This window comes from Cryptomeria japonica, chromosome 3 (assembly GCF_030272615.1).
Source record: "Cryptomeria japonica chromosome 3, Sugi_1.0, whole genome shotgun sequence".
NCBI lineage: Eukaryota > Viridiplantae > Streptophyta > Pinopsida > Cupressales > Cupressaceae > Cryptomeria > Cryptomeria japonica.
The window spans coordinates 273,960,991-274,249,348 of NC_081407.1; the positions used below are offsets into that span (position 1 = coordinate 273,960,991).

The 288,358-nt window shown below is 37.2% G+C and overlaps 1 protein-coding gene across 4 annotated transcripts; it reads right to left on the bottom strand.

Annotated features, from left to right (window-relative positions):
- Positions 1-20,601: 20,601 nt before the first annotated feature.
- Positions 20,602-231,548, bottom strand: LOC131063902 (uncharacterized). 4 transcript variants are annotated; one of them, XM_059218225.1, is made up of 9 exons: positions 231,236-231,544; positions 187,258-187,382; positions 152,107-152,144; positions 135,556-135,666; positions 82,870-82,949; positions 57,090-57,126; positions 50,343-50,365; positions 22,318-22,359; positions 20,975-21,110 (listed from the first exon to the last, which is right to left on the bottom strand). In XM_059218225.1, exons 1-8 carry the CDS (start codon positions 231,449-231,451, stop codon positions 22,342-22,344), a joined length of 648 nt encoding a protein of 215 aa, XP_059074208.1. In that variant the 5' UTR covers positions 231,452-231,544; the 3' UTR covers positions 20,975-21,110; positions 22,318-22,341. The 4 variants fall into 4 exon arrangements, with proteins under 4 accessions (XP_057853837.2, XP_057853838.2, XP_059074208.1 ...); XM_059218226.1 differs by having other exon boundaries at positions 21,034-21,110; positions 22,322-22,359; positions 231,236-231,545; XM_057997854.2 differs by lacking the exon at positions 50,343-50,365 and having other exon boundaries at positions 20,602-21,110; positions 22,322-22,359; positions 231,236-231,548.
- Positions 231,549-288,358: the final 56,810 nt, after the last annotated feature.

Sequence of the window (288,358 nt, forward strand, 5' to 3'; positions counted from 1 at the left end):
TGTCTAAACTGGGGGCAATGTTCCTAAACCTATTGATGGAATTGGATTCTACATTACTTGTGATTTATTGAATTCTTCATTCAAAAACGTCTCACAAAATACCAAAAACATTAGAAAATTGTCTCACAAAATACCAAAAACATTTGAAAACACTCACAAAATACTAAAAGCATTCAAAAACACTCACAAAATCCAACAAACATCATAAAAAATAAAAAATCAATCAAAAACATGGCAACACCTTGTACATACGCATCCAAGCAAATACCAAACAAACATTTTGAAATACTCAAATATTGACCAAACAATCAACATCGACACACAACTGTCTTAACAAGGATGCATCCTTCCTTACCCGAAACAAAGACATGATAATATTTTCTTTGACAAGAAAATTTTGTTTAAGCTATCAAGTACTTGGTCAGTTTGATAAAGTTATTTATTCATTTATATCAAGTTCCTACGCTACTTCGGGATATCCACAAGTGATTAGAGTGGCCGAGATGGTTCCTAAGTATCATTTTGTTTATTTTCTGCGAATTATTCCAATGAAGTTCTAGGGCATGTACTAATGGTGTCTATGTGGGAAGTTCACTAAGCTACGTGATCTTATGCAAAATACAGTCATGGATCACTATGGCTTGCTGACTATAGCATATACTTCGACCATATGAGCATGAACCATTATGGAGGGTCCATATTCTTTATTCTTTGTTTATGCTGTTTGTTTGCAGGCACAATGATCCATCCTTGGTTCCTACTGCCTCATCCAAGATTGATACTACCATGCTCAATGATGAAAATAAAGCACTATGGATCATCATTTCATCTCATTTGTATATATTGCATTCTGTTACATTCCATCCATCCATACATTCATAATAGCTGCATATTATTCATACATAGTGATGACAATGGATGCATACTCTATTTTTCTTTTCTTCCACGGGAATGGGTCATAGGTCCTCCATTTCTTCTATCTAACATCAAACCCCCCTCCCCCACCCTATGTTGATCATCAACATCATGATAATCCATTCATCGTGTCCCATCAACCCAGTCAAGCCATGCTTATCACCATCCATCTCTAACAGGAGGGGCTGCGTTTCCCATCCTCAGTCATCCCAATCAAGCAAGTTACTCTATCTGCACAGGTACATCGACTCCCACACAACTAGACTATCAACAGATACTTTGATCAGGTATCTTCGGGTCTCAACAAACAATCGATCATGGCAATCCTAGACTACAACATGCATTTATCATAATGATCTAGTCTCAACGGGGCTGCTATGATTCATCACAACCAGCCCACTATACACACAATATCAATTGCTCAATCAATCCAACACAATCAATACAGACAATTACATCAATTGTCTAAGTCTCAACGAGTATTTTGTTTCATATACCTTGACTTCATCAGAAAATTACATCAATTGTCTAAGTCACCAACATGTCACTTTGATTCACTTACTCAGACTTTATCTTGTCCAAGCAAACAACTAACATCAATTGTCATGTTGCGACTCGACTAGAGCAATTAAACCAATTGGACCAGATTGTTCAACCAATTTTGATCAATTGTACAGTATGAATCAAAAGCACAAACACTACATTTGCACTGTGACCCCGTGTACTTTCGAGGCTTGTCGTTTCCCCATAATCACTTCATTTTCTTCCATTCTTTCACCGTTATTGCTAATTTCTTCTATTTTACCTCTCCCCAACTTCTCTTTTTTTTTGAGAGATCGCTGATTTTTTGAATTTTTCGGCCCATCTCTCAAGGGGACATACCACCCACTAAATTAACATGTATGGGGCATATTTCTCATACATGTCTTTCTTTCTTTGAAACGATGCGATAAAACCGCACCGTCTCAAAGAGGGGCAAATGTAGACACATAAATCTGTCCACTTAATTAAATGAATATTTAGTATTTATTTGATTATTTAACCATCAATCAATAATTAATTAATTTAATTAATTCATCTTAACCCTCTTCTCCTATTAATTAAATAAGTTATTCAATTTATTTGATTTAATTCACTTAACCAAATTCAGACCATTAATTAAATAAATAAATCATATTTGTTTAATTAAATCTTCTCTCACATAATATTTATTTAAATCCCCCAAAATCTCATCTCTCAGATTTAAATAAATTAACATTTATTTAAATCACCTTTATCCTCCATCAACTTGCATTTTCCTACAAATGCAAGTTGCACAACTATTTTAAATAAATAAATTATTTATTTAAAATCCTATTTATCTTCACCCACTTGAAACCTTTAATGGTTTCCCTTAAAGTCTTCAAACTCAATGGCTTCCTTCTAGAGTCTTCTCAAGCCTTTAATAGTTTCCCTCAAAGTCTTCAAACTCAATAGCTTCCTTCTAAAGTCTTCTTAAGCCTTTAATGGTTTCCCTTAAAGTCTTCAAGCTTAATGGCTTCTTTCTAAAGTCTTCTTAAGCCTTTAATGCTTTATCTTCTCTTCCTTTTTCTCATGTAAATAAATTAATATTTAATTAAATAAAATAAAAAATTTACATTCACATTTAAATAAATTAATATTTATTTAAATATCTATCCAAATGCAAATTACACCATTTAATTGAAATAAATGATTTTATTTTAGTTGAAAATCCCAAAATTCCGCCTACTTGCATTCTCCTGCAAAATCCACTTGCATGCCTAAATCGCTTCTAGATTCTTCTAACTCCTTCTAATTAGCCTAATCCTACCCTAATCATTATCACATTCCTAAATAAAAGGAAGTCACTTCTCAAAAACCTCCAAAGTCTTCAATAACCATTAAAGGCTTTATGTCTTCAAATGGTTAACCTCTAAAGTCTTCCAAACCATTAAAGGCTCTTACATAACCATTTATGGTTAACTCACCTTTTACCTTTGGTTAGAGACTTTCCTCCAACTTAACCATCCTTTTGACTCATGGGTCTCTTCAAAGCATTTATTTATTTGACTAAGGTAACCATTTAACCCTTGCACATTCATTTATCCCTTGAATAAAAGAAATATCCATTAACCTAACCCTAACCCAACCCCCTAGGGTAACCATCATGTTCCCTCAAGCATTTAATGCTCCTTATCTCTCCTCTCAAGCCTCCACATGGCGACACTTGTCAACATGGGATTGGGTTGAAAGTCTCACATGGATTGAATATCTTTCAATCCTAACCCTTGTTAAGATTGCTCAATCTTAACCCTTCGTTTCCCCTTTTCTTCAATAAATAGAACCCTTATCCTCAAGCAAAGAAGGAAGCATTAGAGTATTGTTGCTATACTGGTATTAGCATAGAGCTTTTTCATAGCATCACTACCTACACTTGCATAGCATTTGTTTATCACATCCAACCATCTTGAATCTCCATATGGCATCGATGGCTAGTGCTAAAAGCTAAGAGCTACACTCATTTGGGACTTGGAGAGACGAGAAACAAGGGAGAAGCATCAGAAGGCATCATGGAAGCATCTTAGGGAGGCTCTTCTCCTTTCTTTTGTTTTTTTAAACTTCTTTCATGCTTTTTGAAATCTCTTTTGATATGTTTGGAATGGTTTTTAGTTCTTTGTTTTTGTTTTATGGTTGAAACTAATTTATTAACATTGAAATTTGTTCTTGCCTTGTCCCCATTTCCATGACATCAACTTTTGTTATCTTTGCTAACAAAAATGGAGGCTATCATGACAATGCGTAATTTATTCTTCATAAAACTGTCCACTTAAAAAAGCATAGGGGGAAGGAATCCCACACATTATTGCTTCTACAATCATGAACCAACATTGTCTTTCATACCTATTGATTTTTTTGGCCTACCATCCTTTCTAGCCAAATAAATAGTTTAAGGAAAATCCAAAAAAAAATTACTTTTTTTTTTAATTTATTTATTTTTAACTTGGGTGCTTTACTAATATGGCAATTGAAATAACATTAAAACAAACACCATAGAGAATTAATTCTTGAGTGTGATCTTCTTGTAATAGCTTAATTCTTAAATTGGAGAATCTCACAATAATTGCAAGATTTAGCGTCAAAATGCTGAAAAATTATTCAAAATAATTTAGAAACTTAAATGCTAACCGAAAATAAAATAATTTCAATATAATTGTACAAGAGGGCATGTTGTGGAATCCCATATTATAAAAGGGCTACAAGGAGTGCCCACCAACTACAATCAATGACCTCTATACAGGTTGAACTTTATAAATGACAACTAAAACAAGTCACAACCATCAATCATTGTATATCCACATTTATATTACTCTCATGTACAGGTTTGAGTTACATGCCTTGTGAAGGCTCATACTAAGGATTCTTGAAGAGAAATTTATACATCCTTAATGGATCTATACAATAGATGATCAATGATTAACTAGAGAAAGTCTTAACTCTTGAAAAAATGAAGTGTGTTGGGGGCCAACACCACTAAAGGCAGCAGCATGGAGTGTCAAAGACAACAACAATAATCTTTTCAGGGTCGTCAAAGGGGTTTACAGAAGGGACGATTCCTTCCATGGAGACCACCATAGAGGGTTTGGGAGGATCAATTTCCTCACTCATGTTTTGCTGAGAGAATTTTTAAGCATCTGAAAAATATCAATAGAAGGACACAAGGGAAATGATCGGATGATTTCGAGGGAGTGTCGACCAAACAAGAAAATACAAATCACATCACAAAAAAATTGTGGAGGTCGAAAGAGGATAAGCCAGCAATGACTAAGCAAACACAAAATGGTCAGACTGAGGCCGAGAGAAGGATATATTTGCATATAGAAGATGAAGAATGGAAGCTTGCAGTCAATACCCTTAGAGAAAAAGAAATTTTCATTAAATGGGGTGGGGACTGGTCGGCACTGCCTAGAGTAAAGAAATGGTGCAAGGAAACCTGGGGAAAGGGAAGCATTGTCAAATCCCTCCCAAATAGATTGTTTCTCATCATTTGCAGAGATGACAAGTGTAAGGAGGACATTTTGAATGAAGGCCCATATATGATGGGTGGTTTGGGGTTGTATATTAGAATCTGGTAACCAAATTTCAATCCCCTCAAAGCAAAGGTCAAAGAGGTGCCTACTTGGATTAGGCTTTACAACCTTCCATGAGAATATTGGGAGGAGGAAATGCTACAATACTGGAAATAAGCTAAGGAGGTATATAAAGTTAGATGAAGCAGTGAAATAGATCGAATCAAGTGTATACACAAGGATTTGAATCATGGCAGAAGCCTTAAGGTGTATGATTAATAGATTTTGACTAACGGGCAGATGGAAAGGTATTAGCATTGCAAGAGGGGTGGAAGCAGTTACGCATACACAATTTGCAGATGATACACTTCTAATGGGTGAAGCCTCGGTAAGAGAAGCTAGAGTTATTAGATTAATATTGGACAAGTATTGCCAAATGTCAAGACAAGCAATTAATTGGCATCAACCTGATTTGTATTGTTTCAATACCACAAGGGAGATCCAAAGGGACATCTTATCTAGAGTGTTGGGAATCAAATTGGAAAGACTACCGGGCAAATTTCTAGGTATTCCTTTATTCAAGGGAGCCAACAAATCCACATTTGGGAACAAGTTGGTGGATAGTTGCACAAGCAAAATGGAGAGTTGGAAAGGTAAATGGTTATCCTCGGCTGGTAGAATCATTATGCTAAAATCTGTCATTTCAACCATTCCTCTATACTCTATGTCATGCCTGAAAATCCCAGCTGAAATTTTAAGATTCATAGAAAGGGACATGTGAAGGTTCTTCTGGAATGGAACACAAGAGAAGGATAAAATTCCTCTCTTGGCATGGGACAAAGTTTGCAAACCAAAACATGTGGGAGGAGTGGGCATTAGAAATTGAAACTTGATGAATTTGGCCATGGGCACAAAGCTAGTATGGAGGGATCGACCATATGGAATTTCCTTCTAGAGTGTAGAACGGTTATTCTTAACCACCTTTCTTGGAAGATTGGCAATGGTAAACATGCAAATTTTTGGACAGATTCATGGGAGGGTTATCCTAACTTAAGTGAAGACGAGTCTTGGTAGGAAATTAGGAGTGTTGTGGAAAGAATCTAGGGAAGTTTAAAGAAATGATGATTTGTAGATCCATAAAGCTAACAAATGATGATGGCAGAGTGATCTGGTGTGGAGCAAAAAGCAGGAAATACTTTGTTAAATTGGTTACAATCTTTTGGATTTAGAGCTACCAGATGATAATTGGCCGATCCATTTATGCTAAAATGCCAATTATCTCCCCAAAGCGGGCTCTTTCACTTGGTTAGCATTGAGAGGCAAAATATTGACTGGAGGGAGCTTAAACAAACTAGGATTCAAAGGTTCTTTCAAGTGTGTGCTATGCATACAGGATGAAGAAACTTTAGACCACCTTTTTCTTCATTGCCCTATCGTGCATGAATGATGGATGAAACTCCTTGGGAGGTTGGGATGGATCTCTCCATTGAATGCAAATTTAAGATCTAAAATTACAAAGTTGGGGAGTCCAGGAGCATAAATCAATCTACTCTAGTATTTGGTGTATTGCCGCATCAACACTTTTATGGGAGGTGTGGAAAGAACACAATCATCATATCTTTCAAGACGTGGAAAAGAATGAAGACCGTCTTTGGAGAAAAATAGAAAGATCAATATCAAAACTTGTTAGCTCAGCCTCAAGGAATGTCAATAAAAGTAAATATCCTTACAAGAGTTGATTAGTAAGATACAAGCTCATTGGCCTCTTATCAAATATAGACCCATTAATCTTTGTAAACGTTTGGAAAGGTCTTCTCAATGGATCCCTCCAGCGTCGGGTTGGCTAAAAATAAACTTCGATGGTGCAACATGTGGAAACCAAGGACCTTCTAGTGTTGGATGTGTGGCCAAGCATAGTAATGGAGTAATCATCGCTAGGTGTAAGCAGCAATTGGCCCTGGGGATGAATAAGAAGTCGAGGTCAAAGCCACTCTTTTTGTAGTTCAATTGGCTAAAAGGATAGGTGTGGCCACATTGCATCTCGAAGGAGACTCCAAATCATAATGCAGCCCATTATTAGGGCTCAAAACTAGAAAATTGATAGAGATATCAAATGTATTAAAAATCATCTCAACTCATTTCACAAATTCAAATTTTCTCATGTGTTGCATGAAGGACATAAGGATGTTGATTTGTGTGCCAACCAGGCTTTTGAATTGCAGGTTTGCGAGTTAACACTAGATACCCACCTTCCCAATGATAATGCCTTGGAGTGATTTGAAGTTTGCCTCAGTAAATGCTCTGGGTGGCACAATTTAAGAATAAAATGGAGATGATCTAGAAGCAAGTGGACAAATACAAGCCTTTAATGCTTCTTAGTACGATGGCAAACTACTATGGGTGCGATAAAGAATGTAAATCCCCCCTAAATCTCTCGGGTGAGCTGGAGTAAATAAATGATGGTGCATGATTGAGTAAGTCAATGACGCCTCTTTGTACAATTCGCGTATGAATTGAAACAATGTCATGTCCATCATGCACTGCTAATTCGAAAGGCCGTTTTCATTAATGACTTCACAGCCAAAGTTGATGATATTGGGAAGGGTGTCTTTGCTTGAAACACAAGCCAAGGTTTTAATGAGCAGCGTCGTTGTGCGAGAAGATAACATTTCATTAGGGCATACTTTCTATTTTTCATTTTGATACAAAGATCCTTGTCCACAATCAAAATGGAACCAAACTTCTCCTTGCAAGTTGCGAGACCAATGGTGGCGTTTTGGGGACAAATCACAGACGAAAGGTTGAGGAACATGTTTTGTTTTACGGAGAAAGATTTCATCCCTCGAGTCGAGATTGTTCTTGGGGAGGAATATTTGCAGGCTCGGTTCAAATACTGCACCAATGCCGACATTGCATCTATGTTCATAGTTTGGTGCTTCGAGCTCGAAGACAAGGAGAAGGTAGGATGGATTGTGCATGGTTGCATCCGTGAGGAGTGGTGCGAAGGCCTCAACAACTTTCTAAAGATGACACATGATGGAGCAAGGTTTGTATGTCCGAATGGGTCTTGGCTCCATGTCAGTGAATTCTGACCTCTCCTGAGCCCATATCTTTTATGGAGTGCAAAATGCAATAAGATTGTCCGCCATGGCTCTACGTAGATAGGAATGCATGGGGTTAAAGAGTATTTGTTGGTGTGGGAGCGACAAGAGCTTAGTCGAGAACTAGAGAAATGGGGCTTGAATGAGATGAAATCTTCACACTCAGGCGGGGCTTCTTCATCCAAACGAAAAATGTGGCCGCCCAAGGGATTCAAAGAAGCATCCGCGATGAACTTTGTGGATTGGATTCCCACCCGAAGACAACAACGACATGGATGAGCCTGAGGAACCACTAGAAGGAGGCTATGATACAAATGAGAAAGGCAAGGAAATAATAGTCACAAATTAAACTGGACCATTGCTATTTTATTTTTCTATCTTGCGATCAATCTTTTGTATTTTAATCGTGCAATATTCTAACATATCGGTACCATATAGTGGGTGGGGGATAATTGACATTTTGGTTTGTATGTGAGAGGAGGGGGTCCTTGATAAAGTTTATGTGATAAACTGTATGTGATAAACTGTGTATGAATGGAATGAACATTGCTTTTTGATACGCTGGAGATGTAATTTTGATATTATCAATAAAAATATCATTAATCGATAAAAAAAAGAAGCAAATGGAGTAAGTCATATTGTTGTTGGATATTAGAGTTGTTGGAATGTGTTGTTGTCATTGATGTCAACATATTCCTATGTTGTAGAGAATTGGTTTATTGCAGAGAGTTGGTTTGGGTGATCTGTTGCAAATGTGTTGATGCGGTTTATTGGGTTTTGACATACTTATCTCTAGTTGATTCAGTATGAGTTTCATGATTCTATGAGGTGATTTGATCGAGTTGTGTGATCTGGTATAATGGTTGATTTTTTGGTTGGTTCGGTGTTGCAAAGTTGTAGTATCCATATTGCTCCGGAATGATGATATCTCGACTTGCAGATTTTGGAGTGTTTGGAACGTTCATGTGTGTCCCCAGATTGGATAGTTCATGATTTGGAACTTCGCAAGCGTATCTTTCAGTTTGATAGTTGGTGTTCTTGAGCTCCGGTGATGATGATAATGACGATTCTTGTTATCCGAGTTGTTGAAGTAATTGTGGTGGAATTCATGTTGTTTGTTGATGTTCTTTGATCGTGTCCTATGCGTTTTGGTGGTCCATGTTGATCGTGGTGCATGTTATTGAAGATTTTATTGGTTCGGTGGTATTCTTCATGTTATGCGACATATTCAGTGGTTTAGCGTGTTGTCGATGATCTTAGTGAATTAATTGGTGGTGTTGCATGTTCGAGGATTTGATTTGGGTCCATGCTATGTCCTTGCCGACATTGTATTGGTCTGATTATTGATTTATGTATCGTGTGGTGTAATTTTGTAATTAGGTCTTATGTGTTGAGTCGACCTTGATGTTAAGGTTGATAAATTGTATAAATAGGAGATGTATTTATGTAAGTTGTGTGTCTGTGGTTGTGTGTTTGATTTGTGAGAGTATTGTATGTGCGAACAAGAGAATCTCACATTCAGAAGTGTGGAAGAGCAGAGAAGTGTTGTTGTGCAAAAAGTGTGCTTAACTAAAACTGTAATCAGGCATTTGGAGATGCTATTCTTTCAGTTCATGTAATTCGGACTGTTGTCTGATCTTTGTAAGGCAATGAGCCTTCCCAGGGTTGTAGCCCTTTGTTGTTTTGAGTAGTGAGCTCTAGACAATGTGTCTGAATGCATGTGCATTCCCCATTGTAATATTTACACATACTACTATAGAGTATCATCTTATTGTGGTTAGGCTCCCACCGTGGTTTTTTCCTTAACCAAGTTTTTCACGTCAAAATTTTGTGTGTTATGTGTGTTGTTGGTGTGGTGAATATTTTTGTTATTGTTATTCATGATCAGATCTATAATTAAGTTTAATTTGGTTGAGTTTGGTGAAAATTGATTAGTTCTACTCAACCTATTAGAGATTTGCATGAGATAGTGAAGCATGTAATCCGGCGTGTAAATAATGTCAATTGGGAAAGCAAACAAAAATTTCATTTAAGAGCAAATTGTATACATCTAATGGGTTATTAGATCTTGTGCATACTGATTTATGTGGACCTTCTAGAGTGAGAAGCGTGCAAGGAGACAAATACTTTATGTTGCTGATTGATGACTATTCTAGGATGATGTGGGTCACTTCTCTAAGGGAGAAATTTGAAGCACTAGAGAAGTTCAAAATATTCAAAGCTAAAGTGGAGACAGAGACAAGATTGAAGCTGAAGTGTCTGAGGTCTGACAGAGGAGGAGAATTTACCTCCAGTGAGTTTCATTCTTTCTATGAAGAGCATGGAATCAAGAGAGTTATTTGCTCTGAGAACCCCTCAACAGAATGGAGTTGTTGAAAGGAGGAACATAATTGTTTTGGATGTTGCTAGAACTATGATAGTTGAAGGGAATATTTCACATATCTATTGGACAAATTGTTAGTACTGTTGTATACACATTCAACCAGGTGCATATAAAAGGTGATTCCGGTAAGACCCCTTATGAGCTATGGTTTGGTCATGTTCCTATAGTTAGATATTTCAGAATCTTTGGAAGCAAATGTTATATCAAAAGAGATGAGGGTATAGGAAAATTTGATGCAAGATGTGATGAAGAAATCTTTTTGGGATATTCTATTAAGAGCAAAGCCTACCAGTGTTACAACAAGAGATTGAGAAAAATAGTGGAGAGTGCAAATGTGAAGGTTGATGAGAATCATGAGAAGCAAATCAGAGCATGCAAATATGAATTTGATGATTAGGATATTAATTCAAAGCAAGTGCAAAGTCCAAGCATGAAGCAAAGTGATCTAGTAGAAATAGTGAATGCAGATGTTGTTGTCGGTGAAGAAGTTCAAGAGCGTGAAAATCAGAATAATCAGAAGACCTCGAGGTATGTAAGACTAAATCATTTAGAGAATCAAATTATTGGTGATAAAAATAAAGGTGTGATGACTAGGAGAAAAATTGCTATTGAAGAGATATGTTTGATTTCTAAGATTGAGTCTAAAGATGTTGTTGAAGCTTGTAAAGATGAAAATTGGGTAAAAGTTATGGAACAAGAGTTAGATGAAATTGAAAAGAACACAAAACATGGCAACTTGTTCCGAGACCTAAGGACAAGAATGTAATTGGTACTAAATGGGTGTTCCAAAATAAGCAGAATGGAGATGGAGAAGTTCTTAGAAACAAAGCAAGACTAGTATGTAAGGGATATTCACAAATGAAATGTATTGATTTTGAGGAGACTTGTTCTTTGGTAGCTAAAATTGAAGTTGTTAGACTATTTCTTGCATATGTTGTTCATAAGAAATTCAAAGTATATCAAATGGATGTGAAGCCAACCTTTTTGAATGGTGAATTGGAAGAGGAAGTCTATATTGAGCAACTAGATGGATTTTCATTGACAGATGAAGAAGACATGGTATGCAGATTGAAGAAAGCATTGTATGGTCTTAAACAAGCTCCTAGACTTTGGTATGCCAGATTGGACAGGTATTTGATGAAGTTGGGATTCTGCAAAGGTACTGTTGATAGTAACTTGTATTTCAAGATTGATAATGATAATATTTTTATTGTTGAAGTCTTTGTTGATGATATTATTTTTGGAGGAGATGATGATTTGAGTGAGAGGTTTGTTGATGATATGCAAAAAGAATTTGAGATGTCTATGATAGGTGAGATGAAATTCTTTTTAGGATTGCAAATTTTACAGACTGATAAAGGTATTTTCATATCTCAATCTAAGTTTGTGAAAGAATTGTTGAAGAAGTTTGGTTTAGATGATTCCAAAACTATTGGAACTCCTATGGTGACTGGATACAAGATGACAAAAGATGATAAATCTCTGAAGGCTAACCGGACCCTATATAGATCTATGATTGGTGGACTATTATATTTTACTCAAACTAGGCCTAACATTATGAATGTTGTATGACTTGTTACAAGATTTCAGGTTGATCCTAAGGAAAGTCATGTTACTACTATAAAGAGGATATTCATATACTTAAAGGGGAACAATTGATTATGGTGTGTGATATCCAAAGGATGATGATTTCACTTTAAATTCTTATATTGATACTGATTGGGCAAGTGATGTTGATGACCGGAAGAGCACTACCGGTGAAGCATTCTTTTTTGGGAAAGAAGTTGGTTGCCGGGACAAGTAAGAAGCAAGATTTTATTTCTTTATCTGTTGTAGAAGCTGAATACATTGTTGCTGCTAGCAGCTATACTCAAATACTTTGGATGAAGCAGATGTTGAAGGATATTAGAGTTGTCTATAATGGGCCTACTGTTATATATTGTGACAATTCTAATGCTATCAATATTTCTAAGAATCTAGTGTTGTATTCTAAAACAAAGCATATATCAATCAAGTTTCATTTCTTGAGGGAGAAGGTGAATGAGAAAGAAGTCAGCTTGGAATATGTGTTTACAAAGGAACATATTGCAGATATATTTACTAAGCCTTTGCCTGCTGATACATTTGTATATCTGAGAGAGAAGTTAGGAGTGATTGCCCTTTCTGCTGTGAACTAGATGCATTGTGTTGCATCGATCTAATGGGCTTCATTGTCTTATCCTATTATCTGGATTGATGAGTTGGATTTGTTGCTTTGGGGGAATAGTCAGTGTGTTTTTCAGTTGATCAAATTTTTGAGTATGTAAGGGGGAGAGATTATCAAAGTGAGAGAATAATGATTTGTATGTGTCTTTGGCATTGTTGTCAAAGGGGGAGAGATGCATGTGAAAAACTGTCCTATCTATCTATTGTAGATGAGCTATGTATGTATGATCTCAGGGGAAGATTGTTGGAGTAGTTTTCTTTCTTTGCATTGATTGTTTTTCACATTCATATGTTGTTATCAATGCCAAAGGGGGAGATTGTTGGATATTACAGTTGTTGGAATGTGTTGTTGTCATTGATAATCAACATATTCCTTTGTTGTAGAGAATTGGTTTATTGCAGAGAGTTGGTTTGGTGATTTGTTGCAGATGTGTTCATGCGGTTTATTGGGTTTTGAGATACTTATCTCTAGTTGATTTAGTATGAGTTTCATGATTCTATGAGGTGATTTGATCGATTTGTGTGATCTGGTATACTGGTTGGTTTTTTGGTTAGTTCGGTGTTGCGGAGTTGTGGTATCCATATAGGGTTCGATTTTGAGATACTTATCTCTAGTTGTTATCCGAGTTGTTGTGATGATTGCGGTGGAATTCACGTTTCTTGTTGATGTTCTCTGATCGTGTCCTATGCGTTTCAGTGGTCCGCATTGATCATGGTGCGCATTATTGAAGATTTTATTGGTCTTGCGGTATTCTTTGTGTTATGCGACATATTTGATGGTTTAGCATGTTGCAAATAATCTTAGCGAATTAATTGTTGTGTTGTGTGTTCGAGGATTCGATTTGGGTCCATGCTATGTCCTTGCCAACATTGTATTGGTTCGGTTATTGATTTATGTATCATGTGGTGTAATTTTGTAATTAGGTCTTATGTGTTGATGAATTGTATAAATAGATGTATTCATGTAAGTTGTGTGTTTGATTTGTGAGAGTATTGTATGTGCGAACAAGCGAATCTATCATTCGAAAGTGTGGAAGAGCAGAAAAATGTTGTGTAGACTGTGCTTAACCGAAATTGTAATCAAGTATTTGGAGATGCTATTCTTTCAGTTCATGTAATCCCAATTGTTGTCTGATCCTTGTAAGGCAGCGAACCTTCCCAAGTTTGTAACATTTTATTGTGGGTAGGTTCCCACTGTGGTTTTTCCCTTAACTGGATTTTCCACATCAAAAATTTGTATTGTGTTGTTAGTGTGGTGAATATTTATGTTATTGTTGTTCATGATCAGATCTGTAATTAAAGTTAATTTGGTTGAGTTTGGTGAAAACTAATTCACCTCCTCCCCCTCCCCCCTCTCAATTTTCCTACTGCTTTGTTGCCAACGATTGTATCTAATACTTACATGAGTGACAAAACAACCAACATGCAAGTGTGATTGGGTTCCTTAATTGTCATTGGGTTCAGGTTAGGTGGTGGTCTAGGGATGGACTTATGTTGCCACCATACCCACTAAATGTTAATAAATGCATTTAACTAAAATATTTGAAAAAATGAATTGCTAACAATGTTTATAAATAAATCTTCTCATATGATAATTCAATTTGAAAACATGCCAAAACATAATGTCAATTAACTTTTGTTATCTTTGCTACTTTTGTTATCATGACAATGTGTGATTTATTCTTCATAATATTGTCCACTTTATTATGTGAGAGGAAGGCCTCCCACACATTATTGCTTATACAATGTGTACCCACATTGTCTTTCATACCTTTTTTTTTTTTTTGGCCTGCCACCCTTTTCTTGCTAAATGAATAGTTCAAGGAAAACCCTAAATTTTTTTTCTTCTTTTAAATTTTGACTTGGGCACTTCACTATAGCAAGTAAAATAACATCAAAAGAAACATCACTAGAAAAGTAATGCTTGAGTGCATCCTTCTTGTAATAGCTTACTTCTTAAAGTGGAGAACCTCACAATAATTGCAAGATTTAGTGTCAAAATCCTAAAAATTTATACAAAATAAATTAAAAACTTAAATGCTAACCCAAAATAAAACAATTTCAATCTAATTGTACAAGTGTTTTGAGGGCATGTTGTGGCATCCCATATTGCAAAAGGGCTACAAGGAGTGCCCACCAACCACAATCAATGACCTCCATACAAGCTAAACTTGAGCAAAGACAACTAAAACAAGTCACATCCACCAATCATTGTCTATCCACATTTATGTTACTCTAATGGACAACTTCAAGTTACCTGCCTTGCAAAGGCTCAATAACGAAAACATTAAGGATACTTGATGAACAATTTACACATCCTTGATGGATCTATATAATAGATGATCAAGGATTAACTAGAGAAAGTCTTAACCCTTCAGCAAGCAGAGTGAGTCAAATTGTGTATAATGCTTACATAAGTGACAAATCAACCAATGCGCAAGTGTGATTGGGTTCCTTATTTGTCATTGAGTTAGGGTTAGGTGATATTCTAGGGATGGACTTATGTAGCCACCATACCCATTAAATGTTAATAAGTGAATAAAACTAAAATGTGTGAAAGAATGAATTGATAACAATATTTCTAGATATATTTCCTCTTGTAACAATTCATTTTAAAAACATGCCAAAAAGTAATGTCAATTAACTTTTGTTATTCTTTGCTACTTTGAAAATTGGAGGTTGTTATCATGACAATGCATGATTTATTCTTCAAAAAAATGTCCACTTAAACAAGCTTAGGGAGGAAGGCCTTCCACACATTATTGCTCCAATCGTGTACCCATATTGTCTTTCATACCTATTGATATTTTTGCCCTACCACCACCCTTTTTTGGCCAAATAAACGGTTCAAGGAAAACCTTGGATGTTTTTTTTCCTTTTTTTTTAATTATGACTTGGGCTCTTCACTAATATGACAACTGAAATAACATCAAAAGAAATGTCATTAGAGAAGTAATGCTCAAGTGCGATCTTCTTGTAATAGCTTATTTCTTAAAGTGGAGAACCTCAGAATAATTGCAAGATTTAGTGTCAAAATGCTGAAAGATTATGCAAAATAAATAAGAAACTTAAATGCTAACCCAAAATAAAAACAATTTCATTATTATTGTACAAGTGTTTTGAGAGCATGTTGTGGCATCCTATATTACAAAAGGGCTACAACAAGTAACCACCAACCATAATCAATGACCTCCATACAGGCTGAACTTGAGAAATAACAACTACAACAAGTCACATCCATCAATCATCGTCTATCCACATTTATATTACTCTCATGGACAGCTTCAAGTTACCTGCCTTGGTAAGGCTCAATAACCAAAATACTATGTATTAAACTCAATCTCTAACCACTCAATAGACAAACTTATAGAAGACATGTAGATATGGACATCAGGGAACCCTCACTTCTAGCCTCAACCCCTGCATTTGTGGCCTTGAAACCCAAATCTTAATAACTTTGGTACTTGAAGTAAATGTTCCCTTGTACCTGCATCTGCAACTAGACAACTTGATGGTGTTGAAACACATCATTGGAGCTCGCTATGCTAAGAATGGAAGTCATCTACCTTCCCACCTTGCATGTTAGTCAAGCCCTATTTCAAGCAGCACAGATAACAGATGCATACATCACTGACAATGATGGGAGGGTGATCTTCTCACGATATTTGATGATGAAATGATGAAGGGTCCTTTTATATATGATCTAGACACAATTTGAACTTTTGGTACGAGACTCAATACATTTGGCTAGTTGGAATTGAGTTGGTCTAGAGCCACAACTAAACCTGAAATTTGACAAAATGAATAGGGTTGCAGCTATGGCCCTAAACAAGGTCAAGGCCACACCTGCAGTCTTTAACTTCGTAGAGGATCAGTGATCTGAAAGCTAGAAATGTTCTGAGTAGAGGTGCAATAATATATTTGAGTGTAAATCTGAGTAGTGTCATTGGGAGCACCAAATCAATCAAAATCAATATGCCAGGGCTGTGAACTTAGAACACTTAACAGAATGGTGTCAAATGAAATGGATAAGTTGTAAGGAATGCACTTTTCACCCTTATAATAAAATATTTAATGTATTACTTATATGTGTAGGATATACCTGGAACAGATAAAATGTATGCAAACAACAATATCTAAATTTATAAGGATTTACTTGGAACATATATAGAGGAGACGATGTCGATGTCTGATATAGGAGTACTTATTTTTAAATTTTGTTTGCTGGCTTTTTAAGTCTGATTTTTGCTACTGGTTTTTACCTATCTCTAAGGTAATCTGCAGATGTTTTAGTCTAAGTTACCGGTTCTTTGGGTTTTGGCTTGGGTCCGGGTCCTGGTTCATGCCTGATCCTGGTCCGGCCCGAGTTCGACCTGGGTTCCACCTGGGTCCTTCCCAAGTCGTCGGGTTCCCTGTGGGTCCTGCGCAAGACCCACAGGGAACCCGACCACCTAGGAAAGGTCCGGGTGGAACCCAGGTCGAACCCAAGAGGACCCGAGTGAACGCAGGCCTGTGGGTTCCCAAAAACGGGGCCCATGGGTCAAAAAACAATAAAAACCAATAAAAAAATACTTTAAAAAATAGTTAATTAATAATTAAACCCTAATTCGGTCCTTTATGATGCATTTCATGCATCAAAACATTCATTCAACTCATTCTATTTGCATTTTTGAAGATTTTTTCTCTAAAGCTAGGTTTCTTAGTTTTTACATTTTTCTTCGAAGGTAGAGACTATGAAGATGTGAGACACACATAAAAGTCATAGGAATCACTAGAGAAGGAAGATTTAGCCATCAAAGGTGAGTGAATTTGAATTTTTTACAAGTTTTCAAGAATTTTTTAAAGTTTTTTTCAAATTTTTTTTTTTTTTTTTAAGTTTTTCTAAAAAAATTTAAATAAGTTTTGTATATTTTTTTACACTTTGTATGCATAGTATGGGGTTATAATGCCGAAATTTTATCAATTTTTCTCAATAATGTTGTGTTTTCTCTTTTTATTTTAGGTGCATTATTCATATAATCATACATAATGGCTGAAATTGGAAGTGCAAGTGCAAGCTCTAGTTCAATAGCCCATGCCTGAACTGAAAATAACGCCTTTAAAATTGATCAAGATTCACCACTTTGGCATTATACAACAATGATCAAGCAAGTGTCTGGTGGTGGGGGTTTTGTTTGGAAGTGTAACCATTATGGCACTGAGTATACCAGCTCACACTATTGAGTGAAAGGCCACCTTTGTTTCATCCCCAGGCGTGGAATAAAATTTTGTAAGGGATAAGATGGCAAGAGGCTACCAAAAGCTCTAGTTTTGGAATATATTAGAGAACAAGAGGAAGCTGATAGGAGAAGTGGCAAAGCAAAGACTGATCATCCTCTTGTCCAGTCAAGCTTGAAGACTGCGAGGCCTTCTAGCAATATTGGCTCCACAAGACCAGTCGAATCGCATCCTTTCATGCCAAAACCACCAGTTGCTCCACTAGAGAATCAAAATGTTGTGGCTTCACGGAAAAGAGGCCCATTGGACACTGCCTTCAAAAATGAAATGAGAGAGATTGCAGATCAGAGCATTGGGCGTTGCATTTATGGCAATGGGCTTCCTTTCAACCTTGTTAGATCACCTTACTTTCGGGACATGGTACATACCCTTTGCAACACACCTTCTGATTATGTTTGTCCAGGGTATGAAAAGGTGAGAACCACCTTATTGGCAAAGGAGAAAGCATCCATAGAGTCACAATTGAAAGTCATCAAAGATACATGGCCGGAAACAGGGTTGACCATCGTTTCTGATGGATGGAAAGATTGTAAAATAGGCCATTGATCAATGTTATAGCAGTGTGCCCTAAAGGGGCAATGTTTTTGAAAGCGGTGGATCATGAGGGGCAAGTGAAAGATGCAAGTTTCATTGCCAATATCCTCATAGAATGCATTGACATGGTGGAGCCTCAAAATGTTGTCCAAGTCATAACGGACAATGCTAAAAATTGTAGGGCTGCGGGGACTATAGTGGAGGCTACATACGGTCACATCTTTTGGACACTATGTGCAATCCACTCAATTTAATCATGCAAAAGATTGGCACACAAATTGATTGGGTGAAAAAACTGTACGAGGAGGGCGAGGAGATTCAAATGTTTCTGACTAATCATCATATGTCACAAGCCATTTTTAGGACATTCTCCAAGTTGGAGTTGTTGAAGGTAATTACTAATTTTATTTTTTAATTTTTTATAATTGATATATGTTTTGTATTTTTTTATGTCATGTTAGGTAGCTGAAACACGATTTGCATCTCACACACTCGTCTTAAGACGACTTGTGAAGGTGCGAGAGGCCTTGAGTTCTATGGTCATCAACGAATTGTGGAGTGTATGGAAGCAGGCCCAGATAGAAAGAGCTCTAGAAGTAAGAGCATTGATCCTCGATGAGAAATGGTGGGATACTATGGAATATGTTTTAAATTTCATTGAGCCCATCATGAGCATGATTAGGTATGCTGATACTGATCGCCCATGTTTGGGTGAGATTTATGATGGCATGGATTGCATGGTGGAGAAAATAAGAGAAGTAATAAAAAGAAAAGTAAATGACCCAACGGAAACATTTTTCAAGGTTGTGTAGAATATTATTGTTAACCGTTGGAACAAGATGACCAATCCCTTACATCTCTTAGCATTTGCTTTGAGACCAAAATTTTATAGTGCAAAGATGCTTGCAACACCAAGGAGGGTACCACCATATAGAGATGCAGAGGTTGCTTCTGGCTATAGAGTTGCCTTTAAAAAGATATATCAAGATGAGGAGACAAGAAATGTTGTCATGAAGGAGTTTGGCCAATTTGTATCCACAAAAAATCATGATGTTGTAGCTCTCAATGCTAGATATGGGATGGATGTTGATGAGTGGTGGTATGTACATGGTCAAGGCTCTATTTACTTGCAGCCTCTTACAATTAAACTTCTCTCCCAATTATGTATCTTTTTATTTTTTATAGTTTTCCAATTCCATTTGATGCTATCATATTTTTATTTTATAATTTATAAATTTCTAATATTGTTTTAACTTTTAATAGGTTGCAAGTTCTTCTTCAGTTGAGCAGAATTGGAGTGCATACTCCTTTGTCCACTCAGTCAAACGTAATCGTTTGGGTGCAAAGAGAGCTGAGGATTTGGTCTAGGTACACTCAAACCTTCGTTTGTTGTCACATAAGGACCTTGAATATAATGTGGGTGCAACAAAGAATTGGGATCTAGCCCCTGAGTGTGCTGATTTAGATGCTACAGTTGCACAACTTGCCCAAGTCTCTATAGACAAGCCAGCTATGGAACTTGAAAGAGACTTGGCTAGTGGGTGTGACATTCCATTCGATAGTGGTTCAATTGATGCTGGATTTGAACCACTTGATGACCTTGGGCTTGGGTTGGATGGTTTAGATGAACATGAATATGGAATTTAAATCCCAAAGATGGCTTGTAATTTGAATTTTTATTGTGTCATGACATATTCACATTTTGAAACTTGAAACTTGAATATTATCTTTTTTGCAAATTATGAATATGATATTAGACTTTAGTTATTAGTTTATTGATAACATTTGCAATATATGAATATTTATTGGCATTGGCAATTATGGATTTATGATTTATGTATGGAAAGTCGCATTGTATATTTTATTTTTGTATGGATATATATAATATATATGTATATATATAAATTTATAATTAATATATGTATATATGTACGGACGAACCCGTACCCGTATCCAAGAAAAAAAAAATTTGCCGAACCCGCAAATCCGAACCCGAACCCGAACCGGTAACTTAGGTTTTAATATAAAATGATAGTTTCTACTTCAAAGTATTTTTTTTAAAATACTTTATGCTAGTGTTCACCAATAGGGCAATACAATCATCATTGTAATTTGCATCTTTGAAAACTGACGAATATTCATTCTGTAAAATCTTTATGCTCAATCTTCATAACCAAATAAGAGGAATCCTCAAGTGGAGATGCATTTACAGGGAAATAATAAAAAGGAGAGATCTGCACCGCTAGTATGCACTTTCTATAAAATTGAAAATGATTTGAATTTTATTTTTTTTTAAATATGATATTTTTGGCCAATGAAACGTTTAACTACATAGTGATGACTACATAATGGCAAAAGTTCATACTTCATAAAACATGAGAGAGATCTGAAGGCAGCATGTTCACAAATTTGGAACCTGCATCTTGTTGCCGTAAGCACTTGGCAGTCAACCATATGCCTGTGGATGGCTAAATTATGAGCTTGGATAGACACATGGGAATAGTTGCCAAGCCAAATGTGTCAGTTCTTTTGAAAAACGCAATTACTTAGATGCACCATTTCGATTCTTATTTCTCCTGGAAACAATTTCAGCAGCCCATGCTTTGCCAATATCTGTTTGGAACTTTCCTGCAAGAAGTAAGTCAAACCTTTTAAGCACACAATACAAACTGATGGAAGAAACTCCTCAATTCAAATAAAAAGTCAATCTTTGCTCATTCTGATTAATATAATTTTAATCCTTTTGACTAATCATGCCTCAGTAACCCCTGGATTAGAAATAAAACAACTAAACTGATAAATGCCGCAAGAAACTAATCTCCACAATAGAATCAAAGATCCCTTGTTAATTTGTAGTAATAACCCTTTTCTACATTGCCATTCCTCAATACATTGAGTATTGAAACAAAATTTTATGCAGTGTGATGCTATTCATAATGATTTAAAATAAAGACCAAAGGAACAAATCAAGCCCGTTTAAAATCAGGCTTGCAATTATGTAGACTACAAACAAACTATGCACAACACACAACAGAAATTCCAAGGTCTAAGGACAGAGGTCAAATTGTCTAACAACCATGTGAGAGTTGCTTCTTCACAACCCAAGGGTTCACGCAAAAGCAATGGGCTCTAGAGCCAAAGATCCATTACAGTGAGAAGGCCAAGCATATCTACAAGTCATTTGTTTGTCCAACAATCTTCACAATAACTACAGCCCAACTAACAAGTGAGTACCTCCATTTTTTAACTGATGTTTTGACTCGCACAATTTTCTTTGACTACAACAGGACAAAATTAAGAATTTCAACAATCTTCACAATAACTACAGCCCAACTAACAAGTAAGTAACTCCATTTTTTAACTGATGTTTTGACTCGCACAGTTTTCTTTGATTACAACAGGACAAAATTCAGAATTTCATATGTTCCTAAGTTAGATATTTCAGTACCTAAGCACTCTCGAGTACCAAACTGTCATGTGACATGGAAGTAAATACACTTAAACTCTTCTATTTGAGTTGAAATAAACTTTGGGTCTTTTTCTCCCATCTAAATTCTTACGAAATAACAATTTGATTCCAAACTCTTACACTCAGATACAATTCACATGTACCCAATAACCAATTATGTAATAATATTCTACAAAATGGATTTAGTAGCAAATTTCCACTGTATCACCCAGCACATTTATTACCTCTCCATCAATGAGCTGTCCATGGTCCAATTATGATAACGTTTCTAAATTTAAATGAAACCATCTCTGTGCAAGTAACTTGTATAAAGAAATTCTACTAGCCAGTCACAAATCCAATGAAATTTGGAAAAGTGGTCAATACCTGCTGTTGACTGGAAAAAATCATCTAAGTTCTTGCCTTGATCTGCATAAAATACAGAACATGAAATGAGTGTGACAGCAAATCAAAGAAACTATTCTAAACACACAAATACTCGGTACTTGGCAATTAATAGTAGCGTTTCAAATTACAAAGCTATTAGAATCTGAGTATTGGCAATTAATGGACTTGAATTAAAGCTTTTAAAAACATCATTTTAGAAGTAACCATGATATATGGAATCTAAATAATATCATACTACACAATTAATATGTGAATATATGTGAAATAAATTCTTTTTGTAACAACTAGGAGAAAAGCCTGACCCACAAAGGATCGAATTAGCAAAATTCCTAGTGTTAGGACAAGGTTTGCTGTAAGTTTATATTGTAAAAAACATTGGGATGAGTACGAGAAGTTCTTAAAACAAACTTGATGCTAAAGTCTATCCTCAATGCCAGAAGGTAGAAGTTGGAGCTGAGGACTAGGGGAGGAGAAAGCCCATTACTGCCAGTAAAAGGTTGGCAGTTTCCATGGAGACGCATCCTCACCTGAGTTCATAGTCCTAGCTCGTCTCTGTCTCCATGCTACTTTCCTCTTCAAAAATCACTCCTAGGATTTTGGGGGTACTTCTAAGCAGGTTGTGCATTCCCCTAAAGAGGAGACTTGGTATAACATAGCTTGGCACCAAAACCAGATGGCCACAAAGACCAAGTTTTGCATCATTGTATCCAGCTACACAATGGGAAATGTACCTGGTTAGGCAACTCCAATTGGCATAGTACTTGGAGAAACTCAAAAAATTGTTTCTGTATCCATGTTTCATACACAACTGACCCTGCAAGTTGAATGATCTTCTAAGTTTCGATCAACCATGTCTCTGAGGTAACCATTGTAAATGTACTTGTAAATTGGTTTGCCATAGTAGGGTCAAATCCTTATATAGTTAGACTTGTATTCATGCAAGTCTAACTATATTCAAAAGTTCTCTTTTACTTTTTGGGCCTAATTTCTCTGAATGTTCAGGTAATCTTTTCTCTTAAAAATAGCATGTACTCAAATAGACTAGATTCAATAGATTTATATGTGTAAACAGTATAGAAAAATCTTGGCACGGAATCCATGTAAAGTTCACAGGCAGATTGACTCAGTCATAGAAAACAGCAAATCGGTAGAATTAGTAAAATGTTTGAAAGTTTGTCCAGGGCAGTTTGAAACAGGCAGAAAACTCTGCAAACACAAATTGAGAGTGTTAGACATATAAGCTGATACAAGATGGACTATAAAACAGAATCAGTGATCTTGAGACAACAAAACTGAGGAGAGAATTAAGGCACAGATTATACAGACGTAGAATAATATTTCCACCCTCAAGACTGCTATTCACTTTTATTCATGTTCATCATGATCAAGAAGGATAGAGGGTGTACCAAACCAGAAACCTAGGAAGTTCGTAAATCCAACCATTGCTGCTTTATCATGGATGCTGAAGGGCCTAACATTACTTTTACTCGCTATTTCATGTTGATCCTAAATTGAACATATGGTCGCTCGTGGTAAAGCAATGCATTGATCTGGTATGATACTTGCATAAGAATGTTTATATGTCAAAATAGGCCCCATAAAACACTAGCGGTTTCAGCACCTGATCAAAATGTAATTCTACCTGATTGGAACTAAGGTGAATAAGGTTATCAGGTTGCAACATCTCAGGCATTGCAGGGATAATTGGTAATTCCATCATCAGAAATTGTGTAAATGATTTTTTTTTGATAAAGGTGTCAGTAGAGGAAGCGTCGCCTACAAAATATGATCCCATCCCCCATAGGGGATGTTTTAGGATGTGGGGACAAGTAAAAAATGTCCCCACCCCATCCCCTATTTTGTTAGTCTCTCATTTGCCCCACTATAGACCATAAGTGATGCACCATCCTTGTTGATAGAGAATAGGTGAAAGTAGTAATGAAATAAATGAAACAAACTTGGATAAGGAATGGCTACTCTAGCATCATGGATGGTTGAACCAATATCAAACATCAACCACTCATCATTATCATTGTCACATGTTCAATTGGCTCCTATTTTCTTAGAGCTATTGATTGTTCAACATTGAAAAAAATGCAAACTTTCAATTTTATATTTTTGAAGAATACCATACAAGAGCTTGGGGTATCAAATGTTATACAAGTGGTGATCAATTTGGCATATGCATGTAAGTTAGTTGGCTCAATGGTGGATAGTGTTTATAAGCAAATTTTTCCAACCCCATGTGTTCTCATGTTGAACAACACATAGGACAACATTGGAAAAATAGGTTGGGTGAAAGCAATGGTGATAGAAGATAGTGACATAGAGATGTTTATTTGCAACTATCACACCTCGCTGGCTTTGTTCAAGACTTATTTGAGGAAGGAATTCCTCAAACCTATAGATACTAAATATCTCAAGATTCTCAGCTACTTCATTTTGCTAGAGTGGATGATTGAGATGCAGAAGCCTCTACAAATTAAGGATGGTTAATTCAGACTGGGGTAGATGGCAAAACGGGAAGCATGACTGAAGGAAAAAGTGTAAAGCAAAAGATCATTGTCAATAATTGCTTGTCCACAATAAGATAAGGCATTACTGATTTTAATATTATTTTTTTATAATGTAATTTATTAATGTTTTTAACTTGTAAATTATTTTCATTCTTTCTAATAGTATTCACTCTTTGTTATTTGGTTATTAATCATTTTTTAAATTTTAATTTTTGTAACTTGTCTGCACTCATAGGCATGTTTGCTTCTTGTCTCACCCACTGTGTGAGTCATAAGATATGTTGATACAGACTCTCCTAGCCTTGGAGAAATTTATGAGAAATTTGATAGCATGCTTGAATAGCTGAAGCAAACAATTTATAATAGAAATGTTAATTTAAGATTTTATGAAAAAAATATTAGACACATTATGATATAGCAATGGGACACTATGAACAGTCCGCTTCATATGGCAACCTATACTCAAAATCCCAAATGGTATGTGGCTACCTAGATGAGTGACTTCATCCCATAAGTGATAAAAGAAGAGCTAAGTAAGGCCCTTCAAAAACAGTATACTAAAGAAGGGTCTACCAAACTTGACAAACACTGACTAGCCCTTGTCAATCTTTGTGGTCCAACCTTCAACAAGCTAGAGGCAAGGATAACTAAAGCTACAATAGCTCAAATCGACTCTATTGAATGGTGGATGTGGCATGACAAGGCACGAAAATTGAAAATACTTGCCACTTGCCTCCTCTCACAAGTTGTCGATTCCTCTACTTCAAAGAGGAATTAGTCCACATATAGCTTCATTCAGTCAATTAAGAGAAACAACCTTAAGTCTAGCCAATTAGTGAAGTTGGTGGTCATGCATAACTCCTTGAGGCGACAAGGTCAACAAAATCGAGTACTGTAAAACTCCAACTGCACATTAGATTCTTGACCTCATAGATGCCATATAGGTTGATGACGAGACACGTGAGGGATTGGTTGGGTTTCCATTGGATGAGGCAATCCTACATAACAGCAATGACTCTAACTCTGAAATAGTGTTACCAAAAGATGATTAGGAGCAGCTGCATTTTTTCTATTTTTGACATTTCCCAATTAAAACTTGTAGCCTTTGGGTGTTTTGTTATAATTTTTATATAATATTTATGCAGATTGACAATAAAAATAATTAAATTTTCTTAATTTGTTTATCGACTCCCATGTGAAATCTGAATTCACCTAATGTTAATGTGTTAAGTTTTATACAATGTTTATGATGAATGCCTTATTGATGTTATCATATGAATATTTGAAATTTCCTTATGTTTTAAGGTTTTTCCTTTCATAAAAAAACGTGGTTGGAAAATGTGTCCCCCCATACCATGTTGTCCCCATCTGAAATATCCCACTTGTGCAACAGTAAAGAGTCTAAATAGAGTTCCCAGTATTAATAATGAAATGAAAGCTTATAATGCCAAGCTGAAACAACTGCTCAGAAAAACTTAGTGAACTCCAATCAGATTTCAGAATGCATCTATTATTCCAAATTAACAGTGCATACATAATCAAAGATAGGAAGTGAAAACAAAAACTATATCTTTCAGTTCATTAGTACATACAATAACAAATGAAAACATTAACATATTGACTCCCCTATAGGCTGCACTCAATCTGGAACAATATCTTCTCTAGCGCTTGCATTCCTGGGCGCAAGCATAAGGCTTTGCAGGAAAATGGACAATTATGGCTTTACTGAAAATATACACTGTTGTGAAAGGGCTTCACTGCCAATACTCTATGCCTATTAAAACAATTGTTGCCGAAGGGACAAACGATTCTCTGAACTCTTCAAACACCTCCAAACACCCAGACAATAGTCCCCAGAATCTCTGCAAACTGTCAAAGGCCCACCCACCTCAGCTAAGCCATAGCAAATTCCCGCATAGTATTATGGCCAACTTACAAGTGCTGCAGTAAGCAAAGGAAGCCCGATATGCAACAAAATCAAAAAAATACAATGTAGTTCAGAACTTTTTATAGCCTTTACACCTAGGCTCAATAATAAACTTGCCAGGATAACACCACTCAAGATGTAATTATTTACTTCAGGCAATAGTTTGAACTTTAGGCTCTCAATGCTAAAAATATTTATCCTCGCCGATACTGAAAAGCAAGGGTCCCACAATATAACATCATACCACAATTTCACAATATATTTCACCATGTAGTGTCGTAAATTACACCTCATATAGTTCTACACTACATAAGCGCCTACGCTTTACGCTGATTGGAGGCCGCCTTCATCGCCTAGTCCTTTTGTCCATCTTGCTTGCCCTGTCAGCCTCCACCTTGTCCTTTTCCAACCCGGCTGACTATTTGATTCGTCGACACTAGCGTGCCACGGAGACATCCACACGCTGCTCCAGCATCCTGTAAATCTGACAGTCTGAAGGTGGTTGTTTGAGCGTTACGCCTACACCTGGAAAATGCTCGTAACACCTCTGTGTGCGTCCACCAACGTCCGTTTTCGTCCCAGAGGGTTTATCTTCCTTCTTGGACCTCATTTTGGCTCTCTAACAATTCATTCTCACGTTTGGCTACCAGTTGACATATTCTCATAGCTCTACCCCATTGTTGAAGTTCTAGTTGCATGCTCAATTCTCTTGGCTCTCACACCTTCAATGCTATTCTCACGTTTTGGGAGATTGGTCTTCTTCTTCTTTTCCACCCGGCAGCCTCACTTTGGGTGTGGAAGGGAAGTTCCTTTCTCTTTTCCTTCCGTTCGTCTCCATAGCATATTTATTGTTGAATATCTCTTATTTTATTTATTTTTTTATGGTAAGTACTATCTAGTATGGGGATAGCACCCTTTATTAAATTTCTGGTGTTGAATATCTCTTATGCTTTGTTTTATCATTCCATTTATCTATCAATCTATTTATCTCAGCTGTCCATGGAGATGGAAACACCAAAACGGGGATCTAACTGTGGCAGGCCTCTAATTCATAGCCACAACATTTTGTCTCCGTTCGTTTGGGGAGCTAGCTGGAGTCTTCAAGCGTAGGACTGTTGTGACAATCTCCTTCCTTTTTCATTCTTCATTGATACTATTGTTTTCATTATATTTACATCGTTAAGGATATTGTCATAATACATTGAAAATTGGCCCTTTGCACTCTCTATACAGTCCTTTGTACTTTGTTCATACAGAATGTTGGCGCTCCATGTTGTCGTCCCAAACCCGCACCCATGTCCTTGGACAAAGGCTGAGCATAGGTAATTAGGGAGTCTCTATGGCTTGTTCTTTCGAGTTTTATAGTTAGATAATCTTATTGGATCTTCTATCCAATAATCTTTGTTCGTAGGCTTGGATAGTTAGTTGTTGATATCTTCCTGGCTCACCAGAGCACTAGTTTAGTGAGGTAGCAAAGGTCGGTTTTCTCCTTGAGGTCTATCACTTCAAGGGTAGCAAATCCCCTCCTCTACAAACCATTACCACAATGCACCAATAAATATTATTAATCCTCAGACTTCAATATATGTGATAAATTATTCCAATGGCACGACATCAATATCAATCCCAGGAATCACATTATTCATTTCCATCAACAATAGTCGCACTTTATATTAAAATATTAGCCAAGAATCGGAATCCATAAAAATTATTACAACTTTAGACCAATGACTAAAATAACATTAAGAAATATATTAATCCATCAAACAACTACCTAGCAATGTATCAATCTTTATTTTCTGAATCAGGAATAAACTTCTATAAATTTGTCTCTAATGGAGACTTCACAAATTTAGCCCAGCTGTGAACTCCGTCGCAAATCCATTCCTAGGAAGAGTCAAGTTTTCGTCCAACCCTTCTAATCAACTAAAGGCTTTTGTCCTCAGTTTCTCATAAACCATCATATCAAATCCAAAAACATATCTCACTCCACCTAGCCAACCTCCTTATAAAGAACTCCCGGAAGCATCTAGAATATTAGGCCAACTTAGCCGACTTTAATATTTATCATATTTGAAGAACTTTATTTATGAAGTGAATTTTTGTATTATTTTAGAGTTTTTACTTTATTTTAAATAAATTAAATTAACCAATTAATTTTTTGGACAACTTAATTAATAAATTTAATTAAGTCACTTTATGAAAATTTGTGGGCATTACAATCCTCTAGGCCTAAACATTGCTTGCCCTCAAGCAATTTTCTGCTGTACCACTAGGATCCCAAACTAGCCACTGCTTCACTTTGATGCAATCAGCATTACTGAAACGTGCAACTTTGTCATGCCGAAGTATTCCTACCATCATGCTGATCAATGGTCTTATTCCTTCTTCAACCAACAATGTCTCATCATAATACTCATGAGTGTTTGTATACTACAATCTGCCCATTATAGATGCATAAGAGATGGGAGACTCATCATCAAATGTCATACCTAAAAAATCTCTTGCATCAATATCATATTCACTCGGAAGATCAACTGGATTGTCTACTCATTCACTTCATGATTATTCATCGTTGTGATCATCCTTGCTGTTGTTACTTGTGGTGCTTCATCCAGCAAGGCTTTGAGTACTATCTTCTTCCCATACTTCGTGAACTCCAGCTCCATCTAATAGAAGTCTTGAATGTATCGTTCAAGAAAATGCAACCATTGAATTCCTAGTATGGCATCAGAATTAACAATCTCAATCATGTAGAAATTATTAGTGATTGTGTAGCCATCAAACTCAATGCTCATTTCTGGTACCCTCTTGTTGTAGCTCCTCTTAAACCCATCAGCCATCATGACATGAAATCCTAAAAAGTTCTCCAATGGCAACCCTTCTCTTGTCACCAAGCTATCACTCACGAAATTGTGAGTTGCGCCACTATCAAACAAACATGTCACTTGTAGTCCATTAACCATTCCTCTTACTCTAAATGGTTGATATTTAGGAGTACCTGAAAGTGAAATTGTGGTACCATGTGCTAAGGCTATAGTATCTTGCTCCTCATTGTCACTTTCTGAAGTATCATCAATAGCATCATCAACATCGAATGTAACTTCAGTATAATGCAATTGACCTATCCCACGACATCTATGACTAGACACCCATGATTCCTTACAAGTGAAGCACAACTTCTTCCTACACAACTCATTCTTGCTCTCAAAATCTAGCTTCTTATCATCTTCATATTTGGCTTCGATGGGACTTTGGGCTCCTCTTGAGATACCTTATTCTCCTAGGTACTAGTGTCCTCATAATTCTATTTCCCCTTGGAGATAAAGCTATTCTTAGTCAATGAATCCTCTAAATAAGGGCTCTCATGATGTCAACTCGCAAGGTATTTGGGTTGAATTCCCTTACTAAAACCCTTGAGAAGATTAGCTAAGCCTTTGCTGTCATTTTATGACACCCTTGGTCCATCAGTGAGAACCGATCAGAGATATGTTCTATGGACCAGCACTGCATCAATTGATCAAAGAGAAAATAATGGAATCATGAAGTATGAAGTGTTGTCTTGTCGGAACTCCAGAACTCCCAAGTTCCTAAGTCTTCTCTTCCTCAACCCCGGAACCCCCAGGTTCCCAAGTTCCTAAGTCTTCTCTTCCTCAACTCTGGAACCCCCAGGTTCCCAAGTTCCTAAGTCGTCAACCCTGAAACTCCGGAATCCCGGAATCCCAAGCCTAAGTCTTCCCAACTTCGGTAACCTATGTTTCCAAAGTCTTCCCAACTTCCTTCCGGCTTGCAACACTTCCAAATGGCGTGATCAACACTCAAGGCTCTTAATGCTCCAACAACTCTTGCAACTTTTACACCTTTTGTGGAGCTATAGGGGCACATTTAATGATTTTTGCAGGATTTCCATCAAGAGAAGTACAGGGCCATGCTTATTTGTGGTTACTTATGTCATGCCCACATGCTCTGACTTTGGAATGTCAGTCAATCCACCTTCTAGAACTACCCTTTCTTCTTGGGATTGCATTTTCAAGGTATGGCCAGGTTGCTTGCATGTACACAATGTCAGCTGCATGCACTTCCCTGCATTCCCTAACTGACATTTCCCTGCACACACAAGGGTCAAGGCTTCTCTTCCTTGACCAATGGTTCTCCTATGTGACCAGTTTTCTATATATGCTCTTTCACTTCTCTTAAAGACTTGCATTTATCTTGCATTTCTGCAACTGTAAGTTTGGCCATTGGCCTTATAATGAATTGAAATCACCATTCTTGCCTTACTTCAACGTATGTATGTTGTGTATGTGTTTTTACCTTCATTGTACGTGTATGTTTGTGGCTTTCTTTCACATATGTTGTGTTAACTTGTTTCGGAGTGTGACTTGTGGGAAACCTTCTCCCCTCTTGACATTCAGCAAGTCCTAACCTCCATACGTGTGTTAAGGTCATTCATGAAACTGAAGTTTGTGCATCTCCTAGGTATTTCAGTTGATTCTTTGTGCCATTTTGGGTGGAGAGAGAAACATCTCTTATCTTGGTGTATCACCTCCTTTCATTTTAAGCATTTCTCTCTTCCATTTTCCTCTGCAAGCTGTTAGGATAGGTTTAGAAGTAAGATTTGGAGTGTTGAACTGGTTCAACACGTGCACTTGGATTGAGAAGAAAGTCGGCCTTCTCCATAGATTCAACCCCCTTGCGCAAGGTCCCACACTTCAGGATTGTTTCTATGTTTCACAAGGTTGTTGAGTTGATAGCTCAGCAAGGGTGCAAGCTTTTGTGACAACAGTTTTTGGCACTCCCAGTGGGACAGACTTTCGATTTACATGCTAAAGATTTAGTGTTTTTCTTAGTGTCTCATCCTTTAGAGGCAGTCATCTTTCAAGCACTTGGCGAATGTGCTCACAAGTCCAGTCTCTTGTTCATGACTTGTTGCTAATTTCATGCCCAGAATTCATACAAGGGCGTCTTCTAGAGGTAGCTTCCAATTTGTAGAACTCTCATCTTTAGGTTCTAGAAGGCGGAGAGGTAAACCTTCATTGTCACCAGTCAGGGGTGTCAAGGTCGTAAACACTCCATCTCCCAGGTCTCGTTCTACCCCTCCATTTACAAGACCATTACTATCTAGGGCTCCCACCACTCATATCAATAGACCATTGTTTCACATGGCCAGAAATCAGGTTTTTGTTACCTTCAATGGGGGGAGTCCTCTTATTTTGACCCAATGGAATGATATACCAATGGCTACATTAAAGAGTATACCATACTTCACTGGTGAAACAGCTACTACCCCCATTGAGCATATTCAAGACATTGCGAACATCTGCTCCGTCCATAATGTCACTCAAGATGATGTTGCTGTCAGACTCTTAGCCACATCTTTGAAAGGAAAAGCTTTGCAGTGGTATAGAGTGTTGTCGTCTAGCTCCATTCACAATTGAGATGAATTAGGGGAGAAGTTGTGCAACCATTTCGAAGACAAAAGTGATCACCTATCACTTGTGGAGCAGTTGACTACAATTAAGAGGGCACCTCATGAGTTCATGGGGGACTTCAATTTCAGATTCCAAAAGACATAGAATAGAATCCCTGCTCTAGTGAAGCCATCTCCAAATCATGCCTTCTTGTATTATCTAAGAGCTCTCAACAACAATATAGCTGTCATGATACAATCAATGGGTGGAGCCTCCCTACCAAAATGCATATAGCATAGCCATAAGGGCAGAAAATTGTTTGGTACAAGCTGGGAAGATAGCTCCAAGGCCTCCAATGCCTCTCTTCCCAAAAGCTCCTACTCAACAACCCACCTTGGCTCCTATCCCCATGACGCTCGCAGGTCAACCATCCACATCCTCTACATCCTCTAATGAGCTCCATGAAGTCAAGACTCTATTGCAAAACTTTGGCAATGAGCTGGTAACACTAAAGAGGCAACAAACTCAGCATAGAAGACCTTATCAAGCACAAAATCAGAACTATCAGCAGAATAGGCCACCCTTTCAAGGGCAAAAGCAATAGAGCAACACCAGGGCTTTGAATAGTGTGAGCCCCATAGCTGCAAGTAACTCAAAAGCAATAGTTCCAATGCAAAACAACCTAGCCCAAGAGCAAGATTGGTGTCAACCATGCAATCAACCACACAACCAAGGTGCATGCCAAAATGGAGAGTTTGCCCAAGCCTTAGTAGTGCAGAATGAGCCAGCAATATGACCCAAATCAGCCTAGTGTTGGCACTCAGGCTCACTTACAAAAAGATTCTACCTTTGTCAATTGGAAGGAGGCAGAATTTTGTGGTATGAACCAAACAAATGGTGAGTCTATGCTACAATATACAAGGTCAAAGAAGAGAGCCATGGAAGCTACCTCACCTTCAACATCAGCCCAAGCTCCAACACCCAATGTAGCTGTCCAGGATACAAGCCAAAATACCATGCAAGGGAGCAAGAGGCAAGAGGAGGCCCAAGTCATCCAAAGAGAAAAGGTAGACCTTGTAGCCTCAAAGGGGCCTCTAAAATCAGTCGATGTTCCTTTCAATATAGTAGATCAAATGAAGAAGGCCAACCTCAATGTCACTACTATGTGGGAGACCCTTTCCATCCCATCTCAAAGGGATTTGCTCAAGGAAGCATTGAAGGACATCAACCAGTCAGGTGATGAGGCAGCAGTTAGCAGGAAGGAAGTTTCCACCAGTTTGGTACAACCCAAGGAGGAAGAAGATTCAAACAAGATCAGCAAGCCTCCCCCCTTCTATCTCTCCTTAATCATAGGAGATAACTTAGTTCACAGCTGCATGATAGATTCAGGAGCTAGTAGCTCTGTCATACCTAAGAAGGTAGTTGATCTTCTTGGCATAGAATATGAACCTATGACTAAGGGGGTGGTCCAATTGGATGGTACTTCTATTAAGACAGTAGGGGTTGTTAAAAATTTTAAGTTAACCTTGCATACATGCCTTGGTTGCACTGTCTTGCAAGATGTATCAATCATCGACCTCCCTGCCTTCTTTGCCATCTGTCTATCTAGAGACTTCACCGCCAAGATAAGTGGATACCTGTCTTCTGATTGGTCCCACATGCTATTTCGAACAAGGTATGGTACGAAGGTTACCATAAGGGCAAAGCCCATTGCGCAAAACCACATTGAGCCCTACACCCCCAGCCCTATAAACATGAATTGCACTTTGCACGAAGAGGGGGAGGAGTGTACTGTCCGTGAGCCTGCTACTCTTTTGCAAGAGGTCCCTAATTGTTTGCTGGATGAATGGGCCAATGCTTTTCAATTTGATCCATTGGCAAAGACTGAAGAGACTGGGCTTGGTACCTATTGCATCCATGAAGACACAAGGAGATTCAGAGGGGTTATGGAGCATGTTTTTTGATGGTTCATAAAACAAAAACGGTGCAGGTATAGGTGTCGATGTGATGCTTGTTTCTCCTGAGCAAAAGAAATATTTCTTCTCTTTAAGGCTTCAGTTTGGTTGCATCAACAATGTCGCTGAGTATGAAGCTTTGATCCAAGGCCTCCAACTTGCACAAAACAGAAAGATCAAATCTTTGCAAGTATTTGGAGATAGCGAATTGGTTGTTAACCATATCCGAGCTCAAAGTATAACAAAGAACAACCTACTCAAATCATACAAACACAGGGTTTGGGATTTGATTGAAGGATTCAAGGCCTTCAACATCCAGAGTATTCCTAGAAGTCCGAACAAGCATGCTGATAGGCTTGCAGCGGTTGGTGCTCAATTCGAAATACCAGCGCATGTTGCAAGCGAGAAGGAACAACACATCAAGCTTGTTGTGAGGTCTGCCATCCCAGACAATCAGGCAAATTGGCAAGTATTCGAAAGTGATCAGCAGATTGTTAATTTCTTGCAAAATGAAGTAGAATTTTCTGCTAAAAATTAGTCTACGTTGCACGACCAATATGGAGATCAAATCATGCAGCTCAACTCCAACAAGTTGCCTAAAGGTCTAGTTACCTTGGAGGGCATTTTCAACTCGGATGATCAATTGAAGAAGAAGATGAACCTGACTGCAAAGAAGGGTGATTACAAGCCAGTTGTTGTCGAGGGTAGGTCTCTAAACATGGGCAAGGTATGTTCCTCAACCGAACAAGAGGCCTTTGTTGAGCTTTGTCAAAAATATGATGACATAGTTGCTTGGACCTATGAAGATTTGAAGGCTTTTGACCCTAGCTTAGCCCAACATACAATAGAGCTAAACCTGGATGCAAAGCCAGTTAGACAAAAGCAAAGGCCAATAAACCCCAAGATTGAGCCACTAATGAGGAAGGAGTTGATCAAGCTCATAGAAGCCAATATCATCTTCCCTATCAAGCACTCCTCCTGGGTGGCCAACCTTGTCCCTGTAAGGAAGAAGAATGGGGAAATCAGACTATGTGTAGACTTTATGGACCTCAACAAAGCCTCCCTCAACGATCATTATCCGCTTCCCTCCATGGAGCAGATTCTCCAAAAGGTCAGTGGCTCTGAAAGATTTTCGTTCTTGGATGGGTATTCAAGCTACAATCAAATTTTAGTCCAAGAATTAGACCAATACAAGACTGCATTTACTACTAAGTGGGGTACCTATGCTTATTGCAAGATGGCTTTTGGGCTAACCAATGCAGGTGCCACGTTTCAAAGAGCAATCGACATGGCTTTCAAGGATGTATTAGCAAAGTTTGTGCTTATATACCTTGACGACATAACTGTTTATTCAAAGCATGCAGCTGACCATCTTGGTCATCTTGAGCAGGTGTTCATGAAATGCAGGGAGTATGGTGTGTCCTTGAACCCTACCAAGTGTGTATTTGCTACTGATCAAGGAAGATTGCTAGGATACATTGTATCCAAAGATGGCTTGACCACTGATCCAGAGCGAGTAGAGGCTATTCTTTCTCTCCCACTCCCCAGTCACAAGAAGGGATTGCAAAGTTTCCTTGGTAGGATCAACTTTGTGAGGAGGTTCATTCCCAACCATGCCACCATGGAAAAACCCCTCACCTCCATGTTGAAGAAAAAAAAGGTTTTCAATTGGACCAACGAGGGTAGGGTCGTCTTTGAAGAGATTAAACAAGCAATTGCTCAGGCCCCTACCCTTGTCAACCCTAGCTATGAAAGGGATTTTATCCTCTATACCTTCGGAGGAGAGTCCAACATCTCAACTATCCTAACAGAGCTAAACAATGATAATTTTATCCTCTATTGCCTTCTTTAGTGAGGGGTTAAAAGACTATGAGCTTAAGTATAGCTACGTAGAGAAGCAGGTCCTCACTGTTGTAAGGGCATTAAAAAAGTTTAGACACATGTTGTCTAACAACAGGATCTAGCTCTTAGTTCCACATGCAAGTGTCAAGGATTTCCTTCTAAACAAAGACATCAGCGAGAAGAGGGTTGGGTGGATAACCAAGGTCATGGAATACAACATCAACATCAAGATCACCAAGCTCGTAAGAGGCAGGGGCCTATGTGAACAACTCGTCATTTCAAAAAGAGGAATCTCCATCGATCCTGAAAGAGTAAAAGCTATATCCACTATCAATTGGCCGGCTAGTAAGAAGGAACTCAAATCGTTTTTTGGCAAGATCAACTTTGTCAGAAAATTCATTACCGGATTTGCCGAGATAGTCAGACCCTTGAATGAGATGCTGAAGAAGGATGCAAAGATTGAATGGTCGCCACAGGCCAAAAGGGCATTTGAGGAGATAAAGACGACAATTGCAGAAGCGCCAGTATTGATCAGTCCTGATTACCTCAAGCCCTTCTATCTATATTCCTTCGCTTCTGACTACACTTGTGCCGCTATTCTCACCCAGAGAAGTGAAGAAAGGGATGAAAATCCAATTGCATTCATGAGCACCCCGCTGAAAGATGCAGAACTCAGATATCCCAATATTGAGAAACAAGCATACGCGCTGGTAAAGGCCGTTAAGAAATTTAGACATTACCTCCTAAGGGCCAAAATTTATGCAATAGTACCAGATGCAGCAGTCAAGACTCTCCTCATGCAAAATGAACTAGGAGAAAGAAGAGGCAAGTGGGTCGCCATTATCCAAGAATTTGATATTGAAATCCAGCCCATGAAACTTGTTCGAGGACAAGCTTTGGCGCAGACATTGGCAATTGACGGACCAGGATTAGTCCAGCAAATTTATGAATTAGAGGATGTCACCCCCGATGAATGGTACAAAGATATTGTGACATACCTGCTTAATCACAGATATCCTGCTCGCATGACACCAACGCAGAAAAGAGCATTAAGAATAAAATGTCAACATTATATGCTTCAAGGATCTGTTCTATATCGCAGAAATCACGAAGGAATATATCTGAGGTGTGTTGGCAAAGATGAAGCCAAACAAATAATTGAACATTTCCATTCCAAGTTTGGGACCGGACATGGAGCCAACCTTGCTACAGCACACCAGATCCTAAGGGCAGGATATTACTGGCCTACACTTTTCAAAGATACATTTAATCATATCAGGACTTGCCACACATGCCAAGTTGCAGCCTTCAGAGAAAGAAATCCTGCTATGCCATTGAATCCAGTAATTGAAGCTAGACCATTTGCCAAATGGGGAATGGATTTTATTGGTGTCATCAACCCCGTATCCTCAGCACAACATAAGTATATCATCACAGCAACTGATTATTGTACAAGATGGTCGGAGGCACAAGCACTCAAAGTATGCACAACCAAAGTTGTAATCAAATTCCTGGAAGAAAACATTATCACAAGGTTTGGATGTCCTTATGCGTTGGTTTGCGACAATGGCTCGGCATTCACATCATTGAGATTCTCGAATTGGGCTTTTGAATATGGAATAACCCTCAAATTTTCATCAAATTATTATCCTTAGGGTAATGGGTTGGCTGAGTCAACCAACAAGAACCTACTCAGTGTTATCAAGAAGTTGCTAGAAAGAAGTCCGAGAGAATGGCATACCCAATTGAGATTCGCTCTATGGGCGGACCGAATCAGGACCAAGAACGCATTAGGGATTTCACCTTATTTTCTGGTTTATGGTCAAGATCCAGTTTTTCCCATGCAACTCAGGATCCCGACTTTGAGATTTATTCAGGAGTACATGGAAGACACCGATGTTGTTCAAGCCCGATTAACACAGTTAATGAATCTGGAAAAAAAGAGAGATCAAGCATTGGAAAATTTTGCAAAACACCAAGGAGTGGTGAAAAGATGGTTCGATCGGCAAGCTAGAGTCAAGGCATTCCGGATCTCGGATCTCGTCTTGTACTGGGACAAAGCACACGAAAAAAAGGGAGAACATGACAAGTTTGATAAGCTTTGGAAAGGCCCTTATCAAATTTCAGAGATTTTGGGAGAAAATGCATTCAGGTTGAAGACTTTAACTGGAGAGGACATCCCATTGCCTGTCAATGGGAGGTATCTCAAACATTATTTCCAATCCTAAGATGCCCAAGGCCTTCCCTTGTACATAGTTTAGTTTGCTTTCGTTTTTGTCGTTTTCTTTTCTTTTGTGTTGGTTTGCCTTTTGCTTTGTTTTCGTTCTTAGTTTAGGTGTCTTGTCTTAGGTTAGTTGTTTTGTCCTGAGGTGTATCCATTTGAAATTGGGTGATTTTGTTATGTAACACTCTGACTTCCCGCTAGGTTGTTGGTTGCATTTGGATAATCATGAGGTCTTTTGGAACTACAAAGGGAGTTTCTTTTAATAAAGCTTTGAGTCAGGACGTATTTGCAATGAAGCAAGATTAGCTTATTGAACTCACGTATTTTTGTCCTCCAGTTATTATATCTTTTCACACTTATAATCTCCGAGTCGTTATGGTTTCCAGGCAAAGCTGTGATCAGTGAAAAATCTAAAGTCTGACTTCAGCGCCACCGCAATTCTCAAACCCTAGTGAGCTTCACTGCTGACAAGCCAAAAGAATTGACGGAACTAAAAAGCAATATCAAAAGAAAAAGATGTGAAAATGAAAATGAGAAAAAATCAAAAGAAAAGAAAATGAGCTGACAAAGAAATGTAAAATTGGCTAGAGGGAATATACGAGTAACTCCATCGGGGCTATAGACGCCTGGCTGGCAATGGAGCAATGTTCGTGAGCTTGCGGCGATAACCTCGTCGAGACTATGGACGTCTGACTGGCAGCGAGGCTCTATCCAGGATGCTTTTGGGGTCCAGATAAACTACGTAGCTTATCACAGGGGAACCTGGAGATCATGATTGTCTTGTTGAGGGGAATTAACGCATTTGCACACACATGGGTAACTGTGGACTTGATACTTTGTCTCAATATGATGGTCTCTTCTTGTGAGTGTTTCTTAACTCCTGGTTTTGTTGAGGGAGGTTTTCTGAGTTTTCTTCTAGAAAGATTGATTCCCAAATGTTTTCCAACATTTCTCAGTGGTGTCGCCAGATGTTGTGACCATTTCACACATCGCCCCATTAAAATGGGGACCCCCTCTTTTTGCTTGGTTTTGCTTGTTCTTCTTTCTGCTTTTAGGGTTTTGAGTAAGTGAGTCAGTCGTCTGGACTAGGGTTAAGCCTTAGGGTTTCCATTTTGATGTTTTCAAGCCAGAGTCCAGTCCATTTTGAAGAATTATTGAGCATCCTCCTGTGGATTGCAATTTTGAAATAGGGTGAATTTGTCGGGGTGTCAGGTTTGTCTGTCTAGGTTTAGTCGGAATTTTGAAAGTAAGTCCAAGTTTTGCCTAAGTATTAATGATGGAATTATGAAATTTTGTCCGATTGAATTTTTGACCAAATTTTGGAAATTTTGATAATTGACCCCTGGCCTTGGAGATAACTTAATTATGCCTTGTGAAGCGACTGAAGTCCTAAAATCTTGATATTTTAGCCTATAGGGGTAAAATCGCTCCTGTCCCTCAGTCAGGGACCAGGGCGAAATTGGTATTTTATGCATCCTGGTTATTAACTTGTTTTATTTGTCTTGAGTTGAACATAGATTGGAGTTTATGAAGATTTTGGGACTCAAAAATGGCAAGTTTTTCAAGGTTTAAAGCCAAATCGCTCCTGTCCCTTAGCCAGGGACCAGGGCGAAATGGCTTACTTAGACCATTTTTGGCCTTAGTTGATCAAATTAAAGCACCAAGAACGCAATAAGAGATGAAATCAACCTGATGAAGTACCAAGACTTAGTCGTTTGCAATGAAAAATTGAACATTTGGCCTTAAGGACAAAAATCGCTCCTATCCCTCACTGAAGGACCAGAGCTTGAAATCCAAGATCGCCTTGTCCTTGCAAGATTTGAATGATTTCGTGATTTGAGAAGAACAAGGAAGGTACGTTTTATCAGTTGAATATAACTTGAAAGGGGCACTATGGAGAAAATCAACCCAAGAAATTAAATCGCTCCTGTCCCTCTGTCAGGGACCAAGGCGAATTTCAGAGATAGCTCCTGTCCCTCTCCCAGGGACCAGAGCGATTTTCTTAGAGGACAAGTTTTTGGTGAAAAGGAAGTGAGTTTTAAGTTTGAGGCAAATAAATGAAGGCGTAACCACTCTATTGAAGATAATTTTGAAGGTTGCAAGACGCAAAGTGAAACATATTTTGTCCTAGGCGCTCCTGTCCCTCAGCCAAGGACCAGAGCGATTTCCTCATAAGGCAAATTTCTCGCAAAGTTAAAACAAGTTCCATGTTGGAGATGGGTGAAGGGGAGCATAATGAATCCATTGAAGAAAGTTTTAAACACTGGCAAAGAATGATTGAGCCTATAATTGCCAATTCGCTCCTGTCCCTCACCAAGGGACCAAGGCGAAAATCACTTGAATATCAAATTTGCCTTGCAAAGGACAAGTTGAGTATGCGTGGAGTGAATGGATGAAGTTATTACTTGCCTTGTGATGTAAATTGGCAATTAAAGAGACAAGGATCAAGGAGAAAAGCAAAAATCGCTCCTGTCCTTCAGTCAAGGACCAGGGGGAAAGTGGTTCAAAGAGACATTCATTCAAAAAATCAAATAGATCAAGCTCAAGGTTCCCAATTAAAATGCCAGTTTGAGCGTAAAGGAAGTGACTTTGAACGTGAAGATCAATCCAAAATGCTTAAGTATTCCTGTCCCTCTCCCAGGGACCAGAGCGATATTGTTAATGTCCCAAATCCTTCCCATGATTAGGCGCCAACATTTTTGAATTACATTAAATGCTAAAAATCGATAAAACTTGAAATATTTAATTGAATTAGCATTTAAAAATAGCACATGAGGCATTTAATGATTAATTTAACCTTTTAAAAAATCGAAATTATTAATTATAAAGGTGTTTAAATTAATTAACTATTAAATTAAATAAAAGAGCGCTTGGGTTTTATTTTAATGTTTTTACAAAAGTCGGCCTCCTCTTTTTATTTAAATTTTGTTATTATTTGCCTTATTTCCAAGTCGGCCTATAGGGATTGCAAAGAGGTGAGTGCCTATATAATGAAGGTATGTGAGCATGTTTAAACCATCATTCAATCATTGTTCATATGCGATTTGGAGAGGCGATTAAGGAAGTGCGAAATCTCATCAAGAAGGGTGCGAACTTTGTTTATGGTGGAGCGAATTTGCCCTCAAGGTGGTGAAGTTAATAAAGGAGACGCCTTTGCTAGAAGAAGCTCACGTTGAAGACTCTAATCTTCATTTTACCTAGGCGAATTTCCTAATTTTGCATTCTTTTCTTAGAGTTAGCTCTCAAAGTGAGGTATGGCGAAGTCTTCCTTGTCTAAATTTTGAATTTTTAAATCGTCCTGGCCCCAATTTTGAATTTTGAATTTTGAAATTTTGAATTTCCAGTAGCTCAATTGTATTTAGGAAATGATAACTCAAAGACTTATCATGAAGTTTCCTAAATTCAATCTTTAATCTAATTTATATTTCTACATTGCAAAGCATGTTACTTATTGTGAAATGTTGTGTAGGTGTTACGATGGCGACCCCGAAGGCAGGAGCATCCACCAGTCGTCCAGCTCTCATGAAGGAAGATCAAAAGAATGAAGAATTGGAGACCAAGATCGTGTCAAAGTGAAGCAACATTGGAGATACCAACTTAGGAAACTTCAGTACGAAGAAGTTTCGAGAGGTCCCTTACATTGGCAAGCCATCACCTGTCGCCAGGAGGATAATTGAAAGTGGCATCATTAAGGCCGTCGGCTTCCCTCCAGCAATCCAGTGCCATGAGTTGATGATGGAGTGTGCTCGCCATTATGATCCACAGTCCAGATCGATCGTGTCCAAGGAGGGAAACACTTTGGCTTACCTTTCAGAGGAAGCTATAAGTGAGGCTTTCCATCTTCCAGAGCACAGAGATATGATCTACAAAAGCATAGAAGGAGCCAGGTCCATGTACGAAGATGATCCAGACACTTGCCTAAGCATCATCAATAAGAATTGGTTACTCAAGAGTCGTCCTCGCCTGAGCAAGATTCCAAACACACCACATAGGATCGACTTCCAGGAGGAGTACAGAGATTTGATAACACTACTCAACCGAGTCACAGGAGCCCCTCAAGCCTTCTATTTTGAGAAGTGGATGTTCTACTTCATCCAAGTGATAGTTCAGGGAAAAGGAACAATTCATTGGGCTAGAATGATTAGCCATTGCTTGGACGTACAGTTAAGGAGACTGAAGGCTACCAAGTCCTTCCACATGAGTTCATACATCATATATGCCTTGATCAGGAGCTTTGAATATGCAGGATTACCTCACAGAGGAGTGATTGGGAGAGGACCCGGGGAGGTCAGAGTCTGTGATTCCTATGTTCACTTGCATCATCCGCCAGGAAGTAACTACAAGTTAGTCAATGATACCTTCACGATGAACATCACCAGGACGTTGCAAGGCGGACTTCACAATCGGCTATCTCAAGATGCACAAGAGCTAGTAAAGAGGTACGGTGCTTGGTTTATCCAATTTCCGAAATTTACATATATTAGAGTTCATGGATGTCCTTCACCTCCATACATATTGCCGAGATATCCGACAGACAGAATAGTGTTACTTGAGGTAACTAGACAGTTGGCAGCTTGTGCGAAGGCATTCAGACACAGACATGGAAATGGAGTTCCTGTGCCTATCATATTAGGGAATTCAGTTGAGGTATGTCCTAATGCTCTAGCCATGGATGATGCAGAGAAGGAGTTAGCTTTATATTCATTTTCATTCTTTGCCTTGAGAGAAAGCTTTGATCCTTATGGGTATATAGAGGAGACAGTCAGAAGAAAATACAAGCATGAGTTTCAGATAGAAGACTTTGTGATGAATCTCTCAGATGATCTGGAAGTGAAAAGAAAGATGCATTCTAGATTGCCTTTAGACTTCATCAGGAAATGCAAAATTTACAGAGTGGCCGACCAAGCTCAGGACAGTGGCAGGCATCTTCAATCATCTTATGATCGAGAAAGCAAATTAGTGAGGCTAGATTGGAATGAACCCGAGATTGTGGATCTAGATGCTTTGATGGCTCCAGTTTTGTCTTGTACTCGCAGATGGGTTGATGTGCAACATCAGAAGTTGAGAGAGCAGGGCATATCTATGACTTTTACTTTGGAAGAAAGACCCGCAGAAGGTGGAGCAAGTGTAAGTGAAGGTAATACTAATCCCAGAAGCACAAGCGAAGGTAACCTTCGAAGCGTAAGCGAGGGCAATCCTCATCCTAGAGGCTCAAAGAGAAAAGAGAGACCTGAGAAAAAGGAATCCTCCAAGAAGAAGCAAGAGGCCAATCGAGATCGTTCATCCGGCACATCTTCTCGACAAGAGAAGAGGACACTTGAAATGGAGGAGTCTATGGAATCAATGATACAGAATGATAAACAGGAAGAAGGACAGGCACCTCAACGATCATCAAGTCAATCTCTCCAAGTCAATGAGCTACATGAAGACAAGAACGATAACGAAGTGATATTTCCTCTCAGAGAAGAAGAAACATTGCCTAAGGAGATACAAGTGAAAGAAACAAGATCTGCCATCCCAGATTGGTTAAAGGAGAGACTAACAAGGGTGATTGTGATCGAGGACGAAGATAATGTGATTGATTTAGAGAGCCTTGTTGGAAATTCTCAGGAAGTAACAGAAAAGAGGAAGGCCACTAAGATGTCCAAGATGATCAGAGATGAGACCGGATCCAGGAAATTGCAGATAGCTACACCGGCAGTAGACAAGTATGAAGGTGAGATCCTCGCAGAGGAATATGATGTAGAGACATTTGAGCTTGGTCCACTCACAGCCGAGCAGACACTAGATGAGGCCACCGATTCATTTGAAGCACTGAAAGACAAGCTTAGGGAAGAAATGGAGAAAAATAGAAAGCTTGAGAGAGAGAGAGGTGCATGGAGAGGCTACTTTAGCCATGTTAATCAGCCTTTGGGACGTCAGGATCCAGCAGTATCTTCTGCGCAGGCACTTCCCCTTGAATCAGTTGGTGAGGCAAAGAGAGTTAGGAGTTTGGTCAAGCTTATGAGCTCTTGGATTGACAAATCTCATACAGTTGCTATTGAATTTGCAACAAGGATGATGCAGACTATTCACCGAGCTATCCAGGTTCTTGAGATCATCCACAACTTAATGATAACAGTAGCCGCCTTTGCCCATACCAAAGATGTCATCATTCCTGTCCTGCAAGTAATCAGACAAACATCAAGGAAAGTCCTAGTACAAGAAAAGATAATGGATGGAGGACCTCATAGTTTACTTCAGTGGTCAACTTTACTCCAGATGAAGGAGGTTCTCTTCGAGGACATCAGTACTAGATGCAATCATGTTGAGGAGGTCATCCACCTGATCCAGGATAGAGTGTTTGAGGTACTACGTACTATTCTTGGCAGGAGGATCGAAGTTGAGACAGATGTGGACTTACAAGAATTAGAAGAAAGGGTCAAGGTCATCTTTTGCAAAGATGCGACTATTATCACAGATGAGCAACGGGACCAGATGTTTGCTACCATGCTCCTGATTGAGAAGACCAAAGAACTTGAACCTGAATGGGACGTTGCTCTCCTCAAGGCTTTCGATCAGGTCATCCATTTGGAGGAACGAATGAGTAATCTTCCCGAGATTCCAATCGCTGAGATCGAAGGAATCGTGTCCAGATTCATTGCATATGCTAAAAAGGAGCATTGGAAAGGGAATAAGATTCTAGAAGAAAGGTTGTTATAGATGACGTGGCACCTTAATTGTCATTGGTCTATGTCTCCTAGGTTTTTGTGCCAAATTTAATATTTGGCTATGCATTTAATATTGTTCAATAAAAAGGGGACTATTTGTAATAAACCCTAATTAGGGTTTAGGTGTCATAATCTTGGCCATTGATCTTCTTTTGATCTGGACCGTTCATTGTAATTGAGGATGCTATATATACCCTCATTTCTTTTCATTTTGCAAATTAGATACTAGAGAGAATTAGAGAGATATTAGAGATTAGCAATTAGATAAGAGCAAGTTACTTTGTAGTAAGATTGAGCTTTGAAGAAGGAATTTCAAGCAATTGTTGTTTATGATGACTTTGAGATCAATAAAATATTGAAGTTATGGTGTTTTATTGCAACTCTTGTGGTTATCTTCATGGTTGTTTACTTTCTTGAATCATTCTCAGTCAAGGTAGTATTTTAGTTTGAAGGACAAAGTGTTGGACTTGATCTTTGGTAAGATTCACTTTCCAAACCACTAGCTTCTTGCTGATTGTAGGAACGCCTTGCGTGGTCAACTGGAGAAACTTGAATCACTTAAACCTTCAATCGTCATTGAGCTTTAGACATGTGCCTTTGTGGTAGTGTCTATGATCCTTGATGAATTGAAAGATCATTTGTTACCTTAGAAGATCGCATCAATTTCAGTTGAGTTGTTATTTTATGGCAATATTGAAGTTGGTAGAATCTTACCAAGTCTTGTCCGCATTAAGTCATTCTTAGGATTAGATTAGAATTAATCTCTTGCAAGCCCTTCTCTTTTGATCTTTTTTGAGAATTTGTTAGTATAGGAAATCCTATTTCGGAACATAAGTCCCCTTGATGAAACAGCAATCACAACGACCACTGGTGCTTATCCACACGTAGAGACCCTACATAAAAGAACATTGGAGTCACCCTGATTGATCCTTTCTTTGCGACATCTTCAGCAATCAAAGACTTTATTCAAGAGAGGATAAGGTACCCTTGGCTATTTTATTCTGTGTATGATTGTGTACAAAATACACGTCAACAGTGACATGACCAGCTTCTTAATGGAAGGCAGATACCCCCAAGGTCTAGACAAGGCCAAAAGACGGCATTTTAGATTGCAGTCCATTCCCTATGTCTTAGTAGATGGCACCCTCTTTTGAAGAGACTCTAATGGAGTCTTGTTAAGATGTATTGAGAAAAATCAAGTCAGTAGATTGTTAGAAGAATTTCATGATGGCTCTTCAGGGGGCCACTTCTCTACAAGGACTACAGCTATCAAAATAATGAGGGTTGGTTATTACTGGCCATCCTCATTCAATGACTCACATAGATGGGTGAAGAATTGCAAGAAATGTGTTTTCTTCTCTGGAAAGCAAAGACTAGCTGCCCTACCTCTTCATCCCATCCGAGCAGATCAACTATTCGCACAATAGGGTTTAGACTTCATTGGCATGATAAATCCACCTTCTAGTGTTGGCCACAAGTGGATCTTGGCAGCAACAGACTACTTCACTAGGTGAACAGAGGCAATTGCATTGAGGGATGCCACTGAGGCCTCAGTATTGGAATTCCTTGATGGAATCATGAGAAGATTTGGTGTCCCTTCCACCATCATATCAGATAATGCCAAGGCATTCGTTGGGATCCAAATCAGTTCTTGGGCAGTTAAGCATGGTGTATACTTGAAGACGTCATCCAATTATTAACCTCAAGGTAATGGCTTAGCTGAATCTTCCAACAAGAACCTTATCAGGATAATCAAAAGGACGATTGAAGACAACCAAAGGTCGTGGCATACTAAGTTGAGGACAGCCTTATGGGCTGACAGGATCACACCCAAGAGGGCGATCAGTAACTCCCCTTTCATACTGGTATATGGGAAAGAAGCAAGACTCCCAACTTCCCTAGAGTTACCCTCTCTTGAACTAGCACATCAACTGGAATTAACAGAGAATGATGCCATGACAATAAGGCTAGCTGAGCTAATGAAGCTGGAGGAGGTTAGAGGCCAGGCTATGCATAAGCTTGAGACTCATCAAAAAACAAGTCGAGAATTTTTAACAAAAAGGCTACTAATAGGGTCTTCAAATAGGGAGATCTATTTCTAAAGTGGGATGCAGACAAAGCCAAAGCTAGGCGACACTCCAAATTTGATGCTATCTGGAGTGGTCCATATGTAATCACTAGTTGCAAGGAGGCCAATGCATTTCATCTCTCCAGGCTTGATGGCGAAGTTCTTCTAATCCCAGTGAATGGGATTCATCTCAAGCCCTGCTTCTAAAGAGGGTGTTGATGACTATGTAAATATTAGACTAGAAGTTGTTTTGCTTTCATAAGTGCTTGTGCACCTGTCGCATTCTCCTTAAGAGGGTGTGTGCTCTAGTTTCCAGTTTCCCTCCAAGTGATAGCGCACACATGTTTTGGGTCATTTCAATGACTCAGTGCCCAATGGATGCTCAAGGCTTCTGGACTTCATGCTTAGCAGGCAAGCATCCCGCAGAGGTCGCCAAAAATGTTGTCATTTTATGACACCCTTGGTCCATCAGTGAGAACCGATCAGAGATATTCTCTATGGACCAACGTTGCCTCAGTTGATCAAAGAGAAAACAATGGAATCATGAAGTACGAAGTGTTGTCTTGCTGGAACTCCGTAACTCCCAACTTCCTAAGTCTTCTCTTCCTCAACCCTGGAACCCCCAAGTTCCCAAGTTCCTAAGTCTTCTCTTCCTCAACCCCGGAACTCCGAAACCCCCAGGTTCCCAAGTCCTCAACCCTGGAACCCCTAGGTTCCAAAGCTTCTAAGTCTTCTCTTCCTCAACCTTGGAACTCCGAAACCCCCAAGTTCCTAAGTCCTCAACCCCGGAACTCCAAAACCCCTAGGTTCCTACGTCCTCAACCCCGGAACTCCGGAATCCCAAAATCCCAAGCCTAAGTCTTCCCAATTTTGGTAACCTGTGTTTCCCAAGTCTTCCCAACTTCCTTCCGGCTTGCAACACTTCCAGATGGCGTGATCAACACTCAATGCTCTTAATGCTCCAACAACTCTTGCGACTTGTACACCTTTTGTGGAGCTACAGTGGCACATTTAATGATTTTTGCAAGATTTCCATTGAGAGAAGTATAGGGCCATGCTTATTTGTGGTTACTCATGTCATGCCTGCATGCTCTAACTTTGGAATGTCAGTCAATCCACCTTCTAGAAGTACCCTTTCTTCTTGGGATTGCATTTTTAGGATATGGCCAGGTTGCTTGCATGTACACAATGTCAAGTGCATGCACTTCCCTGCATTCCCTGACTGACATTTCCCTGCACACACAAGGGTCAAGGCTTCTTTTCCTTGACCAATGGTCTCTCCTATGCGACCCGTTTTCTATATAAGGTTGTTATGCCTCATGTTAAAGGGTCCTCTCCTTGTTGGCTTGAGCTATTCTATGCTCTTTCACTTCTCTTAAAGACTTGTATTTATCTTGCATTTTTGCAACAATAAGTTTGGCCATTGGCCTTATAATGAATTGAAATCACCATTCTTGCCTTACAATGTATGTTGTGTATGTGTTCTTACCTTCATTGTAATTGTATGTTTGTGGCTTTCTTTCACATATATGTTGTGTTAACCTATTTCTGAGTGTGACTTATGGGAAACCTTCTCCCCTCTTGACATTTAGCAAGTCCTAACCTCCATATGTGTGTTAAGGTCATTCATGCAACTGAAGTTTGTGCATCTCCTGGGTATTTCAGTTGATTCTTTGTGCCATTTTGGGTGGGGAGAGAAACATCTCTTATCTTGGTGTATCACCTCCTTTCAGTTTAAGCGTCTCTCTTCTCTTTTCCTCTGCAAGTTGTTAGTATAGGTTTAGAAGTAAGATTTGGAGTGTTGAGTTGGTTCAACACATGCACTTGGATTGAGAAGGAAGTCGGCCTTCTCCGGAGATTCAACCCCCTTGCGCAAGGTCCCACACTTCAGGGTTGTTTCCATGTTTCACAAGGTTGTTGAGTTGATAGCCCAGCAAGGGTGCAAGCTTTTGTGAGTCTTTTTTCTTTTACATCTGGAACCATGACTGCAAGCCTTTGAAATTCTGCTACATGATCCTTCACTTTACCCTCTTGCTTCAGTTGTGCTAAATCTCTAAAGTGGATTTATGAATCCTTCCTATCAAATCTTTCAATCAATCGTTGGCTGAAATCCTCCATAGTGGTGATGGAGTGGTGAGGGAGCCATGCCCTTGACTTATCCTGCCATGGTACCACCATCCGTGAGCTATCCCCTCCAAGTGCAAGGTGGCAAATCTTAATGCTTCTTCTTCAAACATTGGGTTCAAGGAGAAGTATGTATCTATTTTTTTGTAGCCACGACCTTGCTGATGTACTACCTGTCCCATCAAAGTTGGGGATTGTAATCTTTCCCAAATGGTGCTGGATATCCTTTCTTACAACATACCTCCTCTTCCTATGCCCACCTTTTGTTTTCAGTTCATAGAAATCACTGCAATTCACATCATTGCGAACTGCAGCACTCAAAGCATTGTATTCATCATGAAATTTGTCCATTACATTAACCTGATCAGGCTACTCTTCGTCTATATCTTTCTGCAAGAACTTGGCCCTAAAAGTCTGGTGTTTACTGAGGCTCTTTCTGCTTCAGCAGAAGTTCTATTCCCATTAGAAGTACTACATATGGTCCTATTATGTGCAAGCTTGTCAACACTTGGTTGCTGATTTAAGCCTCTCAGTAATTGAACCATTTACCTCAATGTTTTAAACATATTATTGTGGAGTTCCTCAATCCTTTTGAAGAATGCTTCAGTGGTGTTATCTTCCTTGTCCACCGTGGCCGTTCCCTCTTCCTCTCTGTTGGTATCATAGTTCCCTTTCACTCATCAAATTTTCCCTTAGGTTGACAGGTTCACTGCTTTGTACCACTGAAATATCCCACTTGTGCAACAATCAAGAGTCTAAATAGAATTCCCAGTATTAATAATGAAATGAAAGCTTTTAATGTCAAGCTGAAACAATTGCTTAGAAAAACTCAGTGAACAACTCTGATGCACCTATTATTAGAAATCACCAGTGCATACATAAATCAAAGATAGGAAGTGGAAACCAAAATTGCATCTTTTTGTTCATCAACTCTAGTACATACTGAAATTAACATACTGATTCCCATATCGGCTGCACTAAATCTAGAATGATGTCTTCTCTAGCTCTTGCATTCCTAAGTGCAAGCATAAGGCTTTGCTAGAAAATGGACAGGTATGGTTTTACTGAAAATATATGCTGCTATGAAAGGGCTTCACCGCCAATCCTCTATGCTTATCAAAACAACTATTGCAGTAGGAACAAACAATTATCTGAACTCTTGAAACACCTCCAAACACCTAGACGATATTCCCCAGAATCTCTGCGGACTATCAAAGGCCGACACACCTGAGCTAATCTGTAGCAAATTCCTGCATAATAATATGGAACTTATAAGTGTTGCGGTAAGCAAAGGAAGCCCGATATGCAATAAAATCACCAGAATATAATATAGTTTGAAATCTTTTATAGCCTTTATGCCCAACTTCAATAATAAACTTGCCACAATAGCACCCCTCAAGATGTAATCATTTACTTCAGGCAATAGTCTAAACTTTAGACTCTTAATGGTAAAAGTATTATCCTAGCTGATACTGAAAAGCAGGGGTCCCACAATATAACATCAAACCACAATTTCACCAATAAATATTATTAAACCTCAGACTTCAATATACGCGATAAATTTTATCAATGGCATGGCATCAATATCAATCATTTGGGATCACATTATTCATTTCCATCAACAATACTTGCACTTTGCCTATATTAAAATATTAGCCAAGAATCGGAACCCATAAAAATCTAAGTTACCAGGTTCACTTGCTGCCAGTCCAGACCTAAGTCCAGTTTGCACCGGGTCCGACAACTGGTCTGGTTAGCGTAGGGGTCAAGCAAAATTTGCGGATAAATCCTTTGAGAAATCCATCAGTATCGCCTAAAGCTGAAAGGAATGGAATTGTGTGCAAAAAGGAATGGATTAAATTGAATATATTTTAGTATATATAATATATTCTAATATTTTATAATTTATATAAGGTGAATTTATATATTTATTTATATTTATTATATATATTTTGTACTAAGGAACCCAAACCCGCAAAAAAAAATTAGCTGAACTAGTGAACTGAGTTCTCGAACCTGAACCTAAACCCAAATCCGAACCGGTAATTTAGATAAAAATTATTACATCAACTTTAAACCAGAGGCTAAAATAATATTTAGAAATATATTAAACCATAAAACAGCTACCTGACCATTTATCAATCTTTATTTTCTGAATCAGGAATAAACTTCTGTAAATTTGTCTCCAATGGAGACTTCACAAATTTAGCCCAACTGTGAACTCTGTCACAAATCCACTCCCAAGAAGAGTCAGAATTCATCCAACCATTCTAATCAACTAAAGGTTTCCGTCCTCGACTTCTCATAAACCGTCATATCAAAATCAAAAACATATGTCACTCCACCCAACCAACCTCCTTATAAAGAACTCCCAAAAGCATCTAGAATATTAGGCTGACTTAGCCAACTTTAACATTTACAATATTTGGAGAACTTTATTTAATAAAGTGACTTTTTATATTATTTTATTATTTTCACTTTATTTTAATTAAATTAATAAATTAATAAATTAAAGTCATTATCATGAAATAAATTTTAATTTTTCGACAACATAATTAATTAATTTTAATTAAGTCACTGTATGAAAATTTGGGGACATTACACCAACTCTAAAGCTTGGGGGAGTTCATATTTTCCTACTATATTTGGGATACCACAAAATCTAGGTAATGTTTCTCAATATCCCCTAGGTTTTACAATTTTATAGAATTTGTAACCATCCCTATGTTATGAAAATTAAAGATAGAATGATTATCAAGATATTGTAAAAGAATCCTTAAATAAGATTATAAACACTTTATTCGGATAGGATAAGAGTGACAACTAAGAGGATAAGACTAACAACTGATATTCCTAAAATCTATCCTAAAAGCGCATTGACCATTATAAATAAAACATTAAATTAATACCCTCCCTTAATGGTGAATCTCTTAACTACACCAAGCTTATTCCAAAATTTTACAAATTTTTCAGGACTCGAAGACTTGGTAAGAATGTCAATGGATTGATCCCGAAAAGACAATCTTGAAACATAACCAATCCATCTTCTACAAGTTGTCTGATAAAATATCAATGAAGTTCCACATGTTTGGAATGCTTTTTGAAAATAGGATTCTTGGCAAGTTTTAGCACCCCTTGATTGTCATAGAACAAGGGTGAACAGGCTTTGCTTGAGGCATCTTCATGTCCAAAAGCATCCTCTTCAGAGCCATACTACCTTGTTACTTGTATTGCTCCTCAATATTAAGCATTTGTTGATGATAGAGCTATTGCCTACTATTTCCTACTAGTCCACGTGACTACACCTATGTCGAGGCCACAAACACAACCATGAGTGGATTTACTATCATTTGAATTTGTAAACCTAAACAATCTAGGATCTTTCCTTCTATTGTATAATATCCCAAAGTCAAGTGTCCCTTTCACATATCTCAACATCCTCTCCACTAAAGTCCTATGTACTTCTTGGGTGTTGTCATGTATCTAGAAATGAAACTCACAACATAGCTCAAATCATGTATAGTGGCATTAAGATTTATTAACCTCTCAACTGTTGCCTATAAGTTAACTCATTGACTATCTAAGAGTTAGTTTGGTTGAAAGTTTTTGTCCTTTTTTCATACATGTTGATAAGATTTTGCAATCTATCATTCTAAATTTGTTAAACAACACTTGCCATATTTTGATTATGAAACAAAAACGCTGCCGCTTGTTTTCTTCTACACCTGGGCAGTAATGTACGAGGCCTAGATCATTAATGTCAAAAGCTACACATGTATCCAATTTGATCTTTTCACTTGCATGTGTCTCATTACCTATAATAATGATGTGATCTACATAAATGACTAGTAACATTATATCATCACCAATGCTTTTGACATAAAAAATTTGGATATGAAGGATTTTGCTAGAATCCATGTTCAACCAAATATCTATCAATTTGGATGTATCATGCCCTAGGTGCCTGCTTCAAGCCATATAAAGTTTTCTTCAGTCTACATACAAGATTCTTGTAATGTCCCAACTTCGCAAATCTAAGAAAACACGTAAACAATGAATTTTAATGATTGATTAATTCATCTAGGGTGTAATTTGTCTAAATTCATTTGAGTTTATTTGTTATCAATAAGTCAATTCCATATTTAATTCCTAGTGGGATAAAAGGGATAAGCTACCTTAGGATGCCCGTAGCGCTTAACAGGCCCAAGGGCGGTACACTCCCCCTTGGCCCTACTGCCAGAAGCCCTTTGTCAACTGCAGTGGGTGGCCTACCTGACAGAGGCCTAGTTCCTGCTATCCCTGTTGCCTAATTCCTCATTTATCTCACTGGGTTTGGATATGCAATTGCTTTATTTATTATCTTGGTAGAGATCATTCCTCTAATTCTTAATTGCATAATATGGTTCTTTCTTAATTAGTAGTTGTATAATATTTATTAATTTATGTAATATGTGGAGATGTATTCATATTATATATATATATATATACATACATACATACATACATATATATATATATATATATATATATATATATATATATATATATATATATATATATATATATATATATATATATATATATATATATATATATAATATGTGGAGATGTATTCATATTATATACATACATACATACATACATACATACATACATAGATATATATATATATATATATATATATATATATATATATATATATATAAGATTTCATTATCTAATTTCTATATATATAAAGGTGTATCTTAACCATCCTAGAATATAATTATTTTGAATTTAACAACTACCCAAAATTTATACATTTATGCAATAACACTTATCTATTTTTCAGAATGTAACTTCATTAAATATTATTGCGAATTTAAACAAGGGTCGAAAAACGACTTACCTGCGTCTCCTGTTGCTGCGTCCTTTTTTCCCGCGTCCCATGCATCCCTTCTCCCTATTTTGTTAACCGCGTGCCTTCTTCCTTCCTTCCTAAAGCCCACGAGTTTGGCTTTTAATACCAGCGGATGGGGGGGAAAACGGACTTCGGCCAGGGGTCGTGTCTGTTTGGAGGAGCGAACGAGGTGACCGTTGGAGTCACCGTTTCCACCCGCAGCTCTTTATCGGTGCCTTCAAGCTTAGACACAACGCTTCATACCTACGGTGTTTGCTGGTGTAGTTCCACCCCGAAAACCCCTAGTTTAACGCGTTGGTTGTATTATGTATCGGTTCTTATAAAATAAAGGGTCCCGTAATTTGTAAATTCTCATTTTCTTAGTAATGTTTACAATATATTAAGTTCTTCTTTTCTCTTGTTTATATTGTATATTTATATTTTTAGATTTATTACGTGCATCAATAATAATAATAATTATTATATATTTAATTAACAATGCATTATATTGTATATAGTTTATGTCTATTTATCACTAATTATATATTAGTTAACAATTGAACATGATTATTACATCAATATAAACTAGGAGCCATTTCTGATTAAATAATGGAAGATAAATGATATTTTTATAATTACAAAAAATGTGGGGTTATGACAATTCTCCTTTGCTACAAACTTGAAAACCTTGTGATTGGGATTTGTACACTTCTTCCTACAAATCTCCATTGAGAAAGACAATCTTGACATCCATTTGATGGACTATCCAACCAAATAGAGTTGCCCTGACTAGAACTAATCGAATGTTGCTCATCTTTGTTGTAGGAGAAAAGGTTTCTTCATAGTCAATGCCTTCTCAAAAATTGTACTTACAACCAAAGTTACAAGACTCCGCGAGTCTTGCCTAGACTCGCAGAGTCCAAAGGCGGGTCGCCCTCGCCGAGGCCCACAGCCTCTGGACTCAGTCGAGTCTGGCCGAGTCTGTCAAACCAACAAATAGAGACATTGAAGAGCAGACCAACAAATAGATTGAAGAGGAGATAAGGTTTGTTGATTGTTTGTGCAAGTTTGTAGCTTGCATTCAAGCATTTGAAGGTGTTAAAGAAGGATTTGGAAGAGGTTTTCAAGCATATTTATAGAGGTAAGTACCATTTTTTTGTTTGTTTTTTTATTTTCTTACTTTCATATTTCCATTTGTTGTACATTTGTTTTGTTTTTGTTTTATTTTATATTGATGGAAGAAATATGAAAGTTGAAACCCTAGTTTTGTTTATTCTTTCTATTATTTATTTTTAGATTTTAATTTATTTAGAATAAGAGACATTATGCTGATTGTTTTCATTTATAATATATTGTAGCATAATGTTTCATCCTACCGGTAGTGGAAGTGGTGCCCCAGTTAGACAGGATAAGGCTTGGAAACATGGCATCCCCAAGATCAAAAAAAGAAGTAACATGTATCTATTGCAAAACAAGATATAATGGGGGAGGTATTAACCAGTTGAAATATCACATTGCACAAATAGAATGCCATGATGCAAACCCATGCAAAAAAGCACCACTTGAGTCTCTACGTGAAGTGCAAGCTCAATTAGAGGAATTTAAAGAGAAAAAATAATTAAAAAGGAAGCAAATGGAAGAAATGGCAGCCATTGGTGGAGAGGCTTCTTCAAATCTTCGGCCTCCATTTCTTGAATCTGGAAGTAGTGGTTTGTGGTAGTGTGAGTGTGAGCATTGGGCATCAAATTACAAAGTCGAGCGATCACTGATATTGGCTCCTCTGAGCTTTAGACTTCTAGCCTCTAAACTCTAGCTTTTATGTTGATAAATGATTTGAACTTTTGATGACATGGATTTCATATTCCATGTATATTGTAGACATTTGACACTATCTATATTTCTAATGTGTTATTTAGTTTAGCTTATTTCCTTCAGCGCAAGCCTAAAATTTGCATTTATACTTATGTGATCAATGTAAACTTGTGTATGTGCTTCAATTTGATGAGATTATTGTGTCTTTACTGTTAATTTATTAAAAAATGCATGAAAGAAGTTTAAAATCGTTAAAAATCTTTGAATTTCTTGGGTTTTACAATTTGCCGAGTTTGGGCGTCGAGGCCGAGTCCAAGTCAAAAATCAGCTTGCCAAGTCCGAGGCTTGTAACTATGCTCGCGACCAACCAAAATTTGTACTTGTCAACAGTACCATTTGTCGTGTACTTGAGTTTGCACACATATTTGCAACCAATGGGTTGCTTCCCTAGTGGAAGATCTAAGAGATTCCAAGTCTTATTTTTCATAAGACATTCATGTTCAATGGCCATGGCCTTTTCTCATTTAGGTTCTCTTTTTGCCTCCTTAAACACCTGTGTTTAATAAACACCCTAAATATTAGCCATTAGAGCAAATTGTGTTCTGCTTGTTCTTGCCTCTAAATGATCTACCCTTGATCATTTCACTTATCCAAACATTGACAATGGTGTGAATCACGGTTATGTTCTCTTGCTGCCTATCCATTGTTACCATTACAGCACCATTTGATTCTAAAAATCCACGGAAATGGACATATGGTCTTGATTGAGGTCCCAACTGTCAAGGTAACATGTGAGGGTTTGGGACCTTGGGCAAACTAATCAAGAATCTTCATGAGGGTTTCTACTATTTGTAGCAACTTCTTATTGTAATTGTTTTCTCCTGCTAACTGCCCATTGTCACCACTGCAGCTTCTTTTTAATGATTAACATTTGATCCAGACATACTCTCATTGCTAATTCACCCAGTATTTTTGACATTTGTACCCACTTTAAAGCCTTGTGTACGTAACCACACCTACCATTGAATATGAGAAATTTTCAGCTTGAATTAATATATTTTGATATTTATTTTCAGCTTTTAGGTAGAGTTTCTCAGCAATTTTGTGTTCTTATCATTTAAAAGCCTATCCTCTATCACATTTCCTATCTGTCTTTAGAAAAATCTACTGCAGATCAAATATCCTAGGAGAATTGATTATGACATATTTGAGAAATTCATTTTAAATAAAACTATCTTCCAAAATCAATATCTCATTTATAAAATGATGAATTAAGAAAGTACCGCTTTCATACTCCAATGCTTGAAGAATCATTTCTACCTGAACAACAGAATAAAAGGTACATTCATCAATGTTTTCTTCTTGCCATTTTATATTAGCACAAATTTGTCAATCATATCTCATCATACATAGAACCAAGCAAATAATGATGACGTAGTTTGAGAACAGAGACAAAAATGTGGAAGTTAAGAATAGAAATTGACTTGATAGAACAAAGTTACAAAACACATTCATTAACAAGGATGAACTGAACAGAGCTCTGCATGTAATTCAATTAAACAATTGGTAAAATTCAGCGCAGAGAGAAAAATAGCACAAAAAAATCAAGTATAACAATAAACATCAGATATAGTTGTAGTAAGTGGCACAAACCACCCTTGTAATTGAAACAATACCATAGATCTCAAGTGAAACATTTCCTTGCATCTGTATTAAAAAGATTAATACCATCCACTACAAAGCATAAGATTTGCAATTTTGCATACTCCTAGCTCTAAGTAATTGTTAAGCAATATTGGTTAAAGATTTACGTGGAATTTTCAAATACTCAATACAACTACACTAGCAGTTTGGAAGGTTGAAAAGATTGAGTGGTAAGTTCATGATAGCGTTAATCATAATGAAGTCAATAATGCAGCCAAGGAAGATGTAGCATAAAGGTTACAACCAGAGAAACATGTAATGTCCCCATTTTAGCAGACTTGGATTTTGTGAGATTAGCCTATTATCCTGACCCTTGTAGGCTAATGTGTTGGATAGAGGGTCTTTTGAGGATTGGTATCATCTCCAATGTTCAGAGTGCTTCAGTTTGGTCTTCGTTTGGCATCATTCGGACATCATTTGCTCTACTTCCTATTTTTAGTAAGTCTTGGGATGTTAGAGATGGACCCCTGCTACTTTTAGTAAAGGGGGTATGGTCATATGCAGTCTCGTCATGTTAGCTCCCAGTTCAGACGACGTTTGAAAATACAAAGTATTCATGGAGATATTAATGTTTAATTGGCTCAATTAAACATTAATTATTTGGAGATTATATTATTAAGTTATAAAATGACTTTATATTATAAAGCACTTAAATGAGGGTCTATTTATCATGATAAGGGGGCCAAGTTTATTAATAATTTATGAGCACATAACCCAAGGTTTAATTACATTATTGATGCCAATGAAATATTATAACATTTTAATGTTAATTAAGAGCTTTTTGAAGAAGTTCGAACTTCTTGAGGAAATATAAGTGTGCAAAAGGAATCGAACTTCATTATGTGATTGGAGTTTTTGATTGAAGTTTCTCTGGAGCATTGAAGTGTAGAATACCAAGGGTTTCTGCAAGATTCAAGGCTTGTCGGCATTGGAGAGCGTGGCTTCTTCATTGTAACAGCATATAGAGGGTGTGCAATATCATCTGATTATGCTTGTGAGAGTTGGCTTAATTCAGAAGTCAATATTGAGCTGATTGGAGGGTTTATTTCAGAGTTTGTTTGCAGATTGAAAGAGACTACAGTGCGCTACAATGTCGTGAACAGTGCACATGAACAGTGCACTACAGTAGTTTGAATTCTATAGAAGGGGATTTAGAAAGGTGAACAGCTATATATATTTGACAAAGGCTTTGCGTATGAGGAGAATCAAACCAATATATCAAGGCAACCATTGAAATTCCAAGTTTTCTATCTATGGTCATTGTATTAGAAAATCATTACTTCATTGCATCATTTTCTATTATGATTATATCATGAAATACTTGGAGGTTGCATATGTTTAATGGAGATATAAGTTGCATATTCCACATTCATGGTAACATTCAACATTGATCAGCCACTTACCTTTCATGCCAATTGTTTGCTTAAATGCCTAATGGCTGTAGGTATACATTGGGATGCATGACAAGTGTTTGTCTTAATGTCAACTAGCTGTACTAGTGAATTTCAGTCATTACATGTGTGTGTAAAGGTCTAAAACAGATAGTATATCATTTCTATAGCAACTTTGCATTGTTAGAAGCTTTCCATAACTTCATTTGCAGCCTACAAACCCAGAGAAGACCAATAAAGAATTCACTACAGCGGCTTCAAACATTGTATGCCAAGTGTTTGACAATATTCCTTGGGGTTCAAATAAGCGAAACAGGGTCAAATTAGCCAAGGGATACTACAAAACACAAGAATTCTCGTTGTACCTCTGTGCTACCAGGTTTGCTGAAAACCCAACCCATACCAAAACCAGTCTGAACTAGGTACGATACTAGTCAAGGTATGGGCTGGGTTTAACAGGGGTTTAACAGGGCTCTGCCCAGGACTTTGGGTTCACCCTGGGTACATCTACTACATAGCTGGGGCTAACTCACAAACCAGAGCAGAACCTTGGGAAAATCCAAGAGGAACCAGCCCCATAACATAAACATGTCACTTTTATTAAAATGCAGAAAAAATGTAATAAACTGGCCCTAATTAACCCTAAATTTGTATTTTTGTGCAAAATTATAGCATGCCCAACCCAAATGTATCAAACCCAAGGAAAAAAATTCAGTAAACTGCCAAACTAGCACCCCAATCCAAAATACAAACCAGCAACTTAGTTGTACATCTGTTGAGGATGGCCATGGAGGGAAAATAAGTTTGCATTATGATATCAAGACAAAGACAAGCACATGTAACAACTATCAAAATTAAAAACTTTGGTATTCACCATGAAACTTATTATTACAAGTTCACTGATTGGCTAGATTTCCAAGACTTGTTATACTTATCAAGGCATTGGGTACAATTTGATGGACTGTTATTCAAAATTTGGCTAGATTCCCAAGCTTATTAAAATTGTCCAGTAATTGGCTAAGTTTCCAAGACTTGATCATGTCCCCAGATATATCAAATAATGCAGCCATTAGAGATGTTATCTAAAGGTTACAAGCAGAAAAAATTTGAATCTCACAAGTAATCTTGTTGTATCTCTGTCAAGGGAAAACAAGTTTGTTGCTTTATCAATGTAGAGATGAGCACATCACAAGGAAGTTTTTGGGAAGCCACATTCAGATTGATCAAATAATAGGAAAACAAGGTATTAGCACCATGAATCTCACAGTGCTCTTGGCACACCTTTACTGATGACAGCCTTGGAGGGAAATAAGTTTCCATTGTCTCATCAATGCAGAGATAGGCACATTACAAAGATGTTATTGAGAAAGCACATTCAGATACATCATATAATGACAAACAAAGATATTGGCACCATGTGACAATTATCCGTTGTTCAAAAAGGACACATCCCCACCCCCTACATGCAAAAAATTTCAGAAGTTTCCATGATAAGTACATCCCTGGAACATGGGGAGGCCATGAGGACATCCCCCTGCCATCCCTCCATCAACACCACTATTTCTAAGATTTCTCCAATCTATTTTTTCTCTAAGAGGGACTGTTTTAGGGACATCCCCTCCAAATGGGCACATCTGGGGGACTGTGAGGCATCCCTTGACCCTAACAAGAAATGCAAAGGCATCACCTATAAAAAAGTGCTGAAAAAGTATCCTATGTTATATATTAAAAAAAATCTTGATTCTAGTGCCCATAGCCCTAACCCTAATGGCTAACGGGTGTCACCCACACCCACAGCCTCACAAAAACCTATAAAAAAGATATTTCAGTCACATTCCAAATTGCAAGTGTTCATTGACTGAAGTTGAAAGTTGGAAACTGAGGTAGTAAGCCAAGAGTGAGAAGATTGCAAAGAGTGGAAGAGCATCAAGCGAGGAAAAGTGAGATCAGAAAGAAGACTCAGAAGAGTGAAAGCATTTGCTAAATTCAATGTATCAAGCCACAAGGTAAGAATTTCTGATTTCTTCATTTCTCATTTCATTTTTAATTTTGAAATTTATTTTGATTTATAAGCTTGTAGCTTTGTTTTCAATTTCAAAATTGGAAGTCAAACTAAGATTCCATCTTGTGTATCCTCTGCTTCTACACTTCATCCAGCCTAAAGTAACAAAAAAAAAGTAAAATTTATGACAGTACTATCTAGGTTTTTTCAATTTTTTAAATCAGCTTTTTAGTTTTGTAAAGTAATGCATAAACAATTGAAAAAATTTAAAATCAGTCATAAAACCTTAATTGTTAAACTAGGATTTTAACTTTTGTGTATCCTCTGCTTTTATGCTTCATGCAACTTAAAGTAAGAAAAACAAAAGGAAAAATTTCGTTTCTTAATCACTTGCATTATGCATGGTTTGAATTTTAATTTTTAAATTATAACCTTCTAAATTTGATAACTGTTTCTTGTCACTATGAGTACGAGTTCCCACGGGATGAATTTTGATGAGGATGAGCTTGAAGAGGTTGAAGATGAAGTTAAAATTGAATCTGATTATGCACATAATGATCCAAATACAAAAGCAGAGAGGGGTGAAGCAACTAGTTTTATTGGAGTGAAAATATTCGCAGCACTTCCAAAATGGTGCAAAAATATGCTAAGGTTCCCTTCAATTCAAAGTCCCCTTTACGACAATTTGCAGCTAAGTTACAAGCAAAGCATCGGGACATTTGGGGGCACTAGGTTGTGGAAGTGCCACTTTTATAAACACAAATTTCAAGGCAACATAACAAAAGCTAATGCCCACCTCCTTCTCTGAGCCAAAGGTGTAAATGTAAGTGCAAAGCTGGCAAAAAAACTCAAATATAGGACTGACATAAGTAAATTATGGAGTGTTAGTAAAGAAAATGCATCTACAACTACTACTTTGCCACTAGGGGAAGAGGTCTTCAGAGTTCTAATACTTTGCAAAGGCACAGGCACATATTCAAATTTCATCTAGTGCAAGAGCAGCAATGCCCAAGGGGAAACATAAGATGACTAGAAATGTTCTAAACCCAGTAGTAGAATTATCTAATGTGCAAGTAAAGAATGAGACAAACGATGCCATTTGCAAAATTTTCATTGTGAATGGCATTCTATTCCATGTGGCTTTTTGCACTCTAATTATTATAAGGCTATGACAAAGATAGTAAGGTGTAATACAGATGCAAAAGCATATGGATTTCAAAGAATCGATGTTGTTCAATTAATCAAGGAGACAAAGCTCCTTTATATAGAGTTACAAAGACGATGTTTCTAAAAGAAACAATCGTTAACTAGAGGCTAAATTAGAAACAACTTAAATGACCATTAATAGCATAAAGAGAAAGATATTATTCTAATACCCTCCCTTAATGATCATCGTTCTAACTACCAACAGAAATAACAGAGAATATTGCCCCCTTCTTCTCAGAACATGCTGCAACAAAAGACAAGAGCCTGCCACCAACTCTACCACTTGAGAAGAGTCTGCCACCAACCCTCCTAGAAACTGCAGAACTTCTGGAGATACCCAAAACAACACCAACCGCCCAACCTGATGTTGGAGAACTCTCCCTCCCTGTAACCAGAGACACATCAAGAACAGCTGTCACGATTTTGAGGAAAAAATCAGCAAACCCTCCAAACTATTGCAAATGAGCAAGATGCCCAAAAATAGACTGCAAATAAGAGACTAGTGCAGATGTTCGCACAACTCCAAGTGCAACTAAAAACAGACTGCAACAAAGTACCATTTTTGAGGAAAAAATCATAAACCCTCGTGATTTTTTTTTTTTTTACAGGGACAAAAAATATTTAAAATCCCACAGACAATTTTTTAGGACAAAATTATTAAACCCATCAGAATTTTTTTTAGGTAAAAAAATATTAAAAACCGAAACGAACATCGATGCCCATAAGCCATCTTCACACTTTTTGAGGCACGAAAAACGAGGTACTAAGAAGATGCTAAGTACACAAAACCTTACTACCTTCCAACATCAAGTTGGTCAATGACACCATCTTGCACGTTTCCCAATGCATGGAAAACAAAAAAACTAAGAAGAGGCATTGGCATGGAATTAAAAAAAATCGAATCCCAATGCAGAAACAGAGGCAGATGCAGGTAGACTTCAAAAAATGAAGTACGACAGGCACGAATTTCAAGAAAAAAATTCTGGCTGACCTAGAAAAATCTGAAGACAACCCAGAAATCCTTGCGAAAAACCCATAAAGAATCTGCTGTCGGAATCTGGATCCGCTGGCTCAAAAATTGAGGCACAAAAATCAAAGCACCCAAAAAATTCTGATGAGGACCCAGTTGAGATCTCGACAAACCCACCACGAATCTGTGCTTAGAAATTTTTTCAACTGAATCTAGAGGGTCAAAACCCTAGCCGAAAATGCAGATTTTCGTCCAAAAATGGCAGAAAAAAAATAAATCTGCAGGCGGGAAAGTCGCGTGGTTGCGCGAAATGCAGGAGAGACGGGTCGCGGGAGAGGGCAGCAAATAGCCAAAAAACCCTAGTAGCTACAGCCAAAACGAACTGCTAAAGTAGCAATTTCGAATAAACAAAGAAATTTTTCAAAAAAAACTATTAAAAATTCATGACGAATTTTTAATTGAAAAATTATTTCGAAAATAACCAAGGCTCTGATACCATAATACAAATGCAAAAGCATATGGATTTCAAAGAATCGATGTTGTTCAATTAATCAAGGAGACAAAGCTCCTTTATATAGAGTTACAAAGACGATGTTTCTAAAAGAAACAATCGTTAACTAGAGGCTAAATTAGAAACAACTTAAATGACCATTAATAGCATAAAGAGAAAGATATTATTCTAATAAGGTGAGACTATCATATGTGCCACTAGGGGAGACTAAATTGAAGACAACAATCTTAGATAAGAACTATTACAAGACTAATATTTTATCGGAGAGAATGAAGGATACTTAAGTCACAAATGAATGTAGCATAGTCATGATGGGTGGATGGACATTAGGCATTAATCATGCTTACATGTATAGAGGGCACTTATTCCTTGGAAGTGGCTATGTAGCCACATAAAACATACGTTATATAAGGGGCACATATTCCGATGTGCCTTTTTCCTCTTTTATAACTTACGTTTTATGTGGCTGCATAGCCAATTACTTATTCCTTAGGGTTGTTGATTGTTCAGGGTATTGCAAGGATGCTGATTTTCAATTCCAAATCCTTAAAGCATAGAGGAGGTTGGGCCACAAAATGTGGAGCAAGTGCTGACAAATGTGGCCAATGTGTTCAAAGCTGCAAGGAATTAACTAAGGCATCCCACAGACATATTTGGTGGACTCTTTGTTGCATGCCATAAACAATGTAGTTAAGGACATGGGAAAAATCAATTGAACTAATGCAATTGTTAGTGATGTGTAGATGTTTATTTGCAACCACCACACTTCAAATACACTCTTCAAGACTTCTCCAAAAATAAATTCTTGAAACCTATAGAGACTAGGTGAGCATCATATTTTATTCTCTTGTAGAGGATATTTGACTTGCACAAGGCATGGCAATTAATGGTGATGACAACAAAATGAAACAATGAACAGATTCTAAGATAGAGCAGGGGAAGAGGGTGGAAGAGGTGGTGAAGAGTGATGTTTCTAGGCCAAAATAAAATATATTATCACCATCATCCATCCATTCTTCAAAGTGATTAGATATGGGGATGTTAATGGACCTACCATTGGAGAGATGTATGAGTGCATTGATAATATGCTTGACCAAAAAAAGGTTGTTGTATGACCAAAAACCCCACATTGCAATTCTACAATAAACATATTCAGCCAACCATTCAACATAGATGGGAGAAGCTCAACACTCCTTTGCACATGTTCGCATAGTCATCATTGTCCACTGGTATATGGGTTTGTTATTATGTTGTTAGATTTGTTACTGTCAGTAGCATATTTAGGATACTATTTGTTGTGTTGTTAAACCCGTGAGTGCTATTTTAGAGCATAGGGTTGCCTTTAATCCTCCTATATATTTGTAAACCCTACATGAGAATAGACAATGGAATAATATTATATTCATTATGATTCTCTAATATGGTATCAGCGCTAGAATCGTTCGTGTGCCTATGTGTCATTTTGATGCATCATCCGATACATGCATAGCTTCTAAAAGGTCGATGAGAGATGGATCTGTAGAAGATCCTAGAAAAGCTGGTTTATTGCCTAAATTACTAGGCAATTACATTGGCATTTCAACATTCACGGTTCATCATCCGCTTTGTCAAGTATCTATAGGCCCATGAAAAATCATTTGCTAGCCTATGTGATTTCAGTGCACATTGTCTGTTTGATCGGCCCATGAAGCTCTTCATTTCTCTCCTATGTGGATTGTTGTTTGGAATCGTTTTTTCCTCAAGCAATTGGTGCTCTTCTTATTCCACACAACAACGTTCGTGGGTGTATTCTTGTGTAGGCATTCTTAGTCCTTGCTTTGGCCCAGACCATTCTCGAAGTTTGGCTATGATTGCACCATTGATTGGTGAATATTGTTCGCAGAATAATCGACCTCACATTGGCTCGACCTTCTCTATCAGGGGCAAGTCAAAGCTATGAGCGTAGAGTTCATTTGTCGAGCAGCATGTAAGATGCAAATTCATTTGGTGGCGTTGTAAGGAGAGTTAACTTTCCCTGCAGCACATAAGAAGTCTACTGCCATGATCTCACACAAGTGATTGAAGACTCTCGGTGGGCCCTCTAAAATGCTGCATTCACCCTCTGTAACAAAAATTCAAGGGTCGGGTACTTCAAATAACATCATAAGTTATATGTTTTGTTTCTTATTGAATAGCTACCAGACTTAAAAACTTTAATCGTAAGCTGTCTTCTTTTTAATTATTGTTCATTAATGGATTTAGTGAAATACATGGGGTTACAAATTCATGGTATATAGTTTTGACAAAACTATCCAATAGAGTGTAAACTATCATTGTTGAATTTTATTATGCTCTTCAACATTGATTGCTATCACCTTACTTTTTTGGTGAGGAGTTTGTCTTGTCTATACCCAGATTTTATTCTATTCTCCATACTCCTCTGAGAACCTGACAAATCTCATGTGTTGTATTCCAATGTCAACTTTGAGAGCATTTAACAGAGGCATCTTTGTAATTTCAACTCAGCTATGGTGTTAGTTTTGCTTCTATATTATCCTCTCTATACAGTCACCTGTTGATTTGAGTGACAAGAGATAGGACAATATCACATCTAGCTAAGACAATGGCAGGAAGTTCTCCAAAATTCCTTCTTCCAGATTCGCAATTGCTTGTTGGCATTGTGTTGTCATTGATGTCAGCCGGCATTGTGGTCATTGAAGTCAACCGGTATAGGCATTGCGGTGTCATTGATATCCACCGGTATAGCTGTCATTGACCACAACCGCTGAGTATACAAATAGGTGTCAACCAGTGAGTAGGCATTGGAGAGAGTTAGCATGATGGAAAGGTGTCAACCGTTGAGTGATGTATTGACATTGTCCGGTGAAGTGAAGTGTTGGCATTTTGTTGTTGCCAACCGGTAAGCATGTAACCTGTAAGAAAGCAAGGCTGATCCAATAAAGAATGTGCAGACAAACGGTATACAGTTTGATGTCATACAGCAGGACTCCCACCAAGTAAAGATGTTGTCATCAGATGAGGAAATGACCGACAGAGTTTGTGCTGCTGCAAGATAGTAAGAAAGGTCAACCGGTTCTCACCAAGTGTTTGGCAGGTTAAGTGCCACAATCTATCCACTTCCACCAGTAAGTGGTAATACTCAGCCTATCTCCCAACATACATGGAATGTATTATATCCCTCCAGGATAAGGCAATCAAAGGAGTTAAAGGCAGGTGGTTGAAGGCACATACTAGATGATCAAAGTGAGATATCATAAGCCTCCAGTGTCTGAGATCAGAGATGAGCACTGGATCAACATGTGAAGACATGATGAGCTACCGGGACAAAAGAGGAAGAATTAGTTGTGATGAGTTTGCCACTTTGGCAACCTGGTTGAGATGAGGTGTGAGTTGATGAAGGAGAAGGAAAGATTTTGCATTTGCACACATGGACCTACTCCGGGATGTTGATGTCAACCAGAATGCAGATAGAGATTAGTGTCATCGGTGTGCAAGCAGATGAACTGTCAAACGGTAAACATATCTACCGATATGCTAGAAGATCAGATGGAGATTAATGTTGCCATGGTTGGACACAGCTGAAGATTGCTGACATAGTGATCCTATGGATGTTACCGGTGTGCAGACAAGAGTGTAGTCAACCGGTAAGCATGTCAACCGATAAGCGAGCAGAAGAGACAAAGTGAAGAGCTCCTATCAGATGGACATGTGTCCGAGTTTGGTGACCGGGCAAATGTGATCCAACGAGCAAAACAGAGAAGAGATGGCATGAAGGTTGACAGGTTAATGTATAACCGGTAGGGAAGTTGAACCGGTAGATGAACACGAGTAGTGTGTTGGTCGATGACTGAGCTTAAACCAACACAATGGACTAAGCTGAGGTGGATATCGATTAGAGGACACATGGACTCCAGGTGGTAGGTAGACATATAGAAGTCAGTGAAGTGTGTTTTGGCGAGGTTGGTAATGGGTAGGTAGACATTAAATGTCAATTGTGACCTTCACAAGTCAAGTGCATAGGTTTGCGGCTCGATATAGATCGAATGGCAAAGATTTTCAATGCAATGATCGATGCAGGATGTCCAAGTGCAGATCAGATTTGATGATGACTACTGCGAGATCATTTAACATGATTGACAAAGAGCATGGCCGACAAACAGACCATGTTTGCTAAATATAGGAAACGCGTATTGGAAGCAGCGAGATTGGCTGTGATGCTTGATTTGCTACAGGTTATATTCGATTTGATCTTATTGGATTTGGTTTTGCCTTGTAGTCGGTGGAAGAAACCCTAACGCGCCAAATTTGAAGTCATGCTTTGGCGGGAAAGCCTGGATATAAATAGACAAATAGAAGACCTAAGTTAATGATGCTACCAGAAGGTGTGGTGCCGGATACACAAGAAGAGAGAGTGAGTATGCATCAAAAAGTCAATCAATCGGAGAATTCATCATAGAACATCGAAGCGACTGAGTGTGTGGAGGTGCAATCGGTGAGAGGGTTTAACAGAGGTTTAACCAGTAAGGTTGAAGTAGCTTGTAAACTGCCATAGATTGTAACAGTCAAATGAACCGGTAGTGTTAGAACCGGTAAGAAGGCAAGAGAGAGAGTGGAAGATAGCAGATTGAGTACCAGAGAAGATTCGGCAAGGCAGAGAGCAGAGCAACGTTTAACCGGTATGCTAAGTAACCAGTAAACGGGTGCATGGTCTGACAGTCCATCCAACCAACAAAGTCTGAACCGGTGTGTCTGCAGTAGTAGATGAGTAGACAGAAAGTGAGAAAAAGGAAGGAGAGGACAGGGAACCAGCAGAGAGAAGAACAGAGGCAGAGTGACAGAAAGAGGTTTGAACCGGTAAGACAGAGGAGTGAAACCAGAAGAGAGAATTAATGCAGTGGTTACAAAACACATTTGTAACCAAGTTATTTACTATTGTATTGTTTTGATAACATTCATTGTATATCACTGAGTTGGTGCTCAGTGCAGGGTTTGGTGCCCTAATCAGCAGGGGTAGGTGCTCCTTTGGGTTGGTGCTCCTTGGGTTGGTGCCCTAAATGTTGTAATAGTTGTTTTCATTGTGAGGCTAGATTGGAGCAGTAGACTCCAGCAACATTTCTCGCTGAGGTTTTTTCCATGTTGGGGTTTCCTCGTACATTTTGTGTTACATGATGTGGCTTTGTGTGTTTGGATTTTAATCTCTTTCCTTATCTCACCGGTATGCTCATTTGGTCTTAGAATTGTTAACCGATACACACATTTGATTTAATAGGTTTAAGATTAAAATCACTGATTCACCTGCCCCCCCTCTCAATGGCATCTTGTGTCCAACATTGCTATGCCGAAATAATTATTCCGCTTGGAAGACCAAACTTAAAACTCAACTAGAGTTTGAAGAAATTTGAGATGTGGTCAGTGACACCACAACAAGACATAAAACAAATGTCTATGAGCATAAGAAATTTGATCAAGCCCACAAAAAGGCAAAATTGATCATTTTGTTCAGTGTGTCTGATGATGTCCAGCCCTTTATCCGCAACTCGTCCATATCGAAAGACGCATGGGACAAGCTCAAGACGATGTATGAGGCAAAGAATCAGAATCAAATCCTGAATTTGCAAAGTCAACTACATGACCTGGAGATGAAGAATGGAGAACAGTTAAATTCCTTCCTCAAAAGGATTGTAGAGTTAAGAGCCTCTCTACAAGCATTGGGAGAAACAATTGATGGTGGTGTGTTAGTGCCTATTGTTTTACGAGCACTACCATCCAGATACAAAGTCTTTGTAACAACTTTGAATGTCACTGAGACGACCCCCACATTTCAGAAGCTAGTAAATCTACTCTAGAAAGAAGAATCTATCAGCTAGGAGCATCATCAAGATGATCATGCCATGACTACAAATCATAAAGGCAAGAAACCTATGAAGTAGTTCAGTGGACCTCCTAAATCTAGTAATTCATCTAGACCTTAGACAAAGTGTCCAATATGTGAAAGATTTGGACATGATGTGAAAAATTGTTCATAGAACTCCTTCAACAAAGGATCATCCAACAAACCACCTCCAAAGAAGCCATTTCAAAGTGGCAAACCCCGATGGGAGCAAAAGCACATCCAGAAGCAACAAAGCAATGTTGCGAAAGTAGATGATTCCCCAGATGAGGAATACGTGTTGTCAGCCCAGACTTCAAAAGATGGTTCACAATCTACTTCAATATGGTATGTGGATTTGGGTGCTACAAAGCACATGACTGGACAAAAGAAGCGGTTTCTCACATTGAAACCTCATCATGGTATAGTCACACTTGGAGATGATATTGTCCACGACATCCAAGGTATCAGTGACATCTCTTTCCAATTTGGCATAATTGTTGGACATTGTTGCTGCTAGGATATGTTGTTGCCATTGATGTCAACATATTCCTGCTTCGGTGATTGCAAATTGGTTTATTGTGGTCATGATTTGGTGTATGGAGTATTTATAGTATCATTATATTATTTTGTATTGGTTTTGGTGTCCGGGAAGCTTAATTGATCATATCATATGATCCGGTTTTGCAGTTTGTTTTTTTGATCAGTGCTTTGCAGAGCTCAGTATTTCCTCCAGTATATTCCAATGTGATCAGATCTTGAGTTCTGATTTTGGGAGATTATTTTGGATGGTCTTGTGTATCTTCATTGTAGATGGTTCGTGATTTGGTGCCCCGCAAGTTATCTTTCTTCGTGACAGTTGTTGTTGTTTGAGTTTTTCTTGAGGTTCAGATGTTGATCGATGAAAATTAGATAAGTGGTGTTGGTACAGCTATTACTGATGATTCTAACGTGCTTGTTGGTGTTTCCTAATTGTGTCCTATTTGTTTTGGCAATCTGCATTAATCATTGTGCAAGTTTTTGGTGATTTTGTTGAACCGGTGATGTTCTTCGTGTTATGCGGTTTTCCTGGTGGTGTAGGGTGTTGCGGTGGTGTTGCGCATTTGGAGATTTGATTTAGGTCCATGTTATGTCATGTATATCATTATATTGGTCTGGTGGTTGATCTTTGTATCGTGTGATGTAATTTTGTAATTGTGAGTTGAGGATTTAGCCGACCTTGTTGTCAAGGTTGATGGATTGTATAAATAGGTGATATTGTCATGTAATTTAAGTATCATGGTTGAGTCTGAATTTGGTGTATGTGCGAACAAGTGATTCATCCTTCGGCATTGTGATTGAGCAGAGATTGGTGTTGCAGAGAAGACAAATGTGCTTAACTAAAACTATCATCAAGCATTTGGAGATGCTATACTATAAGTTCATTCTTTCCGGATTGTAGTCTGAATCTTATTGTAAGTCAGTGAGACTTCCCTAAGGGTTGTAGCCTTCTGGGTTATCATATTTGAGCAATGAGCTCTAGGTGGTGTGCCTGAATGCATGTGCATTCCCCATTTTAATATTTACACATACTACTACAGAGTATCATCTTATTGTGGGTAGGTTCCCACAATGGTTTTTCCCTTAACTGGGTTTTCCACGTCAAAATCTTGGTGTTGTGTTGTGCTTTCAATTTGCTTATCTTTGTTATTGTTGCAGTTTATCAAATCTGTATGTGGTTAAGTATGTAAATCCGATGAAAACTGATTCACCCCTCCCCCCTCTCAATTTTCCTTCATTGTTGCTGCCAACAATAATCACTGCAATGTTACCAATGTTTTGTATGTGCTAGAACTTACCAAAAATCTTCTTTCTATTAATCAATTTCTTGATCATAACCTTAGGATTGAATTTAATACAACTAAGGATAAAAAGGTCTATCTTATCAAAGATAAGTCTAAAAATGCCAAGATTGTTGCTAGTGCTATTGAGGCTTGATACAATTGCTAATGATCAAGCCTTAGTGACTAAGGACAATGATCTTTCAATGCTTTGGCATCGTAGATTCGATCACTTGAGCACTAGTTATTTTCTAAAATTTTGTAAGAATAACATGGTAAAAGGGCTTCCATCCCTTGAAAAGTTGAGCGCAGTTTGTTCTAGTTGTATTGCTAAAAAACAACATAGAGCACCTTTTTATCCAAGTGAGCATCGTGCTAGCCAATCCTTGCAGCTGGTGCATACCGATCTGTGCGGCCCCATGACACCTACTTATAAAGGATACAAGTACTTTCAACTTTTTGCTGATGATCACACGAGGAAAATGTGGGTATATTGCTTGCAACATAAAGATGAAGCTCTTTCATATTTCAAAGAATTTCGCAATCAGGTGGAGAAAGATACAAATCACTATATTTGTGTCCTTGCTCAAATCAAGGGGGGGAATACACCAGCACTGAATTATCCACATATTTGAAGGAAAATGGCATTCGGCATCAACTGACTACAGCATACACACCTCAACAAAATGGTGTTGCAGAATGGAGAAATCGCATCATCATGGAGATGGTTTCAAGTATGTTGAAAGATTCTCAACTTGAACATGCATATTGGGCTGAAGCTGTTCACACAACAATTTATCTTCTGAATCGTGCTCCAACCAAAGCCCTTGATGGAAGCACACCAGAAGAAGCTAGATGAAAAATCACTACAATATATACTTCTTGGATGTAGTACAAAAGCAATCTATAAGTATCATCATGTTTCTTTCCATGAATACAAAAGCATAGAACTTTTTAAGGTTTCCCACTTCAACACTCCCAAGTAGCAACTTTTACAAATTATCTTGTGCAAGAGATTCTACCAGGTATTGTTTTCTTTCTCTATCTTTTGTACCCTCCACAAAGAAAATCAAATGGCCAATAAAGAAGACTACAAAACGACAAATGAAGAAGAACCAAAAAGTTATGTCAAAGCCCTAAAAAAGCCCTATGAAAAGTGAATTAAACAACAAGAAGGAAGACCATGTCCCACAAAAATCAAGCAATCCTCCAAAACATAACAAGGACAAATTCAAGAAATCATTTCCTCCGAGAAAAGCACATATGTCCAAGTTCCAACATTCTTTCTATTGTTTCAACATTTGAATATTGTTGGGTATAAGTTACTTCAACTTCCTCTAGAGAAGTATAAAACGTAAGATTTGAAAATGGCAACAAAAATGAAGTTGGAAGGTTGTTGAGAGTAATGGGAGTTGGAGCGTTCAAAGAGAAGTGTGAAGGTCGTTGAAGAGAAGTGTTGTTGGCAAATTGGAGATAGAATATTGCAAATAAAATAATGGCATTGTGAATGAGATTACTCCAAAATAGTAATATGAATCATAGTTTGTCGTATATATGGAACCTCTATTGTTTGAACATTTGAATATTAGTGTTTATCTGTGATTTTGAAATACATTGTTGTAGATTTGTTGCATGTTTCGGCTCATCCCCAAGCGTGTCTACACCAAATGGTATCAGAGTAGGTTCCAAAAGACTAGAAGTGTCAGACAAAGTTCTAGAGAATTTGTTGTAGGTAAAGGGAAATAGGAGTGCAAACCTACAACTACAAAGAACTTGTGTATAATGGCACATGAAGGACATGGACGCCAAAGTGGGACACCAAGAGGTGCAAACCAGTGTTATAGGACTCGGCAAGTCTGGCTCGAACTATGCGAATCCAGAGTAGGTCAACCCTATAGAGTCCAACGGACCCTAGACTCGGACTCACCTGAGTCTGGCCAACTCTGCTCAAACTCGCTGAGTCCCGAGCATGAGACTCTCTCGTGCCCAACCACAAATAAAAAGCAAAAATAAAATAAAAAATGATTTGTTTTAACTTGCACAAAAGGTTAATATGCTATGTTACCCGAGGACGCGTCCCCGGTATTTTTTTCAGCCGTCCCCATCCTGAGGACAGGGGACTCCTAGAGGACGTCCCCATAAATTCTACATATAGACAATGAAATTTGGCAATGAATTCTATAAGCAATTTGACTTTGACTCTCAGTTTAACACAAATTTGCCATAAGAACTCTACTAGTTCTTATATGTTAAGGTTCTATAATGGATATGTGCATGTTTTATCTATGTTTTCATATGAATATTTTAAATTTCCCTATTTATTTTAATTTTCCCTACTTTTATATAGCCATCCCCTAGCCGTCCCCAAAATTGGCAAAAAAAAAATCACCGTCCCGGAAACACGTACCCCCGTCCCCTGCCATCCCCATCCCGGAAACTTGGGGTAACATAGTTAATATGTTTACCTTCTTACCAGCAGATAGATTGAAGAGGAGATTGTGATTGTTGATTGTTTGTGCAAGTTAGTAGTTTGATTCAAGCATTTAAAGCAGTTAAAGAAGGATTTGGAAGAAGTCTCTACAAATTTGAAGGTGCATTTCTTCAATTTTGGAGCAAATTCAAAGAGGTTAGTTACATTTTTTTGTTGCTTTTTGATTTTTTTACTTTCATATTTCTATTTTATTGTACATTTTTTTGTTTTTGTTTCATTTTATGTGATGGAAAATATGAAACCCTAGTTTTGTTTTTTCTTTCAATTATTTATTTTTAATATTTGACTTAATTGGAATAAGAGACATTATGCTGATTTTTTTCACTTATAATATATCACAGCATAATGTCTCAGCCTACCGATAGAAGAAGTGGTGCTCCAAAGGCATCCCCAATTAGAAAGGATAAGGCTTGGAAACATGGCATCCCCGAATCAAAAAAATAACATGTATTCATTGCAAAACAAAATATAATGGGGGAGGTATTAACCGGCTGAAATATCACAATTGCATAAATAGAATGCCATGATGCCAAACCATGCAAACTAGCACCCCCTGAGGCTATACATGAAGTGCAAGCTCTAATAGAGGAATTTGAAGAGAAAAAGAATTAAAAAAGAAGCAAATAGAAGAAATGGCAAACATTGGTGAAGAGGCTTCTTCAAACCCTTGGCCTCCATTTCTTGCATTTGGAAGTAGTGGATGTGTGAGTGTGACAATTGGGCCTCGGATTTGTAAAAATAAATCCACATTAGATTCACTTTTTGTTCCACGCATTACTCTGGTTGCACAGCCATCGCTTGAGAGCATGGGTAGGAATAAGGAGAAGCATGATGTTGAGAAAATTGCAATCAGAGATTTTTGGTTCTACAACAATGTTCCATTTCATGTAGCGAGGTATTCATTATTATTTTGATTTCTATGTCTTAATTTTTTTGCTTTTAAGAAATTAAGAATTTAAGAGTATGCCGCAATGTTTATTTAATTTTTAAAGTTACAAGTAAAATTTAATAGTTGATAGTAAATACTTTTTTTTTTTTATCGGTAATCGGCCGAAGCCTGAATAGCTTTTGACTGGAGCTATGAACCAGTGGGGACACAATAGGGGGCCCCATCCTCATTACATATCTTTGAATTATTATTATTATTATGTTTGATTAGATTGACCCCAAGACCTTCCCCATCCTATGGAAGGCCAACAGTCACAGCTTAGAATTCCACTTCAAATGTCCCTATTGGGAATTGAACTTGGGTCTCCACAGTGAGAACCCAATGTTTTAACTAGTTAAGCTCAACCCCTTGGACAGTTAATAGTAAATATTTATTCTGTTGATTTAATTTGTTTTAGGTCTCCATATTGGCAAATTATGGTAGATGCCATTACTATTTGTGGTCAAGGGTTCAAAGCCCCTAATGATGAGGAGATAAAAGGCTCTATTATGAGTCAAAAGGTGACTGATGTTAAAGCCAAAATTGTCGATCAGCATGAGATATGGAGGAAGGGTTGCACCACAATGACTAATGGTTGGACCGACAAAAGAAATAGAACATTGCTGAATTTTCTTGTCTCCTCATTAGGTAATTGTACTTTGTATTTTGTAACGTATATTTATTATTGATTTAGTGATTAAGTTTTTTAATTTTCATTTTACTAAATCGCTTTATTTTTTTCTTAGGTAGCAAAGTGTTTTTGAAGTCAATTGATGATTCAAGGAATATAAAAAATGTTAAGTATCTCTGTGGGGTGTTGGAGGAGAATGTGGTGCAAATAGTGACAAATAATGCAGTAAATTATGTTGTTGCACCTCATATTGGAGGATCTTGGCAAAATTCCATGGATTAAAACATGTGTAGAGATTGAAACAAATATTTGTAAATACATGTCTAATCATGCTTGGGTCCTCACCCTTATGAGAAATTCCACAAATAAGAAAGAGTTGGCTCGTCCAGGAATCATCCAATTTGCAACAAATTTTATCACATTGCAATTCTTGCTTCAATCCAAGGCCAGATTGAAACGCATGTTTGTAAGTGAGTGGACCGCATCATCATATGCAAAGACCACAACAGGGTTTGAAACGGCTGATTGAGTTTTTGATGAGCATAGCTTTTGGCAACCGGCCAAGGAGATTGTGCCGGTCACACTTGTTTATGTAAAACTTAAAACTTAAAGCTTAATGTTTCAACTTGTGATCATAGTTCAGAGCCTCTTGTTGTTCTCCTACGAGTTGTTGATGGAGAGAAGCCCGTAATGGGCTACATTTATGAGAGCATGGACAAGGTGAAGGAGGTCATTAGAAGCATTTATAAGGGGAATCAAGCTAAGTATGGTCCCATATGGGAGGTCATTGATCAACGATTGCACAATCTTCTTCACAAGCCTATACATGCAGCTGCCTACTACCTTAATCCAATGTTTTAATTTCACCCAAATTTCAAGGCTAATGACGAGGTGTGGAGTGGGCTCTATGAAGTTGTAGAGCGAATGTCACCTAATTCATTAGTTGGAGCACACATAATCCGTGAGATAGAGATGTTTAAGAATGCACAAGGAGACTTCTTCTCACAAGACAAATGCAAGCTGAACCAAACACAAATGAAGCTAGGTAAAAATCTATTCAAGGCATAGTTTAAAATTTAAATCTTAAACTTTTCTATCTATGATTCTATTAACATTATTGTAAACTCAAAGATATAGAATAGAAATGATTTTTATTATTTTTCGTTTCAGATGCATAGTGGGAGATGTTTGGTAATAAAGGTGCCAAATCTACAGAAGATTACAGTTCGTATCTTGAGCCAGCCATGCACTGCTTCAAGATGTGAGCGCAATCGGAGCATGTTCGAGCATATTCACTCCAAAAAGCACAATAGGTTGGTGGTGCAAAGGTTGAATGATCTTGTGTATGTTCATTACAACCTTCGCCTCCATCACAGATAGATCTTGGGCACTGACATCTCCTATCACTTCAGAGGAGGTTGATCCATAGGTAGAGTGGAACACTGAGATTGATGTTCTTGTCTTTAGCAATGAAGACTTGGAAAAAGTTGATCAAGTGGATCGAGAGGCAGAGGCAATAGCGATGCCAAAGGAGGCTAGAGCATGAGGAGACCCATTGGAGGACCCCAAGCCCGAGGATGATGTGGATGAGGATGTTGATGTCACTGAGGTCGAGCTTGAGACACACAAATATCATGGCTGTAAAACATTTCAGGACCTATCTTAGGTGCACACATAGGACGGTTGCGGGGTCAAGTTATCACCGATATTAGCTCCTCTGAGCCTTGGACTCCAAGGCTCTAGCTTTTATGTTGATATATGTTTTGAACTTTTGATGCCATGGATTTCATATTCCATGAATTTTGTAGACATTTGACACTACTTATATTTCTAATGTGTTATTTAGTTTAGCTTATTTCCTTCAGCTCAAGCCTAAAATTTGCATTTATACTTATGTGATCAATGTAAACTTGTGTATGTGTTCAAAGTAGCTTCTATTTGATGAGATTATTTTGTCTTTGAGGTTTATTTATTAAAGGATGCATGAAACAAGTTTTAAATCCTTAAAAATCTTTGAATTTCTTGGGTTATTTAATTTGCCAAGTGTTGGCCATGTTTCTGCAGATTCCAAGCATCAAGTCTAAGTCCAAGTCAAAAATCAGCTAGTCGAGTCTGAGTCTTGTAACTATGGTGCAAACCCAACAATTGTAGAGATGTTACGAGGCTTAACAACAAGGTTTGAGGTCATTGAAATGGCCTCGAGAAGAGTTCATATAGAAGATGTAAGCAATGAGGAAGATGAACAAGTTGTTGAAGGTGGGAATGAAGCCAACCAAGAAAGACTTGGCCAAGGAGAGGAAAGGTTCATACAAGCAATTACGAGGGTTAACAACAAACTTCGATCTGATCCCCCGAATTACAGTGTAAGTTTGACCCCAGAAGAATTGTTGGATTGAATCTCATAAATGGAAAAATATTTTGATTTTGAAGGTATGGAAGATGACAGGAAAGGTTAAATATGTTGCTAAAAGGTTTAAAGGGCATGCATCCCTATGGTAGGATCACTTGCAAACAGACAAACAAAAGAGAGGAGACAAGAAGATAAAACCTAGGAAAGGATGGTTACAAAGCTGAAGACAAAGGCTTCGCTAGAGAACTATCATATTGATATATTTTGCAAGTCATGGGTGCTCAATATTATATACTCAAGTATCCACTTAGGCATGAGTTTCTGAGGTGTTATCCTTGCCTTAGCGTGAGCTACTGTTCTCAAAACAAAGTCTTTGCTGCCTCATTTTCATATTGTATTTCTGAATTGTTGTGATTTGTAAGGATGCAACTTCATGGACAAATTGTTATGTATCTAAGGTAGGCAATATAAAGGATAGAGCTTGTTTGTACTATGTTTATTATTGCAGAAACTTATGAGCTATATGAATGGTCAGCTGGAGATTGTGAAAAATGGGTTGAAGAGTATTTGTGTAACTACATTGCAAGGTAGCAAAAGACCTAGATTAAGTGGTTACATTTTGGAGAGCACTGCCATAACACCACCTATCATATGTCAATAGGAATGTCTTCATTCAGAGCATTGTATGGTTATGATGCTCTATCATTTTACATTTGTCTCTTGGCGACAGTAGGGCTCCCAAAGCCAAAGATTGGATCTAGGAGAGTGAAAACATCCTTAAATCTCTTAAGGATAATTTACAAAATGCTCAAAACCAGCATAAGTTTTATGCAGACGGATGCAAGATTGAGCATAGCTTTGAGGTTGAATACTTGGTGTACTTGCAATAGCAGCGATACAGACAATATTCACTGAAGAAAAGTGCTACAGAAAAGTTGAAACCCCGATTATATCGCCCATAGGATAGTCAAGAGAGTGAAGGAAGTTGCTTACGAGCTTGAGCTGCTAGAGAGTAGCAAGATCCACAATGTGTTTCATTTATCATGCCACCAGAAAGCATTGAGGTAGCAGATTACTACCTCAACAAAGTTACCACAGTTGGATGAGGAAGACAAGTTGGTCTTGGCACCTAATGAGATTCTATATGTCAAGGAAAGGAAGTTGAGCAGGATAATTAAGGAGTATCTTATCAAATGGAGAAAAACTTACCCGCAGAGGATGCCACTTGAGAAGTAGATTCTACAACATCCTAATCTGCAATTGCTTGAGGGCAAGCATTTTCAAGAAGGGAGGACTATAATGTCCCCTTCCGCACACTCGATCTTGGAGGATTTATTAGCCTATTTAATTCCCCTAAGCTATAGTCAGGATAAAGGGAATTAATTAATTTAATTATTTAATATTACCTGTCAAAAGTATATTATCCATTAATATTATTCTACATTGGAAGAGAATTTGACAGGACAAGGATGGCATCATTTTTTGACAAACGGAGGTTTAGCATAGTGGAACACGCCAGACGAAAAACTCTATTTATAGCCCTAGCAGCCAAGAATGACTCATCATATGTGTTCTGAGGTGTTGAGGTGTCTGGCTGAAAATGGAAACCCCAATTAGGCTGATGGCTAGAAAGAGGCAGATGTCATTTCTTGGGGAGGTAACTATAAAATGCCTTAGATCTATTCTTAAGTCCATCCATGAACTGGTAATGCATGCGGTCAAGGTGATTTTAGGGGAAGAAATTATCTAGTCCAACCATAGATATCAGATAAATTCTGATAACTCGGCCATGTTTTTGATGGTCCTGTTAGAGATGGGAGAACCGAAGATGGTAGTGAAGACTTTATGCGAGAAGGTCTTTAAGGCCTAGTATCTCGAGGAGATAGATGTGGTGTTGGCAAATGTGGGAGGTGAAAAACGAATTCCCCTGCCACGACTCCCAATTGTCATGATGGCAGAGCCAAAGGCGTATAAGGGTAAGAAGTCGGCAATTGCTAGAAACGTCGTGTTCCTAAAAAAATTGTTGGAGATGAGGCTGAATGAAGGCGAAGTGTGGATCAAGGACTACTTGAAGGTTGAAGGTGTGGATTGCAACCTAGAAATGGAAGACCAAAGCACTATCATCAAAGAAGAGGTGAATACAGAGGTTGAGGAGGTGGGTGCCAAAGGGAATACGAAGGTGGAGGACCACAAGATTGTAGACTGGATTGCCTAATGAAAGGATGGCTTAGATGCTATGGGATGTTTTATTACATATATCAAATACTGTTAAATATAGTTTGTTGTATGGGTAGCTTAGACATAATATTGCATTGCTCGAGACCACCATTTTGTTGTGAAGGTGGATTTTTGGAATCATCGCAGTTATTAGGGGAAGGGTATAGGGAAAGGATATAGTTATACAGCCTCTATGGTGTGGTGCAGGAGCACCTATGGAGCACCTATGAAGACCTATGGAGGCAAGGTGCACTAGGGTAATTGATAGGCCCTCATGAAGAATAAATGAGTAATGAAGTCTAAAAGGCCTTTAAGGTCTTAAAACAATGTAATCATGGCCATTAGAGCCAATAAATGCAATGAATTGTAATAGAAAGGTCAAAAAGTGTAAAATTGTCAAAATTGGCAATTAGGCCTAGAAAGGGCTAAAATTGGGTTTTGAAGGGTAGAATAGGTTTGTGAGGAATAAAACATGTTTGAAATTTTTATAGGGGTCAAGTTGTTTCATATTGACAACTTTTTGAGCAACTTTTATTGTCAAAATTGCAAAAAATGACAAAAATAGGTGGTTAGAGGTAGTTGGGTGGTTATGGTTTGGTCTTGAAGGCCAAAAATGCTATAAATTATTGTAAAACAATGATATGGAGGGATATGGTGAGTGTTTGGTCGAAGATAATCATTCAGAGCAATAAAAACCATATTTTCATGTGCATTTTCTGAATTTTCAACATGGACAGTTAGATCTTTTGTTAATTTTGATGCATTTCATGTTTGTATTTTGAAATATTCTTGTTTTGGGATGATAAAGGAATGATCTAACTTTGTTTTGGAGGCAGTGGCATTTGATTTGGTGTTCATTTGATAAAGATATCAAAGTTTTACAAAAATCTGCCAAAACCCTTACTAGGGCATCCAGTGGCCTCATAAATGTAATAACTTTTGTTTAGATGTTTTTCCAAACCCCATTTTGGGCAGGGATGAGGGTAAGGATGTATTGTACCTGTCCATGGTGTGTACAGGGTTCCATGATGGATTTGGCACGTGCTTCATGAAGGTTTCAGACTGAAAAATAGTCAGATTTGGGGTGTGACTGCAACAGTCCTGATGCGAGGGCAATATCTCATCATTGAACCGTTGGATCTTCTTAAATTTTGGATATGTTGTGGAGGGTTAAGTTTGGAATAATCTCACCGAAGCGATTGAGAAAAGAATGTTTTGTTCAAAAGTTATAGATATCTGAGTACGGGTCTATTAAGAAGGACAGCAAGAAGGTTTATTTTGTTTATTTAGTTTCAAAGTTGTGTTTAATGGTTCAGTGGAGTATGTATGGAAATGGATAGAGCCTAAGGGAATGTGTGAGTGTCTTGAGTAAATTGGTAATATGTGAAACCAAAGGGAGAGAGTTTTATGAGTTGTTTGGTCAACAAATATTGTCATTTATGCTTTTGAATGTCCTAAAACAGTGAGACAATGTGTTGGGTGTTATTCTAGTATGTGGAGAGTAGGGGATCAGAGGTGATGTGTTTAACCAATGGGAGGTATTGAGGAATGAGTTGTGTGGGTGTGGATAAGATTCCTTAGGTGTTTGGGTAAGATCCTCCTACCCTCTGCATCATGGTGGACATTGATATGTAGAACTGAAATGTAAATCTTTTTTGGAAACTATAGAATGTGTGCTACCCCTTAGCAGCTATTTAATTTTACTTACCAAAAAAAGGTAATATTATTTGATTAATTTAATATTATAAAGTGACATTAAGGGTTATTTAAGTGATTTTAATTAAGTCACTTTATTATTTCCCTAAGCTCAAATTTAAATTAAAAAGAGAGGAAAAACCTAAAAGGTGCCTAAAGATTCTATTGATTATAAAAAAGCAGCTTGGGCCTCATTTAAGACATGCTTGGTTATTTCTCATTCTTATTTGGAGAGCCACCATGTCTCAAACGAGGCCCAAGCTGCTCTTCTATAGCCACCGGAGAAGCTTCTACACCTTTTAGGTTTTCTCTCTCTTTTTAATTTAAATTTGAGCTTAGGGAAATAATAAAGTGAATTAATTAAAATCCTACTTAAATAAACCTTAAAGTCACTCTTTAACTTTATTAAATTTAATTAAATAATATTACCCTTATAATATAATTTACAAATAATACTAAATAATTATATTAATTAATTCCCTTTAGCCCGATTATAGCCTACAGAAATTAAATAGGCTAATAAGTCCTCTAGGAAAGACTACGCAGAAGAAGACATAACAATTGAAGTGTCAACTATTAAATGACTTAGGTAACTAAAAGTAAATGTCAAAAGATAAGCTCTTATGACAGCTAACACCTTCTAGAAAGATTCCCTAGGACCTAAGTAAACATTTGAATAGGACCCAATAATGAACTATCTGGGTAAAATACCTTATTTACACCAACAATAGGTACACAAAGAAAAGAAGCACGGCTCTACAACGCAGCAACCATTCTATAAAAACAAAATCTTTTACCACCAAACAAGCGCACCTTCCTAAATTGATATGGCATTCTCCATACATTAATTAAATATTTACTATAGCTCACAAATGCAACGATGATTAATTTTTTGTGAAGAATTATTTGGGTTAGAAGGCAGTCTTTCAAGCCTCAAACATACAAGTCATAATTAAACATAACTTAGCCATTGGACTGTGATACATAACATTACAAGCATTAGTCATTTATAAAAAGGAAAACATTAGTAATTTGCCAAAGTCAAAAACACTTTATTGAAACTTATTACACATTAGACAATTGTTTATTTAAGAACCAAATTTTGTGGGTAAAATTTTACAAAATTTTACAAAATTTTAAATATTTGAAATTTTCAATTATTTTCCATCGTTTGTGTAATCTCATATATATGTACTAGGAACCATATCATAGCAATAAATAAGAAAATGCAAAGAAAAACATGAAACCTAAAATACAGGAAAATGAAGAATTGCATACCTTGTCAAAATCCTTAACAATTTTTGCTTCTGGAGAAGAATTGTTTTCATACTCGTTCCATAAGTCATATATTTCTTTAGCTAGAAAAGGCAAAAAACCAACATATCAATTTTAATAATTCTAAAAATATTCAATTGCTTGAGAAAAGCAATAGTTCCAAGTATTTTTCCTCATTCTAATTGTTGAAAAATGAATTTTAACAATGCCAATGCAATTCAAGGAAAGTAAGAATTATCAAATCATCACAAAGCTGATACTGTACGTTCAATTTCCTGTAATAATGGTGTCTTATAATGCATTTAAATTACATTGCAAATGAAAATAAGGGAATTGCATGCAAAAAACAAGTGGTCAAACGGCATAAGAATACTTCATGTAAAATACGCTCATGCTACAAAAAAGCATACAGTTTTTCTCCTTTTATCGATTTTTTTTACTGATTTCAGCTACAACCAATCAATGTATAGGGCAGATACTAGCATTCTATGATAAATGTTGGCAGGAAAGTATAACAGTTCAACACAGTCAGGTAAATCCTATTGCATCTCAATGTAAGGAACACGTGGAGCATAAGACTCGACTTTTTTTACTGATTTCAGCTACAACCAATCAATGTATGGGGCAGATACTAGCATTCTATGATAAATGTTGGCAGGAAAGTATAACAGTTCAACACAGTCAGGTAAATCCTATTGCATCTCAATGTAAGGAACACGTGGAGCATAAGACTCGAAAGACACCATCTAAGATAGGGATAAGATAGATGGGTCATGTCTCATCCTCTAAACATATATATATATATATATGACAAGTTAGATGAATATAGAAGATTATAGAGGAAGATATATAGTATAAAGGAGATGCAAGGATATATGAATGTAGTCAATTGATATTAATAATACAAAGATACTGAAATTCTATATGTGAAGTGTTATGTGATATTTTTTTAAGTTAACTAGTTAGTCTTTTATCTGGATCTAATCCTTACTCCCTTTGTATGACTGAGTTTGGGGTATAAACCAAAGTTACAAGACCTGGACTTGCCTCAAACTCAGCAAGCTGATTTTGGACTCAATCCCTAGACTCGGCAAAGACTCAACAAGTTGAAAAACCCAAGAAATTCAGAGATTTTTAAAGATTTAAAACTTGTTCCATGCACACTTTAATAAATAAACATTAATTACACAATAATCTCATGAAATAGAAGCTACTTTTAACACATACACAAGTATACATTGATCGCATAAGTATAAACACAAATTTTAGCTTGAGGAAATAGCACATTAGATATATAAAGTGTCAAAATGTCTACCAAAGTCATGGAATATGAAATCTGTGGCATCAAAAGTTCCAAACAAATATCAAAATAAAAGCTAGAAGTCTATTGCTTAGAGGAGCCTATACCATTCGGCATCTGGACCCTCCTACATGTGCGCCTAAGATAATAGATCCTAGATGATGCTGCAGCTATGATATCTCCCTATCTAATTTTTTATAAAAAAAATTATACACTTAATTTTTTATTAAAAAAATTTACAATTTTTTTTATATACTCTTAATTTTTTATAGATTTTATATACTCTATTTTTTTATAAAAAATTTATAAACTCTATATTTTTTATAAAAAAATTCTGAACTCCTAATTTTTTATAAAACTCTACTTTTTTATAGGATCTATATTCGCAGACCCTTTGTGCTTTAGTAGGCTTGTTTTGGTGTTGATAGTATTTGAAATCAAGTAAAATGTCTCACATTTTTTGTGCAGCCAAACCTCCCAATATCTCATATCCCTCTTAAATATTAATATGTTCATACTCAAAGCAAATAAAGATAATGCAATTGTTATAATAGAAAAAATTTAACTATTAAAATAAGATTATTTAACCTTTTATCAACCAAAAAAGAATCCTATTAATCGACTAAAAACATTAATCACTAACCAATACCTTGTCTGTTAATCACTAATAAAATAATAACATTTTACCTAAAGGATCTTTTTTTCCTAAAATTTACAAATCAATGTGGAATTTCATAAACTAACATCCATCGGCAACACCAATGATGAAAACTACATATTGTACAGTACCATTATTCCTAGAATTCTATATTTGTCATTCCCACATGGGCTCAACAAATTATAACAAGAAGCCAACACACAAGAACTTCATGCCAGTGACATGTATCCCACCAACCAAATAATGTATTTATATCATGTCATATAACCTGCTTTTTCCTCCATTAACTCATCACAAGTCTTTAACACAAGAATTTTTGTAGTACACCTACAACTTTTGAGAATAGCTACAATGTGGCTTACTACCACAACACAATAATCTCAACAAAGCAACAATGCCACTATGTATTTTACCTTTTAGGTCCCATGGTAAGTCTAATAGTTCATTTCTATATACTCAATTTGAAGCCCAAATTTTTAGGTTTTATGATGTTGTGACATATTTACCATGTATATTGAGTTCACATAAGCCTCTTCCCCCACTCTGACGTGATTTTCCACATTCACAAATGTGCAATCACAACAATCAACATTTGTCATCTATTTTCATTTCTACATGAACAAAGCTTTTATGTCAATCACAACAATCCTATCTAGGAGTTGTACCTTGACAAACAATTGGTTTCTATGAAACACAATTTGTAGCCCATATTTTAGGTTATATGATGTTGTAACATGTCCATTTATTTACCATGCACATTGAGTTCACAAAAACCTCTTCCCACTATGACATGATTGTCCACACTCAAAATTGTGCAATCTACTAGCTAACACAACATTTGTCATTTACTTTTGTAGCTACATGAACAAATCTTTTATGTCAATCACAACAATCCTATGTGGGAGGTTTGCCTTGCTACTACACAACTCTATCCGCTCCTATCTCACTTCACTCAAGACAATCTACTTAACACACCAATTAGGTTTCAAGGAAAGATTTGCTAGTCGTCCATGTGGGTTGTTTGCCTTGCTACAACGTAACTCTATCCACTACTATCTCACTTCACTCAAGACAATCTACTTAACAAACCAATTAAGTTTCAAGGAAAGATTTGCTAGTCGTCCATGTGGGTTGATTCTATTTCCCCACATCATACTATTACACAACTTTTGGGATTTTGAGGAATTGGTTAGTAGTTACAACTTACTATACATCCACAATTAGGTAAGAGAATTATTTTTTATTATTTTAAGCAATGCTGATTGTTAGTATTAAATTTCTGATTTTATTATTACTAACTAATGCATTGCTGAATTTAGTATTAAATTTCTCATTTTGACTAAGTTTCAAACTTGTAAATTTACTAAATATTTTTTACTCTTTATAATTATATCTCCTCCATTATCTCACCTATTGAGTGGGTCATAAGTTATGATGATACAGACTCTCCTAGCCTTGGAGAGATTTAAGAAACATTTGACTTGGACAAATGAGCCAAGCAATTTACAGCAAGGACCCTAATTTGTCATTTAGTTAGGAGCACATTAGACCCATTTTGACATGGAAGTGAAACACTATGAATACCCCATACCTATGCTCTCAATTCCAAATGGTAAGCAACTAGACCTGGGAGAGTGCCTCCATCTCATGATAAAGAGATGAAAGAAGGGTTGATGAGGACCCTTGGGAAAATGTATATTGAGGAGGAGTCTAGCAAACTTTGATCATAATGGCTAGAGTTTATGAGTCTTCATGGCCCAACATTCAATAGACCAGAGGCTAGAATGGATAGAGCTACATTAGCTCAATCCAAACCCATTGGATGGTGGCCATGGCATGGCAAGGATGCATCCAAGTTGAGGATGCTTGGCACTCATCTTCTTTCACAGGTTGTTAGTTTCTCTGTTGCGGAGAATTGATTTACATGTAGCTTCATCTAAACAGTTAAGAGGAATAGGCTTACCTCTGGACGATCAAAGAAGTTGGTGGTTATTCATAGTGTCTTGCGGCTTCAGGATCAGCAACTCCTAAGTATCATCGAACTCCAGCAGCACGTTGGGATGTTGACCCCAAATATACTACACGGATTGATGAGGAAGCACATGAAGCATTGCTTGGGGTTCCATTGGATGAGATGGCCTCTCATAGTGCCAATGACTCAAACTCTAATTTTGATGCAATGTTAGGGGAGGCTGATTAGAGCAGCGACATATTAATATTTCTATATATTTGTCATTTTGCAGTTGAAACTTGAAACTGCAACATTTGGGCATTTTGGTGTAATTTTTATATAATATGTTATGTTTTTGTAAATCAACGCAATTAATTTTTTTAAACTTCATTTGTTTGTTGCTTTCTATGAAATGAAAATATTGATTGAACTCCAATATTGTATGTTAAGGTTCTACGATGTATATGATGATTGCCTTATGAATGCTATCATATGAATATCTGAAATTTTCTATATTTTTTCCCCTATTTTTTTAATAATTGTCCTCTAAAATCCCCCAAAAATGGCTTCCTCCTATCCCCACCGCCGAAGCACGTCCCCCTGTACCCACCTGTTGACGTGTATTTTGTACACTATCATACACAGAATAAAATACCTAAAGGCATCTTATCCTCTCTTGAAAAAAGTCTCTAACTGCTGAAGATTCGCATGAAGGATCAGTTAGGATGAGTCCAATGTTCTGGTAAGTAGGGTCTCTACGTGTGGACAAGCACCAGTGGTATGATGTGATTTGCTGTATCCTCAAGGGGTCTTACGCTCCGAAAGTTCGAGATTTTACTAAACTAAAGAAACTTTTCAAAAAAAATAACAAAAGAGTAGGGTTTTCAAGAGGTCTAATCTAGTCTAACCCTAAGAATGACTTTGTGTGAACAAGACTTGGCAAGATTCAACCAACTTCAATTTTGCCATAAGATAACAACTCAATTGAAATTGATGCGATCTTCTAAGGTAACAAATGATTTTCAATGCATCAAAGATCAAAGACACTACCACGAAGGTACATATCCAAGATACAATAATGATTGAAAGTTAAGTGATTCAAATATATCCAGTCGACCACGCAAGGCGTTCCTACAATCAGCAAGAAGCTAGTGGTATGGAAAGCGAATCCTACCAAAGATCAAGTCTCACACTATGTCCTTCAAATTAACACACTACTTTGATTGAGCATGATTCAAGTAAATTGAACAACCATGAAGATAACCAAGAAAGTTGCAACAAAACACCATAACTTCAATATTTCATTGATTTCCAAGTCATCATGTACAACAATTGCTTGAATTCCTTTCCTCAAAACTCAATCTTACTACAAAAATAAAATTGCTTCTAACTCTAATCTCTTAATATCTCTATTCTCTCTTACATCTATTCTATTACCAATGAAATGAAAAAATGAGGGTATAAATAGCATCCTCAATTACAATGAAAGGTCCAGATTGAAAGTAGATCAACGGTCAAGATCATGACACCTAAACCCTAATTAGGGTTTGTTACAAATGGCCTCCTTTTTACTGAACAATATTAAATGCATAGCCAAATATTAAATTTGGCACAAAAACCTAGGAGACATAAACCAATGACAAATAAGATGCCATGTCATCTATAACAACCTCTCATCTAGAATCTTATTCCCTTTCCAATTCTCTTTTTTAGCATATGCAATGAATCTTGATACGATTCCTTCGATCTCAGCAATTGGAATCTCGGGAAGATTCTTCATACTTTCTTCCAAGTGGATGACCTGATCGAATGCATCTAGAAGAGCTGCATCCCATGAAGATTCAAGTTCCTTTGTTCTTTCAATCAGGAGCATGGTGGCAAACATCTGATCATATTGCTCATCTGTAACATTTGCGTCCTTGCAAAAGATGACCTTGATTCTATCCTCTAATTCCTGCATATCCACATCTGTCTCGACCTCGATCCTCCTGTCAAGAATGGTACGAAGTACCCCAAATACTCTGTCCTGGATCGGATTGATCACCTCCTCAACTTGGCTACATCTAACGCTAATGTCCTCGAAGAGAACACTCTTCATATGGAGTAAGGTTGACCACTGAAGCAAACTGTGAGGTCCTCCATCTATAATCTTCTCTTGTGCTAAGACCTTCCTTGATGTGTGTCTAATTACTTTCAAGACAGGGATGATAACATCTTTGGTATGGGCAAATGCGGCTACTACTGTTATCATCAAATTGTGGATTATCTCAAGAACCTGGATAGCTTGATGAATAATCTTCATCATCCTTGTTACAAATTCTACTGCCACTGTATGAGATTTATCCATCCAAGTACTCGTACGCTGGACCATGTTCCTGAATCTTTCTGCCTCATTAATTGATTGAAGTGGAAGTGCTTGTACTAGTGATCTAGCTGGATCCTGACGTCCCAAAGGTTCATTGAGATGACTGAAATATGTCCTCCATGCACCGACCTCTCTCTCAAGCTTTCTATTCTTCTCCATTTCTTCTCTAAGCTTGTCTTTCAATGCCTCAAATGAATCGGTGGCATCATCTAGTGTCTGCTCTGCTGTGGATGGTCCTAGCTCAAATGTCTGTATATCATATTCCTCTGCTAAGATCTCACCTTCATATTTGTCTACTGCCGGTGTAGCTATCTGTAGTTTTCTGGATCCAGTCTCATCTCGAATCATCTTGGACATCTTGGTAGCCTTCCTCTTTTCTGTTACTTCGTGTGAGCGTCCAACAAGGCTCTCTAAATCAATTGCATTGTCCTCGTCCTCTATTACGATCACCTTGGTTAATCTTTCCTTCAACCAATCTGGGATAGCCGATCTTGTCTCTTGAACTTGAATTTCTTTATGTACTACTTCTTCTTCTCTGGGAGGAGATGTCATTTCGTTGTCTTCTTTATCTTCATCTAACTCATAATCTTGGAGAGATCCATCTGGTGACCCTTGTGGTGCCTGTCCTTCTTCCTGCCTGTCATTCTGTACCATCGATTCCATAGATTCTTCTACTTGAAGTGTCCTCTTCTCTGGTCTAGAAGATGTACCAGATGATCGATCTCTGTTAGCCCCTTGCTTCTTCTTGGAAGATTCCTTCTTTTCTGATCTTTCTTTTCTCTTCGAACCTCTTGGATGGAGATTGCCCTCACTGGCACATCGAAGGTTACCTTCACCTGAATTTCTAGGATTAGGATTGCCTTCACTCACACTAGCTCCACCTTCGGCTGGTTTCTCTTCCAAAGTGAAAGTCATAGCTATGCCTTGCTCTCTCAACTTCTGATGCTGTACGTCAACCCATCTGCGAGTACAAGACAAGACTGGTGCCATCAAAGTATCTAGATCCACGACCTCGGGCTCATTCCAATCCAACCTTATTGTTTTGCTTTCTCGATCATAGGATGACTGGATATGTCTGCCACTGTCCTGAGCTTGGTCGGCCACTCTATAAATCCTGCATTTCCTGATGAAATCCAAAGGCAATCTAGAATGCAATTTTTGTTTCACTTCAAGATCATCTAAGAGATTCATCATAAAATCTTCTATTTGGTACTCATGCTTAAACTTTCTACCGACTGTCTCCTCTAAATGTCCATGTGGATCAAAGCTTTCTCTCAAAGCAAAGGATGAAAAAAAATACAAGGCTAACTCCTTCTCTGCGTCATCCATAGCTAAAGCATTAGGACATACCTCAACTGAATTGCCCAAAATGATAGGTACTGGAACTCCATTCCCATGTCTGTGTCTGAATGCCTTCGCATATGCTGCCAACTGTCTTGTTACTTCAAGTAACACAATTCTGTCTGTCGGATATCTCGGCAACATGTATGGAGGTAAAGGACATCCATGCACTCTAATATAAGTGAACTTCGGAAACTGAATGAACCAAGCACCATACCTCTTTATTAATTCCTGTGCATCCTGAGATAATCTGTTGTGAATCCCACCTTGCAACGTCCTTGTGATGTTCATCGTGAAGGTATCATTAACTAACTTGTAGTTATTTCCTGGCGGATGATGCAAGTAGGCATAGGAATCACAAGCTCTGACCTCACCGGGTCCTCTTCCAATCACTCCTCTGTGAGGTAGTCCTGCGTACTCAAAACTCCTGATCAAGGCATAGATGACGTATGAACTCATGTGGAAGGACTTGGTAGCCTTGAGTCTCCTCAACTGTACGTCCAAGCAATGGCTGATCATCCTAGCCCAATGTATGGTACCTTTCCCTTGAACAATCACCTGGATGAAGTAGAACATCCACTTCTCAAAATAGAAGGCGTGAGGGGCTCCAGTAACTCGATTGAGCATTGTAATCAAATCTCTGTACTCCTCCTGGAAATCAATCCTGTGCGGTGTGTTCGGGATCTTGCTTAGACGGGGACAGCTCTTGAGTAACCAGTTCTTGTTGATGATGCTTAGACAAGCATCTGGATCATCTTCGTACATTGACCTGGCTCCCTCTATGCTCTTGTATATCATGTCCCTGTGCTCTGGAAGATGGAAAGCTTCGCTTATAGCTTCCTCTGAAAGGTACACCAAAGTGTTTCCCTCATTGGACACGATTGTTCTGGACTGAGGATCATAATGACGAGCACATTCGATCATCAACTCATGGCACTGAACAGCTGGAGGAAAGCCGGCCGCCTTTATGATGCCACTCTCGATTATTCTCCGGGCGACAGGTGATGGCTTGCCAATGTAAGGGACCTCTCGAAACTTCTTCGTGCTGAAGTTACCCAAATTAGTATCTCCAATGTTGCTCCACTTCGATACGATCTTGGTCTCCACTTCTTCGGTCTTCTAATCTTCCTTCATGAGAGCTGAACGACTGGTGGATGCTCCCGCCTTCGGGGTTGCCATACCTACACAACATTTCATAATGAGAAACTAGATTTTGCAATAAATAACATAGATTAGAGAGTACTTTAGGAAACCTCATGATAAGTCTTATAGTTATCATTTCCTAAAATGATTGAGCTAGGAATTCAAAATTCAAAAATCAAAATTTAAGCTATGACGATCAACGTACAAAATTTAAAACAATAAAACCAATATCACCATACCTCACTAGAGAACTAACTCTAGAATGCAAAATGAATAAAATCGCCTAGGCAAAATTGATGTTAGATGGTCTTCAACGTGATCTCCTCTTCAAGTTAGCAACTTCGCCACCTTTTGGGATATCCTTGACGTGATCTCCAATATCTATGACAAGCTCGCACAAATGAGACTAAGGTTCGCACCCCTTAGATTGATGTTAACGCCTTGGATAATACTTCGCACCACCTTGCATGAACTAAAATTCGCTCCTCTAACACACAATTCGCACTACTCCTTTATCTTCCTCAAATCGCATGTGAAATGGTAAAATGATAATGTGAAAATGACGATTCTCACCTCTCCTTTATAAGCGCTCACACCTCAATTACCACTTAGGCCGACTTTTGTAAAATTAGGCAATTAAAAATGATTTTTAAATAAATAACAAAGCCGTCTTTCATAAACCAAATAAATACCAAGCGCTATATTTAATTTTTTAATGAATTAATAATTAATTATTAAATGCCTTTGTTTATAAATTAATTAATTCGATTTTCTTACAAGGCAAAAATAATTAATTAATACCAAGCGCAAATTTTAAATGCCATTATAATTGGATTTTCAAACTTATCGAATTTTCTAGCATTTAAATAAATTCAAAAATGTGTTTGAGCGCCAAAATTTAAAGATGAAAAAAAATGCAAACCTCATCGCCCTGGTCCCTGACTGAGGGACAGGAGCGATCCATCATCTTGGTCTTGATTCTTGCAATTTTAACGTTCAAAGTCTTCATCTCCACGTTGAATTTGCCATTTTCGTTGGGTTCTTCGAGCTTGAGTGTCTTGCTTGTGTGAACAAATGCCTTTTATGACCATTATCGCCCTGGTCCCTTGGAGAGGGACAGGAGCGATCTAGATGTTTTCACTTAGATCTTGCATCTTCAATCTCCAATTTCCATCATAAGGCGAATATTAACATTGTTTCTTCATTCCACGCTTGTCTCACTTGACTTCTACAAGGCGTTTTTGATGTTTGGAGGATCATCGCCCTGGTCCCTTGGAGAGGGACAGAAGCGATCCATGTGTTTTCTCCATTTCAAGCTTAAATTGGTAACATCTTAACGTTCACCTCCTTTGTATCGCCTTCCAAATGATGTTTTAAACCTTGTGCAACTTTGCTTTGACGTGATCTTCAAAGGATAACAAGTGACTTAACAAATATCACCCTGGTCCCTTGGAGAGGGACAGGAGCGATCCTTGTGTCTTGGTCTAAATTTGCAAACTTTCAATCTTTGTTCTTCGTTCATTGCCTTCCAAATAGCGTCCTTGATCTTGCCTATCCTTGCCTTAACGTGACTTTTGAGAGATTTGGCAACTATAGTAGATATCGCTCTGGTCCCTTGGAGAGGGACAGGAGCGAACTTCAAGGTTTTGAGTTTGTCTTTGCCTTCTTCAACTTACCATTGCCTTCATTGGGTAAAACGTAGTCGCTTGATCCTTCTTAGCCACTTGGTACTTGTTAAACTTTCAAAATCGAGGTCTCTATAGGAATTTCGCTCTGGTCCCTGCCTGAGGGACAGGAGTGAAGTAGGGTATTTGGTACAAATCTTTCAATGTTAGCGACTTTTGATGCTTTGTGCTTGATGGAGATGCCTCGAAATGTCCTTGCCACCTTATATCCGGACTTGGAGTGTCTTGAATTTGAAGAAGAGGCAATATAATCATTATATCGCCCTGGTCCCTGACTGAGGGACAGGAGCGATCTTGCTCTTGTAGGCTTCATCTCACTTTATCACCTTCAAAAATTATCTTCAACGGATTCGTAATGTACCTTTTCACTCATCCATGCCTTGGAATTCATCGTAACTTGGCAAGAAATTTGTCTAAGGTAAAAATCGCTCTGGTCCCTGACTGAGGGACAGGAGCGAACTTGGGCATTTGGGTCCCTTGTTGACGTTTTGTAATCTTCAATTCATCTTCAACGGGTTCAATTCACCTCCTTTCTTGCCTTCGAACTTATAACTTGCTTGATTTTTGCCTGAATTTTGCCTTATGAAGAATTTCGCTCTGGTCCCTTGGAGAGGGACGGGAGCTATAATGGATTTCGCCCTGGTCCCTGACTGAGGGACAGGAGCGATTTTTGCATTTTGGGTCATTCTCCTTCACGACGGCACTTCAAGTTATATTCATTTGATAAAACACATCTCCTTGGACCTCTTCAAATCGTCAAGTCATTAAAATCCTGCAAGGACAAAACAATATTTGATTTTGAGCTCCAGTCCTTCACTGAGGGACAGGAGCGATTTTGACTCCTGGAGGCATTTCCGTGTTCGTGAAATTCTTCAATTTATATTCAACGGAAAGATCACACCTTTCTCTATCATTTCCAATTCGAAATTCATCTTGACCTTGCAGGGACAGTAAGATATTTGAAAACGAGTTCCAATCCTTCACTGAGGGACAGGAGCGATTTTGCTCCTACAGGCCAAAATATCAAGATTTCACACGTTTAATCACTTCACAAGGCAAAAACAAATCATTTCCAATGCCCGGGATCAAATATCAAAAAAAAGTCAAAATTTGGTCAAAATTATTCAATTGGACAAAATTCACATTTCATCATCAACACTTAGACAAATTTAGACTCTGCACTTAAAATTCCAATTGAAAATAGACCATTTTGGCGAATTCATTTCATTCAAAATTGCATCCTACAAAAGGAGGCTCAAAAAGCTCTCAAAACTGACTGGATTCTGGCCTGAAAAGACGGTAATTAAAACCCTAATGCTTGACCCTAAATCCAGAGAACTGACAAACTAACAAAAACCCTAAAAACGAAGCGAAAGGCGTGGAAAAACGAGCAAAAAGAGGGGGTCCCCATTTTAAATGGGGCGATGTGTGAAATGGTCACAACACCGCCCTACCTCGTCCCCAAAACACAAGGTAACAGGGATATCACCGATTCCACTAGTACAAAACTGCCATAATGTATGCTTGAATGTCACAACAAATGGTCATTCACCACTTCCTCTAATATTTGTTGCATTATACTATTTATTTGCCACGACATTCATATATTCATTCACCCCCTACTACAAGTGGCGATGTCAACATTTTGCCTTTTCTACCTCATGCTAACTTCTACAACTTGAATGAAAGGTCAAAGAGATGTTTCTAAACATCCCTAATACTCTCTGATCAGTCTCACAAACTGCCATGCATAAGAATAAACCATTTTTTCATAAGAAAGAATCGTGGTTACATGCCATATTTCCAAGAGTGTGACATGTGCTTGCAACTCCCTTCTACAAATTGAGGTCATGTTATTGCTATCATGTAATTATAACATTGAAACAGAAAAATATTAAATATCTACACATTATTATCCAATAAACTTAAAATAATGATTTCAGGAAAAACTCATATCATAAAGAACTTAAAGTTTATAAAATTGTAACAAAAATTAAAATTATAGCATATATTTAGAACCATCAATTCAATTATAACAATTATTGTAAAGAAATGTCATGAGCCAAATTAACATATTCAATATTTGTAATTCATCCTCATACAGTTTTGCAAATATAATACCAGCCCTAACCTTGAGAATTGTTTTTGGTGTCTCATTGTCTCTCATCAAAGCATTGAAGTTGGTGCCACAAAGGTTAAAATAATACTTAAAACGCATCCTCTGGACAACTGTAAACAATCACAAACATTCCTAGATACAAATAATTTCCTAACGATATTCCTTGACGATTATCCCTAAAAGTCTATTCCCTTGACTTCTTTCCCTCACAACAATGTACCTGTCATCTGGATTCCTTAGGTCCAAGTGGCATTTGACAACCTTATGTTTAAATTACACCATCCATCTATCCTCATGGCCATTGATCGAGGGCATGCTTGCACAAGACAAATAAACATAGAAACATCAATTATATCTCTTTAACACTAGATTATTATAAACTCAACTACACTCCAATAAAGAAGCAATGTGTTGCTCTTGCCTTTGCAAACAAAAATCTTGGACAATAATGATGTAAACAACAAAATTCATCATCCAATTGGATCCCCTATACTATTGTTTGAGCAAAGCAACACTAGCCAACAAAACAACTAAATAAATTAATGCTCCTGCAAGATTTTGGCTGAAAATTGTTAATAAATCATCCAAGGAAGGCTTAGCCATCATGAAACAATTTGTTGACTCAACCTTACCTAATGACTCATAGGAGGTGGTCGATATTGGCTTTCTTAACAATACCACACCAACTATTCACAAAGAATTCACTCTTGTGCTTATATCACGATAGCATGAGATAATAATCTAATCAAAACTCTCTTAAGGGGGCTTCCTCTCAATGACACTGTCTCCTTCACAAACTGTCATCTACTATATTATCATTGCAGGTAGACTTCTCTATAGAGAGTATGCTATGGTTTTGATACAATGTCTCACTCCTAAGGATGCCCAACTTACCTTAGAGGAGATTCTTACCCTAAGGGAGCTTTCTCCTAATGATGCATTCTCCTTCACATACTTGTCATGCACAATATTATCATTGGAGGTAGACATCTTTAGAAAGAGTGTGATATGGTTTTGACACAATGTTTCACTCCTAATAATGCTCAACTTATGACAACAATAATATTTGGTGTGGTCATTGCTGCACAAACCACCAATCGATGAATTATTAAGATGGGCTATTATTGGCCTAATCATCAAGGATGCCTTATTGCCCTGAGTTCATAACTTTGTCATTGAGCTTGAACTTGCCTCTTTCAATGAGAAATGTGGATCAACACAACTCTTAACTATTTTATTGATTGAATTGAAGCACGCCACTCAATAACATGTTCAGCCAGGCCATTGCTAAATTTTCCTTCCACCAATTCAATGGTAGAGTTGATTAGCAAAACAATTTAATATCTACCTATACTTCTCTTTAGCTTATCCCATGGAAATGTTCAGTTTGAAACCACCGAATAAGACTATTATGAAATTTCTTTTTCTCATCTTTGAATCTTAGAGCAGCTTAGATCTCCAATTGTTTTTGGCTCATTGGCATGTTGAGATAATGTACAAACAACCACAAGGTCAACCACAACCACATGTTAAAAACAATCGTAATGTCCCCATATTTACGCCATCCTATTTGCAAGCATTAGCTAGTTTTCAAAGTTTTCCATAGGTTTCCTAATGTCGTGGAAGGGTTCTAGTGTTCTTGGTGAGTTTGGTTCTCAATTTCAATGGGTTCTGAAGGCATTTGCTATTAATTGTAAGCGCTTGAATAGCAACAACCTTTCTGGTTTGTTCTCTTCGGTCTTTGGAGAACACTTCTATTTATAGTAAAAGCTTGCATGGCACCAATCTTTCTAGCTAATTTTGAATTTGTTCTCTTTGGTCCTCAAAGAATACTACTATTTACAGTAAAAGCTTGCATGGCACCAATCTTTCTGGGTGTTTCTGGGTTTCTTCTCTTTAGTTCTCAGAGAATTCTGCTATTTATAATGTGTGCTCATGTGTTATGTCCCCCACCTGATTAACATAATTAATCTATTTCAATACACTAAATTGATTGAGAGACTAATCATGAAGCCAGTCATTGATATTCTTCAACTTATTAGTTATTAACAAGTGCTTATTTATTTTCCTCATTAGATGATTAATTTCATTATTCATAGTTCTTAATATAGATATCAGACCCTGCTACTAAATCAGTTTTAAGGGAGAAGGTCTATGTATGTTACCAAAGTGCTTAGAGACCAAAGACAACAGGTTCCCTCAAAGTTTACAGATCCAAGACCTTACCTATCTTGGGTCTATACCCTCAAGGCTTATGCGTTCCTGATTTCCACCCTATCTTACTGCCCCTCTTTGGAATATCTCATTCCCATCTTCTTAAATACTGAGTAATAACATGATTTAGACTATAAGTATACTAATTTCTTGTGTATTATCTATATATATGAAATTAAGTATGACCATCATATATATTACAGTCCATATTAATATTACTATTAATTCTGCATAAGAACATGATCAGGCTTCATATATTAAGCATATGTATTAAACACATCCCCATGCATACCACCAAGAACAAGGATGTTACTGCCTGTAACTTAATAACAATTTTGTTCTGATCTTATCGATAAAATATATTGGTCTTTCTGTAGTATTGAACTTATATCTGTTGTGCTGGATATCCCCATAATCCTTCCTGATGTTGCCCTTTATAGTTTCGCGTTTCCTTGAGAAGAGACGACTCTTGGATGTTGTCATTCCCGTGCAAGGGTCACACTCTTCTTAGAGACATCTCTTCATAACTCAAACTAACGGATTATTGTTAAGTGCCTTAATGATGTTGTTTAAGAGAACCTCTGTCCTTTCTTAATCGCTATTTTCTTCCTGTTTATTCACATGTGTTGGGTGCAGAGGTGTAATCGCTGCTTCTCATTCTTGATTGCTGTGGTTGGTAGAAGAGGCACTCTAAGATGAGGACCTCTTGAGGCAATGCCAATATTCCTACACATATCCGTTCTCAGCTCTTTATGATCTTATCGAATTTGTTTCTACTCTTATGAATGATTCATAGTCGTATTCTTGTAAGCCTAGAGTTCCAGATGTCTCTTATCTATTCGTTGTTATTTATTTAGGAATCGCTGTGGATACTTAGAATGCTTAGTTTACGATGTAATATGATGGTTTCCTTCATTATGCTTAATGAAGGTAATTACCACCAGGTGCATTAATTACTTTGGTCTAAAGATCATAGAAAATCGTAAAGTCTCATAAATGAGACGATTTTCTAATTAATGGTAAGAGCATTTCATGTGACAAGGTCACTGTCAGATTGGGGCATAGAAAATCGTGTAGTCTCATAAATGAGACGATTTTCTAATTAATGGTAAGAGCATTTCATGCGACAAGGTCACTGTCAGATTGGGGGCATGACATCATGTTGGCATCAATTATCATCTGTCATAAACCACACCTGGTATCATGAAACTAATTGTTAATAATTCAATACTAGTACACAATGTAAATATCGAATTGATTAAGAATTGATTAGACACTTAATAAAATTGTTAATGCTCTCGTTTGATTAAATATCTAACACAATTGTAATGAATTGTTCTTAATGCTAATCACAATATAGTTTAAATTTACTAATACCGATTCGTTAACACAGAGGTTACACCCCTTGGTAAACATGCCCCCTTACAAGAGTTGTACCTTCTCTAATCTGCCCCTACACGAAGGATAAAAGGGTATCGGGCTGCAGGCTTGTAAGGGGGATATAGAAAAGATATAACTTTTGCGGAAATTATAGAGGAAGGAGGAAGACGTGAGAAAGTGAAGGAACACACAGGCATTTCAGTAGTTCGAAGGATTAAGATCTGATATCTCCTAAGTCATTGCAACTCAGGAAATCCGTCTGGTCACTGCAGTTGGTATGGAATTTCTGTCAAATATCATATGTGCTGCAATAATATTTATATACGCCTACTTCTGCATATTCATGATTAATAATATGATGCCACTATCCTGCATATCTATAATGAATATTGCTGATATTCTGCATATTCCTGATAAACAATGTATTGCTGATATAATTGCTCATATATGTATGTTATATCTGATTGGTGATATTCTGCAGTTTTTTGCATACCTACAGATATTTTGAATGTTTTCCAGCCATGATAGAGGGAGAGAGAGTTACAGTTGGGATAACGGTGTTGGGGTTATCTCATAGGCACGCCACCTCATGGTTTAAGACCAGGGAGGCACATGAGGCCAAGGGGGTACAAGGGTGCTGCCCTTGGGTCTGTGAAGTATAGACTTCCTGGGCACCTTACTGTGACTGCCCTCCTCGTCTGTCATACTGGATGAAGATGTAAATGTGGAACATAGGATAGGTGTGACAAATGGAGGGAAACGGTGATAGGATACCCACTAGGTAGGCCACCTCATCGATGGCATGGGCCACGTGGGGTGAAGGGGGTTTTGACTGCCCTTGAGCTTAGACGACGGAGTCTCTTGGGCACCACACTTGAGCTTAGATGGGGAAGTCACTTGGGCACCACACTTGTCCAAACTAGCCTATGTTCGATATGTGAATAAAGCTTTAGAACAAACTAATATCTTAATAGCACAGCTAGTAGAATCTGTTATAATCATGTATGCAACACTGTACATAGATTTCATTTCTCCTAACCTGTTTACAGGACTCGACTTCGGATCTCCAGGTATTCCTAAACTCATTACACTCTGTTTAGAGCATAAGGCAGGTATTCATTTACATGAAATTATGAAGTTATTATCTAATATTATTAACTATGAATGTAGATGTTATTATACTAGCTTATCTAAATGATAATTAGTGTTGCTGCTTATATAATTTCGGTAATATAGAATTAATTTTTTCTTATACTTAGATAGGACTGTTATTTTCTGGGCAATAAAAGGAGGGGGCACTACTTCATATGTCATCTTAAGTTGATTTCGGCATGTTCGATTCTTTGTTTTCGATCCCTTGGCAAGTTTCCATAAGGTGATGGAAATTACTTTAATATTTTCACTTTAAGTGTTTTAAAAGTCACTTTTTTAATATTTTACTTAGTGAATTAATATTTCGAAAAGTGTCTCCAATCGGGATGCCTAGGCTATGGAACATAAGTTGTTTTTAAAAGTTATATGGGGGCCTGTTTTGAGGGAAGATGCAATGACCCCTGATTAATAAATATACCCCGGTACTTAAATTTGTCAAAGACACATTGATCATTGCCAATTAAAATAATAAATCATTAATCATGAATTATTATTTGTAAATATTAATAAATGATAAATAATAAGTATTATTATAAATCAAGTAAATAATAAATGTTATATATTAATCATAAATTATTATTTGTAAAATAATAATAAATGATAAATAATTATTATTATTATACATCAAGTAAATAATAAATAATAAATCATTAATCATAAAATTATTTGTAGATAATAATAAATGATTAATAATAATTATTATTATAAATCAAGTAAATAAATAATAAATCATGATTCTTTTAATAAAGAGTACCTAATAATAAATAATAAAATAGAAAAGATTAAATATTAAAATATAATGGTTAAATGATAAAAGTAGTGAATAATAATAAAGACATTGATAAATAAACAATCATAATAAATCAAATTATTAAAATGAATAGGAGTATAATGAATGGCAGAAGGATATACGTAAAAGATGGATTAAAACAAACATAGCAAGTAAAACCCAAAGCATGACATCCAAAGGTCACGACCACAAGTCATGGCCGCAAAGCATATGAATAACAAGTCTGGCAAACACGGACAGGGAAAAAACCACGGACGAGTGTGGGAAGTGCGAAGACCAGGAAATCGCCAACATTACTAGCAAAGCAATCACGCGACCAGAGCTCGAGGTTGTATGCCATATAGCCCCGCATACAGGCGGTCTCGTAGGAAGAGCGTCGCCGTTTCTACGCCTGGCCACTGCCACTAAACTACAGAGAAAGAAACCCAGTGCGGACGCCCCAGAGCCTAGTGACAAGGGAAGGAACAGAGGGTATACGCCATTTCCAGAATCCACAGGTAATTTAAGTATTAAATGTGAAAAGCATGGTTACCTTAGCTATGGTAAACACTTTATAAGAATCCAGAGGGAGATTCGTAACGAATCTCTTAGAGGCAATATATATATTGTAGAGGTTAACCATATGCATATGTCAGAGATAGGGAAGCTTGGACAGAGGTGGGATCTCTGCCAGGTTTGAGAGCATTAATGAGTTCACTCATTAATAGAGATCCCATAGAGACCTTAGGCAGATATTACCGGGTTGTCCCAACTAAGAAAGAGTTCTCAATAGAGGGTTGGGTCAATCAAGGTAAGATCAACCTAAGGAAGGTTCCCATTTTGTATAGTTAGCAATAAATCAAAGAGCATTTAATGGTTGAATATGTAGAATAGCATATCTTTACTACTTGTATAAATATCACACATGTTTACTTATCTTGCATATTTTGGGAATACTAACATTTGTTTGCAGGTCTTAATCGTCGAATAGACAACTCCCCACTAGGGACATTACAGAAGATTATATTGGAATATTTAATTTGTCCTAATTTCTCCCTCCAAGTCTATATAATGGGATTTTGGCTCTCATTATTTTATTCTACTTGTGCACACATAACAAGATGCTATTGGAATGAACTTGGAGAGTTCTTCTTTGGATTGTTGAGGATGAAAACCCTCTTTAGTTAGCCTGGTTTCGGTAGTGAACGATCCACCCGAGCTGGTTGTTGATTTTCAAATTGAGTATTCAGAGATTGGCTCAAGTTTAGTGATAAGGGTTTGGTAAGAAAATATTTATGAAGTATTTTCATTTGGGTGTTCAGTTTTTGATGTGTTTAATGCTTTTTTAGAGTGTTGTTCAAGTTTCAAGGGGTTTCAAGACTTTTGTCAAATCTAGCTGTACCATTCCAAATACACTTTTGGCTTATATCTTCAGAATAGGTCATTTTCTGTTTGTAGGTATTGATTTCTTGGATTTCTTGCAGCCTAGCTATGCATTTTCATATATCATACGCAACAATGGATGCATAGTTTATTTAATTAGACATGTCTACCCTATGAGGATAGCACCTAACCTGGTTTTGGCACATGTTGTGCTTTTTCTGGAGCTTAATCTGCATTTTGGTCATTTTTATAGCCTTATTGCTGAGGCATGTAGCTTGGAATGAGAGATTGCAGAGATTTTCAGTGGTGATTGAGGAGTTTGGAGTGGTTTGAAGGTGAACTGAGCTAGCCATCCAAGTGTCATTGGGTAGTAATTAGCTACAGCAGATATTCTAGAAGGTATCTTGAGCAATACCAGTCAGGAGTTTATTCTTGCTGTCCTATATTTTTTAGCAGTTTGGAGAGCCTATTTACCTGTTTGAAGGTGTCCTGGGTGCCATTGCAGGCTCCTAGAGGTCTGATTTAAACTACAGAAGAGCATTTTACAGAGCTGATCATAACTGTTATAGATCTGCTTATAATGACTGCATTGGTTGCTTATCTAAGGTATTTCATTGATATAATGACTGATAATTGTTGGAATTAATGTTTGGCATTGCTATTCCAATTTAGATTATGTTAATGTTGTTATTTCCAGGCTTTGTATTGTGCAAGAATGAATAAATCAGATCAGATAATTTGCACACATTACTTTGTGTTGGCAAGCACTGTGTGTCATAAAACACTTCAACTGGTCAATATGCTTGACTAAAGTGATGCAACAAATATACGTTCTCCAGAAGATTAAACTGATTCCTCAATCAATCAATGGATGCCCCAAAGACAATGCTCACATAATAGCAGACCCGTAAGGATACAAAGAAGAATTAAATACCAAAATCCCGTGATTGCTGAAGAGAGATTGAACTTCCTCTTATATCCCCAAAATCAAAAGGGTGGCAGCCTTTGGAGTTGATAAGTCACCTCTCTTCCAAATCGAATCCCTTCATAACAATCATTTGTTGTTGATTAGACCTCATTGCTTAATTAATGCCTTTATAATCCTTTCATATGCAATGTCTGATTATCATAATCATTGTTTATCAATATCGTGCCTGTTCTTTAATACGTCGACTTCAAAAATAAAGCCTTGTTTCATAAATGAGAGTCAGATTCCTTTTAATCGATGTCTCTATAATAATAGATCGCTGCCCCTAACCCTTTTTGTAATTATTTGTCACCGATTAGATTGCCTTCTTGATCAATATCTGATTATCATAAATCACTGTCTGTTGTGAGGAGACAACCTCTGACACCAGCAGTTTATTTATATTTAATTTAATAATTAACTTTATTTAGGATGATTTAATAATACAGTATTTATATTATTTTTGCAATAATGTATTATTATAATATGTTATTTTGTCAATAATCTAATATTGTAAAATTTATATTATTATTTGATAAATATGAAATTAATATTAATTATATATATATATATACATATATATATATATATATATATATATATATATATATATACATATATATATATATATATATACATATATATATATATATATATATATATATATATATATATATTGTATCATTATTTATTTTTAAATTCTATTTTAGAGCGGCATCATCGTGTTTTGATTGTTTAGATGGGGACATCACATTGTTCAAATGTTGGCTTTCAATTCTACCTTCATTTCGTATGAGAGTTGCCAATTGCAAGATAAGTAACAAGGTTTCCATGGCACAGTGACCATTTGCAGGTGTTTGGAGATTGTTGAACTTGCTGGTTGTTGTGACATTGTACACACTTGCAATTGACTGTACATTTGTGGCATGACCAGTGTGAGCAATCTCTTCTCAAGTTTTCTTCATTTTTGAGGGATTCTCCAGGTGCATTTGCATGTCTAGACTCTTTTGGTAATTTATTTGCACTTGTGTGCATGTGTTTTCTAATTTCCATTCTCCATTGCATCGTTGAGCACACTAAACTGAATCTATAAGCATTCTAACCAAGATTTTCAGCTGTTAGAAGGTTTTGTGTGCAGTTGACAAGCTAGTTTCTATAATTGGTGATTGTTTGAAGAATATCTCAAACATTTTACAGATCAATTAAGAGCTCATTTTTTTATCAAATTTTAATAAATCTAAATTCACATCTAACATAGAGGAAGAGAAAACAGCCATTTAACATGAAAAACAATAAGTTTAATGCATTGTGAACGTCCCTATGGCCTCAAAGGCTTTAATTTGTGCTTGACAACAAGAGCTCCAACCCTCAATCCTACCTTGTATTGTGAAAGGGAACAAATGAGAGGTTGCCCGAAGACCCTATGAGAAGTACCCCTCAACCTTAGTAGGGGTTGCCACCCCTAGTGCCCTACTCTAGTTTTACAAAGCATAAATAAATATTGGTTTTCATTGTGCCAAATCCTAAGTAATCGAATTCTATTTATCTCAATTCCACGTAATCCTACTATGGTTACAATAAAATGATGTAGAAAGTAAATATAATGATCTTAGTGAAGATGCTTGGATTTTACACATGTATATTGTCACTGCAGCTTCTTGTGGACCTCCCTGTCAAATTCTTTTATCTAGAAAATCGCTTACGTGGGTGTTGATTTATTGTAGCTATGGTCGGAATCCACGGGCCTACATAAATAACACAAAGCTTGTGATTATATTGATAATATAATTATATTATAATTATTATATTATTAATTGTGATAATATAATTATAGTTATAATTATTAATAATATAATAATATATTAATATATATAATCATTAATATTTAATTATTTAATATTATAATAAAGTATGGTGTCCCTTGGTGAAAGGGTACCTCTTGCATATATATTATGAGATGTGTGATCTCATTGAGTGAAGAAGATGAATAATATTAAATAAAAAATACTCACAATACCTGGGACTTTAACATGGTATCAGAGCCAGGTTCAATATCATCTCGGTGAATGGTGGTAAAGATAATAATTCGCTCCTCTCCCAAGGAGAAACACAACCCATCTGTTAAATCTAACAACGCAAAGAGAGTAACATTATCATTATCCTCTACATCGTTGTAATCATCAATACTTTTTGGACGAGGACTAGATTCACTAAGTGAGCAATCAATGTCCTCAACAAGAATAATAGATTTTCTCCTTGTTTCTGACAGAAACAATCGTAGTTTTCCATTACTAGCGACTTTACTGAGCTCAAATCATATATATCGTACTACATGTAATTGGCAATGGTGGCGATAAGGCTTGATTTTCTAGTTCCATGAGGGCCAAAAAGAAGAGCAGGATCAAGTGCTAGGAAATCGAAAGTACAGGGATGGTTGAACAGAATCCGGCTAAATTCATAGCCATCATTGATCAAGAGACTTATGTCTTTGTTGTTCTCCTCAATTCGCTCTGCAATTTTCTTGAGATGGGCGCAATAATCATATAACAATGATTTGCTAGGCCTTGCCACTTTCAATGTAAACAAGCACTTCAATTCAAGCTGATTGCTCTTTTGCATTGGCTTTCTTTCGATTGATCTCGTCCACCACATTTTGGATCCTCGGAAAGAGTCTTCAATCATGTCTGTAGAACCAGGCTGGAGAATAACAGTTGTATTTTTGGGGGCTCTAATTGCAATGAGCGCTCGAGGATGATGGCTTTTACGTTCAAGATTTGTGAGATAAGAGTTCGCTCGGTCGAATATCTTGTTGGGCCAAAGAAATCTTCCTTTGTAGTCCAGTACGCTGATGATATTGTAATTGAGATTGAAATATTGCTCAACTGATATTTGCCATCGGTTGAAGATGTCGCGTACGTGCTGGGGAATGAGGTTTTCAAGAAGTATGAAGAATCCTAACAGAGAATACAAATGTGCTATCAATGGATTCACAATCGACATCTTCAAAGCCTTGCGGGATTCATATCAACGGTATCGTGAATGAAGATAACTTCACTGTGATTATTGAAGATGCGTTTGACGTGAATCGATTGGATGGGAGTCTGTCTGACATAATAATATTATCGCAATATTGGAAGTTTCATATTATTCTGGAACTCACGATATTTGCTTAGACCATTGGCATCGAGAGTTTCCAAAGACATCATTTGCACAGGGATTTCGCTGCAAAGATTATTGTTGGAGAGTATTGCGATTATTATGCCTAGCTGATGTATGATCGAGTATAGTTCTCAAAAGCATCGGCGGTAGCGCCCAGCAGGGTCGCCTCATGGCTAAGGTTGCTCTCAGACTACACCAACAATGGCATCCTCCTCCTTGCCTTTCATCGCATCTCTACAGCCACAGTGTGACATTATGGCTGGACTTGAACCTGGTCTAAGGGCCCTAGATTCTCTGCTACCAATGTGTCATGTCTCTCATCCCGCTTTGAAGTCTTTCGACCAGAGAAACGAAATCGCTAGACTCAACGAGTCTGAGTCCGAGACATGCTCGTCGAGTCTGTGAGACTCGGACTCGTCCGAGTTTGGCGAGCAATCTCACCAGAATCACCGAGTTGGCGAGTTTGGCAAAAACTCGCCAAACACGGCGAGTCTGGTGCCTGAAACTCGGCTACTGCCTTACATAAAATGACAAAAAAAAGACATTTTAAAATGGTCTCATCTTTGTTCACTACAACTTCCACCTTAGAATGAGAAAAATTATAGTTACAACATGTCAGCCAATAGAAAAATAACACCCAACACCTTTATTAAATAATAAGTTTTTTTGGCCTCGCGGAGCGCGCAAGGGGTGATGCCTCTTGACCCCACCTTGGGGGCGCTGCCCCCAAACCCCCGTTGAAAAATATGGGGGGAAACTGCGTCGATAGAAGTAGGGAAAATTTAACCTCCGAGTCTGACACTGATTGGATTGACCAAGTAGATATAGAGCCTAAGACTGTAGCCATGGCAGAGGAGGAGCAAAGAGCACGAGCACAGATAGAAGATTCAGAGGCAGATAGTGACACGGATGTTCCTGATGTTGGTGAGCATGGCATGGTGTCATGGGGAGCGGCTATGGCTGTCGAATCATCTAGGACCTACCTTAGACGCCTTCGCAGGGGGGTCGGGGCCGAAGGGTGCAGTCGTGCTGGCTCCTCTAAGCCATAGGCTTGTAGTTGTATTTACCTTTTGTATTTGTATGAAACATTTGATGATGATCATATGATGACATGGATTTTTTATTCCATGAGTTTTGAAATATTGTATACATTTGACAATATTTATATATCTATGTTTGTTATTTCCTGCAGCTACAATTTGTGTTTATGCTTATGTGATTGATGTATACTTGTGTATGTAATCAAATGAGCCGAGTTTGATGATATTATTGTGTCTTTAAGGTGTATTCAATAAAGGGTGCCTGAAACAAGTTTTAAATCTTTAAAAATCTCTAAATTTCTTGAGTTTTTCACTTTCTCGAGTCCAGTCGAGTCTGACTCCGAGTCCTGAGTCCGAGTCCGAGCCGAGTCTTAGTCCCGTTTCTTTGCTTTCGTCCAAGAACAGTGGCAATTCTTCCATATTGTGATGGTATTGAAAGTTGCCTAAGACTTGACAGTTTGTGTGCTCCATAGTTAGTAGAAACATGGAACAATTCTTCTGGACAATTACTAAGAAGGTACAGACTACCTGTTGGCAATGAGTACAAGTTCAAAGATTGTGTGTAACCTTCCATTAGAGGGTTGTGGATGATATTGAAGGATGTTGTGCAATCTATGTGTTGAAGAACATCATATCCGTGACAATTGAGATGAGGCAGTTCTTCAGATGATAATTAAGCTATGCATGGAGCCTACATCGTGAATATGTCATCGCTAAGCTCAAGGTAGATGATGTGTGATGGCAAGGGCCAAAGGCCACGCAGCCATCAGATCATCGCTAGATTCTTTTGTATGGATGGAAATTTCGTTGCTGAGCAAAATTAGGAAAGAATGTTGAAGACTAACGTATATGAGAAGTATTTTTTATGGTTGAATAATGTTCATGAATTTTTCATGCTGTTATCAATTCATGCTATTGGGATAGTGAATCATGAATGGTTCTGGCATTCATATTTCTCTTCGAGATAGTCTTGAACTCTTAGTAATCTCTCTTAATGCTTCTAGGGCGGACTAGGGAGCATAAGGATGATGAGAGATTGCATTCAAGGAAGGGAAATCTTGATAATTGCTTGCATTTCTTCGAAGAGGAAGAATCAGCATTCAGAATCACAAAAACCGATTTTTGGGGGAAGAACAACATATTTACAAAAATGCAACTAGAAAAGAAAACTAAGAAAACAAGAAAATAATAAAATGAAACAAGAAAGAAAGGAAAACATACCTTGAATGAAACTGAAAATGCTTCTCCAAAAATGCAATCAATCTTTGAATGAAGAAGAATATCTCTAATAAATAGACACAAACCATAATCCAAACCCTTGCCATGTTTTTTAAAAACGTCTTTAGCAGCAAAAACGTGGTTATAGATGCAAGAAAATAGGGCCAAATCCTTAAGGAAATACCATGTATGAGAGTCTCAAAACCAAACGCCCAAGGATGGAGAGAAAACGCGGCATCAAATCCTTCCAATACGCAGCCAAAGGAGGGTCACATGGAAAACGGTTTTGAAGAAGTAAAACGCAGTAAATGGAGAGTAAACCGTTTACCAAATTAAATGCAACGTGTTTACAAACTCACAAAAAACACCTTGCAATCATTTCGCCTTCTTGATCCATGAATTTCTCCATAAAATCTTGCTTGAAATTCTCAAAACCATTTTTTCCTTGCAATCGGGTTTTTGGAAAACAAGTGCAAGTTTGAATTTGCATAAAAGAATGAAAATCGGGATTTTTTGGCCAAATAGCAAGTTTGAATTTTCACTTTTCCTCAACAAAGCCAAAATCGGGATTTTTGGAACAAAATGCAAGTTTAAAATGGTCAAAATTGCACTTTATAAGCAAAATCGGGTTTTTTAGACCAAAGTGCAAGTTTAAAATCACTTGCAAAGGGGAAATAAAACCCCTACAACAAGTTATAATTTACTTGCACACATGTAATAGGAGTTTAAAATCCCTATTACATGTAAAAACCATTAAAGTAGGGGTTTTTGGAAAGAACTACAAGTTTACTTGTAACTTAACCAAAAAATCCCTATTTTAACTGGAAAAAGCCAAAAAAACAATAAAAACAATAAAGGGGAAATTTAAAACAAATTACAAGTTTTCATTTTGTAATAAAGTGCACATGTAATAAGCTAAAAATTTCCCTACAAAGACCAAAACAATGGAAATCATTAAAACTTGCAGTTCAAGGAAAATTCTCCACCTACAGTCGGGATTTTAAAACCTGAAATTGAAGGAAAGACATAGCAAACGAACCCAGAATGCGACGAAATTCGAAACGTAGTTCGAGGATGGACTGAGGATTAAGCCAATCCAAGGATTAGTCGAAATTCTGCCTCAGGAAGCGTGCCATAGAGTAAGTTTTCATTTTTTCACAAAAATTTTATGTTATTGTCCTTCATTTTTGGAAACAAAAATGAGGACAACAACTGGCTCTGACTGGGGAATTCTTTCATTTATCCTTTAAGATTGTGAAAGAAAAGAATCCAGAACTCTAAGTGCCTTCCTCTTATCCATTGGGTCATAGAGTCAAACAAAGCAAAAACAAACAAACAAAAGACTAAAAACAAACAAGAAAAAGACGTTATTTACAAGAAGTTACCTCAAATCTTTATTCAAAGTAATGCTTCAAATGCTGACTATTATAAGGCAACGCAAATGGTGTACCATCATGATAAGCCAGGATAAAACTATCTTCTCCAGCAACATGGTAAATAGTGAAGGGTCCTCGCCAAAGAGAAAAAAAATTTACCATGTAAACCTTTCAGTTCCCTTCACTTATCCCAAAGCAAAACACGATCACCAACTTGGAATCCTCTTTGCTTTGCTTTTTTATCAAAAAGAACTTTGACTTGTTGCTGATGCTGAGCAATCCGATCCACTACTTGTGATCTTTGTTCTTCCAGCTGAGAAAGATACATGATCCTTTTGTCTAAAGCATTCTCATAAGTTTGATCTTCAATTGCTTTAGCCAACTTAAGAGCGGGAAGTTCCAAAGTGATGGGTATTTCTACATTGATCCCATAAAGAAGCTGAAATGGCGACATACCAATAGCCCTTTTGGGTGTAATTTTGTCCGCCCATAAAGCATCAAAAAGAGCCTTATGCCAGGACCTTTGATTTTCCTCCACAAGCTTGCAAATAATAGTAATCAAATTTTTGTTACTAGATTCCGCCTGAATGAGTTAACAAAATACTATATTCAAAGCAAAATTGTGAAATTTCAGAGGAAGAAAAGGTGGCTGCATTATCAGTCACGATTTTGAATGGAACACCAAATCTAGAAATAATATTCTCCTTAAGGAACCTGCACACTATCTCAGAAGTAGCATTCTTTACTAGTATTGCTTCCACCCACTTGGTGAAATAATCCGTAGCAGTAAGGACATACGAATGACCTGCACTTGAAGAAGGATTGATCACACCTATGAAATCAATGCCTCATTGACGGAAAGGCTCTTCAACAATAACCGGCTTCAATGGTAAAGCTGCAATCTTTTGTTTGCCCACAAACTGCTGACAATGTATACATTTACGCACCCATCTAAAAGCATCTTGAAAGAGAGTAGGCCAATAATACTTGGCTCTCAAAATTTTGTGAGAAGTCACTGGTGCAAAAAAATGACCACCACAAGCCTTGTCTTGGAAAGATTCCAACAATTTGGTTTGTTGTGCTCTATCAACACAACAGAGGAAAGTACCATCAATTGCTCTTTTCTACAAACCAGTATCCCATAATACAAAATTCGCAGCTTTCAACTTGATACTTCTTTTCTCCTTGAATGTCAAATGTTGTGGACATTCACCATAAGTCAAGAAAAATGCTATATTAGAGTACAATTCATCAGTAGTACTGACAAACAACACCTTGGGAAGATCTTCAGAATCATCCAATTCTCACTCCTCTGGAATACCTTCTGCCATCAGCTGACAGAGTCCTCTTCCTCGAACAAGCTTTGTAGGCTTAATCTCCAAATCATACTCTTGGATTTTAGCAATCCAATTCCCTCTTTTTGTGCCAAACTCCTGTTGTGTTAAGATAGGCTTGACTGATGTATCAGGAACTAACACAACAGTATGAGAATTCAGGATGTAAAAACGGAAGTTCTTGACTACTTTAACAACCTATTGTGACCTTTTTCAAACATCGCCCCATTGCAAATGGGGACCCTCTCTTTTCCTGCTTTCTAGGATTTTGTTAGTATCCTGTGACCTTTTGCTGCAGTTTCACCAAGCCTTGTCCAGTTCAGAACATTTCAGGCCCTAACGATTGAAAGTTAGTTTTTTGCAAGTTATGTGACTCCGAAGTGTGAACACCACCAAAGTGCTTAGAGAGGCCAAAGGACAAAGATCACAATTGATTTGGACGAATTTGGACAACTTTCTATTTTTAGAAAGTTTGCTTTTTTTGCTTTTTCCTATTTTTTAGGAAGTTTCGTTTTTGGCATTTTTAGCCCGATCCCCGGTATGGCTATTTTTAGAAAGTTTTCCCTATTTTTTAGGGATGTCTTCTTTTTGCTTTTTCGAAATGGGAACCTAGGGTTTACACTTGTGCCATTGACCTGCTTCAACCGGAACTCAAAAATTCCAAGTTTTGACCTAAAAAAAGCTAAATCCCTAGATTTTAGGCTTTCTGCTTTTTCGGGATGCAAACCTAGGGTTTACACTTGTGCCACTAACCTGCTTCGACCAGAACTCGAAAATTCCAAGTTTTGACTTAAAAAAGCTGAATCCCTAGATTTTAGGCTTTTTGCTTTTTCCGGGATGCAAACCTAGGGTTTACACTTGTACTACTGACTAGCGTTGACCGGAACTTGAAAATTCCAAGTTTTGACCTAAAAAAGTTGAATCCCTAGATTTTAGGCTTTTTGCTGCTTCAGATGATCCACCTAAGCATGGATTTCAAATTTCAAGTTAATCCGATTAAATTAGATTAAACTGTGAAAATTTGAAATTTCTTTGAAAATTCTTCTAAGTCTAGCTAACAAGGGTTTTGAAATGTTTCTGCAGGTTCAAACCCCATCACGAAGGTTGAAGAGGCCATGAAGGAGCCTTGCATGAAGTCTACCATGCCTTAGGAGGCTCTGTGGGTGCTCTCATCAAAGTCTGCCATGCCTTAGGGAGGCCATGTGGGTGCCTTGCCCAAAGTCCGCCATGAATTTAGAGGTCACATGGGTGCCCACTCTAAAGTCCACCCCACCTAAAGAGACCATGGAGGAGAAAGGGTTGAAGTCTGCCCAAGGCTGAAGAGGCTACATGGGTGCCCACTCTAAAGTCCGCCCCACCTAAAGAGACCATGGAGGAGCAAGGGTTGAAGTCTGCCCAAGGATGAAGAGGCTACATGGGTGCCCACTCTAAAGTCCGCCCCACCTAAAGAGACCATGGAGGAGCAAGGGTTGAAGTCCGCCCAAGGCTGAAGAGGCTATGTGGGTGCCAAGCTCCAAATCCGCCCTGCATAATGGAGGTCATGTGGGTGCTAAGGTTAAAGTCCGCCATGCCAATGGAGGTCACATGTGTGCCTACTCCAAAGTCCGCCATGGGTTGAAGGGGCCATGAAGAGGCCAAGCCAAAGTCCCCCAAAGCTTGAGAAGCCAAGAAGGGGCTAAGGTTGAAGTCCGCCCAAGGTTGGAGAGGTCACATGGGTGCTAAGGTTGAAGTCCACCCAAGGAGGAAGGAGACCATGAAGGTGCTAAGGCTAAAGTCCGCCCCACCTTGATGGAGGTCATGTGGGAGCAAGGGTCAAAGTCCGCCCCAATGCCTTAGTCAAATTTTCACTTTAATGGAGGCCATGAAGGAGTTCTAGCCAAAGTCCGCCATACCTTGGAGAGGTTGGCAAAGTCCACCAAAATTTGAAAAAGATGGAGATAAAATTCGAAAAATCAACCTACACATGGAAGGTCAAACAAAGTCAACATGATGTCACAAAATCCACAGATTTCAAAATTAAATCCAAAATGAAGAAATATCTAAATAAACAAATAAATCCTCAAAATAAATCCCGAATGGAAAGTTTTTTTTGAGAATATTGAGAGAATATTAAAAAGTTATTGAGATATTAATTCAAAATGGAAAGTTTTTTTTAGAATTAGAAGTATGAGTTGGATGAGTTTAGGGGTTTTGCTTAAACCTTGTCTAAAAATACTTCATTATCAAATTCATTATTGCACCAAGAAGTTCAAAATTACTAAGGAGAGCTTAGTAAAGTATGTCAGTTTGAAGATCATCTAGAGGAAATTCTAGATATTGCTGGAAGTGGATAATATTCTTGGCAGAAGGCTAACAGATTTCTGGAGAAAGGCATCTTTTCTGAATTTTCTCAATATTTTGGAGAAAAGTCTAGCCTTATTCCTATCCAAGTCAGAGGTGAAATTAAAAAAGTGAATTTTCTGAATATTTTCTAGAATTTAATAAATGATTTTTTTTTCGAAAATTTTGGAGAAAGAAAATCATTTTTTGTTTGGCTAAGTATGAAATTTTTTTGAAGTTTTGACACTTCATGGTGACTTCAACCGACCTCAAGGCTGAGGGTCTGGAGGTGAAAATTCAATTTTTGTGTCTAAGTATGAGAGTGAAAAAAGGAAAATTTTCCAACACTTAGCCATTTCGCGGCCCCGTTATTTTTTTTTGAAATTCTGCAGAAATTTTCTAACTTAAAGTTTTCATCATTCATCTACAGATCTTAAGCACCATGAAGTTCTAGGCAGATAAAGATGCTCCTCCAGAGTCGAGGATGACTTCCAAGTGGAAGAACATCAGTGACACCAACCTCGGACACATTAACCCGAGGGAGTTTAAGAAGCGAATGTTTGGTCTGGACAACCTTGTGCCTACCACCATTGCGCGAAAAATGATGAAGAGTGGTATCGTACACGCTGTCGGCTTCCTCCCCACCATGTAGTGCAATGAACTAGTAGTTGAGTGTGCCAAACACTACAACCCCATCAGTAAGGATATTGTTGCACCTGATGGAAGAGTGTTGGCGAATGTCAGAGATGAGGCCATCAAAGAAGCCTTCAGGATCCCTGAGTACCACAACGCAGTGTATATGACCCAGGACGAAGCTGACAGTCTGTAGCACGATCACCTAGAAGAATATGATGCCATAATTAATCATTCCTGGCTAGACATGCCGAGGAAGGGCGCCTCCAAACTCCAGAGAAAGAGCCTGGTGCGAGCATACTTCAAGGAGGACATTGGGGACATGATTGTCTTGCTCAATAGAATAATAGGAAATCCTCAGGGAGCTCCATTCGAACCCTGGATGTATTATTTCATCAATGAAATAATCAATGGAGTAAAAATGATAGACTGGGCCCGTATGATCAGCAACAACCTAGACAGCCAGCTAAGGAATCTGGAGGCGAATAGGACTTTCTTCATGAGTTCTTACTTGTTCTATTCTTTAGCCAAGACCTACAGGTACAGAGGTCTCACTTGTAGAGGAGAAGTTGGGAACAAGGAGAACCAATTTCCGTTATATGATTGCTATCCCCAGCTCTATATGGAGGAGAAGTTCCATTTCAAAAGGGTGAATGATGCCTTCCTGATGCACATTACCCGGACCCTTCAAGGTGGCCTGCACCAGAGGCTCTCTCAAGAGTCTATGAACTTCATCGGTCGGTTCGGGTGTTGGTACATCCAATATCCAAAGTTCACTTACCTCCGAATTCAGGGATTCTCTGGGCCTCCATACAAGCTTCTAGCTTACCCTACCAACCGAGTGGTGTTGCTCAAGGTTGTGAGACAATTGGAGGAGTATATAGTGATTCAAAAGGATAAGCAAAAGAAGGCAGGGACATCCTCACTTACGATTGGTAATGGGCTGGAAGCATGTCCATCATCGCAGGCTGCAGCTACCGCTGAGAAAGAACTGGCCTGGTATCCCTTCTACCAATACAAGGCAAGAAAAGATTTCGATCCATTCCATAGGATAAAGAAGATCGAAGGGACAACATTTGAGCACAGACTGGATCTAGAAGACTACTAGGCTAATGCAGCTGATAGTTTCGAGATCCGGAAGAGGTTTTGGTCAAGAATTCCTTTAAGTATGGTGGGAGCAATGGAAGTGTTCAAAGTTGCCGATCAGGTGGAAGAAAGCCTAGAACTTCAGCAACCGGGCTTTGAGAAGATGAAGAATGAACCTTTAGTCTTGATAGATTGGACAGAGGGAGAAAAATCAGATCTAGCAGACCTCATGAGGTCGGTGATTGAGTACTCAAGGTGGTGGGCGTCTGAAAAGACAAAACAGTTGAAGGCCAAAGGTGTGGTTCTAACTTATGAATTAATGGGAGTGGATGATACTCTGTCCGTCTACCCTTGTACCTCTGCCGGTGATGCTCAGAATCCGGAAAGTGTTGGATCTCGAAAGAGAAAGGAGTTGGGTGGAAGCTCCACAAAGTGCACAGGAAAAAGGGTTGTAGTTGAGAGGAGAGAATCCAGCGAAAGTCACTCCATCCTAAGTGTTGCTTCCATTGCGCCTAATCAGAGTACAATTGGGGAACAAGAGATGAACATCTATGTGAGTGATGATGAAGTAAGAGTGCTTTCCCAGCCAATTGAGGAAGTGGTGGAGAACGTCTTCCGAACTCCAGCCAGGGGGCAGGATGAAGCCCCTACAATCCTCTTGGATGGCATATCAGCGAACCCAGGAGAAGCAGACAATGAGTTTGATCGGAACACTATAGAACAATCAACCATTCCTGATTGGCTGAGAGCAAGGATAAAAGCCAAGGTTCCCAAGGATGTCCACTCAACCGAGGAGGTTACCGCAGCATTTCTGGAGAAGGTGAATGAAACCGTCGTAGCTAAATCACCCAAACCAGCCAGAATGTTCTCCTTGATTCAAAGAGACAGTGCCGGATTCAAGACAGTCCAGATAGCAGTGCCCAAAGAAGGGAAGACTAGGGACAATGTCACCGCAGATGACTACAAGATTACCACCATAGAGATGGGTAAGCCTACCCAGGACCAGGAGATCCAATATTTTGACGACCCCTGTAACGTTCTAAAGATGAGGCTGGCTCATGAGAAAGAAAAGAGGAAGAAAGTGGAAGAAGAGAACCAGCAGTGGAGGAAGTATGTTCTCCATCTTACTAGCCCGCTCAACCATGAAGTCCCAGCTACTCCACCACAGCCTCTTCAGTAGGGATCAATGAAGGACTATGATGAGATGAAGGGATCATACACTCAAGAAAAGGAGTGGATTTCAGACGCTGTGATACGTGCTGACACCCTGGTAGAAAACTTAGTATCAGCACATGAGGCAACTTCTTTGTTGATTGATCGTATCCAGGATCTAGCATCCAATTGGGAAGAAGTGGATGAAATTCATAATGAAATACTCCCTCACCTAAAGGTTATCCGAGGCATGTCAAAGAAGAGCTTAGTGGATGCAGGCATCATACAGACAGGAGACAGGTACGACTTCGACACGTGGTACTATGCTTTGGTCACTCGGATTGAGGTTCTGAAGAAATCCGAGACCAAGTGTTTTGAGACAGAGGCAAGGGTTAGAGAGATCCTGGGCAAGGTATTCCGTGTGGTGTCAGAGATCTAGCAGAAGGAAAGCTTAAGGGAGAAGCATTTACAAGCAGAGAACCTGAGAGCCAGGATTCAAGCAAGCTTCTTCCGAGATTCAGGGATGATTAACAAAGGCGATCTTTCGAAGATTGCAAACTTCCTCTCCATCGATGACAACTTCCTCACCTAGGCAGTGGAGTGGAAGGCATCCTTGCCACATGCGCCGACGATGTGGATCTCATCGACTTCCAGATTGGCGGTTTGCCAAGTGTCGCCATGGAGGAGGTCAAGCTCGTGGTATCCAGATACGTTGAATCTTTGAATGAGGAAAGTGGCCACTCAACTCAATAAAATTGGCAGCTGCGCCACTTGTCACCCTTTCGTTTGCTTGAACTGATAGTATTTCGAGAAACCCTAATTAGGGTTTAGGACTTTCAATCTTGGCCCTTGATCACTGTTTGATCTTGGCCATTCGTTTATTTTTTAGAAACTATATAAGGTTGCCTCCTCTCATTTGAAAAGGGTGAGGTTTTTGATGTATTGTTGCTTAAGGTCATTTCCAGATAATATATTGCATGTGCGCTGCTTTGTAATCTCTATTATTTGAATGATTTGCATGGTTTCAATTGCCTCAACACTTAGTTAGAAATAATTTAGATTTGCTTTAATTGTTGTTAATTTGAATGAAGGATTTGATAAGTGTCAATTGATGGTGTATTTCCGCTCATACTTTTGGTAAATGGATGATTTCCATTCTATCGTGCAAAGTTAGTCTGAGCCCATCCCCTGTGCATCCCAACATCTCGATCATAAGCACAACCCATTGAAGATTGCACCGGCCTTGTGTAGTTGTCCCTAATGTGGCAAAGCAAGGTTTGGTTTCTTGAAAGCACCCAATTGATACCGTCTCCGAAATTCTTAGGATTAGATTAGCCTTCCTAAACCCTATCTCTTTTTCCCTTTCTTTTGAAAGTCTAAATCCCAGAAAATTCCCCCCCCCCACCCCCAAAAAAAGAAAAGCCTAAATTGCTAAATCCATCTAAGTCCAGCAGTTCAAAAATACTTGTCAAACGTAAGTCCCCCATGAAAATTTCAGCATACACTACCCAAGAAGCTATTCCACTAAAGTCGCTTGTTCGCACATATAGACCTTGGAACCCAAGAAGCTATTCCACTAAAGTCGCTTGTTCGCACATATAGACCTTGGAATCAGTAGTGATTTTTCAGGAGAGGATAGAATACCTTCGGGTATCCTATCCTAATGTTTGGTAGATGATAAAACAGACACCAACACAACCGCATAAGCATTCTTCTCAATAGAGGAATACTTGAGTTCATGAAACTTTAAAGGACAACTCATGAAAGCAATAGGAGATTCAATCCCTTCTGAATTTTTCTGCATCAGAATAGCCGACATAGTATGCTCGGAAGCATAACTATACATGATGAACTCCTTGGTCTAGTTCGGACATACCAACACGGGTGCATGAGCAATTGCATCTTTGATATCATTGAATGCAGCTTTGCCTTCTAAATTCCAATGGAAAGCAGTGTTTCCTTTCATCATATCCACAATATGACTAGTCTTTTCTGCAAAGTCAGGAATGAATCTTCGCAGAAAATTTACCTTACCAAAGAAGGAATGAACAACAGTCTTATTGGACGGCAAAGGTAGATTCTGAATAGATTTAACCCTTTCAGGATCAACTTTTATTCCTTCCTTGGAAACATTATGACCAAGGAGTTTTCCCTCAGTCACCCCAAAAACTGACTTCTTGGGATTAAGGGAGATGTCGTGCTTGCGACATCTTTCAAGTACATCTTGTAAGTGAAAAAAGGTGATTCTCACAATCTTTAGAAAAAACAGTAAGATCATCAAGATACACTACAATATATCTTCCCACAGTACCACGGAAAGCCAAGTCCATAGCTCGTTGGAATGTAGCCCCTGCATTGATCAACCCGAAAGGCATTCTACGGTAGGCAAATGTACCCCATGGAGTAGTAAATGCAATCTTATGTTGATCAAGTTCACTAACTTCAATCTGATTGTATCCCAAAAATCCATCTAACATAGATAACATCTCGAAACCTATCACCGTTTGCAAAACTTGATCCATGATTGGCAAATGGATAATTGTCCTTGAGGACAATTGATTAAGATTTCTGAAATCAACACAAATACGTATTTCTCTATTCTTCTTACGCACTGGCACTATATTTGCCAACCATGTTGAATGATGGATGGGAAAGATAATCCGAGCGTCAAGCAATTTTTGAATTTTAGAAAAAATGGTAACTAAAATTTTTGGATTATACTGGCGCTGCTTCTGTCTGAAAGGTTCTGCACCAAGCTTGAGGGGAATATCATGTTGCACTTCCTTTGGTTGAAAGGATTTTAGATCATCATATGAATATGCCAAGACATCATGGTATTGGCGCAAAAGTTGAATGGACTGATTTCTTTCATCTGAAGTGCAATTATTGCCAATATTGACAAATTTAGGATCATCATCTGATCCAATATTATATTTTTCATATCCCATAGGAGAATCAACACTTTCTTGTTGCCGCCTCTTGATGTAACGGTCATGTTGATCGAAAAGTTTTTCAAGAGAAACCAACCCCTTGGGAATCTTATTTCCTTTCAGTTGAAGGATATTTGCATCTGATTCGGATGATGTTTCAGACATTGAATCTGATGACGAAGAAGTAGGGGAATTACTTCCTTCGAAATATAGGTTGTTAAAACCATCCTCTGCTTGCAGGAAATTATAAATATGTTTATCATCATTGAAGATCTGCCAATGATCCCAATTGTCAGGAACACTAGGTCTCCATATTAACTCAATAATATATTTATCCTGACCAAAATCAAGATGAGGAACCAACAAAGTAGCTGAAACAGTGAGGGAATCAGCCCGGTCATTATACTCATGAGGAACAACTGAGATATTAAAAGAATCAAAATCTTCAATATTTTCCCATACCAAATTGCGGTAATGCTTGAGTCTATCATTCTTAATTTGATATATATTTCTCACTTGACAAACAATTAATTTTGCATCACCCTGGGCATGAAGATTTCTGATTCCTCTTTTCAATGCAACGCTCATCCCTAACAAAAGCGACTCATATTCAGCCGTATTGTTAGTATTAGCAAATTGCAACTTGAAAAAGTAAGGGAAGATCTCTCCCTTAGGAGATATAAGAACTACACCAGCTCCGGATCCATTTGTAGTGCAGCTACCATCAAACTCAAGAGTCCACACATCATTCGAACTGTCGTTTTCATTGGAATGATTAGTGCTGCCTTCATCCAAAACAGATGCATTATCAAAAGAAAAATTGTCATCTTCTTCCATAGGAGAAGATGAACTCTCCTCTTGTGTAGGTGAAGAGTGAAACTCTTCTTGTTGAGAAAGAAATGAAATATTTTCATCAGCAACAGGAGATGAGACTTCTTCAACCATAACATATGAACTAGAAGACCCATCTTCTGATGCTTGATCTTGATCAGTATCAACATCGGAGCTGCTAGAAGGATAATCTTCAGCAAATTCTGAAATTTCATCTATATGAAGATAATAATTCCCAAAATCCGAAGATTCAAAAAGAATTTGAGCATGGGGATCATTAGACTTGACAACCGTGTACTTGGTTTCTCTTTCAAGAATTAGCTTCTGCACAACACCTTTGACAGGTATTCTTGCTACCGTCATATCCATGTCGAGTTTGCCCCAAATGTCCTTGCAAAAATTACAGCCAAGTAACATTCCATATGACGTAGGAACGTCAGCTACCAAGACAGTGATCTTTATTTTATTATTTGGAAAAGCTGCAAATGCAAATTGAGAATCTTTGATTTGCCCAATAAGAGGCACTTGTTTGTTTTCCATGGAATAACAATGACCAAAAGTTTTGGTCAAGGTCAGCCCCAAAGCTTGAGCAACTTTTGCAGGCATGACATTATCAGAAGCACCAGAATCCAAGACACAATTGCTCAATTCAAAACCATTGATCAACAGGGAAATGTAAAAAGGTTCTATCTTTCCTTGAGTAGTGGATGGAATGGTCATCAAATGATTGGGCAAACTCTTGGGTTCTTGAGGGGTAATATTTTCAAGTATAGGACGAGTTTCCTTACTTTTAACAAAATTAGCTAGCCTATCAAATTGATCAAGATTAGCTTGTAGGTACTCAACTTTGGACATTTGGATCTTGGTCTTTCTAGCATGATCAATAATATCAAAAGCTTGAAACGAACCAGCTAGGGAGGAATGAACATTATCCGGCTCTTGTTTGGGGTTAGGCATACTGGGCTTGGGATCAATAGAAGAAGCAAGAGGAGGAGGATTGCTACTTACTTGAATTTTTGCTGCATCCTTTGGAATGTAGGGTAGCGGTGTTCCTCTTATAGCAATAGTCACGGGTGTTTGTAAATCACTTGCAACTTTTACAACTTCTTCTTGTTGGGCCAACCGAGTCTGAGATCTTGTCATTACAGCAAATGCTTGACTATGAGTCCTTTCGACAGCAACAGAGTCATCATAATGCATATAACGTATAGTAGAGTCGCCAGTCACATCTTCTTCTTCTTCTTCTTCTTCTTGAGGAAGAGCAACGTCATCAGACTGATAATCAAAATAAGAAGACTCATTTTGATCCGTCTCATAATAGCCAACTGCTGCCTTTGAAGGAGGTGGTTCAAGCGCAAGCCTCTCAGGAGGCGATGGTAACTTGGGTTGATTCTTAGCAGCATAACTGGCAGCAGCATTAGGATACGTCCGTCTTGGGATATCCTTGTATGAGGCAGGGTAGGAATTCTAATATACTTGCTTCTTTAAAGCAAGAAGTTCATTTGTCAATTTCTGCACCATAGGATCGGTAGAACCAGAAAACGAACCCTCCATATGTGAACCTCCTTTGGACCGATTAGAATCCTTTTTTATTTTACCAGCTAGGATAAAATCGTCCTCAATTTCAGTCGCCATTGATTGAGCAACTTCTAAATCAGCAGGAGATGCTCGCCTTAAGAAGAAACTAACCTCGAGCAACTAAGTATTAATGAAAAAGCACTTGAGATTCTCAGGAGTAGGTTTAGAATTGATAGGAATTCTATTTGCTAATTTATTGAACTTAGCAATGAATTCACGATTGCCTTCATGGGTATCCTTCTTCATTTGGGTCAACTGGGCCAGCAAGGCGTGTTCATCTTCCGTAGGCTTGAAACGTTCCTCGAACTTGTCTCTCAACGAGTTCCAAGAAACAATCAAACCAGCAGCAAGATTGAAAAACCAATCGGCTGCAATACCTTGAAGATTCTCTATGAATAAACGAACAGCAACATCTTGATGTTCAACTCCAAGAACACCACATGCCATATAGAAAGATTTGACATGTTCATCGAGATGTTGCTTTCCATCTCCATTAAACTTGGGAAGATTTTTACGAGAACCTTGTGGAAGTGGATGAAGAGGTGGGGTTAAAGCCAAAGGACCAAAAGCTACTCCCCACGGACCGGGATGAGGAAGCGGAGGTGGACTAGCCATACTAGATAATGAAGATATCAGTGGATTGAAAAAGAAAGAGGAATTTTCACTTGGGATAGATTTCTTTTTCCTTGAAGGAGGGTAACTTGTGGTTCATGAAAGGGAGGATGTACTAGTGAGCAAATGGAATCTAGCTCGTTTAGCAGGAGATATTTCTTCAGGATGTTCACTTCTCTTCCGACGAACGTAAACACGCAAACTTTCCAACTTAGAGAAATGAGAATATTTCCAAGCTCTTATCAACAAGAAACCCAAGAAAAGTTATTTCTTTAAAATCAGCAAGACACTAGTCTTCAAACGAAAGTGTGAGGCTTCCGAATGCGTCCGTGTCCCCAGCGGAGTCGCCAAAAAACTATTGGTTGAAAATTTTGTATACTTGGGAAAATATACAAAATTGTGGTTTCAACCACAGCGTGTAAGTAAAACTCTCCTAATTAAGGGAAGGCTCCCCCTATCTAACTACAACTTTGAAAATAAAATAAGATGGGACAACAATCTTTCTTCTTCTTTCAAGAAAGACAATATTATTTTCTCTTCACAAAAAAGGATAGCAATTGAATATAAACAGCAGTAACCACTTTCAAATGACATGAGAGAAAGGAAATGAATTTTCCTGAAAGCACAAAGACTTCCGTCACTTCCTTTGAGGCGAGACGACAATATCAAGCTCAAAGACATGATCATATGAAGTCCTATCTACCCTTTTCTACACTAATGCTATAAACAACAAGTTATGACAGCTCAAAGACTGAAATACCTTATTCATTTCTTCTTTGAAACAATGAGAAGTAGTGTAAGCTCAAAGACTCACAGCTATTTCCCACACAATCTACTTCTGAATTATGTTTAAGAACAAGTGTAACAACAAAGGCTTACATCTTTTTCCAATCGAACTTCTACTTTAACTAAATTAATCTTCAATACTTGCAGCTCAAAGACTGCAAATCAAATTCAATTAAGCTCTCAAAGAAACGCTTGTAAAGAAGGAAATATTGAACACCAACTCAAAAATGTAGCACAAAGACTCAAAGCTTGAGTAATTTTCTTCTATTCCTTTCAATCTTTCAATTTACACATAAAAGCTCAGAGACTTCTTTGCTGTAAATTTGACAAAGTTTTTGCTTGCTTTCCAAAAGATCCAGATTACAATAGACCCCTCAAGTATTTATAGAAGAGGAGCCTTGAGAAAAAGGTGGGAGGATCCTAACTAACTTGAGAGATTCTCTCAACCACCAAGACTTATTCAATAACTAACTAAGACTTATTCCAACTACAGTCCTAATTGGACACAACTTGTAGTTGCCTTACATGTAATTACAAAAGTGCAAGTAATGTGTCAACTTGCTTTTTACAAAAAATACTTTTACATGTAACTTGTCAAAACAAAACTATTACTAAAGATTACAAAAGTGAGAAAATACAACTAAGTGTTGAAAAACACTTAAAGTTGCAGCACATGAAGACACGAATCCTTTAAACTTGTGGATACTCATTTGTAGTTCCCCGGGATTCAGTTCATGGGTGTTCTTGGCAACAACCATGGTCTTCACAATAGTGTCATGACACCAGAGGAGCGCAGAGTTGTTTTTATCCAGAATGGACTGGATTTCATGCAAAAAGACTTAGTGTTTCATCAACATTTGAATTGAAGTGGCCAAGAATTGTTCGCTCCTCCATTCATTATGAATCCTCATTTGTAAATCAGCAAGAACTTCTTCTTCTGGAATCAGCTCTCCATCTTGATTTAATATGTTGCAAGAGGCCCTTTCACAATGTGAGACAATATCTCAAAAAACTTCACCCTAGAATCTCTTTGCATCATTGATCTCCTCAATGAGGGATTTAAAAACAAAGGCCTTGTTTTCCAGAAGCTCTTCAAATTCCAAGTACATGACCCTGGAAGAGATGATGGCATGCTCTTGCAAAACACTCAGCTATTGTTGGGGCATGGTACGCCAGATTGTCAAACTTTCTTCAACACTTTCCAGATTCTTTTTGAAAGTATTAGAACTCTGATCTAGTTTCTCCTCAATGGTTTCTAACTTAGACATCATCTGAAAAATGTCTTTCATTACTTGTGCACATAGATCATGAAGTTGATCAACCCAGGAATCTAGTGCTTGTACCTTCTGAGCAGCCCTTTCCACTCCACGAATTGATCCTTGGAAACCAGAAGAACCTGTGGAATTACTCCCTTCAGCAGCAGGTTTTGTGATTTTATGAACGGTTGCCATAAGTTGTCGGTTTTCCTCTTCTAGCTTGTCTTTCTTTGCTAGAAGTTCATCACACCTTTGTACCAGCGAAACTGCAGAAAACTGAGCATCATATCTAATGACCTCATGCGTTTGTTTGCCCATTTCTATCCTTGTAACCTTATAGTCAGCAGCTGACATTTCTTCAAGTGGCTTATCTGCAATGGGTTCCACAATTTCAGCTATCTTCATCTTGTTGCTGTCAACAGTTACTCTGGAGATAGTCTTGGCCTTCTTAGCAACTTTGGATCTGGACTGTTTCAGTTGCTGATAATCAAAGGCATCAGGTGAGATTTCTTGCTTCTTCCTTTTCGGAGTAAAAGAGCTAAGCCATGGAGGCAAAGTCATCAACTCTCCTTCAGTAGTAGTTGTAGGCAAAGGAGAAGCAGTTTCTATTTGAATCATCGTGGTTATCCTGGGAGGAATATTTGTTTGGACAGCGACCACGGTTTGCTCAGTTACCAATGGGCATGAAGATTGCCTCATAAACTCTTCAAAATCAGAAGTGGAAGTATCAATTTCTGACAACTGGATGCAAGTACGAAATCCTCAGGAACTTCCAACACACTCTTTTGCTGATGATTGGGAGGTGGCTCGTATGCTGAAATGGGAATAGCATTCTGAGGAGATTCATCCACAAGCAAATCAGGAGGAGAAAAAGGCGTCTCAATGGAAACTGGAGGAATGATCTCATGAGGCGAGTCTGGAACTGGAGACTTAGGAGCATCATCAGATTACTGGCCTTCTTCTGAAATATCTAGATCAGCCACCTGAACATGAAATCGTGATTTTTTTTTCCCACGAACTATAGTTTCCTCAGGAGGAAGCACTACTGCCCGACTTACTCGCAACTTGATCCTTGTGCCCGAAGACGATGCACCTTGTTGTCAATCTGAATCTTAGACTTATGTCCAAGAGGCCCCGTAGAATCATCTTCTTTTCCAACCTTGATTTTTATAAGTCTAACAACATTATTTTTCAGCCATGCGTTGGTGTAAGCCAAGATAGGCTGAAATCTCTGAAGGATAGATATGCACTCTTTGTGTGACCATTGGATCAAAGGAAGTGGAGCTTCCTCAACCCTCCGAGAAATGTATTCAGGATCAAGTATGTGCCCATCATCAATCATCCCTTGTGGGATATCCACCAAGTTCAAATCAACAATTTGCTCAACAGTGAACCTGCAGTAATCCATCTTTAGAACTTCGACTTCTATGCGGAGATCTACCCAGATGTCTTCAATGCAATGCACGTGCACAAAGGATTTCTTAATCTTCTCCTTCATACCCCTGCAATCAAAATCAGCTCTAGGTTTAAACCTTTTGAGCTTGATTTCTTGCATTTCAGTCTCCATGGCCTTAGCTTTCACAGATGTGACAAGGGAATACCGGCCAATTTTCAATGGATTTGTGGTAGAGATCTCCATTCCGACCTTGTGTCTAGCAGACTGAAAAGTGTGGACAGCCATGATCTGTCTTCCCAACTCCATAAGAATGATCCTATCGATTGGGTAACTAGGAAGCATATATGGCTGACCACCATAGCATCCAATTCTCATATAGGTGAAAGTGGGGAACTATAAAAACAAACATCCATATTCGCACACCCTTTCCCATGCCTCATCTCATACCCTTTTGTTCCTCAGATTTCTATCAAACTGACACATGAAATATCCGAAGACTGCATCTTGGACTCATCTAAAATGTAGTTTGTTGGGTCTCAAAGGCAACTGATCATAATATTCCCAAATTGGTATAAGTGAGCGACACCCTTGGTAGAAAGATCTGGAAAGTGTCTAAGTGAAGTTGCCAAGTATACAAAATATGAGTTCATGTAAAAAGTCATGGTGGAAGGGACTGCTGCAAGTTGTTCACACAAGGCATCGCTGATGACTTCTCCCCATGATATATGATGCGACTGCCTTATGAACATGATGAACTGGTACATCCATGGCTCAAAGACATTAGAATGCTCGAGGCCCATCATCCTGCTGAGAAGGGTTATGGTGCCTCCTATCTCCCATTTGAAATCGTAGCGGTACAACTTAGCCCACCTTGAGGAGGAGACTCGTGGCTCTTGGATCCACCTGTTGATATGTCGCTTACAATCTTTTTCTCTTTTCACATAGTAATCAGATGCGATTTCTTTGGAGATTTCCATGTAAACAGGTGTGGGAGGTATTCTGAAAACCTTCTCAATCATATCTGCATCAAGACGAATTATTGCCTCACCATCATCATTTTTGATGATTCTTGTCTCTTTGTCAAAATGATGGGCGCAAGCAAGAACAAATTCAGGTTCTAGGCCAGCCACTGGGAAGGAAGACGCATGATGGATATGGTTGTCCAACAGCCATTGTATGTTGTTATCTTGTGGATCTTCCACCCTCTTGACAAACTCTAACATATCCACATGCCCTATTTTTGTATCTCTAATACGATCCAAAGGGGAAGAAACTTGGGAAGGTGCCACCTCATTCTGATACTTGTCATACTTGTACTTCATCTTTTTTGGAACCGGAGATGATGGCAAATCTGACATTGATTGGAAACCTGGAATATTGTGATGAAGACTTAAAAGTGTTAAAGCGACATCATACTTATTAAGTTCTTTCAAAATTCTGTGATCAAAATAGAAGAGATGGAGATATGATCTGAAAGTTGTATTTTGTCTACTATAGCATGTTTTGAAGACGCACAACACTTATTAATTTCGGTGTGTCCATCCTCCTCAATGTAAGCATGCTATATAAGTGGATGAGGGGTTACATAGTGAAGAGATATGTCTTCCCCCGTGGGAAGCATGAAATAGTACGACTGACGTTACAAAATTTAACAGTCCCTCTTAACTAGGGAGGACACATTTCATGTTAGAGAAAACATCACAATTCATCCATTGATTGTGAAGAGAGGAGATATCACACCATAGTGATATTCAGAGATATGGTTCAACAATGAATATCAAGTCTCATGATACTCACCATAACTCATAGTTATCAAGTAAGGTATGTGCACTGACATCAAGTCACATGATGCCTACCATACTGATAATGATTTCATGGCATGTCCACGAATATTATGTTCATAATATTCACCATGAAGATCTCTATCATAATTATGGTTTATTTAATGATATCAACCAATAGATATCTACCATAATGTCTTAGAGATATATATACTATCATGACATGTCCACAGATATCAAGTCACATGATATCCATCAAGATAGTTAAATTGATAATTGTAAAATCATCACCTTACAATATCAATTTGAAACAAGTGTTCATTATTGAAAAGTCCTCGCCCTTCAATAATGTTCACAGAAGGCCCATGCAATCATGGAGTCACACACGTGAGAAATAAAAGAGTTTACACACTAAACATCTTTAAATATATTAGTATATCAGAATAAATGAGACTCTATCTCAAAATTAAATAACATTTTCAACCATACCAAGTTTATCTCTAAAGTGTTCAATCTTGATCTTGGAGAGAGGCTTGGTAAGAATGTCTGCAATCTGATCACCTATACCAATATAATTCAGTCAGATCACATTCCTTTCCACCATATCTCAAACATAGTGATAAGGAATCTCAATGTGTTTAGACCTATCATGAAATACTAGATTCATTGAAAGCTTGATGCAACTCTGATTGTCACAGTAAATGACAGTATGATTTAAGGGCTGACCGAACATTCCTACAAGCAGTTTCTGAAGCCATACTACTTCTCTTGCTCCCATGGAGGCTGCAATGTATTCAGCTTCTGTAGAACTCTGAGCAACTGGAGACTGTTTTCTACATATCCATGAGATCATTCCTGATCCTAAACTGAAGCAACATCATGATGTGTTTTTCCTATCAACTACGCTTCCAGCCCAATCAGAATCAATGAATCCATGTAGGTCAAGGTCTACTTGTTTATACTTCAAACCAAAACCAATAGTTCCTCGAAGATATCTCAGAATATGTTTTGCAGCAACAAGATGTATTTCTCTAGGTTCACACATGAACTGACTTAGTGCATTAACAGCATAACATATATCAGGTCTTGTGTTTACCAAATACATCAAAGATCCAATAATCTATCTGTAGAGGGTAGGATCTGCAAACTGTGATTCTGTTGTGGTTCTGCAGTTGCTTCCTTTAGTTTGTGCAGATTTGTCTCCATAGGTGTGGTCATGGATCTACAATCCATCATTCCAAATCTCTTGAGTATATGAATGGTGTATTTTCCTTGATTAAGGATTATACCATCTGCCTACTGCCAAACTTCCAATTCAAGGAAGTAGTGAAGAATTCCTAAATCTTTCATATCAAACTCAAAGGCTAATTCTTTCTTACATTGAGAAATACAATTATCCTCTCCTGTGATTAGTAGATCATCAACATAAAGAATAAGAATTAATAATTCACCATTGAGTACCTTGTAGTAGAGATTTGGATCTGCTTCATTCTTGGAAAACCCTAATTCCAAGAGATAGTGATCAATTCTTTCATACCATGCTCTGGGGGTCTGTTTCAGTCCATATAGAGCTTTCTTTAATCTGCAGACATGTGATTCAGCCTTATGAATCACAAAACCTTCAGGTTGCTCCAAATAAACTTCTTCTTCAATCTTACCATTCAGAAAAGCAGTCTTAACATCCATTTGATGTACTTTCCATCCTTCAGATGTTGCAATTGACAAAATTGCTCAGACAGAAGTGTATCTGGAAATAGGAGCAAATGTCTCTTCATAGTCAATACCTTCTTTCTGTGAGAAACCTCTAGCAACAAACCTTGCTTTGTGCTTCTCAATGCTGCCATCTGTTGCATGTTTGATTTTGAAAAGGCATTTAGAAGATACCACAGATTTGCCTTTAGGCCTAGGCACAATATCCCAGACATCATTTTTCAGAATTGACTGATACTCTTCTGACATAGCATCTTTCCAAACTTGATGCTTGAGCACATCTCCAACACAGGAAGGTTCTGCATCAATGATCTCACTCATCAAGGCAGTATAACTGGAAAATAGGTTAGGTCTCTTACTTTCTCTAAAGGTCTCCTTTGGAGCAGCATAATTTTCAGCTTCTTGAAGCATCTTTTTAGCCCAAAGTGGTCTTTTCCTAGTTTCGGGATAATTTTCTTCTAAAGGTAAGCCTTGAACTTCATGCTCAGCATCTCCAGGGGTCTCCCTCTGAATCTCAGGGGTGGAATCCTCATCCAAGCTTGTAGGAGGATCTTGGTGTTCTAATTCATTAGAGCTTTTGGACCTCCTGAATGCTATGTCTTCCTCAAAGATGACATCTCTGCTTAGTTCAATTTGTCTTTGACCAGGTATGTATATTTTGTAGGCTTTAGAGGTTTCACTGTACCCAACAAATACTCCTTTCTTTCCAGAAGGTTCTAACTTTGACCTCTTTTCTTTGGGGACATGAATATACACTGAACACCCAAAGATCCGGAAATGACTTATGTTAGGTTTGTTGCCAGTAAAGGCTTCTTTAGGGGTTTTATTGTCAAGAAGAGAATGAGGACAACTATTTTGAATGTACACAGCTGTCCTAGATGCATCAGCCCAAAATGAGGTTTCTATATTTTGGTCAAACAACATAGCCCTAGCAGCTTCTACTATAGTCCTATTCTTTCTTTCAGCTACCCCATTTTGTTGTGGGTTATAAGGTACAATTAACTCCCTCTTAATCCCAGCATTTATACAATAATCTTTAAACATATCAGAAGTGTATTCCCATCCATTGTATGTTCTTAAGGTTATGATTTTCTTACCTATCATATTTTCTACAAGAGCTTTGAATTCCTTAAATTTAGAAAGGATTTCTTTAGACTCTTTGTACCTCAGAAAATATATCCAAGTCTTCCTAGAATAATCATCTACAAATATTACATAATATAAAAAATCTCCCTAATGAGGGTACAAACATGGGTCCACATAAATCATAATGAACTAATTCTAATACATTTTTGGATTTGTTGTTGCTTGAATTAAAAGACCCTTTAGTATTCTTTCCCAAGGCACACCCTTTGCAAGCTCCTTCAGATTTTTGACTTAGCTTGGGTAAGCCGATCACCATCTTCTCTATCTTAGGTAGGGCATGGAAATGAAGGTGCCCTAATCTTCTGTACCAAAGTTCATTCGAATCTGGAGTATCATGAATCAAGGCTAGAGGTGGAGTGGTGCAAAGTCTGTAGAGGCTCCCTTGTCTTACTCCAATGGTGTGGGCTTTCTTGATGGTGGAGTTCTTTGGCCAAGCAAGTACCTTTCCTTCCATAAAGGTTAATTTGTAACCCTTAGCTTCAAGTGCAGAAACTGAGACAAGGTTTCTCTTTATACCAGGTACAAATAGAACTCTAGTCAACTGTAGAGATATGCCTAACTTTAGGTTGATATTGCAGGTTCCTATTCCCATAACTGGATAATGTGAGTCATCACCAATTGTCACTTCTTCATTTGAACTTTCCACAAGTGTATCTAGGTGCTCACGAAATCCAGTGATGTGTCGAGATGCTCCGCTGTCAATCGCCCATGTGTTGAAACTGGAGATGACTTAACTAGAGAGGGCTAAGTAGAAGAATAGCTTCTCGGAATTACTCCCTTCTTAATTTCTATCATTGAAGCTTGTTGTTTGATCCTGTCTGGACACTTCATTGCATAGTGCCCATATTGGTCACATCTGAAACATTGTACTTCAGAAATGTCTCTTTTTCTTTGAAGACCTCTTCCCATTTGAGTTGTTGTCCCTCTTTCTCTTAAAGTTCTTCTTTCCTTTCTTGTGGGAATTAGAGTTTAGAACTTGAATGTTTTGTTTTATTCCTCTTGTGACAAGCCGAGATTCCTCTTGAATGCAATTGGTTTTCAATCTATCAAACTTGGGAAATTTAGAACGAGCACTGATTCCTTGAATGAACGATTCCCATGAGGTAGGAAGTCCATTTAGGGCCATCATAGCAAGTTCTTTGTTGTCTACTAGATGTCCAATAGTGGATAGTTGATCCCTAAGCTCAGTGATCCTCAAGAAATAGGATGTAACTATTTCTCCTTTATTCATCTTTATATGGTGTAGTTGATTCTTTAGGGTGAGGGCCCTGCTAGTGTTGTTGATTTCATAAATGTCAGCTAGTGCTTTGAACATCTGAAAGGCTATCTCATATTTAGAAATAACTGGTACAATGTGGTCTCTTACTGAATCCACAATTATCTTAAGGGCCTTCTCACTGTCCTTGTTCCACTAAATTTTCTCTGTATCATCAAAGGGTTCAGGAATTTCACTTTTGACATGGGAGTCAATTTTATTTTCTTTCAAAAAAAGCATGATCCTGAATTTCCAAGACACAAAATTTGATGCTCCATCTAATCTATCTTGAAACCTAACTCCGGTTGCCATTAGGATTATGGGAATGTGATCTTAGTAAGAGTCTAGTGAAAGATTATGAGATCGTTACAGAATTTTAATATGATCTTCCTTAACTTGGCCGTGATACCATGTTAAGTTCTTTCAAAATTATGTGATCAAAATAGAAGAGATGGGGATATGATCTAAAAGTTGTATTTTATCTGCTATAGCGTGTTTTGAAGATGCACAACACTTATTAATTCCGGTGTGTCCATCCTCCTCAATGTAAGCATGCTATATAAGTGGATGAGGGGTTACGTAGTGAAGAGATATGTCTTCCCCCGTGGGAAGACACATCTCTTCCCTACATACCTCTCACCACAGTATATAAACTAGTCACCATTTACTTACCCGATCGGAAGGAGTGCAACTTGTTTAAGAATCGCTTTACCACCTGATACCATGAACGGTGTGTATATATATATATATATATATATATATATATATATATATATATATATATATATATATATATATATATATATCGGAAGCATGAAATAGTACGACTGATGTTACAAAATTTAACAATACTCAATTGCAAATAACATTCTTCCTTCTTCAAAATGGGAAAAACTTTGACTCTTGAACTTCACGATTTTGTGAGATGAAGAGGGGAAATATATGGAAATGGGAAAAACTTGACTTTGACCAATTTCGGATCTTGGGGAAATTTTTGCAAGTATACAAGTTGGTAAGAACATACATGCAATCGGGGTTTTAAAACACGAATGCAAGTACACTTGTAAATTTGCAAATGGAGAAATGGATGGAAAATGAGAATTTGACTTGTCGAAAATGACGGAAATGGAAAGAACGGATATGGAAAACATGAATGGATAGAAATGGGAAAATCCGAGAATGTCATTTTGATGAAAACGGGAAGAACTTTTCAACATGTAATCCGGTTTTTAAAACCCGAATTTGAAAGGGGGGGAATTTCATATCTTTTCAACTTGGAATTTCAACCAAAAATGGTTAAATTCCTTAACCGTAAGGGAAGAACAAAAATTTCCAGCCAACTTGTAATCGGGATTGAAAATTCTGAATACAAGTAAAGAGGGAAAAAGGGGAAGAACAATGCAATTCAAAAATTGCATATCCAGGGGAAAAATTCTCTCACAAAAACCGATTTTTGAGGGAAGAACAACATATTTACAAAAATGCAACTAGAAAGGAAAACTAAGAAAACAAGAAAATAATAAAATGAAACAAGAAAGAAAGGAAAACATACCTTGAATGAAACGGAAAATGCTTCTCCAAAAATGCAATCAATCTTTGAATGAAGAAGAATATCTCTAATAAATAGACACAAACTGTAATCCAAACCCTTGCCACGTTTTTTAAAAACGTCTTTAGCAGCAAAAACATGGTTATAGATGCAAGAAAATAGGGCCAAATCCTTAAGGAAATACCATGTATGAGAGTCTCAAATCCAAATGCCCAAGGATGGAGAGAAAACACGGCATCAAATCCTTCCAATACGTAACCAAAGGAGGGTCACATGGAAAACGATTTTGAAGAAGTAAAACACAGTAAATGGAGTGTAAACCGTTTACCAAATCAAATGCAACATGTTTACAAACTCACAAAAAACGCCTTGCAATCATTTCGCCTTCTTGATCCATGAATTTCTCCATTAAATCTTGCTTGAAATTCTCAAAACCGTTTTTTCCTTGCAATCGGGTTTTTGGAAAACAAGTGCAAGTTTGAATTTGCATAAAAGAATGAAAATCAGGATTTTTTGACCAAATAGCAAGTTTGAATTTTCACTTTCCGTCAACAAAGCCAAAATCGGGATTTTTGGAACAAAATGCAAGTTTAAAATAGTCAAAAATGCACTTTATAAGCAAAATCAGGTTTTTTAGACCAAAGTGCAAGTTTAAAATCACTTGCAAAGGGGAAATAAAACCCCTACAACAAGTTATAATTTACTTGCACACATGTAATAGGGGTTTAAAATCCCTATAACATATAAAAACCATTAAAGTAGGGGTTTTTGGAAAGAACTACAAGTTTACTTGTAACTTAACCAAAAAATCCCTATTTTAACTGAAAAAAGTCAAAAAACAATAAAAACAATAAAGGGAAAATTTAAAACAAATTACAAGTTTTCATTTTTTAATAAAGTGCACATGTAATAAGCTAAAAATTTCCCTACAAAGACCAAAACAATGGAAATTATTAAAACTTGCAGTTCAAGGAAAATTCTCCACCTGCAGTCGGGATTTTAAAACCCAAAATTGAAGGATGGACTGAGGATTAAGCCAGTCCAAGGATTAGTCGAAATTCTACCTTGGGAAGCGTGCCATAGAGTAAAAAATTTCATTTTTTCACAAAAAATTTATGTTATGGTCCTTCATTTTTGGAATTCCAAAAATGAGGACAACACATATTGTGGTGATTATTATTACTATTAGCACTCGGTTGTCTACATATCATATTTAACCATTTTCTATGTTCTCCAACTAAAACCTTGATCAATTACACAAACTCTTGATTCTCTTTCCGAGTGTTGGTTTGTCTAGATTCTTTGACATCACACAAGTTAATACACTGATTGGTTTATTATTTGATTTTATCCCACCTTCCTAGTTGCATTGATAGTTTAATTTTTTGTTATTACACCCCCTGCATCATGTTGTAAGTGTCATTGATTCTCCATCTTATGCTTCGGCAGGCTTCCTTGCTAATGAGCTCCAACCTTATATAGGTCACACTTCAACTTTCATCCACAACTCTACTAGCTTAGTTAATAGAATTGATAATCATAAACAAAATGACAAAGATCTTGTTAGTTTTAATGTAGTTTCAAATGTGAATTTTACAAATAGAAAACTGGAATTACAATGGGTTCTCCCTTCTCCACTATTTTAAGCAATCTTTTCATAAAATATTTTGAATATAAATTCCCTTGATTGTCTTCCTCTCAAAACAAATGTTGTTATTCCGTCAAAGCTGCATTGTAAATAAATGTCTTAACCTCCATAAAAATTAATTGCCAGATATTTCTCTTACCCTTACATTCACCCATACATTTATGCCTTGCCCTCATCCTTCCTCTTAACCCTAACCCAACCCCTACCCTTACAATCAACTATTGTTACCTTGATCTTACACTTATTTTTACAGAAAAAAAAAGCCAAATTAGTTTCAATTTCAATTCAATTTGTTTTGTATTTTAATTTTTCGATAAATATTAATTTTCATTTTCATAACTCTTGTTTATCTCTATATTTTACATATGGGAAGCAAATGTCTAAAACTAGCCATTGGGTTTTCTAACAAATTCAAAAGAAATGAAAACTACAAGATCATAACAAAACATCAGATTTTTTTGCTATACCTCTCAATCCTCCACCAAGCATCTGGCACATTTCTTCAAGAGCTTTCCTCTCTCTTTGACTTTTTTCTTCCTTGGATATACCGTCAGAAGGTGCGATATCACCAACAATAGCTACACAAACAAGATGATTGCTTAGAATTTCTTATAATTTGAAGTCATAGAACAAATAACAACAAAATGGTCAATAGCTTTGCACCTCAAAATTTAGACAAAAATAACAGCCAAGTTATTGCAAGAAAAGGAATGATAATGCAAATCTAAATTTAAGACATTATCTTCAGCACTTTTGTGAGAAAATTATGCAAGTTACATTTATATTTTTTAAGGCAATAGATATTTGATAGGCATAGTGTTGACGCCATGTTAAGGATTTAACAAATACGCAGTTGCATCAATGTAATGTCCCTTTTTGTAAATGCCCTAGTTTTTGCCCTAAAATAGCAATTTCCAAGTAAAACAAGAAAAGGAATAGAGGAACATTAACTTAATCATATAGATATACCTAATTTATTGATGGAATTCAACCGTAGGGAAGCTAGGATAAGGTGACTTAATAGGGTGTCTGAGAGATACTCTACCCTAACCCCAAGAGCAGATATACCATCCCTCTTGGCCTCATGTGGCCCGTACCATCCATATGAGGTGGTGTTCCTAGTGAGGTGTGTTGAATATTTTGTCATTGATGTCAAAGGTTTGTTGAAAAGAGAATCGGAATGAAATACTAGTCAAGCTACTGATTATTCATCAGATTTTCATCAGCTACTTGGTTGTGTGCTTGAGCTACTTGGCTGCCTAGTTGAGCTGCTTGGTTGTGTGCTTGAGCTCCTTGGCTACCTAGTTGAGCTACTTGGTTGTGTGCTTAAGCTGCATGGGTGTCTGCTTGAGCTGGCTGCTTGTCCACTTCACCTACCTGCCTGTCTACTTCCTTGTGCCTAGTCAAAATTATCTGCCACATCAGTTTTGAAGGATGACTCTTCATATCAGCCAATAAAAAGCAGCACATTTACCTCATTAATGGGCTGCAATGGTCTTTTCAAAATGGGAGAGAACTTATTATGTTTTCAGGTGCGTCAGAATTTAATAATAGGCATTTTTGTTGGAAACGCTCTCTCTAATTGCTTTATCCTTTTTCTTAGATCTGACGGCCTGCAGAGGTGTAAGGCATTTTGAGAGTGGAGTAGCTTCGAATATTGTCTTTCTGCCTTTATGAACCAACAGAGATACCTTTTGAAGAATACGTGATTTTGTGGGTGAGTTTCTTGCATTGTTGTCGCGTTGATATAAGTCAAGCCATTTTGACTATCACGTGTTTAGCAAGAATGGTGTCAATTCGAATCATTTTGGGACTGTTGCATTTTTACTTGTGAGACTATTTTTGGAGAATGAGTATGGTATTTGCTAATTCTGAGTATGCGTGGAAGAAGACTTTTGCAGGCTTCAAGTCTTTTTGTATAATATGTGAGATCGTGGATGTAGAGGTAGGCACTTTTTCTGTCAGATGTGTTGTTCTTCTCATTGTGTTTTACTTGGGAGACGACTTTTGGATACATATGTTTTGGTGCTCGCTGATTTTAGTATGATTTTTTATCCACCGCATTTTTGGTTGTATACTGTAAAAAATTGTTGACTAGCCCAAGCGATTTTGTGTTGAAAAACATTATTTTACAGCGTGTGGTGTGAATTTAGCATGACACTTCTCTGTTTTGGTGAGTGGAATGATTTGCAGGAGATGATATAGAGTCGACGATTCTGAAACAGTCCTTTTTGAATGAAAAAGAGTATGGCATGAAGATCAATCTGTCCATCTGCTGCTGTTGATTTCAGTCTGATATCCATTATGATAAGCTGAACGAAGTTAGTGCTCTCAGTGAGTTGGTGCTCACTTATGTATTTCTGAGTTGGTGTTCATTTGGTAATTGAAAGCTATTGATGTGCTATGGTTTTTTACCCGAAAGGGTTTTCCATGTGAAATTCGGTGTTCGCATCTTGATGTTTGCTCTCTATGTTTTATGTGGTTTCTTATAGAATCAAAAGATGGGAACCAAAGTTTAAAGCATAAGAAATCCTCGTTAAAAGACCACGGACCGTTTTCTAACACCTTTTCCTTGTCCTCAAGGGAATCAAATTCAAGAATGTAGAACCCCAAATTTGACGATGAAGAACCCCCTGGCATAGGGGTAAATGCAAACCTTTTCCTCTATGCCATCTTTCTAGTTTTCAGTGATCCATGAATGGAGATCGCACAATTTCAGCTATGTTTTTGTAAACCTGCAAGCAAGAATTCTTCCCTATCACTAATCACACTGCCCAAACTAATCTCGGAAACATTGTTGACAGGGACAGAACTAGCAAATGGAAATCTAAAAAACATGCCACATCTTACTGCATCAAACTTGCGGAGCTCATGGATAGAAACATAGCATGTAGACTACGGGTACCTATTGATTGTATGGTAGTGCTCGTTAACCACAGGCAAACATCAGATCTGTTGCCTTCCCAACCATAGACGATAAGCTCTTATCGTCACCCCCGAGCACTATATGTCCTTCATGTTATTGAATTCATATCTATTGATGCAATCATGACCTTGCATATATATGAATCAATACCTCCTAATAGACCTCAAGTCGGCCATATACTTTTGGCGCCAAGGATAGGATCAGACCTATATATTACAGGTTACGTATGAGTCTCCCTTAGTTGCAAGTTACATTTAACTTAATCACAAGTTACACACAAGTAGTTCGCCCAAATAGGGCCTGCCCCAAATTAGACTCATACAACTAAGACATCCAAATGCCAAGGCCGACAGGCCACTTGGCATTTTGTCCACTAGGTCGGCCCTAGAAGGGATCCGACCTAGCTACACAACAACACTACCTCTTAGCTAGGGAGGATTCCTTCTGAATAACCAAGTCACATAGTGACTACCACCATGGCTACTCCCATGAATAATACGTTCACCATAGCTACTCCCAGAGGGTGAACAAGCACATCATGGAATTTCTTCCATGATACCCACCATACCTACTCGCAGAGGATGGGCTCACCATGCCTACTCGCAGAAAGTGGAAGAGGGCTTTCACCTCAACCTTCTCCCAGAGAAGGATGCATTACCAACATGCCTACTCGCAGAGGGTGGAACAAGAGCTGGAACCTCAAACTTCTCTCACAGAGAAGAATGCACAACAAGGGTTGATACCTCAAACTTCTCTCACATAGAAGAATGCATAACAAGGGCTGATACCTCAAACTTCTCTCACAAAGAAGAATGCATAACAAGGGATTGCACCTCGAACTTCTCCCTCACAGAGAAGAACTCATTAACAAGGGATTGCACCTCGAACTACTCCCTCACAGAGAAGAACTCATTAACAAGGGCTTTCACCTCGAACTTCTCCCTCACAAAGAAGAACTCATTAACAAGGGCTTTCACCTCAAATTTCTCCATCAAAGAGAAAAATGCATTAAAATGTCAGGCTCCCTCTGAAACTGAAAAACAAGCTCCCTTTGAAGCTGAAACGTCAGGCTACCTCTGAAGCTGAAAACAAGCTCCCTTTGAAGAACACAGGATCTACATTTAGGCGGTTAGGCTCTATAGAAGGAATCCACTCTGATACCATGTTGATTGTATGGTAGTGCTCGTTAACCACAGGCAAACATCAGATCTATTGCCTTCCCAACCATAGACAATAATCTCTTATCGTCACCCCCGAGCACACTATATGTCCTTCATGTTATTGAATTCATATCTATTGATGCAATCATGACCTTGCATATATATGAATAAATACCTCCTAATAGACCTCAAGTCGGCCATATACTTTTGGCGCCAAGGATAGGGTCAAACCTATATACTACAAGTTACATATGAGTCTCCCTTAGTTGCAAGTTACATTTAACTTAATCACAAGTTACACACAAGTGGTTCGCCCAAATAGGGCTTGCCCCAAATTAGACTCATACAACTAAGACATCCAAATGCCAAGGCCGACAGGCCACTTGGCATTTTGTGCACTAGGTCGGCCCTAGAAGAGATCCGACCTAGCTACACACAACAGTACCAAATATGGGTCACACCCATTTTATAGATACAAATATAATTTAAAATATGATCACCACAGAAGAAAGGTGGATATAGTGCCATATGATAGAGGAATGAGGAAAGATAGAATATATATAAGGGAGATATATGATATGAATGTATGAGGAAAAATAGAATATACAAAAGCGAGATATAAGATATGAATGTATAAGGAAAGATGAGTATACAGAAGGGAGATATATGATATGAATGTATAAGGATGTATAAGAGGGTGTATATGATATACTAAAGGAATATGATTAATGCAAGTACTTTTGGGTATCAATCTAATGTGTTATACATGTTCTTACCACACTGTTAATTAGGATATCTTATGTCCAAATCTAGTTCTCTATTCTCCTTAATAGGACTAACTCTAGGGTATTATTGTGATGTTTTCAAACACCACCCCATTGCAAATGGGGAACCCCTCTTTTTGTTGAATAAACCAAGTCTTTCGCAATCTATGTCGTCTCCCAACCCTAAGGAATGAGTTGTAAGGTCTTGTTGGTCTGGATTTTTATCTTTGAAAGTAATGAAATTACTATGTAGGGAATGAATTTTTAAGGAATTTACAACCTAGACAGGATGCAGTCTTAATATTGTCATCAAATTAAGAATTAGGATTTTCAAAGTATTTTCAAACTGCATTGTGTTTATTGATTATCCTTTGAACTTTGCATTTTGTTAACCTATCAACTGGATTGATACTTGTACTTCACAACGTTTCCTTGTCTTTTTCAGGTACATTGCAGGGAGCAAGACTTTGGATGCTAAGAAGAGGACATCATTAAGTGGATGATATCATCATCCAAGGAAGAGATTGCAGTGATAGAACAAAGTATGCACATGCAGAGGAATGGCATGATGGATATTTAGCTAAATGTCAAGATAACTCTGAGAATTGATATGAAGAAATGAAGGAGAAACAACCAAATTTTGGTTAAGTCCGCAAGTGTTTTGGAGAAATTTGGCTAAGTCTGGAAGGAAGTATCGTCTATTTTAAGTTTTTCATCCTTCAAACTTAGAAATGCGGTCAGTAGCCTAGGGCATTGTGAAATATGAGCGAAGCATTGAAAAGAGAACCCTTCAAGGAAGTTGCCAATTAAATTTGAGTGAATTCTAAGAACTTGCTATTTTTAGTACGTTTCACGACAGCCCGGGACTAATTTTGCATTTAAACAAACTTACTATTTTTAGTGAGTGTCACTATGTCCCAGTTTACCCTAATTTGGTGTTTGGAAGAACTTACTATTTTTAGTTAGTTTATTTTTGGAAAGTCTATCTCTAGCAACTGGCAAAGCATTGATAACTGAATGTTCCTAAATATCCAATTCTAAATCCAGAAAAGTTGAAGAGCAGGCAAGTGATCAAATTGTAGCTATCTGGAAATCCTCCTTGAAAAGGACAAGGCGTGGAAAATCTATTCTTGGGTGCAATTCCCAAGAACAAGAGGAATCTTCCAAAGTTCAAAAAATCCTTCACCTAGCTCGAAATGCACAAGATCCAAAAGAGTGGGCACAATCCTCATGAAGTGGAGGAATTTTCCAAACACTCGAAATTCCTCCATGACCCGAAGAATGTGCCATCCTCCCTCCTTGGACGCAAATCCAGGTAGGATTTTCCCTATAGGAGGAAATTCCTCCTTGACCTCCCAAATGCGCAATGTGCCCAGCCAAGCTCCTAGGGTCCAAAATCCAAGAAAAGGATATTTTCCTCATGACCAAAATTCCTTCCTTCAAGACAGAATTCTTGGAAAACGTGTAAAATTGGCTAAGTATTGAAAATTACTTCCTTAGGACTCCCGAGCAGGACAAAATTCTTGGAAAATGAATATTAAGTGTTAGAAAATTCCTCCTTCAAGACAAGAACATGCCCAAGCATTCACAAGATGTGAAATGGCAAAACTTCACAAGGAAAGGAATTTTTCCTTCTCCAGGGTCGATATGCGCTCACGAATTCCTTAGAAATGAAAAAGATCATTAAATTTTCTCCAAGGCAAAGATATCCTTCAGTTACTCCCAAATGCGCCCAAGCAATTTCAAGGCATGGACAAGATGAAATTTCACCAAGGAAAAGTTCCTTCTCCAAGCCCCATATACACCCAACTGTATGAACTCATGGAATAAATGCAATTTGATCAAGTATAAAAAAATTCCTTCTTTCCCTTCCAAATGCACCCAAGTATCCAGAGAGGCAAGAAATGATGAAATTTTAGTAAGTTTGGGAAGAATCCTCCATGTCATTTCGTGTGCACCCAAGCAAGAAGAATCCTCCACCATGAAGAATTAGTGCCCAAACATGGAGAATCCTTCCACCTATCTCAAATGTGCCCATAGCAGAAATGTAACTAGAGACATAGAATTGAAATTCCTAAGGAAATATTTTGATAAAACATGGCATTCTTGACAAGTCAAAAAATGATAAACATCAAGGATTCATCCATCCAATCCAAAGACAACATCAAGACATCAAGAGGCATGGAGGTCCAAGATGAGCAGATCCAGTTTATGACATCCAAGTGGAAGAAGAATTCCAGTCCCAAACGTCGAGGAGGACATTCAAACTCCAAACATCCAGTTCAAGGCATTCCAAGGTTCAAGACCTCAAAGATCAAAGTTCAAGTGCAAATGTAGAAGGAAGAATTTCCTCCATAAATCCAGAATCAAAAGTCAAAAAGTTCAAGTGTGAAAGATTTCAATAATGACAAAATTGTCAATAGGGAAGGATAATCCAAGAAGGTAAATTCCCAAACCCAAGTACGTGGAAAGAAGAAAATGATCAAGGATAATTTCAGAAAAGTTGATCAAAGTTAAAACCTTGGTCCAGATGATGCAATTTGAGAATATACTCTATCACAATCAGTAAAAATAGAATATTCTTCGTGATGAGTTACCGGATCCACATGGCATCCAACATGTTGAGGTGGCACCTCATCATCTTCTCCGACCAATCACATGTTTCCAAACCATCATGACCAAATACAATGCATTTGCCGCCAAGGAGAGGGATAGTGGGCGTTTTAGGGCAAGAATCTATAAAATGCTTGATGTAGTGGCGGTTCATTTAATGCATAGTAGCACCTTACTTGGAATGTTGGGTCATTTAATGCAAAGTGGGCATGATGCCTTATTTATTACCAAACCCCCTACTTGGCACCACAAAGGGTTCATTTTTGGTCAAACCCTAATTAGGGTTTTTCATCTTGTAATATTGGCCCTTGATTTCAAATCAATCTTGGTCGTTCATTGGGAGGATCTCTACAAAAGGCCCTACCTTCTCAATTGTAATTGATTAGATAATTAGCTCATTAGAAGTAGAGAGCTCTTAGAGTAGAAGTAGAGTAGGAGAAGGAGAAGACATTGTTGTAAGACTTGGAGAATTAAAATTTGATTTCATTGAAGATATGGTGGATTCATGTTCATTTCAACTTATTGCATGGTGTTCTTCCAATTTCTCAATTATTAGATAAAGTGCTTTATTTCAACTTGTTGCATGGTTCATACTTTTTACATCCTGTTGATTATAAGTTGCAATATAAAGTTAGCCTGTACCACTAAATTTGTGCTAAGTTCAATTGTGGATAGTCATTTAAATTGCACTATTTTGGGTATTCAATTGCACTTTCTCAATGTAAAAATCCTTCAACATCCTTGGAAGATTGCACCAGTTCTTGTGGAGTTGTAGTTGATCTTGGCAAACTTGGTTTATTTGGAATTTGTCCATTGGAGCACTATCCATTGATATCGTTGTCCTTAGGAGTAGAATAGATTCTCTAACCCTTCCCCTTTTTACTTTCAATATATTTCGGGTTTGTTCGAAGAAAGAGGCATCACAAAATTGCATTATCTGATGATCAAGTTCCATCCACTGCAAAGAAGTGAAAGAATGATCAAAACATAAGTCCTTTGTGTTACCAACATACATCAAGCCAAGGGAGCTCATATCCAACATAAAGTCGCAAGTTTACAATAGGAGCCTTGGAGTCGCCTCTATGATCTTCGCAATCTTAGCATATGAGGGGTCTTTGCTCAAGAGAGGATAGAGTGTTCTTTGGAAACTTTATTTTATGGTTGGTGTGGTAACAAAACACCCATCAACAAAATTGGCACTAGGCAAGCAAAACATCAAATCGTTCATTTTCATGAGTGAAGATATCCAAGCTAGCCAGAACCAATATGAGCTTTCAAGTGCCAAACCAAAGATATGTTAGATCTGTCATATATCAAAAACTCCAAAAAAAAAGTGAAAAATCAAAAAAAAAAATCAGAAAATAGAAAATCAAAAAGAAGATTTCTCAATGAAAGGCAATTAAGTAGTACTATTACTTTGTTTGAGTCTCATCACTTTTGAACCTTATTCGTTGTGTTTCACTAAGTACTTTTGAATCTTTGATACTATAATGTATATGTCAATATGATTACACTTGCAACTTTATCAATGTTATCATACAAATATCTGAAATTTCCATATAGATATATATATATAGAGAGAGAGAGAGAGATCCCCAAAAATGGCGTAAAAAACCCCGTCCCTGAAACACGTCCCATCATCCCCTCGTCCTAGAAACTCAGCAAAACATAGATAAAGATGGAAAGGTGAGATACATGTGTTCCATATCAACAAACTATTAAGAGGAGATATTTGAAATTTCAAGATTTAATAATACTAAAAGCATTTCATGGGAGATTCAAAAACGCTGTAAACTCCCCGATTTGAAGAAGGTTGGCTACCATAATTTCATATAAATTAATTAATTAATAAAATAATAATAAATGAAATTATTATATACATTAAAATAAAGATTTACCCCGAAAAATAATATTATCAATTGATGGGGTGCGAGTGCTGGGTTTTGCAGGGGTCGACCTAGGGCATCCTTGCCCTAGCTCGTGCTCAGGCCTTTCAGCGTGTGCGCGGGTGGGGGGGTGGGTGGGTGGGTTTGTTCAGTGTTGCAAGGTGGGGCATGGATTTGGTGATGTCGTGTGCCAGAGGAGGTGGCTCAAGGGTGGCGGGGGTTACTGCTCCCTAGTTCTGCTTTCTCTATTCTGCTGCGTTTTTCTGCTTCGGTTGGTGGTGTCGGCGTGGTAGGGAGGGCTTGTGCTTGGGAGGTGAGTGGGGTGGGTGTTTTCGGGGAGAGCGCTTTCTTTCCCTTATCCACTTAGGGTGTGGGTTTTCGATCAAGCATGATGGTTGGTTCGCAAGAAGTGGCTTTAGAGGCTTCTCCTAGCTTGGATTTTCGAGCAGCTTTGGGTTCGCATTCTCTAAATCATGGTGTTAAGACCTTTGATAATAATCTCTTTGCTCCCGACTCGGGGGTTGTTGGTGCTGGTGTGTCCAATGGATCCCGAAATTCGAAGTTTAACAGCTGCCTTGAGAGATGCAAAGAGAGGCCGAAACTGGTAATTCCACCTGAGATGGTTGCTGAGGATGTTGAATATTTTTCAAAGCATTCACTTTACTGCAAATTTTTGGGGATGAGGGTTTCTCTGCAGTTTCTGGAGAATTGGGCTCAGAGGATTTGGGCATCAGAAGGGGAAATAGAGATTATGTTGTTGCCAAACAACTACTTCATGGTTACATTCAATTGCATGGAGGATCGCAATAGGGTCTTTCAAGGAGGCCCGTATTTTTATAACCGGGTGGGGTTGTTCATCAAACCTTGGCATGCGGGATTTAACCCTTCGGAGGAGCTCCCGAATAGGGTCCCAGTGTGGGTTTGTTTACCTCGTTTCCGATGGAATGTTATCGGGAGGATGTGTTGCGGATGCTCGCTTCATTGCTTGGGAAGGCGGTTGGATCTTCAACGCAAACCTTGAGGAGAAAGGTAATAACTTTCGCTCGTATCTGTGTTGAAATTGATCTTAGTAAGCCTTTGTCAAATGCTATAGATATGTGTGCGGGCTCTTATTCTTGGGTCCAGCCGCTGGATTATGAGACTTTACCATTTAGGTGTCATCTATGTCATGAGGATGGTCATTTGCAGCGCAAGTGCCCTAGGTCTAAACCGGTTGTGCATCAACCTCAACAGCCTTCTCGTAACCTAGATGGGGCTGATAAAGGAAAAGCTTCCATGTCTAATGGTTTTGTCCTAGTTAAGACAAAGAACAAGAACCGGGGTCAAAAGAGGTCTTTGAAGGAGAGACAAGAGGAGGATACCTTCAACAGATTTGAAACCTTGGATGATCTTAGCCAGCAGGAAGTGAATCTGGGGTTGACTCCTTTGGATCAAAGTGCAATAGGGTTGGTTCCTGATAGTGTGAACTGGGATACTACCCAGGTTCAGCAAGTGGTTGGAAGTCAACAAATGGAGATGGATCTGCAAGTAGTGGCTCAGTTGGGACCCATCTCTAGTGCTGAAGTGAAGTTGGCTGGTGGGGATGTTTCTCTTGCAGCACATAAATTGTAATCTGTTGGGGTCAAACGCAATAAAATCTCCTTACATCTGGGTCTTCTTCAAAAAGACATTAAAAAAGGAGCAAAGGAGAAGATTTCGAAGGTTGGCAGAAAGGAGGACTAGGATAAGATCGAATTGATGGGGGAGAATTTGATTGAGTCATGGTCAGTAAAGAGTCTAAATTCTCATTTTTCAAATCCCCCGAAATGATTGTGCTATCATGGAATGTGACGTGCTTGAACAGTGGCCCTAGACAAAAAGTTGTTGGGGAGTTGATAAGGAGTCATTCTCCTGATGTCCTTTTCTTGCAGGAAACTAAATTATTTGTGGAAAGTACGTTGGGTCTAGTGTCAAAGCTATGGGGGAGGGGTGAATGTCAGTGTATTGGGGCATTTGGCTCCTCTGGAAGGGTGGCTTGTCTTTGGAACCCCTTGAGGATTCGTCCTATATGGTGGGTTGCTTCTGGATCTTCTTTATCCAAGGTTGCCTCTAGTCTTGAGACTGGGGAATATATCTTGTTTACTAACATTTATGCCCCCACGGATCTTCAGGGTAAGCAAAATTTGATGTTTCATATTTCTTTTATGCGTGGGTTGTTTCCTTTTAATCCGTGGATTATGGCGGGTGATTTCAATGCCATCTTAGAGTTGAGTGAGTGAGAAGAAGGGTGGTGTTATGCGGTCGGAACCTTCTTCCTTCCTTCTTCAGGATAGTATATATCCTTGAATCTTGTTCACATCAAGTCTGGTAATGGTCTGTTCACTTCGAACAACAGGAGGGTAGGCGAGTATTGGATTGCGAAGAGGCTCGATCGCTTTTTGGTTTCTAGTTTTTAGGTTGGTCGGGATGGTCAATATGCTCTGAGATTTTAGATTGGAGAGGTTCGGACCACTAGCCCATCAAATCGGTGTTTTCTTATGCTCGGGTCGCTCGTATTCCTTCATTCAAATTCCAACTTATTTGGTTACGTGATCCTTCTTTGTAGAATCATGTTGCAGAGTGGTGGAGGAGAGGGAGGCCAACCTTTGGCACTGCTATGTACACTTATGCCAAGCAGCTGCAATTTGTTAAGTTTCAACTTAAACGGTGGAATCGTCAATGTTTCGGTAATATTTTCATGCTAAGATAGCTGCTCAATTAGAGTTGAATGGCATTACCAAAGAAATAAGAGAGCATTGATTGTCAAAAGCCTTGCTTAGAGAGGAAGACAGGGCAGTCAAGAATTTAGAGGAGTGGGAGCTTAGGGAGGAAATCTACTGGAAACAGAGAGCTCATATTGATTGGCTTCAAGTGGGGGATAAGAATACTGCATTCTTCTTCAATTCGGTGAAAGCAAGAAGACATGGCAATTCCATCCCTGTTCTGGTTGATGATAGAGGTGAGCAGTATTTATCCTTGCAGGAGATTTCTAGGGAGTTTATGCAATATTTCCGATCCCTTTTTAGTGAGGATTCTCAGGGGGAATCTGAAGAGGAGAATCAGGTTCTTCCCTGTATTCCTTCTATAGTAACTAGAGAGATGAATGAGCAGCTTATGGGTCCTATTTTGTTGGAAGAACTTGAGAGAATTGTTTTCCACATGAAGAAGGGGAAAGCTCCTGGACCGAATGGGTTTCCGATTGAGTTCTATCAAGATTTCTGGGATATTATCAAATTGGATTTATTGGAGGTGGTCCAAAAGTCCCAGAGGAATAAGCAGATGCTTCGAGCTTTGAATGCGACTTTTATGGCACTCATCCCCAAGTGTGATGGGGTTGACCGGTTAGGCCAGTTCTGTCCTATTTCTCTCTGTAATGTGATTTATAAGATCATTTCTAAGTTGATAGCGGAAAGGTTAAAGAATTGGCTTGGGGGTGTCATTTCTGAGGAGCAGAGTGGGTTTGTGGAGGGTCGTCAAATCTTGGATGGTGTGGTCATTGCTACTGAAACCATTCATTCGATGGCAGCCTCCAAGGAAAAAGCTATGTTTATCAAGCTGGTTATGGCAAAGGCTTATGATAGAGTTCGTTGGTCCTTTCTCCAGAAGATTGTTAGGGCTTTTGGTTTTATGAATGGATCCAATGGATAATGAGTTGTGTTTCATCTACCTCATTCTTTGTGCTAATTAATGGAGATCATACTAGGTTGTTTGGTGCGTCTACGCGTCTTCGTCAGGGAGACCCTCTTTCCCCGTACTTATTCATTCTTTTGGCTGAGGGTCTGGGGAGGTTGATTAAGTATAATGTGGGTCTCGGTATTATTCATGGTTGGAGTTGGGGTAATGACATACCTCCTCAGTCCCATTTGCAGTTTGTGGATGATACAGCCCTGATGGAACTAGCTCGGATCAAAGAACCTATAAATCTGCGTAAAGTCTTGGATGTTTATCTTGCTGCTTCTGGCCAATTGATCAATGAGGATAAATCTTCCATTCTCTTCTTCAACACACCTGGAACTATTCAGATGAGGATTGCTCATATCTTGAGATTCCAAGTCGGTTCTCTTCACTTGACTTACCTAGGTATTCCTATCTCTATTGGTAATCCTCCCAGGGACTTTTGGTAGGGTATTCTGGATAAATTTCGCATGAAGGTTGAACATTCGAAACACAGATGGTTATCCTTTGCTGAGAGGGTTCAACTAATCCAGTCGATGGTTCAGGGCTTTCGATTTATAGGTGTATGCTCCAAGTGGCCCCAAAGTGGTTTGTGAAGGGATTGGATTCTTTCACAAGGTAATTCTTATGGGCAGGCAACCTGTCCTCCTATAAATGGAGCCTTGTCAAATGGGACTTGGTGTGCAGCCCGAAACAGTCAGGTGAGCTTGGCTTAAGGCAGTCTACTTTATTTGGGGAGGCTTTGGCAGCAAAATTGTACTGATGGTGGTGTGTTGAACAAGATCGAGGTTGGGCTAGGATTTTGTCATACAAGTATATGCAGAGGATCCCAAAGGAGGAAATCCCAAGATATCCGCTTGCGGGAAAAGGCTCTACGATTTGGAGTACTCTCAAGAAAGGGGCTGCACTAATAAAAGGACTTTTTGGGATCCGTAAGAGGGGGGGAAGGTACTTTTCTGATTCGATTCTTGGGATGGCTACCCCACATTATTGATCAATTTCCTAACTTAGGAAATCTTTGCCAGAGGTTCCTGGAGGCAGGGTGGTCTAGAGTGAGTGACTTTAAGTCTCTTTATAGATGTGGGCAATTGGAGATGGTGCGGTGGAAGGTTCCTAATGAATGGCCAGTTGTTGGTATGGATGAAGACTGCGTTGAGCTGCAAGGCATTTTGGTGAGTAGACATTGCAGTTCCCTTAAGGATAGGGATAGCCTTGCTTGGTTCCAAAATCCTAAGGGTGTTTTTACTGTTGCCAACGAGTACCAGGAGCTATTGTCTCGTAGATTAAAGGGGAGGAAGGTGCACTAGTGGAAATATGTTTGGAACAATTTCTCTTGGCCGAAGTGTAACTATTTTGCTTCGACTTTGGCTTTGAATAGACGTCTAAACTGGGACAATATTCGCAAGCGTGGGTTCCATTGGCCTTCCATCTGTGTTTTGTGTGGTAATGGGGAGGAGGATTCTTCACATCTATTCTTTAGATGCCCTTTCTCGATGCTGATCTGGCATTACTGGTGGGGGGTGTGGAAGCACCCTTGTGTTCACGCATATTCTTTGGTGGATTTTTGGAGCAGTTTGAGCAGGCCTCCTATTTTGTCCTCTTTTCTCCACATTGTCTGGCACATTGGGCCCATTTTCATACTTTGGCAGATCTGGCTAGAGAGGAATAGGAGGATCTTTAGGGAAGTCAGACTGATAATTCAGCAAGTGTGGAATAGAATCATTGGAATGATCCGAGAGATGGTGGAAGCTAAATGTGAGGTGAATTTTCCTCTGGATAGAGGAGAGGTTGATATTGCAAGTAGGTTGGGTTTGCAAGAGATGCCTCATGTCTCATCTTGTGTCAAGAGAGGTAGACGTGCTATGAAGAAGGTTCATAGGGTGGGAAGGTGGTTGCCCCATCAGGATGAGTCCATCAAGATTAACACCGATGGCTCCTCTAGGGGTAATCCAGGTCCTACTAGGATTGGTGGTGTTGGTAGGGATCGTATGAGGGATGTGGTTTTCTTCTTTTTAGTGCATAAAAGTAGTCTAATAATTTTATGGAGGGATTAGCAATTTTCTATGCCCTGGAGCGTGCTTTTGAGTTGGGGTGGCATAAGGTTATCTGTGAATCGGATTTGCAGATTATTGTTAACCTGTTGATTGAGCAGAGGGTGAATGGGATTAATTGGCACCTGGCTGGGATTGTTCACCATATTTTACAAATTGGTGCTTTGATGGAGAAGGTGTCTTTCATCCACATTCCTCGTGAATGGAATAGAGCAGCTGATTGTTTGGCTAAGTGGGCCTCGGAACATGGTGATGATTGGAAAGTTGAGGGTTGGGAGCATCTTGCCCCGGATTACTGTCAGGACTTGCATAAGATCTTTGTTGAGGATATGGATAGTTATGAAGCTGGTTGATTTTTGGTTGGGCTTGTTTTTCTCTTCTAGAGCTTTTAGATTCTGGTTTTCTTATGTAATTCTTGGTTCTGATTATTAATAAAGTTTTTACCCGTTTATTCAAAAAAAAAAAAAAGATTTACCCCATTTTGGGCAGTTTGTATCTTGGGCCAGCTTATATTAACATTACTAAATATTTCAATTGTCAAACTAAGCCAACTTGAAGGCGGCTAAACCATTTCCCTCGCTGGGTCAATAAAGGAGGTGTTTCGTATAAATTCACAAGCATTGAAGAAGCAGGGCATATTTGGAGTTGAGATCGCGTTGGCTAAATCAGTGCTTCCTCGAATGAAAACTGCAGTAGGCAGGCCTGGGTAGGGCGAACCCTTACTCAGTAGTAGCTGTTTATTTCTGCACTCTTCAATCAGGCCCTTCCTATTTGCAGGGCATGAGTGTGAAAAGAAACAAATCAAAGTTTCTTATCTTTGAGAGCATAAAACAAATGCCTTTCCTCTTGGACAAAAACTCAAGAGAACTCTGATTAGATTGCTGGCGAAATCTTTGCCTCAGAGAGTGAATTCACCACTGCTGTGCATCCAAGACATATACATGTACATGTATGTATTACATATACATAAACATATAAATGTATATATACATACATACATATATATATAGACACACACACACACACATATGTATGTATGTATGTATGTGTATACATATATATGTCTATGTCTATGTATATGTACATACATACATAAATACACTCACACACACACTCACTCTCTCACACACACACACACATACATACAGACAGACAGACATACACACATGCATACATACACACATACACACACGCATACATACACATACAGACACACACACACACACACATTTTCAGGGGAGCTTTCCTCTTGGACGTAAACCCAAGAGAACTCTGATCAGATTGCTGGCGAAATCTTTGGCTCACAGAGAGCGAATTCAACACTGCTGTGCATCCAAGACAGCAGCAGAAATAAGCTTCTCACAATATATATATATATATATATATACAGGGGAGGCTTCTGAAGGTGATCCAGCTATTGCAGAAGGCACCATAAGGAGCAGTTATAAAAATCTGAGCACATCATAGTCATTGGGATGACTGGCTGAGTATAGACCTGTGATATCAATCCTAACCAATCAAGGTATGGAGTGGTATCCCATGGAAGAAACAGCATGTTATTAATGTTTGCATCTCTATTATATGAATTTGTGTAATCTGATCTGTATGCTGGAATTAAGGGTCTGAGAAAAATAAACATTTACCTTGCTTTAGTGTTTTGAATATGGTATGGTTATTGAACTGGTAAGTCCTGTGAGCCAAATATATTTTGGGATATTATTGTAGAAGCAGCTCATTGTTTTCAGAGTGAATGTTTAAATCTGAGAAATCAAATCTGAGTTTACATAAGCTTTTTGTTGATAATACTGGCGAGCACTCCTTTACATCTCCTGTTATACAAGCTGGTATATTTCAAACAGAAACAAATTTTTTAAGGCATAAAAAATCCAAAAACACAAAGATTCAGAAATGCTTTTGAACCGTACCTTCAGCAATATCATGGACAATTGCCATCTTTACACACCTACAAACAAATCATTAAAAATTATTAAATAAAAAGCTCATATCGTATGGTACAAAATGTCAATTTGTGTAATCCACTAACTCTTTACATCTACTAAATTGAAATGTTGTATAAAATGGGGTCATTTAGCAACCAAGCAATGCATACATCCAAAAGAACCACGCTTTCCATAGTTACAATAATTTCAAGCATGGTCTTGAAAGCTAAAGTAAAAAAACAGTAGCATTGTGCATGCAAATGAAATTGAAATTAGACAATAAATATTATCAATTCTACATAATATATACCTATTGGCAGCAGTAATGCATGTTTAACTAATGTAAGCATGCCAAAACCCACTCACGTGAATTAAAAAGGTTGATGTCTTGATGACAGAGAGATCTTGAAGAACTTTAGAATATATTAGCAAAAAGAAAATCATAAGTGAAAGTGGGCATGTGAAGTGTTCATTAAATTTGTACATTGGAAATAAATTCAAATATAGTAATCTCTTGGGAAAGTGTAAGGTCATAAGAAAACAGGTAAAGCCTAAATAGCAATCATGTACCACTAGGAACTTCAAATGCTTTAAGATTGCATGTGTACCACTACCTATTTATACAGCTGTATGCATAAAATCATAAATGATGTGTATTTTACTTTTGGTCCTATATCAAAAAATAATAAATACTATGATATCATGGGCCCTTCCCACTGTTTTCACAAACAGACAATCTAATCTACCTTAGGCCTGCTGTCCCATTAAGATTATCTGTTTTATTAAATGCATAGAAAGTGATTTGTGTGCCCTTGTGATTTGGTTGAGTGCATACCATTTCTAAGATGTGATTATCCCAAATGCAAAGATAAATGAGACAAAAAATGACTGTGAATAGGTGGTGAATGTTAGAGAAGGGCATGTTACAGGAGGTTATGGTTTGAATTTGTCTCTTTACTAGTCTGAAATACCAAGTATTCTGGTTGACTGCACCACCCATAATGCTCTTGGTTTTGGCATGTATTGTAATACCCACCGTTTCAAAAAAAAGAAATTGTTACTATTTTCCATACATCCTATTATTATGTTCTCTTTTTTTTTTTTTTTTGATTAACATTAGAAAAATTAACTTCCAGGATCTCAACTAGTTCTATATTTTAGTTCTTTGCAGTTTTATATTTCCAATAATTTAATAATATTTTTATTAAATTCCAGACATTAGCAGTTTCAGATGTTGTTGTCGCCATTTATAGATTCTGCAGAAAATCAGGTTCTATTCAGCTTCACTTAGGATTTTTGTAAAGCTCTCGAGCCATTGAAAAAGAGTTTTAGAGCTGCAACCTTTCATATCCTAAAATTTTTAAATCATCTCCCAAGTTTCAGAACTAAAGAGCTAAGACTATCACAGCAATTAAAGCAAATTCCTGTTAGGAACATAACAGTTGTATCACAGACACTTTCTTGGCCTTCAAGGAAAGCCCTAGTAATGGCAGATTTTTTCACATAAAATTAGTGTTGTGTAGCCCATGTAGATCAAAGTCAAGGATTATGGAGAACTTTTGATAAATGAACTGCAGAAGACATCTTTTTTTAATATGTTGAATGTGAAGAAGATCAAACAAATGTTTATCAGAAGAATTTGTTAAGGAGGTTATGGGTATTGATGGAAGTAGCTCAATGCATGACTGTGATGCAAAAAATTCAAACGTAGTGATGCTCTCTATGAACATGAGGCTAACAATGAAGATATGACTATAAGATTGATTAATTGTTGTGGTCATCATCCTCTGGCAGTTATTTCTTTTTAAGAAAGAAACTCCAATAGAGAAAGGGGAATAGGCTATAAGAAACCTACAAATAACTTTTGTGAGCACCCTAAGATTTTCTGTTTCGAGATTCAGTTTCTAAAAAAGTGATTTGTGGGGCCCCTTAGAATTTGCATTGACACGCTTTTAGTATGATATGGAGCTTTGTTTGAGAAGGCATATTGCTTGAGGCTATGTTTTAGAGACTTGTAAAGAACTGAGCATTCTCACCTGGTGCAGTGCCCATATTACTCTTGGAGTTGGCCTGGATTGGTATGCATACCTTTTCACAAAAAAATTCGGTACCTTTTGTGTGGACTAATTTCCATAAAAGTTATTATTATATTATCTTTCCAACATTACAACCTACAAGAAAAAAGAAATTAAGTTTCAGGATTTTCATTAATTCCATATTTTAGACTTCAAAATGTATACTAATTTTCAGAATTTTAGATTTTTTTAGTACTTCCCAGCAGTTTCCTTATTTTTGCAATTTTTGGCAATTTTAGAGTTTGTTGTATAGCTATATTGAATTCTGCAGCAGATCAGTTTTTGTATTTGTTCAGCTTCAGTTCAGATTTCCAATAAAAATTATTGTTAAATTCTCTTTCCAACATTTCAACCTATAAGAAAAAAAAATTAAGTTTCAGGGTCTTTGTTAATTCCATATGTTAGATTTATAAATTTCTACTAATTTTCAGAATTTTAGTTTTCTATAAGTACGTCTCAGCAGTTTCCTTATTTTTGCAATTTTTAGCAAATTTAGATTTTTCTGAAGCTATATATTGAATTCTGCAGCAGGTCAATCGTTTGTTTTTGTTCAGCTTCAGTTCAGATTTTTGTAACTAGGAGTTCCAATGCTGCAGATTTCATATTTCGAATCTAAATCAGCTTTCAAATTTCAGAAATAAACTGGCTGCTGCAATATTTGTGTCTTGTGACTTGTCCAATGGACAGAGGCATATACTTGCAACAGCAGAAGAAATCACAATAATACAGGTGATTTTCCTCAGTGTTTGAGAGGGGCAGCTCCCTCGTCTGATTGGAGAGGAAGAGAGTTCGGAATTTTTTGGCACTTTTTACCCAAAAGTACAAAACAGGCATATAAAGAAGAAAGAGGGAGAAACCCTGGATGGAATTAATGAAGAGAACCGTTAGGAAAACTTGAGAAATGGAAAAGGAAGGATCAGTCTTTTTTTTACCCCTTTAAAATGAACCTACTCATATTAGATAGAAATTGAAGAGTACATATTGGGCTATGTGGGGCCTAAAATCTATTAGTCCAAGCCTAGGCAATATAGAGAAAGGGATACATATTAAAGTTCATTGGGACACATCAAAATCCAGAATCTTTCTCAGATCTTCTTGAAGCTTGGTCGACCACCACTAGGGGTGCAGACCATAACAAGTAACGTTGGAGTTGTCAAGAGCCCAATTGGCTAGCCCAACCCACTACTTTATTGCATTTTCCTAGAACTTTTCCTTCAAGCTTTGAATCTACCGCAACTCTCTTGCTATTTGTCACTTTTTTCAATAGAACCTCCTAAGATCAGATAATAAGTTAATGATTACCTTTGAATCCAATTCAATTTGCAGCTTTTGCTGTTAATGCATGGTAGCTACGGTAAGATAAATGATTGAATGAGAGATAAATGAAGTCTCTCATTCAACTATTAAGAAAACTTCAAGCTATTTTATTTGATAATCATTTCTCATTTATATCAATATCGATAATCATATTATAGCATGGCACATTGGTGATCAACGATAGTTATCAGGTTAACCATCTATCCCGATCTATATCGGATGTGTTCCCAGCAAATGAAATAAGATTATCGAGTTGCTATCGGGTGGCATAGCATGCACCGTTTAATGTATACAACCTTTACTTAGTGATCGGTGTTGGTTAACATAGACACCGATTACTATCGGTTAATATGCCACGCCAAACACCATCGTTAAATACCGATTGGCATATACATTATGTTACGTGAACCCCGATTAATATTGGGCTGGTAAATAATTAAAACACCGGTTGATAACATATGCAAAGGGGTGCGATCAAGGAGTGTCTTGATCGGTCATGTCCATAAGACATGACCGGTCAAGGCACTGCTTGATCCTCCCTCTCATATATATATATATATATATATATATATATATAATTTGGTATTTGTGAAGAGGATATTGAAATCGATAAATACTCCTATTACCTGCCAAAAAAAGAAGATAGTCAGAATTATAATAGAGACAGATAATACATAGATAGAAAGAATAAAGTTAGAATACATCTTGCATATTGAATTGTAAATTGAACAACATTTACATGGTATCAGAGCTATAGTTAAATCGAACCTGAGGTTGTTCAATTTTACGTAAAATTCAAATCAAGCATATATTCAACATCACAATTCTCTCAATGGCCAGCGCTATCAGATTTGAAGACAGACTCGGAGGAGGTGATGACTTCTCTGCATGGAAATTCAGAATTCAAATGATTCTAAAAGAAAATAAAGTAGCATCATTTGTAAAGACTGAAACTGCAAAACCTGAGACTGAACTTGACAAAGCAATTTGGAGAGAAGTTAATGATAAGGCTATTAAAATCATAGTTGATGGGGTAAGAAACAACATCATGCCCATCATAAGGAAACATGAAACAGCCTTCAACATGTTCAAAGCACTTGAAGACGCTTTTGAGATATCCAATGCCAGTAGAACCTTGGCTTTAAAAAGAGAAATAAATCATATAGCCATGATAAAAGGAGAATCAATCAATGCCTACTTCATGCGAATATCTGCCCTAAGGGATGAACTGGCAACCCTTGGATATGAGATCCAAGACAAAGAATTAACCCTCATTGCTCTAGATGGGTTGCCTAGCATATGCGAAACATTTGTCCAAGGCATCAATGCAAGGGATGAATTCCCAAAATTCGATAAGCTAAAGGCTGGCTGTCTCCAAGAGGAATCAAGGCAAAATAAGAAAGAAATCAAACAGAAGAATATTGATGAAGATCTTCAAGTTCTAAATACGAACTCAAACAAGAAAAGCAAGCAGAAGCAATTCAGGAAGAGAAAAAGCCGTCACGGCAAGAACACCTTCAAGAAGGACCTTTCTCAAATTTAGTGTTACAAATGTGACAAGTTTGGGCACTATGTTGCCAAATGTCCAGAAAGGGCTAAGCAAGCCACATTTGCCAAAACAGGAAAATCTAAAAGGGAAGAGGACTCCGAGAAGTATGTGCTCTATTCAGCACTCACAAACCAAGCATCAAACAATGTGAACTCCTGGGTGATTGACAGTGGCTCATCCAGACACATTACAGGAATCAGAGAAGTATTGGACTCCATGAAAGAGGAGAATGATGAGGAAGTAACTATCGGAGATGACTCTACACATCCAGTCAAAGGAGTTGGAACCTGCACCATCAAACTAAAGTCGGGTGTATCATTACAACTTAGAGGAGTACTATATGTTCCAGGCATCAAGAGAAATCTAGTCTCAATATCAGCACTGGAGGACAATGGATACAAAGTAACCTTTATGGACAACAAAGTATTGGCTTGGCCAAAGAACACATCCATCAAGAAAGCTAAAACAATTGGTCAAAGACAAGGCTACTTGTATGAGCTATGCACAGAGCCCAACTTAACCCTAATTCATGAAACTACGGATGCAAATGAAATCTAGCATAAAAGACTAGGCCACCTAAATTTTAGAGCTTTATCATCAATGGGAGACCTTGTCACAGGTCTCCCTAAGTTAAAGCAATATCATTCAAGGGCATGCACGGGATGTGCCCTAGGTAAAAATACTAAGGGTGTTTTTCAGAATAGTACTAGGAAAACAAGTAAAATTTTAGAGTTAGTTCATTCTGACATATGTGGACCTATGTCTGTACCTTCATAGGAGGGATTTTTGTATTATGTAATATTTGTTAATGACTACTCTAGGAAAACCTGGATCTACTTTCTGAAATGCAAAGAATCATAAGAGATCCTTAATAGGTTTAAAGAATTCAAATCACTAATAGAAAACTACACAGGAAATAAAATTAAAACCCTAAGAACTAATAATGGGGGGGAACACACATCAGAATTATTTAAAGAGTTCTGTGAAAATTCAGGGATTAAGAGGGAGCTAACAATATCTTATAACCCTCAACAAAATGGGATAGCTGAAAGGAAAAATAGGACAATCGTTGAAGCTGCCAAAGCTATGATTCTTGATCAGAATCTAAATATCAATATTTGGGCAGAAGCAACTAGCACTGCTGTATATATTCAAAACAAATGTCCTCACTTTCATCTTGAAGATAAGACCCCTGAGGAGGTCTTTACTAAATCAAAACCTGATATTAGCCACCTTAGGATATTTGGATGCCCTGTCTATATTCATGTACCTAAGGAGAAAAGATTAAAATTAGAGCCTTCTGGAAAAAGGGGAATCTTTGTAGGATATAGTGAAACCTCCAAAGCTTACAGGATCTATATACCTGGTCAAAAGAATATTGAACTAAGCAGGGATGTGATCTTTGAAGAAGACTTGGCTTTCAAAAGAGCCCAAAGCTCTCTAGACCCTGAAGTCTATATCCCCACCCCTAGCAGAGATAGAGATCCTATGCCTGAGCTTCAGAGGGAGAATCCTGAGGAAACTATAAGTGAAACTCAAAGTCCACCTAGAGAAAACCTCAAGAAAAGACCACTACGGGCCACCAAGACTGTAGCAGAAGCTCAAAAGTTTGTTGCTCCTTCAAGAACCTTCAGGGAAGGCAAAAGGCCTAATAAATTCACTAGCTATGTTGCCCTTATGAATGATCTCTCTAAAACCGAACCAAACAATGTATCAGATGCACTTGAATATCAAGTATGGAAAGATGCCATGTCTGAAGAGTATCAATGCATTATGAAAAATGATGTTTGGGAGATTGTTCCTAGGCCAACTAAAAAATCAGTTGTTTCATCTAAATGGTTGTTCAAGATCAAACATGTTGCAGATGGTAGTATTGAAAAACACAAGACCAGATTTGGAGCTAGAGGGTTCTCAAAAAGGGAATGAATAGATTATGAAGAAACTTTTGCTCTTGTTGCCAGGTATACATTGGTAAGAGTTGTATTAGCCATTGCAGCAGCAAAGGGGTGGAAGGTACACCAGATGGATGTTAAGACAGCATTTCTAAATGGTGAGATCTCAGAAGAAGTTTACCTAGAGCAACCTGAAGGGTTTGAAGTTTATAATGCAGAGTCTCATGTGTGTAGACTCAAGAAAGCTCTCTATGGGCTTAAACAAGCTCCCAGGGCCTGGTATGAAAGATTTGACACCTATCTCTCAAGACTAGGCTTCTCTAAAAATGATGCAAATCCTAATCTCTATTACAAAAGAAATAAAGGTGATATGCTAATGTTAATTTTATATGTTGATGACTTATTAATCACAGGAAATGATCATCTTATAGATCAATGCAAGAAAGATCTATCCAAAGAATTTGATATGAAGGACTTAGGACTCCTTCATTACTTCCTAGGATTGGAAGTATGGCAAAATTCTGACAACATTATACTAAATCAAGGAAAGTATACCTTGGATATTTTGAAGAGATTCGGAATGCTGAACTGTAGGCCCATGACTTCTCCTATGGAAACCAATTTACATAAACTTAAGGAAGCAGCAGCAGAGTCACAACCCACTGACTCTACACAATACAGACAGATGATTGGGTCCCTGATGTACCTAGTGAATACAAGGCCAGATATCTGTTATGAAGTTAATGCCTTAAGTCAGTTCATGTGTGAACCTAAGGAGATACACCTGGTTGCAGTAAAGCACATCATGAGATACCTACAAGGTACCCTAAACCTTGGTCTCAAATATGAGAAAGTTGATATAGACCTACATGGATTTACAAATTCAGATTAGGCTGGAAGTGTAACTGACAGAAAAAGCACTTCAGGGTGTTGCTTCAGTCTAGGTTCAGCCATGATAGCTTGGATCAGCAGGAACCAGTCCTCTGTACCTCAAAGCTCCACCGAGGCAGAATACATTGCAGCTTCTATGGCTGCTCAAGAGGCAGTATGGCTTAGGAATTTGCTTGTGGGGCTCTTTGGAGATCCCATGAAACCGACTATTATACATTGTGACAATCAGAGCTGCATAAAACTTTCAGTTAATCCAGTGTTCCATGACAGATCCAAGCATATTGAGATCCCATACCACTACGTACGAGATATGGTAAACAGAAATGTGATTCAATTAGAATATGTGTGTACAGGAGGTCAAACAGCAGATATTCTGACCAAACCTCTTTCAAGAGTGAAGGTTGATCACTTCAAAAAAGGTTTAGGGATGATTGAAAGGTAATTTGCTTTGTAATTTGTATTTACATATCAATAAGATGTTTAATGTGTAAACTCCTTTGTCATGATAGGACATTGTTGGATCTTATCCCCTGGGTTCATATCTAAGAGGTGGCGATCTCTCAAGATAATGAGCAATTGTATGGGGACATTGTAAGGTGACAATCTTATAATGTCCAAACCAGTTATCATGTTGGATCTCTGGTGTGTCATGGATAAGCCATGATTGTGTTGTGGTAACACATTTATATGAAATGTTAGTGCACCTACCACAACTTGGATAAAGATGAGAATGGAATATTTTCTCATATGATTATCCTTAAGTATTGTGTGCTTAGGCAATACTGATATCACGTGCTAAGGTGATATCTTGTCATCGCAAGATTGATGTGATGGACTTTTGTATCACGTGTTTAGGTGATACTTTATATCATGTGATTAGGTGGTGATATGATTTCTTAGAAAGTTAGATTGTGTAAAGAATGCTAACTATCGTTTAAATTGTGATGCTTGATACACTGCTCTCATTTATCTTACCTAGCTAAGAGGGAATGTTAATGCATGGTAGCTACGGTAAGATAAATGATTGAATGAGAGATAAATGAAGTCTCTCATTCAATCATTTATCCTATCGATTAAACTATTAAGAAAACTTCAAGCTATTTTATTTGATAATCATTCCTCATTTATATCAATATCGATAATCATATTATAGCATGGCACATTGGTGATCAACGATAGTTATCAGGTTAACCATCTATCCCGATCTATATCGGATGTGTTCCCAACAAATGAAATAAGATAATCAAGTTGCTATCGGGTGGCATAGTATGCACCGTTCAGTGTATACAACCTTTAGTTAGTGATCGGTGTCGGTTAACATAGACACCGATTACTATCGGTTAATATGCCACGCCAAACACCATCGTTAAATACCGATTGGAATATACATTATGTTACGTGAACCCCGATTAATATCAGGCTGGTGAATAATTAAAACACCGGTTGATAACATATGCAAAGGGGTGCGATCAAGGAGTGTTTTGATCGGTCATGTCATACATTATGTTACGTGAACCCCAATTAATATTGGGCTGGTAAATAATTAAAACAACGGTTGATAACATATGCAAAGGGGTGCGATCAAGGAGTGTTTTGATCGGTCATGTCCATAAGACATGACCGGTCAAGGCACTGCTTGATCCTCCCCTCTCATATATATATATATATATATATATATCATTTGGTATTTGTTAAGAGGATATTGAAATCAATAAATACTCCTCTTACCTGCCAAACAAAGAAGATAGTCAGAATTATAATAGAGACAGATAATACATAGATAGAAAGAATAAAATTAGAATACATCTTGCATATTGAATTGTAAATTGAACAACAGTTACATTTGCCACCCAATTTTGAAAGCCTCTTGCATCCCTTTATAAACAGCTTTGATCTCCACTAAGTTATTAGTTATGTATCCAAACTTTTCAGCAAAGAAGAAAGCCACAAATTTATCTTAATATGTTCCAATGACTCCAATACTAGCCTGACCTAGATTGCCCTTGAGGCACCATCCATGTTCAAATTAACATAACACAAAACGAGGAGGTGTCCAAGGTCTATCTAACTGATTTTTCTTTTAAAGTCAGAAGGCAGGCATTGTTGAAGTCCTGGGTTGCAAAGAGAGTTGCTTAGATAAATACTCCAATTTTGGAGTGAGAATTTCAGGTAATGAAATCAGCTATATTCATTTTCATCTTCTCCCAAACATAACTGACATCCTTGCAATCCTGCTATAAAATTATGTTGTTTGTCTACTTCCAAATGTTCCAAACAATAAGTAATGCCAGACCACATCAACAAGAGGAGGTTCTCACTATTACGCAGATGGCTTTGTCACCTTCAAATTAGTTGTTCAAAAGACTGAATGTTGACCCATGGAAGATTAAATACTTTGGATAAAAACTTCCATAAGGAGATCACCCATGGGCGTTGGAAAAACAGGTGTTTGATGATTTCCTCATTGTCCAAAAACAGAACACAATGAAAGGGGCCATAAAATCCATGTTTCAGCCTATCCCCAATTAAGATTCTTCCCTTTAACACCAACCACACAAAGAAGATCAGCTTGGGCCATAGAGCAGGCTACCAAATAAGTTTGAAGATGTCGTTCCACTAATGGCAAGCATTCATGCTTAGAGAAATGTAGCCTGAAGAGACTGTATCCATTAGGGCTGTTTCCCCAAGCTAGCGAATCAAAATTGGGGAAGCTGATAGAGGACAACCCAAGAGAATTTTATTTATCCAAGATTGTTGCACTTCACCCACATGGATTGGCCATTTCGGAGAAGGAATCCAACACTCCACTATCTCCTAGGGAAGAGTAGAGTGCTAACAAATAATAAACTTTGATCCATCCTATTTCATGCAAAGCATCCATGTTAAGTGGATGCTCATCCCAAGAATCAGTCCAACCCAAAACAAATGCTTTTTTATAAGAGCTTCCCCCACTTTTAGAATAGATAGAATGGGTGATCCCTTGGACAGAAGAGGCAACCTAATGATACTCTTGGGGATGTTATTCTCTGCATACTTGGTTCAAGTATTGTCTGCCCACAACTCAGATGGAGCCATAAATATTCTCCAATACAGTTTAGCTACCAAAGCCTTCTTGTGTTTGGTGGAGGATTAAAACCTAAGCCACCTTCCTACTTAGGTTGACTCAAGAGTTTCCCATTTAATAGCAGACCACTTTCTTTTTTCTTGCAACCCATTCCACATGAATTTTTGGCAAAGAGAATCCAGTTGTTTCAAAGTTATACTTGGAATATTCAAGATAGAGGAAACATATACAAACAAGGTTTAACGGACTGCCTTAACCAATGTCATTCATCCTCTCAAAGAAAGTCATTTATAAGTCCATTTCTGCAATTTTATCTCGGGTTTGTTTATAATCCAATGGCAATCACTGATTTATTTAAACCTCAAAGAATAAATGAAGAAAGTTCCCACAAGTTTAAACCTATGTTACCCAAGCACGTGTACCCAACACAAAAAGGATCATCTAGGAGTGGAAACATTCAAGGGATATGACGATGTCTCGAAACATTTCTGACTGTCCCCAAAATTGGAAAAAAATCAAGGACATTTCCGATACATTTGCAAAACGCCCAAAAACATCTGGAGATGGCTAACCGTTCTCAAGATGGGCAAAAGGGGGTAGGGGGGCCACACACTTTGCAAAAGACCTAAACCTAAATGTTACATCCCACTTGTGCCCTAGTTATTTATATGTTGTGATTTCACCATGTTATATGTGTACCCTAGTTGTTTATGCTATATTTGCGAGATGTTTAATCGTGCCCTAGATGCTTCATGTTTTAACTGATTGAACGTGCCCTAGATGTTCATGTTTTAATTAAATGATAATGATGCCCTAGATGTTTATGCATAATTGAATGATGATGAATTGTACTTAGAACAATGAATTGATGACTCATAATTGTTAGATTGATGTTTTGATAAGTTAACATTTTGGCATTAAGATGTTTTACATATGTTAATGATATCTTGAAAGTGTTAAGATTATGACAAGAATTGTTGAGTTAACTGATTGAACTCACCAAGTGTGTGCAGGAGTTCGTCGTCCTCCGAGAAGGGAGGGGAAGTATCATCAGGTCGGGAGGTAAGGAGAGGGAAAAACTCATGCCATTTGGAAACCCTAACCTTGAGTTAGGTCGTTTCACGATTGACAATGTTATTTCCATAAGCCTGTCGCGTCAAGTAACCTTTAGTGGTCTAATTGGAGATTTTAGGATTTCATGACCCTAAGTTATTGTTTGGTTTCCAAGTTAATTTGTAGTTAATATTAATTTATTTGTTATTAATTTTATCGAATGCTTTAAACAATGCCTTTGTAACATTTTCTCAAGCATAACATTGAAATATATTAGCAAATGAACTTTTCAAGCCAAGTATTATTTCATTTCATTTAGGGATTCATTGAAATGGTATGGAAAAAGCCAATAGGCTTTGGGCAATTCTTCCAAAAGTTTCCAAGATGCAGAAAACATCTTTGGTGTGACTGGGAAGAAACTAAGGCTTGAAAACGTTTTTGTTGTGACTCTTCTATCCTTCACGTGAAGGAATCATGCAAGGAATTGCCATGACTCTTCTTGGAAACGAAATTGGGGGTAAATGCAATGTATTAGGGCGAAATGAAGAGAGCAACCCTTATCGTGAGGCATATGGGCGGGTTTTTAGAGAAAGGGGAATCATTCTTCTTCTTCTGGTGGCTTGAAATACATTTCGCCCGCAACCTTAAGGTCATTGGCTCTCTTCAAAACGTGGAACTAGAGTGGGTTCATTGTTAAGGGCACTGTGAAGGATAAACTTAGCTTCTCTATTCTTCATCATTCAGTTCATGGAATAATTCCTAAACCATAACCGCTTGAGTATATTTATTTGTCTTTCCTTTTGAGCAAAAACAATAAGAAAAGGTTATGCAGAAGCATTTTGCTGTATATTGTTCTTTCTGTTCTTACAATGGGCATATTAAAACTGAAAATACTCTCTCATTCTATTCCTAATTAGGAAGGAAAGATATCGATGCTGTATATTGTTCTTTCTGTTCTTACAATGGGCATATTAAAACTGAAAATACTCTCTCATTCTATTCTTAATTAGGAAGGAAAGATATCGATGCTTTTTTAATACAGTTGTGTTACCATAGCCAGTTATGGTATCTCTTTTCTTTCAGCTGATTTAAGCATTATCGAACTACAGAAGGTTAATGCTGTAATTCTTGATTAAGCTCCTTTTTTTTCTATTAAAAGATGCCTCGCAACCTAAGCTAAAAGGGAAAAGCAAGTCTAAAACAATATACCTGCATACAGGCGTATTTTATATATATATGTATACACACACACAGAGGTATGTATGGAAGTTTGTATGTATATAGTTAAATATACTTTTCTTATAAGTATGAGAGAATGGCTTATAACTCAAGGTTCATGATGAGCACAGCTGAAACGAAAATACCAATGCAGTATCACTCAGAACTAGGGCTGTTTACATCCAGAAATAAACTTGAAACCTTTATGAAACCTGCAATAATATTAATCTGTTTCAGAATTATACCAAATTGGAAAAGATTCATAGCTGGGTACACTGCCTTAAATAATTAAAAGAAATATTTCTCAGAAGTGACTCAGTTTATTCTGAAGAAAAATCAAAAGGGCAAAAACAATCTTATAGTAAGGTTATCACACTGTTTATCATATGCAAAAACAATATGAACAGTTCGAACGTTCTTACCCAACTAAATTCCAAAATTGACTAAACCTGGAATATATTGCAGCAGGGTTAAGTATCAATGTATTTTTCATATTTACATAACCCCACACATATATATATACTAGGTTACCAGGTTTGGCCCCCTAGACCCCTGGTACAGGTCCAGTCCGGTCCGGTCCGCCTGTGGTCCGGACAGGGTTCGTGATTCACAAGCCTGGTTCGGACCAGGTTGAACCCAAGAGGACCCCGTTCGAACCTAGGGGTCTGACAGCCCAAAAATAGTTGTTTTTTTTTTTGCAAAATTTAATTATTTTTTAATTCCACAACATAAAAGTGAGTTTTAAAACATTAACTTGGCTCATTTCAAACAAGCAACATGACTACAAGCAAGGGGAAATGAAGATGTGGGATATAAAGCTAGAGCATACTGATTTGGATGCTTTCACTTCTCAGCTTGTTGCATTTGATAACTCAGATAGAGAGCAAACTTAAAGTGCAAATGCAAGTGTAAGTGGAATTGGCATTGGCATTGATTCATCTAATGTCAATGTCAATGAGGAGGAGGAGAATGAGGATGATGAATTAGAGAATCCATTTGATGATCAAACTTTAAATTGTTGAAAGTTGAAACAATGATACTTGAATATTTTATCATTTTGATATTAAACTTGATGTATATGATGTTGTTATGGTATGATCATGATGCTATGATTACAAGTTTATGTTGGTTTTGTTGTTTATATGATGCTATGTGACATGGTCATCTTAATTCATGCTTATAGGCAGCATATATATATATATATATATATATATATATATATATATATATATAATTTACATGTTTTTGTACTAACGAACCCAAACGAACTCAAACCCCTTTTCAAAATTTTGCCGTACCGACATACTGGTTCTCGAACCTGAACCGGTAACTTAGTATATGTATATATATAGCAGAGATTACAATGCAGTTGGCAGTCCAATTTCGAAAGAAATACATTCTAACTTTGAAATGACAGTAGAGACATGTCATGCAAGAAGACTGTACCAAATTTTAAACCCATATGGGCAACTGGTAGCTCTTAGGTCATTTATCTCTCCTAACCTAGGGAATTAATTGTACACTCCATTAACTTATGCAAAATTTATGAGAAAGATTAATTAAAACCTGTGACGAGAATTATTGTTGATAACAAAAATAATGTTAGAACCTGTGTGTGGCCAATAGTCTCTAAGTGAGTTCAGTTAAGGATCATTGTAAGTTAAACCTACTTGATCATAGACCTATGCCGAGAAGGGTGGTGATTATTGACAACACGTTTAACGTGCTTGCAATGTTTAAACATTGGCCAAGGTGGTGTTGCATGATGCAAGCTACCGTCAGATCACTAGAACCAGATACACCTCTAGTCAAAAGTGTCATACTAGTTGGAGGTTACCCATAGTGTATGACCGACTAGTTTGTGTAGGTCCTAAATGTTGACGTATGTAGCTAGGTCGGAGCCCTTCTAAGGCCGACCTAGCACACCTAGCACGTTTGGATGACTAATGGGTCCGTGGCCTTAGTCATGTCCCATAATCAATAATCATATCTTGCTTGAAACGTGTAAGACTAATTCAGTTTTTGGTGCCAACATTATGCATTGAGTTGTAAATAAATATATTCTTCTTGGAAGCCGACTTGGGAAAGTTAAAGGGCTAAGTCGCCTATAAATACAAGGCATCAATCATTGTTCAAACACATCATCTCACTCAGCGAATATATCCTATCAGTGAACTGCTTATGTGATCAGCGATGTACAAATCAAGGCCAGCGAATCATACTTGAGTGCAGCAAATCACTCCTTAGTAACAGCGAATCAATCTTCAATGTGAGCAAACCATAACACAAGGTCAGCTAACTGTTCCATAGACAGCAAATCATATCCCTAGGACAGTGAACTGGTTCCAGTGGCAGCGAACCTTATTGTAGGGTCTGCAAACATCATCTTGAAGACAGCGAACAGTTGATAAGGTCTGCAACTCACCTTGCAGTGACAGCAAACTCCAACGAACTCCCCTGTGACAGCAAACATCTTGTGTCTTGTAGATAAGTTCATCATTTGTGTGTTCGCCCTAACTTGCAGACTTAATACTATTGTGCTGATGTTAAATGCTTCATGTGCTGAAGCGAAATTGTAAAGATACCTACTGATTATTGAATAATAAGATCTGAGAATTGTTGCTGGGTTTTTCACCTGCAAGAGGGAGGTTTTCCCAGGGTGTATTGGTGTTCTTTGTGTGCTTAATTTGGTTATTTGTTCTATTATCTAATTTGCAATAGTCTAATCTAAAACTAACACTAAACACCAAGTCTCAGATGGCATGAGTTCAACTTCCCGTTACCTCCCTGCAAAGGGTCGGGCCAATCCAGTCGGATATGGCACGAGGAACTAGTAAGTTCGTGGTTGGGCGGAAAAGAGCCCTGAAGATACTTTCCCTCCTCATTGGTTTGTTGATAAAGTTATGAAAGTTCAAAATGCTAGCATTAGGAGAAAAGTACTTTCTAAAGCCTTTCTCTATCATTTAAATTGAAATGTTTTAAGTTACTTTCATATCTATTGTTCTTGCTTATAGTATGCATCATTGTAATGCAAGTCTTAGTTAAGATCTAGTTTCATTTTAGTTATTTGATTATTTCAAAAAAAAAAAGTGTTTCTTTCCTTCTGTTTTAAAATTGCAAAGTTGATTGTGATGTCCCCTTCTAGCTAGTGACATCATGCTAGCCAATGATTAGCCTATAAATGGACCCTCGTAGGCTAATGTGGATGGTTAGAGGGTCTTCTGAGGATTGATTCTTCTCCAACATTCAGGGAATTGGCCTTTGTTCGATATCATTTGGACTCCATTTGCCATACTTACTATGTATAGTAAGTCAGGGGTAATAGAGATGGACCCTTTCTATTTTTAGAAAGTGTGTTTGGTCACATGGGGAATTATGAGGAGAGATTCCTATTTCAGACGGCATAGCAATCTGACAAGTATTTCAAGAGATATTAAAGTTTAAGTGACTTTAAGTGATTTATTTAAATATTTTAATGTTATTATAAAGTTATAAAGTAACTTATAATAATAAAGTCACTTTAATATTATAAGGTGCAAATATAAGAAAATCTTTTATCCCACATTGGGAAGAAAAGTAAGTGAGCTCCTACAAGGAAAGAATAAATTAACATGAGAGGTTCTTTCTTATCATCGGATTATTGTCAATTGCATTTGATATGAAATTGGGAGAAGAAGCCAAGGGTTTCTGATTTCAGTTAGCCATTGGAGAACGTCAATTCTTCAGTGTTGCAACCATTTGAGGTGGTGAAATATCCACTAAATTTGGCATTTCAGGAGAGCTTCACTCTGGAGTTCTATTTGTGCTTAAAGTAAAGGAATAACAGAAAGGGTTTGAAGAATATTGAGGACTACCGAGTGCAGACTTGAAGATTCATTGGCAGCCATTAGTATTCGTTCTTTTAAAAGTTTGTTCTTGCTGCTACAGTATGCATGAACAGTGCGCATGAACAGTACCCATGAACAGTATGCATGAACAGTGCCGTGCTACAGTATTTGTGCTTGATTCCGATTGCAACTTTCATCTCCATCATCGAGCATCACTATTATCAGGTTCCTCTTGCAACTATTAATAGCTAGGATTGAAATCTTAGGCATATAATTTTGCTGTTGTAAGTGATAACTTAGAATCAGATTTGGCATTGCTATAGTCTTTTTGTAAGCCAATTAGTCTTGGCAAATCCATAGCAGCATTGTGCTTAGGAATGAATTCAATAAATACGATATATGTTGCATACCATTTGTTTGACGAAATGTCCTTTTAATAGCATATATGATCAGCATAATAGTTGCATGCCAGTTGTTTGTCGAAATGTCAGTTGGCTGTAGGTATGCATTCCATATCTAGTTTTCATGTATATGCATTAAAAATACCAAAAAGAACTGCACTCGCATGCTAGTTCATTGTAAGAGGTATTGTCAACATCATTGGTGAACTTCCTAAATTTCTTGGCAACTTCAAAGTGTATCAAACAATCTGAAATACAAAAATCAGAATAGAGAAAGACAGCATACAAAGTGTTTGACAATATTCCTTGAGCCAAAATCAGTCAGTTTGGGCAAGGGATATTACATTGATGTTTTAAATGCTTTATTTCATTTTCAGTATGTTACACTAAAAACAATAAAATAATCAAAACAAAACAAAAAAACTCAGTTATGTGCATATGCAAACTTTGCACAACTGAAGGACAACAAAGTGAAAGGAGGAAAGAGGGGTGAGCAAACAATAAAAGAAGACTAGATCTCCATCATTTGAGGAAAGCTTATATTTTTTTGTTTATTTTTACAATTTTTTTTGCATTTTTTTGTTTTTGTCAAAATGTAAAACTCTTGGTTTTGTTAGTTTATTTTCTTTCTATGGTTTTACTTGCAATTGACAACCCCATAAAAAAACAATGAGCTCTAACAACAATGAGGGTAGTCAAGGTGAAGAGATTGAAATCAAACAAACATGTCATGGTAGTTCTTCAAGAAGTGTGGGTGTTTTAGAGACACATGGTGCAAAAAATCCATTTAAATGCCCTTCTAAAACATTGAAAAAATATGTTGAGGGCATTGTTGACGGGTGTTTAATGACCACACCAACACAGAATAAAATACCAAAGTATCTTATTCTCTCCTGAGCAAAATCCCATGTATGCTAAGATTGTGAAAGATCATACAGGTGACTCCAAGGTTCTTCTCTCTCATGTCCTGACGTGTGGATAAGCTCAATGGTCATTGTGATATGTTGGTAACACAAAGGGACTTACATTTGAATCGTTTTTCACTTCATCTGCAATGTTGGCTGGAACTTCTTATCGGATATTGAAATCTTGTGATGCTTCTTCGAACGGACACAACTGAAATGAACTAAAATTAAAGGGGAAAGGGTTAGAGAATCTATTCTACTCCTAAGGACAATGATATCGATGGATAGTGCTCCAATGGACAAATTCCAAATAAATCAAGTTCTGCTTCGTGAAGATCAACTACAACTCCACAATAACTAGTGCAATCTTCCAACGGTTATGCAAAGAATTTTCATATCATAACAAACACTATCATAACAAACAATGCACATTCAATGATTGAAGTTGAGCATCCATATGAAAAACTTAGGCTAACATTACACTGCAACTTATAGTCAATAAGATGCAAAAAGTATGAGTCATGAAAATTCATCAAACACCATTACATTCTCCATTGAAATCAAAGCACTTCATCTAACTATACAGAAATTGGAAGAACACCATGCAACAAGTTGAAATAAACATGAATCCACCATATTAAATGAAATCAAAGTTTATTTCTCCAAGTCTTACAACAATGTCTTCTCCTTCTCCTACTCTACTTCTACTCTAAGGAGCAAGAGCTCTTTGCTTCTAATGAGCTAACTATATAATGAATTACAAATGAGAAGGTAGGGCCTTTCATATGATGATACAATTTGGGCCTCGCACAAATGAACAGCCAAGATTGATTTTAAATCAAAGGCCAAGATTACATCATGGAACCCTCATTAGGGTTTGACCCAAAATTGACCTATGTGGCGCCAAGTAGTGGGTCTCAGTCATGAATGAAGCATTACAGCCACTATGCATTTGAAAGCCCATCACTTAGAATTGCATGCCGATTAAGCATTTAATAGTTCATTGCCCAAAATAGGGTGCCCACTATCCCTTTCCTTGGTGGCAAATGCAATGAATCTAGTCATGTCAGTTGGGAAACATTTGATTGCTCGAAGAAGGTGACAGGTGCCACCTCAGTATGTTGGACACCATGTGGACTCGATAACTCATCACAAAGAATATTCCATTTTGATTGATTATGATGGAGTATATTCCCAAATTGCATCCTCTGGACTAAGGTTCTAACTTTAATCAAGTCTTTTGATATTAGCATTCCTTAGTTTTCTTCTTTCCACGTACTTGGGTTTGGGATTCACCTTCTTGGAATATCTTTCCTTGTCGACGACTATCATTCCTTGAGTCTTTTCATTATGATTTTTGATCTTCTATTTCCAGAGGAAATTCAAGATGTTGTAAATCCTTCTCACTTGCAATTGAACTTTGGATCCTTGGGCTCTAGAACTAGATTGCCTTGAAGCCTAAATGTTTGGAGTTTGAATGTCCTCCTTGATGTTTGGAACTAGAATTCTTCCTCCATGAACTTCTTCAGACTGGATTTCTTCTTGAACTTGGATGTCAAAAACTGGATTTGCTCATCTTGGACCTCCATGCCTCTTGACGTCTCAATGTTGTCTTTGGATTGGATATTTAGATGAATTCTTGATGTTTTATCATTTTTTGACATTTTGGAGATGGGTGGAGTTGGAGCTTGAAGAAGGAATTTCTCCATAGTTAGTCAAATTTTTGAGTTTCCATGCCTTGAGAATGCTTGGGCGGATTTCTTCTTGAATTTAGATGTCATAAACTGGATTTGCTCATCTTGGACCTCCATGCCTCTTGGTGTCCAAATGTTGTCTTTGGATTGGATAGATGAATTCTTAATGTTTTATCATTTTTTGACATTTTGGAGATGGGTGCATTTGGAGCTTGAAAAAGAAATTTCTCTATAGTCAAATTTTTGAGTTCCAATGCCTTGAGAATGCTTGGGCGCACATGAGATGGCATCGAGGATTTTTGAAATAATTAGCCAAATTTTCAATTTCCATGACTTCATGAATGCTTGGGCGCACTTGGAGGGGGAAGGAGGAATTTTTAAACACTTAACCAAATTTTATCATTTCCTCCCTTTGAGGTTGGGCGCATTCCAGAGGGATAGGAAGAATTTCCACTACCTTAGTCAAATTTCTAAGTTTTCATGCCTCTCTGAGACTTGGACGCCCCTAGAGGGGGAAGGAGTTTTCCCATACATAATCATTTTTACACTTTCCAAGACTCCTGGCATGCTTGGGTGCATTTTGGCCCTAGAGAAGGAGTTTTGGATTTTTGGAAAACTCCTCCTCTCCTTTGAATTTGCACACAAGGAAGTCTTCCTAGCGCATTGGAGTGGCAAAGAAGGATTTTTTTTTTTTTGGAAAATTCCTCTTCTTGGAATTTGCGCCGAAGGACTTCTTGGCGCATTGGAGTGGCAAAGAAAGATTTTTGGATTTTTGAAAAATTCCTCCTCTGTGGAATTTGCACCCAAGGAGGTCTTCCTGGCACATTGGAGTGGCACAGAAGGATTTTTGGAATGAAGGATAATTCCTCCTTGCCTTCGGATTTGTGCCCAAGAATAGATTTCATCGTGCTTAGTGCTCCCAAAAATAGACTTACTAAAAACAGTAAGTTCTTCCAAACACAATATTAGGGCAAACAAGGACATAGTGAAACTTACTAAAAATAGATAGTAGTAAAAATAGTAAGTTTGTTCAAACTCAAAATTAGGCCAATCAAGGCCACTATGAAACTTACTAAAAATAGACACTGCTCAATAAAGTAAGTTTGTCCAAAATCAAAATTAGGCCAATCAGGGCCACAATGAAACTTACTAGAAATAGACTTACTAAAATTAGTAAGTTATCGAAAAATGCTCAAATTACACTAGTAAGCCCTTTGAAGGATTCTCTTTTCAACACTTAGCCAAATTCATGCTTCCTGCCTTGTACTAAATTTTAGAGCGCAAATTAGAGGCTGGAGAAGAATGTTGTCACTAAGAGAGAATACTAACATTGCCACAAGCTGCCTGCTTGAGTGCAAATAAGATCCTAAGGAGGATTTTGTTTTTGGGGACAAAATCCTGTTGATGTACTAAACTGCTTCCTTGGGCACAATTTAGGGATGGATGAGGAATTTTCCATGACAACAAATCCACCTCTATGAAGGATTTTTCCCATACTTGGCCAAATTTTAGCTATTCAATTTCACTCCTTCATGTAGACCTTTCAAAACTTAGTCAAATTTCCATCAATTCAACCTTCTGCTAGTGAATTCCTTGTTCTATCATTGCAATCTCTTCCTTAGACAATGATATCATCCACTCAACGAAGTCCTCTTCTCAACATCCAAAGTCTTGTTCTCACATCAGTCCTAAAAAGACAAGAAAACATTGTAATCTTACAAGTATCAATCAAGTTCATAGTTAGCAAAATGCAAAGTTCGAAGGATAAAGCAATAAATACAATCCATTTCTCAATACATCAAAACCCTAATTCTCGACTTGATGACAATAATAAGACTATATACTGACTAGGTTAAATACTCTTTAAAATCCATTCCATACTTAGGCATTTCATTACCTTCAAAGATCAAAATTAAGACCAACAAGACCTTACAACTCATTCCTTAGGGTCGGGAGACAACACAGACCACAAAAGACTTGGTTTATTTAGCGAAGAGGGGGTCCCCATTTGCAATGGGGCGATGTGTGAAAATATCACAACGAACCCCTTTAACCCAAAAAACCCACTTTTACAATACGCAACAGCCATAGACACCAAAAAAAAAATCAAGGGGAAGTAAAGTATGGCTATCACATTTGCAAGGAGGAATAGAGAGGCGCAGCTACACAAGAGTTTACTCCCATCTCATAGGCATAACTCGTCAAGGGGTAAAATATGCAAAATCATCACATTTGTTGAGAAGATTGAGGTGAGTAGGTTGCACATGGAAGGTGCAACCAAAAGACCAAGAATGTCAATGGAGTCTTTGCAGCCATTGCCTAGTTCTAGTACTATTGCTACTGCTACTACTACTAAATCTACAAAAATTTAGTCTGAGAGTCATAGAGGAAAGAAAAGGTCCACTGGTGTTGAAGGCATGTTTAACACGCAATTAAAAGATGTAGTTGATAGTTCTATTGCTGATTTTTTCTATTCTAATGCAATACCATTTCATGTGGCACACTCTCCATATTTTAAACAAATGATGAAAGATACACTTACAGTTGTTCCTTCATACGTTCCCCAGGGAGATCATAAGCAACACACCTCCCTCCTTGAAAAGGAGTATTCTAAGGTGAGTACAATGATGGAGGAGATGAGACAAGTTTGCATAAGTAGTGGAAGCTCTATCATTATGGATGGGTGGACTGATCTAAGACATCGGCAACTCATCAATGTTATTGTCACGATGTTCGGCAAGCTCTTATTTTCTTAGAGCTATTGATTGTTCGAGGAAAAGGAAGGATGCAAGCTTCCAATTTCAGATTTTGAAAGATGCCATAGAAGAGGTTGCACCCTCCAATGTCGTACAAGTAGTGACTAATTCAACCTATGTATGCAAGTTAGCTAGCTTAATGGTAGAGGGTGCTTACAATCACATTTTCTGGACCCCATGTTGTTTTCATGCACTAAACAACGCACTGACAGACATTGGAAAAATAGATTGGGTGAAGGAGGTGGTGTCATAAGCTAGAGCCGTTCAGATGTTTATTTGCAATCATCACACATCACTTGCTTTGTTAAGGACTTTTTCGAGGAAGAAATTCCTCAAGCCTGTGAATACCAAATATGCCATCTACTTTATTTTGTTCGAGGATGATTGACGTACAAGAGCCACTAAAACAATGGTGGTTAATTTAGTGTGGCGTAGATGGTCAAAGGCAAACACAGCTTAAGTGAAAAATGTCCAGCAAAAAATCCTCAATGATGATTGGTGGTCAAACAGATTTATTTTTATTATTTTAGGCACTGCTGCTTTTAAGTATTGAATTTCTAATTTAACTATTAACTAATACATTGCTGATTTTACAATTAAATTTCTTATTTTGTTTCGAAGTTTCTAACTTATAAATTTACCAAATTATTTTCATTCTTTGCAGATATATTTGCTCCATTATCTCACCTGTTGTGTGGGTCATAAGATATGTTCATACAAACTCTCCTAGCCTTGGAGAGATTTAAGAAATATTCAATAACATGCTTCGGATAGATGAGGCAAGCATTTCACAGCAGGGACCCTAATTTGGCATTTTATGAGCACATTAGGCCCATTATGACACGGAGGTGGGACACTATGAACACCCCACTTCATATGACTACCTACACTCTAAATCCCAAATTGTATGCAACTACACCTAGGAAAGTACCTCCATCTAACGATGAAGAGGTGAAAGAAAGCTTCACGAAGGCCCTTGCAAAAAATCTATATTGAGTTTAGCAAAAATAGATCACAGTAGCTAGACTTTATGAGTCTTTGTGGCCTAGCATGCAATAGACCAAAGGCGAGGACGGATAGAGCTACATTAGCTCAATCCAACCCCACTGGATGGTCGACATGGCATTGCAAGGATGCACCAAAGTTGAGGATGCTTGCCACTCATCTTCTTTCATAGGTCGATAGTTCCTTTACTACAGAGAGGAATTGGCCTACATATAGCTTCATCCAATCAATCAAGAGGAATAGTCTTAACTCTAGATGATCGAAGAAGTGGGTGGTTGTGCATAGTGCTTTGTGGCTTCAGCATTGACAGACACCAGAGTATCATCAGACTCTAGTTGCATGTTGGGATCTTGAAACCAAAGATATTGCACATGTTGAGGAATGCTGAAACCAGTGATGCATTGTTTGGGGCTCTGTTGGATGAGACAACCTCTCATGGTGCTAGGGGAGGCTAATTTGGGACAGCTGCATATTAATATTTCTATATAGTTTTCATTTTGTAGTTGAAACTTGAAACTTGCAGCCTCTAGGCCTTTCGGTGTAATTTTTATCTAATATGTTGTGTTTTGTCAGTGAATGCAATTAAAATTTGTTAAAACATCATATAATACATGTTGTTTTGTCAGTGAATGCAATTAAACTTTGTTAAAACATCATTTGTTTGTCGCTTTCTATGAAATAAAAATGTCAATTGAACTCCAATATTATGTGTTAAGGTTCTATGATGTATATGGCAATTACTTTATGAACGTTATCATGTGAATATCTGAATTTTTCCTTTTTTTTTTAATAGCCGTCTCCAAAAAATGGCACCTCTTGTCCTTGTCCCCAAAATGTGTGCCCCTGTCCCCACTCTACCCCATCCCTGAAACACGAGGTAACATAAGTTTAAACTAAAGAATAATAGTCATTTGCAAAAAATAAAGGATCAAAGTCCTACAATCTTTCTTATTTCTTCAAAACGAAGAACAAAATCTTCCTCTCTATTCCTTGTACAATGCAGTGCAAAAATGGCAAAAAATCCTTTACAATGATCAAATATTACAATATATAGGTGAAAACCCTTTATCCTACCACATAAACATTTTTCTACATCCCCTTTGAACATTACCAATATTATATGAAATAAAATATGGAAGTTCAAAATGATTTACTTCTTTTTTATGTCCTTTATGTTCACATTGTTCACTTCATTTCTTGTGATTTGAACCTTCATCTCAATAGAAAGCCAAATTTGCATTAGTACTATATGCCTCTAAATAACATGTCTTTGCAATAGGAGATCCCCATGCTTGCATACTTCGCTAGACTCTTGGCTTGAGATGACAATGTGAAACGGTTTCCTTTTGTTTACTCAAATGGTCCCTCCTCTATTTTGGCTCGCAGACATGTGGCTACCAAAGGAGCGTAATTCTTCAAGAAAGTCCTAGCAATAGTGGATCTAGAAGGCTTGAGCTGCCTAGCAGAGTACATCAAAGAAATTTTGTTTTATACTGACTGAAAGTAGCATGATTAGGAGGAATTGTATGTGCCAAGTTTTGTATATTACCGGCTAAATGTAATGCACAAAATCAGAATTGTAAGGTATTGCTGCTCATGGTACATGGCATTTTTTGTTTGATATTAATCAAATGGTAGCAGCTCCCATGGCTACATTTTACAAACCAAATTAAAACATGTCTTTGTAATTAATAGGCCTTTATATTTTTTCACTCCTTTCCTAATGTTATCATGGCACTTGAAGAAATTACACATTGTATCAAGGACGGATGGACAATGCCCCTCCACTTTATGCCGACATGCAAAAATGTCTCTTCTGTTCATATTGATCACTTCATTTCTTGTGATTCGAACTTTATCTAAATAGAAAACCACATTACAGAAGTACTATATGCCTCAAATTAACGTATGCCTTTGCAATTAATCAGTCCTTTATATTTTTGTACTCCTTTCTTAATGTTTTTGTGGCACTTGCAGAAATTATACATTGTGTTAAATACTTCTCGACAAGGCCCCTCCATTTTATGTCGACATGCCAAAATGATCGTATTCAAACAATTTTTTTAAAAATAAAAGAATTCCCTTCTTTCATTTTGTTTTACTACCTCCATGGATACCTAAAGAATAAGATCTAGAAAAAACATCCCATAGTTAACCATATCTAGTTTTTCTTTTAATGGCAATAAAATGAAAAGGAATTTCATACGTTAGAACAAGTTACTTGAGGCACATTCTTGAGGGCTAAGAAGATGGCCATAAAATCTATGGAATCCAAATTTAAAGTTGTCAAGTTATTTTTATAAGAAGTTCAGGTGTCTTCTTTATGCTCATTCTTACTAATACTTCTATATGTTGCACAAATGTCAACTAGGGAAGATGCAATCACAATTTGATAAGAATCTTCAATGCTTTATGTTCTGATGGATGTGTATGTGATATCCCAAAGATGTCATAAACACAATTCTTTGAGGCATTTTATCAAACAGTTCATGGGCCTCATCTCTACTTCCACATTTTGCATACATGTCTTGCTCTAAAGTTCCAATTGAATCCACGGAGTACCCATAGGTTCAAACTCAAAGTAACAAATGTTAGAGCCAACTAGAATATCAACAACCCTAAAATTCATTACACTTTTTTTAGAGTACGAACAGTTGCAAACTGGAGAACTGGCTTTAGCAAGCTTAATATTAAAAACGGTTGAAAATCATAATTAATTGCTAGAGTCAACTCTTGCCTGCTCATCCCATTCAATTCTGCTATAACTCTCATAGTTTCAAATACAAACATTCTTGCTTTGGGGCACAAGCACCCTTCTCAATAATCATAGAAGGCACGATCGCTTGTTTGTCAATGTATATTTGATTCTCATATAGCTGATGTAATGAATCAAAAGGCATTGAGCATTGAGCTAAGGTAAACAAACAGTTCCTCTGGTTAGACTAGTCGCAAGCTTGCTTAAAACCAAGCAATTATTTTGTTGAATCTCATGAAGTGAGGCTAGTGTATAAAATTGTACAAGAGCAACTTGAAACTGAATTGCTTCTTGGAACTCATTACTCCAACATTTAGTAATATCTAGAGTGTCTAAAGCAAGTGAATTCCACGGACAAAAGTAGCACTAGCTATAACAGAATTTTTATCAACAATGGCTTGTTTTAGTATCTCACAATTTAACTCATTAATGCATCATTTGCGACTACACAGAATTCATATTGCATTGGACATCAAGTGAAGTTCACTTAATCAGTTAATTGCTTCTTGGACATCATTACTCCAACATTTAGCCATATCTAGAGTGTCTAAAGCAAGTGAATTCCACTAACAAGAGTAGCATGGGCTACAATAGGATTTTTATCAACAATGCTTTGTTTTAGATATCTCACAATTTATCTCAATAATTCATCATTGTGACTATACATACAATTCATATTGCATTATCCCATTAAACAAATCCATTTAGTGCATTCCCTGCAATCAATGCATTCCATGATAATACACTTCTTGGAGGCATTTCATCAAACAATTTGCATACCTTTTTCACCCTCCCACACTCATGCACAAGTTTGCCAAACACTTACAAATATAACTGTATGTTAGGAAAGAGGAAATCATCACAAGCAATATAAACATATTCATCAATCATTGTTTAATCACGAAAGGCTAGAATGCAATGAATCTATCCTAAACAACATTCAATAGAGACATGAAATCAAAAGCATACAAAACTAAATATTATGCAAACCAGATGACGATTTGGATGCTTCTTCCATGCGGCTCCATTGTTCTTCTTTCCTCTTCAAATAGTTAGATTGTGGATCTCACCTACAAGTGCACACACACAATTGAAAGCAAGATGGACATTGATTATTGATCAAGAGTACTAGAAGCATAAATTCGATAGTCTGATTAAGGATTATTAATTATTAATTATTAGGGATTTGATTGAAGAAATTCATCCAATTTATAGATAAATTGGAGAAATGATCAAATTAGCATGATAATTGATATTTTGGCAATTGATTTCAAAAATGGCACAATTGAGTGGAAAGAGGAAGGTTATGACACCTTCTATGTCATGAATTATGACATATTTCCAATGCAAAGCTTAGAGAACTAGAACCTTATGACATCTTGCTATGTCAAGAGTATGACACATGAAGCACAAAAATAGGGAGAACTAGAGACAAGTTAATTAGGTGGAAATTAAAAATAGGAATTTAGAAAATAGGTGGAAATTAGGAATTAAGAAATAATGAAATTAGAAATTAGGAAATTAGAAATGATGAAATTAGGTAAATTAATTAATAATTTGTCATTATTAATTAATTCACAAAAAGAGGAATAAGTTAGCCAATTAAATAAATATTTAATTGCAATGAGAAGACTTAGGATAAATAAATAAATAATTTAACCTAGAGGAAGAAATGACAAACAAGATTAAATGAATAAATCATAAAACCTTGGAAGATGAATTAGAAATGCAAGGATGACAATTAGGTCTTGACAAAGGATAGTTGATATCGATTCGATCATGATTTTGAATTGATAAATGACCAGTGTTGATAAATGATTTGATTGAGATTGGTTGACAAAAATCAATGACAAATTGACCGAATTGACATGATTGGAAAGGACAAGGATCGATGACGAATCGATCACAATATGACAAGATTGACTAGGACAAAGATCGACCAAAATCATGATTGAAGATTGTTGTCGACAAGACCAAATTCGAAAGCGAGACAATTGAAGAATGTAGAAGAATGACTCGATGCTCGCAAATGATAAAGACCAAGTGCGAATCATAGGAGAAATGTTAATGCGACGCAAAAACCTAAAATGAGGCAATGCGCAAATGTTAAAGTATGACTCCGCAAGCGTTGACCATTTTTAGGTGTCTACAATAACATCTGACAAGACTCCTTTCATAATACTTTGATTGTTATGTCCCCATTTTAAAATAGCATTTAATAATAGATAATAATAATAAATTACAATATAAAAAAATAAAATTTAAATTTAAATTTAAATATAACAGAATTAAATTAAAATAATTAAAATTTAGTTAAGGTTAATCAATGGTTAAAAGGCATGAAGTGAAAAGTTGTGACTCCCTCAAACATGAGGTATAGAAGGGAGGAGAGAACTTCATTTGGAGGGACGAATTTTAATCTACAATCAGAAGTGCAGATCTGAATTAAATAATATATAAGGGTGCAGGCATCAATCAAGGAATGAATGTCATGTCCCCAATTTTTGCCCTTCCTTAGTGACACCATTTCTAGCAAGGTTGGTCTATTATCCGGTTCCCATAGACCAGCAAAGCGTGGAGGGAACCAACTCAGGGGCTTAGAGAGTCATGCATGAGCCTTTCAGGCAGTTTGGAGCAATTGACAGCAATTTCCAAAAATTTAGGAGATCCCTATTTTTTAGGGATTGACTGGGAGTGGTCTTGGGGGCATCCGGAGACTTCTAGGAATGTTTTGGAGACTTTGAGTGCATCTCCTATTTTTTAGGAGGAACTCCCAAGTCCCAATTCACTGACAGAACTTCCAAAGGTGCACACAGTAGAGGAGGATCATTGGGGTTCAGTTTCAGGTTGGCAGGGTCAGTCTCCTACTTTTTAGGAGCATCCCTAGATTTTAGGGGAGAACTACTAGTTGGCCTATGAGGTTCAGGCATCCTGTATAGTCAGATGGCTACATGCAATTTTCTGTTTTGAGCTCATTTGAGCATTTTATGAATAAATTAGGAAATATTAAAATATTTCATAAATTGGATTAAATAAATCATAATATGAAGAGAAATAGTATAATCACTGTATATTATAATAAAGTGGCCCTTTGGCACATTTCCCTGGAAGTTATAACTTAATAATATGGCCACTTTTAGTGAGAAATTAGACCCTCAATGGGTCAAACCACTTAGGGGAAGTTATTTTTAAATAAAAAGAAACATTTTAACATGTTTTATGATGCCAAAAGTACAACCCTAGAAGGAACATTTTGGAGACTTTGAGTGCATCTCCTATTTTTTAAGAGGAACTCCCAATTCACTGACAAACCTTCCAGAGGTGCACACAATAGAGGAAGACCATTGGGGTTCAATTTCAGGTTGGCAAGGTCAATCTCCTACATTTTAGGAGAATCCCTAGATTTTAGGGGAGAACTACTAATTGGCCTATGAGGTTCAGGCATCCTTCACAGTCAGGTGGCTACAAGCAGTTTTCAGTTTTGAGTTCATTTGAGCATTTTATGAATAAATTAAGAAATATTAAAATATTAGGAAAGTTGGATTAAATAAATAATAATAACCTTAAATAATATAATCACTGTATATTATAATAAAGTGGCCCTTTGGCACATTTCCCTAGAAGATATGACTTAATAATATGGCCACTTTTAATGAGGAATTAGACCCTCAATGGGTCAAACCACTTAGGGGAAGTTATTTTTTAACAAAAAGAAACATTTTAACAGGTTATATGATGCCAAAGTACAACCCTAACCCCAAATTCGAATTAGAGTTTGAGGCATGTCAAAAAGACATTGGGGGCAGCATTCTATTCATTATTCAGGTTATTAGAAAGAAGAAAACTTGCAGGTTGAGCTCTGGAATACAGGGTTGCAGCATATTTTGGCCTCAAGGACGAAAACCCTTGTGTCTGGAGAACTGGACATCCACCCAGCTACATTATTCCTTCATATTTTGAGGAGTTGGCTCAATCTTTGCATCATTTTCAGTAGTTTGTTGGTGAAAAATTGCAGATAAGTACCATTCAAGGGCAGATTGGTGTCTCATTATAGCAGATTGGGTATAATAACAGTGAATTGGTCATTTCCCAGCTTGTTCGTACTTCCTATAAGCTTTCCCAACAGCTGTACCAAAGTTTTGAGCTAAAGTTTGGTGAATCATTTGCAGATCGGGTGCTTTGGAGGACTTCCATTACATATTTCAGGCTTAATCAGACCTGTAGCAGTGAATTAATTGGTGATTAGAGACCAGCTGGGCCATCTTCTTACTATAGCTGGGAATTGATTCTTGACCGGATCGTATGTAACTGATTGGGGGTCATACTCAGCCAAACGAATGAACAATAAACTCTTATCAGCTGCCTTATAATTTCTGGATATGAGATTTGTGCCCTAGATGTGTAAATTTGTCTTTTTCATCAGTTAATCAATCGCTGGGAAAACAAATCCGAATTCTGGAAATGCAAATCAGTCAATAAAAATTAGTTCCATTATTCACATTTTGCTTGGGAAATTGTCCTATTGCATATCCTTTGGCATTCAAAACTCTTGCAAGAAAACATCAAAACCAAATTCGCTGTCAAAGGCATTACAAGAAACTCAGTCAGAAAATTACATCAGATCTCTACTAGGGATCTTTCGATGGAATGAAGAGAGGAAGAAAGAATGAAGCATAGGGATTAAGGAAGGGTTAATGGAAAAATAAAGGAATGGGCAGAAATGATGAAAGGTTGTAACCCTTCAAAAGGGTGGTAATTGTGAAACATTGTGAACCTTGCAAAGGGAAGGCATGATGAAGGGCTGTGACTTCTCCCTCACAATGGAAGATATAAAGGAAAGGTCTCATTTGAGGAGGGAAAAAAGATAACAATTGGGAAAGAATATATTAATCTAAAAGGTAGCAATGAAGGGTGGTGACTAAATTCTAATGGAGGGTGGTGACGCAAGTCTTTATGAAAGGTGGTGTCCCTTTCACCACTTAAGTATAGAGAGATTATTCCAATCATTCAATGATTACTTATCAATCATCATAACAATCATTCAAATCAAGAAAACAATCAATCAGCAAATCATTCTATCAAACCAGACTTCATTACATTATCACTCACCAATACCTCAAATTATACAATCAAGGCAATTCATTCAATCAATCAATCACTCATCAACCATCAGATCAGAAACAAAGACAGTAATTAAATAATACAAAAATATCCAGATCAAACAGAAAAGCAAATTACAAGAATACTGAACATTGTAATAATCAGATCAGAATATAACTCATGAATATTCCAATCCTCTATGGTAATATAGAAATTGTTGTTTAGTTTTACATATATGAATTTATTGCACATATCTGTTATACATTAATAAGCATTAAAATATACATTTAACACTACAAAAGTCTGTCAAAAGGAAGGAAGGAAATGTGCAATTAAGGGAGAAAAGCTATAGGACACCCGGCTACAGTGGCAAATAGGGAGAGAACAGCTATTAGGCCACCCTATTACACTGTGAAAGGGAGAGAATGGCTAAGGGCACCCTATTGCAATTTTCCTTCCAACTCCTACATTAAGGGACTGTTGATGAGCCCAAGATTCTACAGCCACGGAAGAATAGAGGGGGATTGCATGGAGGGAGAAACAGCCATCTTAAGGAACCCTACCATGCCTCCTTATTCCGTATCTTATATGATTGAGATCCCACATGCAGATCAGACTCTAACTCAGAATCAGGATTCAAATTCAAGATCACATTAATTAAAGAGATATTTTACTTGTAAGATGTAACCCTAACCCTAATTTGCTGCATTGCGATTCTAGGGCAAATCAGGAAGGGGACATTACAAATGGTATTAGAGCATGATCTTGCCAACCTGCAGGGAAAAGCTAAAACAATGAAATGCATTCTATTCAAAAGCAATTTGAAGGTCTAAGAAAGGGATTTATAAACTTAGTCCAAAAATAAAATCAAATAGACAAACGTTGCATTTCTATATATCAATGCCTTTAACTACTTCATGACTAATGCGTGTTGAGCATGCTTACTCCTTACATATTTAATATGCGTACTTTAGTCACGAATGCCTTGTGTTTGCTTCATGTCTGATATGTTTTCAGCATTTATGCCTAGTGTCTTATTTGCATTTATGTGTTGCTTCATGACTGATGTATGTCCATCCATGAGTGCCTTCTCATATATGCATTGTACCTTATGTGTATTTATGTATTACTTTGTGACTTACATGTGTGCTTCATGCCTTACGTGTATACTTTATGCCTTCATGTATTTATGTGTATTGCATCATGTCTTACATGTTTTATGTGTATGCTTCATACTTTACGCCTTGCATGTATTCATCTGTATGATTCATAATTTCATACCTTACATGTATTCATGTGTATACTTCATGCATACATAAATTCGTGTATATACTTCAGGGTTTACATGTATGGTTAATGTCTTATGTGTATTCATGTGTATACTTAATGCTTTACACTTTGCGTGTATTCATGTGTATGATTTATGCCTTATGTGCATTCATGTGTATACCTCATACTTTACATGTTTGCTTCATACCAGATGTGTTTCAGCTTGTTTACTCCATGTGTATTTTATAAGCATACCCTTCTCATGTATGCTTGGTGTCTTGTATATATGCTTCATAACTTATGTGCATTTATGTGTTTGCCTCATGTCTATCATGGTGTGTGTGCCTTCCTAAAGTATGCCTTATATCTTGAATATGCTTTGCATCATGTTTGATGTGATTTCAACAAGTTTGTTCCATGTGTGTTTCCAAAGCAAATTCATATTGAGAATCATCTTAACACTCCGTGATCATTGCTTGAGCACAAGCAATCTTCAGTGGGGGTGGACTGTAATGTGCCCATTTTCAAATAGGATTTAATAATAAATACTAATAATGAAATTACAATATAAAGGAATAAAATTGAAATTAAAATATAAAAGGATGAAATTAAAATAATTAAAAATTTAGTTAAGGTTACTGAATGGTCAAAAGGCATGAAATGAAAAGTTTCGTCTCCCTCAAACATGAGGTATAGAAGGGAGGAGAGAACTTCATTTAGAGTGAAAATTTAATCTACAATCAGAAATGCAGATCTGAATCATATATTAAGACATCAATGAGGAGACATGACCCTTTAACTAGATATCCAAAGAGCTGTGTCTCCTCAACGAGAGATAAAAGTATAAAGGAAGTAAGCAATTAAGATGAAGAGAGGGGAATAGAAATTCAGATTAAGACTTTAATATAGAAGGGTATTGTAGGCATCAATCAAGAAATGGAATGAAGAGAGGAAGAAAGAATGAAGCATAGGGATTAAGGAAGGGTTGATGGAAGATGAAAGGAATAGGCAGAAAATAAGGAAGTGACTTTTAAGGACAGAAATGATGAAAGGTTGTAACCCTTCGAAAGGGTGGTAATTGTGAAAGATTGTAACCCTTACAAAGCGAAGGCATGATGAAGGGGTGTGACTTCTCCCTCACAATGGAAGATATAAAGGAAAGAAGGTCTCATTTGAGGAGGGGAAAGAGAGAACAATTGGGAAAGAATATATTATTGTAAAAGGTAGCAATGAAGGGTACTGACTCAATTCTAATGGAGGGTGGTGACCCAAGTCTTATGAAAGGCGGTGTGGGCTTCTGCAATATAAGGCCCACAATTTGCACATGTTTTTCTAACAAAGCCCACAAGTGCAACTGACAGTTTCTCCCAGCCATAGTAGCAAGTTCCTGTTAACAACACAAGACACAATCAATTGATTCCATGTATCTTTAAGATGTATCATATTTTTGGTATAATAATTGTCAATTCTTGCTCCAAAAAAACCTCAAAAGGTACCAATCCTGTGATATTGTTCAAGAAGTATTTTAGAGAAGAACCAATGACAAGCTGGCGAAAAGATCTCAGGGAGATCATTAGAGAAACAAAGAAATCAACGAGATAACTCTGTTGCAGCTTCATTATGGTTGTATAAGCTTAATAGAATACAGAAGAAAGTCAGCATGTAAGTTGTCTGGATAAGTTTGCTGTTTGGATATGGTTGCATGGGCTGAGGTTGATAAACAACAGAAAAACTATCAACTCTTGTATGGAAATTTAGATTATTAAGATGAATTTCATGACAAAAGTCGAAGTAAGAAAAATATTGAAATAAGTATCACAAATAATGATATTGGAACGCATGTTTGAAACATGAAAATTTTGATAACAAAGTTTGGAAAAATTTCAACAAATATTCGAATAAGTGCATTTACAGAAGATTGACAAACTATAGCACAATATGCCAAACTTCAAAAGTGAACTCCATAAAATCTAAGCATAATTTGGTGTATTAAAAGTAACATTCATAACGCTATAAGTGTCACATCTTTAAAACATCAAGTATTGTCACGCATGTTATAAATGTGTAAATGTATTTTGTCTTATTGATATTTTAATAAGACGTGCATTGCCAAGTTCGAGCCAAGTTTTACAGAGTTGAACTGTATTCATTGTTTTTGTATTAGTGAGTATGAAAAGATCAATGAGATTTAGTAATTATAAATGAGTTCAATGAGTATGGTCATGGGAGGGATAGCCAAAGGAATGCAATTAGAACTATTTCAAGGAAAGAAAAGGACAAACCATAAAACCATGTAACCACAAATGCATGGAACAAGTGTAGGATATGTAAGAAAAGTGATGAACCTGATAATTTGTTTTCATACCTATCTCTATCTATACCAGGAATATCGACTGCAATAAGAGCCATAGCAGCCATTCGGTACATGTGATCAGCAATAGATTCAGGATCCTTTACTTCACGATAAATCCAACCAGTTCTTTTCGTGGTCTGCCAAGTTATAAAGCTTAGTACCAACTTCAAAAACAAACATTTGCCAAGAGTTCCAAAAATGAAACTCCTCCAATCTAAATTTTCTAGTTTTATAGCATATGCAAAATCCATTGGAGCTCAATTTTACAATGCAAATGAAAAGAAAAATATTTCAACAAAGGGAGCTGATGTTAGACAATAAGGTCAAGTGAGAATGGACACAAGTTGCATCCATTAAACATATGCTCATGAGATTACATTTATTTATCCGAAACAAAATTATAGGAATGCAAATACAAGAATAACTAAAAAGCCCTCAAGGTGCAAGTTCAAAAGTAAACAATTTCAGGGCACCAAGAATTTCAACTAAATCATTCACATTTTACATTCTTTTATTGAAGTTGCTTGTATTTAAAATGCCTTTTGCTTATTTTAGAGAAAGAGTTCTATTATTCTGGATTCCTTGTTCACAAACACATCCTTTGAGTGCTGGTATTTTATTCGGGTGGCTTTGGATACTGGTTTCTTCCTATGGCACCAAGTAGGGAAGCTACCCCCTACTCCCTCACTTCTAATGATATGATGACTGAATCAGACTCAACAAATTTAAAAAAAACGAAATTGATGCATGAGAGGCAAATGGAAGATGGAGCCATTTTGGAAGAATGTATCTACCTTTCAAGGAGCTTGATCTATAGATTTCTAGGTACTCAACTTTCTCTAGAAGAGTTGTACTCTTGGACACAAAGGAATTGCAAAACAAAAGGAGAATCCTCAAAGGGAATCCCCACGTCACTTGATTGGATCCAAATGTATATTCTCCACCAGGAATTTTGCTCTCCCTATATCTTTGAGGTGATTGCTAAACTTTGGGAGTGGCAAATGATATATCATGACTATACAATCGCAAAATCCATTTAGTCTACATCATGATCCATGTGGAACTGGACCTCACCTCCCACCCTTCAAAAATAATTACCCTAAAAGCAAGTGATTTTTGAATGGATTCAAACCTTGGATTGTGATAGTTTTCTTCTAAGATGTAGTGGATACCATGAATATGGCCATCTTATTCAAGAATGCCCAAATATCCCAAAAATGTCCAAGAGGACAAGAAGGAAGAACACATATGTAAAGATAAAGAGTTTTATGAAGCAAGAAACAATAGATAGCAACGAACATGAATCTACAATCAAAAGACAATAAGGGTTCAGAAGGAGCGGATATAACTTAGAAAGGCATGGAATTAGTTAAAGAAAGTAAGTTTTGATCCAAGGGGTGAAAAATGAAAGCATGCCTAAGGATTACAACTCGAAGGAGATTTGGAAAGACTCCTCAATGAGCCAATAGAAACCCAAAAAGCTTCAAGTCAAAGTAAAAGAGGCAAGAGTAAGGAGCCCCCCAAGTTCCCAAACATCATGGAGATGGAATAGGATAATGAAAAGAAGAATTAGGAGGTGCTAAATGGTTCGAGTTAAAAGCAAGAAGGCAATAGAAACTCTTTCTACCACAAATGTTGAAAAAAGGAAGGTATTTTATAGTTACAAGGTAAGAAAGCCAAATACGTATGCTGTCATGTTCTGACCTTAGATACCTCTTATTTTACATTTGAATTAGCTATGCATTAAATCCACCATTTATCCTTTATACAATGAATAAAAATAATAATATTTAATTATGTATATTGTTGATGAAATGTCAATCTTAATCACTAACTTAACAAAATAGTTAGTGGATGTTTTGACCCAAGTGTTGATTGTAACTAGGTAGGATGCGGATTCCAATTACCTTTAGGCAACATTGGAATCTGCCAAGGGTTGGGCCCTTCTCTCCCCTCTCACATGCCACACTAAAGGGGAACGTGTTCCCCCTAATAGGACAGGCCCTATAACTAAAAGACACACGCCACTCTAAGGGAAACATGTTCCCTCTAATAGGGCCGACCCTATAAACCAAAAGTCATCAAATAAATAAAAGGGATCAGCTCCAAGCCAACCTCAAATAGGTCCTCTTGACTCATATAAATGAACAACCACTTGACCTCATTAACACAATTATATCTTTCCTCCCATCATGTGAATTAGCTCTCAAGTTGAAGCGGAAATAGTCAAGTGTCTGCTGTGCATGAATGTGAACAACATCTGCTGCCCTTAGGTGTGAATATCTACAGTGAAAGGTGAAAACTGCTGTCAAGAGTAAGGCATCTAAAGTGCAGATCAGGTTACTCGTTAATGAAGACAAAAGTGCAGATCTGAGGTGCAGACCTGATACTGTTTAGTCATCTACATCAGTTCTAAAGTGTGGCCATTTCAGACTTCCTAAAGAGATAAGTGTTGTAATCAGAATATTGCATAATTCATAATCAGATCTGAGGATCTCTTCTTGCTGGGTTTTTCCTCCTAGGAGGTTTTCCCAGGGTAATATTGTCTTGTCTCATTTTCATCAGTTTGTTTGTTTGTTTGTTTGCTTTCTGTCATTCACTAAGTTGAAAACCCTAACAACAAACATCTATTTTCTGAGTTTATTGTTAATCTGAAAGTAAAACTAACATGGTATTAGAGCTCTAGGTTACATATATATATATTAACTTTCAGATTTCAGTAGTCTTTTATTTCCAGTTTGCTGTTTCATTTTCAGTCAGGACAATGACAGGGCTAAAAGTTGAAGATAGGCTCGAAGGGGTACTTAACTTTGCTGCCTGGAAGGTTCGCATCCTACTTGCTCTTGAGGAAGATGATCTCCTTCAGTTTGTACAAGACAAAGAGTTGACTGCGCCCACAAATCAAAAAGAATTAAAGCAGTTTAAAAGGAATGCCCTCAAAGCTAGAAAGTTCATCATTGACTCAGTCAGAGATCACCTTGTCACCTCTATCTCCAAATTCACTACAGCCAGAGAGATATTCAAACATCTAGAAGGTATTTATGAGATCAATAACCTCAGTAGAGCAATTGCATTAAAGCAACAATTACTTCACATTAAAATGGCAAAAGAAGATTCAATTATGTCTTACTACATGAAGATCTCTGAACTAAAGGATCAACTAGGCTCAATTGGTCATAACATAGAGGACAAGGATATTGTCATGATCTCATTGAATGGTCTCCCAGATTCATGGGATTCTTTCATTCAATCCATAAGTGAGAGATCTGAATTCTCAACCTGTGATCGTCTTCGGAACGATTGTCTTCATGAGGAATCTCGCCTTGCCACAAAAGGAAAACTCAAGAGTACTCAAGTGGATGATCAACATATGCTTGCAAGTCAATGCAAGAAAGGTGATAATTGGAAGAAGAATAATCCTAAGAGGAATAGAGAATTCAAACCTCCCAGCTCTCAGAACTCTTGGAAGAAGCCAAGAGATCTCTCTCGTGTTCGATGTTTTAGATGTGACAAATATGGTCACTATGCTAAAAATGTCATAATGAACCCTCACAAAGGGAAGCCAACCTAAATGAGGTCTCAGAACAAAATGAATACTTCTTATTCATTTCTGCCTTGTCAAGCAGCATACCCGCAGATAGTAACACATGGTTGATTGACAGTGGTGCTTCCAGACACATCACAGGCTATCGTGAGCATCTTTCAAACTTAGTAGAAAAGGATACCAATCTACATGTGGTAATTGGTGATGATACTCGATATTCGGTAAGAGGTTCTGGCACTACCTCTTTAAATTTAAATTTTGGTATTTCACTTAACCTTTGTGATATCTTATTTGTTCCTGGAATTAAAAGAAACTTAATTTCTATTTCCACTCTAGAAGATAAAGGTTATCAAGTAGCATTTTCTGAGGGTAAAGTACTTGCTTGGCCTAAGAAATCTAGTTTTAAATTTGTTCGTGTTATTGGAAATAGATATGATAGTTTGTATAAGCTCTCCACTAACCCTGTTCAAACCCTCATTAATGAGGCCCCTGAATCCTGTGAACTATGGCATCGAAGGCTTGGACACTTACACTTTCAAGCTCTTTCTTCCCTCGGAAGGATAGTTAAAGGTATGCCTAAACTCAGTCAATTTCATGATGATACTTGTAAAGGTTTTTGCTATGGGTAAAAAAGTTAAAAGTTCTTTTCATAGAAGTGAAAGTAGAGCTAAAGAAAAATTAGAACTTGTTCATTCTGATTTATGTGGACCTATGTCTGTAGCTTCTCCTAGTGGATGTCTCTACTATGTAATCTTCATAGATGATTTCTCTAAGAAAACTTGGATTTATTTCTTAAAGACTAAAGGATCTAATGAAGTCATAAATAGATTTAAAGAATTTAAGGCATTCGCTGAAAACATTTCTGGTAAAAGAATTAAATGTTTAAGGTCTGACAATGGAGGTGAGTATACCTCTGGCAGTTTTTATGACTTCTCTGTTGAGTCAGGAATTAAGAGGGAGTTTTGTGTTCCCTACAACCCTCAACAAAATGGAGTTACTGAAAGAAAGAATAGGACTATTATTGAGGCTGCAAAGGCTATGATCCATGATCAAGACTTGCAGACTTTTCTTTGGGCTAAGGCTTCTAGAACAGCAGTCTATATTCAGAATAGATGTCCCCACCATGTTCTAAAGAATATGACTCCTGAAGAAGCCTTCTCAAGATCCAAACCTGACATCAGCCACTTCAGAATTTTTGGAAGTCCTGTATATGTTCATGTGCCTAAAGAAAAGCAAACTAAGTTGGAACCTTCCAGAAAGAAGGGGATGCTAGCTGGATACAGTGAATCTTCCAAAGCCTTCAGGATTTACATTCCAGGTCAAAGGTATGTTGAGGTAAGTAGGGATTTTACGTTTGAAGAAGATATTGTTTTTACGAAATCAAAAGGTTCACTTGTTGTTGATGAGGTTAATAACAATCAAGATATGAACATTGATACTAACCTTGAGATTCAAAGGGAGTCTGTTGAGCCTCCACCTCAAGAAGAGCACGATGACTCACCTGAGCCCATGAATCCCACTGATATACCTAGTGACATTGTTGTTAGCAAAAAGAGGCCACTTTAGGTGAGAAACACCATTCAAGAAGCTGAAAGATTTGCAGCTCCCAGTGGCACGTTCAGAGAAAGCAAGAGACCTCAAGTATTCTCCAACTATGTTGCATTGATGAGCAATCTCATTGAGTCTGAGCCATGCAATGTTGAAGAAGCCTTGAACCATTATGCCTAGAAGCTTGCTATGGATGAAGAATATGAGTCAATCATCAAGAATGATGTTTGGGACATAGTGCCTAGACCCAAAGGTAAATCTATTGTTTCCTCTAAATGGTTATTTAAAATTAAACATAATGCTGATGGTAGTATTGAAAAATATAAAGCTAGATTTGTAGCTCGTGGTTTTTCTCAAAAGGAAGGCATAGATTATGAAGAAACATTTGCTCCCGTTGCTAGATATACTTCTATTAGAACTATAATAGCTATTGCTGCAGTGTAATATCCCCACTTTGAAATAGAATTTAATAATAAATGATAATAATATCCCCACTTTGAAATAGAATTTAATAATAAATTATAATAATATCCCCACTTTGAAATAGAATTTAATAATAAATGATAATAATAAAATTAAAATATAAAATGATATAATTAAATATGATTAATTAAAAATTAATTAAGTTAATGAAAAGTCAAAAGACATGAAAGGAAAAGTTGTGACTCCCTCAACAATGATATATAAAAGGGAGAAGAAAACCTCATTTGAGGGGGGGATAATTTGGTAAGGAGAAGTGCAGATCTGATTTAAATAATAAGTGCAGATTTGATTATGAAAGGTTGTGTCCCTTTGAAATGGTAGAAATAATGAAGAGTTGCACTCTTTCAAAGGGTGATAATGGTGAAAGGGTGTGTCTCTTGCCAAAGGGCATACATGATGAAGAGGTGTGACCTCTCCCTCAAATTGAGAGATATAAAGGAAAGGAAATAAGGGAAAATCAGGGGAGGATAAGGGGTCTGCTGCGTGGAAAGAGGAAGAGGTCAAGTAAGTAATGAATGAACACTTCATGTTATATATTAGCAAATATAAATAATGAACATTTAATTATATACGTTAATAAATATAATTAATACTTATTTAATGTATATGTTAACAAATACAAGTAATTAATATTTATATATATATATATGAATGGATAATTTAATATATATGTTAATAAATATAATTAATGTATATTTAATATATGTTAATGGATATTTTTATATTAAGGAATGGTTTTTAGGAATATGTGTAAACATATGTTAAATGGATATGTGAAAATATATGATAATGAATACATATTAATGAACAATTAGGAATATACGTAATAAATAAATGTGAATATTGGTTAATGAACATTTTTATGAAAATATGTTAGGGAATACATGTTAAATCAGGAAAATGTAAATGTGGATTATAGAATGGAAAATAGTAATCAAATGCAAAAATGTATTATAAATGTGATTATATGATGGAGGCTATAGGGAGGAAACTCACTTAGTCTAAGGGAGGGATTATGATAATCCCTAGGGCAGTATATATACTGAAAACTGATATGCATATGTATGGCTTGGTTGATTAAACTCAACCAAGAAGAGACGGATCTAGCCGGTCCCCTCTGAGGACTTGGATGATGAAGGCATCACCCAAGGCAAGGAATAGACAAGGGTCTTCCTTGGATGGCTTGGGTGTAAGAGGTTACACCCAAGACAGGATTCGAACTCATCTTCGATTTCCTGGAGGGCTTGGAACCAAGGGGTTCCAAGAGGGCGAGCTTCACGGCCGCCTAAGGACATTGGTTCCAAGAGGGCGAGCTTCACAGCCACCTAAGGACATACTTTCGTATGGCATTCATATCCTTTTTATTAGATGAAAATTATGATTATGTTAATTTAGTATTAAAGATAGATTGCAAATTAAAAAATGGCTTATATATATATATATATATATATATATATATATATATATATATATATATATATATATATATATATATATATATATATATATATATATATATATATATATATATATATATATATATATATATATATATATATATATATATATGTTTGTTTTATTCTAACAATTTGTTTTGCAGGACAATGATCTCTAACTAGTAGGGACATTACATGCAGGTAGAAGTTGGAAGCTACATCAAATGGATGTTAAGACTGCCTTCCTTAATGGTGCCATTGAGGAAGAAGTCTATATTGAACAACCTAAGGGTTATGAGATTCATGAAAGAGATACTCATGTGTGCAGATTGAAGAAAGCTCTATATGGCCTCAAACAAGCCCCTCATGCTTGATATGAAAGAATTGATAAATACTTGTTAAGTTTAGGATTTTGTAAAACTGATGTTGATTCTAACATTTACTTCAAAACATCCAATGATGAAATGCTAATTCTGGTTCTATATGTAGATGATTTATTTCTTACCGGTAAAGATGAGCTTATCATTAGATGTAAGAAAGAATTAGCTTCAGAATTTGAAATGAAAGATTTAGGTCTAATGCATTATTTTCTAGGACTAAAAGTATGGCAAAGATCTAACGAAATTTTCTTAAGTCAAGGAAAGTATTCTATTGATATCTTGAAAAGCTTTAGAATGATGGACTGTAAACCCATGTCTACTCCTATGGAATCTAACTTAAAGAAGTTGAGTGTTTCTGCAGTTAACTTTGATTTTGCAGATCCATTTGAGTACAGACATGATTGGATCCCTAATGTATCTAGTTAACACTAGACCAAATATATGCTATGCAGTGAATGCTCTCGGCCAATTCATGAGCATGCCTAAACATGTTCAGCTTGTTGCAGCCAAGCACATCCTAAGATACTTGCGAGGCACAGTTGGTTATGGGTTGAAGTATCCACTTAACACTTCAATAACCTTGGAAGGTTACTCAAATGCAAATTGGGCAGGAAGTGTCAAGGACAGGAAAAGCACTTTTGGCATTTGTTTCAACTTAGGATCTGCAGTGATCTCTTGGGCTTGCAGAAAATAGTCCTCAATAGCACTAAGTACAGCTGAAGCTGAGTACATTGCAGCAAGTGTTGCTGATAGAGAAGCAGTGTGGCTTTGTAAGCTCCTTGCTGGGTTGTTTGGACAACTTTGGGAATCTACAGTTATTCATTGTGATAATCAGAGTTGTATAAAGATGTTTATCAATCCAGTGTTTTATGATAGGTCAAAACATGTGGAGACTCATTATCACTTCATTCGAGATATGGTGCAAAGAGGCGCCATTCAGCTGAAGTATGTCAGTACTAATGATCAGATAGCAAATATTCTTACCAAGCCCTTGTCGAGAGTGAAGATTGTGTACTTCAGAGACAGACTTGGTGTTGTGGAAAATGAAACATTGGTTGAAAAGGAGTCTCAACCTCAGTGATACATTGTGTTGTATCAACCATAGATGACACACTCGCCGAAAACTCGGCGAGTAGTAATGACTTCTACTCGCCAGAAAACTTGCCGAGTTTATAGTGAGTTTTTGCCAAAAACTCAGCGAGTGAGTTTTTAACCAAAACTCGCCCGCGTTTGCATAACAGCCAAAAACGGCAAAAAATACCTTCATTTTTTGTTTTTCGATGTGGTTTTGGGCTGAGAAGGGGGAAACTCACTTGGAAGGGCTTGCTAGGTGATTTGGAGTGATTATTGAGTGATTCCAAGTGGATTTGAAGGGGATTTGAAGGGAAAATCAGATTCCCAGGTAAGTTTTTTTTTTTTTCTATGCTTTTTTAAAGCAATTTTTTTTTTTTTTTGTTGCATTTAGATTGATTACAAATGATTCCTAGGTAGTCTAAATCATTTCTAAGTTATTTACACAAGATTTAACACAAGTTTTGTTGAATTTTCACAATTTTTTTGAAGAATCTAGTTTTCAAAAAAAAAATCAAACCCTACTTTCTTTTTAAAAAAACTTTGAATGATGTCTAAATTTATTTAAACTAATGTAGATAGTTTGCTTAGTGCTATATTGTTTAACTAAAATGTTAATTTTTTTTCACTTTGTATGTGTAGGTTAAGTAAGCATTAATCATGTCAAGGGAGCAATGGCCACTAGATCCATGCCCATCTGGATATATAGGCACCCGTCCTCGAGGTGCTAGAGATGGGGCATGGAGGTATGCCTATGAGGGACCCGATCCTAGGTCAATTATATACATAAAGTGTGAGAGAATACTTCATGGAGGCATCAACCGCCTGAAATACCACCTTGCAGGAATAGATAGGCATATAGCTAGAGCATGCCCTGGGACTAGTGAAGAAATAAAAAGACAAATGAATGCCCTACTTGCAACTAGGGAAGAGAAGAAATTGCAAAGGGAAAGGGCAAAGCTAGCCATGAGATCAGCCATAGCTTAATCTCAACGTGTTTCTATTGACCTTGAAGAGGAAGAAGAAGCACTTGAGGGCATAGTGGGCTCTCAGCGTGGCCCACGTATCCGCAAACCCACCATCACCTCACCCATTGCTCCTGCTTCCTCTAGTAAAGTACCTGGCACTATTCCACTTCCATCACAACAATCAAGGTCGATAGGTGATTATTTTGTGCCCAAGAACACACCTAGAGCACAACCATCATTAGAGGCCACTGGATGGAATAAGGAGGTACATGAGAAAACTGACATTGCAGTTGTTGATTTTTGGTACTTCAACAACATTGCATTCAATGTGGCAGAGAATGCTTATTGACTGAATTTGGTGACTGCTATGACAGTTTCAAGAAAGGGGTACAAGGCCCCTTCTCGCAGGGATTTGAGTGGGAGGTTAGTAAATTACTACATAGTCCACTTGATTTCATTTTTAATTATTTTTTGGATTTCTTGTTTATTAAATCAAAATTGTGTACTAAGACCTAATTTCACTTTGCACTTACAGGTTGCTCACAAATGCAGTTGCTAAGGCAAGAGAAGTGATGGAGGATCAAAAAATTGAATACGCAAATTATGGCTGCACCATTCTTTCTGATGGGTGGACGGATGGCAAGAACCGCACCATCATCAATTTTTTGGTCGCTTGCAAGGACAATGTAGTGTTCTTGAAATCCGTTGACGCCTCCAGCAAGGTGAAAAATGCAGAAACATTGGCTAGAATGTTGGAGCATGTCATCATGGAGGTGGGGGTAGAGAATGTGGTGCAAATCATCACAGATAATGCAGCAGCATATGTGTCAACTGGTAGAATCCTTTTGAATTATCACCGTTAGGCATTAGCAATATTTCCATTTGTTGTGGGCTTTGTTTTACTTGGTTGCATATTTCTTAAGAATAAATTCTTCTTTTGCAGGAAGAATCCTCCAAGAAAGGCACCCCACTCTTTTTTGGACACCTTGTGCAGCACATGTCCTTGACCTTCTTTTGGAGGACATAGGAAAACTTGAGTGAGTGACTCCAGTTGTGGAAGATGCAAGAAGGATCACCAAATATATTTACAATCACCCTTGGGTCCTAAATTTGATGAGACAACACACGCAAGGGAAAGATTTGGTGAGAGCTGGTGTCACAAGGTTTGCAATGATTTTATTGACGTTGCAAAGCATTCTTGCTGCATTGACTTCTTTGAAACAAATGTTTGTGAGTGGAGAATGGCTTAACTCACCTTATTCAAAGAAGCCTGAAGGAGAGGCTGTCGCATGCATAGTCTTCAACAGCCAATTTGCACAAAGGGCTGCAGAGATTGTGAAGGTTGTTACTAACTTACTTCAAAACTTTAATTTTTAAATTTTAGTTATTCTTGATTCAAGTCTCTCATTACTAATTTGTAACTTCATTATTTAAATTTTGATCTTTTTGTAATTTGTATTTTTCAATTGTAGGTGTCAGAGCCCTTGGTTCGAGTTCTTTGCTTGGTGGATGGGGATAAAACCCCAATGGGATATCTTTATGAGGCCATGGATAGGGCCAAGGAGTCTATCAAAAATTACTACAAGGGGGATAGGCTCAAATTTGATCCCATTTGGGAAATTGTTGATAGGAGGTGGAACAATCAGCTCCACCAACCCATTCATGCAGCAGGGTACTTCCTAAACCCTCGTTTTAGGTTCGGGGGTTCTTACTCAGATTCGAATGGAGAAATCATGGAGGGCCTCAGTACATGCATTGAGAGGATGGTACCTGATGTTGAGGAGAGAGACCTCATTGTGAGTGAGCTCCAAAATTATGAGGGAGGAAGGGGTAAGCTATTCTCTTCAAAGCTGGCTAGGAGAGGAAGAACCACTCAAACCCCGGGTATAACATTTGCCATGTGGATTTTGGGATCTAAAGACTAAAATGATTGATAAATTATGTTTTCTCTTTTCTCTTTGCTTTCTAACTTTTCCATTTTATTTATTTTGCAGATGCTTGGTGGCAAAATTGGGGTGGAAACACCCCACATTTCAAAAAATTTGCCCTCAGAGTCTTATGTCAGCCTTGCAGTTCATCCAATTGTGAGCGCAATTGGAGCTTGTTTGAAGCAATCCACACGAAGAAGAGGAGCAAGTTAGCGCAAAAACGGCTCAATGACCTTGTCTACGTGCAATATAATCTTCAATTGCGCGTAAGGAAGGTAGAGGAACTAGAAGGTGGTCCAATTGACTTGGATGATATAGATCCTTATAGTGATTGGACATCACAGGAGCAGCCTCCATTGTTTTCCGACACTGACATCACTGATTTGGAGAGGCAGGCTATGGAGGAGAGGGGTGGATTTGGTTTCAGGCTGGATGACATTGAGGAGGATGAAGATTCATTCTCAGTGCCAGAAGCAGGTGGAGACATAGCTTCATCCAGGATGGAGGATGAGTCTCAATCAGCCATACCGAGCGAGGAGGCACAATCACGCCCAGTCCCACAGCAGACTTATACGAATAGACAATCTAGACCCTCTAGTTCTACCTCTCCCCAAGTTTTTGCTAGAGTTGGGAAGAGGAAGTTGTAATTGTAATTTGTAATGATGTATTTACTTTTGTTTTTACAAAAACTATTTAGTAATTTACTATTTTGCTTCCAAGCTTCCAGCCATTAGCATTCCTCATGAGGATGCGATTTTGTAGACACTTTGCATTTAAATTTATCTAGAATCAGCTTGTTTCTTTTGTGTTATCATTTATTGACTCATTGGATGCATCTTCTCATTAAATTTTGCAAAAAAATTGCATTTTTTACTAAGTTTAAGCATGTTTTTAAGTTGCCGAGTTTTTCGCCGAGTTTTTCCGAGTTTTTCGCAAGTTTTCGCCGAGTTTTTTTCCCAGGGGCTTGGCGAGTCGAGCCAAGCCGCGAGTAGTTCAACTATGGTATCAACCACCCTCTGCAGGCAATGCAAGGTGGTATTCTTCTCAGGGAGAAGAGCAAATGTAACCATCCTCTCCGGGTAATGTAAGATGGTAGAAAAGATCCTCTCCACCCTCTGCGGGCAATGTAAGGTGGATCCATTCTATGCTTGTGTGCAGGATGGAAGACTATGTTATGTAATTCCAATCTATGCTTGTGTGCAAGATGGAAAACTACAACATTCTGATTATGTAATCCATTCTTTGCTTGTGTGCAAGATGGAAGATTATGATATTCTGATTCTGTAATTATTTCCTCCCAAGTTAAGAGGGAGTGTTGATTGTAACTAGGTAGGATGCGGATTCCAATTGCCTTAAGGCAACATTGGAATCCGCCAAGGGTTGGGCCCTTCTCTCCCCTCTCACACGCCACACTAAAGGGAAACACGTTCCCCCTAATAGGACCGACCCTATAACTAAAAGACACACGCCACTCTAAGGGAAACATGTTCCCTCTAATAGGGCCGACCCTATAAACCAAAAGTCATAAAATAAATAAAAGGGATCAGCTCCAAGCCGACCTCAAATAGGTCCTCTTGACTCATATAAATGAACAACCACTTGACCTCATTAACACAATTATATCTTTCCTCTCATCATGTGAATTAGCTCTCAAGTTGAAGGGAAAATAGTCAGGTGTCTGCTGTGCATGAATTTGAACTACATCTGCTGCCCTTAGGTGTGAATATCTACAGTGAAAGGTGCAAACTGCTGTCAAGAGTAAGGCGTCTAAAGTGCAGATCAGGTTACTGGTTAATGAAGACAAAAGTGCAGATCTGAGGTGCAGACCTGATACTGTTTAGTCATCTACATCTGCTCTAAAGTGTGGCCATTTCAGACCTCCTAAAGAGATAAGTGTTGTAATCAGAATATTGTATAATTCATAATCAGATCTGAGGATCTCTTCTTGCTGGGTTTTTCCTCCTAGGAGGTTTTCCCAGGGTAATATTGTCTTGTCTCATTTTCATCTGTTTGTTTGTTTGCTTTTTGTCATTCACTAAGTTGAAAACCCTAACAACAAACATCTATTTTCTGAGTTTATTGTTAATCTGAAAGTAAATCTAACACCAAGGGCCATAACCCATTGGGAAGTGCGATTAAGAAGAAGGACACCTCTCTTTATAGATACATCTCCTAACAACAAAGAGACACGGCGCATGAGAAGTTTAAGAAGGGCCATCGGGTGTTAAGGAGGCATACAGAGATAGAAAGGAGAATTTGGATAGGGCCAGCAAGTACATCTGCAAGAAGAAGAATATTCCAGCATACTGTGTCATGGTAATATCTTTCTGAGTATTGATTAGAATCATATCTGCATACTATCATGATTCACAGTCACAGCATTACATACATAAGGGATAAATTTAAATAACTTTAGTAATCTACAGACAATTGACCCTAACAACATAAGCAGGTTAACATACTTAATTTATAAATTAATGATAACTTACAGCGAATCAATGTTATCTCAGTAAATTCTCATAATGAATATAAGATGTAAGTAGTAATATGGAAGAATATGAATGAACCATGAATGCTCAAATCATTAAGAATATACTGAAAATATTAAACATTTAAATCAGAATTACAGTGCTTACTTGTGAGGGAGGGAATGGAGGTGTAATGGAGAGGTTAGGAAAGACTCATAAGTTGGCTGTCCTAGAACAACCCCAAAGGCGTCTAGGACCTTAAGAGCACTTACCTTGAGGAGTCTAGCAACCTGGTTACAGCCTCATCCCAAACCCACAAGTTAAGTAAGCCATGAAGAAGATTGGTACATGAGGGGATCAGTTAGAGTCACCAAGTGGAGCAAGAAGGTTGAAGGAAACAACCTCTCCTGGGCTTGGCTAGAGAGGCTCTAAAACAGTACTCATAGTATCCTCCTTCCAAACATTATGTTTATATTAAACTGGAATTCATGTCATAATATTAAAATTTAAACCTATATGTTTATAAATCAGAGGAATGGATCTATTTGCATATGTTTTATTGTTATATGCAGAAAACTATATTTAATACATGGATCAGGTATCATCTCTAACCGTAACTTTATTATTTTCTGATTTTTAGTACAGAAAGTAGAAGGGGACATTACATATGCAGCCTTACAAATAGCAATCTTAAGAGATAAGGCAGTAGAGCATCAATCTCAACTAGAAGATATCTTGTCAAAGATTTTTCCATGACAGATCCTCTCTTAGAATGTTAAAGGACTATAATCTACTTCAAAGAGATGGTTTCTTTAGAGACTCTTGGCCAAACATGAACCTGAGTTGGATTTGCTTTAATAAACAAAGTTTGTTTATATGCAGAGAAGTTCTTTCTTGGACAGTGGGGGATAATAAGCAAAAAGGCCACGAATTCTTTGAAAGTGCTGACTATTATCCAAAACTATCAGGTCTCACTACAAGTGATCTACTATGCAGATTCTTGGTTGGCTTGTCTTGTAAGAGGTATCTCTTCTAACTTCTCATTCATGTTTATGATCCTTATTCTAAACAAGAAAGTAATATCTACTGAAACTTGATTTAGAATTCCAATGGATTGTGATAGGGAACTTTAATGCTAGGATTGACTCCTCTAAGGTGAGAAGAGGATCCTAGAACCTAGGCAATAATCAAACTTTTACCTCTTTTCTCAAGGATTCTAATTTGTGGTATATCTAGCCATAGTGTGGTCGGTTTACTTGGTAATAGAGAAAGAAGGATAATATTGCTGCAACTGCAAGGATACATCAAGTCTTGGCCTCTACGCTATGACTTAACATGGATGTTGTCTTTGACGTGGAGATCCTCAAAGAAGTTTGCTGTAATCACTAACCCATTTCTATTACTATTGACAAAGATAGATTCCCTAGAAGAGTGCCTTTTTGTTTTAAAAAATGTTGCAAGGATCAATAATTCTTGGCCTCTACCTCGTGGCTTAACATCGATGTTCTCTTTCACTCGAATATCCTCATAGAAGCTGGCTAAAATTACTAGACCATTTCTATAATTATAGACAAAGATAGTTTCCCTAGAAAAGTGCCTTTCATTTTGAAAAAAAGTTGCTCGAGCATAAAGATCTAGACAAGGTGGTTAATAATTTCTCAAAAGCCCAACATTCTCTTTTGGGACAAAGATGTACATTTTCAACAGAAAACTTAAAGCTTTGAAACAACAGTTAAAGGTGTTGAACTGTCTTGATTTCAAAACCTGTTTCAATGCAAGAATTAACCTTTTTTTTTATATATTAATAATAGAGTACAAAACAGAGATATTACATTGCGAGAAGTAGAGCTCCAGTTATCCACCATAAGTAGATACTACATACTAAACTTGCTGAAGCTAGTTACATGAAAGCAAGAATAAACTTGAGAATAGAATGGTTAATATTTATAAACATGTCCAGGGCAATAAATTCTTGAATTTTATGGACAGTGAGAAAGAAGATGTTGCTAGTCAACTAGATGATATCTATAGATGTCAAGAGATCATCTCAAAGCATAAATCAAAAATTGAATGGCTCAATAAAGGAGATTATTATCACTGGTCTTTTTAATTTATCATGCAACATTACGAGGCAACGAAACTGTATCTCCAAAATTGGAAAAATATGTTGACTAGGGTAGACAAAGCAAGGAGGAGAAGTAGGAGCCATCACCTGGACCAATCCCAACCATTGTTGGAGCCTTAGACAATATGACTCTGATATAGAGTATCTTTAAAGAAGTCTAGATGACACGTTCTATAGCTTGGTACTCCCTACCCTCCTTATTTTGTTGGCCCCCTACAAGGAACCCCATTATCTGATTCTACCCAGCACCATGAATAACAATTTCATCAATCAATGAGCATGATTACTATCAACTACTTCAAGGACAAAAGTATAGAATGATATCTGATATTAGTTAGTTGATCATTCCCTAATGATATGTGATTTCATTCCCTAATGATATGCAATTTCATTCCTTAATGATGTGTGATTCCAATTTTTAATCCAAGACAGAAGTTAAGCATTAGTTAGCACGACTACCAGCATCTTGAAGGGACAGATTAGTTGTGAAAAAAAATACGATGACCAAGAGGTACATGCTTTACAAACGGGTTCCATTGGGAGGAGACACCAACGATGGGAAGGTATTAAAGAACAATATCCAACAATGTAGAAGGGGGATATAGATTGAAGTATCTAGAAATAGAAGATAAAAGGCATTTTGTACCTTCAGTCTACAACACACATATCATCCATTCAGCGATCTGAATGTTTTATTGTTGGCTCAAGATTAAGGAATTAATACAACAATCTTAATTATGAACAATATTCCAAAACCTACTTTAGGCAAATTATGGCAATTTAGGACTTACATTAGGATACTAAAGTAACAATTATCATTCCCAAGCATTATTCAAATCCTGATTGGGAAATTTTAAGGGCACATTGAATTAAGTCCCAATAGGCAACATTACAATTGGTATCAAAGCTATCCTTTCTACCATCCTGTGAAAGGTAGTTAATGCAACCTAGACAACAGGCTCAAAATGGATTACGGGCATAAGGATGGGTTAGGCCGACTTTTTGGCTCAAAATGGATTATAGGCAAAAGGATGGGATTAGGCTCACTTTCTAGCTCAAAATGGACTATGGATGAAAAGATGAGGTTAGGCCCACATTCTGGCTCAAAATGGATTATGGGCAAAAGGATGAGGTTAGACCCACTTTCTGGCTCAAAATGGGTTATGGGTAGAAGGATGGGGTTAGGCCCACTTTCTAGCTCAAAATGGATTATGGGTAGAAGGATGGGGTTAGGCCCACTTTCTAGCTCAAAATGGATTATGGGCAGAAGGATGGGGTTAGGCCCACTTTCTGGCTCAAAATGGATTAAGGGCAAAAAGTTGGGGTGAGGCCAACTTTCTGGCTCAAAATAGATTATGAGCAACTAATAGGGTTAGCCCCACTTTCTGGCTCAAAATAGATAATGGGCAACAAGATTGGGGTTACACCCACTTTCTGGCTCAGAAAAAAAAAGAAAGGGATCTAACAACATGTGTATTTGTTTGTATACTCTATGTCTGCATATCCATGTGTATACTTCATGTTTTCATATGCATGCTCTATGTCTACATGTATTCATGTGTATAATTCGTGTTATGTGAATACTCCGTGTTTGGTTCAGATCTGATTAATAACTAGAGAAATGGATACAAGAATTGCATTTAAGGTCATAAATGTGTCTCATGCTTCTAATCCTCATCTTAATATATATCACCATCGCCTTGATGCAGAAAGATATCCAAGACATTGTGCAAACGTGGGATCGACCAAATTATATAAGGATTACAAATGTCCAAGCATTGGTTTGTGGATCCTTCATTGCTTGGGGACAAGCAATCTCAAGAAGGGCAGACTATCATGTCCCCTACAACAAACCCCATTATCTGATTCTACCTAGCACTGTGTGAAAACAATTTCACCAATTAGTGAGCATGATTACTATCGACAACTTCAAGGACAGAAGTATAGAATGATATCTGACATCAGTTAGTTGATCATTCCCTAGTGATATGCAATTTTATTCCCTAATGATATGCAATTTCATTCCTTGATAATGTGTGATTCCATTCTTTAATCCAAGACAGCAGTTAAGCATTAGTTAGCAAGACTAACGACATCTTGAAGGGGCATATTAGTTATGAAAGGAAATACGATAACCAAGAGGCACATCCTTTACAAATGGGTTCCATTGTGAGGACACACCACCAATGGGAAGGTATTAAAGAACAATATCCAACAATGCAGAAGGGGGATATCGATCGAAGTATCTGGAAAAAAAAGATAGAAGACATTCCGTACCTTCAATCTGAGACATACATATCATCCATTCAGCGATCTGAGTGTTTTATTATTTTGGTGGCTCAAGATTAAGGAATTAATACAACAATCTCAATTTTGAACATTATTTTAAAACCTACTTAGGGCAAATTAGGGCTATTTAGGACCTACATCAAGATACTAAAGTAACAATTCCCAGTCCCAAGCATTATTCAAACCCTAACTGGGAAATTTTAAGGGCACGTTGAGTTAATTCCTAGTAGGGGGCATTACATGGCACAAGGAGCACTATTTCTTTCCTTTGTTTTCCTTACTCTCTCTTATGGTCTCCATGAGGGAGTCACACAAAAGTTTGTAGCAGCAACTGAGACCTCTACTTCCATTTTGCCCATCCCTATGCCTGCATTAATTGCCCCTTCTTCGAGCTCTACTTCATGTTGCAGCCTTATTGGTAACATAGTTGAGCTATGGGCAAGAGTCATAGAATGATAGTTAAGTTTTCAAGGAATTAATTTGTCGATCCAAGACCTCTTTCTTGGACAATAATAATAGCCACTCTTTTTCAAAATTAGATTGATGTGGATCATAGGTGCATTTGGGTGAAAGGTTGGCTCATCAAGTTCATCATTGGCATTTCCACAAGGGTTGCAAGAGACAATGCGCACCTCGCAGATGTGAAATCAAATAATGACTTTGAAGAAGTCACTTGAAATTTCTCCTCAATGTATGACTCTTCTATGTTTTGCTTGTGTTTCTTTAGTTGTCATGCATTGTGGCCTTTAAGCCTTTTTTGATGATTTAATAAAGATTTTTAATTTTATCACAAAAAAAGAATAGCAAGGATGTTGGTTTGAGTCTCAACTACTTGCCTCTATAAAGAGTGAAAACTATTGACAATGTGGTCCTCGATGTCCTTGTCCATAAAACATGTTGGAAGCAAACAAAATTATTTCCATCAAATATCAAAGAGAATTGTATGTGTAATAATGCAGTAAGCTCTTAATGTCAATAATTGTACTAATTTTTTCAAATATTTCTAATTTTATGACCAAAAAAAAAAAGAAAATTGCATGAATTGTGCAACGGAGTCTCACAAAAGCTTGTCCTATGAAATCGAAAAAGACTTCCAAATGGCAGAAACCATGGATTCAAGTTTAATGTGCATGACCAAAATCCCTTGAAAGCTCGAGCACTAAACAATTCAAAATGAAGTTGGTTCATGAATTCACTTTCAAACAAAATCTATGCAAACAACTTTACTGTATGACAAAACTCTATCCCATTCAGTCTAGCAGTCAAAACGGTGCATGTTTTCCAAAATTTGAACTTTTTTTTCTTACAATATGCATGCTAAATATTTGATTTCAAAATTATGAAATTAGTAAATTACGAAGTCCTTAACCCTAGAGATACAAAGTTCAAGATCCATCCCCAACATTAATACAACCACTACACATTATTGTATGACAAAACTCTATCACATTCGACCTAGCAGTCAAAACGGTGCATGTTGTCCAAAAATTGAACTTTTTTTCTTGCAATATGCATGCTAAATATTGGATTTCAAAATTACGAAATTAGTAAATTACGAAATCCTTAACCCTAGAGATACAAAGTTCAAGATCCATCCCCAACATTAATACAACCCAAAGTTCCCAGACTCGGACTCGGCTCGGACTCGGCAAGGCCTACTCGGCTCGTGACTCGGCTACAACTCGGCAATGACTCGGCAATGACTCGGCAATGACTCGGCAATGGCTCGGCAAAATCTTGAAATTATATACTTTTACAATTATATATATATGAAATTATATATCATGTTCCATGACTCGGGCCAAGTCATAAAAACTCGGCAAGGTCTGCTCGGCTCGGCGACTCGGATAACTCGCACGACTCGCGGCGAGTTTGGGAACTATGATACAACCACAACACATTCCTAGCCAAAAATGATAAAACATTTCAAGGTAGATCAAAGCCAGAATTTATGTGTTGTGAAAGCTAGAAAATCTAGAATCTAAGTTGTTTTCCTAGGTGCTAAGAATCGACATCCATATGGTAGAAACCCCATATTATGGCTTTACTAACCAAATTCATATAAAGGATGCTCAATGCTTTATAGCCATCTTTAGAAAATTGCTGATTTTTTAGCTTGTGTTTCCAAGCTCTCATTTTTAATGCATCATCACTCGATTTTGGTGAACTACAATTCTAGAATGCTTTATAGCTGTGTTTTTTAATTCATAATTCTCTATTGACTTTCACTAATCTTCATTTTTTATCAATTTATAGCCATCTTTAGAAAAGTGCTGATTTTTAAGCTTGTGTTTCCAAGCTCTCATTTTTAATGCATCATCACTCGATTTTGGTGAACTACAATTCTAGAATGTTTTATAGTTGTATTTTCTGAACCTTAATTTTCGATTGACAAAGAGAGCTTCAAAGAGAATTAATTTGCATATTCACATCCAAAGGAAACCTATGCAAACAGCCTTTGCATAGTTGTATTTGGTGAACTACAATTCTAGAATGTTTTATAGTTGTATTTTCTGAACCTTAATTTTCTATTGACAAAGAGAGCTTCAAAGAGAATTAATTTGCATATTCACATCCAAAGGAAACCTATGCAAACAGCCTTTGCATAGTTGTATTTGGTGAACTACAATTCTAGAATGTTTTATAGTTGTATTTTGTGAACCTTAATTTTCTATTGACAAAGAGAGCTTCAAAGAGAATTAATTTGCATATTCACATCCAAAGGAAACCTATGCAAACAGCCTTTGCATATGCTAGAACTGTCCTAGGCATATCTTTTTTAATTTTGACCTTTTCTTATATTATTATATTTCAAATTTATGGAATTACAAAGTCCTTGACCCTAGAGATCAAGGGTTCAAATCAAATCCCCAACCTTACTACAACCATTAGACATTCTTTACTAAAATCAAAAGATATTTATTAAATTATCAGAAGGCCAAACGGCACAAAGGCCATAATACAAATTAGCATAACAAACTAGATCCAAACATAACTAAGCCATACAATAAGGGAAAAAAATCAAGTTCCTTCTTCAAAATTATTGTCTAATTTCACATCCAAGATTCATGTGTTTTTAGCACATTGAACCCTGCAAAAGAGAAAGAGCCAATGATGTACCTAGCAAGCCAACCTCTCATCTCCAACAGCAAAATGCAAGGGCTTTCAGATGCATCTTGGATGCCATCTACATTGGAATTATTAGTGTTTAGAGTGTTCGCTTGGTCTAATTTCACATCCAAGATTCACGTGTTTTTAGCACATTGAACCCTACAAAAGAGAAAGAGCCAATGATGTACCTAGCAAGCCAACCTCTCATCTCCAACAGCAAAATGCAAGGGCTTTCAGATGCATCTTGGATGCCATCTACATTGGAATTATTAGTGTTTAGAGTGTTCACTTGGTCCTCCAAAATGCACCCTCCTTCAATCAGCATCAATCTGGATCTAAATACTAAGAGGCCTTGGATTGACAAGTTTAGTTCTAGTACATCCATCCAATCGATTATAGTTTTCGAAGGCATATTTATAACAAAGAGATGATATTAGGAGAGAGTTCCCACTAAGAGTTGCTAGTAGAAGCTAGTTAGGAATCATTTGTGTCAACTACCATTGAGAACAAGACTAGATCCTAGGAAGTGTTAAGGAATCTGGACCAAAGATAGAGAAGAGAACAGTCTGATAATATTTAGGAAGGATGGACTTTAATGAGATCACTGCAATGAATATGTTTTCCTCCACTGTGTATCTATATAACTCTGTTAATATTAATCTTCTACGATTATGTCGACAGCTTGCTGGGTCATGAGATTGCCACAGTTATTGATTTCAATTTCCAGCAAGTTGTTGATGCCTTTGCATATATGAGGATGGAGAGTCATGTCCACGTAGGGGCATGACTTCTACGTGGCTTATGTCACGTAGAGTCATGACCCTCCGTCCCTTGTTCACCGCTGATGTTCATTAGTTAACAATGATGGTGCTCGGGCTTCCTAACTAATTCGACCCCGATAGTTATCAGGATTACTCTGAACCATATTGATTAAAGTAATAAATATGTATATATATATATACAGATTGCTTCAATCCGAATGAAGCTATATCCTTAACACTCCCTCTTTAGCAAAAGAGGATTGAATTTCATAATTGAGTTTTAAGGAACAACCTTCTAGATATACATATTCATTTGACATGATCATTCACTCAATAACACTTACTAGTGAAATACTTCATATCTCAAGGAGATATGGATTATCTGATATCCAGCACTCTGGGACAACAACTACTTGAAGTCTTATCAGATTAAAACCTTGATTCTAGTGGCAATTGTAACATTGTCATTATCATAGGTGAAATAATTTTAGTATCATGATATCCGGCACATTCTGGGACAGCAAATTAATGTAGTCAATCATGATATGATTGTTATCATAATTTCCGACATATTTCGGAACAACCATTTAATGATAAAAATTCAATAACTCATCATAGAAAAATTTAGTATCAAAATTTCCGACACATTCCGGGACAGCAACTTAATGTAGTCAATATTGACAACAGATCAGGCTATTGTGAAATTCGTCACCTTACAATAGCGATCTTACACTTACATCACTTGAAAGATCGTCACCTTTCATGACATAGAACACACATGCAATATTGCATCCAAGATATTCATGAATATATCAAATTACATATGAATCATATTAATATCAGAAATTTCCATTATAATTTAGTCATACCAAGTTTACCTCTAAAGTATTCCACTTTCAACTTTGCAAGAGGTTTGGTGAATATGTCGGCACTTTGCTCTTCAGTGCTGATGTACTATATCCTTAACAGGAAGGATGAGGTTTTTTACTGAACGAAGGATCTGAAAAAATAGCTTTGCATTTTATTTTTGATGCTAAATGTGGAGAGGAATCCAAACCACCACTAGCCAAGTAAAGAGAACGAGAGATTCACTCATGACTGCTGCCCACAGGCCGATTTCCTTTACAGCTTAAAATTGAACTAGAATATGGATCACTAACCATAGCCTCTAGAACAAGTGGCAAGGATGATAGCTAAGCCTCCACTTCAACGACAATCTATTGCACTTTGACAACCACTTGTATACCATCCAAAAGAGCTAGAAGCGTAGAAGAGAGAGGCAATGCTCCTTGTGCTAGTGTAATAAGGAAAACAAGGGATTCCAAAATGCAAAATAGTCTCCAAAGGCTGCTACTATCATTGTATAATGGAATCCAAATTTGTAGAAGGATAAAACTAGTGAACAAAATAAGAGGTGCTATGAAGCAAATATAATCTATGTTGATGGATGCAGAGACAAAAGCAGTTGAGGGATAGCAGCATTAAAGGCCCTACACCACAAGAAGGAAACAATAAACAAAAGGTGTTAGGAGAGGCAACATTAACCTTGCATTTCTATGTCATTCTCATGTGTCAAGAAGGAAACAATAAACAAAAGATGTTAGGAGAGGTGACATTAACCTTGCATTTCTATGTCATTCTCATGTGTCTCCACATTCCTTGGAAAGTATTGTAGGGGGCATGAGAGTGAATACATTTAATATGTATTTCCTATGACAAATTGTAATTGCATTCCAAAAAGGTGAATATACGTTGCTGGCAGTTAGAAAGCACAAAGAGAAAAGATTCTTCTTAGGCATCCACTTTGGGAAGATAAAGAATCGTGAGATGGGTGCCCAAGTGTAGAAGATGAAAAAATTGTCTATTATGTGACTGGAAGAGTCATCAGGGAATAACAAAGCATCTTGGGAATCAAAGATTTGATTGGCTATGGGCTACGTACCCATGTGGGAGCCATGTGAAATTGGAGCCATGGGATAGTAGTTTTATGATTGTGGTGTTGTAGCTAACAGGGTGTTGTTGGCTTGATCAGAGAATATTCTCTTAAGTGTATAGTTGTGTATCTCTTTGTTGAAGATTAATAATATATTTGTCCTCTTTCTCCAGTGAAGTTTTTTCTTGAAAGCATTTCTCCACATAAATCTGGTGTTACAATTTGTATTGCTGATTTTTCCATTATCGTCGAATGTGCAACACATATAATCTCATTTGATAATCTAATTTTCACATTTGCAAACGCATTCTAGAGTTAATATTGCATTTTAGTTTACCTTGTTCTCAACATTTGATATTAGAGCTAACAATTTTGTTGAGAGAGGGATGCCTTTCTCTTAAGTGTCAAAGGTGTTTTGGTTGCAGTGGGAGCTTTTGCATTGTGAGTTTTTGCAGATTTATTAAGAAGATCGTATACCATGGCCACTATCTCTCATCAATATATTGAGAAATTCAATGGCATTGTGTAAAATCCCCAAACCATTTGAACCGATTTTTACCTTCCAGTCTTTGTTGGAGACAATTTAGTGTTCAGAATTTGCAGAGATAAGAAATGAATTGATTCTGATGTTCAAAAACAAATAAGAGATAATATCGCATTTGCAAACACATTCTAAAGTTAATATTGCATTTTAGTTTACCTTGTTCTCAACATTTGGTATTAAAGCTAACAGTTCTGTTGAGAAAGGGATGCCTCTCTTAAGTGTTGAAAGTTTTTTGGCTGCAATGGGAGCTTTTGCATTGTGGTTTTTTGCAGATTTGTGAAGAAGATTGTATACCATGGCCACTACCTCTCGTCAAAATATTGAGAAAATCAATGGCATTGTGTAAAATCCCCTAAGGATTTGAACTGATTTTTACCTTCCACTCTTTGTTGAAGACAATATAGTGTTCAGAATTTGCAAAGATAAGAAATGGATCGGTTCTGATGTTCATAAACAAATAAGAGATGAGCATTTATTAACAGTAATAGCTCAATTCTTCCCATATAATCAGTTGTAACCAATATATTACTTTGCTTGCAATGGCTAATAAAAAGTTTACAATGCAAGAGTATTTATGTCTAAGTTTTACAACAGCAGATATTACTTTATGTATAATCAGTTGTGACCAAGATATTACTTTACTTGCAATGGCTAATAAAAAGTTTACAATGCAAGAGTATTTATGTCTAAGTTTTACAACAGCAGATACCACTCTATATCTGAACACAGGTATATCATTATAAGACTGCACTTACAAGTGATTTACTACATATTCAACAATCTGAGAACTAAGAGATGAGGTTTCTCACTGGCCATACAAAAGGGGACATTACACACTGGCTACAAGATGTGAAAATTAAAGATGGAAGATTTCCATATGAGAGAGATCAATTGTTGCCAGATTCACAAGAACAACGCCATCTACAATGTCAAATGAAGTTTGACGGAAGTTAGACAAAAAGGAACAAGGAACCACTCGGTTGTGTCTTGCAGATTTTGTCCTTTTAAATGTCTCGGTAGAAGACATTGCATACAAGTTGTGGAAGAGGATTGGTGAAATTTACCAAACTAAAAGTTTGTCTAACATGTTATGTCTTAAAAGATGTTTATATTCTTTAAAAATAAGGATGATGATTCTGTTGCAGATCATTTGAATGCTTTTAATTCTTTCTTCTTTGTCTGAATCTTGTGAAAATCTAATTGTTGCCAAAAGTAGAAGTAATGCAAAGCCAAAGATGGACAACATTGTTGACATACTTCTTTCACAAGAAATGAAGAGAAAGTTGATGAATGTTGGCTCCCATGATGCCTTGCATGTGTGGGTTAGGTCCAAAAAGGGCCTAATGGAGGATAAAAAAGAGGGATAAGTCTAAAGGACATTCTAAAACCCTCAGAAAGAGTAAAGTGTTCGAAATATGATAAAAGAGAACATGCAGAAGAGTGTAAGAACAAGAAAAAGAACATTGATTCTTCCACGAAAAAGTCTTCTGAGGAGGATTCTATTAGTTTGTTTATTTCAAACTAACACTATTAGCAATGATGCTTGGCTTATTGATTAAGGTTGCTTCTACTATATGACTCCTCACAATGAGTGGTTTTATACATATTCAACTTATGATGGGGGAGATATTTTCCTTAGTGATAACAATATGAAGAAGATTGTATGTAGGAAAAAGTAAAATTGTGTTTCGGTGATGGAAGGATTAAAAACATTGATGATGTTTTCCATATTCCAAGACTTGAAAGAAATTACTTTCAAATTTTCAATATCGAAGTTAAATGATTCTATTATACATGTGACAATTGACAAGTCTGATTGCAGGTTGGTAAGAGGGAGTTTGGTGATGGCTAAAGGATCATGGATAGGGACTTTAGATAAGCTTTAATGCCTCTACTTTTTATAATTTTGCCAATGTAAATGGCACTGAAAACACATCTATGTTGTGGCACCATAGATTGGGTCACATAAGTGTAAAAGGTCTTAAGACCATATTATATAAAAAGTTGATTAAGGATACATCTGATTATTTTGTTGGTAAAAATGATTTTGTGAGCAATGTGTGTTTGGTAAACAAAACAGATCATCATTTCCTAATGGGACTAATAAACAGATTGTTAGAGATCATTCGTTCAGATGTGTTTGGACCAATGGATGTTGACAATTTTGGTAAATCTCGGTATCATGTTACTTTCATTGATGATGTCTTAAGATAAAGCTAGATTTATTCTATGCATGCAAAATCTGAGGTCTTCACTAAGTTTAGGGAATTTAAAGCCTTTGTTGAAGAACAATTAACTTATATGGTAAATATGTTGAAATCTAATGGGGGTAAATATTGTTTCATGGAGAATTTGATGAGTTTTGTAAGCATGCAAGCATTGTTCAACAAAAGACTACTCCTTATACTCCCCAACAAAATGGGGTAGTGTTGACGTGTATTTTGTACACAATCATACACAGAATAAAATACCCAAGGGTACCTTATCCTCTCTTGAATAAAGCCTCTGATTGCTGAAGATGTCGCAAAAAAGGATCAATCAGGGTGACTCCAATGTTCTTTTATGTAGGGTCTCTACGTGTGGATAAGCACCAGTGGTCGTTGTGATTGCTGTTTCATCAAGGGGCCTTACGTATCCGAATTGCAGGAACAAGATTTCTCTAAACTAACAAGTTCTCAAAAAGATCAAAAGGTAGAGTTTGCAAGGTATAAATTCTAATCTAATCCTAAGAATGACTTAATGTAGGCTTAGACTTGGCAAGATTCTACCAACTTCAATATTGCCATAAAATAACAACTCAACTGAAATTGATGCGATCTTCTAAGGTAACAAATGGTCTTTCAATTCGTCAAGGATCATAGACACTACCACAAAGGCACATATCCAAATCTTAATGACGACTGAAGGTTTAAGTAATTCGAGTCTCTCCAGTTGACCACACAAGGCGTTCCTACAATCAATAAAAAGCTAGTGGTTTGGAACGTGAATCTCACCAAAGATCAAGCCCAACACTTAGTCCTTCAAACTTAAATACTACTTTGACTGAGAATGATTCAAGAAAGTAAACAACCACGAAGATAGCCGCGAGAATTGCAACAAAACACCATAACTTCAATATTTTATTGATCTCAAAGCCAAAATAAACAACAATTGCTTGAAATTCTTTCTTCAAAGCTCAATCTTGCTACAAAATAACTTTCTTCTCTCCAAAAGCTCTAAACTTCTAACTATTTCTTATTGCTAACTGTTTCTAATTACAAAATGAAAAGGAGTGAGAGTATATATAGCATCCTCAATTACAATGAACGGCCCAGATCAAAAGAAGATCGACGACTGAGATTCTGACACCTAAACCCTAATTAGGGTTTTATTACAAAAGTTCCCCTTTTATTGAACAATATTAAATGCATAGCCAAATATTTAATTTGGCACAAAAACCTAGGAAACATAGACCAATGATAATTAAGGTGCCACATCATCTACAACAACCTTTCTTCTAGAATCTTATTCCCTTTCCAATGCTCTTTCTTAGCATATGCAACGAATCTGGACACAATCCCTTCGATCTCAGCAATAGGAATCTCAGGAAGATTCCTCATTCGTTCTTCCAAGTGGATGACTTGATCGAAAGCCTTGAGAAGAGCTGCATCCCATCCAGGCTTGAGTTCTTTGTTCTTCTCAATTAAGAGCATGGTGGCAAACATCTAATCCCGTTGCTCATCTGTAATAACATTCTCATCTTTGCAAAAGATGACCTTGACTCTTTCTTCTAATTCTTGCAAATCCACATCTGTCTCAACTTCGATCCTCCTGCCAAGAATAGTACATAATACTTCAAACACCTTGTCCTGGATCAGATGGATAATCTCTTCAACTTGATTGCATTTGTTACTGATGTCCTCAAAAAGAACTTCCTTCATCTGGAGTAAAGTTGACCATTGGAGTAAACTATGGGGTCCTCCATCCATTATCTTCTCTTGTGCTAGGATCTTCCTTGACGTTTGTCTGATTACTTGCAGGACAGGAATGATAACATCTTTAGTATGAGCAAAAGCAGCTACAGTTATCATTAGGTTGTGGATGATCTCAAGAACCTGGATAGCTCGGTGGATGGTCTGCATCATCCTTGTTGCGAATTCAACAGCAACTGTATGGGATTTGTCAATCCAAGAGCTCATAAGCTGGACCAAACTCTTGACTCTCTCTGCCTCACCAACTGATTCAATGGGAAGTGCCTGCACAGGAGATACTGCTGGATCCTGACGCCCCAAAGGCTGATTGAAATGGCTAAAGTAGCCTCTCCATGCACCGACCTCTCTCTCAAGCTTTCTATTTTTCTCCATTTCTTCCCTAAGCTTGTCTTTTAGCGCTTCAAACGAATCAGTTGCCTCATCCAATGTTTGCTCAGCCGTGAGTGGACCAAGCTCAAATGTTTCTACATCATATTCCTCTGCGAGGATTTCACCTTCATATTTGTCTACTGCTGGTGTAGCTATCTGCAATTTCCTGGATCCTGTCTCATCTCTGATCATCTTGGACATCTTAGTGGCTTTCCTCTTTTCTGTCACTTCCTGAGAATTTCCAACAAGGCTTTCTAAATCAATCACATTATCTTCGTCCTCAATCACAATCACCCTTGTTAGTCTCTCCTTCAACCAATCTGGAATGGCCGACCTCGTCTCCCTAACTTGTATCTCTTTAGGCAATGTCTCTTCTTCTCGGAGGGGAGATGTCACTTCGTCATCATTCTTGTCTTCATGTAGCTCATTGACCTGGAGAGATCGACTTGATGAACGTTGAGATGCCTGTCCTTCTTCATGTTTATCGTTCTGTACCATTGATTCCATGGATTCCTCCATTTCAAGTGTCCTCTTCTCTTGTCGAGAAGATGTGCTGGATGAACGATCTCGATTGGCCTCTTGCTTCTTCTTGGAGGATTCTCTTTTCTCAGGTCTCTCTTTCCTCTTCGAGCCTCTCGGATGGGGATTGCCTTCACTTGTGCTTCGGATGTTACCTTCACTTGTGTTTCTGGGATGAGGATTGCCTTCACTTACACTGGTTCCTCCTTCCCCTCGTCTTTCCTCCAAAGTGAAAGTCATAGATATGTTCTGTTCTCTCAACTTTTGATGTTGCACATCAACCCATCTGCGAGTACAAGACAAAACTGGAGCCATCAAAGCATCTAGATCCAAAACCTCAGGTTCGTTCCAATCTATCCTTACTGCTTTGTTTTCTTAGTCATAAGATGATTGGAGATGTCTACCACTGTCCTGAGCTTGATCGGCTACTCTGTAAATTTTGCATTTCCTGATGAAATCTAAAGGCAATCTGGAATGCATCTTTCTTTTTACTTCAAAATCATCTGAGAGATTCATCCAAAAATCTTCTACCTGAGATTCATGTTTGTATTTTCTACCAACTGTCTCCTCTATATACCCATAAGGATCAAAACTCTCTCTTAAGGCAAAGAATGAAAATGAATATAAGGCCAACTCCCTTTCTGCATCATCCATGGCTGGAACATTAGGACATACCTCAACTGAATTTCCTAGTATGATAGGCACAGGAACTCCATTTCCATGCCTGTGTCTAAATGCCTTCGCATAAGCTGCCAACTGCCTAGTTACCTCAAGTAACACTATTCTATCTGTCGGATATCTTGGCAACATGTAGGGGGGTGAAGGACATCCATGAACTCTAATATAAGTAAATTTCTGAAATTGGATGAACCAAGCACCATACCTCTTTACAAGCTCTTGTGCATCTTGAGATAGCCGATTGTGAATCTCGCCTTGCAATGTCCTGGTGATGTTCATCGTGAAGGTATCATTGACTAACTTGTAGTCACTTCCTGGTGGATGATGCAAATAAACATAGGAATCACAAACTCTAACTTCCCCGGGCCCTCTTCCGATCACTCCTCTGTGAGGTAGCCCTGCATATTCAAAACTCCTGATCAAGGCGTATATGATGTATGAACTCATGTGGAAGGACTTGGTAGCCTTCAGTCTTCTTAACTGCACGTCCAAGCAATGGCTAATCATTCTAGCCCAATGAATTGTTCCTTTTCCTTGAACTATCACTTGGATGAAGTAGAACATCCACTTCTCAAAATAGAAGGCTTGAGGAGCTCCTGTGACTCGGTTGAGCAATGTTATCAAATCTCTATACTCCTCCTGGAAGTCGATCCTATGTGGTGTGTTTGGAATCTTGCTCAGGCGAGGACGACTTTTGAGTAACCAATTCTTGTTGATAATGCTCAAGCAAGTGTCTGGATCATCTTCGTACATGGACCTGGCTCCTTCTAAGCTTTTGTAAATCATATCTCTGTGCTCCGGAAGATGGAGAGCCTCACTAATAGCCTCCTCTGAAAGGTAAGCCAAAGTGTTTCCTTCTTTGGACACAATCGATCTGGATTGTGGGTCATAATGGCGAGCACACTCGATCATCAACTCATGGCACTAGATTGCTGGAGGGAAGCCGGCCGCCTTAATAATGCCACTTTCAATTATTCTCCTTGCGACAGGTGATGGCTTGCCAATGTAAGGGACCTCTCGAAACTTCTTCACATTGAAGTTTCCCAAGTTGGTATCTCCAATGTTGCTCCACTTCGACACGATCTTGGTCTCCAATTCTTCATTCTTTTGATCTTCCTTCATGAGGGTTGGACGACTGGTGGATGCTCCTGCCTTTGGGGTCGCCATCGTGACACCTACACCACATTTCATAATGAGTAATAGATTTTGCAATGTAGAAATATAGACTAGATTAAAGTTTGAATTTAGGAAACTTCATGATAAATCTTTGAATTATCATTTCCTAAATATAACGATGCAATTTGGAATTCAAGATTCAAAATTCAAAATTCAAGATTGAGGCTAGGACGATTCAAAATTCAAAATTTGGACAAGGGAGATCTTGCCATACCTCTCTTGAGAACTAACTCTAAAAAATATGCAAAATTAGGAAATTCGCTAGGCAAAATGAAGATCGAAGTCTTCTAGCAAGTGCGCCTCCTTCTCAACTTCGCCACCCTTTAGGGTCTTCAACGCTTTAAGGAAAAATTCGCTCCACCTCTAGCCTCCAACAAAGTTCGCTCTCCCTCTTGAATCAAAACTCGCACTTCTACTTGGATGAGATTTCGCACTTCTATTGCTCCTTCAAAATCGCACTTGGACAAATGATTGAATGATGGATTAACATGCTCAACACACCCCTCCTATACAGGCGCTCATCTTGATAATTGCCCCTAGGCCGACTTGGAAAATAGGGCCAATAATAAACAAAATTTAAATAAAAGGAGAGGCCGACTTTTGTAAAAACATTAAAATAGTATCCCCAAGCGCTCCATTTTTAAATTTAATTTAATAATAATTAAATTTAAATGCCTTTGTAATTAATAATTTCGATTTTTTAAAGGCTTAAATTAATTATTGAATGTCCATGTGCTATTTTTAAATGCCAATTTAATTAAATATTTCAAGTTTTAGCGAATTTGGCATTTTAATGTAATTCGAAAATATTGGCGCCTAAGCATGGGAGGAATAAGGGACACTAACCACATCGCTCTGGTCCCTGGGAGAGGGACAGGAGCGCCCATGCATTTTAACCTTGTATTTCTTGTTTTTCACGTTCAAAGTCCCATCTTGGATGTCCAAAATAGCATTTTAATTGGCAATCTTGAGCTTAATTCGTCCCTTTTGTGGAAGGAGTGTGCCTTAAAGTACTTTCGCCTTGGTCCCTTGGTGAGGGACAGGAGCGAACTTGTCTTTTATCCTTGATCCTTGTCTCTTTAATTGCCAATTCATGTTGCAAGGCAAGTGATGATTTCATCCATCCATTCCGTACATGCGTAACTTGTCCTTGGTAAGGCAAACTTGATATTCTGGAGATTTTCGCCCTGGTCCCTTGGTGAGGGACAGGAGCGAACCTTACCTTTTGCCTTTGGTCTTTGTCTCTTTAATTGCCAAATCGAGTTGTGAGGTAGGCAATGATCATCCTGGTTCGTTCTAGGCATGTTCAACTTGCTTTCCAAGACAAAAAAATGAACCTCCTTAATATTTTCGCCCTGGTCCTCCAGTGAAGGACAGGAGCGATTTTTGCTCTTGGGCTTAAAATTGTCGACTCTTGAGGTTAATTCCTTGTTCATCGTCCTTCGAAAGACCCTTTTGACCTTGCATAACCTTGCCTTGACGTGGTTTTTGAAGGGAATGGTTGACTCTATAGAAATCGCCCTGGTCCTCCAGTGAAGGACAGGAGCGATTTTTAGTTCATGGCACAAATCTTTAATCATATCAACATCAAATTCTCTTCAAGGCGTAAAACATTGTTCCTTAATCCATCTTGAGTCTTGCGAACGAAAGTAGTACTCCAAAATGTTAGGCAATCAGGCAAATTTAAAGATTTCGCTCTGGTCCCTGGGAGAGGGACAGGAGTGCCTTAGCCATTTTCATCAAGTTCTTGTGGTCTTTGCAACTTCGTTCTTCTTTGAGGCATTCCAAATATCATCTTGACCTTGTGTCTAGACTTGGGCTCGTCCAAATTCGGAGGGGGAGGCTGGATAATCTATATTTTGCCCTGGTCCCTTGGAGAGGGACAAGAGCGATTTTGCATTTATAAGCCCACTTGTGTTTCGCCAACTTTCAAAATTATCTTCAACGGGTGATCAAGCCTTCCTTCCTTTATCTCAAACTCAAAACTCGCTTTTCCTTTTGCCAAAAACTTGCCTCTTGAGAAAATCGCTCTGGTCCCTGAGTGAGGGACAGGAGCTTCCTTAAAAATCGCTCCGGTCCCTGGGAGAGGGACAGAAGCGCCTGGGCAATTTTGGGTTGATTTTCTTCATTTTGGTCCATTCAAGTTATATTCAATGAGCAAAACATACTTTACTTGTCCTCCTCAAATCGTAAAATCATTTAAATCTTGTGAGGACAATGCGAATTTGGAATTCAAGCTCCGGTCCTTCAGTGAGGGACAGGAGCGATTTTGCAAACCCAAGCTTATCCGTCCTTCGTCAGCCTTCCAAATTATATTCAATGGATAAATCATGCTTTCCTTGGTCTCTTCAAATCATAAAATCGTCTTGATCCTGCAAGGACAGTGTAATTTTGAAGATCAGGCTCCAGTCCTTCAGTGAGGGACAGGAGCGATTTTTGTCATCAGGGCCAAATCTTTACCATTTTTATCTCAAATTTCCTTTGCTGGGGAAGATACCATCATTTTGCAAGCTATGAACAAAAGCCTGAATCCAAAAAATGTCCAAGAAGGTGTGATTGAAGAAAATCGCTCTGGTCACTGGGTGAGGGACAGGAGCGAACTTGTCTTGCTAGGCCAGAAGTTCAACCTTTCATTGTCATCGACCAAGTCTGGATACTCCTCCATGCTCATTTCACCTTTCATTGTGTCCTTGATGCTTCAGTTCGATCAAATGAGGCCCAAAACGATCTAAGTGAGCCATTTCGCCCTGGTCCTTCAGTGAGGGATATGAGCGATTTGGCTTTAATCTTTAAAAACTTGTCACTTTGAGTCCTCAAAATCTTCAAAATCTTCAATTTACGTCCAATTGTATCCCCTGGTGAGCCTGCACAAGACAATTGAAACAAGTCAATAACCAAGATGCACCAAATATCATTTTTGCCCTGGTCCTTGAGAGAGGGACAGGAGCGATTTTGCCCTTATAAGCCAAAATATCAAAAATTTAGGTCTTCAGATCACTTCATCACGCAGGGTTAGGTTGTCTCCAAGTCCAGGAATCGATTACCTTGCTTCCAAAATTTGGTCAAAATTACCCAAACAAAATTGCACAATTTAATCATAAAAATGCTAACACTTAGACTTAACTTGAATTTGCCCTTGAAATACTAGCACTTAGACAAAACTTTGGATTTACCCCAAGACCCGGACTGGACCCATCCTGAGACACACTTGACTTTCTGGCAAGCTCATCCTATTTCAAAATTGCAACCTTCGGGAGGAGGCTTAAAAAAAAACTTTCAAACTTTGACTGGATTTCGGCTTGAAAATATCCAAAAGGAAACTCCTAAGGCTTTACCCTAGTTCCAGACGACTCACTCACTTACCCAAAACCCTAAAAGCAGAGAGAAGAACAGGCAAAACAAAAGCAAAAAGAGGGGGTCCCCATTCTAATGGGGCGATGTGTGAAATGGTCACAACAGGTAGCAAAAAAATGAACCGAACCTTGATGAAAAGAGCTAGGAACATGTTGAGTGGAGCTAAAGCTTGATAGATGCTTCAGCACAAAAGCTATAGATATTGCTTCTTATTTGATTAATAAATCTTCTTGTTCAGCTCTTTTTAATAAAACTCCTTGTCAAGTGTTTATAAGTAGAAATCCTTTTGTTTCACACTTAAGGGCCTTTGGTTGTGAGGCTTTTGTTCATGTGCCTCAAGAGGCAATCTAAACTGGATCCAAAAACTCACAAATGAATCTTTGTTGGTTACGTGTGAGAATGTAAAAGGTTATAAGCTTTGGAAACCTAAAACCCATAAAAAGTATTTTCTAGAGATGTGATTTTTAGAGAGTTAAGAGCTTACTCAAGTAAAGTACAGCCAAAGGAGAAAGATAAGACAAAAAGAGTGCACTTCAAGGCAAAGATAGAGAAGTAGGAAGATGCATTTGTGGAAGAACAATCAAATGGATTTGAGGATGCAAAAGAATAAGAGATTTCAAAGAGTTCAGAGGATGTGCAAGATGAGCACATAGAAGAAGAAGAACATGCAAAGCTCATTACTCGTACATTGAGGAGGTCCACAAGCCAACGGAATCCAATTGACAAGTATAGCCCATTAAATTTTCATTGTGTATTTGTTTTGTTAAGTACTAACAGTGAACCTAGATCTTTCAGGGAGGCTCTCTCTTCAAAGGACAATAAATCTTAGATCCAAGCCATGTAGGAGGAGATGATGGCCTTGGATAGTTATGAAACACAAGATCTTGTAAGTTTGCCCAAAGGAAGAAAGCCCATTAGTTGCGAGTGGGTATTTAACAAGAAATTTGGTGCAAAGGGTCAGTTAGGTCAATAGATAGCTACTCCTAGAGAGGAGGTTGATTTCTTTTCTTTGCTATTGCTAAGTTGACTTCTATTAGATTCCTATTATCTATTTTTGTTGCTTGTGATTTTGAAATAGAGCAAATGTATGTTAAAATTACTTTTGCATGGAGGTCTTGAGGAAATTTCTTTGCGACAAATTGACAGGTTTGTTGTGAAAAGAAAAGAACACTTGGTTCGCAAGTCAAAACGGTCTTTGTATGGTTTGAAACATTCACCCAAGATGTGGTACCAAAAATATGATGCCTTTGCATTGAACTTGGGTTCTATTAGGAACAAGGAGGATTACTGTGCTTACATTAAGGTTATTGATGATCATATGTCGATTATTGTCTTGTGTGTTGATAACATGTTGTTTATGTATAACAGCAAGGCAATGAATAGGGAGCTCAAGACTCAACTTTTTGGTACATTTGATATGAAGGACTTGGGGGCTACTAAATATATCCTTGGGATGGAGATTAGCAAGGATCAGGTTTAATATGCGAGACTATATGTCACTAATATTCCATTTTTGTTTGGTACTAAGTTGAGTTTAGACATGTGTCCTAATGCTAGTGATGATTTTGAAGAGTTGTCTAAGGCTCCTTATGCTAGTGTCATTGGTAGTTTGATATATGCAATGCTTTGCACTAGACCAGATATAGCCCAAACAGTTGGAGTTTTGAGCAAATTTATTATTAAATCTAATAGTGAGCATTGGACTTGTTAAACTGGTGTTTAGATATTTGCAAGGTACTAAAAATTATTTTTTGGTTTATCATTGTACTAATGATGTGGTCAAAACATTGGACATACAAAGTTTTGTTGATGTAGATTGGGCGACTTGGATAGCCGAAAGTCCACTAGTGGCTATGTGTTTACTCTGGAGGAGCAGTTAGTTGGATGAATAAAAGACAACCTACAATTGTGTTGTCCACCATTGAAGCAAAGTATATGTCTACAACACATGCCTTTAAGGAGAATATATGGTTATAGAGAGCATTGGATGTGATTGTTAAAATGCTATATGTAACCCCATGCAAAGTTTGAAAACTCGAAGTCGGCAGCCCAAAATAGGACTCGGACTTGAGACTTGGCACGGACTCAGCTAAGACTTGGCAAAAAAGAAATTGTAGTTTTACAAAAACAAAAAGATTTATGCATTTAGAAAACATAGAAGCCTGATTTGACTATCACTTTGTCATAGCCCAAACATTAAACATGTCATATGATCTTTAAACAATTAATTTTTGAAATTTCATGATTCATACTCAATAACTGGTGGGGTTTTGGGAGTGAAGACCCTAATGGGTTTGAGGGGGCAGCAATGATAAGTTGCACAAGGTGCTAGATATGAGAAAAACCCAACGATAGAAGGGGTGCGGGAGGGGATTTGGGGGCTATACTCCAAAAAAAAAAAAAATTGGATGATTGAAAACGGACAAGTTTGAACCAAAATATGAAGAAATGGACACCTACAAACCTATTTTGAGCACCAAACAGCAAAACGAAATGAAAAAAAATACCAAAAAAATGTCTTTTTTAGCCGGTTGGGCGTTTCCAGGTAGGCGCGAGAGTCCTAGGTTGGAACTCATGAGTCCAACCCTAGGACTCATGTGAATCCTCTGCAAAAACTCGAGCGTTTTTTGGGACGACTCAGCAAAATGCGGCTCGAGAGTCCATGGCGAGTCGACTTGGTGAGCCAACGAACTCACGAGTCCCATGAGTCCTAGCTAAGTCTTCAAACTATGATCCCATGTATCACGCTTGTACTAAGCATGTTGATGTTTAGTATCACTTTGTACAATAGTTGAGAATGGTGAGATCTTGATTGAAAAGGTTGACACCTTGAATAATGTTGCAAATTCTCCTAAGAAGCCAATGACCACGAATAAATTCTCTTGGTGCAAGACGGCCATGGACCTTTATCACTATAATTTATTTTATTATTTGTATCTCTTGGATGTAATTAAAATGTATAATTTCAAGTGAGAGAATGTAGGAAAAGGTGAAATTTAACCTTGCATTCCTATGTCATCCTCATGTGTCTCCACGTTTCTTGGAAAGTGTTCTAGGGGGCATAAGAGTAAAAATAGTTAATATTTATTTCCTATGACAAATTGTAATTGCATTCCAGATAGGTGAACATATGTCAATGGCAGTTAGAAAGCACAATAGGAAAATATTCTTCTTAGGCATCCACTTTAGGAAGATGGAGAGTCATGAATTAGGCATTCAAGTGTGGAAGATGAAAGGTTGTCCAATTATGTGACCAAAAGAGTCATCAAGGAGTTATGAAGCATCTTGGAAGTCAAAGAATTGATAAGCTATGGGCTACACCCATGTGGGATCCACGTGAAATTTATTATTTTATTACTGTCTATTAGTTGTCATTATCCTAGGCATGGATTTTTGCGAGTGGTTTTTACCTTTTATTTGAAGTTAACACAATGGTTTTCCCTCCCACAATTTGCTATAAATTGGAGCCATAGGATAATAGTTTGTTTTTTTTATATCTTGAGATAACCCAATGACTCAGTCCAATGACCCAACCACACCTTGCCTTGATCTTACTTTTTGTCGAGCTTTGGTGTATACAGGGGGTGATACAAGATAGTAGTTTTATGATTGAGTTGCACACAACAAGGTGTTGTCAGATTGATCAAAGAATAGCAGTGAAGTGTATTGTTGTGTATCTCTTAGTATACTTGCCCTCTTTATTGTGTGGAGTTTTATCCAAAAAGGGTTACATAAATATGGTGTTATATTTTGTAGTACTAATTTTTCTAGTATTGTTGAATGTGCGAAACATATAATTTCATTTGGTAATCTAATTTTCTGATTTACAAACACATTCTAAACTTAACATGCAGTTTAATTTCAACTTGTTCTTGACAAAGGGTGCTTGTTCTTGACAAAGGGTGCCAAGTGCCAATACTATTGTTGGTCCCAAAGGAAGAATCAACAAAGGGTAGTAATACTATTGTTGGTGTGCAAGGGGCTTTTGTATTCTGGAGTTTGACTCCATAGAAGACAAGAACAAGGTGCTAAAGAATGGGCCATGGATTTTTCAAGAAAACTTCCTATGCATGAAACTTTGGTTCCCATCTTTTTATCCTTGTGCAGAGACTTATGCCTCAGCTTATCTCAAAGTTTGTCTACCCTATCTCCCCTTACAATTTTGGGAAGTGGAAGGTCTGCAAGCTATTGGAAACGGGTTGAGCAAGTATTATTGTGCCTCAGAGGAAACAGTCAACTACAAAAGCTCCACATGTGCTCGTACATGTGTGGAAATGGAACTTTCCAAAGGTCTTCCAGCTGAGATCTCGCTAAAAGTTGACAATAGATGTTGGAGACAACTTGTTGACTACGAAAGGGTGGCTTTTAGATGCAAGACTAGTTTTTCTAAAAATCATATTACCAATCAATGTCCAAAAAGCAAAGCTCAGAACAAAGCAAACCAAATTCTGCATAGCACTCCCACGTGGTGGATTGGGGTTGAGCCCCAACATTATGTTATTTCCTTAGAGCCTCATAAGGAGTTATATCCTCCCCAGGTTTCTTCGAACAATCCAAAGTAGACCTCTTCGCTACCTATTGATCCTCCAGACACATTAATGGGGGTTCCAAACCTTCAGGATAAAGTAGATTCTAAGGACACTAACTTTTTAGCAGCTCCTTTGGGAACTATGACTCCCTCAAGGAGTGTTGCTTCCAGAGACAATGGAAGCAAGTCCACAAGAAATTTTGAGCAAAACACAGTGACACACTCAAGGTGGACAGAAGTAAAAAGGAAGAGGCCCTCTTCTATCGAATCCATGCATCTGATGTTGTTGAGATCTACTAAAAAAGGAGAAAATGGATCTCCCCCAACTGTAAATAGCTGAGCAAAATGGTTATCTTTTTGCACCCTTGCTTATAGGGCATGCACTTTAGATAGGTTTACGTAATGGATGTTTTGGGGCAGATTGGTGTTAATTGGTGTTTTGGGGCAGATTGGTGTTAATGGATGTTTTGGGGCATTAGAGTGTCCACCAGGTTGTGGTGGGGAGGACAAACTTCAATGGCTTAGCAATTGGCGGCCAATTGTAACTTGCTTTTTAATAAATCAATAAAATCTTCTAACATCTCAAAAAATATGTATAAATATAATTAATTTACATATATTATTAAATTAAAATATAACTATATATATGAATATATATAGTTTTTTGAAATATAGTATACTATATAAGTCAATAAATTTATTGAATTAGTATATTTAAATGTTATATATTTTTTAAATTTTAAATTTATTTTTATATTTTATTTGTATGAATAAATTAAAATAATAAAATTAAATACAATATAATAATTAATATATACTATATTATTAAATTGTGTGTGTGTGTATATATAATCCAAAAAATCCATTTTTGTACAGACATACCAAAAGCGTACCCACCCCCTTCCAAAAATATGTTGTACCGGAGTATCGTACTCACATACCCATACGTCCCGATTGCTCCATACTCCTCTTGCATGCCACTACAAGCACTACATCAATTTCCTTCTCCAAATTGATAGAATCATATCCCACTACATCCCTAAAAGATCAAGAGAAGGGAGAGTACCATGCCCTACCTAGTGCCGTTAAGGAAGAAAACGGTATCTAAACAAAAAGGGAAAAACAGCACCTCTCAAAAATCACCTTTAAAGAAATTAATAAACCCTAGCAGAGCTCATTCTTTCTCATGTCAGCAATAGACCATTACACATTCCTAGCCAGAAATAGAAAGGAATTTTGGTGGACTTCACTCATAGCTTACCTACTTCGGAAGGAAAACAGAATTTTTATCTTGGTAGATTGCTTAACTATAAATGCTCAATTTATGGCAATGATGAAACCATGTGATACATCAAGCAGGATGAAAACTTTTATGAAAAGCCCCTCTTTTTAAAAAGTAGCTTTTGCAAGGCATTGTGTTTACAAGTTGGCATATCTTTGACCATGGGTTATTTGTACTATCCACAAACTGTTGGTTGGATAGAGGTTGTGAATAAGTGCTCAAAAGGATATTTAGCAGTGTTTTGTGCAAATAAAATCAATGGTTTAAGTAATCATACTTTGCAAAATGGTGGAATGATACCAGTAACCATATGCCTTCCAAGATGACTCCACTGGTTTCCTTTAAGGGTACAGCCCACTAAGTCTTAAGGAATTCATTTGTACTAGCAGCATAGCAAAGCACCAACAGTTAAGAGCTATCTCAAAGAGTCTTATGAGATCATCTACATACTTAAGAAAATTTTGGAATGTGCTCACAATTGCACGAAGCTCCAAGCTGATTAACATTAAACACAGCAATAATTTGAAGGAGACTTGATCTGTGTATAGGACACCATACAAGCAAACATAATTGAAGTAGAGTGAGCAAAACTTCAAAATATCACGCAAGTTTTATGGACCATTTTAGATTAATAATAAAATCCACCCCATCAATTACTCATTAAAATTACAAATCAAGTGAGATCCACAATATTTTTCACATGTTTTGTCTCAAGAAGAAATTGGGTGCATGCATTCCTGTTCAAACTCAATTACCGGTCCTTGACAATGAAAGAAAGCCTGTGTTTTGAACCTTAAGGTATTCCCAAAACTTGTATAATAATTTGTGTTCTGGACAGATCAAACAAGTACTCGATGAAGTGGATTAGTTTACCATAGGACAAGGCATCTTGGGAGAATCAATATTTCATGGGCTCACATAAATCTCTTCCCATGCTTTGTCTCTTGCAGTAAACGTACATCAACCTATTAGCATCTATTGAATAGATGCCTGTGTGTTACCATATGACCCTTCTGTGCACTTGTGATATGTGTGTGTGTAAAGACTGATTACACTGGGAAATTATGATTAACTGGCAGATAAATCGTAAATACCAATGGCACCCAAAATATTCAAATGACTCGAATACAAAGACAGATTATAGCAACAAATTCCACGAGAGTGGAATGTAATACTGATGATTCCCAATAATTCCAGATGATAAAAATGAAAATGATTGATTGCAAATTGTATATCATACCCAACACATCCAAAAGACTGGTAAGCAAACACCAAATACATTAAAAGTTACAACCAAATTGAATGCAAAGAACTAAACCATACTACTGTAATTGGCTCTGTACATACCCAAATATTCAACTGACTGGAGCAGAATTGCAGATTACACCCATAAAAATTTCAAATGGCTGGAAGAGAAGGAATTAGAATATCCAAATTTTTCCAAGTGAGTGGAATACAAAAACTGATTAGTAGTTACAAATAATATCTTCAAAAGACATGAAGGGGAAATACTTCCAAATTCCAAACGACTGGAATATAGATACTGATGACTCACAAAATTTCCAAAACAACTCAAATGTAACCACTTATGAGTTATGAAACCTTAAAATTACAAATGGCCGTAAAGGAATGCCTGATAACACACAAAAATTCCAAATGACCCAAATAGAACAACTCTTTAGAATGAAAAAATTCAAATGATTGAACGACTGTGTATCCAAAATTTTCCTAATGATGATGTAACCAAACGACTGACATTCAAAATAACTGGAATACAAAGACAAATTAAATGATACAAAATCAAGTTTAATCAAGTGATTGTACACAAGTTGCCCCTAAAAATTATAAATGGCAAGTACTGATTACACCCACAGATTCCCAATGGCCGGAATGTGAAGACTGAATGCACCAAAAAGTTCCAAACGACTGGAATAAAAAGACTGGTTTGATGGCAAAAAAACTCAGCTGACTAAAACGAGTACTGGTTAGTCCCACATTTTTCAAATAACTGGAATAGAAAGACTGATTACCCCAATCAAAAAAAGGGATTAAATATTTTATAAGAAAAAACAAATTACAAGGAATGAATGAATGATTATACACAAAATTTGAAATAACTGGAACACAGACACTTTTAGAGCTACAAAATTACAAATAAGTGGAATAGAAAGCCTGAGTAGACCCAAAAGCATAAAATGACTGGAATACAAAGACTGAGTGCTCCCAAAAAAATCAACAGAGTCGAATAGAAATTGATCATATCCAAAATTTCAAATGATTGGAATGGAGAAACAGATAATCAATAAGAACAGAAATATTCGTTATATCCAAAATGTCAAATGCATTGAATACAAAAACCAGTTATACCCAAAAGTTTCAAGTGATTGAACTGCAAAGACTGATTTTAACAAAAGAAAAAAAATAGCCAAATGACCGAAACGCAAGGGCCATTTTCAGTCCGATGAAATTATTTAATAAAAAACGCGAAATGACTAGAACAGAAAGATTCAGTACACCCAAATGCTTACAATGACTGGAATACAAAGACTGAGTGCTACAAAAACAAATCAACTGGCTCGAACGATTACACACCCAAAAATAAATTAAAACGGAAATATTCATCATATCCAAAAACGTCAAATGAATTGAATGCAAAAACTGGTTATACCCAAAAATTTCAAATGATTGATCTACAGAGACTTTTATAACCAAAGAAAAATAAATTCAAATGATCAGAATAGAAGGGTCATTTAATCTCCAAAGAAATTATTTATTTCAAAAAGTGAAATGACTAGACCACAAAGATTCACTCTACAAAAAAAAAATCAAATGACAACAATGCTAACACTGATTGGACGGGAACGGAGATTGGTCATACCCAAATTTTTCAAATGAATAGAATTGAAAGACACATTGTGCTCCCAAAAAGCTTAAACTATACTAAATGACTAATAGGAATACATTGTACTCCGGAAAAAGATTAATATATATTATAAAGAATAACTGATTGTACCAAAAAATTCCCAAATGACTGCAAAGGCTGATTCCACCCGAAAAGATAGATTATACCCACAAGTTCCAAATGCATAGAACCCAAACGATGATTACACCCAAAGAATTTTTATCTCTTAAAGGCAAACGAAATGAAAAGACTGATTATATCCACAAATTCCAAATCATTGAAATGCAAAAGCTAATTATGCCCCAAACCACCAAATAAAATCAGTGAAAAGATTGACCATACCCAAAAATTCCAAAAGACTGCAATGCAAAGGCTGAATACACCCAAAAACTTAAAAAGAGTGGAATCAAAATAGGCATTATACTACAAAAATATTAACAACTGGACTGAAAACACTGATTCTATACCAAAAATCCAAACAAATGGAATGTTAATTATGCCCAAAATATCCTAATGACAGGAATGCAGAGACAGATAATACCTAATCAAAAAAGAACATGAGAAATAAAAACATAAAATTAAATGAAAACATAAAGTTAAATGAATGGATGAAATGACTTACCTTGAGGCGCTGGCAGAGAGTAAGAAAATCAATGGCTGAAGAAGGGGAGGGAACATCATCTTGAGAGGTTGTGCGGTCGCCTCCGTTCATTGCCTTACAAAATCCTGCTCTGGACAAGCTATTCTGAACTTTGTTGTGAAGACGGAAAGTTACTAGACCGTTGCAGGAGAAAAATGAAGAAGAGAAGGGTGTACTAAATACTCTATTCATCCTCATTCCCTCTCACCAAAGTATTTTTTTAATATGTGCGATCTTTGTGATGTTTAATGTTTGAATGCTTATACAACGTGACCTTTTAGAATATCCCACCAAATCAAAGGGTATCTATTGTTCTCCTCCTTTCATTGGACGATTTCAGCAAAAGACACAACTCTATCAATCTTCAAGGATTTGTATTCTATACCCAATAAAGTAGGCCTATTTTAGAGGTGTGCCTGTGATTATTATTATCAGTATAAATGTATTTATTTCAATAAGGTTTAGATATATCAATTTTGAGTACTTTATTTAGTTGAAGTCATAATTTAAGATACATTTTTAGAACTTTGAATTTGTAGAGAGATATATTTAAAATATTTATTTTAGTATCTAAAAAATGTTTGATTCAAAAAAGTTCACATAGCTATCTATCATTATAGACTGTGGAAATCTAATGTCTCAAATATTTATTTTAGTTTTTTAAGGTTTATATATATATATATGAAAATGAGTGTTCAATTTATGTAAAAAAAATTATTATATATTTTTTTTATTATAATATTTATGTTGTCATTCTTTGTCTTCATTGATGAAATTAAAATGGTTGGATTTGTTTTTTCTTCAAGATCCATACATTAAATGTAACAATACAAATACAACTTAAAACTGAAAAATCTTTGAAGGAAAGAAAAAATGGCTTGCAGCTAAAATCCTAACATCAAAAGCAGAGCAGTGAAAGATAAAGAAAGAAAGGATGGGGGAAGTGAGGACCTCGTCGATACGAAGGACAATCTAGAAATAGGTGAAAGCAGAACCCTACCATGGTGACCAGTGCAAATTTCATTCCATTAGGATTAAGAGTGATAGCAAAGACTAATCAAATGATAAAAAGGGGGATTCCCAAAAGAATGGAAGGAGATTGTGGAAGAGAAACAAAAAAAAATCTAGTTATAGGGAAAGATGGATCCCTAAGATTGGGAATGAAGGAGATAATTTGGCCTAATCCAACATCAGAAAAAAATGTTAATATCAAGGCAATTATCATCAATTCAAAAGAATTGAAGGCATCCACGGAGCTATTGAAGGAGTGTGCCTTTTTTTGCAAAATGGGTAGGGAAGTGGCTAGCTAGGATGGGAATTCGTAAATGGTGGTCAAATAATTGGGGTTTGGAGGTGAAAACCAAGTCACTTCATAATGGCTTCTTCTTGATTGAATGTGAATTGACAAAGCTAAAAGAAGCAATTTTACCCAACGGCCCATTAATGATGGATAGAATAGGGTTTTGTATGAAAGAATAGACTCCCAATTTTAACTCATTAACACAAGAAATGACAAACCATCCATGTGGATAAGACTTTATAATTTTCCTTACAAGTAGTGAAATATAAAATCACTCAAAGTGATTGGGGATGATGTGGGACTTTTATCAAAGCATAAGAAAAAAATTTCAATGGAAAATTTGGAATATATGTCAAAATATGTGTTGAAATGAACCTTAATTCGACCCACTCCAGAAAGAGCTATAAATTATAAATCCAACTGGAAGAAGGACGCAGGAGGTAGAATTGGACAGCCCTCCAATTGTATGCAAGATATATTTATGTAGAGGACATTTAGTGGCAAATTCTACCAAATATGTGACAACTCTTCTAGTAGAAGAGAAAAAAACAAAGATGGGGGACCAAAAGGAACTAACAATTGAGGCTCTAAGGGTCTCCTTGGAAAAAAAAATTAAACCAAAGCAAAGAACATGATGCAGGAGGAGGCAATCTCGATCAATGCAACCAAAAAAGGTATAGACAATTATAAAATAGATGAAGATGCCTCAAATCTGGAAGTGACTTATGATCTATTAGGCATAACAAACAAGAATGGGCTCAAGACAAAAAAAAATAGAACCAACTTGGTCCCAAACAATCTAATACAAGAAAGTGCACCTAGTTAACTTAGTTTCTAGATGGCCCTCAAAAATTGGAGAATGGGAAGAAAACCTCCCACATGTGGCTCTTGAAAAAGAAGTAGAAGTAGAGGTCTCCAAAAAAAAAACCCTTAGGAAGACAAAAAAAAAACTAGAACCAACTAGCAATCCAATATTATTATCTAGTAAATCAAAATAACCTAGAGTATTGGTTGTTATAAATCAAATAGAGTTTCTATTCTATGAATTTATTGTGCAATTAATTTCTAGCTGGGTTATAAGAAATTAGCATGGTATCAAAGCTCTATGTTAGGAATTGCATGTAGAAAATATCAAGTATATGCAGATAAATATTAAATACAAGAATGAAAAACATAGAAATAATAACAACGAAGAGACAATATTTAATGTGGTTCACCCAATCTCGAGCTACATCCACCAAATAGGGAGTCCAATATATTTTTTTTTCAATAAGTAAATACTTGCAGAGGGGCAACACCCTTGTATTAAAAAAGAATGAGAATATAAGGCCTGATTCAATAAGAGCGGTAGGGGGAAAGAATCAGGAAGAAAAATCCCTACCATAGCCCTAATCCATGAAAAAGAGAAATCTACATAGGGCTGGATGAGGGCAATAAAATGTCGACATCTTAAAGACCTCTTGAAGACACAGAGGTCATAAGACAAAAACAAACAATCTCAAAAGGCAGAGAGACTGGAGGTCTTAGAGTCAACTGAAGTCACAAAGAGTCATCGGAAGCATCTTCCACGAGTGCATTGGCTGCATTTAAGACAATGGGACATTCAGGGCCACAATTCAAATGAGTTGTTGATTCTGCCTTCTCTTTAGGGAGTCGGTAGTCGTTTGGATACCACTCTTCACCCAGCCCAAATCCCCAGTCGTTTCCATCCACCAGATCACTATTCTCAAGGATCCCGAGGTCATCAGTCACCCTTAAATCTTCACCACAGAGAAAAAATACCCTCCAATTCGACGTGAAACCGCTTTGTATACCAGCCCCTTTCAAAAGGAACTCAATGTTCCTAGAGATGACGGGCCAAGTTGCTTGGAAGGATGCAAAATCCAGAGAATTAACAATCATGAGCTTTTTTACCTCTGCTTCGTTGCTAAGTGACATGTAGTAGTTTCGGGGAAGCGAAATTCTAAAATTGGCATCAATATTGTCCAATAAAGCATCTATTTCTCCCAACAGGTGGTGTTTAAACATCATCTGGGTTAGCAGTTTTGCTTGCTGCTTACTAGTCCCCATGTAGATTAATATTGCAAGAAAAGAGGTTGGAATATCAGCATTGGCTCTGTACCTGTGGTAAGCCATAAGAAATTCCTTTCCCAAGATCCTCTTTAAGTTGTGGAGAATGAGAGGATGTCGAGAGAAAAGGACCTCTTGAAGACACCTATTCGTGATTTCGCCCAGGAAAGCCATCTGTCGACAAGTAGCTTCGAGGAGGATTGGAGTCTCCATTCCGAGATGCCAAGAGGAAAGAAAATTATGGTGGAAAGCAGGGTTATTCCTTTATTAAATAGCAAGGAGACGAACCCGAGAATAAGACATCCTACATCTAGGTCTCCAATAAATGCCCACATGCGTGAGCATCCGGTATCCGACTAACCATCTGCTCCAAACCTCCTCAACTTGATGTCGACCGACTTTAAGCATCAAGTGATCTTAAACAAATCTTGAAGGATACAATCATAACTGGATACTCAAGTACTTGTATTCAATAGCCACGAGTCAAAAGCTGGCACTAATCAATAGTATTGGCAATGTGTCACATCACGATGATAAGAGGAGACCTTAACCAGTTAACAAGGCAACCAGTCGATCTTTCCACAGAACCAAGACTGAAAGGTGGAGAGTGGGAGTCGCGGATTATCGGTGAACAAAGCATCGGGTTTCTCCACAGTCAGAGGGAGCAGATAAAAACAGAGAGCGCACACCTATCAGGAGACCCACTAGTACGTGCCATATTTCATAGGGCCCCACCTGAGTGAGGAGAGCATGTCAATCAGCCCAACTGAAAAACAACATTAGTGGATCTTTAGGGGGGTCATTGATGGTTATAGTCGCTTTAGAAAGTCTATCGGCTTCACCATTACCTTCTCTATAGATATGACTAACTCAAAACTCGTCAAAGGAAGCTAGCAGCACCAGGATCGGTTGAAGCCACTGGTTAAGGCACCAACAAGGGGTGCTAGAGCAGCAGATCACATTAATGACATTTAATGAGTCACCCTCTAAGTGAATTTTCTGCACCCCAAGCTCCTTTCCTAGCTGAAGACCTCTAAATGCCGCTCTGAATTCTGCTTCATTATTAGTAGCCACTCCAATATTTTCAGAGATTTATTTTATACAGAGACCATCAAAGTCCCCCAGAATGCAACCAATACCACTTTGGCCCGGATTGCCTGTAGAAGCACCATCAAAGTTTACCTTGCTCCACCCGACCGGTGGTGCATCCAAAATCACCCCCACTCTTGGATTGGTCTGATCCACTAGAGATCCCAGACCAAAAATCGAAGGGATGATTAGATTTGGAAGAGCCATCTTAATCTTACAATCCCAGTTCGTGAACAAAATTTTCTTAAGTGTTTTGGATTGGGCCGCCACATTCAGAAGCTCAGTCAGGTGGTTCTCAATTTTTGCACAAAGAGACTGAGGGCCCATATCTTTGCCCTGGAAGATTCAGCGGTTCCTTTCTTTCCAAATTTCCCAAATTAGAAGTGATGGGAGGATGAAGAGCAAATCAGAAAAAACTACCTTTCCTACCGATTTGGGTCATTGCAAAAACCAATTATCCAGCCCTACTGGGAAGGGGCTGAATAATCTCAGTTTTTCCATGAAATACCACCAACAATGACTGGAGAATTTGCAATGGAGAAGAAGATGATCGACAGTCTCTTCCTGATCTAGACATAATGGACATCTACTGGGTCCATTGATACCTATTGAATGTAGCCTTTCTTGGGTTAAGATTTTCCTCTGGCAGGCCAACCAGGCAAAGGAACCCGCTTTGGGGAGGAGGTGTTGATGCCAAAATAGATTAATAGGCCAGTCTTTTTTGTCTATAGCCGCTTCTTTTAGCTTGTAGCCAAAGCATACCTTGTATTTTCCATCTAAGGAGCCACACCACCTAATAATATCCTTATCAAGGGAAGGGAAAATAGACCTTTTGTTAAGAATATCAATAAATAAGTCCTTCTGAGATTGATCCAAGTTCAACTCATCCAAGGAGTTCCATTTCCATTTAGAAATACCATTTTCTAGGATCGGATAACCATAATCACAGATATTATGCCCCAGAGGTGACAGGTTACCTCCATAACAGGATGTAGAGAGGGGATGTGACATAGAGCAGCTTCACCCAACCAAGAATCAAACCAGAAGGAAGCATCCCTGCCATTCCTGACCTCCCAGGTAACTTGATTGCTTATGATATCCCTATTGTCCAAAATGAAATTCTAGATAGTTGAACCCCTGGGAGGGTTGTTGATAGTCAGAATCCGCTTAGGTTCTAGGGAGTCCAGATATTTATGTTTTAGGAGCGTTGCCCATTTTTGCTTCCCACCGCTACATATTTCCCAAACCAATTTAGCACCCATTGCTAAATTCATAATTGATATTTGGTGAATACTAGCACCACCTACCATTTTTGGTTGACAAATCTTTTTCCAAGCTATCAGGGGAAATTTACCTTTATCATCTGACCCATTCCAAAGGAAATTTCTCATTAGAGAAATCATTTCTTCTTCAACTGCCACCGGTAATTGTAGGCATGCCATAGAAAAAACCGGTAGCGCTAAGAGGACCGACTTTATCGTAGTGAGTTTCCCAGCAGAAGATAACCACTTGCCTTTCCAAATTGCAAGCTTGGATTTGCACTTATCAATGAGGTGCTTCCAGTAGTTAGCTCTATTGCTACCAATGAAGAGCGGGGTACCAAGAAATTTCCCAGGGAAATTAGCAACTCTGAGATTGAGAATCCTCAATAATACTGTTTGCAAGTTGAGCGAAGTGTTGATGAAAAACACTTCAAATTTGTGCTAGATGATTTTCTATCCAGAAGCCAAATAGTAGTCATCAAGGCAAGTTTTGATTGATCTTGTTTCCTGCCTACAGGCCAATCCAAATAGAATGGTGTCATCAACAAACTGAAGATGAGTCATTTTTTCAACCCCTGTTGCCACATTAACTCCTAGCCAACAACCATTTTGTTGGAGAGCTCTTATGGATCGACCTAAGGCTTCAACCATTATGATAAACAGAAAGGGTGATAATGGATCACCTTGTTTAATAGCTCTTGTTGAAGAGAAGAAACCGTGGGATGAACCATTAACCAGAACCGAGAATTTGGGGGAAGAGAGACAACTTGTGACCCAAGTGAGCCATTCCTTGCAGAAACCAAATTTATTGAGAACATCAAATAAGAAATCCTTATCCACCATGTCATAAGCTTTCAGGATATCCAACTTTAAAATCATATAAGAGTCCTTGGTTTTCCTGGTTGTGTGGAGTGTTTCATGAGCAACAATGATGCCTTCTACAATGGATCTTCCAGGGGAAAACTTGCTTTGTTCCTCTGATATGATGTGCGTGAGGAGGGGATTCAATCTGTTAGCTATGATCTTTATTACAATTTTATATACAGTATTGCATAGAGCGATAGGCCTGAAGTCACTCATTTGTTGTGGGTTTTGCTTCTTCGGGATTCGAGCCAAAAAGGTGTGATTGATGGCCCCTAACATAGTCATCTTCTTTCTTGATTCTTCTACAACAAGGTGTAAATCTTGAGCAATGATATCCCAGTAATGATGGAAGAATGCAACAGGGAAGCCATCCAGACTCAACTGGAAGGTGGTTTTCCTTACTTCATCAATAGAAATGGGTGTATAAAGAGCTATATTTTTATTAGCAAAAATGATGGATGGGATTGAGTTCAGAATTCTGGCTCTTGCTTCATGATCGACCTGACGGTCACCATTTAGTAGAGAGTCAAAGAAACTTACAGCTTCCTGTGCAATGCCCTCGTAATTCCTAACAGTGACACCATCTGATCTCATAATCTCCGATATTTTGTTTCTATTACGACTGACAATGGCCAACCGGTGGAAGAATTTGGTGTTTTTATCTCCTTCCTTTAACCATAACTCCCTTGATTTTTGTTGCCAATGGATTTCTTCACATCTAAGGATTTCATTTAAATCAGATTTGAGAGAATTTTCTTTGATGAGTGGCTCCTCAGTTACTCCTGAATTCGTAATAGAGTTGGTTAAATCTGCAAGTTCTGCCATAATTCTTAATTTCTCCATATGAATATGCCTGAAGTGGTTATTATTCCATTCCTTGATCTTAACCTTAATATACTTGAGTTTTTTATTGAGAACGAGAAGTCTCGAATGATTCCTAAATACCGGCTCATTCCACCAAGCTGCTATTAGATCATGTAGTTCAATCACTCTGAGCCACATTTTCTCAAATCGGAACGGAGTACCTCCCTCCGCTTGAGCCAAGGCGACCTCCAGACAGATCAGATAGTGATCTAATCTGGTGAGTGATAAAATCGATGATTCTAAGGCTAGATTTTGGCCCAGCCAATCTCCAGAAACAAGGAACCGGTCAAGCCGTTCAGCAATATTAGAGAAGCCCAATCTTCGATTCGTCCATGTGAAAAATTCCATTTTTTGGAACAATGTCTAAGAGACGATTCTTCTCAACAAAGTCCAAGAAGTCTTTTTGGGATGTACCAGTCCTCTGAATACCCCCACTTTTCTCAGTGTCAGAAAGGATTGCATTAAAATCCCTAGCTACCACACAACTACTATCGGTAATATTATTTATCTTAAAGGATAGGAGATCCTGGAGAGCCCGCTTATCACCAACAGAAGAAGGTCCATACACATTGAAGAGATTGAAGTTCTCATTTCGTCCAAGAGTAGTGACCAAGCAATGTTGCCAATACTTATCTTCTCCCACAAGTGAGATCTTAACATTCATGGGGTTCCAAATAATTCCCAAGCCACCAGACCCTCCATCCGATTGCCTAAAAAATCCATTCCACTATTTCCAAACTCTCATTTTGGCCTCAATCTCAGCCTTGCTCCATTTAGTTTCCTGTAATAGCCAAATATCTCCTTTGGTGTCATCAATCTAGCGCTTAATCAAGCGCCATATTTTAGGGGCATTGGTTCCCCTAACGTTCCAAGATAAGAGTCTCATGGCTCCTAGGGAAGGGCAATTCCCTTCCCTAAATTAAGTTTGGTTTGACCATAGGCAGCACCAACTACTGCTAGCATGACTTTTTTGGACTTGCGCCCTCACACATCTTTTGGTTTAAAATTTGGTTTATCAATAATCAAATCTGATTTTCTAAAACCTTTTAAGGAACCCTCCATTATAAGCTCTAAGTCGGGTTCAAATTTTTCCTCCCTCTCCGAGGAGGAGGTTTCAATTTCACCATCTTCAAGTTCAATACCTATCGGAGAGTCAGTCTGCCCTCCCAGCACCCCTATAGTGTTATTCTCCATATCCTGAGAGGGTGGATTTTCATCTCTAGTTGCCGATTGAATTATAGGCACAAAGGGGGAGGGTGGAAGAGAGTCCGCAATCTTGGATTCAAAGTCTGCCTATAAGGATTTGGTCTTCTCCAGCAGTGTGAGAAGATCTTGTTGGCTCTCGATTTGACAAGAGGAGGGGGGGACTATGATCAAAGGGGTTGCCTTCATTAGCGTGACATTCTCCTTCTCAAGAGTATCATTGCAAAGGGCATCCCTGGAGTCATCGATAATGGGAGGTTTCAGTTGTAGTTTAACCTCAATAGGAGATTGCATATATGAATAATTTCATTGTATCGTAGCCGAGACATCACAGCTAATACCAGAGTGATCCAAGGAGAAGCATTTAGAACAAATGTGTAATTGATCTTCCCTGTCAATCTTTTGAATCCAGATCTTTCCAGCCCCAATAATTCTGACTTCATCAGGGATCTTGTTCACTTGATTTGTGCTAATACAAATTCTGAGAAAGCTTCCCCATAGTTTATCTTCCAAAATATCATCGGTCGATACAAAGGTACCAAGGTTTTTGCATATGTCCTTAATGACATCAATGTGCCAATAATCTGAGGGACAATTATACAGTCTTATCCATACCTTGCTATCCGATAAGACATATGTCTGGGGATTGAAATTGGGCTGCCAATCGATGATGTGAACTTCAATGCCATCTAGGATATACAGACCTTTGTTTTTAGCCTGCCATTGCTCTTTATTTTTCATAAATTCAATCATATAGAAATCATTCGGGAGAATATTAATTTTAATATCATTTCCCCACTGCGCTCTACACCAAGATTCAAAGCTGACCTTACTCCACTTTCCACCACCCCACTTGATAAAAAGGCAAGACTCAAGAAAATTTGACCGAGCATGATTAATTTTATTCTCATTCAGGAAGATAGTGGGTCTTGGGGTTTTACTTACCAGATTATGAAAACGGGGCCACTAAAAGAGGGAGCCTGCTCTCTGAAAGTTTGGGCGTCTTTCCTAATTCGATTAAGGGTTCTGATTAATTGGACGGTAGTTATATCTCCAAAACCTTGCTTGATCCGCCTTATAATTTCCTTGCCTAAAGCACCCATTCCATTTTGGGAAATTACCTTGATCAATCCGAGGAGCCAAAAAAGAGTCGGTATGAGGGATATTTCTCTCGAGCGACGCATTGGAGGTGTTAGGTTTAGGTGGTGGATTCCAGTCTCTGGGGCCCTCGGATACAGGATGGTTAGCCTTGCGAAACCACCCATTGTTGTTCCAATTGAAACCATTCGCCTTCCACTGTGCAGGTCAATAGGGCACAGATTACCACTTGAATAGGGATTTCCATGGTTTAACTGCATATTGGAATGTTTGAAGCCCTGAAACCTATCTATAACCCCCTCTTTGTTCGGTTCTAGGACTGCTTGCATTCGACCAATCTCAATGGGGAAAGCAATGTCCGCTTCATCGCTCCAGGAGCTAACCTTCGTGGACTGGGAGCCAAAGTACCTCGGATTGGTGACCCTGTTATGTTCGCCAACGCCGCTCCTACTACCGTCCAGAGCTGCCATTTAGCTCCAATTCCCAAGCATATCAATAATTATGGGAGTCCAATATTATTATCTAATAAATCAAAATTGATTACAACTAGCAATCCCCTTTGCAACTCAATACGGCTGCAAAATGCTACAAAATTCTCTATTAAAAACCCTAACCCTTAGCCTTTTATCAAGACTTATGTTGGTTACAAAATTAGGGTTACAACATGTCAGCCAATAGAAAAATAACACTTGATGCCTTTATAAAACAATACAAGTATTTTTGGCCTCGCGGGGCGTTGCCCCTCAACCTCGCCCTATATCACGATAGGGAGCACGTCGAGGGTGTTGTTCCTGGACCCCGCAAGGGGCACTACCCCTTGACCCCATCTCGGGGGCACTGCCTCAAAACCCCCATCAAAAAATCTGGGGGGAAACCACATCGATAGAAGTAGGGAAAATTTAACCTTCGAGTTTGACTAGGCTCCATATAACGACAATCTCCCACTTGGAGACTGCTCATAACATCGCTGACCTTGTAGCTCTCACTGGAATGAAACACCATGGACTCTGTTATTCTATTTTTATTGTTTTTCAGTCTTGAAGACCAATCGAAGCTAAAGAGGAGCCCAACTTCTCCCTTGTCACTGCCTTTGTAGACATATCCGCTAGATTTTCATCTGTATGTATCTTTTCCAGCCTTGATGGTCCATCATCCAACACTGACCAAATGAAGTGATACCTCAACTATATGTATTTTGTCTTTGAATGCAAGGCATAATTCTTTGCAAGATGGATGGCACTCTAACTATTAGTAAACAAATAACTGTTAGCCTGTCGTTTGCCCAATTCTTCCATGAAAGATTGCAGCCATATCATCTCTTTACTTCTCATCCTTGAGAAAACTAACTCTCTTTTGTTTTCCATACACACAACTTTCGTAAAATTCTATATTAATGCATTTTAGACCTGGTAAAACTCTTTTAGAATGAAGTACCTTCATACCTTTTTCACTTATATGCCCAAGTCTGTTGTGCCATAGTGTTGTCTCAGAATCTACAACAATTGTTTTAGTTTCTTCTTGCGAACCTGCAACAACTGTTCTTGAATGTGTTTGGGTTTTCTCTACAACAACTAAAGTAGAAGGAACCATATGACTTGTACAAAGATATAGCATGCCTACTTTCACACCTTTTGGTACTATCAATGCACCCTTTTAAACCTTCCATTTTAATCATTAAAAGTAACTATGCAACCTTCATCACCTAGTTATGAATCCTTTAGGAAACGCTGGGAGGGCCTTATTCTCCCCACATTTGTTGGTTTGGGGGAGAATCACAGTGCGATGGCTAGGAAGTAGTGTGTTTGGGCTCCTCCTCCACCAGGATGGCACAATATTAACTTTGATGGTGCCTCTCGGGGCAACCCAGGCACAATAGATATAGGTTGTGTCATTCATTCTTGGGATGGGACAGAGGTGGTTGCTTTTGCTAAGACTTTAGGGGTAGCTACTAACAATGTAGCAGAAGCTAATGTAGTAATAGAGGCCCTATTTTTTGGAAACCAATAACACTGAGAGGGGGGGTGAATCAGTGTTATACCATAATAGAATATTTTAGCTTTAACAAAACATTTATACACCAACTGGTATATCGGTATAAACAAAATTGAACAAAGTAATGCAACCAATAAGCCAAACACATAAATGAGAAACATAACACACAGATTTATACGTGGAAAAACTCAATAAGGAAAAACCACAGTGGGATTTGTGACCCACAATATCAATTTACTGGCCATATAAAGAGATATTACAATATATGATGGGCCTGCACTTGCAGGAAGGCTTATAGCCTAGAGCACACTGCTCATCACAATAGGAGCCTCACTAACTACATAACAATCCAGACAACAATCTAGAGAAGTATGAATTGCTTAGTATAGCATCTCCAATGCCAGAATACAGTTCTGGTTTAAACTTTGTCTGTTCCGGTTAAAACCCTAAACCTCAGTATCGAAATAACCCTTACAATGAATTCCTCACATACATAGTCTCTCTGATATATTTCACATTATATTACATCCATATATCCATTCTACATGTTTATCCCTATTTTTTCTTACAAAATGATCTAATCAATCTCCCTTATATACCCTATACAAATGTATGCCTTATGTCGGCTTACAAGGATATATACAATATCATTTTACATGTTGGCCATATAACATAAGCATTAAAACAAGTTGTCGATGTCGGATCGAAGATGTATCGGCCTCCAATACCGATGACCAAAGAAATCTTCTATCCTACTGGTGTCGGCATCGGTGTAGAGTCTGTGAAATGCCTGTCGGTACACCATATGAAGTCAGAACCCAAAATCATGTTGCCATCAATGACAACATAATGAAACCAACCAATAGAATGTCAATTGCCAACACTATTGCTATGTCAAAAGATAGGCATTCAAAAACTTGAAATTGAAGGGGATTCTACGATTATTATAAATTCCTTAAGATCAAGTAAGTCCTTCAATTGGAAAATTAACAATTTAATTACAAGGTGTAGGGATCTCTTGTCCTATTTTAGTTATGCCATCATCAATCACGTATACAGGGAAGGTAACATAAGAGTAGATGAACTAGCCAATGAGGGAGCTGATGGTAGAGAGTTTGAGAGTTGAGGCATAGGATAGCGACCTTGCTTGTTTAGCCACATCTACCTAGTATAATTTTTATATATTTAAATCCTAACATATGAATTTTTATATGTATAAATATAAATATAAATATATAGATCTATATTTATACATCTTTATATTAGTATTTTTGTTCTTATGTATTTATACATCGTTATACAATCTCCTTTTTTATGCATTTACTTATACATACATACATACATACATACATACATACATACATACATACATACATACATATATATTCATATATTCATATAAATATTTATACCTATTTTATTTTTATTTTTTAAGGTAAGTGATATCAATTATGGGGATAGCGCCCTCTATTAAAATGCTAAAAATTACATTAAGTGCCATCAGCCACATATGACAAAAGGTGGGTGAATCGCTCATCTATACTATCATAGGACCTGACATTACGATTGCTAACAACACCAACCTTAGAGACAAAGACTAGAGTAGATGACCTAAATGACTAACATGTATAGAGACAGGGCAGTGACCAAGTGCAGAACAATTATTCACCTCGAATAGCTTGGAGAATCAGTGTTGCATATTATCCAAGGCTAATAACATTTGGAGTAGAGGCAACAGGGAACCACCAATCGTCGGAGTTAGTAACGCGTCTGAAAGGATCTATGTTCCCATTCAAGACCAGACACCTAAATATCTCCCAGACGTTTTCTATGAAGGTCTGCATTCGCTCCCTTTCTTCCACCTTCTCCAATTTTCTTTGGGTTGTGTTGCCCTGGTTGCTATTCTTAGAATCCGACCCATCTGCCACCTCATCCTCTTCAAAGTTGTTTTCATCCTCACTAGAATTAGAAGGCAAATAGTACTCTGGTTGGAAATACGTTTTCAGTATGCTGACCTTTGTGTTTTCATCCAAGCTGAGAATGCCATTGGCAATAATATTTTCCACAGATGGATTAAGAAAGTTGCACAATAGCTCAATAGACCGCTCCCTTGAGTCGATGATATCAACTATGGGAAGCACCACCACTTCATAAACTAGTGCATCGCACTAGTGCATGTCGAAATTAAGAGTGATCCCCATCAGCCCCTGGATTGCCTCATACACATACTCCTCTATTATGAATAGACTTCTGATTTGGGCACCCACATGCCTTTCACAATTCACACAGTTAATCTCTCCAAAGTGAGCCATTTTCCAAGTTCATCAATACTGGTGGCATCCAACTGTGAGGCATTTCTTTATAGAGATGGATGTCTTTGGAAGTTTCTTTTTCAAAATCCAAAAAATATTTATACCTATTTATATTTTGTATATCTTAATAATTTTTTTTTCTTACATTCTCCTTGGCCTCTAGGTGTCTAGGGCCTTTTATTTTAAAGGCTCTTTTGAGCCACAATTTTCATTAAGGGCATTCTCTCTTATCTTGACTCTATATTTAGTCCTAAGGATTAGATCAAATTGCCCACACATGCTATTTATGTCAGGTTATCATTTCTTCATATGGTTATGTGCGATGTGAGACCATTGATAGCATGTTCAGTTGGTGGTAATTATTTCTAAGTATGTTGGTACCTTGGATCTTGTGTTAAGTACCTCGTTATAACACACAAAAATGATGTAATAAATAATCTCAGTTCAGATGAATTATCTCTAATTCATGACATGATGTGCCATCCTTTTTTTATAGCATATATGGCTATATAGCCTGGGTTCTTCACTCATTTCATCATATGCAGGGTTTAGTTTTGATAGGTAGTTCAGTGGTACCCAAAATAAACACAAACCTTAAGCTCAAAGGCTCGAAAAGACAAATGGCTATGTCTGGCGAGGTTAAGGCAACTCGATTGAAAGATATTGTGAAATCTCCCCATGATTTGGTTATCAATGCCATATTACAAATCCCCTGGAGGATTTTATTTACAATGAGCACAGGACCAAAGTAAATTTACATATTTCTTCCATGTTTCTAGCAAAAGTGTTTCATTTTGAGCCAAATAGTGAGAATATTAGGCAACTTTGCTTGAAGGTGTTTAAGTGCAGTATTTTGGGAGTATTAGATAGAGTGATGGTAAATTTCACCAGCAACCTTTTGGCCCCTAAACCTAGGCATTATGACATCCTTATGTGGAACAATTGACAGGTCCCCCAATTCCCAATTCTGTCTATCAAGGACCCAGCAAAATTCTCAAACAAGCGCCCAATTATACAAAGGAATGCAAATTTTCTTATGTGGTGGTTTCATGTGAAATCGCCTCCTTATAAGCACTGGTAGGTTGTCTATCTGAGGGATGAAGGTTTGAACATATAATTGGCAAAAGGAATCGTAGCGGAGGCGCCAAACCTGGAGAATCCAGTCTATCTAAAGGCTCCGACTTCAGATTCTGCAAGAAAGAAAGGAAAGGGGTTAGTTATTCTTAGTTAAGTTCATGTGAGTTGGGAATATAGTTATACTTCTTTCAGATTTGCAGTTAACTATAGCCTCTTCTGTTAAATCTTCAGACATAAGAATTTTGATTACACTTTCTAAGATACCTCGTTAAATAGTAGTATTCTACTGATGATTTTTCATATTTGGGGATTAAGAATAACTCTTTGGTGGATCCTAGTAGTTGTCTGTATGCATATATGTTGTTTGAAATTATCTCTCACATGGGATTTTGGCTTTTGATTATATATATACATATTTATATATATATGTACATATGCAAATATATGTATATGTATATATACATACATATATATGCTACTGGCTATGGTGGTACTATTGAAAGGGCTAGTGAAAGTAAGGAGCCTGGTGCAAAGCCTTAGCTGGTGCTACTTCTTCTTCTTTCGGTCCTGCCTTTCCTGCTTCTCCCACTGATTCTCAATCTCGATCTGCATCTGTCATTGCCTTTGCTAGGTCTTGGTCTCACTCAGATGTACCAAATTATCGACAAAAAGCTTTCAAGGGTGGCATCCTTAAAGAAAGTCAAGTGCATAGAAAATACACACACACACACACACACATAAACACACACACACACACACACACACACACACACACACACACACACACACAGATCTATGTGTGTGTGTGTATATGTATGTGTGTGTATATATATATATATATATATGTATGTATGTATGTATGTATGTGTATATATATGTATGTATATATATATATATATGTATGTATGTGTGTGTATATATATATATACATACACACATACATACACATATATATGTATGTGTGTGTGTATACATACATATATATATGTATATATGTATGTATATGTATATATATATATATATATATATATACATACATATATACATATATATATGTATACATACATATATGTATATACATATATATACATACATATATGTATGTATATACATATATATACATACATATATGTATGTATGTGTGTGTATATATATATATATGTATGTATATATATATATATATGTATGTATGTATATATACACATACATACATATGTATACATATATATGTATACACATGTATACATATATATGTATACATATGTATGTATATATATATGTATGTATGTACGTACATATATATATGTACATATATGCATATGTACATATATGCATATGTACATATATGCATATGTACATATATGCATATGTACATATATGTATATGTACATATATGTATATGTACATATATATATATGTGTGTGTGTGTGTGTGTGTGTGTGTGTGTGTGTGTGTGTGTGTGTGTGTGTGTGTGTGTGTGTTGGCATTTTGATGATGTTTTGATTGTCATTGATGGACACACACTTTCTTGATGTATGAGTTATGCTCAATCGGTAATTGTTCCAACCGGTATTGTGTATTATTGAAAGTAGTCTTTAGACTATAGATATTTTGTAGAAGATGTTTAACGGTCACAGATTGATTGAAGAGCTCAAGCGGTATGAACACCCCAAGTGGTACGAGGAGCTCAAGCGGTATGAAGGACCCAAGCGGTAGTTAACTTTTGATCGGAACACTATGATCTACCAGTCTTCAGTTTTGACAACCAGTAATCAGTATATTGTATTAACCGGTATTACTCTGTGATGAGTTACCAACCGGTATTTCTGTAATGTGTGATGAGTTATCATCCACCAACACTTTGGCGGTGATTTTGTGTCATGTTACCAAATGTGTCTAGATGCACTGAACCTAGGAACTTGTAGTCTAATTCTATTGGACCGACATGAAATCAGTTTCCTTTATAAGGACATCATGTCCAGGGTTTGCATGAGAGAGATGTGTGATAGAAAAGGTTATGTGCGATCATTGTATAGTAGATTAGGTCTGTGTGAAGAGATAGAGTGTGGAGATATTGAAGACTAAAGTAATGCTGAAATGCATTAACAATGAGCTGACAAGGATCTAATTAAGCATACTATGCTATTGTCTATATCATTCACTTGTTGATTACTAATATCTTCGACAAGTCTGAAACCCTTAACCGGGTAGGCCTAGCAAAGCCTTTGTAAATCCTCTAACAAGGTGGTTCACAACTGTGGATCTGAAATCCTTTAACATGGTAGTCTTTAACATGACTTATCTCCTAACAAAGATCTATATTCTTAACAGGATCTGTTTTGGTGAAGAACATTGTATGACCTTAACCAGTCTGGTTTCTATTCTGCAGATAGTTACTTGTGAGTTTCTGCTCACTGTGGTTTTTCCCATTTGGGTTTCCACGTCAAACATCTTGTGTTATGGTGATTGTGCTCTTGTGGGTGAATGTTTTGTTTGCTATTTGGTTTGCATTTATCTTAACCGGTTTATTAGTGAATCTGTTGTATCGGTTATTCTCTAAACTATTCAAAAGTTTGTTTACAATATTTTTTGGCATACTAATTCACCCCCCCCCCCCACCCCCCCTCCCCCCCCCTTCTTAGTATTCATAAATTGGTATCAGAGCCAACCTTTCTATAAGTCTAACCACTTGGAAGGAGATATGGGGGAATATAGTGTGAGGGAACTTACTCATCGTCTCACTCAAACTGAGAGAGCCTATGATGAACTCAAAGTCAAATATAAAGCCTCTTTGGCCAAAAGAAGAGAGCATGCTGAGAAACTGATGGAACTCACTGAAAATAGCTCTTCCGATGAAGCAGACATGGATGCCCTAGTTGAAGAAGTTGAAAAACTGAATGAATCTAATGCCAACCTGAGAAGGGAGTTGGAAGGACTAACTATCATAATGTGTCAAGAGCTTGAGAACAAAAGGAAAGCTGAAGATTTGGTAAAAGATAAAGATCATGAGATCTCCAAGCTAAAGCAAGAAATCAGTACCCTTACCACTCATCTCCAAGAGAGTAAAGTGGAAAAAGAAGAAATGCAAGGTGAACTAGACATGGCTATTTCTGAGAATGCAACCTTGATGAAATCTAATGCTTCCATTTCAAAGGAACTTACTGAGTCAAAGGAAATACTTGTCAAATTTAATCAAAGTATTGTTAAGCTAGAGCAAAAGCTAGAATCGACAAAACCAGTAAAGAATACCACTAGACTTGTTTTCTCTAGATATGAGGAAGGTGAGACCTCTGGAACAAAAGCTGAAACATCAAAGAAGCAACCGACATCCAAGGATAAAGGTAAGAAAAAATTTAAACATGTTTGCTTTAATTGTCTCAAAGAAGGACATACTGCCAATGTATGTAGAAGCAAGGCTTAAAACAATTTTCCTTATTTTCAAAAAAATATGCCTAAATCCAATAGATTCAATGGAAACTGTTATGCATGCAACAAGTTTGGGCATAGAGTATTTGAATGCAGGCCAGTTTTACACAACACTGGGAGATATCCTCCAAGGACTCAAGGAGTTATCTTAGAACCTTCTATGAACCTGAATCCCAACCGATACAATACCTATGACCATCGGTCAGTTGGTTATCAAGCGAAAACTAGTTGGAGAATAACTTGTTTGATATGTCATGGTAGCGGTCACACTGCTGCAACATGCAGAAGGAAGAATGGTAGTATAAATAACGTGTTACTACTTATCAAATTGCCATTAGTTTTTATATTCAAAGTCATACTATATACTCTAGTCGGTTAACACTACCAAATCATGCAGTTGGTATACACAAAGAAGTCGATATGCACAGTCTAGTCGGTTACAGAAGAAAGCAGTCACAGAACGTAGTATACACCGAGCTGTCTACCGAGTATCTTTTTATGACTACTGAGCAGCAAAGATGACACACCGAGTTGATATACACCGAGTAAAACATGTTACCAGATACATTGAACCTGGACATGCATATGAAAATGTGTTACAAGATCGAGGCACATCTAACCGTTATTACATTGGAAATAGCACCAGAAGATTATGTATGATTTTGAGATCAATCTAACCAATGAAATATTTTGTATAGTTATTCATTTGAGGAATCATGTTTGTAAGATCGAAGCAATGAATTGGATCACTGTCTTAAGAGATCTATTTATACAACAGGAGTTAAGGGTGTGTATATATGTGTAAGAAGACTGTTACAAAGACACAGAGGTCACCGAGAAGGTTTTCAGAGAACAGTCGAAGAACAAAGTAAATAGAAGGGTTTATCGAGTTACTATATGGGTTACCAAGGTATGCTATAAGCAAGGTAGTCTATTCTGAGCACATAGAATCTGCTAAAATATTTCAGATGTAAAGTTGCAGATATTTGTAATGATTTTATTGTAATATTGTGAAGTAGAAAGAGAAACCTTTAACAGGGTAAAAGACTCCAATCAAGTCTATAAATTGTAAAGCCTCTAACCAGGTGCAACATTCAGAATAAATGTTGTAAAATCCTTTAGTAAGGTAGATCTAATAGATCTTGTTACTCCTAACAGGGTAAGCTATCAGAAATAGCTAAAATGTAGCTCTAACCAAGCACTCTTTATTATTGTAGTAGTGAAGTTGTGGGTGCCATACCCACCACAGTTTTTCTCTCTAACCAAGAGTTTCTGCGTAACCAAAATATATGTGTTATGGAGTGAATCATGTACGATTGTTATCTATTAGTTTTAACTTTATTTTATGTTACTGCACTATTCTGTTTATGCATAACAGTAAAGTTATTATTCAAGAAAAGTTTTGAAGTACTGATTCACCCCTCCCCTCTTAGTACATTAGCTTTCCATATTGGGCCTAACATAACAGACCTTGGAGAACACCTAGAATGGTATGCTATCATTGCAACAAACCGGGACACACTATCAGAACTTGCAGACTGAGAAAGAACCTATCGGATGATATACCGATCACTCCAGAAGGGAAGATTGATGTTGAAACCGTTCAAATAGAAATGAATAAAAGTTGGAAAAAGAAATCAGAAGAAGTGTCACAGGATGAATCGGTTTCTGCACCTAGTGTGGACGTCTCTGAACCGACAAACCGAGCTTCAGAAAATCTTAGGGGGAACATATCGGTGAAATATTTTGAACCCCTAGTTTATATTCGTAAAGACCTTAACCGGTATATGTTACCTGTCAATCAACAAAAGATTTGAAGCGGTAAAAGGCAAAATTAGGGTTTGTGCCCTAGCGGTGATGCATTTATTATGGTCGGTAAGAGTTGTTTAAAAGGGATTTTTGTCATCATTATCACTTATCAGTTTTCAAGAGAAGAATTTTCAAGAGAAGAGTGACAAAGAGCGATTCATCTAGTGATTCAAAGTGAATTCAAAAATCTTGCAAAGGAATCCAACAATCTTTTTTCAATCTATCAGTGAAGAACACTAAGCGATGATCTAGCAACCGAAGTGGTGTATTGTGGGCGACACTGGCAAACCCTAAAATTCGGATTGTGAAGGTATTTCTCGAATTTCTTTCTTATCATGGCTTCTGCATCGCACTCTAGTTCTAGTGCACCTGTAGATACAACTGAATTTCTTCAAAAGAAAATGAAATATAATGCCCTATCTCAAATACATGCCGGAGTTATTGTTGAGGGAGATATTTCAGGGTATATTGACTATAAATTGGAAGACCTAGGATCCCTGGTGATTCATTCCCAACTAATTTTGTTCTATGGGAATGATAAGAAGATCAAACCTGAGTATAGTATCCTTGAGAAGATGAAACTGCACAATGTGGCATACTTTCTGGAAGAGTTCACAGAAGAACATGTTTGCATCATCCTCAGCAAAGTACATGGTGATAAGATGTATCTCGAGTGGACGCATGACATAACACCATAAGCAATTCATGTCGTCACCAGTTTCTACAATATTGGAGACGTACCGGCTCTACGAAAGGTCACCAAAAATAAAATGACAAAGCTCACCAGTTCTGTGAGTGACCAACGGGTGATGACCGTCAACACCATCTTTGATGATCTGGTGAAATATGCTTGCATGGTGATTGGTTACCGAATATTCTATGCCAGCAGAATGAATTTTGTCCCTATTGTTGCAGTGAATGCTGGTTACAGAATGATTAAGGAATACACTACATTTGACCTATGTACCTGTCTACAAAAGCAATTGCTATTGAACCTGAAGTCCATCAAACAAGACAATTCTTTAAGGTTCAGATTTGGCGAGCTTCTAATCAATTTATTCTTCTACTTTCAAGGTTATTTCCCTAGATTAGGTGATGTGCAATGGTCTTCTGACCTACCGGTCTCCAGAAAAATTAAGGAAAGTCTACAAGTAGTGGGAACTGGATATTCTGAGGTTCTTATTAAGTATTTTGATGAATTCAAGCAGAAAATGAGCCAGAGAATGGGGATATTTGATGATATTGTGAAAAAGTATGAAGATGACATCTGCTTCACAATAAGAATAGATGACTGCATAACGGAAGCGGTGGAACCAAGAAAGGAAGTAGTTGAACCAATGGGGTATGAAGTGATGTATGACATGTTGATCGGGTATGCCTCTACCTTACTTACCTCTCCACTGGATACTAAGAAAAAGAGAACTGATACCTACTTAGAAAGGGTCACACCGGTTGAAGAACCAAAATAGAAAAAGGACAAAGCAGTGCCATCGATATCTGCACCAGTTACCTCTGCCAGTCCGAAAGTGACCAAGTGGTCACCAGCTAAGAAGAAACCTGAGGTTATTCCAACAAAGGTATTTGAGAGGAAGCAGAAAACCAAAACCAACTCACTTGAGTCAGAGGACACAGAACCGGAAATTCAAACAAAGAAGACAAGGCAATCAAGCAAGAAGGCAAAGTCTATCGGTAATGTTCCTGCAACTTCAGCGCCGGTAAATATAGATATTTCCTCTTATAAGCCAATGACACATTGTCAGAGGACTCTAAAGAATATTAAGAGGAAAGTGCTTGATGATTTAAAGGAATATTTTGATGATTTTACTGATAGTGAGAAAGAAGAAGTAGAATAGGAAGTCATCAAATATTTATGGGTTAATGATCGGTCGTCATCTGAGATTAGATCGGTTACAACAGATTCTTTGTATAAGTCTTTAGATAACAAATGGCGCATTTCCATTGAAAAAGAACAAGAAATTAGGGAGAAAGTTTTTGCACAATATTTTCCTGATGCTTCAAATTCTGAATTATTTGATATAATGGATAAGAACAAAGGCATCTTTTTCATGAGAAGGAGAAGACTCAGGCTACTAGAAGGAAAAGCTTCTGAAGTGGAAAAGGATACTCACATAAATGTGAAAGCTGCTATCAGAATACACCAAGTATCTGAAGCCAATAAGAAGGTTGAACAAAAACCTGACCTATCATCAGGCAAACCGGATGAAGTATTTGACAGTGAAGGTGAAAGAGTGATAGAGCAAATTGACACTATTGATGTTGATGCCTTAGATAACGAGGATGTCACTCCTGATAAGGAACAAGTTGAGAAAGAAAAGCGGGACAAAGAACAAATGAAGAAAGAGCAAGAAGAAAAAGCAAGGCAGGAAGATAACAAGAGGAAAGAAGAGGACAAGAGGAAGTAAGAAGAAAGGAAGGAGGAAGAAAAGAAAAAACAAGAAGAGGAGAAAAAGAAGAAAGAAGAGGATAAGAAAAGAGCACAAGAGGAGAAAGAAGCAGAAAAGAACAAAGAAGCAGAGATCAAAACCAAAGGAGGGCAGACTCCTAAGGCAACTGGTGATCAAACCAAACAGGTTGATATCACCAATCCTATTGATCTAACTCTTGCAGATGAGTCTAAGCTACTGTGTAGCATCAAACTTACACAGGAAAGGCTGGAAGAATTGTGAAGGAAGAAAGAACAGGATGTCATACAAACTACGATTGACACCCTTACCAGTCTGATTTCCGGTACCAACCTCTCCAATACCGATTACTCTCTCTCTAAGCTCAAACTTCTTTGAACCGTAGTGGAGGACCAAGTACAATGCTTGGAAGATGTTGTTGAAGCCACTGCAAAGAAGAACCATGAAAAGGCACTCAACACTACTTTAGTCAAGAAAATGAATGAGATCCGGACACAACTACTGAAACAATAGAAGGATATCAATGTTGCTATGGATGAGGGCAAATTACTTTTGAGTAAACTCCGCCAACCCCATCTATTTTGTGACGATGTGCTTAAATAGAAAGATAAACTCCAATCGGAGTTCTAGGCATATATCGGCACCTTTAAGATGCCCTATGATCTCTTCACTACATATGGGCAAACGGTTCATCACTTTCAACATCAGACAACCAAGATGGACTTAGAGATCAGCAACCGGACTAGAGATTTGCAGGAGCTTCAACTGCTCTCATTGCCAAGACTGCAGATTCTTCAGAAATGTTTTCTCAACCTGGAAGCTATCACAGTAACTCAAGAGATGAGTACCATTGATGCAATGGAAGAACTGGCATTCTAGATGAAGACTGAAAGTGAGGTTTCTACCTCATTACTTGAGTCATGGACATTGGCCATGAAAACTTTTATGCAGGACTTTAAATCTATTTTTGAGAAATTTCATTCCTTGTTGTCAGGAACCTCTACTCTATTTTATTATATATGCAAAAAGGGGTTATTCTACATTACTTTGTCATTGTTGGCAAAGGGGGAGTAGTGTACATTAAAATTTTGGTGAATGTTACCATTTCATGTACTTTCATGTTACCACTTTGGGAAGTAGTGTACATTGTAATTTCTGCAAAAAAAGGGAGTAGTGTATATGCTTAGGGGGAGTAATTTTGATTATGGCATTTTTGTTGTAAAAACACTTAGATGTCAAAATTTTTCTAAGTGTTGCCATCAATGCCAAAGGGGGATATTGTTGGCATTTTGATGATGTTTTGATTGTCATTGATGGACACACACTTTCTTGATGTATGAGTTATGCTCAATCGGTAATTGTTCCAACCGGTATTGTGTATTATTGAAAGTATAGTCTTTAGACTATCGGTATTTTGCAGAAGATGTTTACCGATCACAGATTGACTAAAGAGCTCAAGCGGTATGAAGACCCCAAGCGGTACGAGGAGCTCAAGCGGTACGAAGGACCCAAGTAGTAGTTAACTTTTGATCGGAACACTATGATCTACCAGTCTTCAGTTTTGACAATTGGTAATCAGTATATTGTATTAACCGATATTATTCTATGATGAGTTACCAACTGGTATTTCTGTAATGTGTGATGAGTTATCATCCACCGACACTTTGGCGGTGATTTTGTGTCATGTTACCAAATGTGTCTAGATGCACTGAACCTAGGAACTTGTAGTCTAATTCTATTGGACTGACATGAAATTAGTTTCCTTTATAAGGACATCATGTCTAGGGTTTGCATGAGAGAGATGTGTGATAGAAAAGGTTATGTGCAATCATTGTAGAGCAGATCAGGTCTGTGTGAAGAGATGGAGTGTGGAGATATTGAAGACTAAAGTAATGTTGAAATGCATTAACAATGAGGTGACAAGGATCTAATTAAGCATATTGTGCTATTGTCTAGATCATTCACTTGTTGATTACGAATATCTTCGACAAGTCTGAAACCCTTTACCGGGTAGGCCTAGCAAAGCCTTTGTAAATCTTCTAACAAGGTGGTTCACAACTGTGGATCCGAAATCCTTTAACAAGGTAGTCTTTAACATGACTTATCTCCTAACAGAGATCTAGATTCCTAACAAGATATGTTTTGGTGAAGAACATTGTATGACCTTAACCGGTCTGGTTTCTATTATGTAGATAGTTACTTGTGAGTTTCTACTCATCGTGGTTTTTCCCATTTGGGTTTCCACGTCAAACGTCTTGTGTTATGGTGATTGTGCTCTTGTGGGTGAATGCTTTATTTACTATTTGGTTTGCATTTATCTTAACCAGTTTATTAGTGAATTTGTTGTACCAGTTATCTGCTAAACTATTCAAAAGTTTGTTTACAGTATTTTTTGGCATACTAATTCACCCCCCCTCTTAGTATTCATCAATATATATATATATATATATATATATGTATGTATGTATGTGTATGTGTATGTGTATGTGTATATATATATTTATATATATGCAAATATATATTTGATCATATATATACATATAGGTATATATAAATATGTATATGTGTGTGTGTGTATACACACACATATACACACACACACATATGTATATGTATATCTATATGTATATATGTGTGTATTTATATACATGCAAATATATATTTGATTGTATATATACAATTATATATATAGATATAGGTATATATAAATATGTATATTTTTATATATATGTATATATAAATATGTATATTTTTATATATATGTATATATAAATATGTATATTTATATATATATATATACATGTGTATATATAGACATGTATACACACACATGTATATACATGTACATGTCTTTGTATACATGTGTATACATATATACATGCATATATATATATATATATATATGTACATCTATATATAGACATGTGTATATGTATACATACACATATATACACATACATACATACATACATGTGCACACACACACACACACACACACACACACACACACACACACACACACACACACATATATATATGGTGTAAATAATTATTCATCATGGATATTATTACACCTTACTTAAGTTTACTTAGGAAATACATTTCATAGTAGTTTGGGTATGAGACACTTGGGTGTTTGTGCCACATTGAGATAGTGTGTGTAGGAGAATTTCCACCTTTTATGGTGTGATCTTGTTGTTACACTACATATTCAGTGGGTGATCCACCTCATCTGGAATATTATATTGTTTCTCCTACCTACCCACACCTATTTCCTACCTACCCTTGTTTCTTATTGAGCCACATGTCATGTTTGTGTGCTCACATATCCATATAGTCTTGCCTATATAAGCAGGCTCATATTCATCGTATGTAACGCTTGATGATCCAGTTGATCAGTATTTTCATCTTGATAGAATACAGTTTATTTCTATCATCTATTTTGTCTCTCTTATTTGTGTTTTCCATTGCCTCTTGATCTTGGTAAAATCTCACATGGTATCAGAGCCATTAGAGTGTCATTGGTTTGTTAATTGAGAGAAATTTGATGTTATTTGGGGTTTGCATTTTGGAGCTTTCTATTGTAGGTTATTATTGAAGCTTGATGGGTCAACTCTGAGGTCACCATTGGATTGAGGAGATCCAAGAAAGTCATTTTGCCTTTTGTTTCATCCAAATCTAGAGGCATTTGAAGTTTGAAGCTTCGACATAAATTTTCCATAAATTATAATTTTGAAGGCAATTTTCAAATAGCGATATCTCACTCATCCAGACTCCTTTTTTCGAGCAATTTTTTTTTGTACAGTGGTGCAGGATTTTTATGTTTTTCAGATACAAGTTTTTCGGAAATCATGAAATTCCAATTTTTACAACTTTGGAGGCTTCATTTGGGCTCATATGGACTCCTTTTCAAGTGTCGTTGTTTTTTAGAGTGCATAATTTTTTGTCTACTTTCATAATCTGCCATTAGTTTGCAGTGATTTTGAGTAGAAATTATACTTTTAGTATTTGGCCATTCTTGGCATATTTGGTACTTGCATTTTGCTTGGATCTCAGTTTAGATCATTAGCAGTATTTGTTGAAGTCTCTTAGATCTCATTTTGAGAAGTTGTAAATTGAAATCAGAAGTCCACTTTGCCTTGTTTTGCAAGTGGCCCATTATATACGCACTAAGTATAAAGTGTCAAATCACCTTTTTTTTGGGGGGGGGGGTTTCTTGATTGAGTATTTTGGGGGGGTGTCTTGTGTGATTGTGCCTCTCTCTATCTTGTATTTTTTTCATTTTGGTGATATGGGTTCTCCTAAATTTCCACTTTTAACTCCTCATAATTATGCATCATGGAAGATTAAGGCATGGAGTAAACTAATGGAAAAATGACTCATTCATTATGTAAATGGAACTATAACAACACCACCTAATCCCAAGGCTAATCCTAATGCTCAAATTGAATGGCTTACCAAGAATGCTATGGCACTTGGAACTCTTAGAAAGTATGTATCAAATGACCTCATTTTTCACATTGATAAGTGTACAACAATTAAAGAGGCTTGGGATATTTTTTAGAAATTGTATGGTCAAATTGATGAGATTAAGGGCTACAAGCTTGATAGTGAACTCACAACTTTGGATCCCTAGGATTTTGATACAATCCAAGATTATGTCACAAAAGAAAATGAGCTAAGAGCAAAGCTAAAGGATTGTGGAATTGACAAAAAAAATGTTCAATTGGTTTATAACTTGTTAAAGAAGCTTCCTTCAGAGTATTCAGCCTTTCTATCTAGCTTTCACACCCATAGGCTAGCTCAAGGTTCCTCATACACTTCTCCCTCATTTGATTCATTCATGGAGATGTTGATACTTGAGCAATCTAAGTTGACCATGATGGGGATTCTCAAATCTTCAAAGTCACAAGGTTTGGTGGCTAATAAAGGGAATCAAAGTAATCAAGGAAAAGGCAAGAATCAAAAGCAACCTAAGTCAAAACCACAACAAGATAGAGCACAATATTCCTCTCCATAACAAGGTGATTCACCATTCTCACCTAAGATGAAATCATATAAGGACAATCTTTTTTGTGGATATTGCAAGAAGTCAGGACATGATGAACATCATTGTTATAAGAAGGATATTGATGAGTTGAAGAATCTTCTTGAGAAGAATAGAATCAACCTATCTTCTAGAATGTCTACATAGGCTTCTTCTTCCAAGGATAAAGAAAAGGATCACTTTTTGGGGACAGATAAAGGAAAGGGACAAGCTCTTTGTGCTACTACAAGTCATGATTCAGGGAGATGGCTTCTAGATTCAGGGGCTTCTCATCATATGGCATCTTTGCAGTCTATGTTTTCTACATTTGAGCCTTGTCACATGCCGCATATTTTGATGGGAAATCATACATACATGGATGTGATTGGGAAAGGATCTATTGCCATTGGGGATAACTCCTTCAATGTTGTGTTGTGTGTACCCCACTTGACAAATAATCTTCTTTCCATCTATCAAATCACACATGGGGAAACTAGGAAAACCGTGGAGTTCACACCTGATTCAGTTATCATTAGAGACTTGGAGAGTGGAACTATCATTACGACTGGGGTGGTTGATCATGCATCTCAGTTGTACTCTTTTTCAGATTTTGGTCCTATTAATGAGGTTGATTCTTCCTATGTTGATGATTCAGCTTTTGAGGAGAACTTTGGGCAGTTGAACTTGGGGATTCTCACTCGTGACCCCATTTTTGAGCATTGCATTTCATCTCCTTATATTTATATCATACCACCTATTGCACCTGATGATGCAGCTAGTGTGACAGTTTTGCCTTCTTGTGATTCAGTGCAGCAGGATATTTCATGTCTTCTAGCTTCAGTTGATTGGGATGCCTACTTGACAGACATTGCAAGTTTGTTTGTGGAGTCCTATATTGCATATTTGGGAGACATCATTGATGACATTCATCTTCTCTTTGATGAAGATGATCCTTCTTCGATTGTTGCGAGGGATCACTCTGACCCTCTTGTGCATTCTCTACATGATCAATCTTTAGAGGTTGACATGATTGTGGATACTTTTGTACAACACTTGGAGGAGGTCTCTTTATCTTTTGAGGAGACATGTGAGTCTTTGGATATTGTTCTATATTTTTCTCCACTAGATCTTAGAGTGCCTTTTTAAGCAGTGTGGCACAGTTTACCACCTTTGGAGGGGGTAACTTTCAACATCGAGATGGGGACACTTGTGCAATTTTCAGAGATTCCTTTCATCGTGAGTATTTTTCCTACATCTTCCCTTCATGGTTGGGGAGACTTTTTGGATACACCTTTGGTGTTGTTTCTTCCTAAGGGGAGGAATGTTGTTCGACGTTCGTGGAGCAGTTTCTTCATTCTTCATCAATCTTCTATTATTGGTGCAGATTCCACATTGAGGGGGGCATTTTTAGTCTCTCTTTTTCTTCTCTCATATGGGGGGGGGGGGGGGGGGATTTTTCCTCACATGGGGTTTTGTCCTTCACATAATTCTATGAGAGTTCTTTGTATCTAGTTTTCATCTCTCTTTTGGGGAGGGTTTTTTCCCATTAGGTTTTTCTCTCTTTCCCCGCTTTGTGAGAGATTTCATTGCAGTGGTTTGCATGCATTTACATTTGTACATGGGTACCTAACATGGCCTAGTAACAGGACCCATCTTGCATTTCTTAGTTGCATTGTAGACTTAAGTGCATTCCCCTAAGTTGCACTTAAGGGGGGGTGTTGGTGTAAATAATTATTCATCGTGGATATTATTACACCTTACTTAAGTTTACTTATTAAATGCATTTGATAGTAGTTTGAGTATGAGACACTTGGGTGTTTGTGCCACATTGGGATAGTGTGTGTAGGAGGATTTCCACCTTTTATGGTGTGACCTTGTTGTTACACTCCACATTCAGTGGGTGATCCACCTCATGTGGAATATTATATTGTTTCTCCTACCTACCCACACCTATTTCCTACCTACCCTTGTTTCTTATTGAGCCACATGTCATGTTTGTGTGCTCACATATCCATATAGGCTTTCCTATATAATCAGGCTCATATTCATTGTATGTAACGCTTGATGATCCAGTTGATCAGTATTTTCATCTTGATAGAATACAGTTTATTTCTATCATCTATTTTGTCTCTCTTATTTGTGCTTTCCATTGCCTCTTAATCTTGGCAAAATCTCACAATATACACATATACACATATATAAACACACACATATATGTATGTATATACACATATATATATGCATGTATATACACATGTATATATACATATATACATATACAAATATATATATATATACATATACACACGTATATATATACACGTACACATTTATATATATGTATGTATGTATGTATATATACATATATACACACATATATCTATGCATATACATATATACACATACACACACACACACACACACACACACACATATATATATACAACTTAATCTTAATTCTTCGCTTTCCAACAATTTGATAGGGTTCATTATCTCTAAAATAAACCAACCCAAAATCTCCTTAGACATAATCAAGAAAATAACTTATATGGGATGTAGCATGAAATGAAGCCCCTGAATCTAAAACCCATGAATCATCGGCATTATCTAGGGAAAGAATCAAAACATCTTCTTCAAATTTAGTACTTACCACATTTGCCTCCTTATTACATTCTTGTATGTCTCCTTCTTTATTCTTCCAAGACCAACAATCTTTCTTCAGATGACCTGGCTTCCCACAGTACTAGCAATCTTTCGGTGCTTTGGATTGGGATCTCTTGTCCTTTGATTTTCCTCATGACTTCCCATGACCTCAAGAACCTTTTCCTCTCTCCTTTGGTCTACCCCTGCTTTCTGCATTCAAAACACTATCTGATGTGGATCCACCTGAGCTTTTCCTATGAATTTCCTCACTCAAAATAACACCAACAACATCATCAAATTTTAGGGTATTTGAACCAAAAACATAGTTACTAACCGTCATTACCAAACTATTCCAACTTTCAAGCACATAACATAATATCTGGAGAGCTCTAACTTCTTCATCGAAATTTACCTTTAGAGAAGTCAACTGGCTGGTAATTGTATTAAACTCGTTTAAATGATCTGTCATAGATCCATCTTCAATCATTTTCAAATTAAATAGATGCTTCATGAGAAATACCTTATTTGAGGCTGAGGGTTTTTCATACAATTTAGCCAATGCCAACATCAATTCTACATTCATTGTTTCTTTTTTTATATTGAATGCTACCGATGGTGCTAAGCACAATCAAATGGTTCCTAGTGCCTTTTTGTCCAAAATATTCCAATCCTCATCACTCATTGTGCCTTTCTTGGTTGTTCCTTCCAACAACATCCATAAATCATTCTGATAGAGATAATCCTCCATCTGCATCTTCCATAACTAATAGTTCTGCCTATTGAATTTTTCTACCTTCAATTTACCCTCATCCACCATTTCTCCCACTTAACCGTGAGACTCCCACTCAACTATGAGATCTTCTTGCAGATGATAATTGAACACAACCAGCTCTGATACCACTTGTTAGGAATTGCATGTAGAAAATATCCATTATATGCAGATAAATATTAAATATAGAAATGAAAAACACGTAAATAAGAACAATGAAGAGATAATATTTAATGTGGTTCACCCAAAATTGAGCTACATCAACCAAACAAAGAGTCCAATATTATGATCTAGTAAATCAAAACCAATTACAACCAACAATCTCCTTTGCAACTCAATACCGCTGCAAAATGTTACAAAAATCTCTATTGAAAACCCTAACCCTTAACCTTTTTATCAAGACTTGTGTCGATTACAAAATCAGGGTTGCAACATTTCAACCAATAGAAAAATAACACCCGACGCCTTCATAAAATAATAAGTTTTTTTGGCCTCGCAGGGCACTGCCCCTCAACCCTGTCTTGTATCGCGATAAGGAGCATGTCAAGGGAAATGCTCTTGGACCCTGCAAGGTGTGGTGCACCTTGACCCCATCTTGGGGGCGTTTCCCCAAAACCCTTGTCAAAAAATATGGGGGGAAACCACGCTGATAGAAGTAGGGAAAATTTAACCTCCAAGTCGGATTAGGCTCCATATAACAACACTCTAAACTCTGAATACAAAGCCAAGATTTGTGACACAGATTTCAGGAAAAAAAAATCAGATTTTCATCTCTAGTTTATTTTGTGGATATGGAAATTAGTGTTCAATATGAGGATAGGCTTGAGGGTGCATCTAACTTCTTATAACGAAAGGTTCAAATTACATCTATTATCAAGGAGAACACGTTGTGGATCTATGCTAGTATAGAATTGACACCACCAAAAAATGATCTTGTTGCTTTGGATTCGCATGAAGTCAAGGAGGCCAAGGCTCAGAGGATCAATCTTGATGGAGCAAGAGATCATTTAATTCCTCATCTATCAGGAAAAGACATTGCCAAGTAGACGTGGGATACGCTCACAAGACTTTATTAGAGCAACTACCAGAGTCATAAGATGATGCTCAAGGATAAATTACATAATACCAAGATGTCTAAAGGTGAGAGTGTGACCTCTTACTTGTCCAAGCTGACACGAGTCAAAGATGAGTTGGCTGCTATAGGAGAGACGATCGTTGAAGATGAGTTGGTGTGTATAGCCTTGAAAGGTTTTTTGAAGCACTGGGAAGTGTTTGTCAAGTGCATTATCAGTAAAGATAGCCTACCTAATTAGATGAGCCTTGGGGATAATAAAGGGAAAATAGAAGGTTCTTCTTCCAAGAGTGGGAAGAAGAAAAAATTGAGCAAGATAAAAAAAAATTGGTGCCATCGGATGGGTCACTATGCCAGTCAATGTCCGAATAAGAAAAATAAAAACAAGCAGAAGAAGCAAGTTGTTGCTACAACCGAGGTGGACGAGTTTGCATCATGATTTTAGAATGACTTTTCACTCATTGCCTATCTCTCAAGTTCAGTTGCCAATAAGGTATGGTATATTGATAGTGGGGCTTCTTGCCACATGACTGGAGTCAGAGAATGTTTCACTAAGTTGGAGGAGAAGAAGCTGGATTTCTATATTGAGCTTGGAGACAATGCCAAGTACCATGCAACTGGTGTTGGCACTATAAAGTTTTAGAGGGAGTCTGTCAAACCCTTTTTGGTGAAGGATGTGTTGTATGTCCTTAAAATGACAAAGAATTTAATCTTGGATTCTACTTTGGAAGGCAAGGGTTACATTGTGACCTTTGAAAGTGGAAAAGTCTATATTCATCCCAAGGATTCCAAAGTTGGAAAAGTGATTGGAGTCAGGTATGACAACTTGTTTTGATTACAGTTTGAGTCATCACATGCATTGGTAAACAACTATAGCGGGAAAGGAGAATTGTGGCATAGGAGGATGCCTCATCTTCACCATGGAGCACTTAATGTGCTCAAGGAAATAGTGACAGGGCTTTATGAGATGAAGACATAAAATCATGAGGCGTGCAAGGGTTGTTCTCTTGGAAAAAATTACAAGACCAATTTTCCAAGTAGCAACAGTAGATCCGAAGGGATTTTGGGTATAGTACACTTAGATGTGTGTGGGCCTATGTCACCAGGATCCTTAAATGGGTATGAGTATTATGTTACTTTCATTGATGATTTCTCCAGGAAGACGTGGATATATTTTATGAAGAACAAAGATGAGGCCTTTAGTAGGTTCAAAGATTTTAAGGCTCTTATGAAGAACCAAATAGGGAAGAAGATCAAGATACTGAGTTCTGATAATGGAGGCGAGTATACCTCCAATGCCTTCAAATATTTTTGTGCTTAGGAAGGTATCAAGAAAGAGTTGACAGTTTCATACAACCCTCAACAGAATGGGGTTGTTGAGTGGAAAAATAAGGCTATAGTTGGAGCAGCCAAGGCCATGCTTCATGATCAGAACCTACCTTGGTTCTTATGGGCAGAAGCTTGTAATACACCTGTGTATTTGCAAAATAGGAACCCTCACAAATTATTGGGAAAATTAACTCCAAAAGAGGCATTCAATGATAAGAAACCAGATCTTCGAGGCACATTGACATCTTTGCATGCCTTGTGTATTGTCACATTCTTGTGGAGAAAAGAATCAAGTTAGAACTAACTGTAGAGAAGGGTATCCTTGTTGGGTACAACATGAAACTTCTAAGGCTTGTCAGGTTTATATTCTTGCCCTTAGGAAAATAGTTGTTACCAGAGATGTGAAGTTTGCGGAGGAGAGGGCTCTTCAAAAATCCAATAGCCTGATGAATGAGGGGGATCAATCATCCATGATTGAGGCAACACAAATTCCTCAAAATTCAGTCACATAAGCTGGAGAGCAAAGCAAGAAAGATGAATGGGATGATCAGGAGGAACATAGAATTCCTTAGCCTCATATTCCTATTATAGAGAAGAGGAGAAATAGGGTGGCTGAGCAAACTTTGAGACAGGCCTAGGAATATGTTGGTGATCGACAAGATTTAGTCAAACAGAGAAAGGCTCCAAGCCATTATTTTGAGTATGTGGCACTTATGAGTGAATTAATTTAAGTAGAGCCTCCCAAATTTCAAGAGGCATCCAAGCACCAAGTATGGAAGGATGTTATGGTGGAAGAGTATTCTTCCATCATGAAGAATAGCGTGAGGGAGGTAGTACCATGACTATTAGATATGTTTGTGGTGGGCTCGAGATGGCTATTTAAGATTAAGCATGTTATAGATGGTAGTGTGGAAAAGTTCAAAGCTCATTTTGTAGCTAAGGGGTTTTCTCAAAAGGAAGGAATTGACTATGATGAGACTTTCACTCTAGTAGCGAGGTACTCATCCATAAGAGCTATAAATTTTGTAGCTACACAGATGGGTTGAAAGATTCATCAGCTGGATGTTTAAATAATGTTTCTCAATGGATTAATTGAGGAAGAGATTTACATAGAGCAGCCAAAAGGATTTGAAGCACATGGGAGGGATTCTCATGTTTGTAGGTTGAAAAGAGAATTGTATGGACTCAAGTAGGCTCCCAAGGTGTGATATTCACATATTGACAGTTACTTGGAGAGTGTGGGCTTCATTAAGAGTGAGGCAGATTTGAACTTGTACTATGTTCAGGTGAAGGGCAAACTTCTCATACTGTTTGTTGTATGTTGATGACTTATTTCTCACAGGGTCGGAGGAGCTCATAACACACTGCAAGAACAATCTTGCAGAATAATTTGAGATGAAGGGCTTGGGGTTGATGCACAACTTTCAGGGATTAGAGTTGTGGTAGAAATATTCCTTGAATAAGGGAAATACTTAATTGATATCTTGAAGTGATTCGAGATGGAGAACTATAAGCCCATGTCCACACCACTTGTGACCAACTGGAAGAAGATTGATGCTTCCAGATTAGAGGCAGTGGACTCGACTTCATGTAGATAATTGATAGGCTCTCTTATGTATCTAGTCAACATTAGGTTAGACATTTGTTTTGTAGTGAACTCTCTCAGTCAGTTTATGGTGGAACCTAAACGTGTGTACTGGATAACTACAAAGAATGTTTTGAGATATCTTTGAGGCACAGGTGATTATGGGTTGAAGTATGTTTAGCAAGATGGAGTGAAGATCGAGGGGTTTACTAATGCAGATTAGGCAGGTAGTACAACTGACAAGAAGAGAACTTTAGGGTGTAGTTTCAGTTTGGGGTCAGGAGCAATCTCTTGGTACAATAGGAAACATATGTCAGTTGTACTGAGTTCTATAGAGGTTGATTATATGACAGCCAGTATGGCTACATGTGAGGCTATCTGGCTTCGAAAACTACTAGCTAGGCTCTTTGATCAAAAGCTAGATCCTATAGTCATTTATTGTGATTATCAAAGTTGCATCAAACTCTCTGAAAATCTAGTGTTTCATGACAAGTCAAAGCACATTGAGATCAAGTACCACTTCATTAGATATTGTGTGGAGAAGGGGACAGTAAAACTCTAGTACATTTATATGGACGAACAAATAGCAGACATCCTAATAAAGGCTTTGATGAAGAATAAGTTTGTCTTCTTCAAGGATAAGTTGGGTGTTGTGCAGAACACCTTCCTTGCCAAGAGGGAGTGTTGATTTTTTGTTTAACTCGGAAGGTGGAATGGAGTTTCTTTAAAGTAACTTGAGTTGGATATTTAGAAACACCTTTATTTTTTATTCTTTAAAAGAGTATTTCTAAGTCTGTGAGGTTGAATAAAACCAAGAGTGATTTTATATATAATTTAAAGCCAAAGGTAGCAAGGAAAGATTATTTTCTTGCAAGCTAAGTAAAGCAGTTAGGCTCTATATATGTAAGATTGTTGTAGCGAACTTGTATTGTATTTTTTTAAGAGAAAGTTTGTTGTTAGGTTGAATAGAAGATCCAACATTTGCAGGTTTTTCCCCACACTAGGGTTTCCTGGGTATATTTGTGTTATTGTCTTATTTGTGATTTGCTTCTGTTCTTTTTTTGCTTCCACTATTATTTGTTGTTAATTAACCTACAATGTTGATTGTTATAAATCAGATGGAGTTTCTATTATGTGAATTTATTATGCAATTAATTTGTAGCTAGGTTATAAGAAATTAACAAAACTTATATAGATGCCTACATTCAAAGGAGTTTATGAACATGAATAATTTGGAAAGGTCTAGAGACCACTTTGTTCAATTGTGTTTGAAACTATCTCTACGACATTTAATAGGAACTTTAGAAAGTCAACTATCTTCTAACTTAGAATTCCACTAACTAGGTTTATTATAGATGTTGAGGTCCATACACCACTCTATATCTGACACAAAGTTTATCCCTAATCATGACAAAATGAATGAAACATTGTCTATCATCATATAACTCTAAAGCTGAAAAGTCATTAGATCAACATACAAGATACTAGGGATGGTGAAAATAAACATGTGGTTGATGATTATTTTATTTGAAGAATACATAAGGAGGACGTGTTTGTTTTGTCAATATGAACTATTCAATTAAGGTAAATCATAATACTCCATCTATCATATTGGATACATGCAACCAACCAATAGAACATTCAAATAAGAATTAATTATGAAAATGATGTAATTGATGGCTAAACCAAATAGGTCTATGGTGCTCTACCCGCTCTTTGTTTGTATATAAACATTTACGTACTCATTATTATCATAAGAATGAAACATATTCCTGGATAATTATTAATGACAAGTAAGGCTTTGTATGGATAGAATCCAAAATATAGGTGCCCTACTTTCCAAATTTATATATTAGCGCTTGATAGCTATAGTTGGTAAGCCTCTTTTGCTATTGTCCACAATTTTGGCATAAAAATGATATCCTTTTTTTTAACTAGATTTGTTACTCAAATTTCATAAAGGTTACATTATGGAACAATAACCAACAATTCCTTGCATCATTTTAAGATATTTAGTTCAATATGATTTTGTTTAAGTAAGTTTATTGTAGTAAAATGATATAAAATAAATAAGTTCTTATCATCAGACATGAGGACATGTCATATTTTTACAAGGGGAGAGACAACATCTCAAAATTAATACCATTTCTTAGATTCAAATGTATACTAATACTTTTTTATTACACCCAATCTTACAATATTTATTTCATTTCATGAGAAAATTCTCACTATAATGATTTTGGTCCACTTGATTTTTTTAAGGTGTGCTAAATGACTGACAATGTGAATCCTCATAGTTAGACTCAAATAATCATTTAGTAATTTACTTGAACAAACCATCACCCTTGAATTTAAGGGTAAGTATTGTTGTGTAAAATGCTTAAACATTTTTGAAATAGGAGAAGGATAAAGTGACCTTACTCCAATGAAGATGTAGTTTCAATTATAAAATCTTGAACTTCATTCAATAGTTTAACAAATTTCACACAAGTATTAATTGATTCTCATTTTTGAATACATATACTATTTGTTATGGACTAATAGCTAGAGAGGCATCATTTTAGTAGCTTTTTATCTTTCCCTCATGAATATAGAGGAGCTTGTATTATTGATTGCTTTCACATGTCTATGAAGCTTTAGAAAGATGTTACAAGATAGAGACATGAAGTGAAGGGTCATTAGTTGTATAATTGTCCTTATATATCTTTTAAGTAAACGAAATGGGAGACAATAAATGGTGATAGAATAAATTAAAAATAGAAGCATTAAACGATGTCATATATGGTGTAACATTCTAAAATTGCACCTTTTATAATTTTGACCACTTTTTTCTTATTCATATGCTTGATCAAGACTCATTTATGCTTGTACCATGCAAAATTGGCATCAATATCACATTCCACCTTGTATTGCACCTTAACCTTGACCCAAATATGGGGTAGGACCAGGGTGTCACGCCTTGATCCTCATTGGGACCATGACACCATGACATGGTCCTCCCTAATTAGGGCCCATTTCAAACCCTTGTACTCATCACAAATTTGAGTAGGAAATCTTGCTTCATGTCGGCCTATGTCAAAAAATTAACATAATTGATGTCAGGCAAGTATATAAGGAGGTCTTCCCCTCTCATTTGGGCATAAGGTGAATATACATTCATGATAGGTGAAATTGGTTGCACAAGCAATCAAGCAATAAATAATTCAAGTATTCATCATCAAGCATTTCTAGAGGTCTTCAAGGCTGCATATTCTTCTCCTATCTCTTGTGGAGCAACTTTACATTATTCATTTACAAGCATGTGTGTGTGATTAGGGTTTTGTCATGTTCATGCCATTTCATACAACACATGCGATTACATTCAAGAATCAAAGAATTGTTATCATTCATTGCATATCTGAGGTATATCCTTCCATCATTTTATATGATTATTTGCAATATTTCATTCAAGGTTTATTCCAAACCAGAGTTTGACTTAGGCAAACCCTTATTCCCAACCTATTTCCCCTTCTTTTCGTGTGTAGGAAACATGTACAGAGTTATAATCTTTAGGATAAGCTTTATTTACAGAGATGAATCATCCCCCTTTGGCATGCAAAAAGTTTGGAGCACCATTGTGATGTGCCATGGTCCTAATTTTTTAGGAGTTTTTTTGAAGATCAGGTCTAACTCGGCTTATGTTGCACAGATCAAAGTGCACACAAGAATCCTGCATCTGTAGCTCACCATTTTCTCAGTTTTACCTGCATTCTTCAACACTTTATCTATTTCAGTATTTCAACTTACAAAAGAGGAAATTCAAAATTAATCCAATCTATTTAGTATTCGATCCTTATCTAATTTGTGTCTGAATCCAGTGGATTCCCTTCCCTCTTTTGAATGTAATGGTCCCAAGTGAAAATTGATCTAGTGGTTTCTCATCTCTATGTTGCAAACCCTAAATCAAATTTTCCTCATTACATATGATTGTTTAAATAAATATATTTTTAGAGAGAATGGCTAAATCATACATGAAAAGGTTGGAGATGCGTATGATTCAGTAGTCCAAAAAACAAATGTATCACATAGGTGAAATTTTATTTTATTAGCTTTACCATAACTAACCTTCATAATATTATGTTTTTTGAAGCAATTAGAATCTAAATTTTGGAGGTTAAAAGGAGTTATGTTCAAATAGTTAAGTTATTGTGTTCTCATTGTTAAAACTCAAGCTTGAGTTCCCAAAGTGAAATTTCAACATTGTTATGCATGGTGTACCAAGACTACTACAATGGACATATTGGTCTTTAGAAGACAACAACTTTAGGGATATTAAGTTTAGAGCTTGACTAGATTTGTCTAGTACTCAAGATCTAATGATCAATTTCGTACATCTATGCCAATGTTTATTTACTTTATAGAAAGTAGTATATTATTATAAATTTGTTTATAGTTAAAAGCATACACTTGACATTTGAATTTATCTAATGCAAACTATTTTTTGGTCCCATAACCCATAGGTCCCAAGATCAATTTCATAACTAGAAAATATGATATCTAAAGGACTTGAAAAAAATTAGGAGGAAACATGGGGACCTATTGAACTTTATAGGGGGAGAAATTACCTTTAATTTTAGTTTTATTTTATTTTATGTTTAGATAATAAAAATTAAAATTTAAACACCCTAATTACTTAACATAAGAAAGGTTAAAACTATTTTATATCAAGTGTTTTGTGGGTGGTCATAATGCATTATTATTTTCTTTAAAGGTGCTAGTAACATTATCTATTGTACCTTGTTATTGGACATGATCAATCCAATAACCTTGTACATGTGATTTAGTTTATAAAAGAGGATATTCACGTAGTCTGAAATGCATGATTATTGTCTTTTGAATATATGTTGAATATATAATAATGTGTGACTACATAGTATGAGATATTCATATGTCGTGTCTTGACATAGGATGATACTTTTAAAATTTAGTGTTGAAATTACATGTTAAATATATATATATATATATATATATATATATATATATATATATATATATATATATATATATATATATTGAAAAACTAAAGAAAATATATATAAAAGTGGTGACTTGGTGTGCTATGAGACATTCGGAGAAGGGACATACAATGTGTGTCCAACACAGGGTACAATGTATACCCGGGAGTGTCCTAGCCAGAGCTGCATCTTTCGTGTCATGAAAGTATGTGAGGTTCTCTGTAAGAACCTGTTTCCTCCCGTGGAGGGGAAAAAGCGAGACCGGGTGACTAGGACCTAATCCCACTTTTGTCAACACATTGGGAATATGAAAGAGCCTAGGGAGATAACTCACTTTGGATAGTTCTTGTGAGAAAGAGAGAGCCAAGGATTATCTCTTAGGGTTTATATTCTTCTTGTTGTATATGAAGAGAAGATGTGAAAAATAGGGTGTGATTGATCAACTAGACTAGGCAATGAACAATGAAGCATGTATGAGCTGATATTGTAGAAAGTTGTAGATCTGAAACTGAAATACTGAAAGCAGAGAAGGGGGAGGAATTAGAATGCGTATCTAGTATTTAAAAATGAGCCAAACTAACCTGGACAGGGGTGCCACACCCTGGTCTTGTTTTGTTTGACAGAAAGCTGCAACTGAAGGCCTGCAAATTTGATGTTTTGAGCTTCTACCCTACTAAAAATCACCTAAAAGTGGGGGGACCAAGGTACCACGCCCTTGTCCCTAATGATTTTGGGACAAATTTGAGACCTTAGGATAGCCTTTGTGCCTTTCAGTGGTCTTGAAAGTCTTTCGGGTACCTGTACATGCAGCTACAACTAAAAATAGGGTTTTGGGTGGCTATATGGGGTTTTTCCTTAGTCAACCCTCTATTTTGGTGATTTCCACCTCAACAAATAGCCGATTTGTATAGTGAAATAGTGTGTGTAGGAATCTTGTATGTGTGCAAGACCCTAAAATGAGAAAGATAAGAAACTAGAGCTACCCTACACTTTGGAGAGTAAACCCTAAATATATGTAAATGTAAACGAGGATTCTCTAAATGAAATATGCTAAATGATCTAAATTGTGAATGTAAATCTGAAAATGAGTGTAAAGAGGCTCATACAAAGACATGAAAATAACATGAAACCATACCAATCCCCAAGGGAGAGATATAAGCCACTTGATCTCCTATTATTCTTCAATGTCTTCAAGGCTCCTAATTTATGATGAATACTTGATTAATACTTGATGAATGTTGTTGAAGACTCCACATTAAGCTTCTCTTTTACTACATAGAAGGCTCCTTGTGATTGCTAGAAAACTTCGCCAAAAACTCTTCTTCTTAGATTAGATCTTAGATGCCTTCAAATAAAGAAAGAGAGCTCTTATTTATGAAACCCTAAATCTTAATTTCATCTTTAGGCTGACCTAGGATTTGAATTTCTCGACAATTTCTTGGGGTTAAGCATTATAATATCATAGAATTATGCTCCCAAAATTTTGAGAAAAATATCGGGGACCCTGTGCAACTTGCACCTAGTCCGACCAAATTTTTACCAAATTTTTCGGGCCATTAGATATGATGATATTAGAGTGAATCCCAAAGTTATAGTTGATTTTGAGATGTTTTGATATGTGAAATCGGGCCTTAAAGGTTGAAATAAGACATAATTAGGGTTTATGATTTAATGATTTATTGGAGGAATGAAATAAAAAGGGGCACCCTTAGGGTAAAGGGCCCAATTTTATGATGTGGGGAGTGATGAAATGCGACTTTAGATTTAATTAAATTGATTAATTAAATACTTAAAGGGAAATTACAGTGCAAGATGCAAACACACAAAGGCGGGTGCTAAACTAAGCATAGAATTGTACCACCTTAGCAAGGGTGTACAATATATGATGCTACACCTCCATACAACGCTATAGCCATAAAGGTCCCAAGGTCAATGGAATTTTCTTGGAGTAAGAATGACCATTCCAAGTGCTCACAATTAAGATAAGTATTGGTAAACCTTGATACTATAAGATATTGAGAATGCTTTATATATGATTTGTTGATATTATGGTTGAATCAAGTGGCTATGTTATTTCATTTATTATGTTATTAATTTACTTTGTAATTATTATCAAATTATTACATGTTATATCTACATTAGTTATTTAAATCTGATTTAATGATAATTACCTTTAATAGATGAATTTAACATCAACATTTAATTATCAAATTATTACATGTTATATCTACATTAGTTATTTACATCTTATTTAATGATAATTACCTTTAATAGACGAATTTAACATTAAAATTTAATCTATTGATTCTGCTGCAAATAATTAATTAACTCTTGGAGAAAAGTGCCATTACACCTTACCTCTCTCTCTCACATCTCTCTTCACCCTCTAGGTCTCTCTCCCTCCCTCTTTTCCTCTCCTCTCCATCCCTACCGCCTTACCAACATTTTTCTCCCTTCTTCCCTTCCTCCATTGCCCTATGTTATCGTCTCTCTCTAAATTAGTCATGGTTCAAGGTTTATGGTTTGAATCTTAGGGTTCAGGGTATAGTTTTTAGGGTTCGGGTCTTGGGGTTTAGTGTATAGTGTTAAGAGTTTCAGGCTTAGGGTTTAGGGTATATAATTGATGATAAAGGGTTGAGGGTATACCTTTACCTCCCTCCCTCCTTACCCACTCTATCTCCCTCCCTCTCCCACTCTTCCTCCATCCCTCCCTCCTCTCTCTCTTCCTTTGTTCTCTTTTTGCCTCCAAGTTTTATAGTTCTCTCCAATGATGTCATTGTATGAGCATGTTATAATCCAGTCACATTTTAGGGAGACAAAAAATAGTAAAAAGGAATTAGTTATCCATGAATTAGGACCTACATTCTCTTTTCTATTCTACGTTTTGCACATTATCTGAAAAATAAATGTTTTTTCCATGACGTTTGCATATTCTACCACCTTTTTGTTTTGTGAATGTAGAAAAAGTAAATTGATTTTTTTTAGGTCAAAATTGATTGTATGAACTAATATTTTCATGTTTTAGTGTTGGAACATTAATTATACTATTTTTTGTTTGAATTTGATAATTATAAATCATTAATTTCATATGTTTTAGGCTCTAATTTTGCAAGTGTGTGAAGCCAAAAATGAAGAAAACGTTATTGTGCAATTGTGGAAATTGATTCCAAAATTTTAAGGCAGGTTAGATCTTTGTCTTTCTACTTTTTGTGCATGACACCTAGTCAACATAATTCATGTGCTACATATTGTACAACCCTGCATTCATTCAATCTATTTTTTTAATTATTTGAATTAATCAGTGCATAGAATTAAAAAAATTTGACCAAAAACTATAGTCTAAATTTAATTTTTATTTTAAATATTATAAAAATTAACATTTATTTGGTAAAAGTACATATAAAATATAATTTTCCAAAAAATAAATACAGTTTCTATCCACTAATTGCATTAAATAAATTGTCAGTTTCTTACGTCAATCAAATGTGTGTTGTCCTTTCACTCTTGTTTGAAAACTAATATCTCATCAAAAGAATGTTCATGCATCTCAAATGTATTGGGCGAATTAAATCTTCGTCTCAAGATTTTATTATTGACCTATGTACTACAAACAAATTTTACGGAAAGTTGTTTAATTCAATTTTGGATTACTATTTCAAACATGTGTCAAATGTTGGTGTTAAAAATGTAGAAACTCAAAATTGGTCATCACTCCCACGTCGCTAACCTAATTTTTAACATGTATTCTATGTCACATTTGATCTTCATCATATGTTGACATTGTGTCATTCCTTTGGTTTTGGTTCATTACAAATCCAACTCTAATCAGTCTTGTTCATTTGCATTTGGTCCTAAATAATTATGATTGGCATTTTATCATTTTCAAATCATTCGAATTGGTCTTATCTTGACAATTAGAATGAATTCCCTCTTTGTTGATAATTAATCAATCATTAATTATCAACTTCTTTATCAATCAATTTCAATTGGTCCTATGTGACACTCCATCGGCCTTTCATTGCACTTTATCAATCAATCTTATCGGTCTCTTATCAAAATCATTACCAATCTTGGGTCTTTTTCGATCCTTTGTCCTATTTTGTTGTCAACCTTAGTCAATTGTCATTAATTTTTATCAATTATTAGCCAATCAATCATCACTTTTAGGACCTAATTCAACAATTGGGTTGGTGTCTTAAATTATTCAAATCATTTCCCCTAGGTTGATTAATTAAATAATTAATCAATCCCATTTCTTACTAACATGTCCTCCCTTTTGTATAAATAAATGAATATTTATTTATTCTTTCACTTTTTTCCTACAATTAATATTTTTATATATTAATTGGCTAATTTGAGTTATGATTGGAATTAATAATTTAAAATTATTAATTCCACCTCATTCGAGTTTAAATGGAATATTTGGCATGCAGATAGAAACTTCCTTTTTTTTTTTGATTAAACTCTTTTTTCTCTTCACTTGTAATGACAATTTCCCTTTTAACTCATTCTTCCACGAAATCTCAACCGTTGGATTGAGTTGATCTTGTCCGTTCAATGTGATTTCAAAAGTCTATAAATTGAGCTCTCATTGCTCGTTTTCGACAACCATGCTTCGAGTAACTTTGTGTTGTCGTTTTCATCTTACAATCTTTCTTCCACTTGCAATTGCACTTGTAGGTGAAATCCACAAAATCATATTTGAAGGTGAAAGAGGGACAATGGAATCACATGGAGGAGATTCTATGTTATGGTTTGCGTTTAATTTCTGTTGAATCTCATCTTCATGCTTTTTTTGATTGGATTAGAAGTGTTTTTCATAGCTTGTTACCATTCATGGTTGGCTAATGTTAGGCTTTGAATCCTTTGTTCGAATTCCTAGTTATAAAAATAATAAAAAAGTAAGTTACTAATAGTATTGTTTTTTTTTAATCGGTAATGGGCTGAAGCCGATAAGGTGTACATACCCCACCCCCTTGTGGGATTTGAACTTGTGGCCTCTCTTTCAAGAGCACAATTTCTCCACCACTAGGCCAACTCAAGTTATACTACTAATAGTATTGTTTATATTACAATAATTTTATTAATTATATAATATATTAATTAATCTAAATAGTTAATTTAATATTAATTATTATCAAATATATAATATTATTTTTTGAATATGAAATATTTTGAAATTTGTACAAGTAATAAACTTGTCTTTTACAAATTAGTAGTTTTCTATCTAATAGCAAATGTTAAGTACTTTTTATTTTTTTTAGTTGGAAACTTTAGCAAGTATAATTAAATGATTTTGTTTATGTAATTTTTTAAAAATGTATTGAAGTTTAAAGTAACAACAAAAGAAACTTTATATGTTAAATCAAGAGTAAATTATAGCATTTAACTCTGTAGCAATCTAATATTTAAAGAGTGATATTCAAATGACATTAAAATATTTCAAAGACCACAATAGTATGATAATATAATATAGACATATATAATATCAAAATAGTAATATAGTAGGCTTAAGAGTCATTATAGTATACTATTACAAAATAGTCAAAACACAATAAATGAGTAGGAACATAATGATAGCTATCTTCATCTTCATGATATCTCATTTGTGTAATCTAAAAAACAAAGACTAAGTATGCAAACTTTAAACTTACACCACCACTCTTATAGGTTCATTAATTCACTCTGATATATATGACATAAGTACAACTTAATTTTATCTTAACGTAAGAGGGATTAAATAAATTTTTTTGACAATGTTTTGTGATCAAAAGAGACATCATACCAAATGTTTTTTAATTTTTTGTTCTCTCTCTCTCTCTCTCTCTCTCTCTCTCTCTCTCTCTCTCTCTCTCTCTCTCTCTCTCTCTCTCTCTCTCTCTCTCTCTCTCTCTCTCTCTCTCTCTCTCTCTCTATATATATATATATATATATATATATATATATCCTCTACCTCTATATCTCTCTATCTATTTCTCTCCCTTTTCCTCTCCCTTCTATCTATATCTCTACTTTTAATTACTCTAAACTAACTACACTATTGGTAGGAACTTGACGTATTGCGTCCCTTGTTATGAATGTATTAATTTAAGATTTTCCTATATCTAATTACTATCATATAATGTTGATCATTATATATACTACATACTTCATATGTAGACAATTATAGCAGTGTGTGCAGTCTTCTTCTAATTTTCATGCCTTAACCACCAACACATTGGGATGCATATGATTAGCGATAAACACTAAGGTTGTAACCAACTCTAGCACTTTCATAATATGTTATCTTGTGCATGATTATCATCTTTATTCTCTATTTAAAAATTAAAACATTAGCAAGAATAATTAGATCAAATTGAGGTATTAAGATAAAAAATTTGTGAGAGTTTTCATAAATTTTATGCTTGTGCATCTAGTAATAATATATAACATATTGGTAATCGTGCTTCTATTAGACATAAACCAAAGTGTAGGGTGATGATCCCATTGTTTTGAATTGACATGTTAATAAAAATATTACTAAAATAATAAGAGGCTTATTTACAATCCTAATAAACTTATCATAGTCCTACTGTCTATGAGGAAACTCATAGGCGACAGGTGCTGATGTGTCATATCGATGTAAGTCTCCCTTAGCGTTTGCATGGCATGTGAAAAGTTGTAGAGAGTAACCTCTACAGGATGAGAGGTCTCCTTAACAAAGAAAAATGCCACATGTATGGCCACCTGAATGGATGCCTTGACTAAAAACTTTTGTGCTTAGAGACAAAAAAACCTTCTATTTCTTTACTTAGGCATTGTGATACACACATGCTGAAGAAACCCCTCATGCGCCCGTCAATTCGAGATAGTAAATTCTTGGGAAGTGATGAACTAAGGATTCAAAGCTTGGTATGCCCATAGAAGTGAGTGTCGTGGAGGGGATCCAGTTATATCAAGCTTCTAACTATCTGGTTGAATGTGGTATTTTGGGTAAGGGGATTCAATAAATATTGTCCTTGCCAGTTTTAGGATTTGTTGTCAAAGGTGCATGATTGTCTTGTGTCAAATTCAAACAAACTTTTGTCTTCCGTGTTTGTCAAAAGGTGAATCAAAAACAATTCTCATAAGTAGTCATTAACAATCTTGATTTTCAAAATCAAACAAGTTTCCAAAAGTTCAAACAAGTTTCATACCCAACCAAGTTCAAATGAAGAGTCAAAATTTTATCCAAGTATTCATCTAACATTTATGAACATGGCTTGTCAAGACATTGAATATCCTTGTTTCAAAATTCATTTCACTTAGGTTTTGCATAATACAAGCATAGGTCTTAGGACACATAGTTATTACCCTACATTTTAGTCCATTTCATTGTGAATATCCTTATTTTGCACTTAGGTTTAAAATTATTTTCCCTAAGTCTTCATTGCATTCTCATCCAAAAATTAGGTTTTCATATAGGTCATATCATTTACATCTCACAAATTATTGCCTTACATATGTCTTTCTTGCATTAGGTTATATCATTGCATAGTCTAAAACCTAGGTCATCTTCGGTTGATATTGCCATATATTTGCATTCATAACCTCAGTTCACAACATTAGGTCATATCATATCATTGGTCCAAATCATATCATAACATTAGGTCACATCATAAACCCTAGATCATATCATTGCATCATAATCATAACTTTCATCCATTTCACATCCTTAGGTCATTGCATATATTTAGGTCATAGCACATCTTGAGGTCATTTTCATATCATATCTTGGGTTTATACATGGTACCCTCCCTTAATTCTCAATTGTTAAGTTGAACAATTCTTGGCAATGTTCTTTAAAGTGAAGCCTTGTGTAAGGTTTAGTTATATGTCGGGTCATAAATGCTTTGAACTTGAACCTTTATGTTGAACTCGTCCAAGGTACAAAGTTCAGGTTCAAGCGGTCTTGTCACTCTGTGGTCATGTATTTAGTAAAGTTTTGTCAGGTGTGTTTTTGAACTTGAACCTTTGAATCATCTTTGAAGAAAGTTCAAGGTTCAAGGTTGAATATGTGTGAAAGTGGAATTTGGTTCAAAGTCTTATCTTTAGCAAGGTCCGTTGTATATTCTTATGTTGGTCCGTCGCTAGATCATTTTGGTTTTGTTGAACTTGAACCCTTGAACCACCGTTGAAGAGGTTCATAGTTTGATGTTCAACATTGGATGCATGGAGCTTCAAGTAGAAAAGGAAAGCATCATGTTGGCGGGTGTTTCAAAATAAGAATTTTCCAAATTTAAAAAGAACCCAAGATAATAAGTCGTGAGGTGTATTATATTGCATGGTAATCATGAAGAGGAAGGAATAAGCTGAATAATAATGAGATGTTAGGAAAGGGTCTTTTCAGAGTAAGAAGACATGGATAAGTAGTCAATTAATCCTGAATGAATCGTGTGAGCAATTATCTCGCCCTTGAGTTTTTTTTGTTTTTTTAAATCATTTCTTGTAGTTGCCCATTTCATAATTAAGTAAGTGTTGGATGCTACGCGTCATGACTTGACCTCTATTTTTGCAGTCCATAATCCTCTTTCAAGGTAAGTTTGTTCTTTTTCCCTCATCTTCGTCATTCCATGTATTCTAGAGCTTTGTTAATTTGTTTTCTTGCAAATTTTTTTTGTTTACCTCTGAGTCCTGTGTAGAAACCCAAGATGAGACCGACATTGCCTAAAATTGACCAAAACTCAGGGCTAGTTTGTTCACACCTAGATTTAGGTGATAATTTCCTCCCGTTGGTATATTTAGAGGAATTTCATGAGAGAGTGTGGGGTTCTGCAAATTCCTATCTCATACAAAAAATAACTGATAGTGGGTTAATAGAAGTGGCAACTTTTTCACCAACCGTTCCCGATCCACAATTAGTCCAAGAATGTATGAACCAATATGACCCTGTTTAGAGGAGCATCCAAACCGCAAATGGTGAAGTTCTGCTGAAAGTGAATTAGGAAACCATTGCTGCAGTCATGAAGATTCTTGAGAAAGAATGGTATGAAAACTGGACAGTGTCTAAGTCACAGGGGTTGTTTTCTGAAAGGAAGATAATATATTGAAGTATTAGTTCCTGGAACTGGTTATTGAAGCTTCAAAAGGGTGGCTCTTGTTTACCTAGACCATTAACCAGAGAACATTTGATTAGAGAGGTACGAGATATTGTCATTTTTCTTCATAGGATGAGAGGGAATCAGATGGCCTTCTTTTGGGAAGATTGGATGTACTTCTTTGTTCAGGTTATTTTAGATGATGGGAGATACATAGATTGGGCAAAGTCAATTGCTGAAAGGATGCATGAGGGTTTAAGTTGTTTTGGTAACACAAATTTCTATATGTCATCTTACCTCATATACTGTTTAGCTTGCACTCGCCAATGGGTTGGCTTATATCATGAAAATTGGCGAAATGACATGAGGATATATGATTATCACCCGCATTTGCAATAGAACAGAGCCACTGAGAATTATCACAGGCTCCATGATGTTTTCCTTGAGAGACTGGTGTTTGAGTTGAAACGGGATATCCATAAAAGATTGACCGAGGAAGCCATGTAGTATGTAAGCACATATAGGAGCTTCTATATTCAGTTCTCCAGATTCACTTATTTGAGGGTTGGTGATTTTGAAGGTGAACCATATAAGTTGCCAAGATATGTCTTTGACAGACAAGTTTTAATTGAAGTGTGCAAGCAACTTGCTCATATAGATAAGAAATATAGGGCGAAGCATCGAACTGGAGTTTCTTTCCCCATTGAGTTGACTTATTACACCTGTAATAGTGTCTTAAATGCCCTGAATTTAGAGTTGGAGTTCAAGAAGATCAACTTTCACTTGTATACTCCCAGAATTGATTTTGATGCTAAGGGGTTTGCAGTGGCCCACCTTACACTCAGGAAGGATTTTCAACATATACCGAACCTAGAAGATTTCTAGGTGGATTGCATGGATGAATATGAGGTTCGAAGAAGAACTCACTTAAGGCTTTCAGTACAACAGATTAAGAATTTTAGCCTGAAGATGAATACTACAAATATTGTTGATGATGAAAGTGATTTGCTTGATTCCTAGTTTTTTAATGATAGGAAGAAGGGGGTAATTTCATAAATAGATTGGGGAAAGAATGAAGAGGATCATATTCAAACCAGGACATTCTCGGTTATCCGAAGAACATAAAAGTGGCTTAGAGAACAAAGACTGATCAAAAGTTCAAGAAAAAGTTCAACCTCTCCCACTAAATCCCTAGTTTCTAATCCCCTTGTTCCATCTTGTGTAGGTCCTTCCGGGAAAAAGGAGAAGGGTGAGCGGGTAATAGAAAGGGTACAAAGCAAAGAAGATTTACCAACAAGTAGAATCACTCATTCTAGAACTAAGAGCAGAAGAAAATCTTCCCTTGCTGATATAGTATTTGATATTGAGATTGTACCAGAGATGGATATCTTTTTTTCAAATCCAAATGTGGGAGTACAGGATTTAGATGATGAGGGTGATAGCCAATAGGTAGGTGAAGCCCTGAATGTGGACACTACCTTAGTAGTGAGAGATCAAGAGTTGGCAGAAATTGGTTCAGACAAATCTCTCACCACCCCAGGGCCAACATGGCTGGAGAACATGTTAACTAGTAAGAAAAGGAATATTGTTCCAGTATCTATCCCCATCAAGGATATGGTCAGTAGATGTCTGGGAAAGGTTTCCAAAACTAAAAGGTTAAAGACTATATCAAAAATTGATTTTGATGAAGATATGGGTAATCGAACTATGGAGATTGCCCACCCAAAAACTGATAAAACTATGGCTAATCTGATAAGTAAAGATTTCACGGTGGAAAAACTAAACTTAGGGGCAGGAACTCACACAACATATGCATTACATTTGGAAGTTTCAACCAAGAAGATGTTGAAAAGATCCTGGAAGGATGAAAAAGATAAGTCTGAAATGAAAGAGTTAATGAGGAGCATGGCAGAATACATTGGGGCCATCAATAATCCTAATCTGCATCCCATTTCTCAGACTCCTACATCTTTTGATCCTAAGTCCCCTATCAATCAAGAAAATAATTGAGCAAATTAAAAAATGCAGATTAATGACAAACATTGTTGTGGATTGGCTAGGCAGAACTCATAAAGCAGGAGGGGAATATTTTGTGGATCTGAGTAAGGTTCACGATGATGCAAACATGGTAACAAAGGAATTGGAGAATGAAATTGTCAAATGGAAGAATGAAGAATTTGAGGGGGTGAAAAGGGTAACTTGGATGAGAAAGGTACATAAATATGGTGTAATGAAGTTCTTGTCAAAGAAGTCAGTTCCTTCCTTGGATGATAACATTCTATACGTATGCCAACGAAATGTAGAATGGAGAAATGCATTCGTGAGGCAGGCGTACGAAGAGTCTATGAAATTAGTGAATCAACTTGCAGAGTTGGTATCTTCCATGCATAATGGGCTTCGTTGCGTTGGTTTGAAGTAATTAAAAGATGATGGAAAAAATCTAGAAATAGTTGAGGTCATAACAAAGTTGTTAGAAGATAAAATCAACCACATCAAAGAAGCCAAGGGCTTGGTTTCAAATGACTTAAGCCTCATGTCCAAAATAGAATCACTTCTTTTCTTGTGCATTTAGAACCTAGGTGAGCATTCAAATAAAGTAGCGCAAATACGTTGCAAGAAGGAAGTATGGAAGCAAAGAATGACACACGTGGGGCTACCGCATAGAGGAATCATTCAACGCTTTGTCGTTGCTTACGTGGATTGGAAGAAGAAAGCAATTATCAAAACTGCTTAGGAATGTTCTATGTTAGGATGTCTCTTTTCAATTGTTAGTTGTGAAACAGTTTTATTTTTCCTTTTTAAACACTGGTTTCTCTGAATGTGTGGGGCATAAATGGTTTATTAGTGTTTCCCATATGAACTGTTAGCCAGGTTGTGGCTATATAAACTGTTTTACTTGAGTTTGATAAGGTTCAAGAATTTTTTGTGGTGATATAGATTAGCAGACTTAGTTTTCTTATGAATGTGTTGAATTTTCAAGGAATGCATTTTATCAATGAATAGAATGATACTTATTCTGTAGCTTTCAAATCTGTATGTTTGAATGTGAATAGAAAATCTCTGGTGTGATATATTCATTTATACATCATCTGTTGCTTCTTTGGTTATTTCACTTCCATAAGTTTGTGAATGAATTTAATAAGTAGGTCTTTTGTTGATTTTGCATGGATGTTCTGATCCCCCTTGTCCTGTGAGACATGAGAGAGACTCGATCAGATCTTTGTTAAGAGGAAATTTTCTGAGAAGTGAATCTATTTTAATTGTAAGCCTGTGAGTTTGCAAACATAATATTTATCTTTATAGCATTCATGTGGTGTTGACTTATGAATGTGAATTCCTTTACTCGCTTTTTGGTTAAAAGTGAAGTTAGAATTTTAAATAAAATTCATTGAATATCATACAAGAAGCTGCACCCTTATTGAGAGGGTAAATTATTCATAAATTTACCCAAATGTTGGTTCAATTTGTCTTTCAAGAAATAGGGGTAACACGAGTCAGTCAACATAAAATTAAGACAAGATAAATCTGTTAACCAACAATACCCTAGGTCCTTGTCATTAATCATTGCCTTCTTGCATATAGTCTTCAAAATTAGGTTTTCCAAACTTGAAAAATCAAAACTTTAGATTAAACCCTAAGATGTTGTTAGGGAGTCTTGACCTTGTCCAACATTTGTCCTCTTATCAATATCATTTTGTCAAACCTAGCTTAGTATCCAAGCATATAGGTGAGACATTGTCAATTTATCCTATCGTCATTTGGTCCTTTGTCCTTTTAAGGTCTAGATTTCATTTTAATTTCCAAAGGATCATGTCTTTAGGGTTGCATTTCAAAGGTTTTTCTAAACCTGAAAAAATGATAAAAACATAGGTTGCAGTACCATTACTTAAGATTGCATATCATTTCCAAAAATTCCTAAAATAACAAAAACATAGGTTGCAATTTTACCCTAGATTCCATTATCATTTGCTAAGGTTACATTTAGTTGCATCTAATTGTCATTCCAAAAATTCAAAAAGACCAAAAAACAAACAAACATAAGTTACATTATTAGTCATCTAGGCTGCCTTAGTTTCATGCATTACATAGTGACATGCCGGTTGAAAAAAGGTCTAAGTTGAATCAATGTATCAAGTCATTTCCTTTCCAATGGATAACACATAAAACACGCAAATGCAACAATATCAGACTCGGTCACTCGATCCAAATGTGGGTTCATCAAGCAATGCACCACCACAATATAAGATAATACAATTGGGACCACCTCCATTTTATGAACTCATATTTGTGCCAATAAACTAGGATTTGGAAGTGTTCCACCAACACCATCAGGGAGTGCACCATTCAATTTCAATCAATTAAACCAGAAACATGACACGCAACCTCCAATGTCATATGAGGAATAAAAACTTATACAAGGATTTGGGTCAAACCAAGACCTTCAACAAGAAATGGATCCAAAGAACCCATCAGATTCCTCGTCAGATTCTAATGATTCAGATGATGTCAAAATATTTGCTAGAAATCCAAAAATGGAAAAGAAAATGAACAAGTTCTTTAGTAAATTGTCTTGATTATTTCCCGACAAGTATAGAAGCATGCGTGAAGATGCTACAACCCTTGAATGATCAAAATAATGTACAAACACAACATGAATTTGGTAATCTTTTGAGTTTTGAACCCCATCCAGATGAAATGAATGCACAACAGGAAGTACCAACCACACCACTTGAGAAGAGTCTCTAAATCCTTGGGTGTGAGTGTTCCACTGAAATCAAACTTTGACACAATTAATAATCCATTGTACAACACTACAACATTTACACAAGACCAAATAGAAATGGTGAAAACATTGGCAAATGCAACGTATCTAAAGACATCACAAGTTATTCAAAATGGATCACAATCACAAATGCAAGAACAATTCATTACTGGAATGCCAAATATCATTGATGTCCAAACCAATCCAATGATACAACAAAGTTCTTATGTGCACCCAAGTTCGGTACATGTGACAAATACACATTCACAAATGACACAAATTTTATCAACGGGACCTTTAATCATGGCAACAAAAACAACAAATAGTGGCACATAACCACAACAAGTATTGCAATAATTGAAAAATACACAATAGGAACCATCGAACGTGCAAACGCGTAATGCATAATGACAATATTATACTCAACAACAAACAATAGTGCATTCTGCACCATTACAAGTAAATACAATTTTGGAACAATAACAATCATTTGGATAAACTTAACAACAAGTAAATGCAAGTGCCATTCTACATGTAAAAGTGAAACAACCTAAAGCACACAAGCAATTTTTTTTGAAATTAATGGGGTTTACATCAAGACAACAACAAATGGCATAAAATCAACAAATTCCTATCCAAAATCAATAACATCAGTATCAACAATAGTATGTGCCTCAATATGCACAACAAGGGAAAACAAGCTATTATATGCCCCAATAACAACAACAACAATAAGAAAATGCACATTACCAACCGCAAATGCAATTTCAACAACCCAAAGTGCAATATCAACCACAGATGCAGATGACAATTCCATCTCAATTGGCACAACAAAATACTCAGTACCAAAGCATGGCAGTGTCTCAACAACACAAGAAATAACAAAATGAATATATACCAGAGACACTAAAGATAATGATTTCTGAATGTCAAAAACCATTTGAAAGTACTATATATCGAAAACAAGGACATCCAGGGATGAATGATGAACCTCAAAAGCCTTCACAATCAGATGTGTAGGTTCAACAAATTGAAAAGATGCAACAAAAAATAGACGCATTACAAACCAAAAGTACAAAGAAGTTATACATATAGCAAGACTTATGTCCTAATCCATTTGATAAAATTTTGTACATGCCTCCCTTTCCTAAGCACTTTGAAGCACCAAATTTTGAGAAATACAAGGGAAAGGGTAATCCAAAATATATATATGATCTTTTTATGCAATATGTACTGAGGTGACTTTGATGGTATGATGAAAGAATAAGTATCTGGTAGATTACTAAGAGGGGGGGTGAATCAGTAAATAGAAAAACTGATACAAACTTCCCAAACTCAAACTCAAACTCACAAAGTAAACTTATCAATGAAATACCACTGTCAAGATCAATACTCATAAGAATACCGGTTGAATGTTATAGCAACTTAATAGTAAACAACATTCAACTTGTAAACATCCAAATGCTTCACTACTTCAATGCTTTCAGTTATCATGTCTCATCAGAAATAGTTAAGTAGTTAATCAAATCAACAATAAGATCATAACCATGAAAACATTCACCACATGACGCAAGTATTTATATGTGGAAAACCCAAATAGGTAAAAACCACGGTGAGATGGGACTCACAAGAAAATATTTGAACTCTTCTGAAGTTCACCTTGTCAGGAGCCTATCCTGTTAAAGCTTTTACAAAAGTCCCATTAAGAACTAATCCTATTAGGAATCACCCGGTTAAGGGATTGACTAGAAATGCCTTGTTAGAAGCAAATACCCAGTAAGGAGTAACCTCAGTAGAGGATTTGAGAATCCAATCTAATGGACCACCTTGTTAGAGGATTTAATAAGTAATCAAGCTTGTTAGAGCTTACTTGGTTAGGGGATTTCAATTCTGCTGTAATTGTCAAAAAATGATAGGAGTTCCTTGATTTGTCTGAATAGCACTACATTTGCTTGATCAGATCCATTTAAGCTTCTATCTGCCTTTACTCAAACTGCAGACTCATTCTTTAGTTGGGAAAACACACATTTAATTGATTTCTGCCAACTCTTGCCAACACCTCACAAAAACAACTTCATCGACCTTAAATACAAATCATTTAGGTTGGTAACACAACAAAAATCTAATCCTCTCATCATTGGGATTACAAACAAGTTGGTACAAGCGTGATCGTTGGATTTCATAGCAATCTCTTCACATCAATCAATAAAACCTCAACTGCTCCTTGATTACCGCTTCCTCGATCTCAGTAACTCATCATGCGCTTTGCATTAGATGCAATACACTTTTCTCCTTCCCTAGACAAACAAATGCGCCAAAAAAGATTGAGCTTATCTTCATACAATGACCTTACGTGTCACCGTCATTACCACTCAAATCATAAACCAACATAACCAATTCGACAACCTTAATCGGTTAGGGTTTAACGGTTACATAACATAGAAAGGGTTTAACCTTATACACCAGTTTACCGGTTCAACTCACAAGCTTACATACCGGTTTACAATAACCTTTTACAAAGTTCTTCCTATCGGTTACAATACAATATCAACAATAACAATAATATCAATAATATCATTACCGGTTCAATTGACATCAATGACAACATAACATATCATTAATGCAATCTTCATGCAAATGCCAACAATCTCCCCCTTTTGCATTGATGGCAATACAAATATCAAAACCATTGCTTGAAGAAGATCTCTAAATTCATTCTGAATTATTTAATTTTCCGATATGGAATCTCCAAAGTTATCATCACGGATAATGACAGACCTTCCAAGAATCAATATGTTAAAGAGCTCCGTCAGAAGTTTGATATCCAACACCACTTCTTCACCCCCTATTACCCACAAGGCAACGATCAAGTTGAGTCTTCTAATAAGAGCTTAATCAAAATCCTCAAAAAGATAGTCAATGAAGTTGGTCGTGATTGGAACCTCCAACTCCATCTTGCTATGTGGGCTTATTGCACTTCCATCCGCACACCCACAGGAGCCACTCCATATTCCCTTGTCTTTGGCTCTAAGGTTGTCCTCCCTCTTGAGATCGAGATCCCCTCCATAAGGCTATCCCTG

Bases quoted from the DNA above. Each gene is read 5' to 3' on its own strand.
- LOC131063902 (XM_057997854.2), bottom strand. From the start codon at position 231,451: ATGAGGATGAATAGAGTATTTAGTACACCCTTCTCTTCTTCATTTTTC. The intron at 135,667-152,106 runs GTACGGTTCAAA...TTGTTTGTGTAG, and splicing joins TGTCCATGATATTGCTGAAG to CTATTGTTGGTGATATCGCA. The intron at 21,111-22,321 runs GCAGGTATTGAC...TACTTCTTGCAG, and splicing joins ATGATTTTTTCCAGTCAACA to GAAAGTTCCAAACAGATATT.